The sequence below is a fragment of the Astyanax mexicanus genome, chromosome 1 (genome assembly GCF_023375975.1).
Source record: "Astyanax mexicanus isolate ESR-SI-001 chromosome 1, AstMex3_surface, whole genome shotgun sequence".
Classification (NCBI taxonomy): Eukaryota; Metazoa; Chordata; class Actinopteri; order Characiformes; family Acestrorhamphidae; genus Astyanax; species Astyanax mexicanus.
The window spans coordinates 14,862,737-15,110,470 of record NC_064408.1 but is presented as its reverse complement, the minus strand read 5'-3'; the positions used below and the strand labels follow the sequence as shown (position 1 = coordinate 15,110,470).

General features: G+C 38.0%; 2 protein-coding genes across 2 annotated transcripts; one reads left to right on the top strand and one right to left on the bottom strand.

The window, feature by feature from the left end:
• Window positions 1-28,755: 28,755 nt before the first annotated feature.
• On the bottom strand, window positions 28,756-204,110 carry spns2 (spinster homolog 2 (Drosophila)). The gene is made up of 13 exons (XM_022667647.2): window positions 203,504-204,110; window positions 153,887-153,952; window positions 101,680-101,816; window positions 85,556-85,707; window positions 71,650-71,716; window positions 64,042-64,184; window positions 63,350-63,502; window positions 62,836-63,025; window positions 57,114-57,179; window positions 54,220-54,318; window positions 45,884-46,047; window positions 39,485-39,521; window positions 28,756-33,620 (listed from the first exon to the last, which is right to left on the bottom strand). Exons 1-13 carry the CDS (start codon window positions 203,736-203,738, stop codon window positions 33,609-33,611), a joined length of 1,521 nt encoding a protein of 506 aa, XP_022523368.2. The 5' UTR covers window positions 203,739-204,110; the 3' UTR covers window positions 28,756-33,608.
• Window positions 204,111-224,862: 20,752 nt separating this feature from the next.
• Window positions 224,863-228,401, top strand: LOC111194247 (uncharacterized). The gene has a single exon (XM_049465209.1). It carries the CDS (start codon window positions 224,863-224,865, stop codon window positions 227,647-227,649), a length of 2,787 nt encoding a protein of 928 aa, XP_049321166.1. The 3' UTR covers window positions 227,650-228,401.
• Window positions 228,402-247,734: the final 19,333 nt, after the last annotated feature.

Genomic DNA, 247,734 nt, shown 5'->3' with positions numbered 1-247,734 from the left:
GATGCATGAAAACTGTGTTAAAAAGACAGGGTTATTGTACAAAATATTGATTTCTGAACTCTTAAACCATTATGGTTCAAATCCCCGCTCATGCAGCTTTGCCATCAGCTGCCAGCGCTTAGAGAAAGCACAATTGGCCTCGCTCTCTCTGGGTGGGTTGATGACGCTCTCTTCCCTTAAAGGTGGCACCGGGTGGCAAGAGGTGTATGTGTGGGTGTATGTATCGGAACCTAGCCGCTGTGCTTTCCTCCAAGCACGCTAGCCGGTCAGGCAATGATTCATCAGCAGCAGCTCAAAAAAGGGATGACTGACTTCACACGTGTCGGAGGAGGCGTGTGCTTGTCCGCATCCTTCTAGGGTCGCAAGTATCACTGGTAAAGGGGGCACACAAAGGGGTGGGACAATTGGAGAAGCAAATTGGGAGACAATGGGGAAAAAAACAGAAATAAATTATTGACAAAAAAAACTATGAATATGAATTTGTTTTCTTTGCATTATTTGAGGTCTGAAAGTTCTGCATCTTTTTGGTATTTCAGTAATTTCTTATTTTCTGCAAATAAATGCTTTAAATGACAATATTTTTATTTGAAATTTAGGAGAAATGTTGTCCGTAGTTTATAGAATAAAACAACAATGTTCATTTTACTCAAACATAAACATATAAATAGCAAAATCAGAGAAACTGATTCAGAAACCGAAGTGGAATCTTATTTTTTCCAGAACTGTATGTAAAACCATGTGTGGACACCTATTGTTCAGACTGCATTCAGCTACGATAAGTTGTGCCTGTTGCTGACTTGTAGCTTATCTAGCCCCTGTAGAGATTAACTAGATATACATTAACCTATTGGCATTATGCATAATGCCAGGTGTGGGCTTGAGGGTTATAAAGCTCTTCAAAAACTGTGTTCTCTGGAATTGATGGAGCTCCATCCAGTACTCGAGTTGGGGAGCAAGGGATGAGGTGGGGTAGTGCCCATCCAACATCATAACCTGAGCTCACTAAAGCTTTAGTCAATGAATGCAATCAATTCCTCACAGCAATGCAACATAATCTAGTGAAAACCCTTGCCACCCTTGAGACAGTTACTCCAACAAAAGCAGGATAAATGCCCGAATACTTTTCTTTAGTTTAGCACTAATATGAAGCCAAAAATCAAATACCTTCCTTAATTAATGTCATGCCTTTTAGTGCAGTGTGCCACGTTAATGGACCAGGTGAAGAGGAAAATTGCCTGAGTGTGTTCATGCAGATATTTTGCAGAAGAGCCTATTTTAAATGCAGATTACCGAGTGGACGCTGGTGAGGAACGCACAGTGCAGTCTCTGTGCCACATTATCTACCATTATCTACCTGTCATCTCCTTTTTTGTCCTGGAAACAAGCTAATTATTGTTTAACTCTTAACTCTTGATGTTACTATGGAGTTTTATAGGTGTCAGAGCCCATCTTTTGCTATGGGTGCTAACAATGTGGGAACTATGTAATGAGTTCATTGCATGTGTTTTTCTTATCTGCAGGTCTCAGGAATTAAATGTTAAATTATTCTTAAATCATACAAGGTTGGCGGTCCAATAAGTGAGACAGTAATACAAATAGTCCATTATCATAATAATGGTAGAGTATGAGATAGCATTGGCATATGAACTGAGGAGATGGGTAGGACATGTCCCACCCAATATCAGAAATAGGTGGATTTGTCCCCCCCAAAAATGATACTGCAGAAAAAGCAGACTTTTTTTTTTAAATAATCTTTTATTTTGAAAGCACACCAAAATCTGCACCCCTATCATGAAAAGCGCCCCCTCTGGGAAGTGCGTTCCTAATTAAAGTTAAATAAAGCAACTATCTCTGCTTTTATCAAGGAGATGATGCGTACACTCTCCCGGGAGGGGTGCTTTTACTGGCAGGGGTGCTAAATTTGACACAACACTGGTTTACACGAAGTCACTATAGGGTGGTCTTTGATTCATTTTAGCAAATGTGTCCACCCAGCGTCAAACCCGCTCCTACGGCCTTGTGAGATAGTAATAGGCAGCAACGGAGTTTGTTCTTGATATTGTAGATTTTTTTTTTATTTTAGAATTTTTATTTATAACAATATTAAAACAGAAATTTTGTAACAGGATTTGTGATGACAAAAACATGCTTTTGTACCTCTGGTCATCATTACAAACACTCTGACAGTCCAACATTATATTAATGGGGTGTGCTTTTAAAGACAAAGAAACTATGCCATGGCCAGCCACATTGGCAGACCTATCTTCAACTAAAAATGTGCAGGATGCTATTAGACGAGTTATCAACATTCCACCATAATTGCAACTTCTACACAGTAAATTCACCAGTGCTAAATCAACACTATTAGTGTTAAATTAATGTAGAGCATAAAATTGAACACTAACAGTGTTGACTTAGCACTGTGGAATTAACTGTTTAAAGGAACTGTGTGAATTTTCAAGCTGCATGGGATGGATTATCTCAGGACATTATTAGGAACCTCTACAACTCCAAATCAAGATGTTGCATTATACATCCGTTAACTCTACTTCTGTATGTACAGTACCAGTCAAAAGTTTGGATACTCCTTCTTATTTAATGCATTTATGTTTTTTTCATTCAGACAATGAAGGAACACACAAAGAATCATGTAGTAACTTAAAAGTGTTAAACAAAGCATTTAGGTGATCTTATCTGGGGAGCTGTTAACTTGTAGTTTCTGAGGCTGGTAACTCTGATGAACTTATCCTGTGAAACAGAGGTAACTCTTGCTTTTCCTTTCCTGGGGCAGTTCTGATGAGAGCCAGTTTCATCATAACATATTTGATGTTATTTTCAACTACATTTGAGGACACTTTTAAAGTTCTTGAAATGTCTTATATTGACGGACCTTCATTTCTTAAAGTATTTTTTTCTTTACTTACTTGAGTTGTTCTTTCCATAATATGGATTAGAACATTCCTCAATTAGGAGGAATTCACAGTATACCAACTCTACCTCTTCACTACTTTACCACTGATGCTCTCAAACACATTAAGAGGGAAATAAATCCAGTAATTAAAAAGCATAACTGTTTATATAGAAATACACTTCCTTCTTTGTATTTATAAGTCAAATGTATTAAACCTCTAAATGTGGCTGAAAGAATAAAAGAACTGGATAAAAGAATACAAATATTTTTATCCTTATTTTCTCTGCTAGTTTCTATGAGCAATGAGTCAGAAATAATTAATATAAAATTACACCATAACTGTAATATTACAGAGGGCTCAGTAACTTCAGAGTCATTTCAGAACTGTGTGAAAAAAGCCGGACAGATTAGAGCAGAAGTGATCATCTCTTCTCCTACTTTGTGTCTGAGGATAATCCTCAGCTCCTGATCGACAGCCGGGTGTGAAGATCCATCTGAAATTTGGCGTAATCTGTCAGATGGAGGGACACCTACCCACCTACACTCCTACACTCTGTGGACAGAGGACGTTAGAGCAGATGAATTGCAGGGTGGGCAGTGAAGGATGGCAGGAGGACGCTGCAGAACTGCAGAACTGTTTATTTTACCTTACTAAATATATAAAGACCCTTAGAGAGGGACCAGGAGAACTGCAAACATGGCTGATTATGTCAGAGGGGCTATTGTGGTTATGCACCTGGATCTGTGTATGTGTGTGTGTGTGTGTGTGTGTTTGTGTGTGTGTGTGTGTGTGTGTGTGTGCTTGTGTGTGTGAGAGACTGTTTTTGCTAACCCAGTGTGTGCTACTTGTGTTTTAAGGGTGTACACCTGGTTGTATTGGTTGCATTTTTGTATAAATAATAGATATGTGAGATTGGTTTTAATGAAAAAGGCTCAGATGATGTTTAAGCCCATTTAGCAAGCTGTTGTTTCTTTTTTTTTTTTTTTTACCTCTGAATTAAATACAGTATTTTTTTAATTATGTTAAAGTATCATGAAATAAAAAAGTTTCATGAAAAGAAAAACTTCTATTGCTTCTATTGGCTAATTATGGCACTGCATTGCTATATAGCATACTATAATTATTCTCATGTCTTATCAGTAAGATCAGTAAGATATCAGTATCTCATGTCTTACATGACAAATAATTTATTCTGATAATCACTGATAATGTTTATGGATCTAAAATGGCTCTACTCTACTTAAACTTTTATGGTACCGATATCTTGCTATATCTTGCTTGGGTACAGTAAGCAACCCCTCCTATGCCCCGATTCACATGGCCAATTACCCAACTCACTCATAATGACTCCCCCTATCACCGTCAAGGGTTAAGACTAGCACCTGCCTCCTCCGATACAAGTCAGCCACCGCCTCTTTTTGAGCTGCTGCTGATGCAGCTTTGCTGAGTAGCATCACCGCACTCTTGGAGGAAAGCAAAGCGACTCGGTTCTGATACATCAGCTCACAGGTGCCTTGTGCTGATCGACATCACCCTTTGGAGTGATGCGGGAAGAGAGCACCATCTACCCACCCAGATAGAGCAAGGCCGATTGTGCTCTTTCAGGGCTCCGTTGGCTGATGGCAAGCTGCATGAACAGGATTCGAACCAGAGATCTCCTGATCATAGTGGCACCACTCAGAGCCCTGTGAGACACAAAATTGTCATGTAGTCTGAGCTTCCAGTTTCTACCACAGGAAGCCGACTGAAAGAATAATGCCAAGAGTGGCCAAGGTTGGAATCAAAGTAAAAGTTTTAAAACATATTGTTGCATGTTGAACACTTTTTACTTCACAATTGCATACGTAATCCTTTATACATTCTATCTTTGATTACCCATAAAAAAACACACTGAAATGACCAAATACACATTCCTTTTCCTTTCTGAAGAAGACAGAAAACAACCACAACCCTATAATCCAAGCACTTTATTAGGAAATTCAATATACTAATGATAGGTAGGGCCTCCATTCTACTCTTTAAACAGCCTCAGCTCTTCATGGCTTCACGGATTCCACACAATGTTGTGAAAACATTCCTTTGTTTCTATGGTTTATGTTGACATAATTGCATCATGCAATTCCAGGCAGATATTTCAGGAAGACTTGTGCTGGGCATCTCCAGTCTGGCACCAACAAGAATGCTATGCATTTTTTCTCTATTCTGATTCATCAGTCTACCATCTCCAGTGGTGCCTCAGGTAGAACTTTGCCTGTCCTCTTTTCTACAGCACATTTCAATCTGTTCTGTTCTTTTAATCTCTTCAGTATAGAATCCATCGCAGGGGAGCACATATCATTTCTGCTTGTGTCATGGTTTGACAGAGCTACAGGGTTGGAGGTGATTGGTACATGTGTAGGTGGGTAGTGGGGGGTGAGGGAAAAGTGAGATTATGTAGAAGGAGGAGTTTTGTGTTTATGCACACCCCACTCTATAGGCCTCTGAATAACAGAAGTATAGGAGGGCTTAGCTTGAGTCATATATGCTCTTAGGTACAGTAGAACCTACAGCAACATCTGCACAAATCAGCTTAACAATACAATAGCTAGTTCCTTACACAACTGAGGAAGGTGGTATATGTATGTGTGTGTATGTGAGTGTCTGTGTGAGTGTCTGTGTGTGTGTGTGTTGGATTAGGTTGAGCAGTCACCGTGTGACATGAAGTGCCTCTTGTCGTAAGTGGCTGCCCTTTGTCTGCCTCTCTTGTTAAGATAAAGCCTGAAAGGTTGCTGTCGGCTGGTGTGACTTTTCCTCGATTAAATGAAATTGTAACATTTAAACATTTGCAAATCTCATCTTCAGACATCCCAAGTTGCAAAAGTTGATTTCAGGAAAGGTACACTACCAACCCCATTAAAAAATAAAATAAATAAAAAAAAACTTGCACACACACCAAAGGATAACGAAACTTTACTTTTATATTAATTAATTTTACTTTTTTTTTAATTAAATTTGAGGAAACAGAGGTGAAATAAATTTAATCTTTTTTTCTTTTTGGAAGGCCCTGCCTCTGCTTTCCTTTTTTGGGATTTTGATAGTTACAATATCACAAAAAATTGCACAACATCAAAAACATTTCATATCATATTACAATAATTATTAATATTGCCTCCGCCATGATCTGCTTTCTCTCACTCACAGGGGGGAAAAACACTGCCCACCCACACTAAAAACTGATTGGCTGTCTCATAGACTCTTTGCAGAGAACAGGCCAATCAGAACCCTTTCTGTTTTCTCTCTCTCCTTCCCACACACGATTAGAGAAAAAAGTCTGTGTGCGAGTTTGGTGCACTCGTTCTGAATTCCGGGAGATTATATGTGACTCGCGGGCATCAGGGAGCCACTACCGAAATGCGGGAGACTCCCGCAGCTTCAGGGAGACTTGGTTTGTCTGCATCTTCTTCCTAAATCAAAAAATTGTCATTTAATTTCTCTAACCTGTACAGTTTTGAAGTTGGGCCAACATCATAGAGGTCAAGAAGTTTATACAGTTTACAGTAGGGGTGTAGCGGCACAGAAAATTCACAGTTCAGCTCACAACTCGGTATAAACCCCACAGTTCGGTACGTTTTCGGTTCATTTTTGGTCGTTTTGTGGAAAAGATAAGAGGCTGGGCATTCTGTATAGCCTCACCTTTATTAACTTCATAATAACAATGGATCTTCATTGTTTTTTTGGGATGGAATGTTGTACAAGGGCTCAAGCACTCTTATTAAATGCTTAAAACCAGGGTTCTTTCCTGGAACAAACAGTGAACATGATTGTGGAGCTTTATTAAGAACAAAAACAACAGCATTACTATACCTGCTTAACCCTTGTGTGGTGTTCGGGTCGTTTTCATTTTTCATCAAATGATACTAAAAAAAATGTTTTCTAACTCAAACTCATTGGCATTGGCTCATTTTTTGTGAAAAACATATATCAAAACACATTTTCGATAAACACACACTGTATACCCCCACACACACACATTTATATTACATACAGTATGTTTGGCCAAGGGCTAATAAACATTGCTTCATTTGTAAATTTGAAACTAAACAAATTTTCTACTCATATCTTGAGTTAAATTCATTTTCTTTTACATTTTATTTAAAAACTAATAAAAAAAGAGTAGCACTTTTTAAAAGAAATGTAACATAAGAAAGGTAAAGGGCAAATATTAACCATGTAAGCTGTTTATATTGCTTGCAATTTAGGTGAAGCAAGCATGTGTAAAGCATTTTAATGTAGAATTGCATAATTTTGCTGAATTAAATACAAGTAACAAAGTAAACGAGTAACAAAAATATGAACACTATACAAGGGTTAAACTACAAATATTTTTCCTAAGCATACTACTGGATGCATTTCAGTGTTTGAGTTCTTTTTTAAGAAATATCAGCATTAGATTGTCAAAATTAAATTATATTAGTGTCAATCGCTTAAACATTAATTAATTAATTTAATAATAATTTTTTTTTAATGCTGGAATTTCCAAGTATTATTGTAAGGGAACAGCAATAATAGTGTAGTGTGTTTTAGGTCTGGCAGACTTGATCATTTTTTACTGTATGATAATATATCAAAGTAGAGAGAGAAAGAGAGAGACAGAGCCTGCGAGAGAGAAGAAAATACAACACAAAGAAATCGAACACATTGGCCAATAAAAACCTAAATAATAAATTAATTTAACAAACAAATAAATAAATATGATTATAGACTGAAGATTTTAATATTATTTTCAGTCTCTATAAAATTCGTTTTTTTTAACACTTTAAAAAAAGAAAATAAGAAAGTAAAGTAAAATCAATTCAATTAATTAAGTATATGATGTGAAAAAGTGAAACCTAAACCAAACAATTCATGAATTCCTTTCGCTTTTTTTTTTTTTTAAACGAAAGGTTTGAATCTGTGCCAACTTCAGGACATCATGACAGAAAATAGTCCTGCAACAGTGCATTTAAAGATATCATCAAGGTCTTGCTTCATAAAAGCACATTTTTTGTAAGTAATATCAGGGAAGTACAATAATGAATTATGTGCTCCCACTTTTTTCTCACCTCTTTGTCTCACCTGATCTTCACTGAGAAATGATACTTATTAGATATTAGCAAAACTGTTGTGAATTAATGCAAGCCAAAATATTGCTTTGGGAGCTAATTTAGACATTAGAAATGTATGATAGAGCTAGAAATGTATTAGAAGCTGTAATATAAGATGTACTTTCTCTGTCACCAATAATAGTTAATGTTGTCAATGGTATCTTTAATGCCTATGTTAGTGCCTATTCATAGAGTTTACATTTACATTTAATGCATTTAGCAGATGCCCTTAACCAGAGTGACTTACGACTGTTCTCCTCCACCAGTCTTACACACTGCTTTTGGATAACTGGTGAAAAATAATTCAAGCAGTTCAGCTTGTTTGATGGCTGTGATCATCCATCTGCCTCTTGATTATACTAAGCGGTATTACCTTGCCTACAAGCATAAGGTATGCTGTTTTTGGATGAGCAGCTGGATCCAGTCTTGAGCTGGATTTTTTTTGCAGGGTTAATATTTTAAAAATCCTGTAGTGTGAGCCAGGCATTACCAGCAAAGGCCAGTTTTAAGCAGATTTTTTCAGCAGGGTGGTCTTCTTCTCTTATGCTAACCATTCCACTTGAAAACAAACTCCTCCTTACCTCTTAACCTCTTCTCATGTTCTTAGTACTCTTTATCTTCTGATAACACTTTTAAAAGGACCAGAATGTGCGACCGAGGTCAGGTATACACCACTTGTGTAATGTTGCACAAAAATTCTGAGACTTACCGCAAGTTTTGCAAAGTCTACAAGCTAGCTATTCCAAATGTTTCAGATATGCAATCTCAGAAGGTATTGAGTAAACTTTAAAGAACATGCGTGTGAATACTGAATATCTTCATGTCCACTTTACACTTCAGACTGTGTGATTTAGAGATAACAAGAAATATGAGAGGTGAAAAGTTCAGGCAGAGAAAAACAGATTTTGAAAGGAGAGTAAGGAAGAGAAAAAGAAAAGAGTGAGAAAAGCTAAACGAAGGCTAAAGCTCCATCTGAAACCCCTCAACAGTAATGACTGTCCGAGCCCGACAGACCTCCACAAACAGCAGCAGTGTTCTCCTGTTCCACCGAGACAGGGAAGCCATTTGTCACCATCAGAGGTTTTGGCATAGCTCTAAAATGAGGCATTTCTCCTCCCACTGTTATTGTAGTAATACGCTGAGTGCAGTCAGAGAGGTGGCTGTGAGAGAGGGATGACTGTGGAAAGCAGAAACTGAGCTTCACTGCACAGACCACTCTAAATCATGAGAAACATTCAGAACTGTCTTACAGTACAGCAAAATGAGAAAACCTTACAGTGATGGTTTACACTTTTCTACTCTCACCTCGAGAGTAGTTAGGTCAGCCAAGACATTTCTGGTGTCCAAGGTTTACATCTGTAGCATTGCAGTGGAGCTATTAGTGAATATAAGTAAGGATAAAGTGATGCTTATGATCACAGTTAGTATTAATCAAAGTGCATGCTAAAGCCCTGTTCACACAGCAGGTAAAATAGTAAAAAATCTAAAGGATTCACACTTCTAAACTGATGTGCATCTGCAATAAAAAAGCAAGGCTTCCCAGGAAGTTTCGGTTTCATCTTCACCATTATCAGAGGGGCTTTCAAGGGGTTCCAGTGGTTCACAGCTGGGCTTATTACCAATATTGTGTTCCTCTTTGGTTTGCATCCATGATTTCTTTAATTTTTTTAAGCTTTTTTATTTTCCTTTGATGCAGCAGCTGTGTGTTCCTGTGGCAGCTTTAATTAAGGTCTCTCACTTAATCACACCACTGCTGTCATCAATTTTCCCTTTTCCACACCTCCATTTTTCTCTTTTCCTCATGTCCATTTTTTTTCTCTTTGACTTAAAATCACACATATTTAAATCTGAATCTTCAAAGTGACATGTTTTAGAAATATATATATATATATTTTTTTTTTTTGATTAACATACAAATCCATGGATGCTGAAAAATAAAGTATTGTTGTCTAGTTGGGATGGGAGCATTTCTTATTTTTCCAAACAACAGGGCAGCAACACTGTGTTGCTGTTGACATAATTTCTCAGATATGAAGCACACTTTATCTGTTTTTGTTTAGTGTAACCCTGCAATGGACTGTTACCCTGGCCAGGGGTATTTCTGTCTTAATACCCAATGAATAGCTGCCATTGCGAAATAAAACAATAAACAATAATAATAAGTTATGAAAACATGAAAACAATTACATTTTAATTATTTATTTATTTTTTTTTACTAAAAACTGTTGGGTATATTAAGTGGCTGTGGGAACTGATACATATACACTACCGTTACTACCGTAAAGTTTTAGAACAACCCCATTTTTCTCTTGATATTTGTGCCATTTAAACTCCTTAGGTCTTATCAATAACTGAAAATGGTACAAAATCTAGTGTACAAAATTTAGCAGTAAACTGCCAAAGCCTTTAAAAAAATAAATTAACTAAAAACTGAAAGAAATAAACATTTAGTATTGTAACAAAAAAATATTAAATACTATAGTATATATAATAGTATAAGTGTATTATAAATTAAAAAATCATATATTGTTTAATGAACAAGAAAGGGGGTGATTTTTTAAAAAAATGTTGTTAAGAGCTTACAGTAAAGCTTACAGTAAGTAAAATTGATTTTTAAAAAAGTGAATTTACAAAGCAGGGCTAGAACAGATGTTGTTACTGCACTCTCTACTTTACTTTTTACTGAAGCATTCACACACTTACACACAGCACATTCACACTTTTATCATAATATCTAGAAATAGACAAAGAGAATTCTAGAAAAGAACTCTGTAAATACTAAAAATATAAGTCTTTCCTTTAGAGAAATTACAGAAAGAGCTGTGAATTTCCTACACCTTCAAAAGACTTCTAGAAACTGGAAAAAACTGGTACTGGAAGATGTCTGGCTGACCCACATGGCAACAGCTCCTTTAGCTCAGCTTAACACTGGCTAGATCTCAGCTTCAGCAGTGAAGGGAAGAATTAGAGGTCTAGACAAGTGAAGTGCAGTGATAAAATCATTAATAAGATGAGAAAATAATACAGCACTGCTACTGGGCTATAGAAAATAGGGGTGTTTAAAACATTTGACCGGTAGTGTATGTAGTAGCCTAATGTTTTGAAAAGCTAGAACTTGTATAACCGCAGATTTGTTACTAATTGTAGCCTCAGAAAATGAAAGAATACTTGAAAATGTGCATGAACATGTGCACCACTACCACTATGACTGTTGTTAGGCTCATGCCCTTGGCTTTGTTTAATTGGTGTGTGTAATGTGTGTATGATGTCGATCTATGATTCCCTTTGTTTTTAGCTGTGTTTATAACCCAGGCACGGTCGTGCTGCAAGCTGAATGTATTGAATGCTCAGGAGGCACTCATGATGATTTGTGTGTGAGACGTGTTGCGCTTTAGGACATGGCTTCGCCTCGTAATGAATGGGAGACTTGGTTGATAGTGAATGAGCATTGAGTAGGAGAAGCTCAACCAGCCGTGAACCTCAGCCCTCACTGAAGCAGAAGCTCATTAGAGAGATTAGCCTGTTAGCCTGAGTTAGCACTGACATCACTGGAGGGGCCAAAACATCAGATATGTCTATTTATCCACAAATGTGTTGTGCTTTTGTGCTGTGTTTTCTTTACTATAATTATATATATACTTATGTAATATTTTACTGATACAGTGCAAGCTTATTTGAGGGGCAGTTTTTATATTTAGCTTCAGCATGAGCCTCAAGAGTCAGCACTGTTCTTGTGAAAAATGATTAAAGAATATTAATTAGGTTGTGTATTAAAAAAAACATTAATAAGCAGTTACAACACATAAATAGAAAGGGCAACATTGGCCTGTCAACCTCAGATCTTTCAGGATGCTTACCTTACTTTATCTTTTCCATCAGTCAGCATTAACATATCTAATAAAATAATATAGAAAGTCAGTTTACTCATTTAATGCAGCTCTGTAAAAAATATGAGACCACTTAATAATGATGAGTTTCTTTGATTTAACAAATTGAAAACCTTTGGAATTTAATCAAGAGGAAGATGGATGATCACAAGCCATCAAGCCAAGCTGAACTGCTTGAATTTCTGCACCAGGAGTGGAATAAAGTTATCCAAAAGCAGTGTGTAAAACTGGTGGAGGAGAACATGCCAAGATGCATGAAAACTGTGATTAAAAAACAGGATTATTCCACCAAATATTCATTTCTGAACTTTAAAAACTTTATGGATATGAACTTGTTTTCTTTGCATTATTTGAGGTCTGAGAGCTCTGCATCTTTTTTGTTATTTCAGCAATTTCTCATTTTCTACAAATAAATGCTCTAAATGACAACTTTTTTATTTGGAATTTGGGAGAAATGTTTTCCGTAGTTTATAGAATAAAACAACAATGTTTATTTTAATCAAATATAAACCTATAAATAGAAAAATCAGAGAAACTGATTCAGAAACTAAAGTGATCTCTTATTTTTTTCCAGAGCTGTATGTTAGTATATAGTACCAGACAAAAAAGTTCGAAAGTATCGAGTGCAATAGAGGAAACTCTTGCTCTTCCTTTTCTGGGGCGGTGCTGATGAGAGTCAGTTTCATCATAACGTTGATGATGATCTTTTAAAGTTCTTGAAATGTGTCATATTGACTTAAATTAATAAAGTGTTTAACAGAAATGTTAATGCTGCCTGATTAGAACTGGCTCTAAGCTCTTATATGTTCATTTATTTAATGATAAAAAATAAAAGTGGCAAGATTAATGAAAACCAATGGGAAAAAAAAAACTAAACTAACTAAACACCCTACATAATATTGCATAGATTTCCCAGTGCTGTTTAGCACTCCCAGTTAAGCAAACAAAGCAGTGGAATGTCCGGAAGTAGGTAACATATTCTTTGCTACTCATAAAATGATAAACAGTCAAATATTGGACTCAAGATACTAAGGTAACTTTCCATTATAGACAAGCAAAAGAATGTCTCTCTGTAGCTGAATGAAACACTGTTGCATAACTATTCTAAATGAAAGTGCCAGTGTAATAATCAGTGTGAAATGAATTCCAATGATCAAGCTCATAAATTCTCACTGAAACTTCATTAAATGCTCCTCTGGACTCATAATTCATCTCCACAGGTAGCGTAATATTTTTAGACAAGCTTCCTCTGTGTTTGTATAATAGGTCAGTGTGATTATCATGTGCAGTCAGCTGTAAATTATCTTAAATATTTAATTAACCATCTCTTTTAAGAAACCTTGCATTTTTCATTCCTTTACATACTCATAAATAAATCATGCTGTGGATATATTAAGACCATCGCTTATGGCTGGGTTCTATTTTGGGAGAGAAGCACGGTCGGATGCCTCGTTATGATTATCTGAATGGGTAACTTTGTGAACGGCTTCTAAATTTATCCTGAGGTCTTTTAGAGATGCTGGGACGCCTTATGTGTCCTGCTGTTTAACGAGACGAGTGAAGGCTATCCAGGCCAAGTGTGTGCTATTTTGAACTGTAAATCCAGAGTTATACCATGGGTTTTAATGTGCGCTACTATTCTTAGCACTTCTTCCTTCAGAGTGTGAGGAGCTTCAGCAGATGGGCTGACAGCACTGAAGCATGAATGCTGGGAATTAGCTGCCTTCATTCATAAGTACAGTGTCTGCAGGAGGTATGAGGGCTGAAGGCCTGTGCTGTCCAGCTGCGTATCTGGGGTATTTCATAATGCATAAGGCTTGGTTAGCTTCATAATAAGCCAGGATTGTCCAAAAAGAAGCAATGTCATTAGTGTTCCCATTAAGAAAGACGTAATTAAGAATAGTTGGAGTCTAAAACAAATATTTTAGTTAGTTCATTAATTACTGCAGAGCAAAAAGTCTGTCATTCCGGTTAAATTTCAAATATCTGATTGAATTGTAAACTTTCAGGTTACGATCAAAATTATAACAAAAATATTACACTAACCATTTGTTCTGTTTTCATTGTCAGATTTTTAGCTCTGAAATTTGTAGTATATGTGTATTGATAATTTTGTAATAATTATATTTTGGTGTTGAACAGTATACACGGACCAGCAACTTCATTACAATCCCCCTTTTTTCTAAACTCAAAGTCATTTTTCAGATTTCTTACCATACAGAAAGGAACACCTTTAGGTTCTATACTTATAGACCGTCATCCTGTATCTGTTTCTCTGCATACAGGACCTCACAGAGCACCTTTTATTATTTATTAATATTTGGGTGGTGTCTGATGCACATAAATCATAAAAGAATAGACACATATGACCACAAAACTGTTTAATATATTAAGAGTCTATGAAAATTAGGAACATTAGTTAACAAAACATAAGTTAAAAAGCCTGTAGTTTCTAAAAACATTGAAACCGTGTCAGTCATGCATTAGTTATAAATATTAAATTGGATAGATGAACATATTTAACTCTGTTTTATCACACATCTCAGAGGCAGAATAGGATTTCACACACTTGCACATTCACATGTATGTTTACACATCATCATCATGTTAGTGCTGTGTGAACGTGTGAACCCACAACACTCAGTTGTTCTGTCTCTTACAGGTCTTTGGGAGAAGATCCATACCTGGCAGTTGGAAATGTACCAGCTTATATGTCTGTGTGTGTGTGTGTGTTTATGTGTTATTTTATATGTTTATTTATGCATGCGTTTATGAACCTGACAGTAGAAATGATTCTGTAACACTGTTTTAATGGAACTGTGTATGTGAGTGTAGCCGACCTGAGGACATGTTATAAGAAGCATTCCACAGCATATTTACAGATGTGATTTTTGTATTGTAGCATATTTTTCTAACTATAAGGCGTATCTAAAATCTTTTAATTTTCCCAAAATTGTCAGTGCACCTTATAACCCAGAGCACCTTATCTATGAATTCTACTGGTCACGTTGTAAGCAGCAGTAAAGCTACTCCAATGAATTAGAGAGTATAAGAGAATTAGTGCTGCTGACCGTGGCTGGCTATGCTGCTAACCATGGCTGGCTAGCACAGCTAACCGGGGCTGGCTAGTGCTGCTAACTGGTGCTGACTAGCGCTGCTAACTGGTGATGGCTAGCGCTGCTAACTGGTGCTGACTAGCGCTGCTAACTGGTGCTGGCTAGCGCTGCTAACCGGCGCTGGCTAGTGCTGCTAACTGGTGCTGACTAGCGCTGCTAACTGGTGCTGGCTAGCGCTGCTAACTGGGGCTGGCTATGCTGCTTACCATGGCTGGCTAGCAGTGCAAACCAGGGCTGGCTAGTGCTGCTAACCGGGGCTAGCACATACTCTTCGACAAAAAACTGGAATTCTTAGCTTACTTCTTAAATGGAAGTGGTTTACTTACCCAAATAAACAGTTTTCAGGAGAAAAATCTGTGTAGATTAACATCCAGTGCTCGTTTGACAGTTTTGTTTACTTATAAGTTTCCCCCAGCTACATGACGACACCCTTGTTCACTTCAAGTATGCATCCTATAGTGTTGCTTAATGGGCCTTATAATCTGAATCATGCCTTATGTATAAAAATAGACAATTAAATAGATGTTCATTAAAAGTGCTCCTTATAATCTGGTGCACTTTATAGTCCGGTAAATATAGTATTTGGATTAACTGTCAAAATGAATCCAAAGAGGATGAAAAGGGGTTGAAGAACCCATTTCAGTTTCCCAACCAAGCATGCATCCTATAGAAAAGCTCCTTTAGATATTTACTACATCTGTTAGACCATGATGTACCTGTCCACCAGAGGTAGACTCTTGCAGTAATATATTAGCCAAGTGCTAATATTAGCACTTACTTACCTTCTCACCAGAAACACTCAGGCCATTGTAGAAGACCCTTTGGTTTTGTGGGTGGAGAACCAATGGTGTCATTAGTGTGTCTTTCCCAGCTTGTGACAGTAATCATAAGTGTTAACCCTTTTAACTCTGCTCCATTAACACTACAAGGCCTGTACTTTTTAGGTCTTTAAAGGGTGTGTAATCTGTTTTGTGTTATCATTCCTGTAATTTGAGGGTTACGTTTAGCACTGTCTCAGGTTTAAACCATGCAGTTTGTTAAGGATATTGGAGAAATGGCTTTGAAATGAAATGTGTGTGTGTGTGTGTGTGTGTGTGTGTTATTAGTCATGTCTCCACTAAGCTTGTGTACGCTATTAACATGGGTGTGTTTCCTGTTGAACACCTTGATGTCTGTCTGCCTCAAAGTTCTGCACTGTTGGGTGTTGTAATTATTATCCTGTTTTGTAATTAATAGAGGCCACTGTTGTCTGGTTGGTATAGCAGAGTGTATTGTATTACTACAATAGCTATCAGCAATATGCCATCAAACCTGCCACACTCTCCTGCCACTTACTAACTGTAACCTGTTGTTCCTGCCTCTCTGCCCCTGGGTTGCCAGCTCAATATACAGATGTACACCAGGATCAATATACGGAAAGTACTTTATTGTCTGTGGAACATTACATGACATTTTTTTTCAATTGCAAGCCCAATTCCAGGAACGTAAAGATGCTGTGTAAAAACAAATTGTAAACAGAATATTTAATATTGCATAGAGAGTTTAAGTTTCCCTTTTTACTTTCAGTAGTTTATGGTTTTTGCAGTTACACATTTCTTGTACTTGCTTTTAATTTGAGAAGAAAATTCCTTTCATTCTTTAATTAGTGTGACACCCCATGTAACTGAGTATACTGTGTTGCTTATTCTATATACGTATTATCACTTTGGGTGTAATGGCTTTCAGTTAACAGCTGTGCTGAACTTGTCAAGAGTTAATAACTTAAATTTCTTGCCTCCTAATGTTGAGAGCATCAGTTGTAAATTTGTGAAGAGGTAGAGTTGGTATACAGTGAATAGCTCTATTTAAGTAATGTTCTAATCCATATTATTGCAAGAACTACACATCTAAGTAAAGAAAAAAATACTTTAATAAATGAAGGTCAGTCAATCCAAAAGTATCTTCAAGTGCAGTTGCAAAGACCATCTAACATGTTATGAAGAAACTGGCACCAATCAGGACCACCCCGGGAAAGGAAGCCCAAGAGTTACCTCTGTTGCACAGGATTAAGTAACAGCATGAATGTGTATGAGTACAGGGGTTTTATGTAGATAAATACATTTTACTATTAAACCTTTTTTGTTAACTGTGGTGCAAAAAAGTAGCACCTGAACTATTTTACAATTTTTAACAAATGTGGCAGGAAAATTGCGAACCTAGCATCCCTGAATCACCTTCACTTTCCCTCTGAAAAGCTCCACACTGTATTAAAAATGACACCACCGTGTGAAATTCTGAATTTTGTGAATTGTTACTCTCCCAGTAGTGTGTATCTGAATATTTGGAGATTAAAAAGATATTTTATAAGCTTTAGTTGCTTGTTTAACGTCTGCTGATCAGGGATGATGACAGTGTTTAACAGTAATTGACTGCAAACCATGGCTGACTAACACTGCTAACCGGGGCTAGCTAGCACTGCTAACTGGGGATAGCTATGCTGCTAACCTTGGCTGACTAGCGCTGCTAAGCATGGCTGACTAGCGCTGCTAACTGGTGTTGGCTAATGCTGCTAACTGGGGCTGGCTAGCACTGCTAACCGGGGCTGGCTAGAGCTGCTAACTGGTGTTGGCTGATGCTGCTAACTGGGGCAGGCTAGCCCTGCTAACCGGGGCTGGCTAGTGCTGCTAACCGGGCTAGCGCTCACTCTTTGACAAAGTACTGGAATTCTAAGCTTACTGTCAATAAATGGAAGCGGTTTACTCATCCAAATAAACAGTCTTTAGGAGAAAAATCTATGTAGATTAACAGCCAGTATTGTATTGAAAATGACACTGTGTGGAATTCTGAATTTTGTGAAATGTTACTCTCCCAGTATAATCTCCCAAATATGTATCTGAATATTTGGAGATTAAAAAGATATTTTACAAGCTTTAGTTGCTTGTTTAACGTCTGCTGATCAGGGATGATGACGGTGTTTAACAGTAATTGACATCAGTGGAAAATGAAGGTCATCCAGGATCAAGCATATGGAGTGGCGTTTAACCTGAAACTAATATTGTTTATTTAAGTTCAGTAGAACACCTATAATGACCTGCTGTGTATTATTTCATTAGATTGCTGTATTTAAACAGTTTTAGGGGGGAATATCATGTGGAATTTCCAGATGACTATGGGGAGCCGTGTCTTCCTGGCTACGCCCTGCTGTTTCCTGCCTGATCTGTGCTCTGCTGTGTTGACTTTAGGAAGTGCTCCTCTTCCAACGTTTTATGCTTCCATATGGGTCACTATTCATCTGGATATCGTATAAAGCATGAAAGAGAGTCACCATAAAATTATTGGACCATTTTCAAGTGTATAAAAAAAGGTTTAGTCTATATTGTGCTTCTGTGTGAATAGTTCCTTCAGTCATATTTGCATATTGAGTTTATTTTTGAAGAGTAATTTGTAAGTAATTGTATTTACACTTCAATTGGCATTTAAACATTTTTGCTGAAAAAACTTTAAAAGCTTTGAGTCTATCAATATACCAGTCATTCCTTATTTCTAAGCAAAAATGACTTGAATGAAATTTGAAATGCTAAACAGCAAGAATTTGGGCTACAGGCTTTATTAGCTGAAGCAGGTTTCTAAGAAGTTCATTGAAGATCTGAGAAGGATGATCATTCATTTACAGGAAGTTTAGTAATTTAACAAACAGCATATTTATTTAAAGGCACACTGTGCAGTGTTTTTTTAGTTAATTCATGCATTTCTTACTGTTTTTCATCCCGCAACCATCAGCTCACAAGTCTCAGGCATTGCTAGGGTCTGTCTTGCTTTACAGCAAAATCATGATGGTGATAAATGTAGACATGTAGGTTTATCATGACGGAGCAATGAGAAAACAGTGAAAGCCCATGTTGGAGCAGCAGGTAACAGGAAGAAAGCTCTCGACAGACAGAGGAGCCGCATATGGCTAAACCTTGACCGAGCTTTCTTGCATTCCTGCTGCTGCGACTGTAAGGAACATTGGAACGATTTCTTTCTTTCTGTGCATGTTTGATAGCTAAGTGAGTAGTGGGGATAGCTAGCATTGTTGTTTTGGTAATAAGTAGATATCTGCTTTTCCAGCTCTTTCCAGTCAAACTTACTTCATTAGTGAAGTATTTTATGGTCTTAATCCATTTTCAATTCTAATGAATTAGAATAAAGTCATTGAGACATCATTCTTGTAGCCTAATTTACTAATGTTTAGGCCTGTGGATCATTGTTCGCATCGTTCGTGTTTTAATTTATTAGAGATCTGTTCTTAATAAACATTTTTCCTAAAAAATAGGTCTTCTTAAGTTTTGCAGTGATAATTAACATAATTCTGAACAGCTAGAAAATGTTTAACGCTCTACTTACTTACTAAAAAAAAAAAAAAAAACCTCAATGTTGGGTCGGGTAGAACGTGCACAGGCTTCGGCCAGGTTGGGCTGGATTTTTGGACCCAATCTAAGCTCTTATCTAGACTAGTGTTTACTGATGACCCCAAAAGTGTTCGGTTTTGGAACAAAATCATTACTTTCCTCTGGTCATCACATAGGTTGCGTTCGCTGGGCTGCTGTGCTCAAAACATGGTTAGGTTGAGGAACTTAAGGCACAGCAGCACACACTGTTTACAACAGTGAACATTTACTCCCGGCCTGTAGGGGGAGCCTTGTAAGAAAACCAAACAATTGTTGCATAGTGTGAGTTATTAGGAAGTGTTTTGATCACAATAAGAGGTTTGACAAGCTGTGGAAGAAGATTTAAACTGTCACCTCTAGCTGAGAGGAAACTGGCTCATGTCTGATGCTCAAGACGCCTGAAGTTACCAGGTATAAACCAGATCAAGGAGGAGTTTTGAAGTTTGAGTAGAAAAGAAGAAGCATTCAACTATGAGACCTTTGTATGTGTGTATAGAAACTCCATTTAGAGGTACGTTGTTTTTTTTAACAGCATAGATACAGCAGTATATTTGCTGCAAAGGTTCCTAAGCTTCTGATCAGTATACCCCAAACCTGAGCCTGTGTGAGACGTGTTGTTTTTGACAGCGCTGTCTTTTTATCTAAATGTCAAGCGTCTGGTCAATTAGAGAATGGCTTTCGGGGATGGGAAAGGCCTTGTGATCGATGGCTCTGATTGAGCCCGAGCTCAGTAAGCACATCTCCGGGCAGTAAAAGCCATGCTGGAACCTCAGGCTTTTGAATTATCAGCATTTGACCGTGAGAAGCACCTCTTATTGAGATCAATTTCTGTTTGGCTGCTAATATGAGATTTTTATGCCTTGTGTGTCTAAAATAATGGGAAGAAGGCTATATATTATCCACAACAGCTTGTAGAGGTTGGCAACATGATAATATGACAATGGTATCATCATAAATGACTACATTGTGCTTTTCTGAGAAAATCCGTGCATAGTCTATAATTATGGACCTCTAAATGATTGCATAAATTATAAATAAGGTAGTGCATGCATTGTACAGCTCCAGAGACGTGGAGCTTTTGGTTGGATTTTGACCGTATTCCTTCCTGTCTTGTGATCAATGATTCCAGTCAGGGTTTAGACCCAGTGCAACCAAAAAGATGATGGATGGATTTATAAAAAAGACTTGCTGCATTAATTGATCAAATTCAGTATGTGGAAAAAAAGAAAAATGAAAAAGGGAAAAAACACCAACAACAAAAAACGCATTGATATATACAATGTACAATATTACAATTTGACTGGTATTTTGTGAGCATCCAATACAAAGTATATTCTATGATGGAAACATAGTGGGGTACACACTAAGAAAAGTAAGTACAGATTTGTACCTTATATTGAGGTACAAAAAAGTACCTTTCAGTGAAAGTCCTTTTTTGTACCCATATTTTTGTGCCAGTAAAAATTATAAAGATTATAAACATTATCATCAACTAAATATGGCTCAAAAACTTGATGATCTAAAATTGTCTGGTTTCAAATGAAAAATGTGCAATTAAAATATATATTGTTTATTAGTGCAGTGATACAGAATACTGAACGTACCCTTTGGCTGCAGGTTAAATGGTACAAATCTGTACTTATTGCTGTTAGGAATGACTTTGTACTTCAAAGGGAACAAATCTGACCCTGTAAAGACCAATATTGTACCATTGAGGGTACAATTATGAAGAGTGTACCTTTGAGTACAAAAAAGTACTCGTATCGTACCTCTGTTTTTTAGAGTGTAGGTAAGCTTTCCTATGTAAATTTGTCTAATCTAAAAAAATAGCAGAGCCATTCCAACTTGACAAAGCTAAAAAAAAAACTTTTTTATCTACATTAAAAAAGAAGGAGGCGATGAGGATTTACATCTAATTAGCCAGAAAAGTAAGAAAAGAAAACAAATCCATCTCCAAAACAGAGAGCTCTGCTAGTGTTGGGCTGACTCCAAAACAGGCTATCAGTGGAGCATAGGTTCAATGTTTTCCCCCAGTTATATCTGAGAACCAGCACAACCTTGATCAAGACGAGCCCATAAACAACAACCACTAGTGCATAGTAATCACATGCAGTCTGTGGACAAGCATTGTCCTGCTGAGATAACACACCAGACTGTGCATTTAATAAAGGTAAGGCCAGTGTTGCAGTGTTGACTTCATTAATGTAATGTTGGGATAGAATCGTGCTCTCAGTTACGCTCCAGACCTGCAAAACTCTGACCAGGACAGAGCATATAAGATGATGGAAGGATTGAGAAAAATCCTGTAAATAAAAACAACAGCAACCTGTGTGTAGTAGTCACCTGAACTGTGTGGACAAGCACTTTCTTGTTGGAGTATGTGTTTAGAAAAGGTGATATAAAAAACATCCTTCTGCTAAATCAGCCACCCTTAACCGCTGTGAGGATATGAGGTAATGCTGAATGCAGCTGCAGCCGCTTCAACAGGTATTTGTGAACTTTCTCATTTTGCTTTCAAATGCAGTTTAGAGAGAATATGTTCTGCTCTGGGTAAATATTGCTTTTTCACATGTGATATGTGGAGGTGTGAAATGGGCCTGCTGCATGTGTGTGTGTGTGTGTGTGTGTGTGTGTGTGTGTGTGTGTGTGTGTGTGTGTGTGTGTGTGTGTGTGTGTGTGTGTGTTTTGTTGCTAGACTGCCACAAGCTTTTCCATTTATCCTTATACAGAGAACCACTCTTGTGTGTGGTGTAGGGGTTTAGTGAATGTGTGTGTGTTTGTGCACCAGATTGTTAGGTTTTGTATATTTTCAGACCACAAATAACATGACGTTGTAGAAACACCAGGTCTGCCACACAAGAGAAGGCTCTATAAATTGTTATTTTTTTATGAAAAAAAAAAAAAAAAACACACCAGCAGGTCTTTTAGTTGCTTATATATAATATAAGGTTATACTACAGATTCGGTTAGGATTGGATTAAAAATATATAGATTTACAACTGAATTTCTAGAAATTTTGAATTTGGTATGTTCTTAGTCTATTTTTGGGGTAAGGCTTGTTTTTTTTTTTTTTTTTTTTTAGCTTCTATGTTCTAGGGTCATTTTTTTGCTACATGACCCACAAACAGTTAAGTTTCTATTTATGGACAAATGTGCTAACATTCTGCTATATAAAAAATCCAGAAATCCAGAATTTATAGCTCCATCAATTACAGCAAACTGTACTGGATCTCAGACAGTGAAGCAGCGACAAACCATGATGCTGCCACCCCCATGCTTAACAGCCTTAAGGAAGTTTAGCCAAACATATAGCCCCATGTAGCCATGTACCCTGCACAAGTGTTTCTCAGTCCTGGTGCTGGAGTCACCATACTCTGCATTTTTGAGTAATTTCCCTCCCTATAACTTTATAAATGTGCTTAATCATTCCACTTTGTAGCATCTTATTTTCTGCTTCTCATCTGAACAAAATCCACCTACATTTTCTCATCTACAAATTGTCCTGCGCAATTTAGATACTTACTTATGTTGTGGGAGGATCTGCTAAACACATATTTAATCATCTCTTCTCTTTACAGACAGAAGAGTTGGGCAGTGTGTGAGTGATGGGGAAGAGAGATATCATCCCACCCGCCCAGAAATAACCATGGAAAAGAGCCATGGATGGCTGGTAAAAACTAGACAAACATAATGAAACTAAAGGTTTGGAGGACATAAACTGGTTGATTTGTATTTAGGAAAATATAGATTTTTAGGAAAGTTTATTATTATTATTATTATTATTATTATTATTATTATTATTACTTATATTGACGTTTAGGAAAGTGCCAATTTTATGAATGTTATTCATTATATTTTTAACGTTGCAGATTTACTTATTTTTTTTATAATTTCTATTACAATTACAGTTCAATTTATAGTAACGTTTATTATCAAACATGAAACCTTTTTATGTAATGCTTGTATAGAAATCTTCAAGATTTAGGTGTGTAATATCAGGAAAAAAACTGACAAAAATGCTGGCCTGTTAAGGGGTTAAATGGATTGAAACATTTAATAAGAAATTAGAAATAATAAGGAACAAAATAGTAAAAAATAATAAATAAGAGAAATACTAATTTTAAATCAACATTTTAAATAGATAAAAAATATATATGTAAAAATAAAAAATAAAAACCATAAAAACAAATGGACACATAAAAAGTAAAGATAAAGAAATGATAAAATGAATAATTATGAATTGAGAAAATAAAATAAGAAAATTAAAACAGAATGAAAAATTACTAAATAGTAGTAAATCAAAGAGTAAAATTAAATAAAACAAATAAAAAAATAAAAAATAAAAAAAAATAAGTAAAAGATAAACTAATTTTGAAAACTAATTTAAAACACTCAAAGACTAAAAGTTTAAAATGATTCAGAGACTGAACATGTGATCACCTATCGATAGGACCGTCCCTTAGACTGCTGTGGAGAACTGTGCACTGTATGTGGGTATATATATATATATATATATATATATATATATATATATATATATGTATGTGTGTATGTGTGTAATAAAAATGGTATTTATGTTTGGTTCCTCGTTCTGACGTGTGTTTGTTTGCTCTCTTGGCCTTTGGGAGAAATAGAAACTGTGCACCTTTCTCAGCCGTGTATGACTTCATTCAGTCCCCTAAACCTGTAGCGCCTCTTACACTGCATTCAGTAACCTGAATGAAGCTCCACTTTTACTCCTGCCCTCCTCCTCTCCTCCTCCTCCTCCTCCTCCTCCCTCTTTTAGAGAAAGTAAAGAGGAGAAAGTCTTTTCTGTTCCGAGTGGATGAAAGTCTCCATTCTGTCTCTGCAGGTATGTGTAGCAGCCCCTCCACATTAGTGCCCATTCATCCATCACCCTCCTCTGTCTAAACCCCGAATAGGGTATCCTTCCACAAATTACTGTGAATAAGCTACATTTGGTACACTCTAGCTGACAATTGATACTCTGTTTCAATTGTTAACTGGAGGAATAATAATCAGTCTTTTATTTTTTTGTTTTCAGGATTATCATTGTTACAAAAAAAGCTGAAATGCTGTTGATGGAAAGATTTTTAAACATTGTAAATATAATATTGGAAATGTTAAAGCAATACAGATTTTTTACATTATAAACAAAAAGAATAATAAAAAGAGTCAGCTGGAATAGTTTTCTCAGCGTCTTGAAGGAAGGAGTTCCTGGAGGTGCTGAACAGTAGTTACTGCTTTTCCTTCATGCTGTGAAGCTCCAGCTCATCCCAAATCACCTCAAATCAAGTATTAATTGGTTTCTAATGGTCTTTAATATTAATCTGCAATGTTAAAAATGTAATAAATAAAGAAAAAAGAAAATAATTGAAAGCTAAGGTGTGTCCAAACTTTTGACTTAAAATAAAAATCACTAAAATATTCTTCACTTACAAAACACTATAGTTTTTAGTGAACGATAACAGTTATATTGTAGATTATAGATGGAAGAGTTAATTGACAACTCACATACTATAGTTCTCTGTTTTTGTATTGGGATTTGATCATTTTGGATTATCACAATATGAAGTTCAGAAACAACTTTTAGAACTTCTCAACACGTTTGATTCCCAGAGTCATTTAATTAACTTCCTTGTTTTTTCTACACTCTAAGAAATATAAGTACAGATTTGTACTTAAAAGAGTACAAAGCTTGTCGCTGGGGCTGTACCTTATATTGAGGCACAAAAAAGTACCTTTCAGTGAAAGTCCTTTTTTGTACCCATGGGTTTTGTGCCAGTAAAGATTATAAAGATTATAAACATTATCATCAACTAAATATGGCTCAAAAACTTGATGATACAAAATTGTCTGGCTTTCAAATAAAAAAATGTGCAATTTAAATATATATTGTTTATTAGTGCAGTGATACAGAATACTGAATGTACCCTTTGGCTGGTTAAATGGTACAAATTTGTACTTATTGCTGTTAGAAATGACTTTGTACTTCAGAGGGAACAAATCTGACCCTGTAAAGACCAATATTGTACCTTTGAGGGTACAATTATAAAGAGTGTACCTTCGAGTACAAAAAAGTACTCATATCGTACCTCTGTTTTTTAGAGTGTAGGTGTTGCGTTTGAGGCGAATTCTGATTGTAAAATTGCCCAAGAATTTCATTCATATATATTTATTTATTTTGTTGAATACATTAATTCTTTTGATGAATCATTTTAAACTTTTCAAACAGTGATTTTAAATTTTTATTACTGATTTAACAGTTTTGAAAAGTGATTTAAAACATTTAACTAGGGATTTCAAACCATTGAATATTGATCCATACTTTTCAATATTAGTTCTAAATTGAAAAATAAATCCATGATTTAATTGATGCAAATTGAGTTTTTGTAAACTGTCTCTATCCTGTAATGACATTTTTCTCATTCTTATGTTTAATTTATTTTAAATATGCTTTATGTTGAATTTTCTTGCTTTTTATGATTCATTTTATTACATTTTATTCTTAATTAACTTCTTTAAGGCCTTTGTAGTTTTATCCCTGTTTGCGTAAAGCACTTTGTTACTGTGTATGAAAATGCTATAGAAATAAACTAGCCTTTTCTTGTTTTTCCTAGTTCCCTGATTTAAAGACCTTGAAGGAACGGAAGACATCCGTTCTGTAATGTTACAGAAATACACAACTTGCACAACATGAACATGATTATTAGTTTCTCATGTAATGTTCCTAGCTTGACGAATATTAACATTATGGAAATTCCCAGAAATGTTATATTCCTAAAACTAAAAATATAAACATTTCCAAACATACAGAAAACTGCACTAAACTTGTAATTGTAACGTTCTGAAAATATTCCACCAACCAAAACTTGTTAGTTGGGGTGACGTTTCACTGCTTGTAATGAGAATGATGATGATTATTATTAAGTACAATGACAAAGACACTGGAAAAAAAATCACACATTGCAAAAGTTTGCTTTGATTAAATAAGTTTATTTTGATCATTGACATATAGTATGTTTACATCCATATCACTCCCAGTCGGAGCATCACAGTAACTTCCTAGATAGCGATAATAATAATAATAATAATAATGGTTTTGTTTTATTTCGGCCTATTTGTTCTCTTTCATCACGCTCGCTCTGAAAAATAAAATCCCCTTTTTAGTTTCTGCTCAACATCAGAAACATCAAATTTATTTTATACAAGACTCTTGTATGACAAGAAAGAACACATTCTCGATACACACCATCAACCCCGTGACTCTTCCATTAAAACCTTCTCTTAAAAAACAAAAAACTAAACGTCTAATTATATGCAGGCTGTGTGTCACTGATGGTGAATCTGTTTGGCGTTTGAATATCGACGCTCAGGCCTTAATTTATTTTATTTTTTTAATGATATCAGAAAGAGAGCGTCTGGATCACAGCCAGCATGTCGTATGAGTGTGAAACAGCGTGACTTACATACAGTGAGTCCAAGAAGTATTTGATCCCTTGCTAATTTTCTTCGTTGGCCCACTAATAAAGACATGATCATTCTATACTTTTAATGGTAGATGTATTCTTACATGGAGAGACAGAATATTAAAAAGAAAATCCAGAAAATAAATCTAAGGAATATATATTAATTGATTTGTATTTCATGGAGTGAAATAAGTATTTGATCCCTTAGTATTCATTAGCAGTTCTGGCTTTTACAGACCAGTTAGACACTCCCAATCAACTTGTTACCTGACCTGAAGCCACCTGTTCTCACTAATCACTTGTGTGAAAAACACCTGTCCACAGAATCAGACAGATCACACAGATTTCAAGTCTCCAACATGGGTAAAACCAAAGAGCTGTCACAGGACCTCAGAGTCAGAATTGTTGACCTTCACAAAGCTGGAATGGGCTACAAAAAGATTAATAAGGTGTTGGATGTGAAAGTAACAACTATTGGTGCAATTATCAGAAAGTTTAAAGAGTATAACATGACAATCAACAGACCTCGGCCCGGTGCTCCAAAGAAGATTTCGCCTCGTGGGGTGGCAATGATGCTGAGAACGGTCAGAAATCGTCCTGCAACCACTCGGCAGGAGTTAGCAAATGACCTGAAGGCAGCTGGGACCACAGTTTGCAAGGAAACAATTGGCAACACTTAGCGCAACAATGGATTCACATCCTGCAGTGCCCGAAAGGTACCCCTGCTGAAGAGAGCACATGTGGAGGCGCGCCTCAAGTATGCCAATGATCATTTGAAAGATGAACCAAGTTATTGGGAGAAAGTTTTGTGGTCAGACGAGACCAAAATTGAACTTTTTGGCCTCAACTCCACCCGCCATGTGTGGAGGAAGAAAAATGCTGCCTATGACCCCAAGAACACTGTGCCCACCGTCAAGCATGGAGGTGGAAGCATAATGTTTTGGGGGTGTTTCTCTGCCAAGGGTACAGGGCTACTTCACCGCATCACTGGGAAGATGGATGGAGCCATGTACCGCACAATCCTGAGGGACAACCTCCTCCCCTCTGCCAGGGATCTGAAAATGGGCCGTGGTTGGGTCTTCCAACATGATAACGACCCTAAACATACAGCAAAGGCAACAAAGGATTGGCTCAAGAAAAATCACATTAAGGTCATGGAGTGGCCCAGCCAGTCGCCAGACCTCAATCCGATCGAAAATCTATGGAGGGAGCTGAAGGTCAGAGTTGCCAAGCGACAGCCCACCAACCTTCATGATTTAGAGAGGATCTGCAAAGAAGAGTGGGCCAAAATTCCCCCTGGTGTGTGTGCTAAACTTGTGGTTAACTACAACAAACGTCTCACCGCTGTGCTTGCAAACAAAGGCTTTGCCACTAAGTATTGAGTGTGTTTGGCAAGAGGGATCAAATACTTATTTTCCTCATTGAAATACAAATGAATTAAAATATATTCTTTAAAATTATATTCTGGATTTTTGTCTTGATATTCTGTCTCTCCATGTTAGAATATATCTACCATTAAAAGTGCAGAAGGATAGTGTCTTTATTAGTGGGCAAACAAAGAAAATCAGCAAGGGATCAAATACTTCTTGGACTCACTGTACATACTGTCCCTTTAGCACTTACAAAAAAAACAAAAAACGCCAGTGTATAACTATCAGATTGGACAAGAAAAAAAGATAAAAAAATAAAAATAATAAAAATAACCCCTGAAGATGATGCACCCAATCAAATGTGCAAAACACACTTAAATTAAAAACGCTTCATAGACGTTAACATTTCATTGGTCTGGAAAACCTGTATGTGTGTGTTTCTGAGTTTGTGCGTGTACGTCTATATCTATTTATTTATGAGTGTGTGTGTCTGTGTGTGTCTATATGTGAAGAAGCGCAGTTCTTTATAGAGACTGTGATGAGATGATAAACTATAAACTATCCAGGATTCATAACTGACGATGAAACATGACACATGGAGGGTCACTTCACCCCAACCCCCCCCCTTTAATTTCCCCTCCAATAAAAAAAAAGAAAAATAGAAAAGAAAATAGAATAGAATATTCATAATATTCAAGACATTGTTTTTTCCCCTTTGTAAAATGGTAACAAATAAACAAGAAATAAATACATTGCATCAAAGCTGTAGTTTACAATATATTAAAATCGCTGCATAATATATATATAACTGTCCCTCTTTATATAATCATTATATATAAAACTAATATTTGTAAAAAGAAAGAAAAGACAGAAAACGAAGACATCCTTACAAAGAATGATAATACAATGATATTACTAAAAAAAGAAGCTTAATTAAAATGAATTTGCATGTGTAAACGCGTTGGACAGGATCACATTCAGATAGCTTTTCACCCGGCGCGGATGAAAGCTCTGAGAATTTAACTGGCAAATGAGGACGGTATCCCACAATCCCTCTCAACCTCTCAATCTCTCAATCTCCGCGATGAGTCACACCTCCACAATACGGATGATGCTGGAGCTTTGTTGCTGTTCATCTCCTCCTAGAACAAACAACGCTTCCATCCATATCCATATGCCAGGTGCTTTTTTCTTTTTTTTTTCAATGTGAAAAAAGGTAGAACCTCTGCTGGTCTCGGACTGCGGACGACTGCGCTCAACAACGGCTTCAAAGACACATCATTTCCATTTGGTTAAAGGACGTCTCCGAATATTACGGATATGCACCAAAACGAACAAGATAAAAATCCTAATAACGTCTTATTAATACAGCTCAAACATGAACGTGAAAATATATCAATTATTGCCTTTACGAAAGCTTTTCAGTAAATCAGCAAATGACGATTCGATCCTATTGAAAATTGCATATGTTCCGTTTACATTTGTTCACATACAAACGACTAGAGAACCAGCAATAAGATATATTTTCACAATATAACGGTAAACACGGCCTACTCTAGTGAGCTTCCCCTATTTCCCTTATTATTCATGATTTCTCCTTTCAAGGCAAAAAAAGTGCTTCAGCTAAAATTGATACAAAGTGTGCGGATGCTCTACTGAAGAGCAGTGTTCAGAACGCTACTCAACACCTGCATACTCGACAAGCCGCCATGATAACTGACATGAACCTACAGTATTTGCTTTATCAGGACTGTACAAGGAAAGAAACTCAGGAAACTTGGGTAAATTAAAAAATTAACAGATGATTTAAGGTAGCTTCTGCTCTGAGCAAGAGGAAGTAGATGACCAGACCACCTTTTGATAAGTGGATCAGATGCTAGGAATGACGGAAAGGGTAGGAACATTGGGAAAGCCTGGTCAAAACCATGGCAGAGATGTAGAGATTGGCATTTTTAAAAGATGGGGTTAGATGGCTTAAGAAGCAGGTTTTAGGCATGTTCCTCTTACCAAACTTATAAGTTATCTCACAATATTCACCAATTAAAATGCAATATTTTATATTTTTTGGCCAAACTAGCCTTGTGTCCAAGAGACTGGACTAAAAAACTTTAAGTTTGGGCATGTTTTTACTCTCAAACTTATGTTTTTTTCTCTGTTAACTTCAATTTAAGTCAATTCAGATGGTATATCGCTTGGAGACAAATATTTTGTAAAAGGGAAGGTATTAACTTTTTTATTTTGCTCTGAAGTTTATTAGGCTTCTGCTCTGAGCTAGAAGACCTGATAAATGGAACTAGAACTAGAAGAGAAATGACTTGAGAGGGTGGTGAAATGAAGTGTAATAGGATGAAGTGCTACATACTAGTAGCTCTCCAGCCCAGAGGGTTGTTGTACCCAATTGCTATTATTATCGTTCATTATAGTTCAAACAGCCTCAAAGGCCAGATGTTTCATGCTTGCGGGCCACCTATTGCCGACCCCTGGTGTAAAAGCCTAACCATAACTCTGGCATGTTTAGATGGGCATTTATCGGATGTTAGATGGGGTAAAGGGAGGGCTTCAGACTACAGTTATCCCTCACAATCTGTTAAAACAAGCCTTTTTTCCAGGAGACTGGCCTGTAAGAGGGAAGGAATTTAGAGAAATTTGGGAAGGTGTTCACATGAATTGTGCTTTAAACTAGAAGCAGAGACCTGCCCCCTTTGATAAAAGGAGCTTTAAAAACAACCTCTTGTACAGGAGACTGGACAAGGCACAGCTTTTTTTGTCCAGGAGACTAAACTCTAAGAGGGACAGAACTCCAGGCTGGGGTTAAGGTGGCTTCTCCTTTAAGCTAGAAGCCCAGACCCCTCTGATAAGTGGAGCTAGCACTGAGAAAGATATGACTGAATTAAAGGGATGTGACAGGGTGGTGGTGGGTGTGAAAACCTAATCTTTGTCATGGATATTAAAGGTAAAGTAGAACATTTACTCTATAGGATGTAACTAAATGAAAGTTCATGTAGGTTTAAATCAGTTACCATGAAGGCCGTATGCAGATGTCTTGTAGCCTTATAAATGCTGCCTTTCTGTGTAAAGTGTAAAGTAAGTTTTTTAGGTATTCACATCTACTGTTTAGTGTTCTAAACATGGAAAAGTTCACATCATTTAAAAGCTGTTGAGATATTAAAATAATTTGTGATTTTTTTTTCTCCTAAGATTTGGCCAAAAGTGGTCAATACCTTATTTTCTTTTCTGTTTTTCTAAGCGTTCATAATCCTACTGTAACATAAACCAAATGCAATATTGTCAGTTAGTAAAATAAACTGATTCGACTTAAGCTCAGAACCGAAGGAATTCCTTTTTTCCCTGGATGGATTTCGCGAACTAATTAACTTTTGAGTGAGCAAGATCCTTATCCTTTATTCAGGTTCTCTCTCTTTCTCCCTTTTAGAAAGGGGATCTCTACAAATGAACGATATAGGAGCCTAGTGCACAAAGATAGCCATTCTTATAGAGACTTTGTGAATCTTATCCTTTGTCCAATGGAAACAAGTCTCTCTGTTTTCGTGGGTCTGTGGGCTAGATGCTGCTCTGTGAAGAAGCACTTAAAGGAAAACACTATGGCTACGTTTATACAGCAGGTAAAAGTGGCCCAAATCGGATCTTTTTCACCATATATGACACAGATGTGTCGTTTGTGTGTGAACGGCAAAAAACCTAATTAATCTGATATTTATAATTCAGATTTTTTTGGTACTGAAGTATGATATGTGGAAGTGACTGAATAATGTGTAATTTTTACATGTATAGCTCCTGTTATTCTGATGAAAAAGACGAAACCGAAACTTCACGTAAAGCATTGCTCTTTAGAGCATATAAGCATAGGTTATACAGTGGAAACAAATGTTTGTTAAGACAAACATCAGATACGAGTCACATTAAAGATAAAAGATATGGTGAACAGCTTAAAATAAACATCAGATTTGGCTCATTATCACCTGCTGTGTGAACGTACTCTATCACAAGGTAGGCCGCTACTACAGCATCCAGTAGTAGACTTCAAACTTTTTCTGCACTTTCTGTTCCTGACTTATTTTTTATTTTTTTACTTGGCATGTTATCTGAGGTGGCTACGTCCTATCTAAGTCCTAGCTTTCTAACATTGTGTGTAGCAATTCTTCATGATTTCGTGAAAATTTGGTAGAAAGTTCAGAAAAAAAATGCACATTTTTTTTTACAAAGTTAAAAAAGTTTAAAATATTTACACTCCAGTGTTTCTCTACGTAACTCATTACTCATATATGTTTTTTTTTAACCCAGCTACCCCTCTGAAACAATCATAGGTAAACACCTCAGGTTTCATAATATTCATCAATTTCATAATTATATGCACATCTGGTAAATATATCAAAATAAACAATAAACTTACGAGATTGGTGCTGATTATGTTGGCTGACTGCATTGTTTAAAACTGGCACTGCATTCAAAATCATCAGTAAGTGCTAAGACAACGAACGAAAGACAGAAAGAAAGAAAAACGCAAAATAAAAAATAAAAAAAACGACAAGACACAAGCAAGGAAAATGAACAGGGACCAGACGTTTGCCTGTGCCGGCGGCGTTATTAAAGCAGGCTAACCGTACAGCCAGTCTTCCTTGAGACCAAATCTGAAAGACCATATATTCCTTCATATCCGTATTTACAAAATTGCGGCCAATCAGTGACCTCTGACTGCTGGCTGTAGGTGTGGACTGGACCCGTATTGGAATGTGATGCTATGGCACTTGGTGCAGATTGACAGGCAGCGTGACAGGACAGAATGCGTGTCCGTGTTCAGTAGTATGGCACTAAGGAGGTTACAGTATGAACCCCCTATCCCAAGCCCCTCCCATTATCCTCTTAATCCCTCCCACTCACTCTTAGTCCCACCCTTACCCCGACAATAGGCCTTCAAATATTTTACTTTTAACTGTACATTAATATTATATCAATATGTAAGCTGTGCCCACTAGCTGATGATTGGCTGCTGCTGTTCCAGCATCCCATGCTGCTTCCTCTTATCTCATCTTATCAGTGGGACTTGAACTTCTATTCCTGGGCAAGCGAGAGAGGCGTCTCATTGGCTCAAGTTCAGGTCAGCCTCCGCACGGTGGACAAAAGAGAACGGCAGCAGTGAAGATTATGGACGGTGGTAGTATGGATGGTGGTGGTAGTAGCAGTAGTGGTGGTGTGCAGCATGGGCGTCCGCTGGGACCGCTAAACTTCTTTTTGTTATTTTTTCCTCTTCATCTCAACCAGACCTTCATCTTTCTCTTCAGTCCACCCACTCCAATCCTGCGACTACTTGGTGACCTGCGAGAGAAAGCAAGAACAAGAGAAAAAAAAAGAGAGTGAGTGAGCGAGCGAGTGAGCTAGTGAGTGGTTTCCCAACAGGATGTTCCTGTGTAATTATCACTTAGAAGCCACTGTGCCATCTGTCTGCTCGTGGGTCACACTGACAGCACAGTCCCACTACAGTCCCTCGTTCCCAACTCTCTCGTTCCAGCCACAAGATATAGCATTTCTCCTTACATTGTACCCTAATCACAGTACTGTCTTTATTTATATCCGAAACAATTCGTAAAACGGTGTACTTCTGACCACTGTGCCGAAGGTTTGCTTCTAAAGTTTTAATTAGGCACCTTTTTTGGATGTTTTTTTTGTCTTGTAAGACAGGGTTCTTGCTCCATTTTAAAAGTAAATTTAATGCTTTTTAAGATCTTTTTAAAACCTCAATAATGTAGTCATAATTTCTTCAGTAGAAAATTATTTATTGTATTAAAAAAATCTAAACATTATCAATTTTATTTTTTCTATTTTCTTCCATTATGATGCAGAACATGTTAGCTAGCTCGCCACTAATGTTAGCTAGCTCTCTGCTAACCCTAGTTCTCTCCCCGGTAACCTAGCTAACTCGCCGCTAAAGTTAGTCTGTTAAATAATGTTAACTCTGCTAACCTGGGTTCTCTTCTCTAGTAACAGTAGCTAGCTTTACGCTAACCTTAGTTCTCTCCCTAGTAACATTAGCTTGCTCTCTGCTAATGTTAGCTAGCTCTATGTTAACATTAGTTCTCTCCCCAGCAACATTAGCTTGCTCTCTGCTAATGTCAGCTAGCTCTATGTTAACATTAGTTCTTTCCCCAGTAATGTTAACTAGCTCTCTGCTAATGTTAGGTAGCTCTATGTTAACATTAGTTCTCTTCCCAGTAACATTAGCTTGCTCTCTGCTAATGTTAGCTAGCTCTATGTTAACATTAGTTCTCTCCCCAGTAACATTAGCTTGCTCTCTGCTAATGTTAGCTAGCTCTATGTTAACATTAGTTCCCTCCCCAGTAACATTAGCTTGCTCTCTGCTAATGTTAGCTAGCTCTTTGTTAACATTAGTTCTCTCCCCAGTAATGTTAGCTAGCTCTCTGCTAATGTTAGCTAGCTCTTTGTTATCATTAGTTCTCTCCCCAGTATCCAACAGCAGTGTGTAAGACTGGTGGAGGAGAACATGCCAAGATGCATTAAAACTGTGATTAAAAAACAGGATTACTCCACCAAATATTGATTTCTGAACTCTTAAAACTTATTGAATATGAACTTGTTTTCTATATTTAAATATAAATACTAATTCCTGTATGCCACTGCAAAATGTACTATTTTGAGGAACCTATAAAAGTTAATTTAACATATAATATTAAAAATACAATGTTTAAAATGTAAAAACTTTGTATTATAATAACAATAAGAAGGCACAAAAATGTGATGTATCTTTTTTGATAACATGCAATTCAATATCTCATACAAAATGAAGATATCAAAAGTTCAGATTGAGTTTAGTTCAGTAGAGTTTTGTTCAAAAGCGTATCTCAGAAACTAGAACAGACTACTCTTTCCAAGGACTCGTCTGATAGAGTAGGTGATACTGAGAGATTCAGTGTCGCTCCATGGCCGGGAAGAAGCTCAGTCATTTAATTGGATCTGGGATTATCTGATCTCTGTCTAGGACTGCACCAAACACTAATGGATCATGATGCAGTGAGACTTTAGCGATTAGTGCACACTTTCCAGCTGCCTTTTACACTGAACTTGAACTACTTGTCTCGTTTTCTCTGTGAGTGGAAAAAACCCTTCTTTTATCTTCCTCCCTGAGCATGCCTTACATTCCTGCTTCTCATTAAAATGTCATTTGTAACTGGGACAATGACGTATAAGGATTTTCTCAGGCCCATTTTAAAATGGCAAAAATAAGAGTATATTTTGCAAACATTTCTGCTCAAACATTAAGAATGTTGTGTAAAAACACATTCATTAACATACAGCTCTGAAAAAAATTAAGAGAGCACTTCAGTTTCTGAATCAGTTTCTCTGATTTTGCTATTTATAGGTATATGTTTGAGTAAAATTAACATTGTTGTTTTATTCTACAACATTTCTCCTAAATTCCAAATAAAAATATTGTCATTAAGAGCATTTATTTGCAGAAAATGAGAAATGACTGAAATTAAAAAGATGCAGAGCTTCAGAGTTCATATTCATAAAGTTTTAAGATTTCAGAAATCAAGTGTTCTCCTCCACCAGTCTTACACACTGCTTTTGGATAACTTTATGCCACTCCTGGTGCAAAAATTCAAGCAGTTCAGTTTGGTTTGATGGCTTGTGATCATCCATCTTCCTCTTGATTATATTCCAGAGGTTTTCAATTCAGTAAAATCAAAGAAACGCATCATTTGTGGTCTCTTTTTTCCAAGAGCTGTATATGTATATATATTTTATTTTTTTAAATAATTGATCATCTATAGAAATTGGCTGTGGCCTTCCAACATATCATATGGTGTGACCATGGCTGACCTTAAAATAAGTAATATAATAAAGTATAAATAGAAACAGATACAGAAGAGTCTGTAAATATAGAATTACAAAGTGCTTGACTGAATTGTAATTGAAACAAGGAAGTGTACTAGATAAAAATGTCATCAGTGTATGCATTTAAACTTGTTGGAAAATTTAAATAATGGAGTCAGACAGGTGTCACGTAATTGACCTTATAGTCACTGGTGGGGTTGCCAATTGGTTGCATAACTACACTTTTCTTTTTTTTCTCCTCGAGATGTTTTTGACCCCTAAGGACGCCCTTAAGTATACAAAATGACCAATTTGCATAAGTATCTAAGGCAGGGTAATGGCACTGCATTGTTATATTCTATATGCTAATAACTGCCTCTGGTCGGCCGAGCTTCAAGGGCAGGGTTGATGCGCTGTCCAGTCAGTCATAGCTGATTGATTTCCGATAAAATTGCTGTGGGGAAAGTTGAGACCAGCTTTAAGGGTTGATTCTACACTGGTTTTATTACTTCTCTCATGATTAGCGAAGCAAGTTAGCCTCACAAAGAGTTGGACCTAATAGTTTTTATTAATTAGAGTCCTGACACTGAAGAACAGGACGTGCCGGACCGGTGCATTATGATCTGCTGGCAGGAATTCCTGCTAAATATTTTCGTTCCATTTGGTCCCTGGCTGAGAATTCTAGGAGTTAATATTGTGATATGCTCTGCTAACTTGGCTGAGACTCAGGAGGCCATGAGTTCAATCCCAGATAATAGCTGGCTGCTGGCTTCTGCAAGGCTAGGGACCTAAAGCTGCAGCAGAGGGAACAACATCTGCAATTTGTTAATGTCAAATGCTTTGGGCAAGTGTCAGCTACTGTAAGTTTAATGATCTCAGCCACGTAAGCTGATATTAGCTCATGTATCTGCTATAATGTTATTCATTAAAAGCATAATTAAATTAATTAAAAGTATGTTTAAGTAAACAAAAAATTTAAAACAGAACCTGTGGATTAAGGTATATATATCTTAGGCCTACAACTATTTATCAGTCTGTGGAGGATATTTGATTAAAGTGATCATCAGTTATAATCAGTGTCTGTTAGAGCCTACAGCATAAACCTTCTTTATTCTACACCAACTTTAAAAAGTAAATATCTATGTCATGAAGAAGGGCTCTGACTAAAAGCGTGTCTAATAAAGTGATTTTTGCACGGATTTGAGCATGCAAAACTGCAACTAAACAAATAATTCTTAAAAAAAAAAAAATTCTGTCAAAGACACACGAGTGCTGGATGTTAATTTACACAGATGTTAATTTCTCTGCTGAAAACAGTTTATTTGGGTGAGTAAAGTGCTTCCTTTTATTTGCAGTAAGCTTAGATTTCCATTATTTTAGTGCGGTAAACAGCAGCGCAAGTTATCGGTGTTTATCGCTATTAGCTAGCGGTTCATCCCACGCAGCTTGTTTTAACACGGTAAACACACTAGCACTTATCGTGGTTAGCTAGAAATGCTAATACTGCTCCAGTCTTGATGCTGGAGAAACTTCACTGTAACTTATTTATAACTCCGTACTTTAGTGGGGCAAATACTTTTGGAGCAAATTAAAGGATTTTATAGTCCAAAAAATACGGTAATGACCAATACTAAAGATTTTGATGCCGGTATCAGTATCAGAAAAGAGAAAGTAGTATTGTGCCATCTCTAATTAAATCCGCTGGGGTTGAGAAACACTTTGGTGTGTCAAATTCAAACATTTTCAAATTTTTTTATGTCTGTGCTTTTTTTGATTACATCTCATCACATAATTCCAAGTTACTTAAATCACAAGTTATGAGTCTATAAAAAAGTTGAGATTGAGATTTCTATCTCACATCAGCACCTGCTAATTTACTTTGGCAAAGAGCCAAGTTTAATTAATATTGTGCATTTAAAGTCATTCCACAATTATACGATTATAATTAACATATAGACAAATGCACAAATCCACTTATTACAGATGAGATGCAGATGAGGAAACACACAAATCCACCAATAGTACTGTATTACTGCAAAGAAACAGAATAGAAATGAATATAGATATACTAATAAAAATATAGATAATAAGTTAATTGGAAAAAATGACTCCTTTGTTGATCCCACAGGTTTAAGATAAAAGATAAAAACACTTATATGCCCTCTCAAGGCTTCATAGTATGGCAGGTTGTTCCAAATAACATTACTTAAAGACGCTGGAAGCACAGTACAGCCCTAAAAGCTTTGAATGTGCCAAAGCATATCTGAAAACCTTCTCATAATTCTTTTGAATAGGTCTTTTTAGGTCAGTGCAACCAGTGAACCCCACTTTATACTGTACATTCACAAACACAGTAGAAGATCCTGTAATACAAATATCTCACCCTGGCATGTTAACCTTCCCAAGTGGAGCCACAAGAACATAAAGAGAAAACGACTACTCCGGTTGTGTTATTCTTAAGCAAGGAACACCCAAAGGTCTATTGTGAGACTCTACAGTGCTGTAAAGCTTAGTGTGGTTGCAGTTCCCTGTCTGTGTCATGCTTTTTTATTTTTTATTTTCTTTCCTCAATCTTTCCTTCTGCTTTTTTTGGGGCAAGTGGAGCTCCGGTAATTACACACACAGGCTGGAGTGAAGTGTGAGTGTGTGAAGCTGATAAGAGAAGAAGAAAGGGCAGGAACGTGCTGTTAAAAGGGTGCCAGATACCAGACTGAGGCCTACTATTCAAACTTGAGACCTTGGGTGATGAATAACAAGAACAAAACAGAGATTAAACCAATGAGATCAAACCAGTGGTCTAGGTGTAGGCCAGGTTGAGGTTAAATTTACAGGGGAATTTCTTGGGATTTGGCAATTTAGAGACCTCTCTGGTGAGAATAGGTAATTACAAAAGAGCATTTCATAAGGGATAATCATGCCAGGATATCATTCATTAGAGTATTTTGTCTCCTCCCCAAATCAAGAATAGTCTTAGAGACTGCTGCTTTAAACTGATTTAGGTTGTTATATTCTATTTAATTATGCCATTTCTCTAAATTCCATGCAAACCCAACCCATGTTCACTAAAGTCTAAGATAAAGATTACTAAATTATGTGGTAATGGAATCAAAATGTTGTGAGCAATGCAACGAATCAAAGGGAACTTTGTTTGGCGTTTCAAAAAAGCAGGATATCAGAAGCACTTTCCTCATTTCGTGCACCCAGGGACCCATAAATAAGCATGAATCATCAAATTCTTTCTGTCTAAATGTCACTGAAATTAGAGATTGTGTTAGGGAAATTACTTTGAAAGCTTTTAGAGTGGAGATAACAGTGACTCAGTGAAATGTAATGTGACTCAGGCTTACCTTTACTGTGGATGGCGATCGAGAGAGCTGGTTCGTCCTTGAGAAACAAAAGAAAACAAGAAAAATAAGATAAGATATGGGAGTGCTGGTTGGCACTATTAGTGCTATGAAGAGATTTTAATACAAACTATCAATCTTGGATCAAATATGCATCATTGGACAACTTGTGTAGAGTGTAGAGAACAAGTTCCCCAATGCTCATTACAGGGACTGCAGAGGGCAACATTAGTTATTGTAGTTGATTGTAGTATTATTCCACCAAATTCCAAAAAAACAGTTTTTCAAAACTGAGTATCCCTGTCAGTCCCGACATTGTCTGTCTACATGTCACAGACTCTAGCTATCACATTAAAAACCCAAAACTCAAAAAATCCACATCCCAGGATGCACCTGCTTCTAACCTCCAGTACATGCTGGATGACATGACGTTTCGGCGCTGTGGCTCACCTGATTACTAACATTCAACACGCACCTGTATTCCCCTGTATAAACACCCCCTGTTTTTCCCTGTTCTGTGCCTGATATTGAATCTATTTTCATAGCTCTTCTACCCAGCATTTTCTTTGTTTCTGTCTTTTTGTTATTGACCCATTTTGTATTTTTGATCACTCTTTTGTCTAGCCCTTTGTTGTTTGATAGTTTACTGGTTGCCGACCTTATTTTGTATTTTTGACTTCCCTTTTGTCTTACCCTTCCCTTTATTTTTGGATCTCCCATGTATGATCTCATTGCCTGCACACTCTGGTATGTTGTTCGTGTTTGCTGCCCTGTTGTTATTGACCCTGCCCATCCCTGACCATTCTTGTAGGTTAAGCCCATTATTTAATAAACTGTATTTTTGTTATCTGTGTGTATCTGTTGTGTGTTTGGCCATCATGACAAGTCCTATAATTTTTGGGGGCTCCTGCTGTGGAATCAATTCTGAGGGCTTATATATATATATACTCTCTTTATGTACCAAACAAATAACGGTACCTGCCCACATACTTATATGCATCTTTTATGTTGGCAGATACTGTGTGTTAAGAAATATATATCCACTAGAGGACCGTTCCATTTCAAATGGTACTGATTTGTTCCATCCACATCCATAGGTTTTAGAGAACATGCACAAATATAATCAAAATGAATGCAGAAAACAAACCTTAATTTTTGAGTCTTAAGTTAGTCTTACGTTAGTATATTGTTGACTTGGCTAAATTTGGGGATTAAGACATTAAATATACAAGGAAATACAAAATTTAATAGATTACATATACAAGTAACTGCATTAGTGTCAATTAAGTTCAATGTATATATTTTGCCATTTTTGTTTATATTGTGGCTGTCTTGCTAAAATTCTGTATCTTCATATATATATAACTATACATATATGTGTGTGTCAGATAACAGCTAATCTTGGGCTATTTCTCTCTCTATCTTTCGCTTGCTCTCCTTTTTTTCCTTGCTTTCACTTTCTTTTAGTAATCACACTTGAGAAGACACACTTTGTGGCAATCTGCTTACTCCAGCCCTGCAGACCTCCACTACTCCAGCCCATAGTTCAACTTTACTTATATACACAGGGTGCCCCTGCAGGCACTCAATGTGGCTCAATGATGCCACAGCAGCAAAACCAACAAGACAGATGAGCCTCACACACACACACATGAGTAGACGTGTGTGTGTGTGTTAAAGAGAGTGTGAATGCATCTGTGAGCAATGTCGTACTCTGTTCTATAAATGGTTTCCTCTCAGCCAAAAAAAGCTAACAACCTAGAAATAATAAGTCTCTCTCTTCGTGTCCTAGGAATAGATGGCGAATCACGCGAGCCGGCACTGTTCATTCTGTTTTTCTTGGTCCTGTATAAATAGCAGGGGATCTCTGAGGACACTGCAGCTTTGTTTTGTTCAGATTTTTTGTGTGTGTTAATTTCTATTAGAGGTATTTGTGAATCGGGAGCTAGCTAGAGAGCTCAAAAAAGTGCACAGCTCTTAAAAAAAAAGGCTTCTATTTTATGATCATGTTGTTGAGACGCTGTTAGAGAGCATATTATGTAAGATAGTAGCAGTTCAGGGATTTTTTTCCCCCTGCAACATAAAGCTCTGGCTTCATTATAGCCTCTTTGAGAATTAGCCCATTTGTGTAGCCTCTGATGTAGGTATCAAAGCAAGTTATTAAATGAGTGATCAATTATGAATGCCCTGTCAGCGCTGTCGAGCTGAGCTTAGGAGCACTTATCTCTGAGTGGCAAAGTGGCTACTGCGGGTGATAAAGCTCTCTGGAATATGCTGGTTCTTAGGAAGTGTCCCTCGCTGCGTATCATAAGGCCTGCAATGTGCTATCTGTTCCTGCTTGCATGGCACAAAGGTTAATGTGGTTAATAACACAGGATGCAATATGGCCGGATGGCTGGCCTTGAATGTGCAATGATGTGGTAGTTCACAAACCACAACATTGTGAAGGAATTCTTTGGTGTCTCCTTGAATCAACCACTAATGGACCCCTTTTATACCTATAACTTTACACTATATATATCAATTGACTGTGGCCGTTGTCTTCTTTTTTTTTTACCTTTTTAACATAATATACTGTAAATATACTAGTTATTTGTTACACTAATATGTCTAAATAAGTCAAAATGAGCCCAAATAAGTATAATACTGTAGGTAATGATCATGACTGGTTGATATACACCTCTAGAAAAAAATAAGAGACCACTTAAAATGATGAGTTTCTTTGATTTTACCAAATTGAAAACCTCTGGAATATAATCAAGAGAAAGATGGATGATCACAAGCCATCAAACCAAGCTGAACCGTTTGAATATTTGCACCAGGAGTTATCCAAAATCAGTGTGTAAGACTGGTGGAGGAGAACATGCCAAGATACATGAAAAAAACAGGATTACTCCACCAAATATTGATTTCTGAAGTCTTAAAACTTTATGAATATGAACTTGTTTTCTTTGCATTATTTGAGGTCTGAAAGCTCTGCATCTTTTTTGTTATTTCAGCCATTTCTCATTTTCTGAAAATAAATGCTCTAAATTGCAATATTTTTATTTGGAATTTGGGAGAAATGTTGTCTGTAGTTTATAGAATAAAACAACAATGTTCATTTTACTCAAACATAAACCTATAAATAGCAAAATCAGAGAAACTGATTCAGAAACTGAAGGTTTTTTTTTCCAGAGCTGTATGTTTATTCGTAGGATGGGCACAAATGTCATAAAACATGGGAACACTTCTATTGTGTCCGATCACTTTTGCCATGTGCCATTGGAGCTAAAGAACAATCATTATTATTGTGTGCTGTCCACTGTGGGTGGTAATGCCCTCTATGATGTATTCCTAATGCGTGACACTGTGGATAAAAGAATGTTAAATGCTGACACAACCTGGAATATCCCATCCATATAGCACACACTATCAGCCCTTGCTTAAACTCAGTGTTTAAGCCAGTGTTCAACCTTACTCACAAGATAACACCTCACAACTTATACAGGTGTGGGTAGTGGGAAGTTGTTTTTTAAATTGTGTCAAAATTTCATGAAGAATGAAAGACTAACACATGTTCTCCAAAATGACCAAGAATAAGAAAGGAGATGATTACTGATCGCTGATCAGTAATGATATTGGTTTAATTCTGCAGCATTCTTCTTAATACGTAAACATAATTAGATTAAATTACCTGATTAAGCATCAGTGTAATTAGTTCCAAACAAATATAACATGAGGCACTTAACTGTAATTATTAACAGAAATTCTATAACAGTAATCCTGTAACATGGTTCATTGATTGACTGATTGATTGAACTCCTATGTTTAATCATTGATCAGTTCTTTGGATTAAAGCCACAGATTATTCTGATTAGTTCAGCAAGAGTTCCTGGGTTAAGGCCAAATGCCACTGAGATTTCATCGTGGGAAACTAAGGGGTCCTGGTCTTCAGGGAGCGTGCAGACGGCCGCAGACGTTAGGACTGCCACCCTGCCTAAAAATGTCTCGGACCAGAGTGGAAGGAAGTCATTTCAGAAAGGAAGCAAACACAGGAAGTGCACTTGATAAAACAATGCAAAGGAGAACGACGTCTTGCGCTCTAGGTTCTGATATTTTAGTTGCCTTTTAAGGCACTGGGATTCTGGAATGTCCTCAGGGATACATTTTTCTGAATTTTAGCATTCATATATGCAGAAACATTGAACCAGAACATTATGACCACTCATATATGCTTTTAACAATGCTGACTATCTCATAATACAATAAACAACAACGTGTACTGTGATAAACAGTATTAGATGGTGTCAGAACTGTGTGTTCTAGTAGGGAGAAATGGGCAGGCGTGAAGACCTGAGCAACTCTGACAAGGAACAAATCTCTGTAGGGCTGGTTCATCTCTAGGATGGCAAGGCTCAAGACAAACCTCAACCCTGTAAAAAGTGTTAGGTGCCCAAGGCTTATCAATGTGTAAAACCTGAACTGACAGAAGGGCCACTGTGAAATGTTTAATAATGGTTATGAAAATGCACAGCACTTCAGAATTTGCTATGTATACCAATTCATAGCCACAGATATATCAATTAATGGTTGTTAGACTAGAAAGCCACTGATTTTTACCTAAAGTTGGTACATTCAGGATTTCTTATTTATTCTACTTCCCATAACATCATATAGCTTTTTCTTTTCTTTTTAATGTTCATTTTAATCAACCATTTACCTACAAATAGCAAAATCAGAAGAACTGATTCAGAAACTGAAGTGGTCTCTTAATTTTTTTCAAGAGCTGTATAGCTGTGCAATAATTATTAACTTAATTATCTATTATATTAGAAATGTTTTAAATCAGTTGATAATTTTCAGATTCAAATGAATGCAATCCAACAAAATTAATGAAATGCAATTCAGATTCACATTCTTAACTTCTATAGGTATTAGATGATAAGATTATTTTCTAAGTAATTTTGCTCTATTTCTGTTAGAATGGCCATTTCTGTTAGAAGGCTAGGTCAATTCATGACGTAATGTATGTTACCTTTATTTGACCAGGAGGTCCCTTAAGACTGAAACCTCTTTTTCATCAAAGGGAAAACCGCATATGATATTGAATCTCATAATTATGATTAAGGTAAGCATTGTAATGTGATATTGTGTGTAAGAGTGTGTGTGTGTGTGTGTGGTGAGAATAGCTTTTGTCAGCAGTGGGGTTTAGCTGACATACAGCTCTTTGTGCATGATTCTTGCTTTTTCTACACAAAACGTCGCCCTTGAATTCCTGGAGCATGAACTTGTCTGACCACCCTGCTGGAGTGGTTACAAGAAGCTCTGTGACTTCTGGTCTTAGAACTTCTGTCTTTAGCACTAGAACTGCTGTTCACAGTCACTTTTGGTGGCACTATAACTGAAACCTGAACCTGACCTCTAAAACTATACTGGTTTATACTGTACAGATTATTTGCTGCTATTTACCCTACAATCAGAGTCGATCTCTTAGTACTCTTTGCCCTGGCTTGTTAACAATCTGACCTCTAATACTTCTAATAGATTTACAGTAGTGAAAATGAGTTATTGGAAAAAATGGAATAGCGAACTTTACAAAAAATTCTGCAAAGAACCAAACCAATCAAGTTTTCCTTTTTCCATCATTTTGACCATTAAACTGGGCAACGAACCATTTATACAGGTTTTTTGAAGAACTAAATGTAGTTATTTAATAGCATAGCACAAGATTTTGCCATTTCTGTAGAGATCCAGATACAACTGTTTTTATAGTATAGGATTTTTGAGTATAAGTAGAACCATTTGTCTCCAGTTTAAAGGTTATTTAGCATTTTTTTGTAGAATAATTACTAATATAATTATAATGTATGGTGATTAAAAAAAAAAAACTGGCTCTACTAAAGAACCCTAAATTAGAAGGTCCTTTCTAAATCTAAATGTGGCTCTTTGATGGTATTGGGTCTTAGTCTACTCAGAGTCTCATTTGCCGCCATTTACCCTGAAACCAGACTCGTTCTTGAAGGAGTTCTTTGTCCTGGTTGAGAACCTGACCTCTAATACTGTAGGTGATTACCCTGCACTACCCGGGGCATGTCATTTATGTGGTGCAGAATCTCTTTGTTTGGACAGAAGCGGATTTTAATCTCCGTCATCCTCATGGATTAGCCAGCTCCACCTGAGGCCATTCCAGACGAGGGCGGCCAACGTCGCCACAATCGCCTAGCAACAGCCATTTTTCTAGACTCCCATTATGTGGTAAAGAATGAGAAATGATAGCCCTGGTCTGTAGAGCTTGGTTACAATGAAGGCGGTCAATGGAATGGAAAGATATGTGCTTTAACTGGCACTCTTGTTCATTATAATTTTATATCTGTATTATGTGATGATGTCATTGTGATGAGTCAAGTTAAAGGCACTCACTGTGACTCGGCCTTGTCGCGGTCGTCGAGGTAGAAGAGGGCGGTGGCAAGGAAGAACATCCCCCCCAGGACGATGACAAAGGGGCAGAGCATGAGGGCGTAGCCTAAGCTCAGGAACTGCCAGAGCACTGACGTAGCGTAGCTCTTCTGCAGAGCGTCTGATATCTGCAAGAACACACACACACACAAACACACACACACTTGCATTAGGAAACAATGGCAAAGCATGCTGCTAGTCATCCTCGAGGCCAATGCCCAAATATAGAGTTCAAGGATTGAACCACATTAGCAATTCTTCAAGAATGTCAGTGCAATATCCTTGTGCAATGGAGGCTTAAGGTAATGGCCAGTGTGCAAATGTCATAAACAGATCGCCTGATCAATAATAGGCTCACTTTAGCATGATTAAGGTATTGATCAGTGCCTGGGTAGCCTGCACATCCTCCCTGTTAGAATACGCCTGAATACACATAAAGGTGATGCTCAGGTTTACACAGTAGTCTAGTAGTAATCTCATAATCTATGTATTGTCCAGATCACACTCTTCAGGGTAATATGCAGAGTAAGCAGGAAAAAAAAGTTATACACTCCAAAATCTCCAAACTCTAAAAATAAACTACAAGCTCCAAAGGGTTCCTTGAATGATATCACAAAAGAAATCAATTGGATTTTGTTTATGTAGAGCTCACATTGGTGCAATTTAGGCTAGGTAAGATGTAGGTGAGACCCAGTTGGGCTTTTAACCTTTACAGTCCACCTTTATCATAAATAAGTCCAATCTAGGCCCTATAGGCAGTGCACAACCCAGCTAGAACCTAGATTTAAGCCCTCCTGGTACCGTCACTGACTGTCACTGGGATGCATCCATCCATATATGGGGCCAACATGGCATCTGTGGAGCAAATTCTCTGGTTCCTAATTGGTCTACCCATACAAACCCCACATAAGTGGGCACGAAGAACCATCTGATTATCTGGCTTAAAACAATAGTGGAAACCATAATTAAGGAACCATATTCCATATATGTTCATTGTATATAAAGAACTATTTGAATATGGATATGAACTATTTATGTGTACAAATGGTTTATTTAGTTAGTGGACCATTGGCTGCACTAAAGAACCCATAAAGAACCCATATTTTAATTCAATTCTTTGTAACACTTTTACTTGACCAACTTAGCCCATGACCAATAAGTAAGTGACATTGTTTGAGTTGACCAGCATTGGAAGACCAAGCTGACCAAGCATAAGCAAAATTGTAATGCAATAAGCTACTTTACCAGTATATGGCATCATGTTTTCGTCTGTATATCCAGCATTTTAACCACCTTGACCATTGAAGATCACCTTAGACAATCCAAATCAATCTAACAGAGAAAGCTGGCCTTGAGCTGTGCTTCTCAGTAGGGGATTAAGGACATGATTTTTATATTAGGTTAATATACAGCACCAGTAAAAACTTTGGACACAACTTTTTAGTCAAAGTTTTTATTTTTTTCCTACATAGTAAAGTAATACTGTTACATGTTGGCTTTTATCTGGGGTACTGGTTTAAAAACTTATCCAATGTAACAGAGGTACTCTTGGTCTTCCTTTCTTGGGGCGATCCTGATGAGAGCCAGTTTCATCATAATGTTTATGAATGTCTTTTCAACTGCACTTGAGGATACTTTCAATGTTATTAAAACTGAAATTAATTCTTGGTGACTTTACTTCATAAATCTGACTGAGAAAATGCTAAGATGTGCAAAGCTGAGCTGTCATCTAAGCAAGAGATGCTACTACATTAATGAAAAAAACACTGACTTTAAGGTGTATCCAAACTTTAGACTGGTACCGTACCAACATTAGCATGCCACCATAATCTAAAGCACATGTTCTAAAGAATTGTGTGCCACACGTACAGACAGACCAATGAAATGATATTAAAGAAGGGCACTCGTATCCTCTCTTTCACCCTAAAAGTAGAAGGGCACTCAGGAGTCCATGTTTCGCTAATGTGTTAGCCTCAGCACTAACGCATATCTCTCCTGGGGTGGGAAGGACTGCTGAGTCTAAAAAGGGGAGACTGTGGTGCGTGCTGACAGTGAGGTACAGTGTGTGAACTTGGAATTGTATGTGTGTGTGTATATGTGTGTGTGTGTGTGTGCTGTATGTGAGGCTGTCTCAGGTAGGCTGCCAAATCACATTAGCGTTTAGCTATTTCTACTGACAAAATGGAGGCCTAGGCTGAGATTATGGAGCTAGCGCGTGTCTAATTACATTTCAGAATAATGTTTCTTCTGTGGTAGATTACTGCTGATAGCTTATTCTTGACGTGATTACATCATTACACCACCCACAATGCCGAGCAGGGCTGTTCACACACACAGGCATGTAATTCAACTGGGATATTAGGAATGTTTATTTTCCCCACTAAAAAATGAAATGAGCCAATTTCTGCTAATCATTTTCCTTTTGGAGCTTTTCGTCTGAATATCCCATCTCTACTAATGCAAATGAACAGCATATATTGACCAGCCAATTTATTAAAACCACCTTCTTGTTATTACAGTCACAGCCCATTTTATCAGCTCCACTGATCATATAGCAGCACTTTTAGTTATATAATAAGTGTGATTGCAGTAGGCAATAGACGCAGTAGACTGTATTGTTCTTCTTAACTCTTCTTCTTCTTGTATTTTATTATTATTCCACCAATTTTTGCAACTTGGGCCGCAATTTTCGAAATATCGACTCCAACATTCCAAGGTTAAAATGTGTGTCCTTATCGGGAATGGTGGGCTTGTATACAGCTTTCAACAGCTTTTAGACATACGTTTTTTCCCCTTTTTCCATTGAAAATGAATGTATCTCAATTTTTGAGATACGAAGACTAACAGCTTAGCAACCACCTAGAAACTACTTAGCAACACCATGACAACCACCAAAGATACCATAGCAACACCTTAGCAACCACCTATTAACACCTCAGCAATGACCTAGCAGCCGCTTAGCAACACCTTAGCAACCACTTAGCAACACCATAGCAACCTCTATGGGTACCAAAGCAACAACTTAGCAACGCTATAGCAACCACTTAGCAACATCCTAGTAACCAACAAAGATAGCATAGCAACACCTTAGCAACCACTTAGCAACACCATAGCAACCAGCCACGAATCAGCACTGCAATCACACTCGCAGTTTCTGCAGGAACTGCAATCTAGAAACAGACTCTAGTCCTTCTTTTACCCTGTTCTTCAATGGTGAGGACACCACAGAGCCTCGGCACTGCAGTGTCTGCACAGTCATGGTGGTGGTGAATGAGGTGTTAGTATGTGTTGTGCTGGTTTTTAAACACCTCAGTGTTACTGATGGACTAAGAATAGTCCACCAACCAGAAAATTACCAGCATATGCTCCTGAGGGAAGCATTATGTGATCAGTGATAAAGGGCCAGAAGATGATCAACACAAACTGTGTGTAACAACAGATTCAGAGCTTCTGTCTCTGACTTTACTTTATCTACAAGGTGGAGCAGCTACAGTAGGTAGAAGTATCTAATAAAGGACAGTGAGTGATTAAACACAGTGTTTAAAAACTCCAGCAGCACTGCTGTGTCCGAATTTAAGTCCGGTATAGGATAGCTCATTTGGCTTAAAACATGTTAAACTGAGTTAAATTGCTTACCAGACTTCTAGGTTCATGTGTCTACTATACTTAAGTTAGAATTATTTTTGCTCAAATACTTTCCATATGATCAAGTAATACACACAATTATGTGTGTTCTGTGCCTGGCTCTTCCATAACAGTTCTCTGAATGGATGTACGCTCTTCATCTCATCGGAGCATTACCTTGCGGTTGTTAAGAACTGATCACAGTAATGTGCTTTTTCTATTCTAAGCACACTGTTTTTCTGCATTTTTTTGCCCGCAGTCTCGATGCAGTTTGTGTGCTCTGTGCGTCATCAGTCCACTCACACCAGGCTGCTAGACCTTTGGCATGAAACAGTCAAGTCATGGTTGACGCAGGCTTCTCTCCGGCCTCTGACAGACCTGATAGGTGCGAAGCTTCGGCCTCAGTTTTATCTGAGGGAAAGGAGACAATTCTCTCCTGAAGCATCGCTAACAATGATTTGCTGGGTCACCAGCTGAGCGATAGCCAGAGGCCCTGACACAGTGACACCAGGCTTTACGGACCTTCCTGAACCAGCAGCAACAGCAACAGCAGCAGCAGCAGGGGTGATGGTGGTGATGTCGTGATCGAGTCATCCTGTGCTTTTCAATTAACGTCAACCTGCTGCGTTGTGCCTGAGCAGTTCAATGGAATGTATCGGCTAGGTGGAACCGCAGCCACTGTGAACTTGGCCTTTGACCCATCCACAGGGCACCTCAAAACATACCTGTCAAATCAGACAGGCCTATTTAGAGCTGAAGGTTCCTGAGCTGTCAGGTTCAGGAGGTGGTGGAAGGTGCAACAATGCATACTCAATCTTCTCTGAAACGTCAGGAAATCTGACATTATTAGCGCATTATGTAATCGAGGTATTCGATGGCCCGAGTCCAGGCCTTTGTGAGACAAAAGCCAAGAAAACAACCAAACGGCCGGCTCTGACTTATCTGTGTTTTCTGCTTTGTTATTTTTGGCCTTCTGGTTGTTTGTTGTCACACTTAAAAAGCATGTTACCGCAGGGAAGCAGTGCATGCTTTGGGGTTTTGATAAGAGCCTTCGTGTTCTGGAGCTAATTGCTCAGTGAGCTGGCACTATCAGCAGACTGCCTCATCAGCAAGCACTTTCTCTAAATACATTATGAGCATCCTTCTGGGCTTGTTTTGGGACCAAGCAATACATAAAATATTACATAAAATATGTAAACATGCAGTTTTTCATGTTACAGTCTAATAATAAAAGAAAGGAAGGAGAAGCAACAGCAGAATGGGCTCTATTACAGTAAAAGTATTAGCTGACCTCGGGGCCTGTTTAATCATAAACACTGAGATTCCTAAAATTACTAGTCATTCCAATATGATGAGAGATTGTGCTGTACAAAGAGCTCATTGTGGATAGATGTGAACAGACATGCATTTTTCTTACTTGGAAAGCTGAAGTGTTTGTGCGTGAATGAGGGTAACTTATTATATACCATATACCAGTATACCATTTGTGTTCATAATTAGTAGATAACATATTTAATTTGAATTTTATTAAAAAAAAAAAGTTGTTCTGATTTCGAATGAAACTTTTTTCTAAAAAAAAAAAAAAAAAAAAATATATATATATATATATATATATATATATATATATATATATATATATATTTAGATCTTCTGGCATATTTTATCCCAAATTTTGAAAGTGACACTTTCAAGCAGTCTAAAGAAGAGCAGACTAGAACCTACCACTTAAATGTCAACATAATGAATTACTCAATTACTTTTCATTACATTATACTGTATAGCACAACAACAATATTAACTACACCCTTCTAAAAAGCTAAAAAGGTGTAGTTTCACATAACGCAGCAGACTGTAAAGCTCAAGTTCACTTTACAATATAATCATATAAACTAATAGGATTATTTTGTACAATTTTCCAAATTTGTTAAATAATTGCATTCATTCAAATTTATTGTTGAATAAATTAATAAATAAATTTAGACTTGATTGATCCTCAATGGTATTAGCTATATAAGGTCTAATAATGTCTATAAATGACTGAAATTATTGTGTGTAGGCATTGAACTACTAATGAACTACTATTAATCTACTAGGGCCTTTTTGTAGCCTTGGTTAGGCCTGTTTCTTGCTGATTGGTAAGGTGAAAGGGTGAGTTTTCAGTAAAGTTTCTCCAGCACTAAGGCTGGGTGCAGCAGCATTAGCATTAGCTGCTGCTAACCGCAGCGTTAACGGGACGCAAGTGTCGCTAAATAACGGTAGATTGAGGAACCTTGATTAACATTGTTAACATTGTGGTTAGCGGCTAATGCTCATGCTGCTGCACCCAGCCTTAGTGCTGGAGAAACTTTACTGAAAACTTACTCACAGAGAAAATATTGGAGATCTAAGCTTACTTAGATGCCTCATTTCGATGTAGGCATCCTTACTAATGTTCATTAATACGGCTTATAATCCGGTGCGCCTTATGTATGAAAATAGACCAGAAAATAGACGCTCACTTTGTAATCCTACGCACCTTCTCATCATATTGTGCATCTCAAATATCTTTCTTATATTTCGTATCTCTTTTTATGTGTTTTATATGCATTTTCATATTAACGGTTTATAAGTGTGTAAAGTATATAAATACATCTGTTACGCTGTAAAAGGGAAGGAACTTTAAAAGGCAGAGTGAGCAGAACAATAGAGCAGACCTCAGGACAAGCTCCCAGGTCAGTACCATGCAAGGCAGGGGTTATGAACCTGTCAGGAGCGGGTACTGGAGTTACTGTTTAGTTTGGAAAAGCTTCTGACATTCCTTTGCAGAATGCCAGGAACGCCGAACGGCAGTCGGTTAGAGGGGAAGTCTGGCCCATTGCTGCGGGTGATTTCCTGCACTGGTGGACGTACTGGTTCACCAGCTATGCCCGTTCCTATTATATTATGAGCAGAATCTGATTGGCTGGTCATACTCCAATGCTTAACGCGGAGATTTAACCAGTCCACCTTTTCCGTTGATAGTTGAGAGAAAGCACAATAACACGGGGGGTGTAAGAGGTGTGGAATGAGGGGCTATTGTCTGCCAGAGGTGTTCAAAGAGGCCGGGGGGAACGGTTCTGTGTATTTATGTCCTTGAGTGTGCCAGTAAGTGGCTTTCACAATAGCTGAATCTGCATGCCCTCTGGGTGGAGGTTTTACTGGAAAGAGAACTGGCACTCTAGGACAGGAGAGCACAACTCCTGCTTTTGTTAAAAAGCCTTTTTTATTTATAACACACCCTGAAGCCTTTGCTTTATTTCTCACAATAACTTCACTCTGCACAGTGCATGGTAAGCAAAAGTACATAGTGCTACATAGTGATATCTTAATTTACTGGCAAAAAGATGCAATGCACTGTATATGTATAAACCAGAACATTTAAATATTATTCTAACACTTTACAACAGAGATTCACTAATTAACTTTATGTACGACAGAATGTATCAACTAATTATTAATTGAGGCATTAATTTAAGACATTATGGATCCTACGTCAATATATAAACATTGCTATGCTATGCAATGCTACCCAATCTGTTTCAATATTTTTATAGCTGTTGTACATTAGCAACTCAAATTACAGTGTCAAACTAAAAAAGCTCATTACATCAAGAAGCTTTAACATCAATTTTAGACAAATAATAGAAAAAATAATTTATCATTTACTTCATAAAGACCATGTGAGAGCTTATTTACCCCAATCCACTAAAAAACAAACCTATTTGTTCAGGTTGCTAAGCAAAGATTTGTACCGATCAGTATTGATCTGCGAGTCTGTGTCAATACTGTATATATCGTCACTGTCCACTGTCTTCTTTTTACACTGACTTCCATTGAAAGCTAAGAAGGTTTTATCTCTCTTCTGTAAAGTGGCTGTTTTGGAGATACGTGTTTTCATTGGATATGTTTTCAATGATACAGCTATGGAAAAAATTAAGAGACCAACTTCAGTTTCTGAATCAGTTCTCTATAGGTATATGTTCGAGTTAAATGAACATTGTTGTTTTATTCTATTCTATTTTCCTGCATCTTGGCATGTTCTCCTCCACCAGTCTTACACACTGCTTTTGGATAACTTTATTCCACTCCTGGTGCAAAAAATCAAGCAGTTCAGCTTGGTTTGATAGCTTGTGATAATCCATCTCATCAAATCAATGAAAAACATCATCATTAAGTGGTCTCTTGTATACAGTCAAAAAAACCCAGCATTAGAATACAGTACACATGGTGGTTCCCTGAAACACTGACTGTAGAATTCACCACTGGAGGGTTTTTCTAAAGCATGGGGAGAGCCCATGCTTTGATGCTTGGAAGGTTTTTGTGTTTTCCCCTCCTCTAGTTTGCCTCATACAACCCACCACCTCATTATCACGCCATCTGTGAGCTGGCTGTCATGTGCTAGAGCAAGGAAATGCAGGGAAACAGCAGAAATGTGCAGCGTGAGGGGTCACCAGCACTGGGGCTGAGCACTGCTGCACTACTGCATTACTGCACTACTGCAGTGCCACACTGGACTGACTGAGTGAAGCCATTTAAACATGATCAATCATTCTCGTGGTGTTTCAGCGCACGGGGGGAGGTGGGGGATGCCCTGTTTGTGTGTGTGTGTGTGTGTGTATGTGTGTGTGTAATGGAAGGGGAGGGGGTGGTTTACTTACCAGGCCTATTAGATACGGACTCCCAGCATCCCCCAGTAAATGAGAAGTGAAACCCTGAAAGGCTACCGCAGTGGCTCTTCTGGTTGGTATGACAACGTACTGCAGAAAGAGAGAGAGAGTGATAGAGAGACATAAGGAAAAGAGAGAAAGAGATGGAGAGACACACAAAGGATGTAGAGGTTAGTATGCATAGGAATTTAATAGTGCTAATGATGCTCTTTTCATATCCATCTCATACTTGTTATAATATTAAATCACATGTATGTAAACTATATTTTAACATAATTTAATTTCAATTTTAGATTGTGTACAATTTATAAGGCTAATAATATTAGGCCTCTGAGACTACAGCTGCAAATTAGCCAAATAATTGACTTCATTTCAAAGCAATAATCAATACAAATTGACCTTACCAGGGATTCACCAACGATAAGGTGTCAATTATGCACGATAATTAATGCATATTTAAGATTCTCCTACTCGTCTCTCTTACAGTAAAAAGTCAAAGCCTGATGGATAAACCAATTCATATGGAGTTTTAAAGCCAAACAGTGTATTAAATTGCTTTGGTGGGTTTTTAATAAAGCTGTTTTATCAAATTATTCTTTTACAGTACCTATTCAAAAAGGACAATGCTCATCCACATACTGCTGCCATCAAAAGAGCTTGCCTTGAACCCAGATGTACTATGGCATGGCCATCCTTGGAAGCGACTGGGTTCCGATACATCAGCTCACAGACGCAGCCTTGTGCTGATCGACATCACCCTTTGGAGTGATGTGGGGAAAGAGCGCAATCTACCCACCCAGAGAGAGCAAGGCCAATTGTGCTCTCTCAGGGCTCCGGCAGCTGATGGCAAGCTACATGAACAGGATTCGAACCGGCGATCTCTTTGTGATCATAGTGGCAGCGCTCTCTTGGCTTTATCTTCCTTATGATCAGCACTGCAATCCAACCAATACTTCTGGATGTATTAACAATGAATTGTTTTGACAAATTACAGTATTTGGTCAAATAACAGTAGTTTTATGTTCTCAGATATTCATCAAAATCATGTATGGATTGCTTGCATACTACCATAACCAATAGTGGCAGATCTAAATTAAATTAAGCTATATAAAATAAAACAATTCTACAGCTCATTCCAGCGGCAGAAATACAAAATTGTCAGGAGTGCTTCATCATGCAGAGCTTGTTTCCCTCATTGCCGTCCACTTCCAGTGCTGTCAGTCTGAGTTAGAGTGTGTGCAGGTGTGCAGGAGCTGAGTGGAGCCTGACACTGCAATGCTAACGTCTCTCTTAAACACTGCACTCTATAACCCCTGAACACACAAACACACACACACACACACACACACACACACACACACACACACACACACACACACACACACACACACACACACACACACACTTTCTCCGCTGTGTGTGTGTGATCACTGGACAGGATAAGAGGTCAGCTGGTCCCTTAGTTTGCAGGAAGTCCTATTTCACTTAGATCAGTCAACTTTATGAACTCTCTTACCTCTGCCTATTTGTCTCTCTCTATCTCTCTTTCTCTCCCTTTTTCTTGTTTTTCTTTTTTAGTTTTCTTTATCTCTCACCTCCTTTTTGTCTCCCTCTGCCCTCCTCCACATGATTTCAAAATTCTTTATCTGTCTTTCTGTCTATTTCACACCCTGTCTGCCTTTATTTCTCCTCTGTTTCTCACTCTTTTCTCCTTCCCTCTCTCTTTTTTTCTCTTTCTTCACATCTCACAACCTCTTTACTTTCCTTCTCTACCTCTCCATATTTCTTTTCCCCGTACACTGTTTTCTCTATGTTTCTCTCTCTTGCTCATTTTTTTCCCTTCTTTCTGCACATTTCTCACCTTTACTATTGAATATTTTCCTTCTCTTTATCTTACACTTTTTCTGGTACTCTCCCTTTCTCGTTCCTCCTTCTTACTCTCTTTTTCACCTTATTCCCTATCTTTCACCTTTCATTTTGTCCTTTCCTCCTCCTCCCTCTCTTTTTCCTTTCTCTCTTATCTACACCTTCTTTTTCTTTTCCTCAATCTACCTCTTTTTCACACCTTATCCCTATCTCTTACTCTTTCCCCAATTCTCTCTCTCTCTCTCTTTTTCTCTTTTCCTCCCTATTTCCCTTGCTTCCATCACAGGAATAAAAACACTACAAATGTTCAGATACTTAATTTTCGATTTACAAAAGAACCTTCTGTCTTCAGAAGTATTTGTGATACTCCATTTACTGTAATAGGGACAATAGTATCCCTGTTTTTGTTGCCTTTGACCTTTGGAATGCTGCTAACTGCACTATGTAACTTTGATGAAGCGAGCACAACAGTTCTCCTCATGTTTCTGTACAATTCTGCAATATTGACCTACCACAGCAGTCTCTTTATGCTTCTTTTATATTATCAGCATAGCAGTTTAAAAAACTGCCTTTTTTATTCATCAAAATATTGCAATTAGTACTGTCTATCATAAAAACGGCATTTTTACAATATCGCCCAGCCCTAATTCAAACTGCCTTTTATTCAGTCTGCTCTTATATTCATCCCTCCATCCCTCACTCGCTCACAGCCTTCACACACACGAAAACACGGCCTCTCCTGAAACTGTTATTCCATGTTATTTTCCGCGAGTGGTGTTCACATTAAGCTCAATCAGAGGCGGCAATTACGGCCAGAGCTCCACCCAGCCTGCAGCAGCCCTACTCTCTTTCTCTCTCTCTCTCTCTCTCTCTCTCTCTCTCTCTCACTCTCTTTCACACACACCACCACTGCATATAAGAAACTGGCTTGAGAAGATGACCAGCCTCTCAAAAAGAGAGAGAGAGAGAGTTTGTTCTCTTTTAGCCTGAGGGATAAATACAGGCTTCCCGATACGTACCATTAAAATGTCCGCCGTTATGGCCCAGTTCAGGAAGAGCAGCGTTTCTCCTATGAAGATGCAGATCTGATGGGAAAGAGAGGGAAAGGGAGAGAGAGAGTATGTGAAGTTAATCATCGTTCCAGTAAAACACCATTAATTCTTTCAGTGTAGAATATATAGCGATGTCGTCAGCTCACTGTAGGTCAACGATGAAACTTCTCTCAAATCAAAGAAAAGAAAAAGCCACAGAACTGTTCTGGACCATAAAGGCATGCTATTACGCTGCAACCGCATCATTCTGGAGCGTGAGATTCGTTTTTTCGGGAGTGACCGAGGCTGTATTTTTCCTCCAGGCCATAAAACAGTGGCAGAAATCACCCAAAACGAAGCTCTGAATGATTGATGGTGAATAAACTTCTCCGTTCAACAGTAGATTCTTCAGTCTCTGGAGAAAATTAAACATGTTCTCACAGCGAGTAACAGCCGCTCAGCTGCGTCTGCTTCTCGGGACAGTCCGTCGTTGCTTAACGGTGAATTAAAATGCAAGTATTGAGTTTCCTAAGTGGCGTGACAGAGAGTGGCTCTGAGCTGCAGACACGGCTGGCAGCAGCTGGCAGGCCTGGTGAGTGGTTAGTGTGTTTGGGGTCAGATGGGCGAGCGTTCTGGAGGGAGGCGGTCGGCCTGTGTCTGACAGCAGCCTGTCTGTTCAGAGTCCAGGGCATAGCGTTGCTGTCACGCAGAAATTCTTACAGCTCAATTTTTGACATTTTTTTCCTTTTGACATAATGTGAATCTTGTTCTTTACACTGTGTCCAAATTTCATGATGAATCGACCAATAGAAATGCTCAAAATGACTTAGAATAAATTGCTTTAACATACAGTATACTTCTATTAAAGGTTTTAAAGTTTTGGAGACTCTGTTTTCGAGACATATCATAAAAAGTTTATATATAAATATTATGTTTTAAATCAAGTGACGATACCATCTTACAACACATAGATATAATACATGATGCTTTGTATTGTTATGTCCCTATAGTATATTTTGGGCAGTGGGGATGTGAGTGAGTGTGTAGGGGCTGATTATATTCATAATTTTCATTGTACACTCATATTAAGGCTAAAATACATATTAGTTTAGGTTAATTCGGTAAATTTCAGCCTATACTCCACTTCTGAGCCGCTATGACTTCATGTCCCATGACTTTTGCCATGTCCCATAGAGGTACATGAATCATGTACTGACCTGATGGATATGCCTGTTGGCGTGACATATAGGGAAGACATGCTTCCGAGAGTGCTGAATTTGGCACAACACCGGCAAACCCACAGAGCAGTGAGTAATGACGTCAGCGTGCTCGGGCACGGATTGTTTAAACGCAGTGTGAGTGCAGGCCAGCAGGGGAGTGGGGATGGGGCAGAATCGTGCTCCAGCATGATTCTACCAAACAGTGCTTAGTGTGTTACCTATAAACATATTAATACTGAATGTAATCATTGTTATATTGTTTAATTTAATATGTCATAGAGTGAACATTTGGATTATATCATTCATGAAGTGCTAAATCATGTCCTAAAGTATCTGAAGTAAAGTAAGGAGAACTGTTGTGAGATGGGAAACTGACATCACTGGGGCACACGCGTATGGAGGAGACTGTCTTTAAGTCGCTTGTCTTTCTGTACGCCTGAGAGGAATGTTAGTGAGTGTATGGAAGTGTGTGTGTGTGTGTGTTATAGTTAAGGATCAGACAGCGTGACTGACACAGTGAGAGTGTAATCCTGCTGGACTGTGGTTAAAGTCTGAAGTCTGATCAGCGGGGTCTGCAGACAAGATGGCAGCTGTCTCTGCTGGAGCTCTCTCTCTCTCTCTCTCTCTCTCTCTTTCTTTCTCTATCTCTCTCGCTCTTTCTCTCCGTCGCATTCTCAGACTCCACATCTGTCGCCATCACACTTCCTCTGCTACTTGAAGTTTTGCCTTCTCTGTCTCCCATTTATCATCCTCAATATGGATCCGATTACAGCTGCACAGTCAGATGGAAAATTCCAGAAGCTGCTATTAAGTACTATAAGATCTTCTTTAGTGAGGTATGAGGATCTTAGAGGATCTTATCAGCTGTGATATCATATTACATTATGCACTACGCATTATGGTTACAAATGTGATTACAGTGAGAACTGGGAAATAAATCTGGAATAAAAGTGAATTACTATAATTGAGTATATTAAAAAAAAACTAGAAAAAAACTGTCATATTATATATAGTACATTTAAGCTCTTGCTCAGGTATGGTACACTTCCCTGGGATAGCAGTATATATTGACACTCTAGGGCTAAGTGATATTGTAAAAAAAATATAATAATAATAATTAATATAGTAATAATAATAAAATCTCAATATTCTTTATACATAATATACAAGCTATTGTTTCCTTTACATTTAATATAACATTTTTTTGTTTATGTATTTATTTATTTATTTTTTACAAATATTAAGCAGCCCCCTTTAACATTTTACGCAGCTTTTATATTAAACACTGTGTAAACCTTACCTCCTTGTGTTTCGGTTTAGAAAAAGAGTAAAATATGGAACTTACAGCCACATAAATTAGTTTATTACAGTTTTCAGACAAAAACAAATGTCTATCTACTGAGATTACCATCTATAGCTTCTATATGTAAATGTTTAATCCCTTCATAAGATAAGATAAGATAAGATAATCCTTTATTAATCCCACAATGGGGAAATTTACAATGTCAAATTTACTTTATGGTAAATTTTTAACCCCTTTTTAAAATTGCATAAAATCAGTAATTCTATTCATTAAAATAATTTGATGAACCTACCAGACCTAGCAAAAGCTATGGGAAAAGCAAAAGCTATGGGACACAATACTAGGTCCTGTCCCATGACTTCTGGCATATTATTGTTTAAAGACAGGAAAAAAAAACTCCAGGAACTTTCAGTTGCCTACAAAACTGAATAACAGCACTTGAGAAACTGCTTCTCAAGTGCTGATCTCATTATTAAGTGTGGCTAAAAATATGTTTAATATCAAGCCCTTTAATCACAGGCATATTTTCGTATGGGAACTCTGCATTAGTAAAGCATTGACGGTGCTGTTCCGACTGTATTGTTTGTTTTCTCGCACGACTCAAGTTTTCCCCTTTGTCTGAGTGGTCAGTCCGAAAAAATAAATAATAAAAATTGCCATGCTCCATTGTTTTGCAGCTGCCTGGTAAAAACTGCACCCTTTTCCTGGTTAGTGTTCTCATTAAACAAGCAAACAACTGCCAGCATTTTCACACACCAGCACCCGTCAGCAGGAACCAGAGCATTTCAGACTGTTTGAAATAATATAGAATATTATACTTTTCTTTGTTGTACTGATGTATAGGGCGTACACAGAGGTCATAATAGGGCTGTGCTTCCTGTATTTTAACATATGGGCATTGTTTGGGTTAATGGGGCAGAAATGTGTGCTGAAATGTGGCCTGGGGTTCAGTAGCTCCACTTTATAAAGCTACCAGTATGTTTTTATAATGGAAATGCTATGGAGATGCTATGGAGTGTAGAGGGGTGAATACAAAATTGGGCCTTTCAGGTGTACTTCATTTTAGGATGTAAAGTTTCTATAATATTGTGTTACTAGGGATGCCCCATAATAAAATATGTGAAACACTGAAAATAAAACTCAATTTTTTAATACTGAATGTTTTTTTACGGGTTATTAATTAATTTTGACTTTTTTTTTTACCACTGAATGAATAAAATAGCCCAAATGTATTGCTGTCTTTTTAAAGAAAAAGCCATTACAAAACTACAATTTGTTAATAAAATATATATATATAAATTAAATGATTGAATCATTATTTATATAAATTATTCTCTTAGGCTTTTAAATTGATAGTGCTTTTTATTTTTGGATAAATAATAATAATAATAATAATAATAATAATAATAATAATAATAATAATAATAATAATAGTTGCAGGATATTCAGTGCATCCCTATGTGTAACACTTTTTATTGTAGGGTGCCATCCATAAGGCTACATATCACCTACATAAGCCTTTCATGACAGCTGATATAAACATTTATAAAGACTTATTTCAACTTAAGTTAAGAAAGCAAAAAAGTTAACTTAAGTCAAGATTTTAATCTGTTGTGATAGGAGATGCTTTAGCCATTTTTATGTAATTTCACCCCAGAAAGTGATATGACAATTTTTTAACTGTGTATGTTAAATTTGTCCAAATGTTTATGGATACCCATTTTAATTAATGCATTTAGCTAGCACCAATTGCTTACTCAGATGGGCAAATGTGAACAAAGAAAGCTTGTCTAGTCTCTATTGTAAAATACTGCCAATAGAATATGACTATACTGTGAAGGTACGCTTGCAGCTCATTTAACAAAACAAATATTATTTTACTCTTTATTCTTTTCATTGTTGAGTTAAAAGTCGAGTTTGTGCTCTGCAGCACGTACACACGTTGGGCGCACCTATAAAAATGGACTTGACGATGGACTGTTGTCTAAGTTCATTTCAGTCAGTGGTGCACCTGTGTTTTTCACCACCAAGATAGCAACACGCCAGAAATTTACCTGAACACACCTCACTTCCAGACCAACACACCCATCAGTGTAGATTTATTCCTAAACTCTGATGTTATTTTAATGGCACGGGCGCAAGGTGTTAAATTTGATTGTTGACAGGGTGTAAGATAGCAAAGAGCATCGCAGTGTGGCCAACAAAATGGCTTGTTAACAAATTGTTAAGTGTTTTTTTACTGTTTGTCCATATTAATAAACACATATAAATGGAATACAATAAAAACTCAAGAGCCATAATATCAGACTAAGCTCTTAACCTCACCTCTATCATACTGTTATTAGTAGTAAACATGTAATAATGAAAAAATTAAACCCTGAACCTTTAGTTTCAGGTCGTTACAGAGGCAAGAGAGGACAGCCAATCAATAATGGAAGGCTTTACCATGCTCAGCTCAGGATGACCTTATTTTGGGTATCCACTGAGTAAGGAGTTAGTGTAAAGTGCCTCAGCGCATCACTGCTCAATGTTTGATGAGAAGAAGCCACAGGGAGACACTGAGCACAGCTCAATGAGTTCTGTCCCAACTTCACTGACCGCTAATGTCACTGCTACTGCTACTGCTGGCTGCTAGCTGCTGGGCTGTGGTTGGCTTAAGTGGTATGTTTAAGGCGGAGTTCAGTGTTTGTGCTGGCTGTGAGAGACTCAGTTCAGCTTCAGTGGGCTTGGTGATGAGATAAAGTCATTAAATGAGATGGGTTAGAACAGGGAAAATAGCCTGACACGCCTGGTTTTGCATGGAAACTGTGAGGTATACACTGATCAGCCATAACATTAATACCACCTGACTAATATTGACTAGGTCCCCCTTGTGCCATCTCAACAGATCTGCCTATTTGAGGCGTAAACTCCACAAGACGGTAACCTGAAGGTACCCTGCTGATCTTTCAAATCATTTGGACCCAGGACCCCACCAGTAGCACACAGGCTGTTCTATCCCTGGACCACTTTTCGTAGGTTCAGTACTGTACTGACCCCTGCATACCAGAAAACACCACAAGAACCACCTGGCAGCTTGGAGATATTCTGAAATAGTTGTCTAGCTATCATAATTTTGATAGCTGCCTAATTTTTCCCACCCACTGCAAAAAAGACCATCCCCCCGTCTCATTAAAGAGGTACTTACATAAGCTCCTACGATGCTCTTCTTGGCCACGACGAAGATGAGGCAGATGAAGATGGCCGAGCCCAGCATGCTGACGGCACACACCAGTGGATCGGCTCGCTCCGTCTTTTGGCGGCAGAACCGCGTGGTGGCGGCGCCGATGACCACGCCCAGCAAACCCGTCACACAGGTCATAGCCCCAAAGATCAGGCTGGATAGATAAAGGAAATGCGAAAACAACAAATGACACCATTTACTCTTGTGTAATAATTTTTTATAACACGGCCTCCCTCTTTAGAGCTTCTGTTGTACTTATTGATCTTATAGTAATTTGTTACATTTGTGAAGTACACTATATAATAAAGTACTGTACATCATAGTATAAACAATAATAAGAGTCCAGATTACTCTAAGATTGTGTAGACATGTGTAGAATATTACTATAGTTTTATAAAAGAAAAGCTGGTATATCACATTACAGTAAACAGGAGTCTTTACTGAATGTTATGACTGATATCTGACTACTGAACGTTACCTGTCTCTGCTGCTGCAGGGCTGGACGGTACAGCTGACGGCGGTCTTCTGGACCACCTGAGCTCTGAACAGATACTGTGGGATCCAGATGCCGAAAGCCCCTGTCGCAAACGACACAGCTGCTGAGGCCAGGGATGAAAACACGTAACTCCGGCTAGAGACGAAGAGACGAACACAAAATGCATCAACCTTAGGCAAGCTGTCAATGCTAAAGCTTTATGTCGTGTAACATGGTGAATGTATTTTAGTGCCAGGAGCAGCAAAAGGTCACCCAAAAGCAATGTAAAAGACTGGTGGAGAGCATGACAAGACACATTAAAGCTGTGATTAAAAATAGTTTTCAAATGTTGATTTCTAAACTCTTTCTGAGTATTACACGTATTAGTATTGTTTTTTTCTTTACATTATTTATACATACATTTATACATCTTTGCATTATTATACATAGTAAAATCAGAGAAACTTATCATTTTAAATTGGTTTCTTATTTTTTTTGTAGATACAGTATATATTCCTGTTTTAGAGACTATTGTAAAGGTATTCCCCGATTCTCCACCTCAATTTTCACTCATACACCTTTCTGCTTAAAGCTTTAGAAAAAAGTGAGACCTCAGGTCTGCTTCTCCTCTCCTCCCACCTCTAAAGCTCTTCTGTTATTTTTTTCCTCGAGAACAGAATGTGCTTTTCACTCACTTCTTGCCGAGGGCCTTCATGTCGCAGACCCAGGAGGTGCGGGATTTCATGCGGCTGCTCGGCTGGTCAGAGCTGCCTCTCTTGGGTTCAGGGACAAAGAGCAGGATGAGCATTCCAGCAATCATTCCCAGCAGAGGAGACACCTAGAGACAGGACAGAGTGGACTTTAAGTTACAGAACATGATGATTGGAATGAGGGTTGGGAATCTTAGCCATACAAGGATACAATATGATGATTTCATTATGGTCAAAAAGTGTTATGAATATAAATGAAAGAATAGGTCCTAATAAGTACATTTTATGCAATCTGTTTGAATCCTACTGAATCAAATGTCCAGAAAACATTATAGGCTTTCTAATAAGGCATTAAATGTGGAGGTGTGGCCAACAGGGCACAAGGACTTCTTTTCAAAAGGCCTGTCATTGCAGATTTCACATTTCATTCCAATAAGACAGTAAAACTGATTCATGTTTTTCAGATAGTTTGTTTCTGTTGCTAATAAGCAATTTTCTTAACAAAATTAAATCTTAAACCTTAAAAAAAACCCTTAAAAAAAGGTTTTTAACCCCAACTTTGTAAGGTTTCAGAAATCTACAGTAATTTTATCCAGTGTCCCCTATGAGCATAGCAAGGATTACATCAGTACATTTCATTACATAGAGAGTGTAAAAAATATGTTTAATGGAATGATGTGCAGCAAAAGTTAGGTAAAAATCATTTGAATATCACAATAGCAGAATCCGCCACTGATGATGCGCCAAAATATGACAAATACTGTGTTTCCTAAAAATGTCTTTAAATATTGTGATATAATATTTTACCATATTTCCCGACTCTATCAGTGTGTGATTATTTAAACAAAAGCGTGGTCGCTTTTATACTGTTCACATCGATATAGGAATTGTATCGTATTGAACGGAACTAAGAAATAGATTTTGAAATAGATTTTGGCCATACCGTCCATAGCTTAAACTACACTCTAAAAAACAGAGGTACGATATGAGTTCTTTTTTGTACTCAAGGGTACACTCTTCATTATTGTACCCTCAATGGTACAATACTGGCCCTCTGAAGTACAAAGTAATTCCTAACATTAATAAGTACAAAATTGTACCATTTATTCGGCCCAAAGGTACATTCAGTATCACTGTTCTAATAAACAATATGTATTTTAATTGCACAGTTTTTATTTAAAAGCCAGACAATTTTGGATCATCAAGTTTTTGAGCCATATTCAGTTGATGATAATGTTTATAATCTTTATAATCTTTACTGGCACAAAAACCATGGGTACAAAAAAGGACTTTCACTGAAAGGTACTTTTTTGTACCTCAATATAAGGTACAGCCCCAGAGACAAGCTTTGTACTCTTTTAAGTACAAATCTGTACTTCTATTTCTTAGAGTGTAGGGTAGTTATACTGCTCCATCCATATACACAAGACTTTTAAGAAAATGCAAAAATATGGGAAAAAGTAATGCATTGTACGAACAGAAGGTTTCCTTGATATTCATATCAATATCCATATGTAGAGTAACATTTAATGCAGCTTGTAAATATTATACTGTAAAATAGCTGCTCAGTTGATGAGCTAGACCCAACTCTCTCCCTCTCTCTCTCTCTCTCTATCTGTGAGAGAGCGCAGCTGCAATCCACCAGGCCATGAGCCACTGTATTATTTTCTATATCATCGTCAATGATATGAGTGTGTGTGTGCATTAGTGTGTAAGTGTGGTCTGTGTTTATGGGTGTGTTTGTTTGTGTTTCCACAGGGGAGCAGTGGACCTCGGTCCATCCTTTGTGAAAGCAAAACCAATTTGGTCTGTCGGATGGAATCCTGCAGCAGATATTTTATGCCACTTTAATACTCAGCTCAGGTGTGTGTGATTGTGTTTGTGTGTGTGTGATTGTGTGTGTGTTATGAATCTGCATAGTGGGTAAGAGAGAAGAGTGCGAGTCTCTTCCACTTGACTGCTGCTGTTTGATGCATTAAGCTGTGTGTTCCCTTTGCTTTGCTTTGCCTGTGTGTGTGTGTGTGTTAGTGTTTGTGTGTGTGTGTGAACTGCAGTACTTTGATGAGGAGCTAGCTGCAGTCAGTGCTGTAATTCAGGCTTTGGTTTATTAGTCCTTTAGTCCAGGCATTGTTGTCCGCTCCTCCCCCTCTCTTTAGCTTCACTGTTTGGTGTCTGGTGCTTCATTACTTTTACATTGAAGCTACACAGCAACCATGGTAGTTAACAAGTAATGGAAGCCTGTGGCCTTCAGGTTAGCACTGTGCTAACTAAATGATCACCTAAATTATTACTGACATGCTGATAGAACTTAGCTTATATTTGTAATGGTTCTCTTTTTCTTGGTCCTTTCTATTCCTGTATTGTGTGGTGTTCGGGTCTGTGGGACCCGTTTTCATTTTTCATCAAATGCTACTAAAAAAATGTTTTTTCTAACTCAAACTCATTGGCATTGGCTTATTTTTTGTAAAAAACACACTGTACACCCCCCCCACACACACACACACACATTTATATTACATACAGTATGTTTGGCCATGGGCTAATAAACATTGATTCATTTGTAAATTTGAAACTAAACAAATTTTCTACTCATATCTTGAGTTTAATTCATTTTCTTTTACATTTTATTAAAAAACTAATAAAAAAAATGTGTAGCACTTTTTGAAAGAAATGTAACATAAGAAAGGTAAAGGGCAAATATAAACCATGTAAGTTGTTTATATTGCTTGCAATTTAGGTGAAGCAAGCATGTGTAAAGCATTTTAATGTAAAATTGCTTAATTTTGCTGAATTAAATACAAGTAACAAAGTAAACGAGTAACAAAAATATGAACAAAAGGGTTAAGCACCAACCTGTCATTAGTGTGTCTAATTTATAACCCCGCCCCCTCATCATTTTCCTTAGGTGTTCATTTTTTGTTCTTATATACTCGTGTATCTCAAAAAAATCGAATATCGTTGAAAAAAAGTTACTTTATTTCAGTAATACAGTTCAAAATGTATATATTATAGATGTATTACACAGAAGACCAATTGGTACTTTTGATAGAGTGGGCAGTGTGCCACATCCTGCTGGAAAATGAAATCAGCATCTCCATAAAAGTTGCCAGAAGAGGGATAAAACACAGTGGATCAACACCAGCAGATGACAGACATGTCTCTCCAAACCATCACTGATTGTGGAAACTTCACACTAGACCTCAAGCAGTTTGGACTGTGTGTCTCTCCACACTTTTTGGGATTTCATTGGCTGTGAGCCATAATCTTTAACAATAAAAGAAAGAAAATGCTTAAAATAGATCACTTTGTGTGTAATATATCTATGAAATATATGAGTTTTACATTTTGAACTGAATTTTCTGGAATTAAAAATTTTCTAAAGCGCCTACAAGTGGGTTGCACAGTTAAAAAGGTTAAGAATCTCTGGAATAGTGCATTGAAAACCTTATTATTAGAAGGGGTGTCCACAAACTTTTGTAAAATGCTAAATATTATAGTTAAAAAAAGCGAACATCTGCAGTAAAAAATGAATGCAAAACAAAAGGAACGTACAGCTCCTCATTCAGTTTTTCTTTCTGTGACAGCAGAAGATTAATGTCAAGCAATATGGCCGTCCTCCTTCCTCCACAGCTCCTCCTTGACCCTCCACAGGTAATGCTATCTGCCCTCCAAAAACAATTTGTCCTACATTCGATCTCTCCTCCTTTTTCGCTCCAAAGGAAGGCCACCCCGTCCTCATAAGAAACCCACAACAAGCGGAAAGCGGCACGCTGTGTTTTTGCCCCTCAGAAGCAGGATGCGGCTGGTAGGGAGTCTTCTCATCTGACTGTTATTTTTTGACTCGTTTAAAACGGTGTTGATGATTAACAGCCCCCAGAATCCCTCGCACCCTTGCGGACCCCCACACTCCCCCTCTTTTCTCCTCTGGCAGCGTCTTTGGCAGAAGTTCGCACTTGAACAATGCGGCCGCGCACTTCTGTTTGGACAAGCAGTGGAAAAATGGCGCTTCTGCTTCCGAAGCCCATATAACTGTCATGTGGAGAGAGCTGGTCTCGCTGGGTGGAGGAACCCTAACAGTCTGGACGTTGCTGACACAGGCATTTTTTTAAAGAATCGTTACGTGAAAAATGCACGTTTACAAAAACAACGTTTTTGCTCCTATCAACTGCCCTTTTTTGATTTGCACTGGAGATAAGGGGAAACAAGGCTAATATGGAACAGAAACATGAGGTCAAGCTGGGAAAACTGTCTCTAAACTACACACATTCGCCAAAAAGTGTCAATTTATTAAGTAATCAGTGTCAAAAAGATGTTGGGTAAACTGGTTGACCAGCTTCCCAGCTAAAAGAGAATGTTTTAAGGATGTTTTGCAACATTTCAAAAGGTTCCAAAGAAGTTAATCTGTAACATTACAGAAATAATGTTCCAGGAACATTTTAAAAGAGTGTCACATAATAATGGTTTGTATCACAATGTCATTTTTAACATTAACATTGTGGAAATGTTAAAAGTAACATTCCCAAAAGTAAAAATGAAAACATGAAAACACTGACGCAAATTATGTTGTAGCAACATTTCCAGAATGTAAAAAAAAAAAAAATTCTAAGAACATCCAGAAAACTTGGCAGATTGAACGTTTGAAAAACGTTAGCTCTTGTTCTGGCACAGGGTGTGTTTTTGCTTGAATTTGATGGTTTAGCTGGTGCTGAACAAACAGGAATTACCAAGTTTGACCAAGCTAGTCGACCAGCATGATGACCAGCATCAGCTACCCACCTAACAATTTTTGGTTAGAGGAATATTTTATGAATGTTACAATTAATGTTCTTAAAACTCTCAATATGATCACAATCACTTGTGTCAAGTTTAAATTTTTAACCATTATTATACCACAGTTAGTTCTGACCCTGCAGTATGATTGGCTGAGAGGTGTTTTATGAGTGCCATTATCAGCCGGTAACGCACTGTAACCGAAGCTCACCATGTATTACTCCGCCACATACAGTACAGGTAACCTAGCAACAATGCAGCGCTTACCAGACAAACAGCGCAGCTACAAACAGAGCAGCAATGGAACTATTTTAACTCGTGGAGTTTTTATAACCAAACGGATCATATTTTCTCGCCCTGTTTAACTCAAAATCTTTCAATAACATTGATAATGGAACTGTGGATAGTAGAATCATGGTATAGTTGAAATAATACACTTGAGGTTCGTGCTATAATATGTAATATTGGCACTGCTGTGCAGATCTAGGACTGCAGCACAGCAATGCTAATATTACATATTATAGCACAATCCTCGAGTGTAGAAAGTTTCTAGAGTATCAATAATAATTTCTATCTTAACATCTCAAATCATAAAGTGTGAATAATCTAAAAAGCTGGAAATTGGTGGAATTGTTTAAAATAAAGGCATAGTTAATTTCTACAGATAAAAGTATTTACTGCATAATGCTAAGTGATGCTAAAATTAATGCTAACTGTTGTTGCTTATTAGCTACATTAGCAAACAAAAAATAAAGTGACTGAAATTTGAGGTAAAGCAAAATCTGTGTACATTAGTTTCTTCACCAAAGTGCTTGTTTATGAGCTGGCCACACACTGTGGTTACTCTGTAGCCATCATAGACTCTTTCACTGCTCCTTCAGAAGCCACAACAGGCTCTGGTAATAAAGGACACCTGTTAACTTCAGCACTGACTTGTTAAAGTTTATGGAACGAGTCTGGCCTTTGTGTGGTGGAACAGGCTAATGGAATAGTGAAGGCTGAAGGATCTTTAGCACGTCCATGGGGGGCTCTTCTTCCTTTTACAGCTTTTCTTTCTTTTCCCTTTCACTGCCTGTCCTGTCTGACTGAGACACACTCAATGACAAAAGTGTGACGGAATTCACTTCATACTGTATGTCCAAATGTTTGTGGACATCCCTGTAGTGAGAAGCTTCAAGGTTCACTCATGCACTCATGGCCATGTAATGAACTCTTAGCTGCTAGTGCTACATAGAAGGTGGCTGTTCAGAGGGATGTTTTTTAAAAGGGGGCTGTGATGTATCAACACGAGTGAGAAATATCCTGAAACAAATGAGTCTTTGTGCTTCTCCTGCCTGACTGAGAAGAACACTGAAAGCCTATCTCTGGGTGGGAGCTAGCGCTAAGACCTCAGGATAGCGCTAGCGGGGCGATTTGATACGTCCGGTGTGAGTAGGACCCCGGGGACGCGGCGGTAATGCTAAATTAAAGTGCTGTGTTTTGCTCTGCTGACAGCGCGGCCTATATAGGATCGCGGAGTATGAATGCTCTGTTGCTTTTCCAAGGAGGTATTATGGGATTCACCTGTCTGCACTGGGTTTGATGGTGGCGGGGGTTGCAGAACAGGATGTTAGTAATGGTGGACTTAAAGGGGGGGGCAACCAGTCCCATCGGTTTTCCCCATAGTTTAAAAAAATCTCTAGTGCAGTTTAGTCAGGCAAACAAAGAGGGAAACTCCCCTATTGGCTGGCCTCTTGTGAGGGAATACATTATGATGATGTGTCCTCTGAATTAAGAGCATTTGATAATGTTCAAACATTTGCTGTAACTTGCTCTTACAGTCTTCAACACTGTGGCCAGTTCACAATTTAATTTTAGTTTATAAATAAACTTAAGAGAAGGCAGCCTAAGGGAAGCGACTACACACTGACGGTGATTGTCAGTGAGAAAAGGACACCCCCACAAAGAAAATAGATGGTGATTGTAACCAGTGGAATATTTTGAGCAGTCAATGTTTTCATTGCCAAAACATAAGGCACACACTAATAATCTTTCCTCAGCTTCTACAATATGGCCCCCAGTTCGGTCAAGAATGGAACACTGAATGCTGCTACTGAGCATGCTCACACTTCAGTCTTTATAACTACTTACAGTAATTGTTTTAAGTCATATGCACTCAGAACAATAACTAAAGTCATTGTTTCTCTTTGTAAAAAAAAAAAGTTTTTTTTATGAGTAAAGTCAAGACAACTAATATACAGCTCTGAAAAAAATCACTTTCTCTGATTTTGCCATCTATAGGTTTATGTTTGAGTTAAATTGACACTGTTGTTTTATTTTATGAACTACAGACATTTCTCCCAAATTTCAAATAATTGGAATAATCTGAATGATCTGAAATCCAACTTTCAGACCTCAAATAATGCAAAGAAAACAAGTTCATATTCATAAAGTTTTAAGAGTTCAGAAATCAATATTTGGTGGAATAACCCTGTTTTTTTTATCACAGTTTTCATGTATCTTGGCATCAAATTGGCTCCTCCACCAGTCTTACACACTGCTTTTGTATAACTTTCAAACTAAACTAAAATTCAAGCAGTTCAGCTTGGTTTTGATGGCTTGTGATTATTCGTCTTCTTCTTGATTATATTCCAGAGATTTTTAATTTGGTATAATCAAAGAAACTCAAATTTTTAAGTGGTCCAGAGCTGTATATTTTATAGTGTTGCTGTGTATTTGAGTTATGTATCCCATTTCCATCACCAAAATCTTCCATTTTGTCCTACTTTAAACTCCCGCACACATCTCCACACCTCTATATGTACATATAAACACACTTCTTACCCTCAGAGCCCAGTGCCAGTCCCCTGCAGCATCCTTCGCGCTGGATCCCAGGATGTAGCCGAGACCACTGCAGCGGAGAGAGAGAGAGAGGAAGAGAGAGGAAAACATGTTTATGTAAACATGAGGGAGTAAACAAACATTTCGGGTTTGTATCAAAGGCTAAAATAGACTTTAGCGAGATTAGCCTAGCGGTTATCCCTAAATGGCTTATGCAGCGCATTCCCATTTTAAAACCACCCCCCCCCCCCAGCCCAACCTCACTCTATGTTCCTCTAGCTCCCTCATCCCTGACTCCACTGCTCTTTATTCCTCACTCGTTGCCCCTCAGAAGAGCAGAGTCACGCTAGGTGAAAAATTCATGCTGTGGGAGAACAGGCTGTTCTCAGATCAGACACTGTGCATACTAATGGCCCGCTCTGCCCATCACCTCTGGTAATGGCAGAGTCTCAGGCATTTATCAGTGGTCATTAGAGACAGACGGAGAGCGAGACTCTGACCTTTCCCTGGTTTCGGTCATTTTCGGCTGTGTAAATGATTAATAGCTCAGCTGGGTGGGAGACCTGCCCGTATCTAGCTGAGTGGAATGTTCAGCATTTTTTTATTTTTCTGAAAGGGGCTTTTTCGCTCATTGAACAATCTTTTACCATTAGATTTTTCTAGTATAATGATACTTAAACCTCAAACTGATTCTAAAGGACCTCTATGTCAGGGGTGTCCAAACTACGGCCCGTGGGCCATTTGCGGCCCGTTTCCTTTTTTGGAGCGGCCCGCGAGGTATTTTAGAAATAGAATGAAAGTTAGCCCGCTGTTAAGCAGGTTTTTATAATGTGAGATTCAAAGTTTGAACGCTAGGTGTCAGAAAAGGACCAAAGAGTCTAAAAGCGGAGAGAGTGCGCATTTCTAGCGCAGAAAAACGGGGCAAAGAGTCTAAAAGCGGAGAGGGTGCGCATTTCTAGCGCAGAAAAACGGGGCAAAGAGTCTAAAAGCGGAGAGAGTGCGTATTTCTAGCGCAGAAAAACTGGGCAAAGAGTCTAAAAGCGGAGAGGGTGCGCATTTCTAGCGCAGAAAAACGGGGCAAAGAGTCTAAAAGTTGTCGTAATTAAGGAGTTTAATATTAAGAGACATCATGAAATTAAACATCAATTTGAAAAATCTTAGTTTACACAACACTGTCAAAGATAAAGATAGTAAGCCAAGTAAAATGTTGTGTAAATGAAATAATCAGGTAAAAAGTATTATTTAAAGTGGTATATTTCATTATTTGTTTTATTACAGAGTCTGTGGCCCGTGACTTCAAATATATTTCTCCTTCTGGCCCCCAACAAAAAAAGTTTGGACACCCCTGCTCTATGTGATTCTCTCGTCTCTTCCTCAACCTACAATAACTTACAACACATAGGGATAAGGCAAATATGCATACACTCGATGAAATCTTTATAACATACAAAAAGCATCATCATATTTGAGTTTCCAGAAGTTTCCATTGGAAGATGAATAAAACTAAATACAGAGTAAATCTGGAAGAAAACCTGTTGGAGGCTAGAAAAGACTTAAAGCTAGGAAGGAGATTCACCTTCCAGCAAGACAATGACCCTAAACATACAGCTTTACAGAGCTACTGTGGAATGGTTTAGATCAAAGAATATTCATGGGTTACAATGTTACAGAAGTCCTGACCTAAATCCCATTGAGCTTCTGTGGCAAAACATGAAAATTGCTATTTACAGAAGCTCTCCGTCCAACTAGGGATGGGCGATATGGCTCTTAAATAATATCACGATATTTCAGGGTATTTTTGCGATACCGATATACTTTGCGATATAGGAAAACTAAAATAATTCATTAATTTTAGGAATATAGTATAATAGTATAACAGAATAATCATAATGTGGCAAAATAAATAATATAACATAAAATAATATAATGCAGCAAAATATATTGCAGAATATTTAGTGCATGCATATAAACTGCAAACTAAAACAATTATACAATAAATACACTTAAAGCTTCACATTGAATAATAGACTACTTTTAAGACAGAACAGCCCTATTATCACGATATGGATTTTTAGTATCATGATATTTCTGTGTCACGATATATTGTATACGATATAATATTGCCCACCCCTACATGCAACCAGGCTGAGCTATTTCACAAAGAAAAAAATCTCAGTCTCTATGTTTATAAAGCTGGTAGAGATATACCCCAAAATACTTGCACCTGTAACTAATAATAATAATAAATAATAATACATTTTATTTGTAATGCACTTATTTGTAATTACATCAAAATGTGGCTCTATAATTTATTGATATTGGGATGCTGAATACTTTTCCACGTCACACTTTTTAAAATTTTTATTTGATTAAAATTTTGAAAACCATGTATCATTTTCATTACACTTCACAATTATGTGCTACTTTGTGTTGGTTTATTACTTAAAATCCCAACAAAATACAGTTTCTGGTTGTAAGGTGACAAAATGTGATATATTTCAAGGTGTATACAATACTTTTTTATGCGATGCCATGTGAAAAAAAAAACTACTTTTAGTTCCGTTAAGAACCACAGGTCCCTCTCAGGACCATATTTCTAGATTTTTTTATTTATTTATTTTGTAGAAAATGAAATGAAATAACAAATAATCTGTGGATGAGTCCCAATTGTGAACTAATAGGCAGAAATAATAATATGAGTATGTAGAATGTCTATAGAGAGAAGTGTTAAAGTTAGGTGTACTCATTATGTTATGCAAAAATGGCAAATAAAAAATGCTAAATTAGGAAAGGTGCATCAGAGACCTAGCCAAACCTGGGTATCGAAATTATAACCCTATTATCAATAACATGCTCTTCAATTCGCTAAGCCACCACTGCCCCAGAGCAGTCAGAATAACCCCAAATAACACTACGTGCAATCTGTGCTGTATAAGCATAAACACACCCTGCTTTAAACTATTATACTATTATATAACAACACCAGCTGCTGAAACTGTACTTAAATACTGCTAAAGCCCCATCTGACTCAGTTTGCTGGCATGTTTGGAGCTCATACAAGTATTATAATGTCAGGCAGTGCACAGCAGTGTTAATTGCAATTTTGAGCATTGCTGTGAGGATTTGATTGCATTCATCAACAGCAGCAATGTTCAAAAAGTCCTATTCTATTAGCAGTACAGGGTGTAGACAGGCTGTATGTATACATCTGCACAGCTGTGTTCTCTGAATGCATTCCTTAGAAGGTGTGTCCACAAACATTTAGACATTTATAGTTAATATTTCATTCTGTTATATTTAAAGGAGAAGTAAAGTAAAGCATAGTACATTTCTGATGTCTGATTATTACACAGAAAAGCATGTTAAAGCTTCCTTATATGGATGTGTTGCCGACTACGTGAGACGCGCTGCAGGTGGACCTGTGTCTGGTGCAATCTGAAGAATCTGAGTCACAGCTGCTCAGAAGCAGACCAAACTCTCTCAGCTTTGTGTCCTGTTTACTCTGTGATAATGCTCATAATTACTCTGTTTGCTTGACTATGAAGGAAACCAGCGCGCACACACACACACACACACATACACACACACACACACACACAGAGACTTGCTTTGATTGCGGTGACTCCTCTCTGTTTGCAGTCTGTCTTAAAGATTATTGAACTGTGTGGCACTGTTGCAAAAATGTCAGCAAACTACTGATCTACTGACCACAATTTAGGCCTAAAAGTGTAGAAATCTGAACATACCTTGTTAAATTTAGATTTTTTATAATGTTTAAGATATTCAAATCATTTAGAAATATGCTTAAATATCTCCCAGAGGTCCATTTATAACATGTATGGAAGCATTTGCTGAGACTCAAATTAAGACTAGAATTGGGCCAAATGTGATTCATACTCGGCAACTGGAAAGTTGGCACAAGTAGCTTGGATTGATTACCATAGTATACCTGGAAACATGCACCTAAAACTGATTCCTATATTATACTTGGCAACCGGGGTGCTGGCAGAAGTAGCTCGGACCGATTGCCATATTATCCCTGACAACAAAGGGTGTTGGCACATCGAGCTGCTTCCCATACATACTCAGCAATCCTTGGTTTGGCACATTCAGCTTGGGCTGATTCCCATATTATACTTAGCAACTGGGGTGCTGGCACATGCCAGTTCAATTGATTCTCATATTATACTCAGCAACCGGGATGCTGGCACATGCAGCTTGGGCCGATTCCTATATTTTTACTTGCCAACCAGGGTTTTGGCACATGCAGTTCGAGCTGATTTCCAAATTATATTTGGCAACAAAGATTCTGGCACAAATAGACTGTGCTGATTCCCAAATTATACTGGGCAACTAGGATTTTGGCGAATGCCAATATATAGTCAGCAACCGGTGTGTTGACACAAATAGATCGGGACAATTTCCATATTATACTCAGCAACCGAGGTGTTGGCACCTGCAGTTCGGGCCGATTCCCAAATTATACTTGGCGACCGAGATGTTGGCACAAATAGGTGGGCCGATTTCCACATTATTCTAGGCAATCCCATATTATACTTGGCAACCGGGGTGCTGGCACATGCAGTTAGGGCCGATTCCCAAATTATACTTGGCAACCGAGATGTTGGCACAAATAGATTGGGCCGATTCCCAAATTATACTGGGCAACCAGGGTTTTGGCACATGCAGTTCAAGCTGATTCCCATATATACTCAGCAACCGTGGTGCTGGCACATGCAGCTTGGGCTTATTCCTATATTATACTCAGCAACCGAGATGTTGGTGTGAGTAGATGGGGCAAATTCTTATATTATACTCTGCAACCGAGGTGTTGGTGTGAGTAGATGGGGCAAATTCTTATATTATACTCTGCAACCGAGGTGTTGGTGTGAGTAGATGGGGCAAATTCTTATCTTATACTCGGCAACCGAGGTGTTGGCATGAGTAGTTGGGGCAGATTCTTATATTATACTCGGCAACCGAGGTGTTGGTATGAGTAGATGGGGCAGATTCTTATATTATACTCAACAACCGAGATGTTGGTATGAGTAGATGGGGCAGATTCTCATATTATACTCAACAACCGAGATGTTGTATGAGTAGATGGGGCAGATTCTTATAATATACTCGGCAACCGAGATGTTGTATGAGTAGATGGGGCAGATTCTTATATTATACGTGGCAGCCGAGGTGTTGGTGTGAGTAGATGGGCAGATAATTCTACTTATTGCATTCAGCAATCAGAATCAGAATTGGGCCCACATTCAAATTCTAAATTAATTGATGAAAGCCAGGCTCTGAAACGGCCAGAGTGATTTTTAAACTATCTGGAAACGCAAATCATTTCTATTCTCTCAGACTCTCGCCTCCTTTCTGATGTCCTTGGTCCTCCTTGCCCTCATTGAGTGGAAAAGAACTTCATGAATAGCAAACAGAAGTAGCAGGAAATGAAGTATGTTTCCTTCCGAAAGGGCATCGTACCCTCTAGTTACTAAAAAAGCTCCTCTGTGTTATCACAACCCTTAGGATTTATGATCTAAGGCTAACGTGGAGGTCCTCCTTCAGCCATTAGGCCACGCGTGTGTTTACGGCCTGAAGATAGATACCTTCCCCAAGAGCAGAACAAACATTCTCCAGTTGACTTATGATAACATTTAAATATTATTAGGACAAACATTTATAAGCAGAAGCCAACGAGTCCCACCACATAAGAAATATGAGGCCTGGCTTTGATAATATAGCTGTACGATATTAAAACAGGAAGGGCGTTGAATTCCACAAACTTCATTTGTCTCCTGTCTGAAGTGCGCAGTAAAGCAGGCAGTGAGCTTAGCTGAAGCTGTTCCAGGACATTCCTCGCTTCAGCGATTCATAGAGACAACAGATAACATCACTGCCCCTGAAGGACGAAAAGGATTTAGACGCCATAAGGAGACTCACGCTGGAGCTACAGAGGAGAACGAGGCAAATGAAGCCCCTGAAGATACAAATGTCATTTTGATGGAATCACCTTGACGTTTCTAGTGACGAGTGAGCTTAAGAGCAATTACGATCAGAAGTTCAGATAAAGAGCAGCATGTTCTACATGTGCTGACATCAGTAGTGTGTACTTTCTATGCTGGCACTTGAAGTATAGTTTGTTCAGAAATAAACATGGGTAAACTGGGACTTACAGTCATATGAAAAAGTTTGGGCACCCCTATTAATCTTAATCATTTTTAGTTGTAAATATTTGGGTGTTTGCAACAGCCATTTCAGTTTGATATATCTAATAACTGATGGACACAGTAATATTTCAGGATTGAAATGAGGTTTATTGTACTAACAGAAAATGTGGAATATGCATTCAACCAAAATTTGACCAGTGCAAAAGTATGGGCACCCTTATCATTTTATTGATTTGAATACTCCTAACTACTTTTACTGACTTACTGAAGCACAAAATTGGTTTGGTAACCTCATTGAGCTTTGAACTTCATAGCCAGGTGTATCCAATCATGAGAAAAGGTATTTAAGGTGGCCAATTGCAAGTTGTTCTCCTATTTGAATCTCCTCTGAAGAGTGGCATCATGGGCTCATCAAAACAACTCTCAAATGATGTAAAAACAAAGATTATTCAACATAGTTGTCTCAGAGATTTAACCTGTCAGTTTCCACTGTGAGGAACATAGTAAGGAAATGGAAGACCACAGGGACAGTTCTTGTTAAGCCCAGAAGTGGCAGGCCAAGAAAAATATCAGAATTTGAGAATTTATAATATGAGAATTTATAAGACAAGTACTTCAAGGAAAAACAATGAAAAAACAAGCTTCACCTTGACATAAAACATAAAAGGAGAACCATCAATATTAGACAGTAGGATGATACCACCTGGCAGATTCCACATTAATCAAATATCCTGAATGGACCATTTCAAGATCTTAACCCTTTTTGCTTCCAAAAATCTATTAGTATTAATACAATATTTTTAAAGGTTAAAAAGCATTAATACTATTAAAAGTAACCTAAAAATGACAACCTTCGATTTTATTTTCCACAAATCTGTACACCTTCCCTTAAGGCCTAAAAAGACCTGAAAATACCCACTAGTAATAACCATTACACACTCTTAAAGACAAATGTGCTGCAGAAGAACTACCCTTGGCTCCCTAAAAAAAAATCCTCCACTGAAAATTACGGTATCTCAGATCCCCAAAACCGGTTCCTTCTACGGCTCTGTTCTTGGCACCTTCAAAAGAACACTATTTTAATGTAACATTAATGCGTGATACGATGGTATGTTAACATCATTTGATAACCTGTTGGCCTTGTTATTTTATAGAGATGTTTTCTTAATATCATTCCATTCAGGCCGGGACATTCCAACTCACAGCAGCTTCCTGTGTTCCCAAGCACAAGGCGTTAACCAGGCCCGATGCAATTAAAGCTCATTGTTTACAATTAACCACCCTGATCTGGCAAATAGTCCCACAGAGAAGCAGGCTGATACATGCCTCACAATGGATCTGTGTTTGTAAATATATAAAAAAAAGGAAAAAGGATATTTTGTCTCAGATATTTGGTCCTTTTCTCAAACTCTGTTAGTTTGCTTCCTAGTTTGTTGCTAATAGAAGCATATCGAAATCACTCGGCATTGTATTAGTGGTTGTTTAATTAATTACACACACTTGCTATTATTCTTAATAATCTGTGTGATTTTCTGTCATTGTATGATTTTCTCATCTAGATAATTAGCCAAAATTATGATATATTATAAAATATTACAGTATTACAAACATTGAGAATCAAATATGCTTACTTTGTTTGGATAAGTTTAAAAATTGAAACATAACTGTAACCCAAAAGTTCCCAAATAGTCCCCAAATAGTTCCATAGAATAAGTGCATACCTAGACCTGGACAATAAGGCCAATATTAGCATTGCAATATATCTTAATTTTAGATGATATGATATATTTTCAATATCAATATTAACAATATAAAAGCTACAGAAAAGCTGCCAGGACTTACAAACCTCTGAAACATGATCTAACCAAAATACAGTAATGAACCTTAATGAAAGTCAGAAAAGAATATTTGTATATGTTGTATATAATGTACAGTATACTAAAATATCAAACATGAGCTGTGGATTTCTGCAGCTCCTCCAGAGTGACCATGGTCCTCCTAGCTGCTTCTCTGACCAGTGCTCTCCTTGCTCATTGATCTGTCAGTTTGGGTAGCCATGTCTTGATGTCATGATGGATTGAACAGCACTCGTTGGGATGCTCAAAGCTTGGGATGTGTTTTTTATAATCTAACCCTGCTTTAAACTGCTTCACAACTTTGTCTTCATGATGCTGTTTGTTCACTAGTGCTTTCTAACAAACCACTGAGGCCTTCACAGTATTTATACTGAGACTACACTACTTGACTTTATTAACTAATTAAGTGATTTCTGAAGGCAATTGATTGCACTAGATTTTTTGTAGAGGTTTTAGAGTAAAGAGGGCTGAATACATTTCTTTTTCATGTCACACTTTTTAGATTTTTATTTGAATAAAACTTTGAAAACCATGTATCATTTTCGTTCCACTTCACAATTATGTGTTACTTTGTGTTGGTCTATCTTTTAAAATCTCAATAAAATATACATTAAGTCCATGGTTGTTAGCTGACAAAATCTGTATATGCTCTAGCTCTATACACATTTCATACACCAACGCCTTTATCTGTGTCATTGAACTTATTACCTCTCCAAAAATAAAGCCCAAGAGACCAGACACCATGTGAAGTTCCTACTGACTAACCTGACTGCAGAGAAGTCTAAAGAGGACAGGAACGAGAGAAAGTCTGTGTGTGTGTGTGTGTTTGTGAGTCCGATGTACTGGAAAAGTGATACAGGCACAGGAAGAACAAGCTGGAAACAGTAAGTCAGTTTTGGGCGACGCAGCTTCGGTTCTGTTCGATCCATAAGAACGCATTCGCTCTTGACCTCACAGAACGCCGTTCCCTCCGGATTCATTTATTGGCCGGAGAAAAGTTTTCCCTCTCCTCTCGCGCTCAGTCTTGAGCTCACTTCCTGGAAACGGTCATAACAACCTGGCTGCAGATAAACAGTCGGTGTCTGGAACAGGAAGTGAGGCGGCGGGGTTTGGCGTTCCGATCGCTGGCCTCTTATTGTTTCGGCTAATGGACGCTTTGTTAGCTATGGACCTTCTCGGCCTCTACATACCGAAACACTCGTGCGCCGACTGTTTCACCTTCCTGACATTTTATTCTACTGCAGTCAATCTCTCATGGATACCATTAGCAGCTACATTGCTGAAGCTCCAGGACCAGATTTCTGAATACAGGAATGTTAACATTTAGAGGTGAAACAGTTCAGAAGGCCGTGATTCGGCTAAACTAATGTTCAATCGTAGCGGTATATAAGCAGTATGTAAATTGATTAAGTTCAGGTTTTACCTCAGGGGATGGCTTGGGAAATCCCAGAGTTGTATAAGCTGCGAGGTGTTATTTTGTGAGTGATGATAATTACACAAATTATAGTTTAAGTGAGGCCTTACAGCGGGTGCCAGATGGATGGGACAATCTTTCAATTCCCATCAATTTTTTACAGAAAAATGGGCATTACTGCCTAGGGCTGCAACGATTAGTCAATATAATCGACAAAGTCGACTGTACTGTATTACATAAAGTGCTAGGGACAGAAATAATCGCTGACTAATCAACTAATCGAAAAAATAATCATCCGATTACAGAATAACATATTATAACAACCCACAGTGGACAGCAGTGCAGTTGATGGTAATGATCGTGACTGACGGCATCTGGCCAAAATTGTCCATTTCAACCATTACTACCAGCTTTGGTAGTAATCACATTATTTCTAAAGACTGATTAAAACATACCAAAACTATGTGCAATAATTTTTAAACTGAGTGCAATAATAATAATATGCAATATCTCTCCTGCTGGACTCTTGTATATTGTATATATATATATATATATATATATATATATATATATATATATATATATATATATATATATATATATATATATATATATATATATATATTTTTTTTTTTTTTTTCCAATTTTCCTTGTGTATGTTAATTGTTTACTGTAATGATGCTGCTGGAATTTAAATTTCCCTGAGGGAACCTCCCAAAGGGATCAATAAAGGTCTGTCTGTCTGTCTGTCTGTCTGTCTGTCTGTCTGTCTGTCTATCTATCTATCTATCTATCTATCTATCTATCTATCTATCTATCTATCTACATCCACATTTAATGCAGAAGATCCTAGAGTCATACCCTGCGACTTAGTAAAACATCCTTTGCCATCCATGATACATGGCAAACATCACTGAACACAAAATTAGTTACCAGCCAATGCATCATGTATACTGTTATGTACTGTACTGTTATGAGTATGATGTATAAAATCTTAAACAAAATGCAATGAAAAATACTTTTTTTTTTACACTATAGCTACAGTATCTCTTAATAAAGTTCTTATAAGTGACCCAGTTACAGTAATTACCAGTTTGTTTAATTGCTTAATAAGAGCATTGCAATGTTTTCATAATGCCCTGCAATTACTGAAGGCTTACAGATTAATGTCTCTTACTAATTTACTGTATCTCACAAATTTTAGAGCACAAGTGTAATAGCTTGAACTGCAGCGTTAATAGCTTATGATTGCACATTCTCTGGATTCTCTGGATTCTTGATAACTTGTTTTTTAGTTGATTGAATGCGGAGAGAACACAGTGATAATATGAATACTGCAGTAAATCTGCTGTTTGTCGTTTTTTTCTCGGAGTCTTATCTCCCCCCTCTGATGGGTTTTGGACATGAAACAAAAAAATACAACCCCATGTAGCTCAGCCGAACCAACTCAGCCGCAATGCACTGTGGGGAGTTTTCACAGCAAATAAGAATGCGCCTCATGTACCTTCCTGCTGCATGCATCCATTTTTTATCGCTCCTTCTATGTTCGTTTCTTATGCTCGTCTTTTTCAGCTTTGGCAAACAGAACCAGAAAAAAAAACTACTTGGAGTTTCGTCATTCTTGTCGATCATTCTCGTCTTCGTCCATGTGTGTCCATTTTGGATGTCAATCTCTCATCCTTTCACACATCCTGCTCATCTTTCTGCCTTCTGGTCCGTGGCAGCGACCGCACCGAAAGGTCTGCGCACCACTGGGCCCGGTTCTGTGAATCTGACCTTTACTGAGCTGAGATGGCGGTGCAGATAATGTTTCTGTCATGAGGCTCAATTTGCACAGCCTTTCTGTTTTCAAAATGGTCTGCTATAAAAAAATAAATAAATAACTCTCCAGGCTATTTAGGAACGGGAGAAAAATGGAAGTACAATGAAGTACCATGGAGGTCAAGCTGAGTCATAATTGTCTGATCCTCTCAGAGTCTCTCAGGGCCTCAGAGTCATTTGAATTGAGTCATTTGTGCTTTGTATGACCTTTCCATGGTAGTAGAAGCTTGGTGTCCATTTTTGGTGTTAGTGGTAGCATCCTCATTACTAGAGGAACAAGAACAGCAGGGGTCGGCAATAGGCAGGCATGAAACATCTGGCCCGTGAGGTTGTTTGAACTATTATGAACGATAATGAAAAAAAAAAAGCTTCTCTGGCGAGCTTTTGTTTACATGCCTCTCCTCTCTTTCTGTCGCACTTGGCGTGACTTTCGTTTTCCGCCTGTTCTTGGGCTCTCGATCTCCTTATAAGTGCGTTTTTTCCTGGCTGTGTCCCAATTCACTAGCCGGGGCAGTGGTAGTGTATTGTATCGCGACCCTGTCGACACAGGTTCGATCCCGCATGAGTAGCGTCGTATTTATTTATTTATTTGTCCTTTTTTCTTGGGTTTACCTGCTTTGAGATCAACTGTTCTGCAGTTGGGTTCAACAACCCTCTGGGCTGGGGAGCTACTAGTCTGTAGCACTTCATCCCATTACACTTCATTTTGCCAAAGCAGAAACACATAATGACCTGGAAAATATCTGGCCCACAGCAAAACTTAATTGATGACCCCTGAAGTAAAGTGTGTTAGTGTAAATGATAGTGAATGATTAGTGGTTCAGACGAGAAATGGCAGCCCATAGCTAGAGACCCTTATTCACCCTTCACTCCAACATCACAAGTTGAGAGGATTAGTAGAGAAGTGTATAATCTCTGCTTTAGATACTTTATTTTTTTGGTAGTTTGGACCATGGCATTATTAATATTGTATGTTGCTGTGGGAGGAGACTCTAAGTAGTAGTTAACCAGCTCTCCTCTCTGTGATAAGTGGAGCCAGGGATGAGAAATATGAAAGAGTTAAAGCTTCTGTGAACATCACATTTTTGAACAAGGTACATTTCATATTTATAGGACGTTAGATAGAAAGGAGAGGTTTCAGGCAAAGTTGTTACATGTAGTTAGTTATACTAGTTATTGCATGTAGCAACGAATATTAATCTTTACCCACCCAGCACTATATTATCATTATTGAAAAACGTTAGGGTTGTTTGTTAAAACTAATATTTGCATTCTGGTTTGAAGTAAGTAAGAGTTGAAAAGTCTTCTTTTTATAGTCATTTAAAAATAATATTTTTTTCAACCTGTCATCATCAGGTTTAATCCAATCTGACCTCTACTTTAAGTATAGTGAGGTTAGGAAGGAAAACATACACTGAAATAGACTTCAGCTTCTTTACAGCGCAGTTTAAATGGGTTCGTGTCTTGTGGAAAGCCTGAATGAGGCGTATTCATGTGACAGACAGTTTCTTTGGTGTGCCAAGCTCAGGGTGGGAAGTTCAAATACTGCTCTGTTCCTGTATTTGTGTTTTTGTGTTGTCTTTGCAAACAAGCCTGCCCATTTTATTCAATGCTTTAGTAAATAAAAACCTTAGTAAATGAACCTCCAGAAGCTTTAAAATAGGTACTTGAAAAGTTATTTTTCTGAAGATAGAGGTTATACATAGACAGAAGGCCAATTTATGGTTGTGCATAAAATCTACACTGTATCTTACACATGCATTACATGCATGGCTCTTTAAAGGTCTCCTTCTACTAAAATCCATATTTTTTGTGAAATGCTATAGGTCTCTCTGAGTTATATAATACTGTATATGAAACTGTTCTTTAGCCTCCATTGTCTGCAGTAGCTAGTAAAAGAACATCCTCAGAAATACAAGTTGATCAGAGAGATGTAAACTGTTGAAGCCAACCAGTGATGTCATGTCTCCCCCAACCTCGACTCAGGACTGCCCAAAAGCGGTCCTGATCTGAGGAGGAGCTTACAGCTCTGTTTACAGAGCTAGTTAGCGTTAGCTATCTTGTGTCAGTAGCTGTAGGTTTTAAATTGGATCTCCGGTTGATTACATGTTTAACTGAGACATTAAATATTCACTAGGGAAGCACGGTTTGCAAAGGCAGCACAACTCGACAGAACACCAGTCAAAGTGGGTGCCGTTCCCGTTGGATTTTATGATATAGAGCAGACTCTGGGGCTTCGACATAGTGAATCTGCCCAAGCACCGAATCACCAAGTCTGAGGTAAACCCTATACTAATCAAAGCCTTAATTTAAAGCCTTAGTGTTTTATATTACATGTACTCCAAACAGTACAGTAACTTACAAACCCTATATTAAAGCCCAGTCATGCAAAAAAATGTAAAATAAAAATAATAATAATAATAAAAATACCGCGATATACCGTGAAACCGTCAGAATCTTGAAAAATACCGTGATATGCGTTTTTACATACACCAAGTGTGGTGGCTTTTATACCGCTCATATCACTATCATATCGGATTGTATCGTATCGACTGAAATGAGGAAATTGAATATTGTGATGCAGATTTTTGCCATATCGCCCCGTAGGTAACAGTAAGTATCTTCCAAGCCTAAAGATGGACATTGCTTACCTTCCCAGTGGAATGGCCAGGTAGAAGACAGAGAGCATAATGGTTCTGCTATTGCTGGAGAACAGGTCCCCGATGATGGTAGGAGAGATAGAGGAGTAACTGGACTCTCCAATCCCTACCAGACCTCTGGACAGCACAAACAGCCAGTAGTACTGTGGGAAAAAATACAACATGATCAGAACATTTGATCAGAAACACAGATACACTGGTAATTATAGGCCATAACATCTATAACCTGAACTTGACCTGTACTCTACATTCAGAAAAACAAAAACACTATACCTTTACCTCACTATTATTTAATTTGATCTATTTTATAAGATACTAATTCTGATCCTGAGAGATGTTTCCTCTTTTTAAAAATAGTTTACTACTCCCTCTCTCACCCAGTAGACCAGTATCCAGCTTATTCAGCACCACTCCTTCATAAATCTGTTCTCTTCCACTGAAGATAATAGCACTATAGGGTGTGGATTTCCCAAGACTGCACAGACTGTTTAAAAAAGATCGATCCAGAATGAAAGGAAGACGACCTTTTTGCACAACCTTGCATTTGGGAGGCTATATATTCATAGGGGATGCTGCTAATAACAATAGGCCTTGATTTAGCCTTTAGCTTTGGTCTTGAAAAAAGGAACGATTGCAGTCGATGTTCAAAAGCTTTGGCAACATGTGGACAATGCACTCTGACCCAGGAGTGCTGGTTTAATGGTTCGAGCAAGGGGAAGGAAGCTGAAGCTGAAACAGCCCTTCCCAGAAAGGGAACTGGACTATGTGGGGTACATATACTGTATATATATGGCGATCCAAGTGGAGATGCTGCTGCAGTGTGTGTGTGCGTGGGCCAGAAAATGAGTGTCTGGTGGTTAAAATATGGGTCAGTATACATGAATCCGTTGAGAGATGGAGGCTAGGTCCAGATTTTTCTACACTCTATGGCCCCACCCTGTCTGCTGTGTCTGTCTTTTAAACTTTTCTCAGAGAAGTATTTTATATGTAGCTTAGAGACAGCAAGAACTGCAGAATGTGGACATTTTAAGCATTTTTAAAATATTTATTATTTATCCATTGATTTTTTTATTTTATTTATATTACAGTTTTAAGAAAAAATTCATCAACTTCATTTTTATATATAAAAAAACTGAAATTCTTCCTTTTCAATTTAAAACTGCACCTGAAGTGCGTCCTTAAAGCTTTCTCAGGTATCTCACGTATCCTTTTAAGAGTGTATAACTTAAGCCATTTATACATTAATAGAAAACAGGCATTCATAGATCTACAGCTCAGGAAAAAAACAAGAGACCACTTAAAATTAGTTTCTTTGATTTTACCAAATTGAAAACCTCTGGAATATAATCAAGAGGAAGATGGATGATCACAAGCCATCAAACCAAGCTGAACTGCTTGAATTTCTGCACCAGGAGTGGCATAAAGTTATCCAAAAGCAGTGTGTAAGACTGGTGGAGGAGCATATGCCAAGATGCATGAAAACTGTGATTAAAAAATACAGGATTGTTCCACCAAATATTGATTTCTGAACTCTTTAAACTTTTCTTTGCATTATTTAAGGTCTGAAAGCCCCTTTTTGCATCTTTTTTGTTATTTCAGTCATTTCTCATTTTCTGCAAATAAATGCTCTAAATGACAATATTTTTATTTGGAATTTGGGAAAAATTTTCTCCGTAGTTTATAGACTAAAACAACAATGTTCATTTTACTCAAACATATACCTATAAATAGCAAAATCAGAGATCTGTACATAACCAAGGTTAAAATGAGCTTGATAGGGTTTCATTAACCCTTCAAAAATGTCACTCGTCTATCTTTAGCTCATTTTCACACCCCTGTAACTACACTCTCTCTCTAGTTCTGTCGCTATATCTCTCCTTTCACACTATTTCTCTCTTTTCTCTCTTCCGCCTCTTTACATACTTGCTCACTGCATGCTCATTCAAAGTTATTCATAGCTACTGTAGGAAGCTGAAGATGCTGAAGAACATCCACAGGGCTGGAGTGAATGAATGTTGCCAGTATGGTAATTCTCTGGGGGGATGGCACGTAATCAGATTAGTGTTTGATGGAGAGTGAGAGACGTGAGGGAATGAGTGTGTGTGTGTGTGTGTGTGTTGGTGTGTGTAATATCACGCTCTGGTTTGTGTAATGTCTCTTGGGTCAGCTCATGTAGCTACCTGAGAAGCCAGCTGCTGTTTCCTGTTGATGCTAATGAGTAAAGCTGAAGTGTGTGTGTGCATGTGTTTCTGTAAAAGAAAAACATATTTAAAAGCTTGTGTCCCATGACTTTTGCCATTTCTCTTTAAAGCTAAATAACTCTGCAATTACCTGTGGGAATAACAGTGTGGGCAAGATTACACCAGACATTCTGGATACCATTTTTTGTTACCGTATTTTTCAGACTATAAGCCACACTTAAAATCCTTTAATTTTCCCCAAAATCTACAGTATGCCTAATAATCTGGTGCATTTTATGTATGAATTCTACCAGTCAGGTATTAAGGAGTGGTAAAGCCACTCTGCTTAAGTACAGCACTAAGGCTGGGTGCAGCAGCATTAGCATTAGCACTAGTTGCTTACCGCAGCACTAGCTCTTTCGCCGTTCAGAGGTGAGTATACTGGACTGTAGTCTGTGTATTTACCGTGTTAAAAAAAGATACATGGGACGAACTGCTAGCTGATAGTGCCCTGGGTTACCAGAACACTCAGGGTTCCATAGTGTAGCGCCATCAGGCCACATTTACGTCCCGTTAGCGCTGCACCCAGCCTTAGTGCTGGAGAAACTTCACTAAAAAAACTTACCCTTAGACAAAACATTGGAAATCTAAGCTTGCTGTAAATAAAGGGAAGTGCTTTAATAATCCAAATAAACAGTTTTCAGGAGAGAAATCTGTGTAGCTTAACATCCGGCGCTTGAAAATGTTTGTTTGCAGCTTTGTTTACTAAGGCGCTTCCCCATTTGAAGGGAAATATGACAACTCAATTCGATTTAAGCATCCTTACTAGTCCTTACTAATAATCCGGTGCACCTTATGTATTAAAAGAAAAGCAAAAAATAGACGTTCATTGATTCAGTGAGCCTTAGAATCCGAAAAATACAGTCATTTTTGATTAGTTGGCCAATGCTAATTAAAAAAAATATATATATGTATTCCTTCAGCTTCAATTCCTTTAGTTAAGTGCTTATGTGCACGTGAGGTTCTATTCTACTCCTCCTCAAGAAAAATGATGCCCAGCACAGTGCCCTGTGGCATCCAGTGTCCGTTCCAATTACAGGACATCCTTCTTTTCTTTTTCTGCTTTTTTAATCGTTCCAGTCTGTTCCACCTGACAGCCTTCGAGTGCGCCGGTTCGGCTGTACGGGGAGGAAAAAAACCCTCACTTATTGTGGAGGGTTACATAATTCCCAGCAGGCAGCGGGGGAATTACTCTGGAGTACGTGACAGGAATCGCCGCTGTGAGTAAAGCCGGGCAATCCTACTCCCCCACAAACACACACACACACACACACCCTCACACACACACACACACTCCCACTACCCTCAGCCTATACCCTGCGGTTTATAGCGGCTGCTGAACGTGACAGTAAAACTGCTGGTTTGGGAGCGGACAGCTGGAGAGCTGCTGGGGGGCTGCAGTGCAGAGAGAGAGAGAGAGAGAGAGAGAGAGAGAGAATGATGGTGGTATGGATTTTTTTTAAAGGAGGAGAAGAGGAAAAGAGGATGCAGGTGGTACATCAACACATCAACACCAGTACAAACACACATTCACATACATTACTGAATCTATTATAAATACAGTATATGTTATATACACTCTATGCATTTCCAGTAAACTAGCATTTTAAATAAACTTAAAAAAAAAAAACACAGATAAGCCAAAACATTAAAACCACTCATAATTAAAGCAAATGCTGTTAATTATCCCATGACAACAGCCTGGCACATGTGTCAGGGTTTGCGATCTGTTATAGACATGACCAGTTGTCTCTCACCGGCAAATTGTTGTATGTGGGAGAAATTGACAAGCGTGAAGGCCTGAGTGACTTTGACAAGACAGGAAAAGACAAGACAAGTCAAGACCAGAGCATCTTCGAAACATGCTCCCAGTCAGCAGTGGTGAGTAGGAGAGTGGGTGAGTTGACAGTGGTTCATAAGGCGACACAACCAGCAACCAGTGAAAGGTTATTGCATTGCATTAGTCACAAAAAACTGCTGACTAAAAGGCAGGGGTTTTACTAGTGCCCCAATTTTGCTGATTCCCCTTCACTTGAAGCATAACCAGCAAGATCAAGATGATTGGGTGTTTGTCGAAGGGTTGGATTTTAACGGTAAACAGATGCCATGTTGAGCATTTCCAGTGACCAGTCTCATTATTACTATTTCTGAAAAAGACTCCCTCTCGCCTTGAGCCAAATAATACAAAATATTTATAAGGCTGTAATTAGATTTCAAAAGTAAATTTATTATTATTTTTTAACAACTTTCCTGTTTTTAAGTACTAAAATCTGGTCTTGTGTGATTGTAAATAATAGTGCTACATTCTTAAGGTGTTGATTTTATCAGAAAATGAACACCGTCTGAAGTGCTTAGAATCTCTGCCCGAACTGATTAGTTAGAAAAGTTAGAAAGTTAGAATGTTATAATCAGGCAGCTCTGGGCACACACGTGAGCTCCTTCACTGTGTGTAGCTGTTCTAGATAAACATTTGTCTTAAATAATAGGTCTATGCTTATTTATTGTTGCAGTGTTGCAATGTTAGTTAACATCATTCTGAACAGATTTCGCTCATTCAAAAGAGCCCGAAAATGTCTTTAAAAAGCTTGGTTTTAATGCTCTACTTACCTAAAAAAATGTCGGGTTTAAATCGGGCTCAGGCTCAGAAAAACAGTTTATGGGGCGGTTTGGGTAGGGGCGGGCTGGGGCAGAATGTGCACCATTTTTTTGGGCCCGATCTAAGCTCTAGTGGGAACCTCAAGTTGGGCACATCAAAGATTTCCATACATCAGAGAACTATATGATGTGAATGCCTTTCAACATGGCCTTTCAAGCATGTATACAATGGTCAAGTAAATATCAAATATTAATGTACTTTTTTTTATGATAATTCTCACAATACGGTCATTATTTTGTTATTTATCTTGCACATGAACATAACCAAGTAAGGTAAATGAGTTTCACCTCAGTGTAACATACCACCCAACATGCAGCATAACTGCCTAGCGGTGTTGCCCAGCGATGTCCACCAAGTGAACAAACTTGCCAATAATGACTTCAAGCACTGGGCTAAAGTAAGTAGTTCCATCATCAATTGTCTGTGCCATAAAATATAAAGATATGGAGGCATTTTCAACGGATAAAGAGAATTTTTATAGCATGTATTTATTAAGTTGGCTTGGAAAAGCCAACTTCTTGTTCTTCGTAATCTTCTTATTATTATTATTATTAAGTTGGCTTGGAAAAGCCAACTTCTTGTTCTTCGTAATCTTCTTATTATTATTATTATTATTATTATTATTATTATTATTCTTCCTCACTTTTGTTAAACGCTACTCCTCCTAGGGCTTTTAACGTAGAATCACGAAACTTTCAGGGATCGTGGGACCTATAGTGAATTACGTTGCTTGTGCTTTTTGGAGCGATATATCGTACGGTTTTCGTAAAAACTTCGTAAACGTACGCCCTTTTTTCCATAGACAATGAACTAGAAGATTTTTGAACGGCTGTGAACGTCAGAATTTTTGAGATATGAAGACGAAATTCGGATGGTCTATAGAACTTAGTGAGTTCTTTCCGAAAATATGCTTTACGAAACGATACGTCGTACGGATTTCGTACAAATGTCGTACGAAGTTTTCCCATAGAAATGAATGGGGGGCCCAGAGTTCCATCTCACACACGAGCAGCTCTGCGCACGGAACCCCTTCTCTCCCCTGCTCCTCCAGTACTGTGAGTGTATGGAGGAGCTGCTGTATGGAGCAGCTATCAGTCAAAAGTTTGGACACCCCGGCACCCCAGCCAGGGTTTAGCAACCACCTATTAACTGCTTAGCAACCACCTGGAAAACGTTAGCAACTGCCTAGCAACCACTTAGCAACCACTTTAGAAATTATAGCAACTGCCTAGCAACCAGTTAGCAACACCTTAGCAACCACCTGGAAAACGTTAGCAACTGCCTAGCAACCACTTAGCAACACCTTAGCAACCACCTGGAAAACGTTAGCAACTGCCTAGCAACCACTTAGCAACCACTTTAGAAATTATAGCAACTGCCTAGCAACCAGTTAGCAACACCTTAGCAACCACCTGGAAAACATTAGAAACAGCCTAGCAACAGCTTAGCAACCACTTTAGAAACGATAGCAACTGCCTAGCAACCACTTAGCAACACCTTAGCAACCACTAGGAAAACGTTAGCAACTGCCTAGCAACCACTTAGCAACCACTTTAGAAATTATAGCAACTGCCTAGCAACCAGTTAGCAACACCTTAGCAACCACCTGGAAAACGTTAGCAACTGCCTAGCAACCACTTAGCAACACCTTAGCAACCACCTGGAAAACGTTAGCAACTGCCTAGCAACCACTTAGCAACCACTTTAGAAATGATAGCAACTGCCTAGCAACCAGTTAGCAACACCTTAGCAACCACCAGGAAAACGTTAGAAACAGCCTAGCAACAGCTTAGCAACCACTTTAGAAACGATAGCAACTGCCTAGCAACCACTTAGCAACACCTTAGCAACCACTAGGAAAACGTTAGCAACTGCCTAGCAACCACTTAGCAACCACTTTAGAAATTATAGCAACTGCCTAGCAACCAGTTAGCAACACCTTAGCAACCACCTGGAAAACGTTAGCAACTGCCTAGCAACCACTTAGCAACACCTTAGCAACCACCTGGAAAACGTTAGCAACTGCCTAGCAACCACTTTAGAAATTATAGCAACTGCCTAGCAACCAGTTAGCAACACCTTAGCAACCACCAGGAAAACGTTAGAAACAGCATAGCAACAGCTTAGCAACCACTTTAGAAACGATAGCAACTGCCTAGCAACCACTTAGCAACACCTTAGCAACCACTAGGAAAACGTTAGCAACTGCCTAGCAACCACTTAGCAACCACTTTAGAAATTATAGCAACTGCCTAGCAACCAGTTAGCAACACCTTAGCAACCACCTGGAAAACGTTAGCAACTGCCTAGCAACCACTTAGCAACACCTTAGCAACCACCTGGAAAACGTTAGCAACTGCCTAGCAACCACTTTAGAAATTATAGCAACTGCCTAGCAACCAGTTAGCAACACCTTAGCAACCACCAGGAAAACGTTAGAAACAGCATAGCAACAGCTTAGCAACCACTTTAGAAACGATAGCAACTGCCTAGCAACCACTTAGCAACACCTTAGCAACCACTAGGAAAACGTTAGCAACTGCCTAGCAACCACTTAGCAACCACTTTAGAAATTATAGCAACTGCCTAGCAACCAGTTAGCAACACCTTAGCAACCACCTGGAAAACGTTAGCAACTGCCTAGCAACCACTTAGCAACACCTTAGCAACCACCTGGAAAACGTTAGCAACGGCCTAGCAACAGCTTAGCAACCACATTAGAAACGATAGCAACTGCCTAGCAACCACTTAGCAACACCTTAGCAACCACTAGGAAAACGTAAGCAAGTGTTTAGCAACCGCTTTGCAACCACTTAGCAACCATGTGTAATACATTAGCAAATAACTAGCAACCGCTTAGCAACAGCTTAGCAACCACCTGTAAGACGTTAGCAACTGCCTAGCAACCACTTTCAAGATTTTAGCATTTATCCAAATGTTTTTAGATTTCAGGGTTTAACCAAACGTTTTTAGATTTCAGCGTTTAACCAAACGTTTTTAGATTTCAGCGTTTATTCAAACGTTTTTAGATTTCAGCGTTTAATCAAACGTTTTTAGATTTCAGCGTTTAACCAAATGTTTTTAGATTTCAGCGTTTAACCAAATGTTTTTAGATTTCAGCGTTTTTAGCATTTAGCGTTTAGCCAAAAGTTAACAGCATGTCAATGACTCTTCAAACTCTTCAGACGGAAAAAGCTTAGCAACCATTTTAACTTTTTAACGTTATTAGCGTTCTTTTCCAAGCCAACTTAAAGTTCGTTCACGAACTTTACCTTTTCTAGTTAAGTTGGCTTGGAAAAGCCAACTTCTTGTTCTTCGTAATCTTCTTATTATTATTATTATTATTATTATTATTATTATTATTCTTCCTCACTTTTGTTAAACGCTACTCCTCCTAGGGCTTTTAACGTAGAATCACGAAACTTTCAGGGATCGTGGGACCTATAGTGAATTACGTTGCTTGTGCTTTTTGGAGCGATATATCGTACGGTTTTCGTAAAAACTTCGTAAACGTACGCCCTTTTTTCCATAGACAATGAACTAGAAGATTTTTGAACGGCTGTGAACGTCAGAATTTTTGAGATATGAAGACGAAATTCGGATGGTCTATAGAACTTAGTGAGTTCTTTCCGAAAATATGCTTTACGAAACGATACGTCGTACGGATTTCGTACAAATGTCGTACGAAGTTTTCCCATAGAAATGAATGGGGGGCCCAGAGTTCCATCTCACACACGAGCAGCTCTGCGCACGGAACCCCTTCTCTCCCCTGCTCCTCCAGTACTGTGAGTGTATGGAGGAGCTGCTGTATGGAGCAGCTATCAGTCAAAAGTTTGGACACCCCGGCACCCCAGCCAGGTTTTAGCAACCACCTATTAACTGCTTAGCAACCACCTGGAAAACGTTAGCAACTGCCTAGCAACCACTTAGCAACCACTTTAGAAATTATAGCAACTGCCTAGCAACCAGTTAGCAACACCTTAGCAACCACCTGGAAAACGTTAGCAACTGCCTAGCAACCACTTAGCAACACCTTAGCAACCACCTGGAAAACGTTAGCAACTGCCTAGCAACCACTTAGCAACCACTTTAGAAATTATAGCAACTGCCTAGCAACCAGTTAGCAACACCTTAGCAACCACCTGGAAAACGTTAGAAACAGCCTAGCAACAGCTTAGCAACCACTTTAGAAACGATAGCAACTGCCTAGCAACCACTTAGCAACACCTTAGCAACCACTAGGAAAACGTTAGCAACTGCCTAGCAACCACTTAGCAACCACTTTAGAAATTATAGCAACTGCCTAGCAACCAGTTAGCAACACCTTAGCAACCACCTGGAAAACGTTAGAAACAGCCTAGCAACAGCTTAGCAACCACTTTAGAAACGATAGCAACTGCCTAGCAACCACTTAGCAACACCTTAGCAACCACTAGGAAAACGTTAGCAACTGCCTAGCAACCACTTAGCAACCACTTTAGAAATTATAGCAACTGCCTAGCAACCAGTTAGCAACACCTTAGCAACCACCTGGAAAACGTTAGCAACTGCCTAGCAACCACTTAGCAACACCTTAGCAACCACCTGGAAAACGTTAGCAACTGCCTAGCAACCACTTAGCAACCACTTTAGAAATGATAGCAACTGCCTAGCAACCAGTTAGCAACACCTTAGCAACCACCAGGAAAACGTTAGAAACAGCCTAGCAACAGCTTAGCAACCACTTTAGAAACGATAGCAACTGCCTAGCAACCACTTAGCAACACCTTAGCAACCACTAGGAAAACGTTAGCAACTGCCTAGCAACCACTTAACAACCACTTTAGAAATTATAGCAACTGCCTAGCAACCAGTTAGCAACACCTTAGCAACCACCTGGAAAACGTTAGCAACTGCCTAGCAACCACTTAGCAACACCTTAGCAACCACCTGGAAAACGTTAGCAACTGCCTAGCAACCACTTAGCAACCACTTTAGAAATTATAGCAACTGCCTAGCAACCAGTTAGCAACACCTTAGCAACCACCTGGAAAACGTTAGCAACTGCCTAGCAACCACTTAGCAACACCTTAGCAACCACCTGGAAAACGTTAGCAACAGCCTAGCAACAGCTTAGCAACCACATTAGAAACGATAGCAACTGCCTAGCAACCACTTAGCAACACCTTAGCAACCACTAGGAAAACGTAAGCAACTGTTTAGCAACCGCCTTGCAACCACTTAGCAACCATGTGTAATACATTAGCAAATAACTAGCAACCGCTTAGCAACAGCTTAGCAACCACCTGTAAGACGTTAGCAACTGCCTAGCAACCACTTTCAAGATTTTAGCATTTATCCAAATGTTTTTAGATTTCAGGGTTTAACCAAACATTTTTAGTTTTCAGCGTTTAACCAAACATTTTTAGATTTCAACGTTTAACCAAACGTTTTTAGATTTCCGTGTTTTTGGCATTTAGCGTTTAGCAACCATTTTAACTTTTTAACGTTATTAGCGTTCTTTTCCAAGCCAACTTAAAGTTCGTTCACGAACTTTACCTTTTCTAGTTATTATTATTATTATTATTATTCTTCCTCACTTTTGTTAAACGCTACTCCTCCTAGGGCTTTTAACGTAGAATCACGAAACTTTCAGGGATCGTGGGACCTATAGTGAATTACGTTGCTTGTGCTTTTTGGAGCGATATATCGTACGGTTTTCGTAAAAACTTCGTAAACGTACGCCCTTTTTTCCATAGACAATGAACTAGAAGATTTTTGAACGGCTGTGAACGTCAGAATTTTTGAGATATGAAGACGAAATTCGGATGGTCTATAGAACTTAGTGAGTTCTTTCCGAAAATATGCTTTACGAAACGATACGTCGTACGGATTTCGTACAAATGTCGTACGAAGTTTTCCCATAGAAATGAATGGGGGGCCCAGAGTTCCATCTCACACACGAGCAGCTCTGCGCACGGAACCCCTTCTCTCCCCTGCTCCTCCAGTACTGTGAGTGTATGGAGGAGCTGCTGTATGGAGCAGCTATCAGTCAAAAGTTTGGACACCCCGGCACCCCAGCCAGGTTTTAGCAACCACCTATTAACTGCTTAGCAACCACCTGGAAAACGTTAGCAACTGCCTAGCAACCACTTAGCAACCACTTTAGAAATTATAGCAACTGCCTAGCAACCAGTTAGCAACACCTTAGCAACCACCTGGAAAACGTTAGCAACTGCCTAGCAACCACTTAGCAACACCTTAGCAACCACCTGGAAAACGTTAGCAACTGCCTAGCAACCACTTAGCAACCACTTTAGAAATTATAGCAACTGCCTAGCAACCAGTTAGCAACACCTTAGCAACCACCTGGAAAACGTTAGAAACAGCCTAGCAACAGCTTAGCAACCACTTTAGAAACGATAGCAACTGCCTAGCAACCACTTAGCAACACCTTAGCAACCACTAGGAAAACGTTAGCAACTGCCTAGCAACCACTTAGCAACCACTTTAGAAATTATAGCAACTGCCTAGCAACCAGTTAGCAACACCTTAGCAACCACCTGGAAAACGTTAGCAACTGCCTAGCAACCACTTAGCAACACCTTAGCAACCACCTGGAAAACGTTAGCAACTGCCTAGCAACCACTTAGCAACCACTTTAGAAATGATAGCAACTGCCTAGCAACCAGTTAGCAACACCTTAGCAACCACCAGGAAAACGTTAGAAACAGCCTAGCAACAGCTTAGCAACCACTTTAGAAACGATAGCAACTGCCTAGCAACCACTTAGCAACACCTTAGCAACCACTAGGAAAACGTTAGCAACTGCCTAGCAACCACTTAACAACCACTTTAGAAATTATAGCAACTGCCTAGCAACCAGTTAGCAACACCTTAGCAACCACCTGGAAAACGTTAGCAACTGCCTAGCAACCACTTAGCAACACCTTAGCAACCACCTGGAAAACGTTAGCAACTGCCTAGCAACCACTTAGCAACCACTTTAGAAATTATAGCAACTGCCTAGCAACCAGTTAGCAACACCTTAGCAACCACCTGGAAAACGTTAGCAACTGCCTAGCAACCACTTAGCAACACCTTAGCAACCACCTGGAAAACGTTAGCAACAGCCTAGCAACAGCTTAGCAACCACATTAGAAACGATAGCAACTGCCTAGCAACCACTTAGCAACACCTTAGCAACCACTAGGAAAACGTAAGCAACTGTTTAGCAACCGCCTTGCAACCACTTAGCAACCATGTGTAATACATTAGCAAATAACTAGCAACCGCTTAGCAACAGCTTAGCAACCACCTGTAAGACATTAGCAACTGCCTAGCAACCCCTTTCAAGATTTTAGCATTTATCCAAATGTTTTTAGATTTCAGGGTTTAACCAAACATTTTTAGTTTTCAGCGTTTAACCAAACATTTTTAGATTTCAACGTTTAACCAAACGTTTTTAGATTTCCGTGTTTTTGGCATTTAGCGTTTAGCAACCATTTTAACTTTTTAACGTTATTAGCGTTCTTTTCCAAGCCAACTTAAAGTTCGTTCACGAACTTTACCTTTTCTAGTTAAATTTAAGGTGCTTGGTATCCAATGTTTGTTAGCATAGCATCTAACTAAAGAAGCTAAAGAATCTTTAGATACCAAACATGATTTAGTCGGTTAACTGCTAATGAAATGAATGAAGTGATAAATCATGCTCTGATTAGTTTTGTGTTGTTCCTAACTATTCCCTAAAAAGAGTAATTATATACAGTAGATGTAGTTCAGTTTAATTAAATATGAGTCTACTATTGTTTGTAAGATCATCAGTAGAGTATCTACTGTCCTCCAGGTTATTCACGTTTGCCGATAAACTTTGCTGTGTCACCACTTCCAGACTATGTTCCTAAATCCTTAATATAAAACCCACCTCATGTATTTTTAACTTGACCGCGCTTGTGAGTCAGTCGGGTCAAGCTTATTTATTTTAAACCGGTGAGCCAGTCATGAGGAACAGGACCTCGCTCTCTTCTTTCTTCCATATTAAACCCATGAAGTGAAGAAGGGCTGAGCTGTACTCCATCTCATCCCTCAAAACCGCATGCATAAACATGAGTTTGGAAACATATTCCGCTTGAATATGTGCATATTAAATCCCGGGCCTGCCACCAGCCTCAGTCTTTTGTCAAAAAGCAACAGACAGATTATGCTAAACGCAGCTGGGTAAATAAAAGACACGCTGCAGCTGCAGACAAGCAGACTTTTGGCTTTAATTGCTGTCTAATTTTCGCTTAATCCCCCCCAAAAACACTTCAGGACTAATCCTTCAGGACTGTGTTTCTTATTCAGGCACATCGGCCTGTGGAGACCTATTGAATCTGCGCAGCCGTGAACAATCTTGTTAAGAGTGTCCGGCTCCTGGAGATCTGAGGGAGTTTTGGGAGATGAGTTCATCAGCTGTAGGGCAGGAGGTCGGTGTAAAGTAATAAAGAGATGTGTCAGAGATACTCGCTCTAAAAGACAGAGTGACCCAGGAGGAGAGAACATCACCAAATCATCTTAAGGGAGCAGGATAAAGGCAGGTGGATTTTTTTTTCTCATGATTGGTTTTGTCCTAAGGAGGAGTAATTCCCTCAACGGCAGAAGCAATAGGACCAGAGGTAGAACTAAAGATCATTTTTATATCTGATTAATTCGTTTGAGATTAATTCGTAATGAGTTTTTTCTACAATGATTGGCTCAGTATGCAGTTATGTTTTAGACAGATATATAAATCATTACAGGTGTGCTCTGATTAGACATTGAGTTTTGCCTCAAAAAGTGCATAAAAGTGCTTCCCTTGCTGATATAATCTCAAAAAAGACTCGTAGGCTTCTTTAGGGTAGTGTTCCTCTTGATGAGAGACTAATCTAGCTTCCGTTTTTCGGTGTACCAACAGTTAGGTTTGAGTATCGAGGCCTCATGGTGAGCGTTTCAATCCTGTCTTTGCTGTGGAACGACACATTCCTCCAAACATTAAACGTAGATTTAAATAGAAGACATGGTCATATATAATATACAGCTCTGGAGAAAAACAAATCTAAAATACTTCTGGAATGTAATTAAGAAGAAGATGGACGTTTAAAGGCCATCAAACAATTCAAGCTGAACTGCTTGAATTGTTGCACCAGGAGTGGCATAAAGTTATCCAAAAGCAGTGTGTAAGACTGGTGGAGGAGAACATGCCAAGATGCATGAAAACTGTGATTAAAAACCAGGGTTATTCCACCAATTTTTTTTTTAGCAGGACAATGCTCGCCCACACACAGCAAGGGTTGCCTAGAAGTGTTTCAACCAGATTGCACACAACGTTTCTGCTGAAGCTCCTTCTTGGTGTAGGCCTAGACTTAATCTAGGTGTGAGAAACAGGCTAATTGAGTCACTTTCTCAATTCATCAGATGTGCTGAAACATGGCAGATCATATAATATTAGGCTCTATTAATGTGGTTATGCAAGAGTCTCCAGCTGTGGAGCTGTTTTGTGATTGACAGATACAAGAATATCTGCAGAGCCTACACTCATGGCTGCATATGAATTGCGTGTGTGTGTGTGAGAGAGAGAGAGAGAGCTCTGAGGCACATGTCAGGAAGGTTGGTGTGATGCGAAAGGGCTTCTGCTGTCAGTGTCAGCTCGGTTTTATGGATCCAGGGGAATTAATTCGGCTCTTGCCCTCAGGCACAGGGCTGCCTTGACCCCAGCAGAGAAGAGAACACACACACACACACACTGTTGGGAAAGTCAGCTAGCAAACACACACACAGACACACACAGACACACACACGTCCAAAGGGATATCGTAAGAATCTGTTCTTCCTCCAGGCTGCAGCAAACATTCCTCAACTGTCATTTTACTGCCGCCTCTCTCCGCTAATGTGGCCTTTTAATTAGCAGTCACTCGGAATCACTGTCTCCGTGCCCTCCCTAGAGACTGGCCAACATATACACACACACACACACACACACACACACACATATATATGCACATACACACTCGCATACACACACACCACCCTCCTCAATATCGTCTATGTTTGTCTGAAAGTGTCTGTAATGAATCCCAGACAGTGTTAATCAAATGAAAGCTGTGCAGTATCTATGCTGGGTCCCCCAGGGCCGAGATGTCGAAAAGATTTGTGTAATGTCAACACTCATACTCGCATATTCGGACTGTCGCTGAGTCATACGAGGCTTTCGCGGAGAGGGCTAGTCAGTTATTAGTGAACCGTCTGATCTCTGCTAAAGCTCCAGATTCCCCTTCACCTCCATTTACACAATGAAATCCTCAGCATGAGTCTGAGAGATAAATCATGAATTTTTACTGCAGGAGGAGGAAGAGAGTGTAAGTCTTCCTCAAAGACCAAGAGTATAGGAATGATGATGAATGAACATCATGTGATCTAAAAAAAAATTGATGTGGAATCTATAAAAATGACCAGATTAATCAAATTAATCAAATAAAAAAGGCCTCTCAGATTGTATCCATGAACTTTGGGACTTTGATTATGTTTTAAATCTATATACTATTAACTATTATTTTTTATGTTTTTTATGTGGTTTCGTCCACCTATTTCTGATATTCATCCCCACCCCCTAGTTCCTACGCCAATGTTCCAAGAGAATGGACATTTAAAAAAAAAAAAAAAAAAAAAAAAAAAAAAAAAAAAAAAATATATATATATATATATATATATATATATATATATATATATATATATATATATATATATATATATATATATATATATATATGTTACAGTTCATTGGATTTATTTGCATTATGGATTATATAGTAAAATATTAAGAGTGTTATTTTCTGTGCATTACAGACAGAAAACAGAAATCACTGTAGAACATTGAGGTCTTGTGGACTGCACAGTAAATAACATTTACTGTGCACCTTACTTGAGCTTACAAGTTTTGTAAGCTCAAGTAAGGTGGCAAACATACGTATTAAATCTGTCTCTCTAGATCAGCACTCAGCCATTATCTTTAAGTGCCCTTTCTTACAGTCGTCCCAAATGAGCAAGTTTATGATCTTCCCCCGATTTCTTTAAGTGCAGCAACACCTTTAAGTGCTTCTGTTTTAGCTGCACTGCCTGAAACACTAATTCATCACTACTCAGATCATGATCCTCTTCATATAAATCATCTCAGATATATCTCAGGTCATGTTTTTGTGAGGAAGAGGAGGAGGCGGGGCTCGTACCTCTTTGGTGATGAAGGAGCTCAGCAGCGTCACGGCCGACCAGAAGAAGATCCCGCAGCTCAGGATGACCTTCCTGTTAAATCGGTCACCAAGGTAGCCGAAGATGGGTGCAGCCACCATGAAACTGCAGATGAAAACTGTGGAAGACAAAGAGAGAAAATTCATGTTGAATATTTCATACATGTTGAGATGTTTCGTGCTGTTTTTACTGATATATTATTGCCACCATAACTAATGGAACATGTTCATTTTTAGGAGATCTTCTTTATCTTATTTTCTTTATCTTATTTTCAAAAGATTTCAATTTCAGACCATTTGGACCACATATGTTGAAATATTCTCATGCTGTAAAAGCTGTGAGCTTTATAGGGAAGGATGCATGCATTGAGGTTGCTAAGAAGACCACAGCCTCCCTATATTTCAAGACTGTTCAACTACAAAACTAAAAAAAAAGATTGTTTTAGCAACAAAGTATGTGTTTCAGGGTGTCAGAAAACACAGTCAAGTAAGAGTGTCTAGGCAAAGCTCTAGACTTTGTGCCAAAGACGTCTTTTTAAACTTCCAGTTCCTGTGCTCTGGTAACAGGCCTGTACCACTACTCAGCAGAGGTTTAACCACACAACCATTCTAATCCCTTATTCTTGCCTTCCTTTCTGTTCTCTCTCACATCTCTTTCACATGTACTGAGATGCCTGGCCATGTTGCGTTCCTGGGGGTGTCTATTCATGATTCTACTCAGCAGATTTTCAACACAACCATTCTAATCCCCTTTTTTCTTCCATTTTTGTCTGTTCGAAAATAGTTGTTTTTGTTCTGATATTTGTTTGTGCTGTCAGGGTCAACCAGAGGAGTTCCGCTTACTGAGGCTTGGTTCCTCTCAAAGATTCTTCCTTTTAACAATTTTTTTTTCCTTGCCACTGTTACCAAAAATAAAAGATAACAAAAGTCCACTTAATTAATTTTTTTATATGATTTTTTTTTATTTTACCAAATTGAAAATCTCTGGAATATAATCAAGAGGAAGATGGATGATCAAAAGCCATCAAACCAAGCTGAACTGCTTGAATTGTTGCACCAGGAGTGACATAAAGTTACCCAAAAGCAGTGTGTAAGACTGGAGGAGGAGAACATGTCAAGATGCATAAAAACTGTGATTAAAAACCAGGGTTATTCCACCAAATATTGATTTCTGAACTCTTTGCATTATTTGCTCTAAATGATAATATTTGGGATGAATATTTTCTGTAGTTTTAAATAAAACAACAATGTTCATTTTACTCAAACATAAACCTATAAATAGCAAAATTAGAAAAAGTATTAATAGACTTTAAGGCGTCTCTTAATTCTTCCCAGATCTGTATATCGTTTTTTCTTTTATTACCAGTGTGTTTTCACTCTAGCGGCAATTCATAGCTTCTATTGATCTATTGACTTGGTCACACATAGTGATTTAAAGACCAAGATATACTGAGTTGAAGACACAGGTATATTCATTTTAATAAAAGAAAAATCATGAAAATCTGTGTGGATCTATCATCATCCTTCAGTCAGTAACGCCTCATCACATGCACTGTGCTGATCTAGTGGGGGAGGAAGCTCCAAGGCTTGCTTGATTCAGCCTCCCATCCTACTACTCCCCACCCACAATCCCCCGGTGTCCAAGCAACAGCCGATCCTGGATTTTCACACATGATCAAGGGCGTCTGAAGGTCCTGAAAGAAAAACTGCTCACGACCGGCTGCAATAACGGCTCCGAGCGCTTGTGTGTGTATAAATGCCACTGCATCATTTGGCATTCGCTGTGCTCTATATATCTATAATATTGCTTTTTGCTTATATTGTTGGACAGAATGTATTATTTCTAAAACACATTCCACTGGCACGGCTCTGAACATCTTGCGCAAGCCCACAGCTGATCTGTTGCTTTTCATGTTGTTGGGTTGTGGTAACAGGGAAGTGAAGACACTGATATGAACTCAGATTTGCCAAAGGAAATATTTGCAGAAACTGTTTTATGCCACTATAGCAACAGTGTACACTGCTGTCTTACTGCTCTAGATAGAGATGCTGACTTGTTGAAAAGAATGGCTGTGATGGGGTCAGTGAAAGGAAAGCAGGAACAGTAACCTGAATTCTGAACCCTTAGACATTTTAACATATTTAATATATAAATATGATACCTAAATCAAAAAAATATATAAATATATATAAATACTTAAATCAAAAATAATATAGTAAATGAACTATGAACCTTAATCAAAGCAGGAATGTGGAATCCATAGGATTCAAACTTGTGGTCTTCTATCTCTTAACAAGCAGACAGTTAGACCATTACTCCACCCTGTGAAGCAATGGGTTTTAAATGGAACAGATAAATTTACCCAGATTATTTTTACTACACTACTGTACTTAAGTACTAAAATGCTGTATCTGTATCTACTGGAGTATTATTTTTATTTCAGTACTAAAATGCTGTATCTGTATCTACTGGAGTATTATTTTACTTCACTACTGTACTTAAGTACTAAAATACTCTATCTGTATCTACTGGAGTATTATTTTACTTCACTACTGTACTTAAGTACTAAAATGCTGTATCTGTATCTACTGGAGTATTATTTTTATTTCAGTACTAAAATGTTGTATCTGTATCTACTGGAGTTATTTTTTATTTCATTACTGTAATTAAGTAATAAATGCTGTATCTGTATCTAATGGAGTATTATTTTAACTTCAGTACTAAAATGCTGTATCTGTATCTACTGGAGTATTGTTTTTACTTCACTACTGTTCTTAAGTACTAAAATGCTGTATCTGTATCTACTGGAGTATTATTTGTACTTCACTACTGTACTTAAGTACTAAAATGATGTATCAGTATCTACTGGAGTATTATTTGTACTTCACTACTGTAATTAAGTACTAAAATGCTGCAGCAGTATCTACTGGAGTAATATTTCTACCAAATTCATAATTCACTACATAGTAATATAATAAAATACGTAAAGAACATACATTGGAATGAATTATAATATAAAGAATGCTTCTCTAAACTGAAGTAAATTCATTTATAATAAAATATCTCCAGCATTATTAAGGGTCACAGCGTTCAGGGCTGGACAGTGGGAGGGGCATGAGATACATCGACTCATTTAAAGACATCAGAGTCAGAGTACTGCAGCAGAGGGACTCCACTCTTATAACTTAATCCTGTTGTGCACTGCCCACTAAGAACATCATCCAGCATGATCTGCATAACAGATACTGTGGGGAAATGTGTGTGTGTGTGTGTGTGTGTGTATTATGTAACTGTGAGTTGTGTTTGCAGTATTAGAGTGATGTTTGATGATGATGCTGTCATGACCTTGACCACAGAACAGAGTGTCATGCTGAATGCATCACTCTTCCTCTCTCTCTCTACTTTACTCTCAGACTCGCTCGCTCACATGCATGGATTTATAAAATGTATTTAGGGATTATTGTAAATTAAAGATTATTTCTTATTTTTCCTTTTGTTTTCCAACAAAAACAAGTTCAAGAAAACTGACACATGATATGAATTTAGTAATTTATATTTTCTCATAAAAACTGAATTTGTCCAGTTACAGCATCTCACACAATCTATTAATTTACAATGTCTAAAAAACGTTATTAATGCATCCACAGTATCTCACAAAAAAAATACATTTACTATTTATTTTACCTCAAGAAAACATATCTATAATACCATATTTAGCATATCTATCAAACACTGAAAATGCATGTTTACATCTGGAAAATGATATCTGGAATAACTCATTCACAGCATCTCAAATACTCAAAAACTTAATTTACCTGTTTACACTCTCACAAAACCTGAATTTGCCTGTTTACAATCTCATAAAAACTGAATTTTCCTGTTTACACTCTCACAAAAAGTGAATTTTTCTGTTTACACTCTTACAAAAACTGAATGCACCCATTTACACTATCTCATAAAAACTGAATTTTCTTTTTTACACTCTCACAAAACCTGAATTTGCCTGTTTACAATCTCACAAAAACTGAATATACCCATTTACACTATCTCATAAAAACTGAATTTTCCTGTTTACACTCTCACAAAAAGTGAATTTTTCTGTTTACACTCTTACAAAAACTGAATGCACCCATTTACACTATCTCACAAAAACTGAATTGACCCATTTACAATTTGCCATAAAAACAGATTTCACTCATTTACATTGCCTTTACAAGAACTAAATTGAACCATTTACAGTGTCTAAAATATTAACAGAATCATTTCATTATCAGCACCTAAACTGAAATCAACTTTACAATAACTTACAAATACTACATTTACCTTTTTACCTTATCTTAAAAAATAGATAAGGTAACATTTACACCATGTTACTGAATTACCTCTTACATATATAGTGTTAACTATCTCCCAAATAACACTTTTCCTCTCTTCTTGTTTATGAGTAGTGTTTTTGTAAGCATCATCAGAAACCGGAGTGAACTAGATGTTCCTGTTTTCTAATATCCTCAGTAAACTGCAGGAACAGAAGGTCTTAATGCTCTCTGCTGTCACTGTGGGTTTGTATAGAGTCTGGTTCTGCTGCTGCTGCTGGGTGTAATACAGTAAGTAAAGAGCTCTTCCTCTAAGTCAGGACAGTCATGAGTTGTAGAACAGCCCCCCCGCCCCTCTGGTTTCCCCCCTGCTTTAATGTCCAGGCTGAGCTTGGCCACACACACACAGCTCTAACAAAGCCGCGCTCTGCCAGATATTGATGTCTGCGCTGGGATCTTTAATAACTTCCCATTTTTGTGAGGAAGGATGAAATTTGCTGAAGCCACAAGAATGATGCAGTTTTGTCCTTGGCTGCCGGCTCCAGGGCAGCGCTGGATCTGGAGCCGCATGCAGGAAAACCATACCAGCACCAACATTCCGTACGACTCCGATCAGAAATTACATGATCTTTGGTGCCAATTCAAAGGTTTTAACCAAGATGTTTTAGATCTGTACCTCAGTTAGGTCAATAATTAAAGATAATTTGTAATTTTTCTTACAATCATCTTCAAAGTCCAGCAAAAAAACAAGATCAGGAAAACTATTTACCGTATCTCGCAAAAATTATGTTTTATTTATTTATGACTTGTTTGAAAAAATATACAGCAATTGCAGTGTCTAAATATTCTTAAATATCAAAGTTTCACTGCTATTTAAAGCAGCACTAGGTAGGATTTCCTTGATTTTTGATCTTTTTAAAATTTAAAGTTAAATTACAGCTTGAAACTCACTGCAGCGCTGCATTGAGGTGTAATAGTAGGAATAGCGGTGCTCTCCTGTCTGTGCCGGAGCTCCTCTGAGCTCAAACCAGACTCTGTAAGTTTTCCGAGGCACCCGTGACCAACGCTCACGAGAACTGCGACCTGCTTTCCGACCTTTAGTTCTAACAGTTCTACAAGGACTACTGGTTCATTCTTTGCAAACTAACATACAAACACTCTGCCAGCAGAAGCTGGAAAGAGACCGAATATGTCTGTGAAAGCCAGAAAACGAGAAAGAAAAACTAATCTGTCTGAAACATTTATTACACTCTACAACTGTAGGGGTAGCCCACAAGCACAAAATCTCAATCCTACCTAGTGGAGCTTTAAAGGGTGATAAATGCGTTATGTTATTATATGATCATTATGTCTTTAATGGCAATAATGTTGTGTATTAGGGCTGCGACTAATGATTATCTTGGTATGTATCATAGTGCAGTACACCAATGAGAATATAATTTATCTTTTAAGCAATAACAATGTGCATCAGTAGCAGGACTATACTGCATCCTGCTTTTTTGTTTTCGCAAAACAATATTTCTATTTTTACTTGTATAGCTGCTGACTTCTATAGATATATTTTTAGATATATGTTCAGGCCTGTATTAAGGATGTTTATTTATGGCCATGCTGCATGCGCTACACTATAAAGTTCCTATAAAGTTCCTCTGATTCAGATTCTGATTTGAGGTCTGCTTTGCTAAGTAAGCAACTTTTCCCCAGTTTACTTGTTATGCAAACAGAAAACTAACAGGCGGCTCTGTGGTGAACGACAGAGTAGCTCGGTTTGTGAAATACAGCTTTAGCTTGCAAGACTTGCATGTCGTAAACAGAACGCTCTATTCCCGTAAATGTCAATCACAGAGCTGGCTCAACAGAGCAACGTGGATAAAAGGAGCGTGTGGATTGGGGGAGGATTAGTGACTTCTGTCTTGGGGTCATTTTAAACCCACAAATCAGTTTTATAGCCCTTCACTGTGTTGTGTTTTATTTGTATGCATTAAAAACACACAAATTGGACCAAAGCGTTGGAGCACTATTTCAACATCATCCTATTTACTATTCATCAAAAGCTAATGTTTGTTCATTATTCATTCAATTCATAATATTTCCCATCAGATCCACTGTAATGTGACATTGATGTCTAAACTATTATGCTACTGTTAAATTGTCTAGTTTTATATTGTATGTAGAACATGCAAAGTTTGTGTAGTGTATAAACATGGATTTTAGAGCCATTATGACATCATTCTAATCATTCATAACTCATAACAGATGCACTGTGGTATCACAATGATGTCTAAACTGAGGCTCAGAGTGGTAGAGTGGTCTAAAGCGTTGCCACTATGATCGGGAGACCGCTGGTTCAAATCCCGGTCATGCAGCTTGCCATCAGCTGCTCTCACTGGGTGGGTATATGGCACTCTTTCCACGCTCTTTCCCGTCATCATTTCTAGGGTGATGCCGCTCAGCACAAGGCATCTGTGAGCTGTTGTATTGGAACTGAGTCACTGTGCTTTCCTCCGAGTGCTCCATGATGCTACTTGATGCTACTGAAAAGAGGTGGTGGCTGACTTCACATGTATCGGAGGAGGCATGTGATAGTCTTCACATTCCTTGTGTTGTGGCATCAATAGTGATGGGGATATACAGCTGAGTAGCAACTGAATGGCTGGGAAAACTGCCTTACTAGATTGGGAAGAAAAATGGGGGAAAATTCTAAATAAATTTAATTATCATGTTATCATGTTACTATGACCTCATCCTAATAACCATGTGTGCCTCATTAAAGGTTAATACATGGGATGTCTGCCATCATTAATTCATTTTATCTCATAAGTAATTTTGTGTATAAACATGAACCTAGCTACAGTAGGAGTGTCTAATAGAGGGTTCCTGACCATTAAAGAACAGGGTGCAGAGAATGAGTGTAGATAATAGGTGTTTAAACAATGTCATCAGTGTATATATATATTAATATACAACGCAACAGTTATTTTGGCAATTTGGATACATCAAGAGAATAACATAATTAATATAAATTGATTACTGTATGCCTCCTTGTATCACTCACACCCTTTAATCTAGGTGTCATCAGTACCTACCACACCTGACCTCACGAATTCCTCATGTCACCAGTAATAACAGGGCATGACTGATAGAAGCTGCTGCCCTGTGTGACTCACTCACTCAGGACTGCCCAGTTCGAGCTGGCAGTTCGAGTATCATTGAGAGTACTTGAGATTGACTGACAGCAGGGCTGAATCAAATAAGTCACATGAAGCCAAACAGCGCACTCTCTAACTCTAACTAATGCGGCCCTAAGTGCTGCATTACTGTCACAAGCCATGAATCTCACAAATCTACTGTTAGATATGTTTGTGTATCTACAGTAAGTGATCCAGCGAAGCCTGAGCACAACTTAAAACACACACACACACACACACACACACGCATCCACGCTGTGTATTGTGTCTCTGAACTATTGTGTAATGCTAAATTAGGCTGATGAGTGTACAACTGTGCTGATCAAGAGCTTTTAGCTCATTCCCTCCAGGCTACAGCACTGCACAGACACCCCAGAGAGGAACGAGGGAGGGGGGGGGGAGAGAGATTCATGAAGTGTGCATGAAGAGAGAGAGAGAAAGAGAAAGACAAAGACAAAGAGAGCTGTATATTGAAACTGTGTACTTCTGCTAGCATAAGAAAAGAAAGAAAACTTTATATTTAAAACGAGAAAAAAATGGGTTTCACGTTAAACATAAAATCAAAGTAACAAGAACACAAAATTATGTACGTTAACAATATTTAATTCTAAGTAATTTTACTCCAGTCCTATTGGTTATGTAACTACTTTCTCAATACATTAAAATATTATCAAATTGCATTATTTCTTTCTTTCTGTGGATGCCTTCTCTTCAACCATCTATGGATGTCATGCCATGGTAGCTGAACCAACAACCTGCTTAAGAAAATGTTGGTCCTATTGGGGCTAAACCAGTGACTGACCTAATAAAAATATCAGTCTTAAGGCTTGAACCAGTGAATTTTTTGTGAAGGTAGGTCCTTGAGATTGAACCAACAACCTTTTGTGGATGTCGATCCTGGGGACTGAACCAGCAAGCTGAGGTTAATGTCGGTAATCAGTGAACTTTTGTGGATGTCAGATGTGGGAATTGAACCAACAATCTGTTTTAAAGGTCGGTAATGGGAATTGAACCAGTGATCTATTGTGGATGTCAAGAGTGGGGATTGAACCAACAACCTGAGAAAATTTGGCCATACTTGGGACTAAACCAGCAGTCTGTTGTAAATGTCAGTTCTGGGGATTGAACCAGCAATCTGAGAAATATTGGACATCCTTGGGATTACCCCAGCAATCTGCTGTAATGGTCAATTCTGGGGATTGAACCATCAATCTGCTTTAAATGTCACCCCTGGGAATTGAACCAGTGACCTATTAAGGATGTCAAATGTCGGCTTTGGGGAATGAACCTGCAACCTTCTGTAAATGTGGGCTCTGGGGAATGAACCAGCAACCTGAGAATAAATTGTCCTGGGGATTTTACCGGCCAGCTTTTGTGAATGTAGATCCTGATCTACTAATCTGTCATCCTGTTTTCAATGTAAGTCTTAGAGATTGAACCAGCAACCTTCTGTAAATGTCAGCTTTGGGGATTGAACCAGCAACATGCTATAAATGTCGACTCTGGGGATTGAACCAGCAACATGCTGTAAATGTCGGCTGTGGGGAATGAACCAGCAACATGCTGTAAATGTCGGCTGTGGGGATTGAGCCAGCAACTAATTTGGACCTCAAAAATAATTAAATTACAGTTGGACTATAAACAATAATGATATGAACCAAAAATGTTGTATATGATACACAATAATAGTAATATAAAAGGGATAGATTGGTGCAATGCCTACTCTCTCCACTGAAGTGCACAGAGAATCTGCAGAGTGTACAACCTTTAGATTAGCCAACACTTTAGATTAGCTTCCTGAGGCCATTATCACCTCCAGCAGTCTACTGATTTGCTGAGAGACTCAAGACAGGAGCAGAGAATAAGAGGTGGACATATAGACAGAAAGAGAAGTGTTAAATGCATGTGTTAGCGCCCTAACCTCCCATTAACCTACATGCATGTAAGAGGTCCGAGCTCCTGTAACGTCTCTGATAATGACTTTAAGTCCCTGAGTGCATTCGCCTACTTTATACAGAGCAGATACAAAAGACATGAGCGCGAGACGAGGAACAGCATTACACCAGACCCATTACACAACATGTGCTGGGAAAAGGCTTCTGAAATATTCAGGCCTCATATCTTTGTACTCTCTTTAACTATGTATACTCTGCGACCGGGTCTGAATATTCATGTAATTGTGCAGCCAGGCTCATTTGTTTAGCATGTAAGGATTCACGTGGGCCAGTGAGGTCAGATTCAACTAGATTCCCCAGTGAAGAAGAAGAAGAAGAAGAAGAAGAAGAAGAAGAAGAAGAACCAGTAATGTAACGTTCCTGATAAAGGGCAGTTCCACTTTTCTCTCTAAATGTCACAGTCATTATTTTACCTTGCAAATGAGTCCTGAGTGTAGAAAGTAGGGGTGGGAATCTTTTACTATCTCACGATTCGATTCGATTCCGATTTTGGGGGCCACGATTCGATTCAAAATCGATTTTTGATTCAAAACGATTTGATTTATAAAAATTTATTGAAAACTTATTGAAAAAAAAGCCTCCAAAATATACACTGGTCCTGGAGAAGGTAATGTGTTACAAAAACAATAAAATGTGCAGGAATGTGGGTCTTCAGTGACAGAGGAATCACTGGGATATCACAATGACGTTAATGAACAATAAATAAATAATAAATAACACTGCTTTATTACCAGGCTACTAGCGGTGGTGTGTAGGTGACGCTGCTGGGCTGATGTGATGATAGCAGTGGAGCGCTAAAGTTCAGGAGCAGCTGCTGATTAACTAGTTAATTTAAGGTCGTTGTATTTCTTCAGAAAGGGAGCAGGAGGTGGAGAAATTAATTCATATTGTCCATTCCTTAATTCCTCTGTGATGGGGAGCTGAAATTAGCTCTGATTAGCTTATTGTTATTTTTCCGTTCCGCCTTAAATGCTGCAGCCCGCTGCCACCTGTAGCGTTATTTAAGGTGGAACTGGAAAGTTAGCTAGTTAGCTAGCTAACAGAAACTGAAACTAACTACTAGCGATCTTTTTTATGCTTGTTATGAAGCATTCTGCCATAAAACATTAAAACTACACGTTAATCTAAGGTAATATAGTGCTTGTTCTGCCATCTTACCGGTGATTCTCATACACCTACGCTCTGTGTGGGTCTGACGGTAAGTTCAAACTGCAGCGGCCACGGTCGCTTTGGGCAGTGGGAGGCGGAGCGAAAAACGCTTCGTGCCGCTGCAGTGTGAACTTACCGTGAGGGGTAGGGCCAAGGGAAGAAATGGGATTGGACCTTAGAATCGATTTTGGGACATTTTAAATCGATTCTGAATCGTAGTAAATGAGAATCAAGATTCTTATGTGAATCGATTTTTTGGCACACCTCTAGTAGAAAGGTGTCCTACAGCTTAGCTGCCCCCTACTTTAGCAAATTCAACTTTTTAGGTGGTGGTAATTGCTGGAATTTTACAGATTTTTTGTGCTATTTTCACTTCGAAACAAGAAAGAAGAAAGTGGAAACAGCAGGGCATTAAACTATAGATACACAATGTGAAAGCATAATGTACTGTAAATGTGTGCACCAAGTCATTTTTATTTAAAATATTTATTGTTTTTAGTATATGTATAGCAAATAATTATATCTAGATGTCTGGAAATTCTGAAATATTACATAGTGATTGTATGTAATAAATGAAACTGTATGCATAGTGTTATTAAAAATTAAAAATTGTGATATCAGCCTCTAGATTGAGTCCCCACTTTTGAAATATGATGAAATTTCACAAGAAATTATGTCAAACAGCTTTCTCAGCCATTTACAAATCTATGACAACTCTTCTCATGAAGTTACATGAGACAAAAGACAAAACACAGTTTGAAAAACCTCTGAAATATAATCAAGAGGAAGATGGATGATCACAAGCCATCAAACCAAACTGAACTGCTTGAATTTTTGCACCAGGAGTAAAGGCATAAAGTTATCCAAAAAAAAACTTTATGAATATAAACTTGTTTTCTTTGCATTATTTGAGGTCTGAAAGCTCTGCATCTTTTTTGTTATTTCAGCACTTTTTTATTTTCTGCAAAAAAAGACAATATTTTTAATTGGAATTTGGGAGAAATGTTGTCCGTAGTTTATAGAATAAAAAACAATGCAAAGTTTACTCATATACCTATAAATAACAAAATCAGAGAAACTGAAGTTTCTGAATCAGTTAAGTTTTTTTCCCAGAGGTGTAGTTTCTTTCCAGTCAGTTGATTCCTTCTAAATGTACGTATGTTACTAGACTAGATTTTAAGATGGACTTCTAGCACTTTTTTTGAGCAGTATATCTTATTGAAATCAAAAGGGCATGGTCCCAGAAATGCCCTTACACCTGTCTACAGAGATTCAAAACAGAGACAGAGAAAAAACAGATGAAACATTTACACCTCTTTACTGTATACACTGAGATCAAATGATGCTCACTCTCAAGATCCAATTGTGAAATCTGATGAGTATCATGTATAATTTGTGAGATTGTTACACAACTGTCTTATCAAAGGGAAAATGATAAAAAGCATGCACGGTTAAAAACATGCAGGTCATTCCTTTCAGGTTGTTTTGACCTGGAACTATCAGGCGTATATTAGCGCGGCTATCTGCTTAAATGTTATCGGTGTTGTTCCAATGACTCGGCCAATTGGCTAGTCTGGCCTGACCATCCAGTAGATTTATGAATTGAAATTACAGGTCAACACACCCTTCCTGCAGAAGCAACATGTATTATTTCTGGTAAATGTTTTCACAGACTTGGTCCAGTTCCTGTATCATTTAGTGAGAAGACTGAGGCTTGTCTTCAAGCTGTCAGGCAACATTTTTGTGATGCTGAGCTTAAAACGGACCATTGCTGCTGACTCACTGTACAGCTCTATCAAAGCGCCGCCTTTAGTAACATTAGAGATGTGTCTTCTGGGAAATGGGTACAAAGTTAGTATACAAATTTTACAAATGTTACAATAGTATAATATCGTACTATCAGATATCTCCCACTCCCTTCTCTTGTTCTTAAAGGAGGAGTCATTTTTTAACTTTTTACTTTTTATTTTCTTTTTACCCCACAGTAATTTTATCAGTGAATGTTGTTTAGTGTCAAAAGTTCATGCCTACAAAGTAGTAACCAGAGGTGCATTAAGACCCTTCTACTCCTTTTTTCAGAACTAGAATTTCAGACTGCCTTCATTGAGTCTAAAGGACTTCCTAATTTCAGGGACAAATAAAAAAATGTTGCAGTATGATCACAGGGAAAACCTACTCTTGGAATTAGACATTTGAGATGTAAAGACAGTTTAGAGTTGAAAAAATGATATGGAATATGGTAGGGGTCGGCAAAAGGCGGCATTATGCTTAAAAACATCTGGCCCATAAGGATGTTTGAACTATAATGAATGAAAATGAAAAAAAAAAAAAGATAAAATCCTTTTCTGGTGAGATTCCTCCCCTGTCTCTCTGTCGCGCTCGCCGTGACTTTAGTTTCCACCCATTCTTGTTTTTCCACCCGTTCTTGGGCTCCCTATCTCCTCAGAGGGGCGTTTTTTATTCCCGGCCGTGTCTCAATTCACTAGCTGTCAGTTCACTAGCCGATCAACCGTTCTGCAATTGGGTTCAACAACCCTCTGGGCTGGAGAGCTACTAGTCTGTAGCTGTACTCCATCCCATTACACTTCATTTTCCAAAACAGAATTTCTTTCAAAAATCTATAAAAATGGACAAACATTCTTCTCTAAGTTATGCAAGGTATTACTAAACATGGTTTAACAGTAGTTCTGGTAAAGAAATGCATGTTTATGTGAACAACAATCACATTCCTCACTTTGTTTTTACTGGAAAATCCCAAAGTTAATAGCCATTGTCTATCTGGAGATGTTGTTTATATCTATTATGCGTAGCAAGGGCCTACTGCTGTGCCCCTTAGCCATGTTTAAAGCTCACGCTGCCAAAAGAGACCAAGAAATTAAGATAAATAAGACACACACACACACACACACACAGAGAAACACACACACACACACGGAAATCCTTCAGTTTGGAAGCCGTGTGTGAGTCTGTGCCCAGCGCTCATCTGCAGCCATGTTTTCTCCACGCTTTCCGCTCTCTTCCCTTTTAGCTGCATATGTGTTTACACTGAAAATGCCCTGAATGCACTGGAGGAAATAGCTTTGATGAGAGTAGGACAATGGCCTGTAATGAACTCCATGATTGGTCCATTTCTAACTGATTTAAGATAGAAGAAACAGCCAACGTTTGGCTTGGCAATGTGTGGAAAGGGTTCCTAAAATCCATAATTCTGTTAAAATGCTGATACTAAACAAACTTTCATTGAAAGCAAATTTCTACTCTTTCTCAACTGGCCAAAAATGTCAATACATGTTATCATCTGGTTGAATGCAGGTTGATACATTGGGTGGCCAAAACTCATGATTCAACAAGTAAAATGTTTAAAATCCAATTGGCTGTAAGTTGTTTGATAAGTTTTCCAAATATCCGGTTTCGTTTTTTTTTTAGTTGAGAGGTATGGTGACCAAGACTACACATGTTCTAAACCTTATAATGTTACGATCTTCGCAATTTCAAGGTTGTCAAATGTTAATATGTTTTTGGTTTAAAGTTAAAGTGTTCTGTAATGCCACATTTAAAATCTGTCTAATGTTGGAGATCGATGTAAACCTAGTATTGGTATTGACCAACAGTATATGTGACTTTAATTTGTAACCAAAACTCTGTACATCTGTACAACATTGGTTTGATGTCATGCCAATGTTGGATGTTTATTTTATGTGACTTTCAAGTTGGACGCTGATGTCAATCGAATGTTAGATTTAGACAGATATGTGACTTTAATTTTCAAACACTATTCAATATGCAATTCAACTTTGGAGTTTTAGTGATGTAATGTGAACACAATGTTGTATTTTAAGGGATATGCGACTTTGATTTCCAAACACAAGTTTGATCATGATGGATCATGATGTTAAATGAATGTTACTTTTGACAGATACTGTATATGACAAAGTTTTAACATCTGTACAACGTTGGGTTGAGTTTTATGAGTTTTATTTTATCTAAAATTTTATGTCTGTGTTAGTGTTCAAACGTCAAATTGACATTCGTTGTCCGCTGGGCTGCTCTGATGTGTCAAAAAGTGTGATGACTTTGCTGAAATATGAGTTTAAACAGGCCTTGTTCTGTGTTTGAATAATGCAGGCATTGTTGAGTGACAGGCAGTGAAGCTGTAGTAATGACTTCAGCATTATCTGAAATAGATCTAAACGATACACATCAAAACGATGGAGGACAACCCGTGATAAACCTAATTACTGCAAAAGCTTCGTCCTTTCGCTCGCTCAGAGTGGGTACGTTTTGCGTGTGTGTGTGTGTGTGTGTGTGTGTGTGTGAGGCATGAACATCTCATTCTCTGACACACAATCACACTGACGGGTTCCGTAAGGCAATGCAAATGTTAATTATAATTACATAACATCTTTAACTAATGAGTGATGTTTGTATTTGTTCCAGTCTGTGTTTGTGTGCGTGTGTGTGTGTTGCTGTGTGTGTGTGTGTCTTGATGTGTGTTGTGTGTGTGTGTGTGTGTGTATCACAGCCAGAGACTCCAAGATATCAAAGCTGCTTGCTGCCTTTTGTAACACACCTCCTCGCAGAGGTTGCGTAATGACTGATATCTACATCAAAACACATGAGAATTTATATCATATTCATATTTCATATTCCCTGTGATGTAACTTGGAGGGCAGATTGCTTCCTAAGATGAAAGCTGTTGCTGCTGTTCTTTTGAAGAGTGTATTATAACACTTCTGAGGGCACCACTTATTTATATATATGGATTCTTCCAAATACAAACATCACTCATAATTTAAAGGATAGGCCGTCTTCAACTATGATATTTTTGCTGCATTTCTACACCTCTATCAACCTTCTGTTTAAAACTGCTTAAGATCTACATCTACATTTCTATTGAATAATATTTTCTCAGTATTGACTGATACTAAAGAGCTCAATATTATGGGTGGGAATCACAAGGCATCTTACGGTATGATGAAATCACAATACTGTGATATCTCACAAGACAGTTTTCTACAATACTTCACATCTTCTGCGTAACTCAAGAGAATAAAATACTCCTAAACAAGCAAAGAGCAGGATTTTTTATGGATTTTTTTATTGGTGTTAGTTTAACAGAATTTAAGTAGCTTTAGTAATCTAAATTGGGGACGAGTCTAAGGTAGTTTAGAGCAGCAGTTCTCAATGGGTGGGTCGCAGAGAGCTTGTAAAAAATAAATACATATAAAAAATGTTTTATTTTAATTAATGAATGCTCATCTGACTTGGAACTCATCTTTATATAGGGAAAAAATAGCTTAAGTGTTTCTTATTAATGTACTCTGGATGCAGAGATATGCAGAGAAGTAAAATTTGAGACCTTAATTTTTTGTGCAGTTTTAATATTTAATTGCATTGTAGTCGTCATGTTCCTCCTCAATTTCTTAAAAAATGCTTCAAATTGTAATTATTCTTAATGTCATTATTGTCATTATTATTCCCTCATTTTTCTACTTCATCGTTTCCTTTACATATCTACTTTCTTCACGTCATATTTTGTATATTAACTTAAAATGTAATTAATTATTTAAATACAATGGGAAAGTGTCTAGTACAGATGCAGAGCTTACAGACCTCAAATAATCCAATGAAAACAAGTTCATATTCATACCTTTTTTTCAGGAGTTCAGAAATCAATATTTGGTGGAATAACCCTGTTTGTAATCACAGTTTTATGCATCTTGGCATGTTCTCCTCCACTAGTCTTACACACTGCTTTTGAATAACTTTAGGCCACTCCTGGTGCATAAAATTCAAGCAGTTCAGCTTGGTTTGTAATCATCCATCTTCCTCTTGATTATATTCCAGAGTTTTTTTTTATTTCATTTGGTAAAATAAAAATAAAGAGCTGCACAGGGGTGGATATTCCCAAGCCATTGCCTGAGGTAACACTTCATGATAAATGAATTCTTCAATACAGGCATTTGTCATGTTTCACAGTGTACTGGACTCATTTTATAGGTTCTATAGAGTGCACACCTCTACAGGTCAGAGCAACATTAGGCAGGTGGTTTTAATGTTATGGCTAATATGTGTATTAGGAATCATTTTAACCAAGGTACTGGTACTGAGTAAGTACTTGTTTTGAGACCCAGCTTAGGTCTACTTTTAGTCCACAGTAATTGCTGTTACACCTCACACCTGGCCTGAGCTGAAGTGGCCTTTCCCACAATCCCTGAGTTAAATGCTTTTCTGTCATGGCTGCTCTTTGACGCCCTGCAAGTGAATGCTATAATGGAATAGCGAGGATGCTGCTCGTGCTGCAGCTCTGAGATCAGAAGAAGAGCGGCATGAATTAAGGCCATTACTGCAATTACATGCTTTAAAGTGCATACCTGAGGAGCTGCAGCAGCTGATGAGATGATTACATGAGCTTATAGGTTTGACACACAGTGAACCCGGGTCCGAATATGCGCGTCCTTGTTTGTCGTTGTTGAATATTTGCAGAGCGTGACTCTGTTTATTCGGATTTACTCTGGTTGTTCAGATATGCCGTTTGTCAGCTTTGTCTAAACCTCAAAAATGCTTCTGTACATTTCTGAGGTGAGTTGAATTCACGCGCTAACCTCATAGAGCACACGCTAGCTGCCACAGCGGTGTGTAATGCTGTGCTGGAGATGATGCAGATGGGTGTTGCCTCTTAATAACACGGATTCATTTGTTAATCCTTTCTTACCTAATGTATTGTTGGGGATGCATTCAGATTCTATGGGTTTACCTCCTTAAACAGTGTTCAATCAGTGATCAGCACTTAGAGCATAGACTGTATAATCGCCATTAATAGCTGAAATGTGTTCCTTTGAAATCCTAATAAAACATACCAGTCGTGCTTAAACTTTTATTGTGGTGATTTCTGCCTCTGCAGAGCCCTCTCAGGTTCAACTGTGCTGTAGCTGTGGATGATGTGTCCGTGTACGTTGATATGCAGACACATCACAATATGCAGATCAGTCAATCAATCAATAATACCCCCCCCCCCCCCCCCACTGACGAACAACCATCTGCTTCTTACCACTATCAGAGTCACACTGCTGCCAATCAGCTCTCCCTCCTGCCCTGACTCTAAACCCATACATCACCCAGTGCCCCCTCCAAAATTACCCCTCGCATTTTTTCTAGCCTTTTTTCAAAGTTGAGCTAAAAGTGGAGGCAGCAAAAATCAGGGTGTTCAGTGCTCCTTTAAGGATCTCCTTCTCTCTGGAACTATTAAAGATATTTTTCTGTTAGAGGTTGGACTAGGAAATACCTTAACAGTTCATAAAAATGAGTGACATTAATAAATGTATATATATATTTTTTTTTTTAATTGGTAACTGTTATAAACCATCTTGGCTAGTAAATATATCATCTCTGTCACACAAACGCCTCAAAAAATCTCATTTGATTAGCGCCACCGTGTGGAGTAACGTCAGTAAAGTCAAATTGAGCAGCAACTCTTTTTGTAAATAAAAATATCCATATTTGATGCCATTTTTTGATAATGTATCGCAATAGAAAAGAATGATATATTATAATACAATATTATATTACAATATCAATATTACTGTATGTCCCACCCCTACCCTACAAATATCCCACAGGTCAATGCAGCATTCTTTAGCTGCCATGGGGTATGGTAAAAGTCATGGGACATGACCTGTCCAATGACTTTTGGTATGTCAGTGTACATTTTAGGATTTGCAATTTAATAACAAGCCTTACATGATTTAAACCTGCTTATATAACTATAACATATTCATAATAAGCTGTGATTCAGTCAACAGCTTCCAGCCTTCATTTAAACTTTACAGATGAAAAACGAACTTTTCCAGAGTATTTCATCTAAAACTATTAACCTCATCCTACAGTCCTACGTGTGCATGTGTGTGTGTGTGAGTGTATGTGTGTGTGTGTGTTTGTAAGTGGGAGCTGTCATGTAGGCAGATTATGACTAACCACATTGGCTCGCCAATGCCAGATTATTACAGCCTCCCCTGTTTTTTTTATTGGAAAATGTTACTATGACAACACAAGGAAGAGTACCTGTGTGTGTGTGTGTGTGTGTGTGTTTGTGTGTGTGTATAGGTGGGGGGTCTGGGCATCTTTAGCATTGCTGTGGGCAGATCGTGACTCTAGTCTTTTCAGACCAATCAATACAAACTATGTTCACACACACACAGCAGCCTTAACCTGTACTGAATAATAGCCTAGCCTAGCCTATTTATCCAGTAATAACTGGCTGTGTGTGTATGCGTGTGTGTTTGTGTGTGTGTGTTTGTGCATGGATGAAACATCGTGACTAACACATATACAGGATTTAATTCTCTCAGAGAAAAAAAAAACTTGGCGGATTCATTTAATCCACTTATGTAATGGAGACACTTCATCTGTCCTACGCTCTCCATTCATGTCCTCATACACATGCGCTGCAGTTGAGCACCTGCATATCCTGAGCATAAAAACTTTTTATGTGACACGTTCCATTGACTTCCTAAGTAAATAAAAATGATTGTGGTATTTATTTATTTATTCTAATGCTTTACATTTTAATTCTTTTATTATTACTCATTTTATCATTTCTTATCATTCTTATCTTTTTACTTTATTTTACTATTATCTTTTTCTTTATTTTATATTCTATAAATTCTTTACTTTTTATGTGTCAGTTTGTTTTTATAGTATCTTAGAATATCCTATATATTTTATTCATATATATCAAATGTTGATTTAAAATAGTATTTCTTTTATTTATTATTTTTTTTATGATTTTATCCCTTATTATTTTGAATTTTTGTATTAAATATTTTCAATCCTTTTTTTAAACTTTAAATTCTTGCACTGGTTCCTAATTGTCTTAGGCTGCAGGGGCGTATTTGTATTATTTTGTATTTGTATTTATTTAAAAATACAATGTTGGCCCTTTGCTTTTTGTTTATTTGTTTGGATATGCCTGTATTTTGAACTGTGGTATTGTCTTTATGTCATTTTTTTATTTTATTTAATTGGTTGTTATATTAATTATTACTTTGTTACTTTTTTATGATTTCAACATTTTTTATTTGGTTAGTTCATTTAGCTGTGTAAACTTTAATTTCAGTAAATTAAATTAATTTTCACTTCCAGTTTTAGTTCCTGTTTGTCACAGTGCTCTGTGTCCAATGACATCAGTGTACTTCTGAATGAATATAAAGTCTGATGATGAGAGATCACTGATCTAGATCACTGATTTAGTTTCTGTTCAGGTGGATTTTCTGAAAGCTTTACCTTGAACTGGGAACATACCACCCCATACCACCCACCTGCTCCCCACACACACACACACACACTGATTAAGAAACATCCAGCGATTAAGAAACATCCAGCGCTCTGTTCAGACGCTCTTACAAAGTGATTAAAATCTGCCTTTTCATCCAGCATGAATAAAAGATTGGTGGTGCTGAGGAGAGGAGACGGCGGTCAGACAGGAGCTGTCTGTCTCCCTGCTGGATGAATTACTTACTAAACTGTCTGCACCGCACTCATTCAGTGTCTCTCACTTACTTATATCATCAGCCTATACTTAACTTCCAGTTTATTAGAAACACTAAACTTCAACCTACACTCACTATCATTACTGCACAACACTATTTTATATACCTTATAATATTATTTTAAAGTATTAGAGAAAGTATGTGTACCAGTAATTAACATTTCTGCAAGTTTTTTTTAATGTCCAATGCAATGTACGATATAATATATAATATATATATATATATATATATATACTTTTCAGTAGTGCAAAAATACTAATCTGTGACTGATGCCAGTAATGTAGACTACTTTACTGCTAAAACTGAACCCTGAATAAAAAAAGAGACATATAACAGAAGGATGGAGGAAGGAAGAAGGAAGATGGGACTGCGGAGGGGTGTGAAGACTTGTCACAGATGAGTGAATGAGGTAGGGCTGCTATTTATTTTATTTAGGACATATGATTGGTAGGAGGAGCTTCAGGCATGCTCCTCCTCTCAAATGTTTTCATAGTTGTTCTTTATGAACACTACTTTGAGCAAAAGTGGTTAAAAAGATTACTGTTATTAATTATTTTTTTATTATTATTATTTATTTATGTATCATAGAACAAATTGTCTAACTGTGAACTTTGTATTGTGGTTCCAATTCAATGTACAATTACAACCGTAGGTGTCAGGCTCTCAATATGTATTTAGCAAAAAAAAAAAAAAAAACTTTACTTGAGTCTGGATTCATAGCACTGATATATCATGCCAAAAAAAAAAAATAAAACACTGTGAACAATTTTTTCATTATAAATTGACCAATGGAAATGCTCCAAAATTACTTGGATAAAAAAAAAAATACACTTACACAAGTTCCATAGAAAGTCAAAAAATGTTTTGTGTTCTCTCAAAGTGTTTTTATTTATTTATTTATTTTTGTGATGGAGATGATATGTTAAAGATACATAATTATCATAACTTGGTACCACTTTAAAATAAGACTAACTTTATAAAATGTTTATAAATGGTTTACAACTAGTTAATTAATGGTTACTAATTAGGTTGTAAATGCCTTAATAATAATTAATTATCAGTTATAACTCATACGTAGAAAGGGCAACAATATAGATGGCTGTGGGTTCACTATTTGGCAAACAACAGGTCATTGTAGCCCTTTCTACGTATGCATTATAACTTATTAATTTTAAGGCATTTACAACCTAATTAGTAACCATTAATAAACTCATTGTAAACCATTTATAAACCCTTTATAAAGGTAGTCTTATTTTAAAGTGGTACCCTTAACTTTAATAATTGGCATGGTAACACAACATTGTTCTATTACTGGTCTATTACTAATCTGTGATGATGCGTTTATTGCGTGGTTACGTAAGCGTTATGTAGCAGGGTTTGAGGTAACCGATACCTACTGTACAGCCTAGCTCTTACAAATACCTCAGAGACGCACCTGTAAGAGCAGGAGTGGCAACTATTGCACTACAGGACAGGGACGAGGGACACAGAGAGAGAAAGAGAGAGAGAGAGAGAGTAAGAGAGTGAGTAATAGAGTATTAAAAGCCTCATGCAGGCCTGGACATGTTTACTGACTGCCATTCTCAGCTGTGAGTTGTGTGACACCGCAGTGTCTTAATATACTGTATTATAGCTCATAAGTGTTGCATACAGAAATGACTGGTTGTCAGAACTCCAGTGTACGACTGTTAATCTCTAACCCCTCAGTGTGTGTGTGTGTGTGTGTGTGTGTGTGTGTGTGTGCGTTTGGCCAGTATCGCACACAATTCCCAGGAATTGTACGTTTACAATAGCAGTTACTGTAAACTCTTCTATAATTATTCTCAAGAGGCTGCAGTGTCTCCACACTCTTTCCTCCTCTTATTTACTCATCGTCCTTCTCTCATCTTCTCAAGGGTATCAGATCTGGGCTAGTGGAGTGTGCTCAGCTTACTAAATATTTTGAATCATTGTTCTGTTATCACATTTCTGAGACCTGGGAATGATTTATTCTCTTTTAATCGATCGTGCTTTTCTTAAAATGCCGATTTTCAACTTCATTTGCGTCTAATGCATCTTTGGCATACAGTCAATTACCAGATTTTCAAAGAACAGAAAGTCATTAAAGCAGCAGTCCATAAGATTTTCCCTTTTAAATTGAAAGCAGAATTATTCTTGAGTTGGGAAGGGAAAAATATTTTTATTAAAGGTATCAGTTTCCTGGCATTGGCATCCCTGCAACATCAAATATATTAAGTTGGTACCACTTTAAAATAAGGCTACCTTTGTAAAGGGTTTATAAATGGTTTACAATTAGTTTATTAATGGGTACTAATTAGGTTGTAAATGCTTTAAAATTATTAATAATCAGTTATAACACATACTTAGAAAGGACAACAATATAGATGGCTGTGGGTTCACTATTTGGCAAACAACAGGTCATTGTTGTCCTTTCTAAGTATGTGTTGAACTGATTATTCATTTATTAATTAATTTAATGCATTTACAACCTAATTATTAACCAGTAACAAACTAATTGTAAACCATTTATAAACCCTTTATAAAGGTAGTCTTATTTTAAAGTGGTACCATTAAGCTAATAACAGAGTGGTCTGGTAGGTCTTTTGGCTGTAATTGCTCTTCATGTTTTTGACAGTATTTCTTAAATGAAAACAAACAAAATGAACAAAACATTACATTCTATGACACAGAGCCATTTATTTACATTAACCTGCATTAAACGTATTCCAGAGAGGTCTCTAAATCCCAAAATCCCCCAACCTTGTAAAACAGCTACTGCAGTCCAATTTCAAACACTGGTGAGAGTTGTCTGCCTTCTTTACTTACTAAAAAACTAAAAGCACACCACTTCAGCACCAGCCAACTAGCCAACTATTTGTTGTTAGGTTTACTTTAGAATAAAGGACCAGTATATCTTAAGTGTATCTTTTTCCTAAATGTGACGTTCACAAAAGTTGCCAGGTTGAGGACACAGAAGATACACAATCAAGTGCAAGGCAAATTTAAAAACTTTTGCAATGACAAGCAATAAAGTGTCATACTTTAAGTTGATCAGCTAATGTATTCATGTTTTTATTTTCAGGAGAAATTTTGCCAGCACTGCATCTGTCTTGTAGTCTTTCTGGGATCCTAGCTGCCTCCATCAATCAATTTCCAATATTTCTCACATTGTGTTTCCCTGCTATTTTTGCTCATACCTATCAACCCGAGGTGTGGGAATAGGACTGGGGAATGGGCAGTGGTTGGGATCAGAGGGCAATGCTTAAATTTAGCATGATTCTTTATGAATTACAACAGAAAAAACAATATATGGTGCTGAAGTGGTTTGCTTTCAGTTTTTTTTTTGAAGTAAATAAAAGTGTCAATCTTATCAACGGTGATAATCAACTGCATGCTAGTGAAGAAGGAAAGAGAGATAAAATATAAAAATGCTAAGCTACTGTTTCATTTTCTAGTAACAGTAACATTACAGTCATGGGTGACTTCCAACAGTGCCTGCAGTGAAGCAATTCACTGTAAATCCCAAGCAAGATATAAAAAATGCTGTCTAACAGCTTTAGCTTAAAAGCAGTTGGAACTAGACTATGCGGGTAAGCTAATAATTTTTCTCCTCTTTAGAAGCAGCAACATATATTTTTCATCTTTGTTGTATTTCTTTGTAAAATACCGGACGACTCTCAACTGAAAGAAATGTGAAGATAATGCTAACAGGTGCTTTGATCATCCAAGAACATGAGGTTCATTCATGTAGTCAGTCAGATAAGTTTGCGATATCTCAATATATCTCAGTGTGTTTAATATTTAGATGACTCACATCTGATTTTCTTGCCTTAATGTGACATAGATCTGATAATCTTTCTCAAATTAGATTTGCATCACTTTAATAGACCTAGATCTAAAACATATCGAATTCGTAGACATGAAACATGAATATAAACGGTCAGATAAGATGTTGATATCTTTTTGTCTGCACACATATGTGATTAGGGCTGTTGGTCATAAAGGTTGTTCAAAAGTCCTTCTAGATGAGTTGCTGGCCAGCTATTTTCAACTACATACAACTAGGCTCCAATCTCTATGAATTAAGAGAGAACTGAAGAAGTAAAAAAAAAAAATAATAATCTTCTTGTACGTCTCAATATAATAATAATTCACAAGTAAGAAAAGAACTGTGAGAGTTGCCTACCCAAAGCATGCGAAATGCACTAACTGCTCAGTTCTAAAGCATTTCAAATATGAAGGCAACAAGACGTTCTCACGAAGAAGGATGAGAGTAGTTTCGCTTGCTTTTACTTCAATGAATGGGTATGTTTTTTTGTTTATACAAAGAATTATGAAGGCGTTGTCTTCTCAAAGCTTAAAGCTTCAAATGGAGTTTTACTTTTAGTTTGGGAAAAATGTTGGAAAGTCTAATGTTAGGCTAAATAATTTACAGAAACTGTGTTTTTATAGTTTGTTCTGGATGCTGCACTTGCGCAGATCTCCACATCAAGGTGTGCTTCCAAGCATTCAAGGATTTAAGTATTTAAGGAGACTTTATTGTCATTCGCATCACACAAAATTGTGATCTCACGGTCCAGTTTACACCCAGCAGCAGTTGTTAAAATAGATAAATATAGATAAAATAGATCACAAAATAAAAAAACACAATAAAAAAGAATAGAACAAAATAAATATCAAGATAAATACACAAAAAAAATCCAAAAATTTAAATCCAATCCGAGCAAAAAATCGAAATGTATTATCAGGGCTTATAATGTAAATGCAGCCTTTGCGATTGACAAGGTAAGAAAAAGTGTATATTGTACATAGAATCATTAACATCAGATATTTTTATGTTTTTATTTATTGTTATGGCCATGTACCGGGACAGAAATCACTTTAAGATGGTCTACTTTCATTTATTATTTTTGTCTTGTCTAGGTTTCAGTGTGAGAGGGTGTTTTTTTTTTCTATCAAATGTTTATGATTAAACTGGCTAATGTGTAAACTATACTCAGAAATAAACCCAGTTTTAAATCACTGATTAATTCATTTGGTATGCCTGGTTGGCTTGAATGTTTGCCAATTTTAAAGGAAAGTACCTCGTAAGCAAGTTACAGTGTAAGCCCCTGTTCTAGATCAGTTCTACACCTGACTCCATTGACTGAACCATCATTTGTCAATTAATGCACTGGTTCAGGTGATTGAGGCTTGATCAAGGGCCTATCAAGCACTTCAGCACTTGAGAAAATGGGTTTATGAAAGTAAGTCGCTAAGCTCGAGTGGCAAGCAGCCAAAACAGTGCAGATTTTTAAAATTGCTCACACGATACACCTTCAACCAAAAATGTTGAGGAATCCCCTACAAACCAGGAAAGAAATCTGATATTGCCTACCAAGCTATGCGAAATGTACCAACAGCTCAGTTCTAAAACATTTTAAATATGAAGGCCACAAGATCTGAATGGTTTCACTTGCTTTTTTCACGCTGGTTCATTGTTTATACAAAGAATTATGACGTTTTTTAGATTCTTAAATGAACATCTTTTGTAGAAATTACTGTCAAAAATGTCTCTAGATTCAGCCAATCAAAGGAGGCAGATGGGAAGGCAGCAAAATGGCTTATCATATTTAAGAGGCATACTTAAAATCCTTTTATTTCCCAAAAATCATCAGAGCACCTTATAATATGGTGCGCCTTTTTTATATCCTCCTGACACCCAGATTTTTGACTTTTAATTTCTCTTAAATTTGTGATTAATAGGATCTAACAAGTATATTAAACTGTTTTTGTACGGGATGCCTTTTCTTTTCTTTTCTTAAAAAAAAAAAAAAACTAATGTCCACATATGGAGACAGTATTTTATTTTATCGTTTGAAAATATTTTTACCATTTGGGATCAGAAGGACCCATTTACAGTCCAAAAATTAAATTTTAGCTTCCTACAGTAAGTAAATTGACTATTTTCAAGCAGAAAATTGAATGAGATAATTATCTGACCCACGTTTCTGTCAGGCCTGGCTGTAAAAACTTGTGACTGGGATTCCTGCCCTCCTGTATTCAATTAATTGAGTGCAATGTTGTCATTAGACACTAGAGCATACAGGCAGTCTCTTCATATGAGGTCAAAGGGTCAAGGTTTAAACAAAATGTGCCAAAAAAAAGTATCATGGTACAGTAAAGGTTAAATGTAATGTCCCCCTATGAGGACGAAGGGTCTCAAGAGGATATCAAATTTACCAGTCAGGTTGGAAGGAGCAGTAAAGCCACTTCGCAGAAGTCCAGCATTAAAAAAGGAGTTTCAGTGAAGTTTCTCCAGCACTAAGGCTGGAACAGTATTAGCACAAGCTTTACCGTATTAAAACAAGCTATGCAGGGCAAACGGCTAGCTGATAGAAACCTGGATAACTGGAACACTCAGGGTTCCTCAGTGTAGCGCTATCAGATGGCATTTACTAGCGCTAAGCACTGCTAACCACGCGGTTGATAACAGTGGAAAGTCACCCAAATAAACTGTTTTCAGGAGAGAAAGTGTGTAGATTAACATCCAGCACCCTTGTTCCTTACTATTGTTGCTTAAAATGCGCCTTAAAATCCGGTGCCCCTTATGTATAAAAATGTTCTCATTCATGTGCTGATTAAATGACTAGAATTTTCTGAATGAAATGAAAGTTTTTTTTGTTGATATTGGTGTTGGTTTTGGTATAATGTGGTCTAGCAGGCCTTTTTAAAGTTCTACAGGAGAATCTTTCTTTGCCTGACATATCAGATTTGAAAGGATCAGATCTGAAAAGATCAGATTTGAAAGGATCAGATCTGAAAGGATCAGATCTGAAAGGACTAAGCCAGGACTATAAACTAGTTGTCAGTTCCATTCTTCTTCCATCCACTTGCTCAAACAGACGACAGGACAGTGAATAGCCTCTGCAGGTGCATCAGGCATACGCTGAGGAAAAAGCCTTGAACAGGAAACTCTCTGACGTACAATCCTTCCGTAAGTCCGAGCGACGAAACACAGCGGATGTGGGACTGTAAGGTACAGATATATAAGTCGTAGAACTGAATAGACTCTAAACAAACAGAGCGAGCGCCAGTGGAAGTGGCTCCTCCACTGAACAAAAGAGAGGCCACCTTCAAAGTTCAGCTTTTCATGCAGCAGATAATGACCTACAGAAAAAACCTGCACATCAACTGCAGCTTCTTTACCTCACCATTGTTGACGAAACTTCAACCGACGGCAGGGTTTGTTACTCTAAAGCTTCAGTGAGTCACATAAAAGCGTCTTGTGCCTGAGGGCCAGTGCCATGTTTGTAGTCTACTGTATAAAGTACAATATGACATACAGGACCAGACAAAAGCATGAAACACCTACACATAGAAGAGCTGTATTTATCTGTGATAGGTTGCCTATTTTAGAATAACAGTGTAGATGTCAGAACCATTACAGACAAATTAAAATGTGAAGAGTTATCAGTGTTATACACTCTTGGCATTCTCCCAAGCTGCTTGAAAAGCCGGTATCAGCAGATACAGCAATATTAAATGTAGGCTAAACCTGTGTAATTATTGTATTATTGTATAGTTAGGTGTAAATTAGTGTCCAGGGGTGTGAATATACAGGAAGTACCATAAAGCATCAATAGTGACCAGGAGTGTAAATGTACAGGAAGTACAGTAAAATGTCAATAGTATATGTTGTACACAGTTTGATTATAGTACATTGTATTACTGCATTCAGCCACTGCTTCTAGAAGTTTAATTTGTAGTTATTTGCAGAAAACTTGTTGAAATTTAAAATAAGGGATACAAGAAGTGTAACATCAGTTCATGAGCACTGTTTAATTCTTCACACATTCAATTGAAGCCATACTGAGACAGACTGAGACATGTGAATGAAATATACACAATCAAAAGGCTCGGCTCACGTTACTATTCTAGCCCTGAACAGCTCACTGTACAGCTCACCAACAAAAACAATGCCAGTTACTACTAAGGAAGAAAGACCCTAAAAAATTACAGAGGCAGAACGTGCTGTGAGTTTTCCTACATACAGAACAGGCATGGGTCAGAGGGAGACGGGTGCGTGACTCATGTCGGCCATATTGGGAAGCTTTTAGAGTGGCCAATTATTCCATCTCCTCCAGAGCAGAGAGCTTTACTGCTGATGACGAGCGTCTCTGAGGGGGAGCTCTGCGACGAAGCCTCCGCCTACAGCACTGCCAACCACGTCAGAAATACTTACACACAAATACACACACATTTGTGTTTGTGTGTTGTTGTAGGTGTAAGTCGGATCTTAAGAGGATGGAATGCCAGAAAGTGAAGTAGAATTTCAAATAATGGAGATTTCAGATAATATTTTGTGATGTTTATTATTCATTTTTTTATATTTAATTTTCCTCACAGGAATGCACTGAAATATCTATATCTAACATTTCTCCCAAATTCCAAAATAAAAATATTGTCATTTAGAGCATTTATTTGCAGAAAATGAGAAATGGCTGAAATAACAAAACAGTTTTCTGACCTCAAATAATGCAAAGAAAACAAGTTCATATTCATATTCAGTATTAAGAGTTTAGAAATCAATATTTGGTGGAATAACCCTGGATTTTAATCCCAGTTTTCATGCATCTTGGCATGTTCTCCTCCTCCACCAGTCTTACACACTGCTTTTGGATAACGTTATGCCACTCCTTGATATATTCCACAATATTTGTAATTTAGCATGATTTACAAAGTTATGAGTGAAGACTTAAACCTTTTAATATAAAAATAAATGAAATTGGTCATGTAACAAAATGTGCAATTAAAATACTACTATGAAATTATAGTAGTATAACTGCTTTAAATGACAGTAATAATTCTATATGTCTAAGGCCTGACTTCTAAGAGTTTCATAGAGTGTGAAACTTCATTCATGCTGTGTCGTGATGAAAGATGAGTGGACTAGAGTGATTTAGCACATCATTAGGGACCCACACGCACTGCTCTGACACATTCACACATTTTTTATGGGGAGGAGCGAACTGAAGTGTGTGTGTGTGTGTGTGTGTGTGTGTGTGTGTGCAGGCCTCTGTGTGGAGGTAATGGGATTCCTACAGAACTGATCACTGAGTCACAGATTCTAATATATCTAATATATATTCTATTCTATTCTAATATAAGTCAATAGCATGTATTATGTATTATTGGTATTTCAGGCTCGGTATGAATCTGAATTGGTTAAAAATGGGCAAAAAGGAGAAGAACATGATTAAATATTCTCCTCCAATGTACCCTTATAAGTGCAGTTAAATGAGCCTGGTTCCCCTAAGGTCCTCTTTAGGTGCTCTACAGAATCTACAGACCCAAATGCAGTTATTATCTAGAGGTGCTTCATTTGTTCTACAGACCCTTTAATGAGAACTCAGTGTTATTAGAAGCGAGTAGGAACTGGGTAGCGTTTCCAGGCTCTGCAGCTGTAAAGACGAACGAGAGGTAATCTCACTGCCATTAAGCTGAGAGCTCACAACTCAGGGCAAAACGCTCTGTACCACAATTTATACAGAGAATGAGCTGAGGAGCACTCTCACTCTATAAACTACAAAACACTGCAGGTTCAAAAGTGTAGGAGAAATGTGTGTGAGGAGGGAGGGAGGCAGTGCTTTTTGCTTTGACAGAGCATTGTTTTTTATTGGTCGCCAATTAAATATGACAGAACAGTACTATATTTACCTAGATATGTCGTCTATCTTTAAAGACAAATGTTACAGCAAACAACAGCAAATGTGAGGTTTATAAATGTTGTTCATAAAAAAATTATACCTAAAATATACATTTGGTTGGCTGGTGATGGATTAAATGACTGATTGATTGATTGATTAATTGTTTGATTGATTGATTGATTTAATAATTGGTTGGTTGGTTGGTTCATTGAATGAGTAATTGATTAAAAAATTGGTTGGTTGCTTGGTTGGTTGCTTGGTTGGTTGATTGGTTTGTTGGATGATTAGTTGGATGGTTGCTTGGTTGGCTGATTGGCTGGTTGATTGTTGATTGGATGACTGATTGAAAAGTTTGGTTGTTGGTTGGTTGATTAAATGAGTAATTGATTAAATAATCGTTTGATTGGTGTGTTGGTTTATTGGTTGGCTGGTTGGTTGATTGATTGGTTGATTGATGTCTAACTGATTAAATAATTGGTTGTTTGGTGGGTTGGTTGGTTGGTGGTTAATTGGAATACTGAGTTAATAGCTATTTGTTTGGTTGGTTGATTGGTTGGTTAATTGAGCGACTAATTGATAAAATAATCGGTTGCTTGGTTAATTGAATGACTAATTGATTAAATCATTGGTTGTTTGGTGGGTGGGTTGGTGGGTTGGATGGAAGGTGGGTTGATTAGATGCCTGATTAAATACATCAATAATCAATACATTGATTAAATGGTTGTTTGGATGATTTATTGGTTGGTTGGTTGGTTGGTTTGTTGATTGGTTGGTGAGTTTATTAATTGGTTAATTGAACAATTAAATTATTGTTTGATTAGATGGTAGATTGGTTGAATGATTGTTGGTTGGTTGATTGAATGGTTGATGAATTAGATTTAAATGGTTTGTTTAAATGGTTGGTTGATTGATTATTGATAATCAGCATTGGCTGATTGGTTAAATATTTCTTTGGTTGGACAATCGGTTGATTGTCTGGTTTGTTGGATGATTGGCTCAATGGATTCCCCATTTGGACTAACACACCACTCTACACCAATAAAAGTCCTCATGTAAGACACACAACACTACATTCTTCTACTAGTGTAACATACTTCAAATGCAAGTTGCTCTGGATAAGAGCATCAAACAAATGATACAAGACACAAAATCTACTTTACCCCGAGAACGACTGAAGGAAAGCAGCTAGCATGCGACAGCTCGGCAGTATAACAGGTTTAATATCTTTCTCTACAAGGAATGGTGCTTATGTTGGGCTCTTACAGGCTCTAGATAACGCTGCTCGAGCAAAGTGTGCTGAAGAATCCCAGGCGACAGACAGTAAGAGGCTGTTGTCATATTTCTCTGATGAATGTGTCTAAGCAGCTCAAGTGCAGGAGATTTGATCCTCCGCTCAGGATTCTCGCACCTAGCTGTCCTGCTTCCCACATAGCTCTTTCTGAATTCCTCTCAAACCCGTGCTCATTCTCTTTCTCTCTCTCTGTCTCTCTCTCTCACACACACACACACACACATACCACATCAGAATATGCGGCAAACATCTTTAACATTCCATTCACTCGCTGGATCTCAGAGACACTTCAAAAAAGCAAACATTTTCAGACTTCAGTAGTTTTGGCTTACACGCATGTGTGTGTGTGTGTGTCTAGGTTTACAGTGGCCATCATTTGATGGATGTTCTTTGCGGTTATTACTTCCCAGAGTCCCTGAAGCCGACGCGCTCAGGACACACTGGAATGCTGTGGCTCAGACCTACGTTCAGAAACCCCACGTAAAGCAGTGCCAGGTTTCTGGAGTGCAGGACTGCAGTGTGAACATCTGGAGCTGCTGCTGAATGGTCAGAATGGACTGTAAATAATGTGTCAATCAATGTGTTGAATGTGATTGAAACCTTATGACTGGTAAAAAAAATATATATATATAATAATTTGCAGAATAGTAAGAAAGTATGTACTTTTGGGCCAAAATAATCTATATTTAATCACAGTCAGGCATGTCTGTTTCATTTTTTTATGCTGTATTGCAGTTAATTAAGGCAAGGCAAGGCAAGGCAAGTTTATTTATATAGCACCTTTCATACACAACGGTCATTCAAAGTGCTTTACAAATTAGACAATACACAGAGAAATCAAATAAAAAAAACATGTAAAAGTTAATTAATAATTAATAATTAATTAATAATTAATTAATAATTAATTAATAATTAATAGCAAATTTATCAAAAACAACTAATCGAAATGTGGTCCGATGTGACTGTGATGATGAATCATTCCGAATCATCCGATTCAGAATCATATGATTAGTTAATGTTATATAGTTATTAAATAAATTGATCACTATTAAATATAGGAATAATTTCTGATAAAAAAAACAACAAACTGTGAAACCTGATTTAATAATAATAAATCATGAATCAATCAGAACCTAAATTCTACTTAAATTAGATTAGATCACAATAAAATGTAAGATTCCTTGATTAATCTTTTTCTTTTCCAGTATCATGATCATAATCAAACTAAATCAATGTGATGCTGAAATAATAGAGGATAAACCATAGTCATAACAGAACATTATTTTAATGAATCATCTTGTGATTAATCATTTTGTAAAGATTTGTTTCTAAAATAAATGCAAGCAAAAGAGTCTAAATGAATCATAAGTTTGTTTTATTGAATTACAACTAAGTTTGAGATTTCATAATAAACTGTTTGTAAAGGAATTGAAACTGTGATTATCTCATGATTAAATGAATCATTAATTAACCTAAATCATAGACATAATGAGGTTGAATTGAACTGCAATCCAAACATTGTAAAATCTGACTTTCATGAGACATAGAGTTAAAATCATATCGCATAATGAAACTGAATGGCATTGAAATTCCTGAGGAATGTAATATTTGTGATTAGTCATTTATTAAATAATAATCTAATCACAATCAACCCCAAACACAGTGAAATCTGATATCTTATTTTTATTATTATTAATGGAGCCGAACTGCTGTGAACCATAAGATTTCCTTATGGGTAATAAAGAACTATAAAAGAATTTCCTTTTTACGATGTATGAGATTTATTACTGTCAGGTCCTCACTTCACCACATGCTTCCAGCTCTCAAGAGCCGCTCTCCAGGAGACGTTTCCAGCAGTTTAAAGCCAGACTGATGAAAACAAAGCCTATTGCAACACACCATTACATTACACCGAATAACAGCTAAATACATTTAACATTAAAGATGAACAGAATTAAAAAAATGACTTAAACCCCTTTACCCCTCATTATTCAGTGATTATTACTAATGAATAAACTAATGTAAATGAGTTGTTTAACATGTGATCATTCCTAACGAATAAACTAATGTAAATTAGTTGTTAACCATTTGATTATTTCTAATAAATAATCTAATGAAAATTTGTTGTTAACACTTTGATTATTCCTAATGCATAAACTAATGTAAATTGGTTGGTTGATTGAATGACTGATTGATTGAATAGTTGGTTGTCTGGTTGTTTGTTGGGCTGGTTGATTGGTTGGTTGGTTGGTTGGTTGGTTGGTTGGTTGGTTGGTTTGTTGGTTGATTGGTTGGTTGGTTTGTTGGTTGATTGGTTGGTTGGTTGGTTGGTTGACTGGTTGGTTGATTGGTTGGTTGATTGATTGGATGACTGACTGATTGAATAGTTGGTTGTCTGGTTGTTTGGTGGGCTGGTTGGTTGTTTGGTTGGTTGATTGGTTGGTGTGTTGGTTGATTGGTTGGTTGGTTGGTTGGTTGGTTGCTTAATTGGATGACTGATTGATTGAATAGTAATTTGGTTGCTTGGTTGGTTGCTTGATTGTTTGGTTGGTTGAATAACTAATTGATTAAATAGTTGGTTGTTTGGTTGGTGGGTTGGTGGTTATTTAGATGGTTGGTTGGTTTGTTTGGTTTGTTGATTGAATGACTGATTGAATAGTTGGTTGTTTGGTGGGTTGTTAATTAGTTGATTGGTTGGTTCATTGATTGGTTGGTTGGTAAATTGATTGGTTAATTGAACAATTAATTAATATGAATTTATTGTTTACCATTTAAATATTCCAAATTAATAACTTATGTATGTTCTTTGCTAACCCTTTTTAGTTAATAACCTTTTCTTTATTCTGAATTAATAATGAATGTAAATTAGCTGTTAACCCTTAGATTATTCTGAATTAGTAACTAATGTAAGTTCGCTGTTAACCCTTTGATTATTACTAATCAATAAACTGATGTAAATAAGTTAACCCTTTGATTACTTCTACTGCATAAACTAATCTAAATTGATTGTTAACCCTATGTTTGTTACTAATGAATAAACTAATGTAAATTTGTTCTTAACTGTTTGCTTTAGCATTATCTTGTGGAGTCCCTCAGGGCTCTATTTCGAGGCCTATGCCCCTGATGTTAATTATGACAGTAATGTAGTAATGAGAGCGCTGAAGAACTGAAGTGTGTGCTTATTATATACATGGATGAAGAGGTTTAAAACTCCGGGATAACTTACATAGTCTTTATCTATAGAGAACCTACACACAGTATATATTATATGGTATGTAGTGTGTATTTACAGCACTGGAATAGTAACTCTAGAGTATTTAGCAGGGAATCTCCTGTCATTTTCTGCTCCTCACTTCCTCTGGGAATGGGATCTGGTATACGGTAGCCGGACTGTGAGAAGCTTGGGAAAATCGGGGTGCGGCGTTTTCCTTTCCTGCTCTAACTACAGGAGCTACACTGTGTATAATGACAGAGCCAAGCACTTACTAAATGACAGAGTGCACTTGCATATGGATGTGTATGTGTGTGTGTGTGTGTGTGTGTGTGTGTGTGTGTGTGTGTGTGTGTAGCTTCCCTTTCAAAGCTGTTTTAGCTAATAGACTAAAACACTGACGCTAGCAGTAGCATGAATAGTTGTTCCTGTGGTGCACTGTCATGTGGATGTGTACATATATGTTTGCACACACACACACACACACACACACACACACACACACACATACAAACACAAACATACACATATACTCTCCCTTCCGCCAGTGAAGTGATGCATGTGACCTTGATAGATGGAGCTGTATATTGCACGGGGGAGTGTGCCATGTCTTTTTTTGGGGGTGTGGGCCGGATCTTCGGCTCGTATTGATTTGTTGATACGCTCGTCAATCAACCGAGAGCGCCCAAGCCAAGCGGAATTATTAAAGGTACTGACTCGGGATCAATGCAGCCTGTGTGTGTGTGTGTGTGTGTGTGTGTGTGTGTGTGTGTGTATGTGTGGGTGAGTGTGTGAGTGTGTGTATGAGATATAGAGAGAGAGAGAGACAGAGAGAGAGAGAGTCTGAAGGCGTGGACATTGCGTCAGAGAGACAAATCCAGTAATTGTTCAGCAGGGGCTGAGAGATGGAGCAGAAATGTCTGTGTTAGTTATATTTCCATCAATCTAAACTCTCACTCCAGCAGAAAAAGCCCACATTTCCATAGTTGTCCTATTCATTGGGCTAATCTTCAGCCTAGAGGTGGGAATATGACAATATTTTAATAATAGTAAACCCTACTAAGCATATTTGCATAGCCGTTTACGGAACCACTTTAAAATAAGACTACCTTTATAACAGGTTTATGAATGGTTTATAAAGGAGTTTATTAATGGTTATTAATGATGGTTATCAATTGCAAAATTGAGCTGAAAATGTGCAAAATAGTGATTTCACACTCATTTATACTTTCAAAGCTCAGATCTTTGTAGATACTGATCCTACTTTGTGTTATTTTCCATCATTCAGCATTAAACCTGATATATTAATATAAAATTAGTATGTATATCTATTAACTATAAATAAAGTGACTAAGCAAGCAATGGATCACTGTTGCCTTTTTAATTGATGTGTTGTAACTGCTTTTAATAGTTTTTAAGGCATTTAAAACCTAACTTTATAAAGGTAGTCTTATTTTAAAGTGGCACCCAGTTTTCTTTTAATCTGGGGGGGCTTTTTTTGAGGGGTTGGCAAAGTAAAGTGTAATCTTTAAGGGTCAAATGAGTGCTGGATGTTAATCTACACAGATTTCTCTCCTGAAAATTGTTTATATTGGTGAGTAAAGCTTTTCCGTTTATTCACAGTAAGCTTCGATTTTTAATATTTTTAACAGCGCGGTTATCAGCAGCGCTAGCCATGGTTAGCAGCAGCAGTGCTTAGCGCTAATAAATGCCGCCCGACAGCTCTACACTGAGGAACCTTGAGTGTTCCGGTAAGCCATGGAGCTATCAGCTAGCGGTTCTTCATACGTAGCTTGTTTTAACACAGTAATCAGCTAGCAGCTAATGCTAATATCGCTCCAGCCTTAAACTCCTTTATAACACAGTTTTTTTAATGGAGTGACTTTACTGCTCCTTAATACCTGACTGGTAGAATTCATACATAAGGAGCACTGGATTATGAGGTGCACTGATGTTTCTTGGGAAAATTAAAGGATTTTAGTTGCGCCTTATAGTGCAAAAATTAGATACTTGTTTTTCATTGGACTGAGACAATATCATTCAAGAAAACTGTCATGTTTATTCATAATATGTCCTATTCTATTGGCAATACTTCAATACTTCAGGTACTAGAAATGCTGTGAGTGTGCATTTACACTTCTGTGTCAGCAATGGGTGCAACTTTAAGTAAAGGAGATGAATGTGTGTCCAAAATATGTGGACACTAAGTGCAGTTACTGTAACCTGGTGATAATTGTTGTACAGTTACTGTTATAGGAGAAGCAGATAAGAGAAGTATCTGATATCTGATGGTCTGATTCGTGCGTCGCCCACCACCCTGTGATGTGGTGGTGACTTTGGCTCACACTCTGAATGCCTGTAGCCTGTAGAAGAGATTGAGTAAGGTTTAGGAAGGGGGTGGGCTGGTACCCCCTTGGAGACTTGGCCTACAAACAGAGCCATAGATAGAGCGCAGGGCTGGATCTGGGAGGGGAATTCACCATTTGCATTCGGACCACATTAGACTGCTCAGACTTTACGTCAGAGCTCCCGGGTCTGAATAAAAGGACCTGGCTGGCTATTCATAGCGTGAGGAGATGGAGACAGGCTTCTTCAAGTCTTCGAGAGAGAGAGAGAGAGAAAGAGCGACAGAAAAATCGATATGGCCACAGGTCATTAGATCTCGGAGTCATGCATGGAGGGAGCAGCGAGCAGGTGCTTGCCTCTATTCCACTCTTTATTTCAATTTATCTCTCAATCACTATTATCCACCCATCCCTCTCTCTCTATCTCTCTCTCTCTCTCTCTCTCTCTCTCTCTCTCTCTCGTACACTCTGTCCCTCTGTCTGGCTCCAGATTGAGTGTTTTTACAGTGCCCATCAAACTGACAGTTGGGCAGAAACAGCTGCCAAGCAGTGAGGATACCATGTCATGTCAGGTACCTAATCACGCAAACACAGAGAGAGAGAGAGTGGGAAAGGGAGAGGGAGAATGAGAGAGAAAGAGAGAGAGAGAGAAGACAGAGAGAATGAAATAGGATCCTAACCCAACCCTATCCTATCTAAATAATATTTGTGATGGGTGATTTTCATGATTAATTTGGTTAATTTGAATTACAGTTTCAATGAGATTTTCAAAATGGAGTAATCGCGATTTTACATACAGACATTTTATCTTTTTAATCTATAATATCCAAAAACGCTCCTCATTTCTTAAGTGTTTATCCGTTTTACCTTACCGGCGCCTCCCACAGACTAACGTGCACATATTTTCCCTCTGCTCAGTCCAAGTTCGAGTGAGGATACGTGATTAATGGTGGAAAACAATAATAATCTCTTCTTCAAAGTTTGTTCTGTGACTTTTTAGTGCAATATTTTTCAATAAAAAAAATGTTTGTTTTTTTTTACAGGTGAACTGAGTTTTGAACCATTTCTTTGTCGGTAGTTTAATTTTTAGTAGAGAGGAAAACATTTATTATAATCGAAAATATAATTGAAAAAACTAAGATTATTTTTAGGCCACAATCACCCAGCATTATATAGATGTGTATTAGAGCATGTACGAATATATACAAGTATATATGCTAGGAATGCACCGAATAGCTGCATTCCAAAGTCTAGGCTGCAGCTGAAGTAAGGTGGGATTATTCTATTGAGAAGCTATTGGTCTCATATGTGGGACAGTCTATTGAGAGGACATCACACGCAATACCTTGGTTAAGGAACTCCTTACATGTCTTAAACTTAAGAAGATATGATACTCCCTTAAGGGACCTTAAGGGAACCGACATTGGAACCCTGTCCTTGAATAATTCAAAATCAATGTGATTGAAAAGGGAGTTTTAAAAGAAAGGAAAAGAAACTACCTTTTCACGTTTAACACATATCATGCATAGTAAACCTCATGCTGATGCTATTGATTGCTAAAACCTATAAAAAGAATTAAAAAAAAATATATAAAAAATCTTCTCTGGAAATTGATATTTTTTGCAATTTTTAACAATTTAACGATTTTTCATGGTGCTTTAATTTCCTTTAAGTTGGAAATGAGCAAAGAATTGTGTATAAAAAGTGAAAAGAATACAAATCGTTTATAATAAACAATGATGTTTCTGATAAAGTGAAGTGCAATCAGCTGCCACGTTAAAATTGTTTACAATTGTTTTCAGTATTTAGCTTTTGATCAAATGCTTTATTTTGTTTCATTTTGCTTTTGACCAAAAAAAAAATCATTTCAGTGCATCTCTAATAAAATGATCCTATTAATGTGCATATCCAAATAAATCACAGAATAACTGATTAAAGGAAGTGTCCGAAAGCTTGACCCCAACAGTGAAGGGGGTCAGGCGGGTCTGTTAAGCTGCCGAGGGGGATTTTGCCTACTTGTCCCCATACATGTAGGGGTCACTGCATCAACTGGCTACACACAATCAATACACAGTTATCTTGACTGATCACCTCCATCCTGTGATGAAACATCTCAGTCTTAATGATGGGGACTGTCTATTTCAGAATGACATTGCCCCCAACCCACAGGGCATGAGGGGTCACTCAATGGCTGGCGGTCTGGTGTGTGTGATAGACAATGATCTAAATCATATACTCTGGACTTCGCAGTGACCACATCTCAGCCCAATTGAATAATTATGGGCTTTCCTTTTTTTGTAATACACTCTCAGTGAATTGTGGAATCTGGTGACAACGTGTGTTGAAGCTGTTCTGGTGACCTCCAGTAATATATATCACCTAGCTGAGAAACTCTAAGATGCTTTTTATATTAATTTGTCACTTATCTGTCAAGTCATTAATCACAGTTTGGTTAACAATACATTTTAAATTGAGTATAAAAAATAAGCTAGACTTTGTACAACAATTACTATTGTTGTGCTATTCTCATTTTACTATTGTTACACATGGGCAGCAACTGAATATAATATGATATAGTATAATGCTGTTATCTTCTACACAATGTAAAAAAGGGCTAAATAAGTCCTACCTTTAACATAACCACATGGAATGGCTTGGAAACACACAAACCTGTATGAGTTGTGAGGTGTTATCTTGTTATGCTAAATAATTATTGACAAAATACTGAGAAAGAACACTTGGAGTACAAGCAAGGACTGATAATGGGTGCAGCATGCATCACAGTGGGCGGTAATGATCGTGACCTGCAGTGTCTGGTTAGAATTGTCCATGTGAACAAATGAGCAACTCTATTAGAAATCATGCACATCCACGTTCAATGCAGGAGCCCTACACACATATCCCATGGGTCTGTGTAGCATTCTATAGCTTTAATGGTATATGGCAAAAGTCATGGGACTATTGGGACTATGGCTATGTTTTGAAGTACATTTAAGCTTTTATGAGTCAATACTGTTTTAACATTAATTAAACAATATATTGTGCAGCGGTGTCCAGGATTTGTGGTTTATATGTTTAATTTTGTTGATCTTGTAATCATTATTGTTATTAAGTAATAATTGTGTTGCCTAGGCTACAGTATTTATTTGCAAACTGTTCTAGTAAAGACATTACAGCTGAATCAGAGAGAGATAAGCTGTTTGTGAAACACAGAAAAAGAGAGAAATAGAGAGAGAGAGAGAGAGAGAGACATGCAAAGGCAGCTGTGGTGTGTGTGTGTGTGTGAGAGTGTGAGTGAATGGGCAGCACAGCTGATAAGACACAGATAGTCTTCTCAGGCCCGGCCAAAGAAATCAGGAACTGGAACTGGCTCCATTAAAACGTAAGTTGAGAACGGAGCATTCGGGACTGTGTAAACATGCAGTGGCTGTACAGTAGCACGACTGAACTGGCTGTGTGTGTGTGTGTGTGTGTGTGTGTGTGTATATGTGTGTGTATATGTGTGTGTGTCTGTGTGTGAATCAAATCTCGGCCAATCTTTTCAATCCCTACTTCTTGACTTCAGGCAAAACCATATAAGCCAATACAATAAAACCCCTCTCAAAATCTGCCCACTTTTCATCATTTCCTCTTCACCAAATCAGATTTAATACCCCATGCTCAGAATAGCCCCACTCTCCCCAGGGCACGATCCACCTGTGCCCCAATCACTCACCCTCAGCCACCCCACCCTGCAGTCACAGCGCATACTGAGACTAAATCCGACATGCCACTCAGACGCAGCGGCTAGACAGAGCCCGGGCCGGCGCAGACGAGGCCGCAGACGGAGAGCTGTCGTGTCACTGTCTGGGGCAGAACACACACAGGCTGTGGCTCCGGACACAAACCCCGTGCACAGGCTACACCTGACTCCTTTAAACTCTGTTGGCGACCTCCTGACCTGTTGGATGCTACAATGCTACGCAGACCATGCAGGGGGGCTTCAGGGCATCAGGGGCTTTACTGTGAGACCACCTTATGCATGCTATGCTACTGTGTTGGAACTGTTAAAAGTCAACCCCCCCACTGTTATAGTTTAGCTAACACAGTAGTCCTGGGCTTATTAGTGCAATGGTGCACCTATTAGAATGCTTTAGAATGACCGGTACCACTTTAAAATAAGACTACCTTTATAAGGGGTTTATAAATGGTTTACAATGAGTTTATTAATGGTTACTAATTAGGTTGTAAATGCCTTAAAATCATTAATAATCAGTTACAACACATATACGTAGAAAGGACGACAATATAGATGGCTGTGGATTCACTATTTGGCAAACAACAGGTCATTGTTGCCATTTCTACGTATGTGTTATAACTGATTATTAATGGTTTTTAAGGCATTTACAACCTAATTAGTAACCATTAATAAACTCATTGTAAACCATTTATAAACCCTTTACAAAGGTAGTCTTATTTTAAAGTGGTAACGAATGACCTTAAAGGGCCGATACTCTTTTGTTTCGCATTTATGTGCTACAAAGTAGGGCTGCACAATATTTGAAAAACTGAGGCAATGCAATGCAATGTTTTGCTGTTTTGCAATATATGTTGTCTCACGCTTTTCTGTCTCGAAAATAGATGAGAACAGAACTCCTGGAGCTTTTATTGCTGTTGCTACTCATTGCAATATGAGTTACTATAGCCCTGTTTAAATATATGAATGAATTTGTTAACTGGGTAACCAAGGGAATTGTGATAAACTGATGAACAGCCTTTAATGGCTTCAATAATAATATATTGTAAATTGATATTAAACTAGTGTCTTACTTGTGCAATATAAAAAGGAAACCGTGTTAAAGTTGTTTTCATTCTGCTGCTGTTTTTCTGCTAATAAAGTCTGATTATTTCATATATTGTGTAATTTTGAGGGACAAAGTAAACCCAATAGTAATCAAAGCCTTCATTTAAAGCAGTAATATTTGATATTATATGTATATTTAACAGCACAGTAAGTAGCAAACCTATATTTAAAATATAATATAAATATAAATAAATAATAATAATAAAAAATATTGTCATATACCGCCAAACCATCAGAATCTTGCAAAAGACCATGATATGCATTTATAATCAAATACAATCTGTTAGATATGGAATGGAAAATGGAAATGATCTAAATTTTTCTTTTTTTTTGTAGCATGATGTGTGTGATTTAATTTGCCTTTATATACATTGTTAAGGCCCAATGATATTTGTTTAATTTATTCACAAATTCCATTTTCCCCAATTTGTCCCATTTAGCTATTTTCTTTGAAGACCTATAATAATTGTTTGATTAGCAATGCCCCAAATATTAGAAAACTGAGTTTAATATTAAAAATGCAATGGTGAAAAAGTGGCAAAATCAATGAAAGCCTGCAAAAACATGTTCCTCATTCGATCTTCGGACAAATGTTCCATTTTGTTTGATTACAGCTCTGCAAAAAAGTTTCATTTCAGTGCAGGTCTTATTTTTATGTAGTTTAAAATGGTAAAAAGTGAGATATGGGCTCTATGAAAGCTCACCTTAATTTTTATATCCATCTACAACCTATAAATCTCTTCTCTAAAGCTAAAGAAGGATCTGCTCTATCCTAAAGCTCCCCAGACCCCCTTCTCAAATACCCCGGCTTCCCCATCAAACAAAGGAAAGCCTGACATTGCTTTAGGACAGTAACCTCATCCAGATTACCCCTCTCCAGTTTTACCTCCTAATTCCCCCTCTCTATTCACTCCTTACTGTTCCTCCCATCTCACCTCATCACCCGCAGATACCCTACAGGTATCCCGGCTCGCAGCTTGTTAGTTTAGTCTCATTAGAAGGCTGTGATTGCACTGCTCCTGTTCATTAGGTCACTGGTGTCCTGGGGGACAGTCATTTAGGGCTTTTTGTGCAGATCTGAGACCAGCTGCAGTTCATCTAGGGGTGGCTGGGCTTAGAGGTGTAAATCTTTTTGTGCACTCCAAATCAATAATTATTGATTCAATTTAATTCAGCCAGAATTATTTCGATTCAGCTCTTTTTCTGAAGTTTAGGGGCATTTTGTTTTTACTTTTGCTGTTACAAAACCACTGGAGTTGAATTGCCATCTTCAAGGATCCATATTATAAAGTTTTAAAGCATTTAAATTCTTTCCTTGAGATGTTTACTTATTATTATTAATGTGGGTTTGTATAAAAAGTATAAAAAGTATAAAAAAAAGTAGTATGGATACTGTGCCTTTAAACTGACATATGCAAACAACCTCTGTTCTGATTGGCTGTGCTGTATTTTGTCTTATTTATATATTTTTATATAAAGAACAGGGGGCCTAACTACTGTACTATAAGTGTATGTATAAGCCTTGTTTAGAGCCTTGGTGTAAGTGGGCGGGGCTTAACTACTGTAGGCTGGATAGTAGTGACTATATAGTATATGTGTGTTTGTTTTTCTGACATCAGAAAAACAGTGACTGTTTTTCAGCTTATAAACCAATATGTATATGGAGTGTATTGACAAATTGACATCTTACAATCTCCATCAGTTTTTTATAAACCAAATATGACATACTAGTGCATTTCAAAATGTTTGAATATCATTGAAAAGTTACTTTATTGTATTAATTCCATTAAAAATGTGAAACTCATATATTAGATAGATGTATTACACACTGAATGATCTATTTTAAGTGTTTATTTCTTTTATTGCTTATTTTTTTACAGTAAATTGTGTATTTCATTTGTAAATCAAGGAAGCAGAGTCTGGAGGAAGAGTGGAGAGACACACAGCCCAAATTGAGGTCTAGAGCGAAGTTTCCACAATCAGTGATGGTTTGGAGAGACATGTCATCTGCTGGTGTTGATCCACTGTGTTTTATTATCAAGTCTAAAGTCAGTGCAGTTTTGTTTTCCCACAAAATCTTACAGCACTTCATGTTTCTCTCTGCTGACAACTTTTATGAAGATGCAGATTTCATTTTCCAGCAGGACTTGGCACACTGCCCACACTGTCAAAAGTACGTTGTTCTCATATCTAATATTCAGGTTTTTTTGAGACACTGATTTTTGGGTTTTCATTGGCTGTAAGTCATAATCATCAACAATAAAATAAATAAACCTTTAAAATCAATCACTCTGTGTTTTTTAATACATCTATATAATACATGAGTTTAACATTTTTAACTTCATTACTAAAATAAAGTAACTTTTTAAGAATGCTAGTTAGGTTTATGGCTTATGGAACAAAACATTAATGGTTAAGTGTCCTAGAGGAAACTGGGCCGCCTGAGTCATGAGATGTGTTACAGTCCAGTAATGAGAAACTAGCTGTAGGGGAATGGTTGTGGAATGCTCAGTGTGGTGGAAGTGGAGCTGAGTGACAGGTGTGATATGTACAGGCTAATGCGCCCACACCGTACGGCTGAGCAGAGCCAATTTGGAGAAGATGAAGTTACACCCGGGCTGTCTGTATGACTGTCTGAGCGATGACATACAGATATGTGACACGTTCCGTCACTTGGTTGACATAAAGCAGACCTGTGTCACACGAATAGTCCACTTGTGCTGTTGTGCAGTGGCTCACCAATTATCGTAACTACAATTAACTCATATGTAGCTGATCACAAGAGATATATATCTGGTGTGCTTCGTTAGCTTAGCACTGGAGCTAAGAGGCTAATGTTGCTAATGAGTAATGGAAACTTATACCATACTAATATTAGTGTTAATATTTTGTATAGTGTATTATTTTGAATGAGCAATCTGAACTGAATGAACTGATATGTAGTCAGATCTGCTAGCATGTTCAAACACTATAAATCCAAATGATAAACCCTGTAGAGAAGTACTGCCAATAGAATAGGACTCATTGGAGCTAGTGGAAAGCTTTCCCTGCACAATAGAGACAGTTATCCAAACAAAAGCAGTATAAACTCTTTTTAATACCCTTGCTTTTAGAAGAGACAATGAATTAGCAGGTGTCCCAATTTGGGGTGTGCCATATCGTATCGTATGCAATAACATTGGCAACATTTTTGAATATTGTAAACGATATTATACCCTGAAATATCGTGCCATATCACCCTGCCCTAATTATCATATCAGGATACTATTTTTTACTGTTTTAGCAAAAGAAAAATTCCAACTGTTCTCAATTCCCATTTTATATCTACTAGAGACAGATTATATCTGTCCAGTATCATTTATTTTACTTTAATCCTGGATATATGGGGATATTTGGAGGGCATTTTTAGTATCATGACATTCTGGATCATTGACGTCTGTTACAAATCTGATTAAATTCTTGTATTTTTTTTTATATCTCAGTTAGGGGTGTGCCATATCATATTGTATACAATAATATTTTTTTTTTTTCAATTTGTTGCAGTAGTATATCCTGGAAATATATATATATATATATATTTTATTCAGTGTTATTGTTATATCGCCTAGAGTATCGTTATCGTGAAAATACCATGAAATATTGTTATATTATTGTAGGGCCATATCGCCCAGCCATAGATCCAATACTTTTGTCCAAATACTGTATTTTGATATTATGAATGAAACAAAATCCACTTAGCAAATAAAAAAAAATAATTTAAAAAAGAATAAAATTTGACAAATAAAAAATTATAATATATCAAAGCCAAATTAAATCAGAGAACTTTCCAGAGTTTTTTCAGGTTTCCATTGATTGATTTTATTAATATGACATAATGCTAGATATGTCACTAAGACAGAAACAAATATAACATGCAATTAACTTAACCCTTATCTCTACTGATTCTATGATTGATGCATATTTGTTGCTTTATTTTAATCGGTTTGCTTATTAACATTATGACAAAGCTCATCATGTATTATTAATGTTGTTTAATTGATCAAATTTGTAGCTCTTTAGTTGTAGCATTACACTAACTAATATTATTATGTAGCATATACTTTAAATATATCAATTTACTGCTTTTCAGAGAGCAAATAAATCAGACATATGTCATCATCAGACACCTGCTGATGTCAGATCGATCACATCCAGGTGTCATCTCTCTGAGAGTCTGGTATTGAGGTCAGACAAATGTGTGTCACTGTTTGCTGTATGACCTCATGCCTCACAGACACCCGATACTCCGGTCTGGCCACAGGCATGCATGCACTAGTATTACATTATGTGCCCCTTTATTGTGAGAAATGAAGACAAACTGTCACAACAGATATTAGGCCGTCAGTACAGTCGACTAAAGTCCAATGGAATGTTCAGCTCCTGTCTCGGGACGGCATACATGAGCCTACATGAGCCTCAGAGCTCCAGAGCTCAAGGAAAGAAGCAGACAAGGAGTGTTTATCTGTGACCCAACATAGACATCATATATTAATATATCCACTGAACAGATTAGTTCACCTAACAAGTCCATATCATTAGTTCAGGCTAATTTAAAATTTAAATAATTTAAATTTTAAAGTAATGCTACAGCTAAGACGTTACAAACTTGACCACTTAAACCTTTGATCAAAAGGATTCTGATGCTGTTGTCTTTTTACTTGTTTATTTGTTACTTTACTTATTGCTAGACTTCTGGAATAGCAATAATGTCGTTCCATACAAAAGTGGGTACCACTTTAAAATAAGACCACCTTTATAAAGGGTTTATAAATAATTTACAATAATCTCATTTTTGTGGGCTTGTTTTGGGTTTAATTTAATGTAGTGGTGTACATTGGCAACTGTAGATTTTAATAACAAAATAAGAGAAATTATATTATTAATCTGAGAAATACATAGTTGATAAAATTTGGGGGACTACCAGACACTGTGGCAACTCAGGCAAAGTGTTCACTTGCCACCTTACCACCCCCACACACACACACACACACACACACACACACACACACACACTTGCATACACACCTCAGCTGCTCACATGTGACCCCCACACACCATCTCCTCCACACACACACTCAGCCAGTGCTCGAGGCTCATGAAATTCTGCAGCAGTGTGTGAGACCGAGGTCAGACGGGGATCACAGGCCACACAGAATCTGATCTAAGTTCACACACACACACAGATACACACACGCACACACATTCTCCATACACACTCTATCACAGCCCACTGTAATCTCATACAGTACATTCAGCTACAGAGTTACAGAGCCTTGCCGTCTACTATTCTTCTTTATTATTGTACCTCAGCCCTCTCTCCGTTACCTGACTCCTCAGTCTCAAGCTGTTTATAGTGACATAAAAAAAGACCTTCTTAAGACTTTATTTTTCCAGAGGCTTTTTTTATACGGGAAAAGTTTTGTGACATTTACGCTCGCAGGCACTCGCGGCCCGAGAGCAGTGAGAAAGCAGCCGTGCAGCAAAAAAAGGTCCAAACAAATGTCAACCTTGTCTCCAACTACTCAGCACACTGCTGTGTGCAGCCAATAGCAGCCTCCGCCTGCTGAGTATAAACCAATAGTATGCGCTCCCTGCTGCGAATGAACCAACAGCCTGCATCCCTCTCCAATCATTCAACCACAGGCTAGCAAAAAAACTGAAGCCTCTCCACTGACAGTGTAATTTCTTGTCTAAGCATGACAATACAAAACTCTTTTTGGGGATAACAATGAAGAAAAGGCCTTAATTTAACGTCTTTTTGTCTCTCTCTCTCTCTTTCTCAGACACTGATAGGCCATACAGTATTTAATGAGACGTGATTAGTATTGTGTCCCATGACTTTTGACCTTTCCATGTCCAATGGAAGCCAAAGGACACTGCACTGACCTGCCTCCTGAACTTTATACATTTTTAACCTATTATTATTATTATTTATTTTTATTATTTTATATTTATTTCTGATACAATCCATGACACCATGCATTGATAAATCTGAATTGATAATTCATGACGCCTTGCTATGAGCACATTGGCCGGTGTTCAACATCACTCACAAGAAAACAACACCTTATAGCTTATACAAGTGCGGGCATTTCCAAGCCAATCCCTAAGGTAACAATTCATGATCAGTTTATACACTGCTGTCCCATGACTTCTGGCATATCGGTGTACGTATGTGAATAGTTATGTTATTAAATTTGGACAATGCTGAGAGATAAAGGTAAAACAACTAAACAAATAAAACGAAAAAAGAAAATAGATGTTGTAAATGTAATTTAATTGCGAGGAATTACAGCTATGTCTATTAAAATTACTTAAATTAGGCCAGACACGATTCTTTTTTAAAGTTAAAGTTAGGACCACAATATGCCAAAAAACATCTATTCAGTAAATGTCCCAGTATTAAATTAACGCAATCAGCATTAAATTAAAGTAGCAGTCTGTAAGTATTGGTGTTTTGGGGATTTAGTGACCTCTCTGGTGAGAATGTGTAAATGCATGTAGACTATGTATAAGAAATTTGGAAAATTGATTTTAATTAATGCCCTGTGAAATTCTGTGTTTTGTGTAAATTATTTAGTTTATTTGATTAATTTGTGTATTACTGTATTAAAAAAGAGAAGGAGAGAATAAAGTGCTCAATTAACTCAATTAAGGCAAATTTACTGTGCTGACAAAGATCAGGACTTCCAAAAAACATGTCTGTTCACTCTGATGTATGTATTAGCTGTTAAAGTTAATTATTTATACATTTTTCAAAGTTCTGCATAAAATATATGTATAAAATTCTTCTTTGAACTATTTATTTATTTATGCTCCATTTATATTTAACAAAAATTACCCGAAATACAGCTAAAATTTGTTTAGCATGAGTCTTTTTCATTTTTGTCTCTATTATTATATTCTAAAAACATCCAGCCCTTCACAGCTGAAAGTTTTATGAGTAAATGTTTTCTCAGGCGTCCACGGACCAGTGATTTTAATATTTTCAGACCGAGCTGAATAGAGGCAATAGACAAACACTGACTGGATCTGAATCCCAGACTTCCCCCGCCTCGCATGCAACCGTTCAATGAGGCACTGTGTGTGTGCACGTGTACGAGTGCTTGAGTGTGCATTTGTCCAACCTGGAGTACATATGTTTGCGAGCGTGTGTACAGGTGCGTGTGAGACTGTGTGTGTGTGTGTGTGTGTGTTGGTGTATAGTGACATTTAAAAAGCACTAAACAGAGTCAGTGCATAGCAGCCAGAGGGATTTCCACATAACAGCGCCCCTCACAAAAGCCTGATTGAGGTGGCCTCAGCCTCGGCCGGGCTCAGGAAGCCCTACCCAAAGTCTCAGAATACCCGCGCCTGTCCCAGCTCAACCCCTGCACCCTCCCCTCCCCTCAACAAAACACTGCACTCTGAATACTGCACACTGAAACACCCACCCACCCAACCACCAACTGACCAGAGCCATCACCGGCCCACAATACACCTCTGCTGTGTTATTAATATCTGTTGAAAAGGGGAAATGGAACATTCTAACGTCTACAGTTTTGTACCGACCTCAAATATACTGTAGTAGATACTGTAGTTTTAGAGACGTTTACCTCATGCTAAAGTTTCATTCTGGAGCTCAGAGACTAATATGGCTACCAAGTAAAGGAAACTACACCATTTAAATAGAAACTAGAAAAGTGCTTTTCGTGAAGGAAATGCAGAATTTATCCACAGATAAAGTGGATATTTAGTCATTTCAGTCAATATATATATATATATATATATATATATATATATATATATATTAGAGGTGTGCCAAAAAATCGATTCACATAAGAATCTTGATTCTCATTTACTACGATTCAGAATCGATTTAAAATGTCCCAAAATCGATTCTAAGGTCCAATCCCATTTCTTCCCTTGGCCCTACCCCTCACGGTAAGTTCACACTGCAGCGGCACGAAGCGTTTTTCGCTCCGCCTCCCACTGCCCAAAGCGACCGTGGCCGCTGCAGTTTGAACTTACCGTCAGACCCACACAGAGCGTAGGTGTATGAGAATCACCGGTAAGATGGCAGAACAAGCACTATATTACCTTAGATTAACGTGTAGTTTTAATGTTTTATGGCAGAATGCTTCATAACAAGCATAAAAAAGATCGCTAGTAGTTAGTTTCAGTTTCTGTTAGCTAGCTAACTAGCTAACTTTCCAGTTCCACCTTAAATAACGCTACAGGTGGCAGCGGGCTGCAGCATTTAAGGCGGAACGGAAAAATAACAATAAGCTAATCAGAGCTAATTTCAGCTCCCCATCACAGAGGAATTAAGGAATGGACAATATGAATTAATTTCTCCACCTCCTGCCCCCTTTCTGAAGAAATACAACGGCCTAAAATTAACTAGTTAATCAGCAGCTGCTCCTGAACTTTAGCGCTCCACTGCTATCATCACATCAGCCCAGCAGCGTCACCTACACACCACCGCTAGTAGCCTTATAATAAAGCAGTGTTATTTATTATTTATTTATTGTTCATTAACGTCATTGTGATATCCCAGTGATTCCTCTGTCACTGAAGACCCACATTCCTGCACATTTTATTGTTTTTGTAACACATTACCTTCTCCAGGACCAGTGTATATTTTGGAGGCTTTTTTTTCAATAAGTTTTCAATAAATTTTTATAAATCAAATCGTTTTGAATCAAAAATCGATTTTGAATCGAATCGTGGCCCCCAAAATCGGAATCGAATCGAATCGTGAGATAGTAAAAGATTCCCACCCCTAATATATATATATATATATATATATACACAGCTCTGGAAAAATTAAGAAACCATTTAAAATGATGAGACTCTTTGATTTTACCAAATTGAAAACCTCTGGAATATAATCAAGAGGAAGATGGATGATCACAAGCCATCAAACCAAACTGAACTGCTTGAATTTTTGCACCAGGAGTAAACGCATAAAGTTATCCAAAAGCAGTGTGTAAGACTGGTGGAGGAGAACATGCCAAGATGCATGAAAACTGTGATTAAAAACCAGGGTTATTCCACCAAATATTGATTTCTGAACTCTTAACTTTATGAATATTGTTTTCTTTGCATTATTTGATATTTAAAAGCTCTGCATCTTTTTTGTTATTTCAGCCATTTCTCATTTTCTGCAAATAAATGCTCTAAATGACAAATATATACACTGACTAAAATGTTTTTAGTTCCGTCGATCAATATAGTTCTCCTGTTTAAATATTACTTTCTATTTGGTTTTCAACCTTTTTTTATTGTGATAAATAGGAAGATACAGTTTTCATTAACAAATTAACACTGGCACCTAGTACTCATTATGGTTACCAAGGTGATTGTTTAATGTTAGATAGTGGTTGCTAAGGGGTTGCTAACTGGTTGCTAAGTGCTTTCTTAAGTGTTACTGGGTGGTTGCTGTGGTATCCAAGGTGGATGCCATGGTGTTAAAAAGATGTTTGATATGGTTCTGCTATTGTGTTAAAAAGGTGTTTTCTTTGGTCTTGCAAGGTGGCTGCTATGTTGTTCTTAGGTGGCTGCTATGGTGTTAAAAATGTGTTTGATAGGTATTGCTAGATGATTGCTATGGTGCTGCCAGGTGTTGCTAGGTGACTGCTATGGTGCAGCTAGGTGGCTGCTATGGTGTTGCTAGGTGGTTGGATTTTAGCAAAGACAATATGAAAAACGTATGTCAAATAAATACGCTCACAAGCATTCAAGCCCACATGACACAATCAGACAGAAGAATCTGAAGTTGGAACTGTGTGAATATTTTAAAAAAATATCTGTGGGACTGTGGGTCACATAATTTCAAGACATTTGGTAAAGTGCTTTGTTTTGGAGCATATCTGTTAAAAGTCTATTCATAAAGATCTGGGATGGGTCTGAGGTTGAAGCCGCAGTCTGCTACGGATTTAAATAAAAAGGAGTAAAATAAATAAAAACAGAGAAAAAAATGAAAAAGTGAAGACGCCGTTGACCTCACAAAAGCACACTGTACTCCAGTACAAACCAGGCTTTTCCTCCTGGTGGCAGGAAGCGGAGAGAGTCAGAAACTGGGGAAATGGGGAGCACTGTGCTGTGATTGCTTGCCCTCTTCACAACCCTGCTTAGAACAACATTGGCTGCCGTTCGACTGTGTGGATAGAGTTTTCTGAGGTTTATGGAGTTTTCTGAATATATGGTCATTGCTAAAGTCTGTCTGGCTACATGGTGCCCCTGTGAAAATGATATACTGGTTAATGTCATCAGTATACTGCTTTTTTAATTATGGGTGGATCTCATCTCAGTCCAAAATGCCACATTTCCTCCTTGTATTCCCCTAACAAGAGCTTTAACAGCCGTCAATTATCCAGGCTTAGGGAGAGGAGGTGGGGGAAAATAGGGGAATGGTGTTGAGGGCACTTGTCTAAGAGAGGTGTTGGACCTTAGCTGCTCTTTTATGCCTTTGTCGTCCCAATTGCTCTGGATTTAAGAAGCTTAGTGGCTCTAGTAATGGGTCCCCTCATGCATGAGAAGTGTGTTTCAGCATGTGTGGGTGTGTGTGTGAGGGGTACATGTGGTGAATGTTTGCAACACTGAAACGTAATTAAGGGATTTGGAGTGACTTACCTGTTTGTAACAGGCCGACGCCGCTATCGCTAACTTTGTAGTGTTGCTTAATGTCGAGCATCACACCTGAGAAAAAGAGGAAAAAGAGAGAAGGGGTGATAAGTGTCAAGAGTAAGTGGCCAAATAACAGATTGCACTTTTTAAATTCCACTTTTTTTAGAATGTTCTGTAACGTATAATCGTCAAGATTCATTTTGTATCTATCTTATGAAAATCCTGTATCTTTAAAATGACAACTTTACAAGAGAAGAAAAAAAACATCCTTATTTTCAATGGAAGTCAATGTAGACAACATAAAGACCAATTGGCAGATTTAAATTATGTCAAAAAGTAAAAAAAATGCAGCAAAAAATTACATAATGACACATCATAATAGACATCACAAGCCCTGGTTTCCATCATCATTAGTGAAAAATCTAAGCAGACATCAATTAAGATTTTATACCATAAGATTTAAGATAACACAGTATAAATAACTTTTTACAAAACGTCTCAACCACTGAATTATGCTGAAATTGGAAAATATATTAGTAAAAATATCCTATATCGTGTTTAAATGTATTTATTTTTTTTTTTTACAACACAAAATGACTCAATTTCTATTTATGAACATTTAACCACTAAGATGATCATATGAATGATCCACATCTAAGCAGCTATAGGGCAGAAGACAAGACCTAAACTATACCTCCAACTCAGCTTTGTAAAACTGGCTCATCAGGTTTAGTTAGGATCTCATGTTACAGATAATTAAAATCAAATTTCTGACATTCAGGTACTAAATCATCTCTGAAAAGATGACTTCCTCCATCCGTCAAACATATTTAAGTGGCTTGAGTGCCACAAGATGTCTTCATGTTGATTCAAGGAAGCAGTAGAACTTGTTAACTAAAATAACTAAACTAATGCTGTGTTCCATTTGAACAACAGATGCGGAAATGTCCAAGTTTTATTAGGGGAATTTAAACTGGAATGCCCCGCAAGCCTGATTTCTTACTCGGAAAGTCAAAAGATTCACACCAACCACGAGTTTAGAATCCAAGATGGCTGCACCGCACATCAACAGTTTCAGTAGTATTACACAGTTCTTACACAGCACTTCTATGAATTTGTGTTTTATTACATTATTCATATATAAAGTACTGTCTAATATCTTTCTGTGGACATTTTCTATAACGGTGGGATGTGTATAATACTAACTGGTATCTCTATTAACTGGTTATTAACTGGTATCTCTAGCAATGCTAACTCAATGCTAACTCAATGCTAGCAATGATAACCTGCAACATATTTTGTTTGGATCTGTATTAAACATAAAACAGTCAAACCAATTGTGACAAAATATTTTTAAGAAATCTTAATTTACCAAATTATATTAATTGTTTCTCAAGAAAAAAAGCCCAGGCATCAAGTATGCTAACAGACCAACACCACAAATTAGCACAAACTAGCACAAATTAGCACAAACTAGCACAAATTAGGATTAACTAACCTAAATAAAATTGAATTATATTTGAGTGCCTGTCTACAGTACAGTTCACATACAAAATACTAGCTAGCACAGAATAGCATTAAGCAAGTTGCTCAGGTCTACCAGTTTACAGGCTGTTCAAATATCACAGTTTAAATGATTATTCACAAACAAATCAGCTAGTCCTGAAGCTAATCAGTTTTCACTCTACTAATGAGGTAAAAGTGACTTTATTTTTCCTCATGCAGCTAGCCTAGCCTAGTGAACCGATTACAGCACATTCATAGCAATGTATTTAATCAATTTGTACTTGGGTAATGGAGTAAATGTAACTTTATTTTTTATTTAGCTCTGAAATACGCTCTAAGAAACAATGCCTTTAAATACATGATTCAGTAACAAATCATTTATTAACAAATGAGTCACATAACGATTCAGCTGATCGGTTTTCCAGTACATCTAGCCCAGTAGTTTTGCTGTGTTTCTCCACACAGCTAGCCTAGTCATTTTGTAGATGTGACCCAAATTACAGCCTGTTTAAATAAATGATTAATTCACAAATAAATAACTAACAACTGAATCACATAACGACTCAGTTAACCCCTTAAAAGGCCAGGATCTGCTAATGTCAACATATAATACATAAAATCATAGAATTAGCTCTTTCCTGAACTTCATTTTAAAATCAATATTTTCCTAAACACAAATCTAACAGCTAATGTCCTCCAAACCTTTAATTTCGTTATGTTTGTCTAGTTTTTAAGTCTTTATTTTCAAACATTTAGAATTCGGGTTTGATTCCTTACTGAATTACTGATCTGGAATTATTAAGAGGAGTAGAGAGAAAACAGGCAGCTTCTCCAAGTGTCCTGTAGGAGATTTCAAATCCCTCACATTTTCAGAACGTAAATAAGTTATTTTATTGCAGAAAAAAGGGATTTGTATCATCTACACATGTTGCCTGTATACGGGACAAGGAAGCCTAGTCGTTTTGCTGTTAGTCTAGTTGTCTTGCTGTTAGCCTAGTCGTTTTGCTGTTAGCCTAGTTATTTTGCTGCTAGCCTAGTTGTTTTGCTGTTAGCCTAGTCGTTTTGCTGTTAGCCTAGTCGTTTAGCTTTTAGCCTAGTTGTTTTGCTGTTAGCCTAGTCGTTTTGCTGTTAGCCTAGTCGTTTTGCTGTTAGCCTAGTTGTTTTGCTGTTAGTCTAGTCGTTTTGCTGTTAGCATAGTCGTTTTGCTGTTAGCCTAGTTGTTTTGCTGTTAGCCTAGTCGTTTTGCTGATAGCCTAGTTGTTTTGCTGCTAGCCTAGTAGTTTTGCTGTTAGCCTAGTCGTTTTGCTGTTAGCCTAGTCGTTTTGCTGTTAGCCTAGTTGTTTTGCTGTTAGCCTAGTTGTTTTACTGTTAGCCTAGTCGTTTTGCTGTTAGCCTAGTCGTTTTGCTGTTAGCCTAGTTGTTTTGGACATGTGACCCAAGTTACAGCCTGTTCAAATAAATGATTCATTCACAAATGAGTCACATAACGATTCAGTTAATCAGTTTCCCTGCACATCCAGCCTATCCGAGCCCACCGCTCCCTCTCAAGCCTCTCTCACTGTTCTGTTTTTCGAGGCTGACGGAAACATATAACAGCTACATGTTGTTCTGCCACATACAGCGTCGCTAACACCCCAACTCTTCCACCCAGACAGGGCCCATGTCCTTCTGTTCCTTCTCAGAGTTAGACGCTGCTCTAATTAGCCTGGTCGCCCACCTCCACAAACCCCAGCTTTCACTCGCCCCGCAGGGAGGGGGATTCCTGCGCCAGATGGCACAGCGTTCTCCGTTCTCAAAGCCCCGCACCTGTCTACCAAACTCCTGCCAGAACCACACATACTTCCCATCATCTCCTGTTCTCCCACAGGATATACTACAGTACAGGTGAGGTGAGTGGAGTAACCAAGCACAAAGCACCTCTTGTTAAGGTTTAGGTTAGTGACTTATGTTAGGAAAACTTTACATTCCTCACTGATGTTAAGCTGTGTTAAGGTTCAAACTTTACAGGTGTACAGTTCTTTCTTAAGACCATATGCTACTTTATGTTTTTGTGATGCCACAAAAAAACTAATAATTTTTAGCAGTGTAGCCCCACCCACTAAAGTTATAAGTAATGTTTCAGCTCTGTCTGTCTGTTTAATGAGGCCCAAAACAATTATTGGGATATTTTTGGTCTAATGTGTTTGATGAAATACAAAATAAAATGAAATAAAACAACAGATCTGATGAAAAAAAGATTATTTTCAAACTATAATATTTGTCAAAATGCATATTATATAATATAATGAATGCATTCAGCTACTTTACATTACACCCATTGCTGACACAGATGTGCAAATGCACACTCACACAACAGGTGTAGTCCCTGTAGAGAACTATTATTCCATTAAAATATTATTCTGGAGCAGATAAAATTTACTTTAAATATTTGAAACACGTATGTTTCCATCAGAAAGATCATCAATCAGTACACGAAAGTGAAGAAATCTAGTAGATAAATATTAGACAACACTTTCCATAGCTACAATACAATGCTGTGCTTTATGTTTAAATACTGGATAATGTGTTTAAAGCTATCTAGAGCTATCTATCTTCAGTCTTTAGTGTTGTTCAAAAGATAAACATAGATCAAGACAGACATTCCTTCATAGGAATATCATTACCGAACTAAAGGCACTCAGATAAGCTTCATGCAGGTGTGGAGAGGCACTCACTGAAGTTTACTGAATCTTATCTAAAGTGGATTGTAGAAGCATGGCAGTGTGTCAGTACAGTGATGTTAAGAACCATTAGGCAGGTGTCATACTACTGAGCGATGAGAGCGCTGTTTGGCAGGCGGCGCTGAACGTCTAGGATTTGTCCTTGTTCTAAATTTCACTTCTCCTCTACTTACTTCTTCCTCTCTCTTCATCTATCTTTCTCTCTTTATGTCTCTCTCCTTTAATGCAGTAGATTGTACTCATTTATACTAAGAGATGAACAATATGATGATATATTTTGCAATTGTGATTATGAAGACTATGATTGCTTTAGCTTTTTTTTGTTTTTCGGTGTTAGGTTTAGAATGTATTGTGGAGTCCCACACGGCTCAATTACAGGGCCAACAAAATTTGTTATTAGTTAATTATTACAGTAGGGCTGTTTTAGTACAAAAAGCTTAATAAATTGTGTTTGATTGTATTAAGTGAATAAAACAATTTTTGTAAATGTTTGGGAGAGCATTTGAAAATCTTGATTATTGTTTTGTATCGTGAAAATGTTTTAGAATATTTTGATACAATACAGCTCTGGAAAAAAAATTAAGAGACCACTTCAGTTTCTAAATCAGTTTCTTTGATTTTGCTATTTATAGGTATATGTTTGAGTAAAATTAACATTGTTGTTTTATTCTATAAACTACGGACAACATTTTTCCCAAATTCCAAATATAAATATTGTCATTTAGAGTATTTATTTACAGAAAATGAAAAGTGGCTGAAATAACAAAAAAAGATCTTTCAGAGCTTTCAGACCTCAAATAATGCAAATAATATAAGTTCATATTCATAAAGTTTTAAAGGATTAAAAAATCAATATTTGGTGATTGTTTTTATGCATCTTGGCATGTTCTCCTCCACCAGTCTTACACGCTGCTTTTGGATAACTTCATGCCACTCCTGGTGCAACAATTAAAGCAGTTCAGATTGGTTTGAGGGCTTGTGTTTATCCATCTTCCTCTTAATTATAATCCAGAGGTTTTCAATTTGGTAAAATCAAAGAAACTCATCATTTTTAAGTGCTCTCTTATTTTTTACCATATTGCACAGCCCCAATATACAGTATAAACTTTACAGTCTTAACTAACCTCAAGTAGACGTATATAAAAAAAAAAATCTATAATATGCTGTGCAATTGTTCTTTCTGATAGATAACATGGACAATCTGCTTCAACAGCACAAGAGCAACACTGCAGACTCCTTTGTGGACACTCCTTTAATACAGCCAGGCTTAAACACAGGCCAACAGCTCTGACCACACCTTGCGTCATCACTTCAGGGAGGTCACTGCTCTTGTCCCTCGCCTCAGAGGAGCGTCCAAGTGTGGGCGACGCAGAACAATGCAAATGCCCCACATGGCCGAACTGGCAGGTCGACCTTCTGCCGCCCGCCTCCGGTGCTGAGGCATCGCCATGGCAACGCAGCGCGGGCATCCAGACAAAAGAGAGGTCGGGTGTTGGCCGGTGAAGCCGGTAAAGTCAAGATTGAGGAGGAAGAGAGAAGGCAGTAAGTGTGTTTACTACAGTATAGCAGCACCTCATATGACCTGAATCTGCTGATACCGGCCTATACGCTGAGATACTGCAACACGAGAGCAGCAGAGCGCTCTTTCCGGATCTGCAGATGGAAAAAACTGAAAAAACATGCAGATACCGCAACAGATACTAGCTCAGGTGAAGGAATGCTGCCCTGCCTGTTGCTGCTGCTCCGTCACACACAGACACCTCCAACAGTAAATCTGCTTGACTTTTAAGGACAAAAATATGGCAGTTAACAAAGCAACAAAGCTATTTCCAGAGAAACTGCTGCAGGATGTAAACAACTGTTATCACCTCAGCCTTGACCAAAGATTGTGCTTTCAACGCCTGCCACAAACATTTGATCTGATAAGAAATCAGATCACGCAAATCCAGGCTTTGTTTGGTTTCAGATTGGAAACAAACTTTCACTTTCAAAGACAGGCTTTGGTTTAATTTCGTCAAAGTTCTAAAAAAAATGAAAAAATGTATTTACTGCAATTAATTTTGTATTAAAATTAAAAATTAAAGGACATTGTGTGGTGTTAAAAAAAACTCTTTTTTCTGTAAAAAAATAAGCTTGTCTGTTTCTGTGCCTTTAAGTAGGCCTGTCATAACAATCCCATTATCAATTTATTGTACAATAAATAGACATGACGCCAATCATTTTTAATGATCTCAATATTGCCCATTGTATTTACACAGCAATTCACACCCATTCACATTTGTTAATGTGAATGAGCCAGCATTTTGATTTATTATAAGTTATTATTAATAAAATAGTGGTTTTATTTTAGTAATTTTATTTAATTATAATGCTTAACTATTCTATATTTCAATTCCAATATTTGAATATTCACATTAATGATTTCATTTATCATAATTATTTCTGGGACAATATATCACTTAAACGTACTATATATGTATATATTTTTTTCTGTAATCTTTCGTATAAATATAGATTTACTATTATTTGTTAATATATTTTCCTGATCTGTTTCTCTGTCCTTTCCTCTGTGCTTTTGTAACATTGCAAATTTCCCCATTGTGTGATTAATAAAGGATATTTTTTTCTTATCTATTAAATATAATAGTTATTATGGCAGGCTTTAATATATGTAAATGAGCCCTGTCCGGATTGGCTGTCCATTTAAGAGCCTCATTGAAACACTTGTCTAGACACTGAAACAGTCCTTAACTTCAGTGTTAAAAAATAAAGAATATAAGATAAATAGGTAAATGTATGAAAATGTATATACATATATATATATATATATATATATATATATATATATATATATATATATATATATATATATATATATACTACACAAACAGTAAACAGGATTTTTCATTGTTTAGTTTTTCGATATGTGCACTAATAATACAGTGTCTAAAAGCTACACACTTATATATTTCCTGAAATGCAATTTAATGTAAATACATTGTCCAAATCCACCCCTGACAGTGCTAACAGTGAAAATTTGTGTTTGCATTTGCTAAGGCAATAATAGCAGATGTGTAAAAGCAGCCTAATAAAACTGCCTAATAAGTCTAATAATAAATTGCACTTTCATTAACACTGCATTCATTTGCAAAACATATATCCAAGACACAGCAAAAGAGCTTAACACAGTTGTCGTAATAGTTGGGACACTGTCTATTGTTGCCTTGGCACACTAGCTTCCTTATGCTGATGCTAATGACACATGCAGCCATTCATGTGGGATCCTGGCTTATCAGCTGATTGGAGCAAAGCGCCATCACGCTACATGCAGGCTTTACTGAAATAGAAACAGTAGCAGTAGGCCCATTCATAATGATTATATGTAGGGTTTGCTTATGCACAGTATGGACAAAAGTATTGGGACTCCTGCTCATTCATAGTTCCCTCTATAATCAAGAGCATTTAAAAGAAATAAGTAATCTTTCTACTTCAGTTCCTTGAATTGCAATAGGAATTTGATTGCATTCGGCAACAAGACTGTGTTTTTAACAGTCAAAAGATGCTGGATGATCACCACCCCAACTCATTCCAAAATATTTCTACTGCTTTACCTTGAATCATCTGTTTACCACCTAAGGTTGGACAATGTAGTTAAAAACATATATTGCAGAATATTTCTTTAATTTTTATTGATATGATATAATTTCGATATTAATATGAAACATTTAAAAAAAATAGCAAACATAAATTCTGTAAAAATGTGCAAATTTCTGAAAAATACATTTGTAATAAACATTAATCCAAGACAGATGCTGTAAATACTAATAATGTATATTCAGGGTTCATACACCTTTTAAACAATACATTTCCATGATTTTGTCATGACTTTTCTATGCCTTCAAGGCAAATTTCCATAACTATCCTGTTTTTAAAACATCAGTGCAGACATGGACAATAAAACCAAAAATCAACTAAAACTATAATTAAAATTGTTTAAAGCAGGTCTAAAACAAATCTGATAAAAATGTTACACACAATCTTTAATAATAAAATGTGTTTCAGATCTCTAAATAGAGTCTCTAAATAGATTTTCCCCATCGATAAACTGAAACACAAATATTTGTACAGTAAATTTCCTTGACTTTTCCAAAACTTTCTGGGTATTTTTATTTTTCCAAATCTTATCCAGGCCTGCAAATTGCTATTTCCAAATTCCATTACTTTTTCAGTTTTTTTCATGATCCTATGAACCCTGTATATTGAAATAATATTAAAAATAATTTAAAATAATCCTGTTATTAAAAAACATTTCTATTTTGATATACATTTCACTGGTATTTAACTACTGTCCTGTCCTATTACCACACATGGGTCTACATGCTAACAGTCTAGTTTTATGGGCATTACTCTTTATTAATGGTCTGACTGTGTTCCATATTTGCATGCTTGCTTGCTGAAACCATGATAGTGTTTCTCAGAAACACTATAATGATATAAAACCAAATATATAGACCCATATTTGCCTTCTATGATAACGACCCGCTTCACAGTAAAAGAAGAAGCTTAGTTTAGGCAAAGACTAAGATCCAATCACATTTCACCCCTTACTGGTGAATTACTGGTAAAAAACTAACAAATTTAAATATTTTCCTTAAAAAAAAGGTTAAAAGTGACGATTAGCACTATATTACTATAGTTTAAAGTGTCGTTTTAATGGTTTATGGCCAAATTCTTCATAACAAGCATAAAAAAGATTGCTAGTAGTTTGTCTAGTAGCTAGCCTGCTAGCTAACTAACGTTCCTGCTCCACCTTAAATGGTGCAACAGACAGCAGAGGCTACAGCATTTAAGGCAGAATGGAAAAATAAAATAAAATAAAAGCTAAAGCTAATTTCAGCTCCCCATCACAGAGAAAATAGGAAATGCACAATAATAATACATTTCTGAAGACATACACTGCCCTAAAGTTAACTAGTTAACCAACAGCAGCTAGGTAACTGAACTTTAGCGCTACTGATGATGTATCGGGTGCTTGAAGGGGTGTCCCAATTCTTAGGGTGAAGGATTTCACCTCTTTCCCTTGTAACTCTGTTCTCCAAGAGAAAGGGTTACACTCGAAAACAAGGGGTAGGGTAAGTGGTAGTGCCAAGGGGTGAAATAGGATTGGGCCTAAGTGTAGGTCTAGTCTATTCCAGACAGCAGAAGCCAAGCAGACGGCTGAGTCTGGAGATGTGTACCCACTCTGTGGTACAGCAGATATACTGTACATCAGCTCTAATGGGATGGGAGTGGATCCTGTTTAAGCTTTTTCACTGTGTTTTGGTTTGAAATATCACTCGTCTCGTAACTGGCCAGCACAAATTCCTTCCCTCTGAGGAGTCCGACCCAAACGAGATGACAATTTGTTTTCCAGGGCCTGAAACTCAAACACGGCCATCAATTCAGCCCCGGCAAAAGCGGCCATTACTCTCTTCCTCTCTTTGAGGCTCCAGACAAAGGGGATCGTCGAGAGTCGAGCGCTGACAGTGGAGCATATTCCGTCTAAAAACTGCAGCTGAACCGAGAGCATTCTGCCTGTGACACGTTTTGTGAAGTGGAGAAAGAGTGGAGTGAAGCTTTAATGGTGTTTTTATATGGGTGGGAAGTTCAACACCACACCACACTTCACACTAAAAGGACGGGCAACAGCTGTTTGCATGTTTATAGAGAGAGAAACGAGTATGAATAGCCTCATTTCTACACTGACATGCAGTGAAAAGTAGGTATTTATGTCAACTACATATAGGGTATGCTTATGCACAATATGGACAATATAATGGATAATCTTTCTACTACAGTTTATACAGGAATTTTATTGCATTTAACAACAAGAGTGTTTTTATGGTAAAGATGCTGGATGATCCATCACCCCATCTCATTCCAAAATATTTCCAGTGCTCCACCATGAATCCTCTGTTACTTCTTAATTCTGGTTGATATACATTTTGACTTTGAAATGGAACATTTAGAAAACAGAAAAAATAGCAAATAGAGAAAGAATGGAGTGAAGCTTTATTGGTGTTTTTATATGACTGGGAAGTTCAACGCCACATCACACTTTACACTGAAAGGATGGGCAACAGCTGTAGGGATGGCACTAGGTAATTGATCATTAAGTGTTTCCACAAGAGTAGAAGTTGAGGTGTCGAGGTAAGGTGTTATCTTGTGAGTGAGGATGAATTCTGGTCAGTGTATTTGTCACAACTGGGCATTTAATATTCCTCGATTCACATTTTTTACATTACCAGCATTACCACCCGCAGTGGATAGCACACTGTGTTTTAATGATCGCGACCGGCAGCATCTGGCTAGAACTGTCCATGCGAATAGATAAACGACTCCAGCAGAAATCACAGCAGGAGATCCCACAAACAAATATCCCACAGGTCAGAGCAGTGCTATTTGGCTTCAGTGTTACCTGGCAAAAACCATGGGACACAATACACTAGTTCCAGTCCCTTGATATTTGGCATGTTATGTCATATCATAGCAAACCAGCTGTTGGTCACTGTCCTGTTCAAAACTGTCATTAAAAATGACACATGTAGTGTGGTCTAGGGCTGGGCGATTTCCAATAATTTAGGGTATTTTTGCACTAAAAATATTCTTAGCAATATAGATTAAGATTTTTTTTTATATCAAGAATATACTACTGAAACAGGGTAAATGTTTAAGTTGTATAAATATAACATAACATAATATAACCATATCACAATATGGACTTTTCTTTTTTTGTGTCCAATTTTTTTCGGCTATATTATTCCGTACGATACATATTACCACACCACTAGTGTGGTCAATTCAAAAGATAGCATCCTATGAATGTGGCTGACCAATGCAGAAGTCAACCACGGCCAGCTAAGCTTAGCTTAGCATGCTTTTATTATATGAGCAGGAATGCTTGTTATACAATAAGTACATTTATTAGTACAAAGTTATGATATATTATGGCTCTCAAGGGTGTCCTGAATTCGATGTCTGCCAAGGTTCCTTTTGGGTTTATTAGCTGCCTCATTATACAGCTGCCTCCTGATTAGCCTGGTACAGTGATGAGCGTAGCATTTTTCAACTTGATCCCAGACGGAAATTAAGGCCATCCACAGCAGAATATGTGCAGAATCTGCACAAAATTGCACCATAGGACATAATGATGACTGGTGTAGCAGTCATCACTACTGTGACGGAGTAAGATTTCCTTGGGTGGGAAAGCACATCCAATATAAGTCCCTGGGAAAGATTCCTAACACTACACTGACAAACCTGTGTCACATGATTTAAATTTACTCTAACATGCCACAAGTCATTGGACAGAAACTAGTCCCATTGTGTCCTATGGCTTTGTGACTTTGTGCTTTTTATAGAAGCTAAAGACCTGTTATTTTGGATAAAAACTGTAAATATCCAAAAAGAGAATTGCAGAAGTTATTAAAACATCATTTTCTGTAAAGTGACAATAATTCCTTAATAATTTGTGTTCTTAAAAATTCATGGTGAAATATATAGTGGTGTGACGAGATCTTGTGCCACGAGATCTCTCTCGAGATTAAAACGTGACAATATTTCTCGTCAAGCTTAAACCTGTCTCGCAGGGAAAAAAACAGTTTAGTGTGGACTTTTTAAGCGGGATCTGGCAACACAGTAGCGATAGCAGCGAGTGTGGTGGCTGAGCAGTGAGAGCAGCTCTCAGCAGAAGAGGAAAATTCAGGCATTTGTATAGAAGATGCTTCTGCTACTTTTAAGTTGTATGTCTGGCTGCATTTTGGCTCCAGTGGAAACAATAAACGGTAACAGAGTGACCAACAAGACACAAACCATATATAAATACTGTAAGTAAATCATACACGTGACTGTTTCATAGGCAGTTGTACTAATCCCTTAGCTCTGTACTGTATTTAAAAACATGTTCTGTCTCTGTTTGCACTTCAAGCATTGGCTTAATATGACTGGTTATGGTTATGAACAGTTAAATTACAAGAGATTTAGGAAGAAAAAAACCCAAACCCTAGGCTTAATATGACTGGTTGTAGTTTGCAGTTATTGTTTGCGCTATACAAGACCTAGAAAAGTTTTATTTTTATTTTTTATTCTTATTTCTTTTTCTTATAAAATCAATATGTGAGAGAAACCAGTCTGTTAAGTTTGCGTTATATGATTTTGTCAAATTTAATCTCTAGTTTTCAAGCCATTTTTATTTTCGTTTTCTTTAAAATAGTTTTTTTAAATCTCATCTCGTTCTCGTGAACCCAGTATCCTGTCTCATCTCATCTCGTCTCGTCTCGTGATATTAGTGTCTCATCACACCCCTAGAAACATACCAAACAGTTTCTAAAACAATTGTCCATATGCCATGAGCAGACAAAAATAAATGTCTTAATAAAAAATAAATGGTTTTATAAAATGCAACAGACGAAACAGTACCACTCACAAATGTACAGTGACTTTCATTCAGCATTTCAAAGCTTATACTCTACTAAATCTAATTGTCTGGTGCTAATTATAAAAATAAAAAAACCTGGTCATGTTGCCCACCCCAATTTACACCCCCAATGTAGCCCACTCAAGTCTACTTTTTATTTTAGGACACAAACATCACTGTGGCGCCCAGGGGTCCCTACAGCAGTCGGCAGGCAGAGAGAAATGGATAGAGTGAGAGAAATAGAGAGAGAGAAATAAAGTGTTGCCTGGTAGGATAGGACAGACCTCGTTTTGCAGCTCCCCGAGGAAAGCTGTAAACCTGCACACCCCCTGTCGTGCTATTTCAGGGCAATGAGAAGTAGGCTAGGAAGAGGGCAGAGAGATGATCGGCCTATTTACAGCAGAGGAGACGAACAGCGGAAGAGAAGAAGAGAGAAGGGTGTTGATAGATGAACGATGGTAGTTTTTTTTTGTGAATATTCAGATATTTTCAGACAAATAAGAATAAACCCTTATAGATACATAGAGATACCCAGATAAGCTCCATCCAAATGAAGCAGTTTATAAATTGATCATGAAGTTTCACATCTGATGACGGCTTGGGAATGCCTACTACTCCTGTCATAGTTATATAAGTTGGGAGGTGTTATCTTGTGAATGAGGTTGAATACTGGTCAGTGTGCTCATGGCAAGGCAATATGAATGATGAGAATCTGAATGAAGCCTTATAGTAGGTGTCAGATGGATTGCGAAGTGTTCTGTCATAGGAAGCATTACCACCCACAGTGATCATGACCGATGGTGTCTGGTTAGATTTGTCCATGCAAAAAGACAAGCAACTCTCGCAACTGGAAATCACACCAACCTGTAGTGCTGGAGGCCCAACAAACAAATCCCTCAGGTCAGTGCAGCTTTCTTTAGCTTTCATAAGATATGGCAAAAGTCATGGGACATAATACAGGCTCTGAAAAAAATAAAGAGGCCACTTCCGAATCAGTTTGTCTGATTTTGCTATTTGTAGGTGTATGTTTGAGTAAAATGAACAGTGTTGTTTTATTCTATAAAACACGGACAACATTTCTTTCAAATTCCAATTAAAAATATTGTGATTTGGAGCATTTGTTTTAGCAGAAAATGAGAAATGACTGAAAAAATAATGCAAAATAAAACTAATATCCTGGTTTTTCATCACAGTTTTCATGCATCTTGGCATGTTCTCCTCCACCAGTCTTACACACTGCTTTTGGATAACTTTATGCTACTCCTGGTGCAAAAATTTAAGCAGTTCAGTTTGGTTTGATGGCTTGTGGTCATTAATTTTTCTCTTGATAATATTCCAGAAGTTTTCAATTTGGTAAAATCAAAGAAACTCATCATTTTTTATTTTTTTCCAGAGCTGTATATATTGCATATTTCTGCCCAAAATGTGGTAACTACTTTGCTGCTCCACAGTACAGTGCAGAGAAAGCTGAGGTCCAGGTTAGTCGGGAAAGAGGTACATGAGTGTGTGTATGAGTGTGTGTATGTGTGTGTTTTCAGTTAGGTCAAACTGCTGTACACGAGACTTGGTTGGCCAAGCCCATGTTTCCATATCCTGTGTAAGAGTAATGCTATGCTCTGTGGTAAGGGATAGTTTCCTCTCCAGAATTTTCTCACCCCTTCTTTTACCCGTACTGTTAAAACTACTGGCACACACATCACTGCTGCTGCTGCTGCTGACAGAGAAACATCCTGCTGCTCCCTTCATCTTCCCCTCCTCTTCACTCTCATCCCTCCTTCCTCTCCTCCTGCTCCAATCTGCGTCTGAGCCAGGGGGGCGATCCCTCTTAATGTGTCGAGGGGATCAATACAAAAGCTGCAGCTCGGAGAAAGAAATGTGTGTGTGTGTCGGCGTGCTTGTTTTGCTACATTTTTGGGACAGAAATGTCCTGACTGTGCAGAAAAAGCAAAGGAAAACAGGGCTGACCTACAATGACTTCAGAAAGTACCTCTTTATAGGAGCCCCAAGAGACGACTCACTTAAAGAAGGCAGGAGAAAGAATTTCTTTAGGTTGCTGAGGTTAAGGGTAATGTCAGGCTTCAAAAATGTGCAGATATATTTATATAATTATATACAGCACAAATCTATATATCTATCTTTCATAAATACTCATTCAGAGGATTTCTTTATTTTTCTATAGTGTAGATTAATACAGAATGTTAAAAAATGTAAGACATAGTTACTAAATAGACACTAAATTGAAATGTGTGTTTAAATCTTTAACTAGTAAAAGAATATTTATATACCTCATTTTTATGCCTGACACTGACACTGCAACCTTGAGTATCCACTGATGTCAATCAATCAATTAATCAGTCAATCAATCAGTCAATCAATCAGTCAATCAATCAGTCAATCAATCAGTCAATCAAACACCATATATTAAATTATTTTAAATCTCTTATATATATATATATATATATATATATATATATATATATATATATATATATATATAATCATCTATATATACAGATAATATGTAATAGTATTAGTAACATACAGCCCATGTATCTATAACACATTTTTAATTTTTTTTATTATATTTTATTTTTTTTATTTATATCTGGGCCATGATGTTTACACTGTGTCATAATTCCATAATGAGTGGACCAACAGAAATGCTGGAAAATGAGCTAGAAATGAGCCATTTTGAAGATTTTATGAAGGTTTTTGCATAAAATAGAGTAATAATAATAATATATATATATATATATATATATATATATATATATATATATATATATATATATATATATATATACTGTATATATATATATGTTATATACTCTATATATGTATATATATTTATGTTACATACTCTATACATATATATGTATACATAAACATGTTTGAGCATCCACACGTTTGTTAGTTCAAGCAATTACGCCAGTGTGTGTGCGTTTGTGCATGTGTGTATATAAAGAGAGGAGGAGTGCACAGTCTTCCCCACAAATCATGCTCTGTCCCTCGGCTCAGTGTTGTGCAGCGAGTGTGCAATAAACGACTGCAGCAGCAGCAGAGAAAGGCCCCGCCACAAATATGCCCGACTGTGGTCAGCGTGCTCCTGACCGGCGGGTCTTTTCCTCCTCCCGCTGGCGCTGGCCCTGAGCCCGTACAAGGCGGGGCTTTTTCCACTCCGCTCCATAAACTCCCACACACTAACGCAAACATGATGCAGATGTCAGAGAACCGTGTCTGACCCAGAAGAGAGAGAGAGTGTGTGTGTGTTTCTGAGTGTGTGTGTGTCTGGGAGGGTATGTGTGCAGGTGTGTGTGGGTGTTTTATAAATTCTGTAATATTCTGCACCAGCAGTTCTTTATTGCTAGGAAATATTGAATTAATGGGGAACTGAGAACAGTAGATATTGCTTCAGGTTAAATATGAAATGGTCTTATCTAATGGAGCTTTCAAGCAAAGAGACTGCAAATTTATTGTATTTTGTGTAAAGAGAGCACCTACTTAAAATACTGAAAAAACACTATTAAATACTATAATATTGTCTGTGTATATTAGAAAGTCATATAATGCTTTATATTTTACTATTGAATGCTAGCAAAATTAAAGAATTACATACAATCAATAGGGGTGGGCGATATGGCCCTAAAATAATATCAAAAATAATAAAATAATAAAAATAATAATAATATTTCATGGTATTTTCACGACAACGATACTCTTGGCAACATGATAAAACACTAAATAAAAAAAAAATGATTTCAAAAATACACTACTGCAACAAAATGAAAATGATTTTTTATTATTGCATATGATATGATACGGCACATCCCTAACTGAGATATTAAATATACAAGATTCTTATCAGATTTGTAACAGAAATCAATAATCCAGAATGTCATAATACTAATAATAAACTCCAAATATCTCCATAAATCCAGATTTAAAGTAAAATAAATGATAATGAAACAGATATAATCGGTCTCTAGTAGATATATAATGGGAAATAAGAACAGTGTGTTTTTTTTTTTTTTGCTAAAAACAGCAAAAAGTAGTACCCTGGTGTGATAATTATGATATACACCAGGCATTGGAGGATGTATATAAAAGTAATAATGAGCCAATAATAAATGATAAGATTTAACAAACAAATACACTGACACACATACATACATAAAACTGGTGATTCCAGTATTGTTTAATTTTTTTTTTCTCAGCCAAAGAACAATGAACTTACTCTTACTGTCCATACAGATAGATTATAATATAATATATTTTAGCAGATTTATTACCCCTCCCTTACTTATTACGTCCTCAACCCTGAACAGGCCTTTATTCTTTATTCTGTGTTCAGTCTTGCACAGTGTGTTCCAATAGGCTGAATAGGCTTCAGGTGTGGGACCCTGCACCTGGAGCAGCTCTTGAAGAACGCACTGTGTTGGTGCGTTGGAGTTCTTGTGTTCTGCACAGTCAGGATCTTGTTTGATCCAGCTATATGAATATTCACACACACACACACACACACACACACAAACACAAAAACACTTATACACACACACAAAAAAAAAAACAACAGAGCAAACATCTGACTCATGCCCACAGACACAGCCGCTGTGTATGTCTGTTCACAAGCAAGCGAGAGCCCAAACTCCTGGGTTTAAACAATGTGCCACAAAGGCACGCCTTCACACAAAGGCAACTCCGCCATACCTTGCAGGCAGTGAACTCACTAAATATTTGATGAAAAAAATGCGAGGGAGAGAGAGAAAAAGTGAGTAAATCACCCAGAAATGCTATAGCGCATCAATAATTCACAACACTGTGGATCGTGAGCTAAAGTGCCAGACATATAGCCGTGTTGTTGCGAGTGCACTGGAGCAAAGCGAAGGTATTTCGTATTTCATATTCAACACTGGCTCTCACATACTGACCCAAAACAGTCTGCTTTTTTGTAGTTGTACCACTTTTGTAGTGCAAGCTTTATTCGGTACCACGAGCCAAACAGAGAGTCAAATAAATGAAAGCTAAAACAGCACAGGCTTTTTACAACAGATCCATAGCTAATCCCACCACACATACACCAGCCTTTAATTAAGCCGAAGGGAATGACCACATTGGATCACAGGGGTGTAATGAGATCACACGTCGTACAGGACGGACAGACAGCAGCGCTTGTTCTGTGGCTGGGAGACAAGCAGCTCAATTACAAGTGCCTTATACTACCGCTAACATCTGCCAGCTAGCTCTGAGGCTAACCCTGACAACTGTCTAATTGGTTTTAAGTTTGCAACTGCAGAAGTTGGCTAGCTCTGAGGCTAAATCCTAACAAAAACTGCCTGACTGGCCTCAAAGTTAGCTCTGAGGCTAACCCGAGGCTAACCCGGAACCGAACTGTCTGAATGGTCTTAAGTTCGCAACTTCACAAGTTAGCCAGCTCTGAGGCTAACCCTGACAACTGTTTGATTGGTCTGAAGGTTAGCTCTGAGGCTAACACTGTAACACTGACAACTGTCCAACCAGGTGTAGTAAGCTAGCTCTTAGGCTAACCCTGACAGCCATCTCATTGGACTAGACACAGCACACGTTAGCTAATATTGACAGCAGTCTAACTACTCTCAAGATTGTAACACTACAAGTTAGCTAGCTCTGAGGCTAACCCTGACAACTGTTTGATTGGTCTCAAGGTTAGCTCTGAGGCCAACACTGTAATACTGACAACTGTCCAACTAGATGTAGTAAGCTAGATTTGAGGCTAACCCTGACATCCATCTCATTGGACTAGACACAGCACACGTTAGCTAATATTGACAGCAGTCTAACTACTCTCAAGATTGTAACACTACAAGTTAGCTAGCTCTGAGGCTAACCCTGACAACTGTTTGATTGGTCTCAAGGTTAGCTCTGAGGCCAACACTGTAATACTGACAACTGTCCAACTAGATGTAGTAAGCTAGATTTGAGGCTAACCCTGACAACCATACATTTAGACTTGCCACAGCGCAAGTTAACTATATTATTGACAGCAGTCTGACTAGTCTTAAGCTTGCAATTGTACAAGTTAGCTAGATCTGAGGCTAACCCTGACAACTGTTTGATTGGTCTCAAGTTTGCAAATGCAGGCTAAACCCTAAAAACTGACTGACTGGACAACGGGTTAGCTCTGAGGCAACTTAATTTAGACAACTGTCTAAATTAACCTCAAATTGGTAATGGCACCATATGAATACTATCAGAATTTGGATATATGAAATTGAATATATATCGAAATTCCCGATAAAGCACAAACTGGCAAAGTTGTGAAGGACATGCTGTTTCCAATATAGCTTAACAGTTACTCAATTGTAAGATATATAAAATGCAATGTCTTATATATAATGTAAAAATTAAACGTTCAACTGAAACATATTTTGCATACAAAAGTTAAAAATAGATAGAAAAAGCTCAACAGTCTGATGCACATGACCAAGTGTTCTGAATGAGTTTCAACTTAACTTTTCCAAAAATGCCATATGGCAATAAAATAACTCTGAAAATCATCCGAGTGGTCTCAAGTTAGCTAGCTCTGTAGCTTTGTAGCTTGACAGAAATTATAATAATGATAACTGTTCATGTTCATGTTGCTCTGAACCTGATAAATCCAATGCACCATATACTGTACCTCTCAGCCATTCTGCCCATATAGTCTGTGCACTGATCACTAAGTGCAGAGTTCTGTTTATCAGCCTCATGCTCCATTTTAATATTTCATTTTTATATAACAGCGTAACAGCATGGGATTACAGTAATTATATGAGATTCTTATTTTTTTATTTTTTTGCATTTAATGAGATTTCCCTTTTTTCTCCCTCTTTCTTTTTCTCTCTCTCTTTCTGTCTGTCTTTATCTCTCTCTCTCTCTGGTTCATCTCTGCGTCCCCTCTGCTCTGGAACAGCAGAAAGGGCGGTGGGTGGGATTTCGCCCGGGGGGTTCAGCGAGAGCCCGGTTCTAAGAATAATTAGTGCTGAATGAAGGCCTTAAGTGCTTGATTAGCTGTCTCAATTACTAGCATTTACACGCACTGTGCGAGGCACATGCTATGCTAATTAGCCTGGCCGACATCTCCCAGGCAGAGAACGTGTGCCGCTAAATTTAATTTTCGAAGACAATGTGCTTCCTCCTTTATTAGCTTTAACCGTGGAATGTTGGATACAAAGAGAATCGTCTGGATTTTAACAGGCGTTACAGTGTTTGTTCTTTTTTTTGAGGATGAAATGATGAAACCTGGACTGAAAGCTGAGAATGCCGATCAGGTAGGTGTTGTTTGAAGCCGGATACAGCAGCTGCATACTGAAGCTTTCTAAACTTGTGTAGATTGGCTGAGAGACCTCTGCAGCTCTTTGATTGCTGGAGTCTGAGGAGACGAATCACGGAGGAGACGAATCAATAGAGCTTCAAACAGCAGTTCTAGACTCTGTGAGAATGTAAAAAATCAAGACCTTGAAACATCGGCGTGAGCGAAGGAGAATAAGGAAAAAGGGGAAAAGGGATAGAGCGAAGGAGTGAACAGGAGAGAAAGAGAAGAGAGGAGAGCTAAATTGGACAGGGCTGATGTTTTGAGTGTGCCCAAGGGTGGAAAAGCCCGGTTGAAGGCTGGTTTTTCAAGCTCAATTTAGCATCAACAAACTGCAGCCTTTACTCTTCTGTCAGAGGTACCAGGGTGCTTATAGAACTGCCAAAGAGAGCAGAAGAGTGCTGGAGGAAGGGAGGACTGATGCACTGGACTGAAGCTGTTCAATGACAGCACAGCCTTTGGATTGGAGGATGTGAAATATGTAAGAAATACATTGATTTGTCCAGTTTGAGCACCTTTTAAAGGAACCCAAGAATACTTTACAATCAACTACTGCTCTACACTCAGCACGTAACCGACACACACCACACTGTAAAACCTAACTGCATTTCTTATTGAACTAATTAACGTAACTTAAATATTACAGAAACTTGGCATCACTTATGCTGATAAAGTCAAACTAACTTAAAAAAGAAGTTGTTGCCTTCTTGCATTTATATCTGCTCTTTTAAACGTGTTTGTTTTAAGTGTTTGATTCGAGTTAGTGTAACTTAAGTAATTTAAGGCAATCAGTTTCCTCAAATGAAATAAGTTGAGGCTGTTTGATAGGAATTTCTTATAACTACAGTCTATTTATTTTACTTTAATAGTTAAAAATGAGTTAGCTTAACTTGATTTGCTGGAGTTGTGTAAAAACTGTGAATGTAAGTTGCATTAAGGTGAAATGCACGACTGTTAAGTCAGACATACTTAATTTTAAATACATTCAAACGGAGATCTTTGAGTTGAACCAACTATTAGTAACTGAGTTTAGTCTGTCTCTCTGTCGCACTCTGCATAACTTTAGTTTGCGCCCGTTCTTGTTTTTCCACCCGTTCTTGGGCTCCCTATCTCCTTATAAGGGCGTTTTTTCCGGGCCATGTCTTAATTCACTAGCCGGGGCAGCAGTAGTGTATTGGACCGTAACCCTGATGTCACAGGTTTGATCCCACGTGATGTCTATTTATGGTGTTGACTTGTGTTTATTTATTTTATTTTTTCCTGCTTTGAGATCAACTGTTCTGCAATTGGGTTCAACAACCCTCTGGACTGGAGAGCTACTAGTCTGTAGCACTCCATCCCATTACACTGTATTTTCCACAAAATATTTTTTTTGTGGTCTGACACATAATCGCTTGGAAAAACTTAAAACGTGGCCAAACTTAATTGCTGATCCCTGCCGTATACCATGAAGCTGAAACGACTTTTAGAAGAACTATGAGTCAAACCTTCACACTAAGATCTTTTATAAACACTTCAATCCCGACCACAATAATCCACACCATTCTCCACCATAATCAACAATTGTTGCTTGCAAAAGGACTTGCTGACCTGCAACTAGTTTCTATGTGCAGTGAAGTTCATTTCTCCTGTGCATTTTTTTTTCTTTTTTGGAAACACAGCTCTGTTATTACCTGCGTAAACTGTGGCTGTGGGTTTGTCGTGATTCCCAGTACACTGAGCGAAGATCAGCCGCGGCACGGTTCAATCCTGCTGTGGAATCCTGCAGTGAAACAAGGTCACTTCATCCATTTCTAACCCAGTTTAGATTGGTGTGTGTGTATGAAAAAGAGAGAGAGAGAGAGAGAGAGAGAGAAAAAAAAAAATACAGGAAACTGACCCAATATTGGAGCTCATATTATAACTAGCTACCAGCAGGCAATATTCGCGGGCCGTGTTGGTGGTCTGTCTGCGAATGTACACACATGTGCTTCGGAAGGGGCCCGAGTGGACCCGTATCCGCATTAGAAACACATGTGGAACATTGGTAGGGGCTACTATGGTGGGGTAATTCACTGTAGCTCCATAAACCTCCGCCTCACCCCAGTCAACACGGGTGCATACGCCCTTCTTGTTAAATCTATTTCCTTGCTGTGGAAAAGCACTATTTTTGATCCACGCTCGCCTCGCAGCAGAGGGCTGACTCTGTCCATTCGTCTCTCTCTTCGGCCTTTGTGAGTTAGAGACTAAACTCATTTCTTTTCTTCTGCACTTCTGTTCTGTACAGTGGAACTCTTAGCTTCTTCATTCCATCCTTCTTGAACACTGATCTGGTCTAATACACTGAAATTATGGGATATGAAGAAGTATCTTGTCCCAAGATTTTTGGCATGTGCCATAGAAGCTTAAGAAGGCTGCACTGACATGTTGGGTTATGTGTGTGAGGCCTCAGGCACTAAATGTGAATGTGATGCTAAATGCTAAATGCTAGCCATAAGCCGATCACAATCATTCAAACCAGTCATGATATTTGTCATTCACTGCGCTGTCCACTGTGAGTCGTAATGCCTTAAAAGGACAAATTCTCAATAAACACGTGACACTAAAAAAAGTCACAAAAATTACATTATTGATATATCATACAATATACTGGCATGACCACTAAGGGTGTGCCATATTGTATCGTACACAATAATATCGCCAAACGTTTTGACAAAAAATATATTGTGATATTGAGACATTCTTAAATACAGGCTATTTTGTATTTATTTAACTATTTACTGAATTTACTTATTTATTTTTTTTATTTTTTCATGGTTTGTTTGCAGTTTATGTGCATGCATTAAACATCCAGCACTTTAGGTTAGGTTAGGTCAGATTTTTTTTTTTTTTCAGATTTTTTTTTTTTATTTCCAGATTTTTTTTTTTTTTACCATATTATTATATTATACAAAATGTATTTTGTTGCTGTTGTACTTTTTAAAATATATATATATGTTGTTTTAAATGCAATGTTTTTCATATCGCTGAAATTAAATATTATTAAATATAATGATATTACTTTAGGGCTATATGGGCACCCCTAATGACTGCAGTATATTTTTTTTCAATCCTAATAAAAAAATTTCATTATAGAGACAGGGCTGCATGACACTGTGGATAGAGTAATGCTAAATGTCTACACAGCATGATGTTACCTTGCCATGAACATGTTGACCAGTATTCAGTCTCACTAACTAGATAGTACCTCACAGCTTATATCACATCCACTGTTAATAGAGGAGGCTTCAGAGACATGTCCTGCAGGTTTTTAGCTTTTGCCATGGCATGGCAAAAGTCAAGGAACGTGATGATGAAGTAATTCCTGTCCCATGACTTGTGGCATGTCTGTGTAACTATTCAGATTACTTGTAAAAGTGTGGAAATTCTCATTAAACCCATAATAGGCTGTAAGCAGACCTTAAAATGCCTTAAATTAACCTCTGAATCTAAACACAATTAAACATCTGGCTAAAAAAATATAAATACATTAAAAAACACCTTTTAAAAATGTTGCTGTTCAGCCACATTTACTAGATAACACCTTACAGCTTATAAAGCTGTGATCATTCCCAAGCCGTTCCCTGACATATCGCTTCATAATCAAGTTTCATTTCTTAATTCTGACATATCAGAGTGTTTCACTACTGGAACATTAGAGGAACATTATTTGGACACTGTCAGAATTACAGGACGGCAGGGAGCAGATAGCGGTTGTGAGAAACCGCAGTTTTCAGAAGACGGAGTTTATATTTAGATGCTCCGCTGTGTGACACCTGTTCCGATTCTGAGACTGATAGAGAGTCTTTGTAGTGAAGACTCTGGGTGGGAAGCGAGCGGAGATTAGAGGTAATTGACTGTGTGGGAAAGCAAAACAGAAAAGTCGCCTCGTGCATTCCAAACACAGCCTCCACTGCATTCCGCAGCTGTGAGAAACAACGCAACACACCTTCAGAGCAGGAAAACCCCAGGTGTTCTCACCAACACACGCTTAAGTTTCCTGTATTAATGTTCACGTTCTGAATGAAATGCAAACAGAACCCTTATTGGTGTTTGCAAACTGGCTTATGTGTGTTGGTGTATTTATGTTTTTTGTGTTTATTAACCCATAAGAGCCCAGACCAAGTTCTGAATATTGATTTAAAAAAAACAAAATAAATAATTTAAATTGCTTGAACAGTTTTTTTTCTCTTACTGTGTATAAAAAGCTGTAATACAACAATTTAATGAATTGGATTTTAACATTTTTTTAGAAATTGTCTAAAACGTTTCATTAACCTCTTAGGACTAGGTGTGCACATGTGCGGACATCACGCACATGTTTTTTTTTTTCTCTACAAAGGCCTGGTGTCCTCATATGAGGCCATTATACTGTCACCTTAACACGTTACAGTTTTGAATTTGTTCAGAAATTTAAATGAACAGTAAATACAGTAAATGTTTATGTTTTTTTACTTTGTTATGTCTTTATGTTGAAGCAGTACTTTAAATGAGCCATTTTGCTCAAAAGGGCATAATGGTTGTTTCTACTTTTGTTTCGCACTCAAAAAAGACGAAAAAAAATGCTGCTGTGTTCAGGCACAAAATAAATGTTTTGCACATCATTACTAATTGTGACTTGTGATTGTGTTCTACCGAAATATAAAACTAAAGTCCTCATATGTGGACAGTATTTTTCTCAGAAACTACATCATGTAAAAAATGAGTACATGAGTAGATAAAAATACACTTTTAAATGGATCTAGTTTAATCTCAAGCCCTAACCCAGCACACTGTCCTGTTGTAACGCCCTCAGGATGTTCAGCAAATGTCACTTAAAGGTTTCAGGAGTTAAAGTGAAGGACAGAGTGCTACAGTATAAGGAAATTTACTGTGACACGTACGTCCCCATGTGCTCTTTTGGGTTAAGTAGGCATGCATTAAATGCTAACATGCAAAGCAGGTAAACTGGATGGCCACTTCAAAGGGAAATTCCACTAATGTTTGAAATTTCCTGCATAACTCAGCCTTTAAAGACATTCAGAGTGAATCGAGGTGAAACGGTGCATTGTAGAGAAATGTGCAGACTCAAATTTCAGCCATAACTACCAGTGAATTAAAGCTACGTATCTTTACGTGAGCTTTTACATGTCAAATGTCACGGGATAAAAGTAAGTGAATTAATACTGAATACATCATAGAAGTCACTGCCTCCTACAGTGGACAGCAGCACAGTGGTTGGTAATGATTGTGATCAGCAGTATCTGGCTAGATTTGTCCGTGCATAAAGACAAGTGACTCCACCTTCAGTGCAAGAGACCCCACTCACACATACCCCACAGGACAGTGTAGTGTACTTTAGCTTCCATGCCAACATGCCAAAAGTCATGGGACAGATTACTTCTTCCTATCCAATGACTTTTGGCACATCATAATAGTACATATGTACACATGTTTGTTCTTTCATTGGTGCGAGGGACAAACATCCTAATAGGCACTTGGCTCCACCCTGTTTTAGAAGGTTTATTACATAACTAACTTTTATAACAGACACAATATTAGTTCCTGTCCCATGACTTTTTGGGACAGACAATTTGTGAAAAGAAGAAGAATTTCTCTTTAATCCCATAAGTAGGCCCATGCTTTGATTTCAAACTCAGGAAACATGCATTTTTTTGAAAAACTTGCTTTAAGTGAATAATAGAAATATATATATTTTAATATTTGGTCATCATTGTATAAATAAAATAGCTTAAATTAAAATGTTCCTTGCTTTTTGAAGAAAATTCATTTTTTTTCTGTAAATTATGAGTTTCTTTGATTTTATCAAATTGAAATCCTCTGGAATATAATCAAGAGGAAGATGGATGATCACAAGCCATCAAGCCAAGCTGAACTGCTTGAATGTTTGCACCAGGATTGGCATAAAGCTATTCAAAAGCAGTGTGTAAGACTGGTGGAGGAGAACATGTTGTAAGTAGACATGCACTCTTATGTACAAAAGTATTCAAATGGGAGTAACTGTCTCTGCTGTCCTTCACATTCAGAAACAAATAATCCAAATTAAACCAAGCTGAACTGCTTGATTTTTTTTTTTTTTTGCACCAGGAGTGGCATAAAGGTATCCAAAAGCAGTGTTTAAGACTGGTGGAGGAGAACATGCCAAGATGCATGAAAACTGTGATTAAAAACCAGGGTTATTCCACCAAATATTGAATTCTAAACTCTTAAAACTTTATGAATATTAACTTGTTTTCTTTGCATTATTTAAGGTCTAAAAGCTCTGCATCTTTTTTGTTATTTCAACCATTTCTCATTTTCTGCAAATAAATGCTCTAAATTACAATATTTTTATTTGGAATTTTGGAGAAATGTCTGCAGTTTATAGAATAAAACAACAATGTTCATTTTACTCAAACATAAACCTATAAATAGCAAAATCAGAGAAACAGATTGATTTAGAAACTGAAGTCTCTTCATGTTTTTTCCAGAGCTGTATATTTTAATAATCTGTCCTTCTTTAGACAGGCTTAACTTCATTCTTAACTTCACTGTGAAATGCTGTATGCCCATGCCAACATGTTTATACATCACACTCATTTTTAATCCTTACAGACAGACTCAGGGTGTGTCTGCTTCCTGCAAACACCAGGGTAATATGTGTAGAGTGGAGGAATCGGTGGAATGCTGAAATAATACGAGTAGGGAGGGAAGCTGAGGTGTGACTGTCCACTCAGCCTCAGGTATCAGTCCTACCAGTATAAAACTCCATCCCAGTGCAAGCCAGTCCGTCCACTGCACACCTGTCTCTAATGCAGCAGAACAACAGAGAGAGGAGGACAGTCACCATCTGTAACGCTGTGACCCGGTGACGAGGTGATACTGGTTTTGACTGATGTCACACTGATGGAATTCAAAGCTGAGGTGGAAGAGCTAATAACATGCAATTATCACGCACACGGGCGTTAGTTTGTGTTCACAAATAGAACCAAAATAACATCCTCTGACGTCAATACACACCAACAAACAAGCACAGGTAGACATATATATAGAGACTGTCCAGACAGCAGTTACATTAATTCTTACATTAAATCTTATTTGAGCAACAAATGGAAAATCATAGATAATAAAGATTCTACAAAGGGATGGGAACCACTGCCATAAAATAATCATATTTGGCTTCATAAAGAACCATTTTTGTTGAAAAATCTTAGAATTGACATCTTTAAATGGCCAAACCTTGGGTAAATAATTAGTTCCTCACTTTCTGAACATTCTTTTTAAAACAATGTTACAAAAAAAGGTTCTTACAGCTATGCCAAAGAGAACTAGGGCTGTCACAATAGCTATTTTTGATTGGATGGTATATTCGCCAGGAAATAATTATAATAAATGGTATTATTCTAATTATATTGAAAATATAATAGTTCCATAAAGACATTATAAACAAACAAACAAAAAACATATCATCTAGCTCACTTTAATTGTGAACAACATTTTAATGATTTAAGGAAGATGGTTTTAAGATGTTTAATGTCTCCTTTTTATTACGAAGCCAAAAGTGATTCTACTATGGCATCCCTAACTCCTCGATTCATAAATGAATATAAATAGACAAGTGTAAAATTAATGGAGAAACCAAAACAGACCCTGTTTATACCTGATCATGTCATGCATCTTAAGTATCAGAACTATATCTTATATAAATACACAAAAGTACAAACACACTCAAGACAGATTTAAAGCAGATACAATCAACAAATCAGATAATTTAAACCAATTCAGAAAGTGGTCTGATACACTGTAAAAAATATATATATATATTTAAGGATTTTATAGGATTTCCACACGTCTTACAGTAAATGTTACAGCAGTGTAAACACATATGGAATATTTGCATATTCCATTCCACACAGCATTCAGTTTTCAGTCTGACTAAGTAGATACTTAAGATAATTTCTGGCCACCCAGTGTTAATATATATATATAATAATCTTATTAGGATACAATGCAGATACTAATTACATGAAGTGACCAGGTGTAAATCGGGCCATATTGCTCTAAAATAATATCACAATATTTCAGGGTATTTTTTTGACAATGATATTTGTGGCTTTTCATGGTTTTTAATAAACCACTGCAATAAATGTTAAAGTCATATGCAGTACACCAGTTTCAGTAGTAAACATCCAGTAGAAAAATAAATAATCTGTAAAGTTTTGTAAAAAAAAAAAAAAAAAAAAAACAGTAACTTACCAAGATTTTGATTTTGTGCTAAAGTGCAGAATAATTAGTGCAGGCATATAAACAGCAATCATAAACAATTACACAAAGAAATAAGCTATAATAAAGACAGAGTATTTTTCACACTATAAGGCGCTCTGGATTATATAACCTAGTGATTTGTCCCACACAGCTTGTTTCAACACGGTAAATGCGCAAACTACAGGTCGATAATATTCACGGCAAAAGAGCTAGCGCTTAGCGTGGCTAGCGGGTAATGCTAATGCTGCTGCAGCAGTTCTAGTAGGGGTTAGCAGCATGCTACAGACCAATAATATTCGCATCTGAGCGGCAAAAGAGCTAGCGCTTAGCGTGGCTATTGGGTAATGCTACTGCTGCTGCAGCAGTTCTAGTCAGGGTTAGCAGCATGCTACAGACCAATAATATTCACATCTGAATGGAGAAAAAGCTAGCGCTTAGCGTGGTAAAGCTAATGCTGCTGCAGCAGTTCTAGTTGGGGTTAGCAGCATGCTACAGAGCGATAATATTCACATCTAAATGGAGAAAGAGCTAACAAAGTGGCTTTCCTTACAATCTGACTGGTAATATTCATACATAAGCTGCACCGGATTATATGGCGCACTGTCAATGACAATTTTTGGGAAAAAAGAGAGGATTTTAAGTGCGCCTTATAGTGTGAAATATACAATATACAATATATGTCTGACACAATATGGAATACTTATACTTCTAGTTATTAATTATCTAATCTACTGTAAGTTCTGGAAAGCTTCAGAGCACCTTGGCACAGATGCTGCAGGTTTTTAAAATATGAGTGAGCCGAGCTCACCAGTAATGACCACTGACCCCCTTCATTAACGAAGCCGTCAGAGGCGCAGCCACCCAAGACCAGGACAGCACGTTCCAATCCAAGTTCAAAAAGCACACACCAGCACAATATAGCCACACGTACAGATGCCGAGACCTCTCGGCCGGGGGATAAACACATTACATAATCCCCGCTGCTGATTATTTACCCAGTCACTTGTGAATGGGGGGGAAAGATGACATGTTCCCTTCCTTTATAAAGACTCAGCAAACACAGACACGCTGGAAAGGCCAGTCTAAATATTAGCACCGCCGCGGTGGAACGCGTCCAACTGCTACTTTAAAGACAAAGCCCAGCTTGACTCCTGTATGTGTGTGTGTGCGATTTTTTTTTCTTTATTTTGGTCCACAACCGTCTTCTTGTTTAGAGGCTGTATTTATGGAGCTGGTGTGGAAGGCTTATGTAAAAATGGCACGGCTCATAAATCCTGTCCACACACATCACCCGCCCTCTTGTCACTGCAAATCTAATCAAACCATATATATAGGCTCAGGTCCAGCCTTCTACCATGGGGGGATTCCAGGAAATCAACTCAACTCAAGCTTCTCTATATGGCCAGGCAGGAATACATAAACGCATTCCTATTGAACTGTGGGCAATCGAGTCAGAAATACACAGTTTCCCTCTCAGCCTGAGTGCAGTCAGTCAGCCAGGGCATGTCTGGTGTCCAAAGTTAGCTTCTTTATTTGAGAACTTGAGTTGAGGAGAGGTAGAGCTTCAGCTTTTGGGTGAAAATAAGAAGTGACAAATATGTGTGTACATGGTAATAGCTTTAAGACATTAAACAGCTATTAGAAATCAGTAAAACAAATTAAAACAAAGTAATTTAAGACAGAATACAAAAAAGACCAATTCCAATGTCTTGGTTAATCAGTTATGTTACAGTAGGAAAATTCTTTTAAGCATGGTGGTGGGAGGGCCTGTGTTTGAGCTTGTGTAGGAAATGTCAGAAATGTCATGTTCACACTGTTTAAACTCATGATACAGCTCCTGCTTCAGTTTCTCTATCATTCTCTCTCTTGTCTTCCACATAAAGGCACTGGCTGTTGTGCAGCTCTAAACTATCATCAGACATTTTAAAGGCTAAATTCTGTCCATATTAAGTGATTCTTTGCATTTTTTGATGAAAAACAGGAATACCAAACATAACTTAATTAATCAGTTAAAATAAGGGAAAAAATCCTTACACTAGTGGATATAAATTCCGAAACCATTATTAGCCATTTTTCAAGTCTGAATTCTCTCTATATTTAGCAATTCTCTCTCATTTGTGAAGAAAAACACAACCTCAACTTGTCTTGATTAATCAGTTCCAATACAGGGGGTGGAAATTCTTTTAAGCATGGTGGTGGGAGGGCCTGTGTTTGAGCTTGTGTAGGAAATGTCAGAAATGTCATGTTCACACTATTTGCAGCCATGATACACCTCCTGCCTCTCAGCTTCACTCTTTTTTTCTCCCACACACATTTACACTGGAGGTTATAAATCTCTAAACCCTTATCAGCCATTTTTCCATTTGAATTTTGTCCATGTTTAGCGAATCTCTCTCATTTGTAAAGAAAAATACAGACCTTAATCGGTTCCTTTACGGGGGAAAATTCTGTTAAGCATGGTGGTGGAAGAGCCAATGTTTGAGCTTGTGTAGGAAATGTCAGAAATGTCATGTTCACAATATTTGCTGCAGCCATGATACACCTCCATCTTCTCAGCTTCTCTCTTTTTCTCCCACACACATACATTAGAGGTTATAAATCTCTAAACCATTATCAGCCATTTTTTGAGTCTTATTCTGTCCATATTCAGCAATTTTGTGTAATTTATGAAGAAAAACACGGACCTTAACATGTCTTGATTAATCAGTTCCAATACAGGGGGTGGAAATTCTTTTAAGCATGGTGGTGGGAGGGCCTGTGTTTGAGCTTGTGTAGGAAATGTCAGAAATGTCATGTTTACACTATTTGCTGCAGCCATGATACATCTTCATCTTCACAGCTTCTCTACTTTTTCTCCCACACGCAAAAACATACACTGGAGGTTATATATCTCAAAACTATTATCAGCCATTTTTATGGCTAAATTCTGTCCATATTTAGTGATTCTCTGTCATTTGTGATAAAAACCGGAATATCTAACATAATTTGATTAATCAGTTCCATTACAAGAAGAAAGTTCTTTTAAGCATGGTGGTGGGAGGGCCTGTGTTTGAGTTTGTGTAGGAAATGTCAGAAATTTCATGTTCACACTATTTGCTGCAGCCATTATACACCTCCTTCTTCACAGCTTCTCTCTATTTTCTCCCACACACACTCACTAGTGAGTATAAATCTCTTTTTATCATTATCAGCAATTTTTACATCTAACTTCTGTCCATATTTAGCGATTCTCTTTAATTTGTGAAGACCTAAACCATGTCTTAATCGGTTCCTTTACGGGGGAAAATTCTGTTAAGCATGGTGGTGGGAGGGCCTGTGTTTGTGCTTGTGTAGGAAATGTCAGACATGTCATGTTTACACTATTTGCAGCCATGATACACCTACTGCGCCTGCTTCCCTTTTTTTTCTCCCACACATATTCACTAGTGGTTATGAATCTCTAAACCATTATTAGATATTTTTTAATCTGCATTGTGTCCATGTTGAAAAATCTGTTAAGCATGGTGGTGGGAGGGCCTGTGTTTGAGTTTGTGTAGGAAATGTCAGAAATGTCATGTTCACACTATTCGCAGCCATAATACACCTCCTGCTTCAGCTTCTCTCTCTCATTTCTCCCACACACATGCACTAGCTCTAGTACAGCTCTGATCCATTACCGGTCGTGAGAAGAAAGCTGATCTAATGCACTGTGGCACAGCAGTCACGCAGGTGCGTGTGCCTGAGGGGTCGCCTCGGCCGAGCCCCTCTCCTATTCCTCAGCTGTCCGTCAAACTCACCCCCGCGCATTCCAAAACACACCCTGTCAGATGGACATGCTCTCGCTCTCTCCCTCTCTTTGCAGATCACTCTCTTTTAAAACACACACGCAACACACACACACACGCAACACACACTCCCTCTGTATCTGTTCGGACATGCAGTGAGCTAAAAGCAGGCCACCAGTCCCGCTATCGGGGTCAGCGCAACTCAAACAAACACTGCAGGACGCTGCTATAGAAGGAGAGGAACCAGCAGCGCCTCATTTAGAGAGAGCATGACTGTGTGAAAGAAGAGCTCATCAAAACACAGTGGACACAAATGCACACCGCTTTCAGAGAGACGCGAGCTGACACTTTTTCAAACGTGGCTTATTTTTGGATGATGCTTCACTGAATTGTTGGGCTGCTTCAGAGACTTCATGGAACGGTTCAGGGGTACTGCGGCCCTACATGTCTATATATCAATATGACAGGCTGGAATAGCTTCCACTGGATGTCATACTGTACATCTGTGTGCATGCAGACATTTAGATGTTTAAAAGATAGATAAATAGAGAGAGTTTACCTATAATTCAAAGCCTTTTGTAGTCCTGTATCTATTTTTCTACATACTTTATTATTATCCTACTTCCACCCTGTTCTTTCTTCTATGATCAGGACCCCACAGGACAGACCACCACAGAGCAGCTATTATTATTATTATTATGTTCTGGATTTAGTGGATCGGACACATCAGCAGTGCTGCTGGAGTTTTTAACGCCTCAGTGTCGCTGCTGAACTGGTACTAGCATCCTGTGGGCAGCATATTGTATGCTCAGTGGAGCTCCTTGTAAAAACAAGGAGGATGTCATAATGTTATTCCTGATTGGTGTATCTTTATAACTCACTGTAAAAGTTAATATTTCTGTATGTCAATGCAAGAAGCAAAATGTATTAAGGACTCATTTGCCCTCATAAAAGAGTTGTTTGTTCTGAGACCAACCCCTGACTGTGGTCCGAAACACTGTGTTGTTCACTCCAAGACCTCCCCTTGACTGTGATTGATCTTAAAAATTGTTTTATTTTGTTCAGAGGCCTCCTCCTGACTGTGATTGGTTATAAACACTGCGTTGTTCACTCCAAGACCTACCCATGACTGTGATTGATCTTAAAAAATGTTTTATTTTGTTCAGAGGCCTCTCCCTGACTGGGATTGGTCTTAATCAATTAGTAATTTGTTCTAAGACCACCCTCTGATTGTGATTAGCCCCAATCAATGAGTCGTTTGTTCTGAGACCACCACTTCTTCACTGTGATTGGTCGTAAACGCTATGTTGTTCAATCTGAGACCCAACCCCTTGACTGCAATTGGTCATAAATACTGCATCATAATGCAAAGCTCGCAAAACAAAGGAATTGAGTTGGGCAACTTCTTTGGCTAAACTAAGCATCGCCACATGAGCTACAGTATTGTGCTGTGTTGGCGGCAAACTGGTGTAAATGTAAAATATACAAAAAATAAATTTCCTCTTTCAGACATACAGTGCTGTGTGGTGAATAGATATATAGAGGTGTCAGAGGACAGCTGTGTCTGTGCTGCTCACTGCCTGAAAAGAGGCCAAAAGATGAGTTGCTCTAGAATTAAAACAAAATAAATTTTCTTGCCCCAACCCCCTCTCCCTTCCTCCCTTCTTCTCTCTCTCTCTCTCTCTCTCTCTCTCTCTCTTTTTCTCTAATTTTCAGGGCGAGGCTAGATCTACGTAGAGGAAGAGAGGAAGCGGTAGTTGTCAGGGAAATAGCGTGGCTAACCAGGCTAATGGCCGCCGCGACCACAAGAAAGTCTTTTTCGTGGAAAAGTGGAGAGACTCCGACTAATTCCAGCAGCTCCAGATTCACGAGGCCCAAACGTCAGCTAAATACAGCCCAATGAAAACACAACAGTACAATCCCCTAGGCAGAGTGAATTGTGACGAGAGGAAGCGTTCTGATTAAAAGCAAACAGTTTAAAACTGCTGCCAGGCACTAATGCGTGTTCTGCTGCAGTAAGAGCGACCATTAACTGTCCAACTTTGGCTTAGGGACACAATTTAGCTGTTAGAATGCGAAAACATAATCGTCAGTCTATTTTATATTTAATACAGACATAAATCAGGTCAGATTTTTGGTAGTAAAGGCCTAACAACACTGGAGCTCCTGATCTACGGCCGGTTTTAAAAAGGAACTCAGCAGCTTGCTGAGACTTGAGGACATAAACTTTAGTCAGAGTGGATGCCACTGGTTGTATGATAGACAAAAGGCATGGTTTTATGGATTGTGGTGCACTTTGGTCTTAATAATAGGCAATTCGACAGCCCAGCATTACTTTTATCTACTGTTTTTTCAACAGGATAATGCTCGTCCACATGCTGCTGACACAGATACTATGCCATGGCCAACCATATCACCAGAACTAATGAACATCAAGTTTGTTTTTTTCTAAATAAAGGTCTAAAAGCTCTACAGCCTGTTCTAAAAGGAACTCAGCAGCTTTCTGAGCCTTGAGGAGCGTTGCAGGCATATGGAAATTAAATTCAGCCACAGCGAAAGCCACTGGTTGTATGGGAGGTTTCAGAAAAGCCAGACATGGCCGTAAAACTCAATTACTTAGCCTTTCTTAATCCACGGTTCCATTGCTTTTGTTGTTGTTTGGGAGCGCTTTAATGCACGGGTAGTAAAAGAAAAAGGGAGAAAAGAAGAAAAAGAAGAAAAGAAGGAGGCGACGGCCAATCCTGAAGTGACTGAGGCCGACCTCAAAGTTTAATTCCAACGCTGGCTGCCAATTTGTAGTGGGTGTATTTAAAAAACACTGCTTTTAAGGCTTTGATCCATGATTCACTGTTCTCTGGGTGCTAGCTGTTTTTTCTCTCTCTCTCTTTATCTTCATCTCTTGCTGTTTTAATGTTTCTACTTTATTTAGCTCTTCATGAGGAACAATATGATCCATGAATCCAGGTCTGTGTTGTAAATTACATCACAATACCCTTTATTGGGCACAATGTAGGGTAGCAATCAACACAGGCCAATTGCATGGGATGTAAAGCTAGATTTAGCCCATTTGCTAAATCGGGGACATGTTAGACCATGGTGCAATTATTTAAACCCTTACACCCAGCAGCTTAACACTCACACAGTTCTCTTGAGTCTCTGCACAGATCATCTTCATACTAGACTACATACATCTGCTAGATGTGTTGTAAAAAAAATGCATATAAATCAATAGGGTTTCGGAATGGTATATGTTTATACTTCTCTACATCCAACCAGCCACCAGAGATTAACTCTATCTGGATGGAGAGATTTATCTGGATAGGGTTTTTTTAAGGATGAGAAGCCAGAATGAAAATAAGATGGAATAAAATAGGAGTAACGAGGCTATTTTTAAAATGTAAGGAGTAGAAAGTTCAGATTATTGTGTGAAAATGTAAGAAATAGAAGTAAAATCGTAATACTTTTCCCTTAAAATGGTAGAAATACTAAAACTAATTACTCCAGTAAAGTATAGATAACCAACATTACTACTTAAAGGAGATCTCCGGTGTAAAATTGACTTTGAGTGTAGTAAAACACTGTTTACACCCCATAATGCTAGCTTTAGCTTCGGGAGGCTCCATCACTGTACTGATAGTTATGTATACATAGACTCTGCATAGCCTGTCTCCTGGTGCTGGCTGCTACGCCAGGATGCAGGCTATGCGGAGTCTATGTACACATATCTATGTTATTACCAGTACAGTGATGGCGGCTCCCGGAGCTGAAAGCTAGCATTATGGGATGTCGTTTTTAAATAAACTTCTTGTGCACTTTTAAAGTTATTAATGCCTCGTTTTAAATGTAAGGGCTCTCTGGATTCGACCAAAGAGGTGTGGAGCTACTTTAAGCCTGGATAACGGTATAAAAAGTGATTTATCGGGGCAAAATATGCCCTTATATGGCTGTTGTACAGAGTGCTGGGCAAAAAGCACAAAATTACTGGATCTCAGGAAGCTGTAGGAGGGCTATTTAACAAAGGTACGTACTCTTTATTCATGTTTTACTACACCAAGTCAATTTTACACCGGAATTCTCCTTTAAGTAACATAATAAAGTATTTGTACTTCATTACTTGACACCTCTGTTAATGGCCTAAAGCTCTCCGACATAGGGTTGTTCTCTTATCTTGATGACTGCCTTTCTACCCACATTCTACAAGCCTAAAACACAAACAAAACTCCATAGTCCATATACATAAACCCACTCTTCATGTGCTGTTTCTAGATCAGATTATCTTTTTTTTTTAAACACATTTTTTTGACTGTCATAAGCCATGAGTAGGCTAGTTGATCTGATTCCAGCACTCCTATGGAGGTGTTTGATTCGTGGCTGAGTGTGGTGAGTGGTGTGATGTAACAGGGCTGGTGGGTTGCTGTGTAGTTTAGTCCAGAGAGCGCCTTGCAGGTGCTGATAGGCATTATCACCCCCTTTACTCACTGCAGCAGAAAGAGGCCTGCAGATCACAGCCTGTGTACAAATGTGTGTGTACATACACTGCACATCCATCAAAAGTTTGGAGACACATATTTCTCTGCATAATTTCCACAGACTTGGGGAGTCATTGCTGTAGTTTTGATCTTATGACATTCTGTCAGTAAAAAAGCAGGCAGTTCCAGAAAGCTGTCACATATGCTACAAATGATCAAAAACACATCATTATTTTTAATATTATTTCCCTTTTTAGACACAGAGATGTATACGCATTCACTGCTCACAGGTGGAGCAACTGTCTAACTGCCTGATCATTCAGAGATCATATATCTAAATCTAGGGTTCACAACAGTCTTCCATGGGTTCTTAGGCTAAAAGTACTGACTTAAAATGTAACAAAACTCATAAGCTTCATTTGAAATGCATTGTTCATCTAATCTAAAGTAGAAGTAGAGGTAAAAATATGAGTGAGTGATTTGACTAAGCCAAGTTTAGCTGGCTTACATAAAAAGGTGTTATAAAAAAGCAAGCAAAAATAATTCATTATAAGTTTGTAGGCCTGTCACAATAATTACATTTTCAGGTTATCGTACAATACGTACGATGGGCATGACCTTAGTCATTTTTGATAATGGTGATATTGTCTATTATGTTTATTTGTGTATGTTTGGTCACATATACAACAGTGAACAATATTTTAACCAGTCATTCAATACCAGACCAATGCTTTAATAACTGTGACTCCATAAAAACAGTGTGAACAGACTGCATTAAGTGAGGAAAAAAATATATATTTTCCAAACTATGACTAATAACAATGTGTTGTCTTTAAAGTGGATTATAATTGCTTTGTTATGCTATTTAATAATCATATGGATTTTAATGGTTTCAAAATGAGAATAATATTGTTTATTGCAATAATTTCTTGGATGATATATTGTGCACAAAATACTGTCATCGTTTAGTTTATTTTTAAAACAATATACTATTGGTTTATTCTTAAAATAATACCCTATTACTTTTATATATTTTTTATTTTTTATTAATATTGTGGGTGTGTTTTATGCTCAACAATGTCTTCCATTATATAAAAAACATATTATATATAAACCAAGTTAGTAGACTAACCATCATTATTTTATTATTTTTCTTTAGCACATTTTGTGGAATCCCACAGGGTTTAGTTTTAGGGTTTATGAATCTGATGCTAACTGTGGCAGCAGTTATGAATGAAGTGAAAAAGTGGGCTTATGCACAGGAAGGAATTAAGTGGTTTATATATATATATATATATATATATATATATATATATATATATATATATATATATATATATATATATATATATACACAAACCAACAAAGCAAATGTATAAACCCCTTATACTTCATGACTTCTACTGTATAACATAAGGATTACTAATCAATAAATGTAGTTGTTCCTAAGTCATAACAGCAGGGTAAAAGCCAGAATTCCTCTGCTTTGTGTGTGTGTGTGTGTGTGTGTGTTTCTGAATGTGTATGTGTGTGTGTGTGTGTGTGTGCAGACAGCAGACCTGCCCATTTTCCTTCAGGGAACTCCTCGAGCCACTGGATTATCCTTCACACCCAGTCTAATGTCTAATTAAGCCCTCTGTTTGAGAATGACTAACCTCATACCACAGATACCTTAAAGAACCTAATCTACTGCAGCCCATAATCCAGATTATATATATACTCCTCAGCCTGCCTCCCTCACAGCGGTGGCTAGGCTATCTCTCAGACGCTAAAGAGGAGGAAACACTGGGTCTATAGATCAGATAACATTAAGTGGCCTCCATCTGCAGCTCCTCCTGATGTCCTAATCCCTGTCTGGATGATAATCTGGGGCTCGGTGGTGTCTGTCTGGCAGGGTGCACACACAGTCAGTCCAGCCAACAGGCCAGCAGCTACTAGAAGCCAAACCGCAAATGTAATCAAGTTAAATAGTTCGGCACCTCAGCCCGGTCAGTTTGATTTGTCCGATGTGCTGGAGGTCGTGCAGGGCAGAGAGATAGAGAGAGGCAGAGACGGAGTGAGAGAGCGATAGCGAGGGATCGTTCTTATGGGCAGATGGGGAAATTAGGAGGACAGGGGGCCGCAGATCAGCCAGTCTCGTCGTAAATCTACATCTGTCTCACACACACATACACACACACACACACACTCTCAGACACGCAATCTTCTCCCAGTATCCCCCCTCAGCCCAGCCAGATCATAACAACTCCAGCTCACACACATGCAGAGTCTGGCAAATGTTTGTGGACACTTTGTCTTTTTTATGAGTGTTCTTTCCTACTGAAACTACTGTTAAAAACACATATTGACCAGGAAAGTGGCTGAAATGTTTGAGTGCAAACATCAAAACAAGGATATTATATATGTCGTGTATAAAGAGCTCAGTCAACATATCAGTTTGCTGATATATCATCCAATATTGCTTTACATAACAGCATCAGTCAAATAATAGACCATTAAAAATTGATGAGTTTCTTTGATTTAAAAAAATTGAAAACCTCTGGAATATAATCAAGCGGAAGATGGATGATCAAAAGCCATCAAAACAAACTGAACTGCTTGACTTTTTGCACCAGAAGTGGCATAAAGTTATCCAAAAGCAGTGTGTAAGACTGGTGGAGGAGAACATGCCAGTGTGCATGAAAACTGTGATTAAAAACCAGGGTTATTCCAATAAATATTGATTTCTGAACTCTTAAAAATGTATGAATATAAACTTGTTTTCTTTGCATTATTTGAGGTCTGAAAGCTCTGCATCTTTTTTTATTATTTCAGCCATTTCTCATTTTCAATTTGGTAAAATCAAAGAAACTTAATTTTTAAGTGGTCCCTTATTTTTTTTCAGAGCTGTATATTTACACAAAATATATTTCCTCAAAATAAGCCCTAAGTTTTAAATTAAAATATATGTGTCCCCAAGTAAGTGTATACTATATGCCCACATACTGAACACAACAGCACACAAAACTTTCAAGGAGATACACACACTCTAATATGTAAAGACATCAGAACCTGAGGGTATTTTTATCAAACCCTATTGGCTCTGACAGGCAGATGGCGAGGGCTCTCTGAAGGGCCTTACTGACACTCTCAGACTCTCAGGCCTGAATTACAGCAACCAAACAACCCAAACACAGCCCAACCTCACTGCCCAACACCCATACAACATAAATAACATACAGCCAATTGCTTTACCAGACCTGAAACCCTCCATTTCATTCCTAAAAAACAGGCTTTGCGCTTCTTGTGTTTACCATCCGTGTATTCAAAGGCCAAATTAGGACCTGAATGAACCCTTATCCCGAGCATGTACTAATTAAACCCAGACACCGAACCAAAACCACAGGCCAAATATCCAGGACCAGTATTCCAAACGCTTTCCCTTTTTCACGTTTACTTAAGACTGAGATTTTGTATTCATTTTTGGCTGATACAGATGGGAGAACTCGGCGGCTGCCAAGAGATTCGTTTGAGGAAAATTCCGGATGCAGGATTTGTGGTGGCGGGAGCGGCGTGATCTGCTTTAATTGCTTTTTTCTGCCGCTGTCACAGCTTGTAAAGCTCCTCGCTTTTTGAAGAAATTCCTCGTAAAAAAAATAATGCGTGCAGTAAATGGATATGACTTTGTTAAATTGCAAAAATCTCATCTATTTTTTGGTGGGGGGCGGCGGTGTCTGTTGGTGGCCACCATCAGGGATTTCTTTTGTTGTATGAAGGAACAGTGTGAGCCAATAAGAGCTTTACTGCCTTTGGATAGGACGACATACACTGTGTGTGTGTGTGTGTGTGTGTGTGTATGCATGAGTATGTACATGGCCAGCAGGAGAGTGGGTGTGGGCTTATTCCATCACATCTGTGTGTCTCTGGTGTGTATTAGGGTTGAAAATGCACTGATGCATCAATATAAAGGCGAGGATTTAATTCAGTTCAATTCACAGTTGAGTTGAATCCCAATACTCTGTGTTTTTTTAGGGTATTTCTAAAATTGTCCTGAATCAGAACAAAAAAACTGAATTGAACTGAATCAAAACGTGGCTACATTGGAGATCTTATGATTCAGTGAATCATTTACTATTGAATAATCTATTTCTTAATCAAATAATTTTATCTTAGTGTATTAAGTATGTGTATGCACACTCATACCAAGCCATCATCATCATCATCATTGTCATGGCAATGCTGTGAACTAATGATACTGATGATTCTTTAGAAAGTGATTCACTGAAAATCACACATTTGCCCTCAATTTGATTCACTTTGAATCACTGTGTTGAATCCCAGTACATTGTAAAGAAAAATGGGAAACATACTACAATAAGATTTGAACCTTTTTGATTCAGTGAATCATTTCCAGAAGAATCATCACTTTCCAACTGAACTGAATTGCATTAAGTGATGAACAATTAAATGAATCATACATTTTAAAATTTGAACATGATTTGATTCAGTTCTGTTCTGTTCACTGAGTTAAATTCCACTCCTGTGTCAATAGTGCTTCTTTGGTCCTATTTGTTTATTTATCAGATTATTAAAGATAATTCATGATTAACCTAAAATGAATGATTCAAACTTAATCAAACTTGAAATTTGAGATTTAGTGAATCGTTTCCAAAATATTTGATTCTTTATATCTGAAATTATTTTGTAGAAGCGATTCACTGCTGGTGTATCTAGTACATGTATATCTTCTGAGAGTGTGTGTGTGGAGAGGTGATGGAATATTTAAGCGCCTTTGTGCTTGTTTGTTTAGACACACACACACACATCCGCCAGGCAAACAAAAAATGCCCACATATGACCTCATCATCGCAGGCAGGGGAGATGACATCCCCCCTATTTCTCTGGGGCAAGCCATCATCGTTTTTCCCAGCACTGCGCTGATGTGGGCATGAGGTCAGGGATTACCTCTAAATTACCCCTAAAGCCCCTCTTCCAACCCCATCACACACACACACACACACACACACACAGAGAAACACACTCGTATCTGGAGTTCTTCAGGGCTTTTGTCAGCCTGACTGCAGTGGAGATGATGGAGAGGGACGGGGTGGAGTTCTCTCACTGACCATGTGCACAGACGAGCCCTCAGCCTCAGCACTGCAGGACGGCTGTGTCAGCTCTAACACACATGCATGTACACGCACACACACACACACAAGCACATGTACACACACACACCCTTACACACACACACACATGCACAGGGATCATGCATAATGCATGCAGAGGCAGGCATTGAGGTGCAGAGCCGAACCCCTCTGCTCTGTACAGCATGTACTACCCAGCTGTAGCGTACACACACACACACACACACACCTTCTTCTGCTGCAATCTCCCTGCAGCCTACAACATACTCTTCTCTCTTTCTCTCTCTTTCTCTCTCTCTCTCTCTCACTGGGTGAGTGTGCTTGAATGAATGGAGAATCTGTCTTAGTGAAATTAGTGCTATTAATAATACAGTATAATAACAAATAAGTACAATAAAAACAACCACAATGAGACCATACACATCTACTACCTCTCTCTCTCTCCCTCTCTCTTTCTGTCTTTCTCTCTCCCTCTCTCTTTCTGTCTTTCTCTCTCTCCATCTCCCTCTCTCTCTCTAAAGGTGAGATAGAGCACAGTTGAACCTTAGAGAAGTGTGTCTCTCACTTTCTGTCTTCTTCTCTAGCTCCCTCTCTCACCTTCTTTCTTTATATTTCCCTTTCTCTTTTCTATCCTCTCTTTCCCTCTCTCTCTCTCTCTCTCTCTCTCTCTGTCACTGAGCGAGTGTGCTTGAATGAATAGAGAATCTGTCTTAGTGAAATTATGGCTATTAATAATACAGTATAATGACAAATAAAAACAAATCTCTCTCTCTAAAGCAGAGATAGAGCGCAGTTGAATCTAAGAGGAGTGTGTCTCTCCTTCTCTCTAGCCTTCACTCTGTTTCCCTCTCTCACTCTCTCACTCTTTTTATCTCTAGCTCCTCTCTCACCTTGTTCTTTCTCTCTATTTCCCTTGCTCTTTCCTATCCCTCTCTCTCTTTCTCTCATTTTATCGCTACTTCTCTCTCTCTCTCTCTCTCTCTCTCTCTCTCTCTCTCTTACTGGGTGAGTGTGTTTAGATGAATGGAGAAATTAGTGAAATTAGTGCTATTAATAATACAGTATAATAACAAATAAATACAATAAAAACAACCACAACAAGAGCATACACATCCACTACCCCCCTCTCTCTCTCTCTCTCTCTCTCTCTTACATTCTTTTTCTCTAGCCTTCCCTTTATCTGCTTTTTTAGCTTTTTACTCTCTCCCTCTCCCTCTCTCTCAGACTTTCTACCCTTCACTCTATTTATCCTTCTCAGTCATTCTCCACCCCACACCATATTTTCTCTTTCTTTCTTTCTTTCTTTCTTTCTTTCTTTCTTTCTTTCTTTCTTTCTGTCTATACCCTCTATACCCTAGCCTCTTTCTATCTCATTTTCTATCTCTTACTCTCGCTTTCTCTTTCTATCTCCCTTCATCACATTTTTTCTCTCTCTCTATTCTTTACTCTATTTCCCCCTAACTGTCATTCTCTCTCTCCGGCATTCACTTTCTTTCTCTCTCTCTCTTTGAATTTCTACATTTCACTCTTTTAACCCTTCTCTATCTCAGTCATTCCTCATCCCAACCCTATTCTCTCTCTTTCTCTCTCTCTCTCTTTTTATTTTACTTTCTATACCCCAGACTCTTTCTATTGCTTTTTTCTCACTCTTTTTCTTTCTATCTCCCTCTTTCACATATATTCTCTCTCTATCCTTTTCTCTATTTTACCATAACTGTCATTCTCTCTGTCTCCAGCATTCACTTTCTTCTCTCTGTCACTCTCTCTCTCTTTTTCTCTTATTCTGTTACTCTCTCTCTCTACCCTCCACTCAATTTCTCGCATACTCTTTTTCTTTCTCTATCCCTCTCTTGCTCTCGTTCTCTATCCCTGTCCGCTCTTGCTCACCTACTTTCGCTACCTTACTCGTGCTTTCACTCTAACCTCTGTTTCTCACTTTTACTCTCACTGTCTTTTTCTCTATTGCTCTTCTGTGTTATATTTACCTCATGCTCTTTTTTTTCTCTCTCTCTTTCTATAAGAATCCCTTTTTTGGTGGAGTATACTTGTATATTTGAGAAATTTGTCTTAAATAAACACATCTCTCCTTCCATCTCCAACTATATCAGTTTATGTTTTCAAATCCACTCACATATGAGGCATGTGCCTTATCTAAACCGCTGCTTCTGAAAAACAGACGTCACTGAATATACAAACACAGTAACTGGCCAAATCTGATATGACCCAAAACAAACTGTTATGCTACTATAAAACAATCAAAATCACGAATAAATAAAGCTGTATAAAGTAAATGCTGCATTGTTTTCAGTGTTATCAGCGTTCATGGTCTTGCTTATCTCTGAGAGGAGATATGCCAGATCTGCGTCTGTGTTTTTGCTCTACATGAGATAAAGCCGGGTGATGTTTTCAGATGCAGAGATGAGATACGCTGCTGTATATCAACACTTTGTTGAGGCGGGTGTGTGCAGAGTTCTCACAGCGTTCTGATCGTCTTGGGTGAATCTTATGTAATGCAGCGCTCGGATCAGCAGCCTGCTCTCATCCTCCTCAGTGTGTACTGCGGTCTGTCCGAGAGAACCACCACACATGCAGTAAAACAAGCTGTGGATCTGGATCTGAGAGCCATATGATGGATTAGTGTTGATATGCTGCAGAGAATAGTAGTATATAGTATAATTATTTTAGTAAATTACAGATATGAACAGCAGTATAACCACATTATTACTGATTATGGCTCATTCCACTAACAGTAGCTTTCCTCCAGGAGCACAGCTCGGCTCAGTATGATATATCTGCAGCAGAGAGTGTGAGTGTGTGTTTGCACGTGTGTGTGTGTGTGTGTGTGTTAGCTATTCTCTATCAGCGCACCTTCAGGGCTCTGCTGTTCAGCGTTTCTGCAGCGCTGGGTTTAACCGCTTCCTGTCCAGGCAGAGAACACTGCAGGGTAGTCGGCTTATTCTGCCTTATTAGTCTAGAGCCTGAACTTAATGAACCAAAGCAATGGTTTAATTGTCCATAAATAATTTAAGACTCTGATTAAGAATCTCATTTTTGCAAAATTGCAGCAAAAATGCAGCTTATACTACTCCGAAAAGCACGAAGATAGCAAAGAACACTGAATAAATGTTAAATTATAATTACAAAACTTTTTTTTTAATACTGATGATGGAGAAACAACCTTTATACAACAACCACAGACATTGTTTAGTGTTGAAATTGTTATAGCCATACAATGCATACCAGTATATTATTCTTCTTATTACTGGTTTTATAATCTCTATTATTTAAATTCACTTTTCTACACTGCAATGACACAGTACAAGTAGTGTAGTGTGTGTAGACAACATGTACAGCTCTGGAAAAAAAAAAAAAGAGACCACTTTGAATCAGTTGAATCAGTTTCTCTGATTTTGCTATTTATAGGTATATATTTGAGTAAGATGAACACTGTTGTTTTATTCTATAAACTACAGACAACATTTCTCCCAAATTCCCAAATAAAATTTTGAGCATTTATTGCAGAAAACGAGAAATGGCTAAATAAACAAAAAAGATTCATATTCATTAAGTTTTAAGAGTTCAGAAATCAATATGTGGTTCATTTATCTTGGCATGTTCTCCACCACTAGTCTTGCACACTGCTTTTGGATAACTTTATGTCACTACTGGTCCACAAATTCAAGCAGTTCAGCTTGGTTTGATGGCTTGTGATCATCCATCTTCCTCTTGATTAAATTCCAGAGGTTTTCATTTTGGTAAAATAAAAAAAAAACATATTATTTTTAAGTGGTCTCTTATTTTTTCCAGAGCTGTATAACAAATTGCAATAAATTAGGATGGTGTGCCATATAGATCAAGAAATTTGATAATGTGTCTCAATGAGTGCCCATCCCAGAGTGTCCCTCTGCCCTTCCAGAAGTACCTTCTATGTCACCCTTAATAGACAATGCCCCAAAGGCCAAAATGTGCACTTTCCAGTAGAGACAATGGGATGCTGTGGTGTATAGGGTTCTACTACAGGGGAGAAAACATGATGAAGTGTCTAGTTAAGTGCCATTTTATATAGTAAGTGCCCCACCAGTGGATTAAATGTGATGTGGTGCCCTATAGGTGCCCATCACAATGGGATAAACTGTATTTAATGGTATAATACAAAGCAAATTGTTGTCATTGATACATTTATTGATGTTTTCAGTTTTAGCCACACCCCCTCTAGAATGTACATGTACCATGTGGTGCAGTAAGTGCCCTTATAGTACAAACAGCCTTAGTTTACCACTCTGCAATACATAAACTGTATATATAAAGGTAGAATTAATGTAAAGTCAAGCTAAAATCAATATACGCTAATAAATCAATGCAGATCAATGCAGATTTAAATCCTTAAACATTGAAAAAAATGAATGTTGATCCAACATACCCTTTGCTGTCTGGGTAGTTAAAATGCAGACACAAAGAAAACAAGGCAACAAAGCATTAAACACTTACTCAGACGATATCATGTCTAGCCTAGCCTGCTAACATCATTCATAAATCATGCCCAATATCAAACCTAATTTCTAATTAATCCATCCATTAGTTATTCATGAAAACTGCTACTCCAGAGGGGGCGTTTCAAGACGAGGCGCCAGCTGACGTGTCATCTGGCCTGAGATCACTGTCCACGTCTCAGATCATCGGCTCATCCCTCACAGACAGCAAACGTGAACAACTATCAGAACAAAGGAGTTTTCTAAAAAAGAGAAGAAAAAAAAAGCCTCCTGCACAAAAGCACGTAAACGTTTACGCAAACTTTACCCGCACTGGATGCCAAGTAATTGGCCAGCTCCGGGCTAGTTTCCATGGCAACCTGGCTGTCAGCACCAATGATGGCCCACGGACCTAATTGGCTTCAGCCCCGAATAACTTCACCAGTGTTCTGAATCTAAAACGTTCTGTCAATGTTTGGGATGGCATTACCTTCCAGTGACATGTTGAATGCTGCAAATAAACAGCAGGAAAACTGGAAAGAGTCCCAAACCCTCCGAGTCAGCACAAAAATATTATGATTCTCCTCCACCACAGAATTTCCCCATACAGAGATGAATACAGTTTACTCACAAACTGCAGAATACATAGTTTGTAGCATTAAAAGTAGAGCTGCACGATATCATAAACAAATATTTTGTGATATTTTGTTATTCTGCGAAAAATAAATATTTAATAAATGAGTTTAAAAAAGTTAAAGTGTGAATTATGGGACGAATTTGGGGACAAACGTGGTAAATGTATTAATTTGTGTTTAAAAAATGTATTTTAAAAACATAACAAGATAACATTTACAGCAATAATTGCAATATTAAAAAATACACAAACGCAATAATAAAAAAGACACAATATTAATATAAAAATGCATAATTTAAGTAAAATACATATTAGACAGACATAATCTACCTCTGGTAGAAAGGTGCTAGTATTACTTTTGTGTCAAGCTAAAGTAAAGTGTGTCAAAAGACTTTTTTACTTTATTTACTTCATTTACTACATTTACTTCATTTTGCCTTGATGTGATGTGACTATAGTGCATGCCACACTGTAATAACAAAGGCAAATATATTCTGCAATATGCTGAACATACTGTGCAATAAACCTTAATTGAATGTAATTAAAGTTATAAAGGCATAAAGATGACATCAGCTTCAAAATAACATGCCATTAAAAGTAAAACTAAACATTTAGAGCTTTTTTGTTCTTTAAACCTGTAAAAAGCTTTGTAATAATGATATTAAGAACTATTAGACAACAATAAGTCTGATTAAAATGTCTGGAATTTGTTAAAAACACCACAGATTGTTCATTTTATATCGTTTGCTGTAACTGAGCTTAAGTTTCAGTACGGTCCATTACTGAAACCTTCAGTCAGTGTTTAGTCTATCAAGTTAATGTTTCACCTTTTCTGCTGCTGAGTAGGTCTTGATTAAATCACCTCAGACTGAGTGCTGTCCATAGGTGTAAAGTGTGAACAGTCAGCACTGAAGTTCAGTTTAATCAGTTTCCTGAGGGAAACTGTCAATAGCTCTGTATGAACCCTGGAACAGTCAACAGCTGTAGGCTGATGCCTTAAAAAAACATTCCTGAGGGAAACTGTCAACTCATTCAGCGGAGCCTAGCTTTAGAGTACAAACTAACTGAAATTAAAAGCTGTGTGTGAACAGTAAATGCCAAAAATAAATGTTTAATTAGAAACAATTCTTTTTTTTCTGAGGAAAAAAACAAGACAAATTTACAGTATAAACCCATGGACTAACAAAGCTGTCACTCATTAGTTAACACTAAACTCCAGTTTTCATAATAAGAAAAGGTTGTCTTTTTACAGTGCAAGTCCATTTAACATATATAGCTTTTAATCTGTGGGAAATCAACAATTAAATCCAGTTTTAATCAGTTTGTCAGGAGAACTCTGTCTCTAGCTTGGTCTATGTGATCTATATTATACCCTGCAAAAGCTGAGAAGCAAGATTCCTGAGGAAAACCGTCAATTCAACAGCTTTACAGAACAAAAAAGGATAATGTATGACAAAAGTCATCAAGCACAAAAGCTGTATACAAAACTAAGTTTTCAAATCCAGTTTGAATCCATTTAAATCTGTTTTCTCATAAAAACTGTCCAATCTATCAAAACCTTTATTAGTACAGATGCAATAAACAACCAAATGCAACTCTTAATTTAGTAGCTTTACATCAATAATTCTCATTTACCAGAACCCTGAGACTAATGTAAAACAACAGTGTATATTAAATTCTGGTTTGATTCGTATTAAAATCTTAAAATACGAAGTCTGTCAAAGATTTTGTAGTATGAACCCAGAAACAATCTACAACACTCCATAGCTCAAACACAGCTTAAACCAAAACTGCATCCCATAAGAAACTCAATATTCAAAATTGAATCCAGTTTGTATCAGTTTTAACCAGTTGTGTATGAAACAACCGAGAGCCACATTTAAAAAAGCACTGTTAGTACTATTCTTGAAGACCACTGGAAATTCAGCTTCATTCAGCTTTATTTAGCTGAATCGATCCCATTAAACACCAAAGCTGCTGTCTATTAGTAACTCAGCATTGGAATTTGAATCCAGTTTAAATCAGTTTTTTTATTAAACAACCAAGAGCCACTTTAAAAGCAGTGTTAGTATGATTCCTGACGACCACTGTCAATTCAGCTTTATTTAGCTTAATCAAACCTCTTAAACAACAAAGCTGCAGTCTATGTGAAACTAAGCATTAGAATTTGAATCCAGTTTGAATCAGTTTAACCAGTTTTGTATTAAACAACCAAGAGCCACTTTTAAAAGCAGTGTTAGTACGATTCCTGAGGACCACTGACAATTCAGCTTCATTCAGATTTACAGTGTGAACCCATAAAACGTCAAAGCTGCATACTGAGAAACTCAGCATTAGAATTTGAATTAGATGTATATCAAACAACCAAAAGCCACATTAAAAAGCAGTTTGCCGTTTAAATATGTGTTAAAAATTCAACAGCTTTACAGTGCAAAACCATTAAACTTAAAGCTGTAACCTATAAGAAACCAGTATAAATCTGTTGTATTCTTTTTTTAAGGAAAGCTGTCAAATCTTTGAACAGCCTTGTAGTATAACTCCAGCATAACTGCATTAAAATTCAGTTTTTAAATCGAATTCAGCATCTTTACAGCTTTAAAATCCACCTTTATTTGAATTTGCACACTAATACAGATTACTGGTTTATATTGAATCCTGATTTAACCCATTTTATGAAAAGAAAAATGGCTTGCAATAATAAAAATCCATGCCCATGCCATGCTAGCTTTCTATCTACATGTCTATGTACCAGTGAGTGTACCAGTAAAAACAGTAGACTAGACTGGCATGGCACACACACACACACACATGCATGCCAGTACACACACCAACACAAAGAAACAGAGAAGCAGCAGCAGCATCAATAAGTGTGTGTGTGTTATCTCTCTTACCGGCTACGGTGTATCGGTCCAGGTAGTTGAGGACGTTGCCGAAGCTGAGGATGCCGGCGGCCGCGGTTGGCGAGCGGAGGCGCTCGAGCGCGGCGCAGCAGCGCTGCCGGGGGGAGCAGGCGCGGAGCTCGCGCGCGCTCGGCTTCAGCGCGGCGCTCATGCTGCCGGAGAGCGTGTGGACCTCGTCCGAGCTGCTGCACGCCTCGAGCTCGCAGCCCGCGCTGTCTACGCACATGCTGCGGGTTTGTGTGAGTGTGTGTTTGCGCGTGCGGCAATAACTACTGCAACAGACGCACGAGACAGAAGGAGGCTGGCTGTCGGTGCCGGGATGCACAGAGTCAGTATCCGCCGGTGCGCTGCTGCAGTGCAGTGTCCTCGCGCTGCTCCTCTCTCCAGTAGTGCCTTCTCGTGCCTTGTGTGAGTGTATCAGCGGCGCGGAGGAGCGCGAGGGAGGAGGGGGCGTGTCTGGGGTCTTTACTAGCTTCGCTCGCGCTCGCTCGTGCTCGGTCCGTCGTTCGGTAGTGCTACGCGCTCCCACCAATGAACCTTCACAATCAGTCAGTGCACAGTGAGGAGAGGTGCGCGAGCTGGGCAGTGCGCGAGCAGCGAGGCCACGCCTCCACAGGGAGTGTGCCAGTGCAGTGTGTAAGTGTGTGTATGAGAGAGTGTGTGCATGCTAAACCACGCCACCAAGAGGCTTAGAGTAGTGTGTGTAGGTGTGTATGTGTGTGTGTGTGTGTGTTTGTTTGCACGCTAAACCACGCCCACTAATGCTTTTAAATGTTGTGAAAAGAGTCTGAGTACTGTAGGCAGAGTGTATGTATACCCTAAACCACGCCCCCATAGGGGCTCCGCGTGAAGAGAGAAGGTGTGTGTAGGCTGTAGTGTTGTCAGAAGTGTCTGAATGCTGTAGTCTAACTTATGTTAACCATACACTGCACGACTTTAAAAAAAAAAAAACATGAAAAGTCTTTTAATAGACTACAGTCTGACACCCTTTCACATCTAAAAGCCCTATCCATACGTGATTAGTTTCTCAGGATGTTCTGGGGTAATTTTCTCTTTTATGAGGGGGTCCCCTGCGATTTTATTCCCGTCTGGAACTAACATGTACGTGTTTTTCTCAGACGTCCTCTGAGAAATGACAGGCTGAATTAACAGTTTTTTTGCTGAACTCCGTGGTCGCAAGGTACTTTTAGTCCCATCTGAATCCACAAGTCTGAGTTTCGTCTCCTCACTTTTATTAAAATACAATAGCTATTTGTCCACTGCTACTCACCGTAGTTACATTTTGGGCGCACATTTCCACGGAGATCCACGTAAACACAACAGCGAGTGGAAATAGAGGAGCTACTGAATGCGGTCACGTGAAACTCACTGGTCCTCCTGTTTTTTTAATTGCAGTCCAGATGCATGTTGTGCTTACATGAATCTCCATGGAAACAAGCACCCACAGTGGAATTACAATGCGTAGCTGTGGACGAATAGCTATTTTATTAAATGTGAGGTGACGAAACTTAGAGATGTTTTTAAAATTACCGGATGACCACAGAGTTCAAGAATAAAACAGTAGGTAATTCAACCTGTACTTTTCCCAGAGGACGTCTGAGAAAAACACATACATGGTCATTTTGGACGGGAATAAAATCTCAGAGGCACACCCATAAAAGAGAAAATTACCCTAGGACCCCCTGAGAAGCTAAATGACTTGGTCACACACCTTCGCAGTGTGAATGAGCGGAAGCGCTGTGCCTTTAAAATAGCAATCTGCCAATTCAAAGTCAGAGCGCACCTTCCCCTTAAAGCAAATTGTAAGTGAAATGTTGATAGGTTTGTTGCACATTACACCCCAAACACACCCATGATTAATTACGATAATTAGTACATGCCTTATGCACTTTTGGAGCCACTCAAGGCATACTTTTCTTGTCATTACGATAGCAAAGACGCCCTAAATCAAGCTGCACTGTGCAAGGTTAATGGCTAGCCTATAGAGCGCTAAAAAATGGTTGTTGAGTATAGAGTGTTGTAGAGGCAGTGTGTGTAGGCTGTAGTGTTGTGAGAAGAGTATGAATGCAGTGGTCTGTCTGAAGGTGTATGTGTGTGTGTGTGTGTGTGTAAGCTGTGTGCACACTAAAAACTCCCCAAAATCGAAAAGAGTCTGAATGCTTTAGTCTGTCTAAAATTGTGTTGGGATGTGTGTGTGTGTGTGTGTGTGTGTGTGTGTGTGTGTGTGTGTGTGTGTGTGTGTATGTGTGTGTGTGTGTGTGTGTGTGTGTGTGTGTGTGTGTGTGTGTGTGTGTGCACTAAACCAGGCTCCCAAATGCAGAAGTGTGGTGAAAAGGGTCTGAAGGCTTTAGGCACTGTATATACTCTAAACCACGCCCCCAAGAGAGTTTGTGTACCATAACCACGCCCCCATGGCTATCAGCATTGTGAGAGGTGTGTATAGGCTGTGAGAAGAGTCTGAATACCACAGTGTGTGCGTGTAAGAGTGTGTACACTTAACAAAGCCACCTAGTGGCTCAACATAGTGTGTGTGGTTGTGTGTGGGCTGTAGGGTATAATCTGTGTGTGTGAGTGTGTGTGTGTGTATTTTCATCAAGCCACCCCCAGCTGCACCCAGGCTAGAGCATAACATAAGGTGGGGTTTATGTTGTAGGCCACGCCCATACAGCCCCAGAGGGAGTGATAGAAGTGCACCTGTCTTGAGGATAGAAAGTGAACACTGTGATCCACCGGGGGGCGGTTTGTGTAACGAGTTATTTTGATGAGCAAGCCCACCACATTAACCTGGGTGTTAGGTGCCTTGTTTGAGGGTGGTGGCACTATTTCAACATGAATAATTAGTTCCCTAAAGTCAGACATATGGTGTGAGGTACTGTCTCTCATATTAAGCCTCATTTGGTCATTGCATACTAATTTTTAGAATCAGACAAAGTCACACGTCCAGACACGATGATCAGATGTATTTCTGACAATTCAGAAACTCTATAGAACTTTATTAGCGCTACAAAAATGTGTGGTTTTCCTGCAGAGTAGAGTTTGACCAAAGTTTAATTAGTCAGTTCAAGTATCACCCCCAGACTCAGTCCTCATTGTTCTATATCTCAAATGAATAAAGTGGAACTACTGCAGTACCCAACTATCTTCTAGAGTGTATGTTAAGACATGGACTACATAACACTGTTCAGCCCTAATGGGCACACCCTAATACTCCTCATAGAGTAAAATAATGGTCCTTCAGCACTCTGAACAGCTCATTATCAACACCTCCCATTGTATGGTACATGTACAGTATATGATACAGGAGATTTCTATTCAGATTCTATTCAGTGTTTTTCCTATAGTGTCCCAAAAGCAGCTCAATACAAATGTGGGTCTGTTTCAATCTATGAAAAAGAGAACCAAAATTACATAGTAAATGTTAGAAAGTAATGTTCAATGGAATATATTTGGAACTATGATAAATTGCTATCAATTTCTACCCAATTTAGTAAACTCTGATACCGTACCAGCAGGCTAGAACTGCCCTTTTCTGGACTTCTGACCCTTTAAGACTGCGCCATTATTGGAAACTGAATTCATTAACTCCTGATGAGCAGGCAGATTCCTACATTGTTCTGTCAAAGATACTGAGCTGTCTCCTGAGCTGAACTTTGCTTGTTAATAAGAAAATGCTTCAGTTCCTTTAATAAACTTTATAACGGTACTCAACTCAAAGAAAAAAAAAATCTTACAAAAAAGGTAACTACAAATTACAAATACTTCGTTATTTTACCTAGTAAGAAATTTTGGTTATCTATACTTTACTGGAGTAACAATTTCAATGGACTTTTTACTTTTACTTCTTACATTTTCACACAATTAGCTGAACTTTCTACTCCTTACATTTAAAAAAAATATCCTCGTTACTCCTATTTCATTTCAGCTTGTTTTCATTCCGACTTCTCATCGTTCAAAAAAAAAAAAGTATTTAGAAAAATCTTCATATACCATTCAGACACATTATAGTCATTATGTCTTTTAGAAAAATATGTTTTGGTGAGGGGTAATGCACTATAGGCTCCTGTAGTTCAGCCTAAGCTTTTTTCACTAACCCTCCTGTTATGTTCATTTGTCAGGGACAGCAATGATTTTCCAGGGTCATTTTGAACCGGTGCATGTTTAATTATCCAAAAGATGATCTGAAACCAAAAAAATCCTTACAAGCAGTGTAAATATTTTATAACTAACTCCATTGCTAATTATTATATTAATATTTAGTGCAATATGGTGTTTCTTACCTCTAACAGGTAATGCTTCATTGAGGATAATACACAAATAAAAAAAACTTGTTGAAACTTTTTAATGTTTCAGTACTTTATTACTTTTAAAAGACCAACATATAAAACAACAGTTTCACATAACATTGAAACATAACATTGCAATGTTGTTTTAGTTTTAGTTTTTGCAGGGGGTGGTTGCAAATATGTGAGATTAACCATTATCATATTGTATATTGATTACACTAATTAAGGCAAGCAGAAGAAGTTTCATACTGAAAAAATACTTTTAACTATTTTTCCTAGATCTTCAAACTTTAAAACAGGTCAAATTGACCCGTAACATAACAGGAGGATTAATGGCATTTTTCCCCCTGATATTAGTTTTTAACCCAGTACTTTTACACTTTGACTTGTAAAAAGCATAGAGTTGATGCTTCAACTTTAACAGAAGTATTTTAAACCCTAGTATCTATACTTCTACTCGAGTATTGAATGTTGATACTATTCACACCTTTGGTTACGAATAGGAAGAAACACCCCCCTTTCTCCTGGGAAAGTAAATACAGTGATCATTAAAGGTGATATTGCACCATTGCGTTGAAATTGTGATATGACTGTAAAGAACCAGCACTATAACTCTATAGGAGTTCTGCCATGTGTGTATGTGTATGTGTGCACAGATAGGTTAAAGATGGAGGCCAAACTCTACCTGTGTGTCTGACACAATTATGGTAAATGCAATTTTGTATTGGACAAGCTGTACTCTTAAAAAGAAGGATTTCTAAATAGTTCTGAATCTGGACATTCAGTTTCAGGAGAAATGATCAATTAGTGTAGTTTTTTTAAATTACACAAGTTCTTAATCCCCTTTAAAATTCTGTAGTAAGACCTTTTTCCTCTTACTGGTATAATGGTAGAAAATTGTGCACATTTTGCCCAGAAATCTAGTACTTAAGATGTAAATAAAATGTTGTAAGTGGTTAAAAGTTCTCCAATCTCAATATGAAAATGGTTCTTTAATGGTTCACAATTATTCATTTTGGATGACCTTTATTTTTTAACAGTATTCAAAATGGATTATGGATTATTTTAAATAAATGTAGTTTTAGAGCTCAAGTGAGATCTGTTCATTCTATATTATCCCTCAAATAGAAATGCTTAATGTGTATCTTCACTGAAACCCATTCATTATTGGCCATTACTCAGAATTTCATTTCAATAAGCGTCTCTTTTGTTTCCTCAGGCTGTTCTTTCTTTAACGTGTAAATCATCAGTAGATTTTCAGGCCAGAATCAAAGAAAATGAAAATCACTGCAGGCAGCAACTCAGTAACTTATACTGGATCTCATTGAAAAATTGTAAAAAATGGAAAATCATATAGACCTAAGTGTGTGTTAAATTAAGAGCATGTTAAAAAAGTATTAATTCTAATAAATTCACATGTATTCATTTATTTTAATTGTTTTAATTTATTAAATAGTGCTAAACTGTGTTAGTCTTAGTTAGTGTGACACTTAACATCACTGACTGCAGCATTTAATATAATTTTATTTATAGAATATTCAGCTTCTATTCTGTACTTCCCCTTTTATTTAAATGCATTTACAAACTAAATAACTTACTAATGATATTAACAATTCATCTTTTTGGTTTTAAACCAAATGACTTTTGCACCTTCCCTTAGTTTACTGTATGTATGAATAAATTAACTTTACTTAAATAACCAATTAAACTGAAAACTACAGTAAATGTCTACATTGTAATTTCATTGAATTGATGTTTTCGTGTTATATCAGTTGCTTTGCACAATAAGTCTACTTTAAATGTCTTGATCAGGTAATAAAATGTATCTGTATTTTTTTTACTTTATGACATTAAAGTAAAACACAGATTTGATCAAAAAATAAAATTGCTATATAGTGAAGTGTGTAGCATACAGCCAACACAGCTCAGTCAGCAGCTTGAAAATGATGCTGGTTCTTACAGCCAAACACATAGAGGCCACGCAGTTCATCATAATATATGATCTACAAGTGATGGTGAGTGTCAAAAACAGGGGTGCACATGCATTATGCAAATAGACTGTGCCAAAAGACTATAGAAATAAAGCAGCCAATGGCAAAAGACTAAATTGTGTTATTATTACAATTATTATTATTAGTACAAAAGTAATAAAAGTTATAGGTAAAAAACATTTTTAGATAGGGCCTAAAGGAGGTCAAAGGAAAAAAGTGGGGTTACAGGAGGAAAGGAGGGGAAGAAGGAAATGAGGTTAGAAGTAGTTAGTGTGTTAGAGGTGTTAAGAGAGTAAGTGGTCTTTGAAGAGCTCTGTCTTCAGGAGTTTATTGAAGATAGTGAGAGATTCTCCTGATCTGGTAGTAGAAGGTAGTTAGTTAGAGGTGTTAGGAGATTAAGTGCTCTTTGAAGAGCTCTGTCTTCAGGAGTTTATTAAAGATAGTGAGAGATTCACCTGATCTGGTAGTAGAAGGTAGTTAGTTAGAGGTGTTAGGAGAGTAAGTGCTCTTTGAAGAGCTCTGTCTTCAGGAGTTTATTAAAGATAGTGAGAGATTCTCCTGATTTGGTAGTGGAAGGTAGTTTGTTCCACCATTGGGGAACTCTGTATGAGAACAGTCTGGATTTGTGCTTTGTGTGAATGTTTGTTTGGTAAAGTGAGGCGACGTTCATTGGAGGAGGTAGGAAGGAGCTGTTCTGACATCACCTTGTAGGCTATTGTATTATTATAAGTTGATTCAACTCAAAAATCTGCATTTCAATGTATATGTGGCCACAAATGTACACATAACTCAAAATAGTCGAGTGATGTTAGGAAATATCAAATTTTATGAAAAACGTACTTCATTCATTTGAGTTCAAACTAATTGTGGATTTACAGAGTATTATGATTTTGACAGACAGAATGATTAGACCCTTTTCACAGTAAGAATTGTTGAAGCATGTTGATTCTGAGAATTTCCCTCCAGCGGATGGAGGAAATGATAAAAGTGAAAGGAGTTGATGATAATTTAGATTTATCTCCAGAGCAGGGCTGTCCTGTAGGAAATACATGGGTCAACAACATCAGACAGACAGGAAGAGATGCTAGACAAATCATTTTCAGACAAAGGGTCGGTTATCTCCACTCGATATGACTAATCTACTCACCCGCTTGTTACTCCATGGCTGACACAACATACACTGTAAAAAAAAACTTATACAGTTTTAAAAGAAGTTTGAACTACATTTTTTTATCACGTTAATTGAGCAGCAATTAAGTTGAGTCAGCAAGAATAACATTAAGGGAAATGTGGTACCAAGTTTATTTTTTGATGTTTTTACAGTGTATGCAAAAAAAAAGGTTTTCTTTAATGGTTGGATAAATGGGAAATTGAATAATTCTGTTTTAAATGATTTAATGTCTTAAGGATTAAAGCAGTGTGGCTAATATAGCTAACAAGTAATTCATCTCACTTTTACTGCAATGGTACAACAGTTCGACATAATTTAACCTTAATATACGGTTTAACCCACCATATACCCCACTTGTGGCAGTGAACACACACTTACAACAATGAATAGGACAGATTGCTGCTGCAGAATCAAAAGAAATGGGAAAAAAAAACCCTCTGCAGAGTCTGAATCTTAACATGAAGGTTTGTTGTATTGCGCATGAGTGTTACTTACACATTGCGATTAATTCGGATAGATGTCAGATACGGGACACATTATTAAAAAGATAGTGTGAACAGTCTAAAATGAACATTGGAATTGGATAGAAAATAACAGATTTGGCTCACTTCTACCTGCTGCAAAGTATTTGGATATCCCACTATCTACAGAGCATAATACCACTGTGCACAATGGACACGGCTGAGGGTCAGTATTGGTGCTGGTGATCTTTGGGCCCTCAGGTGGCATTGCTTTAAAATGAGAAATTGATGATTTGGTACTAAAACACTTCTAGAAATCACTGTAAATACATTATATAAAATGTTTATATTTTACAAAAGCATTTTTTACTTAGTACTTAGCCTTTACCCTTTACATTGTAGCTGTTAGTCTGGTTACTTAGTATTTGTAGACAGGGTAGGTAGTTCAGTGTAATAATTTTGTTATACAGTGCATATACACTTGTTTCTCTGTGTGTACAACTAATTAACTCTGGGACCTTAATTTCGTATGCATATCTCCGAAAGTGCAAGGCAAAAATCTGGCAGAAAAATGAGCAGAAGAAGAACAGACTGTACATCATATAACAATATAGTTACAATATAGTTACAATGCACAACCACAACTGTCTGTTATATATTTATACTGTAAACACAAGCTTGTTATTTTTAAAGTTTGAACTGTTGCTGTAAGACTGTAGAATATTCTGGGTGAAGCAGTAATAGATGAGTATATCAGTGGCATATCCAGATGGGTCTAATCCAGCTGCATGAGCTCCTGTCCAATCAGAAGCTTTCATTCAGCTTTTCTGAACGTCCAGCATCGTCCACTCCCAATAATGAGCATGACCTACATGACCTGTGATTGAGGAGGGAAATAGGGAAGTAAAACCAGACAAATAAGTGTGTGTGGCCTTTGACCTCTGACCTCTCTCTGTTGTGTGCACGCTTCCAGCCCATGTGCCTCACCGCTGCCTTACCGGCGGCCTCATAAGCCTCAGCCCAGACCAGAGCTCCTCAGAGCTCCTCAGACAGAGCACTGTATGTATACGCCATCACTGATAAGCTACAGAAACACAGGCCTATGGGCAGATCAAAGGTTAGCAATGAGTGTACACAAATGAGTGTGTGTGTGTGTGTATGTGTATGTGTGTGTGTGTGTGCATGTTTGTTGTTGTGGATAGCACAACGCTTCTATCTCAGTAGGAAGCCGCTGCTATTCTGTTCCTTAATGAAAGATATGATAAGTGTCATGAACAGGAAACAGTGTGAGAGAGAGAGAGAGAGAAAGAGAGAGAGAGAGAAAGAGGGAATGCGACAGAGTGAGACAAAAAGAGAAACAGAAAGAGAGAAATAGACAGAGAGAGAGTCGCAGAGAGAGAGTGACAGAGTGAGAGAGACAGAGGGAAAGAGACAGAGAGAGTGACAGAGAAAGAGACATGAAGAGAAGAGAGAAAGAGGCAGAGACAGAGGAAAGACAAAATGAGAGAGACAGAGGAAAGAGACGAAGAGCAAGAAAGAAACAGATATAAAGGGAATGAAAGAGAAAGAGACAGAGAGAGGGAGAAAGTGGCAGAGATAGAGTCAGAGAGAGACAGAAAGAGAAAAAGAGGAAGAGAGAGAGACTGGTGATCTTCGGGCCCTCAGGCAGCACTGCATTTTTAAAAACAGGCATGTTTTTGTTGTTCTGTATTAGAAATTACATTACATTACATTACATTACATTAAATTACATTACATTACATTACATTACATTACATTTGGAAGACGCTTTTGTCCAAAGCGACTTACAATAGTGAAGTACAAAAGTAATAGAAGTTAAAGGTAATAAACATCTTTAGATAGGGCCTAAAGGAAGTCAAATGGAAATAATGGGATAGAGGAGTGAAGGAGGGAAAGAAGGAAATGAGGTTAGAAGTAGTTAGTTTGTTAGAGGTGTTAAGAGAGTACACTCAGAAGCACACTTCCAGAAATCCCTGTCTGTCATTGAACACAGTCCACAGTGCAACCCACAAATACAATACTTTATCTATATACCAACAGAATCTAGAAACATCACCCTCAACTCAAAACTGTTCTGTGGTCAGATTAATCAATTTTTTTCTTTTAATATTAAATGGCTCATTTTGGAAGAGAGAATAAATAAGCAGGTGTCCCAGTACTGCTGTCCATATAGTGTGCCAGTGTGCATACTGATATGAATAGCTCAACTGAACTGAAAAATAAGCCGCAGTGCAAGCAGAGAGCAGAGGCAGGGAGGAACGGGAGCAGAAGAGGACATGAAGTAAAAGAGGGTACAGAGTACGGTGAGGTAGGGAAGGAGATGCTTCTCTCAGGCTGTCACTGGAGAGGACACTGAGAGAGAGAGAGAGAGAGAGAGAGAGAGAGAGAGAGAGAGAGAGAGAGAGAGAGAGAGAAAGAGAGGGAGAATTATAACCGTAACTCTCATTCACGAGGGAACACAGTGTAACGTTCTAGAACTGGAGAGGCTTGAAGAGGCCGAGCAGTACTCTCAGCCGTGCATTCAACTAAAGCACACTCTGAAACTTTACACTAGCCTTAAAGTACCAATACCATTAATAAAAAAAACAGTATTGATAGTACACTATGTGCAGCTAAGAGTTTATTGAGCCCAGGAGCTAACCTCCAAAAACTTAGGAAATGAATGTAGTTGCAGGTGGAGCTTATACAGCAGTGACGGGGTCAGCACACACGCACGCATGCACGCTTTAGAGAAGGTTTAGAAGGTTTTTTAGAGATCTGGATGGACTTACGGCTCTGGTGTGGGAGTATTTTGGGAATATTTTGGTCAAATGAGTGAAGAGAACCATCAGCGCGAATGAGCCAGTATGTGGCCTCCGTTGCTCGATCCTGCTGTACAACATCAGAAAAATTTGACAGTTTCTGACGCAACAGGCCACTCAATTACTGATACAAGCAGTGGTCATCTCACGCCTCGACTACTGCAATGCCGTACTAACTGGCCTCCCGGCCTGCGTAGTAAAACCACTCCAGATGATCCAGAACACAGCAGCACGTCTGGTCTTCAACCAGCCAAAACGGGCACATCACCCCACTGCTCATTGAGCTCCATTGGCTACCAGTTGATGCTCGTATCAAATTCAAAGCTCTTACAATCACCTACAAGGTGATGACAGAACAGCTCCTTCCTACCTGCACTGATCACTCCTGAAGACTTACGCTACCTCCCGGCCACTGCGCTCCTCCAATGAACGTCGCCCCACTTTACCAAACAAACATTCACACAAAGTAATCCAGACTGTTCTCATACAGAGTTCCCCAATGGTGGAACAAACTACCTTCCACTACCAGATCAGGAGAATCTCTCACTATCTTTAATAAACTCCTGAAGACAGAGCTCTTCAAAGAGCACTTACTCTCCTAACACCTCTAACTAACTACCTTCTACTACCAGATCAGGAGAATCTCTCACTATCTTTAATAAACTTCCGAAGACTGAGCTCTTTAAAGAACACTTACTCTCCTAACACCTCTAACTAACTACCTTCTACTACCAGATCAGGAGAATCTCTCACTATCTTTAATAAACTCCTGAAGTCAGAGCTCTTCAAAGAGCACTTACTCTCTTAACACCTCTAACAACAAACTAACTACTTCTAACCTCATTTCCTTCTTCCCCTCCTCTACCCCTATATCACATTATTTCCCTTTGACCTCCTTTCGGCCCTATCTAAAGATTTTTTACCTTTAACTTCTATTACTTTTGTACTTTCCTATTGTAAGTCGCTTTGGACAAAAGCGTCTGCCAAATGTAATGTAATGTAATGTAATGTAACTTTGATTCAAAACAGTGGAAACGAAGCTGAGATCTCATTTAAAGCACAACCATCCAGCCCAATTCATCCAGCTGAATACTGAATATGAACATTGTTACTCCAGAGACATCCTGCCTCAAGCTCCACAGGGTGAACATGCTGTTGTTCCTTGCTCCGATTTTGTTTTACAGTTACATTAAAAATACGTTTATAGTAAGAGCTCTGGCCTGCTGAGCTATCTGTGTCTTTGATCATATGGACACGTGTGTTTTTGAGCTTAACTGTGTTTTATAGCATATACATTACAGTATATCATCAGAAAAATGAATTTGCATATGCCTTTGTGTTATGAACAGAGTTAAAAAAAAGTTGAATTAATGTAAATGTTACTTTAATCTATATGTTGTTGCTTTATTTTTTGCATAAAGGTCTGTTTAATATTTAGTGCAGTTTTCTCAGAACCTACAGAGTCCTAGGGTGGTTGTATTTTTTTTTATTTAGGATATTAAAATATTTGTGTATTAGAAGCCTAATCTCTGCTATTAATAATAAAAAGTTAGTTTATCTGTTAAATTATTTAATAGTACTATTAAGCTCCTTTGGAATCCCAGAAGCAGAAAAAAAGCATTTTCTATAGCTGCGCTTTAAAATGAGCTGGAGCTTCACAGCATGAAAGAAAAGCAGCAACTATTGTTCAGCACCTCCAGGAACTCCTTCCTTCAAGATGCTGAGAAAACTATTCCAGCTGACCTCATGAAGACACTGAGATTAAAATACCAAGAGTGTGCAGATCTGTCCTTAAAGATAAAAAAGTACTACTTAGAAGAGCCTAAAGTATAAAACTTATTCTGGTTTGGTTAACACGTTTTGTTTACAAAATAATTCCATGTGTTACTTTAGAGCAGGGGTCGGCAATAAAGTTTGGCCACGGGCCAGATATTTTCCAAGCCATTACGTGGCGGGCCACAAAAATAAATAAATAAATCCTGTTTTGGAAAATGAAGTGTAATGGGATGGAGTGCTACCGACTAGTAGCCCGCCAGCTCAGAGGGTTGTTGAATGCAATTGCAGAACAGTTGATCTCAAAGCAGGTAAACCCAAGAAGAAAAGAAAAAATAAATAAATACACACACCGCTCCTCACGCAGGATCAAACCCGTGTCATCAGGATCGCGGTACAATACACTACTGCTGCCCCGGCTAGTGAATTAAGACACAGCCCGGAAAAAACGCCCTCATAAGGAGATAGGGAGCCCAAAAACTGGCAGAAAAATGAAAACAGACAGACACTAAAGTCACAAAAACACGAAAAAAATTGCTTATGTTTAACTGTCATAGAAGCACAAAACTCATTATTTGAAAGTATTTATATCTCCCTCATCTGCTGACTTGCCCAGGAGAGTAGGTACAGATTCCTCCCTCAGATAAAGTCTGCTGACTTTGTATGCATTTAAAATGTATTCATTTAAACACAAGCTGCCTTTTAGTGTGTAAACATTTTATAATGAATGAAACCATAGATATGCTCTAAAATTATTAGTTTTATATTGTCTTTACTGAGAGCTAAAATATTTTGTCTGTTTCTGAATCAATTTCCATTTCTTGAGACCTTTTTAAACACTTGCTCGAAGACACATTTGTTGTATATTAATATAATCAAAAGCAGCTTCTGTTTTTGCTCATGATTTAAAAAAAATCTAGAAATCTGAAAAACAAGAGCACTTCCAATCAGACAGTTCAGCGATGTGTTTGAGATTCACAATCGCAGATTGAATATGTACCATTCCACAGAGATAAAAACGTCTTCCTTCCTGTTCATCCTGATCTTTTCCATGTGTCCTTCATGGCCTGCAGAAGATGATTTGTGACTGACATTAACTGGCTATGATACAACTGGCCATCTCTAAACACATTCAGAGCATCGTTCAGCAGGAGTACTCCACAGGTCAAACTCTTTCAGAAGCCCCAATCAGAAGGTCAGTTAATGTGCAGAGATGTTAATATTTGATGAAGTTGTGTTTGTCCTCCTAGAGGACTCATCAGAAGGCCTTCCTGAGGCTGAGAGTACTCTGCAGATAACTTTCCTGCTGGAAACAGGAAGAGATAGATGCTCATCCCTTACCATGAAGCTTCCCTAATCTAATGGTTACTGGCTTGGATGTCTTGTTTGAGAAAAATGCTTGAATTTATTTGCAAACACCTTTATGTGGAGGTTCTTAAAGTTTAAGAAGGTTCTGCATGCTCACATTTCACATCAAAAACAGTCTTTAAAGAAATATATTCATCAATTTTATTTAAGGGAATATTTAAATGACATTTTTCACCATATGTTACTCAATTAATAACACTACATGATTATATGTGAATTTACAATACATTTAGACATTAACCTACTGAATATAATTGGAAATTACAGTATGAAGACATCTCATATATTGAAGGGGACATATTATGCCTCAAAAAATATTCACAAGTTCTTCGCACAAAATCACTCCCCCATAAAGAGATCTCACCAGCTCTATTCATGCCCGTTTCAATCCCCTTTAGAATAAACTGTTTAAAGGTTCTGTTACTTTTATGCAAATATGTTATAAAAATGTAAACACTGAGTGTTTACCACATATTAGTGTTAGCTTGGGCTAAATGACAAAAGAACAAAAAAACAAAACAAACAAACAACAAACATGCTTAACTGCCATAGAAGCACAAAACTCATTTTTTGAAAGTACTTACATCTCCTTCATCTGTTGACTTGCCATTGAGAGTAGGTACAGATTCCTCACTCAGATGAAGTCTGAAGTTCTTTACAAAAATGGTGGAACTTTAATTGATCTAGCAGATGGGGCTCTGTTGACGAGTGAGGTTGACGTTCTTTCCCCATTTTACTACTTGTGTTTTCTTTTTGTTCTCATACAATCATAAAGGGAACTCTTTTCAATTTTTCTTTTACATTTTATCGTCTTTCTATTCGGAAGTTTCTAAACCGTAGTTTTGTCCTTTCCAAAAAAATACAGCTCTGGAAAAAAAAGAGACCACTTAAAAATTATGAGTTTGTTTGATTTTACCAAATTAAAAACATCTGAAATATAATCAATAGGAAGATGAATGATCACAAGCCATCAAACCAAGCTAAACTGCTTGAATTTTTGCACCAGGAGTGGCATAATGTTATCCAAAAGCAGTGTGTAAGACTGGTGGAGGAGAACATGCCAAGATGCATGAAAACTGTGATTAAAAACCAGGGTTATTTTTTTACCAAATACTGATTTCTGCACTCTTAAAACTTTATGAATATGAACTTTTTTTGTTGCATTATTTGAGAGAGTCTGAAAGCTCTGCATCGTTTTGGTTATTTCAGCCATTTCTAATTTTCTGCACAAATGCTGTAAATGACATTATTTTTATTTGGAATTTGGGAGAAATGTTGTCCGTAGTTTATAGAATCAAACAACAATGTTCATTTTACTCAAACACTTTTATTCTGTACATATGGTTTAAATATGAGAGATTGCCACAAGTCTACAGACCACACAGAAACAATCAGAAATGGAAAAGATCTGCAGTGTAACAATAAGTATTGCTTATTTTTCTTTGACGAAGAGCGGTCAATATTTTGGGCCAGCTGATGGGAAACTCCCAGTGAGGACAGGGTTTGGGCAGGACTGTAATGAGGCTGGTGGTGACTGCGGCCGTGGCTGCCCACTCTGAACTGCAGGGCTGTGGATGGGGGAGCTCTGGCAGACCCAAGACCTCAGGCTTTTTAGCTGTCGCAGGACGTCAGAGCTTTAAGTGGTGAATAGCTTCTGACTCAGCTGAAATGGCCTGGCCATGAGAAATTGGAGGGGCGGAGAGAAAGCGACTGAAAGAGAGAGAGAGATGTCTCTGTCTCTGTGTTAGCAAACCAGTTAAATAATAAATAGCTAATTGTCTAATTGCTAATAGCTAAAACAGCCTTTGTATTTCTTACTTTGCTGCTGTTGCATTCTCAAGCCAGTCAATTTTTTACTTTCTCTCTTTCTCTCTCTCTCTCTCTCTCTCTCTCTCTCTCTCTCCCTTAGCATCTCTCTCCCTCTTTCTCTCTCGTTAGCATGCTAGTCAGGTCCTCTGCTCTTAGCTATAGTCCTGTGTGTTTGGGGAGCCCCTCTTGTGTTTGGGGATTAGGCTCAGGATCAGTCAGGGGTCTCCGGGCACTGGCTCTTTTGTCCACTTCTGCTTTTTTTCTTTCCTTCGTCCTCCTCCCTCTCTCCACGGTTTTCTTCCAGTCTGAGACTTTGCATAAAGGAAATGTCCAGCAACCACATAGCTGAAGGTCTTTTCAGTGCCTCGCCTTCACTTCAGCGATCCATCCATCCTTTTATTGGGTTTGACAGGTCTCTCTGTATTAATCTCATAGTATCATTTTATTCTGTCCAACACTGGGTATCTTCCAAGTTCCCAAATGGAATGTGGCATGTTTTAAATGGTTCTGTAAAAACTGTGTTATTTTAAATTAAAAAGATGTGATGGGCAGCAACAAGACATTATGCTGCATCTTTGTAGAAGACTGCAAATATCAGGACAAACTGGCATCAAGAAAAACGCTTTTTACCACCCTTATGCCCATCATGGCAATGAGCATTGAGTGCACTGACCAGGATGGCAACACCTCAATGTCTATACAGTGGGACAATACAAAGAATGCAGATTTAGCAACTCTACTGGACTCCACCCATTCCCATATGAATCAGTCTTTTATTTTTTTTACTAGATCATAAGAAGTTGGAGTTAGGGATTAGAAATAAAGTGATTGACAGCCCTGTCTGGAAGAGTCTGGTCAGGGCCAGGCAGAGATGAGACAAGTGCAGATACAATAGATACAATGAAAGGGCTTTATTAAAAAAGGGTTATCCAAGCTTGTGGTCAACAACAGGCAAGATCAGTATCAAAAGGCCAATACAGAAATAGGTAAATATACCAAGAATGCTGATTCAGTCCAGTCCAGGTCAAAAACACAGCAGGGCGGTATAGGAGGTTGAGGCAAAATTTGTAAAGAAAGACGTAACCAATCTAATACTCTGCAGTGAGTGAGTAAAGTGCAGGGGTACATACAGCTCTGGAAAAAGAATTTGACCACCTAAAAAATATGAATTTCCTTAATTTTACCAAATTGAAAACCACTGGACTATAATCAAGAGGACTGCTTGACTGCTTGAATTTCTGCACCAGGTGTGACATAAAGTTATCCAAAAGCAGTGTGTAAGACTGGTGGAGGAGAACATGCCAAGATGTATGAAAACTGTGACTGAAAACCAGGGTTATTCCACCAGAGAAGGACCATTGGGGCCAGGCATGACACTGCAGGATATGCATCACTCTTTTTCAGTTTATTATGTGAAATAGTTGAGATTAAGTTAAAATTTAAAGGGACTGCACCTTTACTCTGAAAACATTACAGCTTCTGGACAACCTCTGATCATTTAGGCTGCACTGTAAACTCTGTGGAGGTGGTCTGAGACATGCTTGGTCTGGGTGAAGGGGTTGGTACTCTTATCCAGATGTGTGGGCAAATCTGACACCATTAATGGTCTCTACTGTTTAGAATTTTGACCATATGGTGGCTATTTTTCACCTTATTTTTATGGAACTGAATGGAAAAAAAAGGAAGGGAACCAAACATTGGAACCCAACATTTCAGAAGATAATAATGGAGGAGCAGGTGTCCCAATACATTTGTCCCAGTACTTGTGTTGATATTGTACTTTACATGATAAATGGATGAATGGAACAACAGAAATGTGTTGACTTGAAATAAAATCTTTTTACATTGACTTCTATTAAAATTTAAGAAGATGCATAATGACAAAGCTATATACTTTAAAAGATGCTTCATGTAGACAATTAGCTTTTATTATCCAACTCAGGCCAAGAAATGTGGCTTATCTGATTACTTTATTATCATTTCTCCAAATATTTTCTTTGAATTCCTTATTTTTAAGGTATTTTAACACTTTCCTTTATGACCTCCGGCACAATACTCTACAAAAGACTGAAATTGCCAGAGTCCATCATTTTTTCTCTATATCTGTCTCAGTATAAACACTCCTGTCTCTCTCTTTCTGTCTGCGTGGCGTCTCCGCGAGTCTGTCCCTGACCTAGTTGGCCTCCTGCGCTGCTGCCTTCCTTCCTTTGTAGCCGAGGCCCAGTGCAGGATGGGAGATAGTACTCTATCGTCTATCCAGCGCAGCAGGCCTCCGACTGATAGGAGGGGCTCCATTTAAACTCACGTATGAGCGACAGTTTAAATGCCCTCTCTGACACGTGCTATTGTGTGCCATGCCTCATCTGCATTATATACTTGATGTACAAAGTTTGGGAAACATCCAAAATTTTAGAAGTTTTAAAACAAGTACCACTTTAAAATAAGGCTGCTTTATGTAGAGTTGTATTAATACGTTATAAAAGAGATTATCAATGGTTATTAATTAGGTTGTAAATTCTTTATTTAAACCTTACTAATAAGTAACCACACATAAACAGAAAGGGCAACAGTAACCTTTTGTTCAGTAAATAGTAATTCTAAGTTTATTTATACTGTTAAACCTTAGATCTTTCCAGATGCTTGTCTTTTCCATCAGTCCGCATTAACATATCTGTTAAACAAATAACTTTATTAATTTAATTACCCAGGTTAATTATTTATCCATTTCTCATAATGTGGTTGTTGGTATCACTCCTTTCCTCTAGAGGGCTCCACACTTTATTACATTTCTTTTACATTTTTCTGTGCATTAAGGGGGAAGGAGGCAATATAGCCTTCTCAGCATCAGAGAGACACACAAAGAAAACTAACCTAACAAAGCTTAAACCTGTCGCTTGAAAACCTAAACTACATTGCCCCAGCGTGGTAAGTTTATCTGATTTAATGTTAATCACTTGTTTAATGGGTAGACAGACTTTTGTTGTTCTGAAGATGTAAACTACAATGTTTGTACAACAGTGAAGTACTGTTCGGTGAAATGCACAAATTTAGTTTAATTTGTGTTTAGATCACTAACATGGTCTTATTGTGTAATCTGAGGTATTGTTGTTTTTTTGCTTAGAGTTTAACTGAAGATTTGTGAGCGAATTGTTTTTGATAAAGTATAAAGCTAAGTTTACTGACGGTTTATTTTGCTGGGAAATGTAATGCTTGGAGATTGCAAAGTGTTTATTTGTTGTATTTAAATCCCAGAGTTATATGTGATTAATTTAACAAAACTTTGAATGTGTCTTATTCGGAGAGTTTGTTGTGAAAGCTTCTAAATATGTGTTTATTTGTAGGGTTATTCTAAATATTGTAATTTCATTTTTATTTACAGTTTAACCGGCTGTCAAATATGCTGTGTATAGCCAGAGGGCAATAAAAACAACAACAAACAAAACAACAAGTTTATGTTATTCGTAACATAAAGTTAAACACGACTATCACTGTCACCAGTATCAGAAGATTCAATCTCACAACTGCTTGAATTATCAAGGCAGCAGTATCAGGCCCAAGTAGACTCCCTGAGGCTTCCACCAAATAACCTCATAAAGTTCAATGGTGACCCCCTTCAGTACTGGAGGTTCATAAGGCTTTTCACCACAGTGGTGGACAAAGAATCTGTTGCTGCAGAAGAAAAGTTAACTCGTCTACACCAGTACACTGAAGGAAAGGCTCAAGATGCTATAAGTCACTGCTTATACAATCCTGATCCCAGTGCAGGCTTCAAGGAAGCACTTGAACGACTAAGAACAAGATTTGGAAATCCTCATACCATCTCCCAGGCTTGGGTTGAGAAAGTTTTGAACTTTAAAGAGATAAAAGACAATGTGCAACTCAGAGATTTCGCAGACCAACTGAGAGGCTGCAAGGATACGCTTTCTGCTATGAAATGTGAGGAAGAGCTCAGTGGTGGCCGCACACTAGTTGAAATCATCAGCAAACTGCCACCAGATCTCAGGTCCAAATGGCTAAACATAAACTATGAAATCACTAAGGGAGGACGTCTACCTAAACTGGAGGACGTTGTCAACTTTGTTGAGACAGAGGCTGAGAAGAGATCTGACCCAGTCTTTGGTGGCATAGTGAGTTACAAGAAGCAGGAGAAACCAAGCAATGTAATGTTATCCACCAAAGGCTCAAAGAAATCTCGCCCAAGTTACTCTGCAAATGTTAAGGCAGCTGCAGTTCAAGAGAACAGGTCTTCACCCACCAAACGGCCAGCTAATTCAAAATGCCTAAAGTGTTCAGAGCTCCACTTCTTGAACCAGTGCCCAGCTTTCCGATCACTAACTGTGCCAGAGCGCCTCATGTTTGTCCAGGAGAAACACCTGTGCCAAAACTGTTTCATGATGGGTCATAGTGCTGAGGTATGCACACGAAATTGGGTATGCAATGTACCTGGCTGTGGTCAGAAACATAACAAATGGCTACACCCAAGCCACACTAACAAGCAAAATACAGGAGCAAGTCAGAATGCCACTAGTGACAATAAAACGACTCAACGAACGCAACCTACCCAACCACCTAACGTCACTTGTGGTTTTGCTGGTGCTGGAAAGGGTAAAGTTTGCTTACCTATTGTTCCTGTGATTGTTAGAGGCAAGGCTGGCAACATCAGTTCTGTCACATATGCATTGCTTGATCCTGGAGCCAACACAAGTTTAGTGTCAGAAGAACTCACAAAGAAACTCAAGCTCAAAGGCAAACCTGCAAGGCTGGATCTTGATACGGTGGGAGGCAGTCAAGAAGGCTTACTTTCTCTATGTGTGAACCTTGAGATAGACTCTCTTCATGATGGCAACATGTATACGCTCAATGGTGTGAGAACCCTAAGTAAGTTAAACATAGGCCTCAGCTGCCTTGCCACACCTGATGAGGTTGCCAGATGGGATCACTTAGCGGACATTCCTATCCCCAGTGTTAACTCTGATGATGTGCACCTCGTCATTGGTCAGGATGCCCCCCGCCTTCTCAGAGCTGAAGAATATCGTGTAGGTGGGGATAATGATCCATATGCCACAAGGACAGTGCTTGGTTGGGCCATAAATGGACCAATTGACTACAAGGAAGGCGGCAAGAATGTCAAAGCCTACTTCCTCAAGTCAGATCACAGTCTGCTAATGCAGGTGGAGAGGTTCTGGAAACTCGATGACACCCCCCAAAGGGACAGTCTATCAATCAATGACCAAAGGGTGATTAAACAATGGGAGAATTCAGTCTCTAAAGATGGCTCACATTACGTCTTAGACATACCCTTTAAGAACAAAGCAGTGGCACTACCAAACAATGTCAACTTAGCTGCACACAGACTGCGACTCCTGGGACGTAGACTGGCAAAGAATGCAGACTTGCAAATTAAGTACGTGGATGCTATGAAGTCAACCATCAGCAATGGCTATGCAGAAGCAGTTCCCGCTTCATTTTCTGATCACAATGAAGGGAAAGTATGGTACCTCCCGCATCATCCGGTAATTCATCCTCGTAAGCCGGACAAGGTACGAGTCGTCTTTGATTGTGCAGCTAAGTACGATGGAGTATCGCTCAATGATGTTGTCCATCAGGGACCAGACCTAACAAACAAATTAATAACTGTGCTGATCCGATTCAGGCAAGGTCCTGTTGCTATGATGGCAGACATCGAAGGCATGTTCAACCAGATTTATGTAACACCAGACCACAGAGACGTTCTGCGTTTCCTGTGGTGGAAGGAACATGACCAAAAGAATGAGGTAGTTACCTACCGTATGACATCTCACCTCTTTGGCGGAGTGTGGTCTCCAAGTGCAGCAAGTTTTGCTTTAAGAAAATGTGCATCCGACCATGCACATTTGTATGATGCAGACACCGTCTCCACTGTAGAAAGGAATTTTTACGTGGATGATTGTTTGAAATCTTCTGACTCACCTCAACAAGCCATCCAGCTAGCAGCGCAGCTGACTGATCTACTCAGACAAGGAGGGTTTCACTTGACCAAATGGACAAGCAATTCTGCAGAGGTCCTGAAGTCTATCCCAGAGCAGGAACATGCAAAACGCTCACCGTCGTTAGATCTGGATCGAGATCCATGCATGGAGAGAGCTCTGGGCGTGTTATGGGACATAAAAGGTGACTGCTTCACATTCAGTGTAAATGTTAAAGACAAACCCAACACCAAAAGAGGCATGTTAAGCACAATAAGCTCAGTTTATGACCCCTTGGGTTTAGTTGGCCCATTCATTTTACGAGGAAAGGCATTATTCCAGTCACTGTGTCGTATGAAGCTAGGCTGGGACGAACCCATTCCTAGCGAGATTGCTGAGCAATGGGGCCGGTGGTTGGATGACCTGCCAAGACTCTGCAAGTTACAAATTCCTCGATGTCTCAGACCAACAGTCTATACTGTACCTTCAGTCACCATGCAGCTGCATCACTTCAGCGATGCGTCTGAGTTGGGATACGGTGCCGTCTCCTATCTCCGGCTTGTTAGCCATGATAACATATACTGTAACATCATCATGTCCAAGAACAGGCTGGCTCCAGTCAAAACAACCACTATCCCAAGACTAGAGCTGGCAGCAGCAGTGGTAGCAGTGCAGCTTGACCAGAAAATCAACCAAAGCTTTGAGCTACCCCTACTGGACTCCGTCTTCTGGACTGATAGCACCATTGTGCTGCATTATACCAGAAATGAAGATAAAAGGTATCAAACCTTTGTCGCTAATAGAATCTCACAGATCCGTGAAGTCTCAGAAGCCTCGCAATGGAAATACGTCTGCACAGAAGACAACCCTGCAGATGATGTTTCTAGAGGATTATCAGCTGAAGAACTTGGAAGCAAAGAGCGCTGGTACAAGGGCCCTGCTTTCCTATGGCAGAAAGAGGAGTTTTGGCCTCTCCAGCCGGAACTAGGCAACTTACCTCCAGAAGCTGAAGTAAAGAAATCAAGTCAGACATACACAATCTCATCTAAGGTCACCACTAATTCAGCAGTTGATTGTTTCATTCAGAAGTATTCCTCCTGGTACAAACTCAAGCGAGCTATTGCATTGATCTTACGTGCAAAGGATATTCTTTTGAAGAAGACGAAAACCAAACTATGCGCATCGATAACGCTTAATGACCTGAAGCGTGCAGAGAGTTCCATCATTGACTATGTTCAACGCTCCCAGATCACCAAACAACTGAAGGATGACAACTTGAGGAAGCTAGCACCAGTACGCCTCGGTGATGGGCTACTTCGAGTCGGAGGCAGACTCACCCATGCTCCAATACCCGAAGCAGCAAAACACCCAGTGATCTTGCCACAGAAGCATCATGTCAGTGAACTCATCATATGGCACTTCCACAAACTTACAGGTCATTCAGGAGCTGAGAGGGTCCTCTCAGAGATTAGGCAATCCTTCTGGATAGTCAGAGGACGCAGCACAGTGAAACGAGTTCTAGCACAGTGCATACCATGTAAGAGGCACAGAGCTCCAGTCAGTACACAATACATGGCCGACCTGCCAGCTGACCGTGTGACTCCAAGTCAACCACCTTTCACCAGTGTTGGAGTGGATTACTTCGGTCCCATTAACATCAAGAGGGGACGCAGTGAGGTGAAGAGGTATGGTTGCCTGTTCACGTGTCTAACTACCAGGGCCATTCATTTAGAGGTAGCGCACAGTTTGGATACAGATTCTTTCATAAACGCACTCCAGCGTTTCATGGCTCGTAGGGGAACGCCTCGATTGATACGCTCAGACAACGGATCAAATTTCGTCGGTGCCCATCATGAACTACAAAAGGCACTGGACGAATGGAATCAACAAAGGATTGAAGAGCATCTACTCCAAAGAGAAACACAATGGAAGTTCAACCCCCCAGCAGCCTCACACATGGGAGGTGTATGGGAGAGGCAAATCCGTACAGTGCGTTCTATTCTCATGGGCCTTACAGGACAGCAGACTTTGGACGATGAAGGATTAATGACGCTCTTCTGCATCATTGAGAAAATTGTCAATGGTCGACCACTAACAAAGCTGTCGGAGGACCCAAGAGATGGTCAGCCTCTGACTCCCAATGATTTGCTTCTGTTAAGACCCGAATGTTCTCTACCCCCTGGTCACTTCGTGAAGCAGGATCTATACCGTCGACGCTGGCGCCAGGTCCAGTACTTGGCAGATGTGTTCTGGGCTAGGTGGATAAAGGAATATTTACCTAGCCTACAGCAAAGGCAAAAGTGGACCTACCATTCCAGAAACTATCAAGTAGGTGATCTAGTGCTAGTTCTGCATGAATCTACTCCTCGTAGTCAGTGGCCCCTTGGATTGGTCATTGATGTCAATGTAGGAGCTGATGGACTGGTACGCTCAGTACAAGTAAAGACAGAAACAGGCATTTACACTCGACCTATCCACAAGTTATGTTTGCTGGAAGGGTATATGGATAAGTAAGCTCTACAGACTCTCAGCTTTTACTTCTCGTGAGACTGTTACAATAGTTGTTGATTATATGTTTGTTTTAACAGTTATTTCTCTAAAGTGCATTTATTTCTGTATCATTAAGTAGTCGTTCACCAATTTTACTTGGATGACCATCTGTTGAGGTCATCGGGGCCGGGATGTTGGTATCACTCCTTTCCTCTAGAGGGCTCCACACTTTATTACATTTCTTTTACATTTTTCTGTGCATTAAGGGGGAAGGAGGCAATATAGCCTTCTCAGCATCAGAGAGACACACAAAGAAAACTAACCTAACAAAGCTTAAACCTGTCGCTTGAAAACCTAAACTACATTGCCCCAGCGTGGTAAGTTTATCTGATTTAATGTTAATCACTTGTTTAATGGGTAGACAGACTTTTGTTGTTCTGAAGATGTAAACTACAATGTTTGTACAACAGTGAAGTACTGTTCGGTGAAATGCACAAATTTAGTTTAATTTGTGTTTAGATCACTAACATGGTCTTATTGTGTAATCTGAGGTATTGTTGTTTTTTTGCTTAGAGTTTAACTGAAGATTTGTGAGCGAATTGTTTTTGATAAAGTATAAAGCTAAGTTTACTGACGGTTTATTTTGCTGGGAAATGTAATGCTTGGAGATTGCAAAGTGTTTATTTGTTGTATTTAAATCCCAGAGTTATATGTGATTAATTTAACAAAACTTTGAATGTGTCTTATTCGGAGAGTTTGTTGTGAAAGCTTCTAAATATGTGTTTATTTGTAGGGTTATTCTAAATATTGTAATTTCATTTTTATTTACAGTTTAACCGGCTGTCAAATATGCTGTGTATAGCCAGAGGGCAATACAACAAAACAACAAGTTTATGTTATTCGTAACAGTGGTATATACTAACTTAAATTAAAGTAACCTGCAGTCCCTGCGCTTTCCTCTGAGCACATGCAGTTCGAAAAGAGGTGGTGGCTGACTTCACATGTATCGGAGGAGTCTACACCTTCCTGGTGTGTTGGGGCACCACTAGTGATGGGGGAGTCCTAATAAGTGGGTTGGGTAATTGGCCTTGTAAACTGGAAACAAAATGGGATAAACATTTGAAATGAAGTTATTTTTTAAAAAAAATTACTTTTGTAAATTTTATACAATTTTCTTTGATATAAGATACAGCCTTTTTTGCCATTTTTACAGTGCTGCCTGGTTAAATTGACTTTTGAAATAGATTTTTTTAAGTAGATAAATAACACTATTTTTTAGAAAATAAATTACATTTTTTCTTATGTTCTATGTTTTATATAATTTAGTCATTTCAATTTATTTATTTATTTGTTTTTACCTATTTTCATTAAAAAAGCTATTCATATCAAGCTATTAAAACCTATCATAAACCTGTCCTCCCTGTCATTTTGAGATAACCCCGCCCCTTTAAGACTGTAATCTTAGCCATCAGTGAAATCACAACCTTTAGACTGTTTAATTTTCAAAGAATTAAACACATTTGCTGCATGTTCAAAGATTATTAATATTAATTTCTTAATAATATCAATATTTAGCTGAAGTAAAGCGTAAACTCTCCACTCTGTCACAGTAAAATATCACTGAAATTACAATCATTTTAGAAAATCTAAATGTTTCTTTGGCATGAAACAGGGTTACCATGAAAAAAAATTAATGTTTGCAACTTAAGGTCAACCCTGGTTTCATCAAATGACAATTTCCACCAGAATTGTCCATCCTGCCATGCAGATTGCCATGACAGTGTGAAATTTGAATTGATTAAGCTGCAAAAATATATGATTTCTGAGTATTCTGATGTCTTTTAAATAATATAAATAGATAAAAGTTTTTGAAGGGCGAAAGTCACAGTACTCCGATAATGCTCACTCAGAGAATTAGTAATTCAGAGACATTTGCTGACTTTTAAGGTAGTTTAAGTACTTTAACTAGGCACTGTAACTTCTTTAAGAAGAGAGCTGTTTAGATTTTGCTATTTGTCTTTGCAGAAAAACTAAAGGAAACTAAAGGAAAACCTGTCCAAACATTCTGAAAAATATCTTTTTAGGTTGTAATAGAAAACTTATCTTTGTTTAGGAAAGATCCACTCTTCATACCTAAGGAGACACTTGAGTAAACCTGAAGATGAATCCTGCTAACACACCCAGTGCATCTGCTAACTGCACTTTTATGAAAACACATTCTTTCAAAAGCACCATGGAAAACGACACACATTTCAGAATAAAGGCAATGTGTCCTTATGCTGTTGACACAGATGCATAAATACAGTATGAATTAAAGGTAAATATTGATATTTTCCCTGTGCTCTTGCCTGCAATTTATCTAAATAAACATAATTTATTTTTCGCGATACAGAGTGCATAGGAAATGAGGGATTATGTACGGTACCAGTCGGAGGATGCTACAACAAGGTCATGTATAGCTGTATGGATGCAGATGCAGAAAGACTAACTGTAATCAGGGCTGCGTATATATAGACGTTAATCTTCAAAGTATGGGACGATAACTTGGGAAGTGGAACCAGCTGTCTGGAGGATGGAGAGGCTTCATCTATTCCATGTGGAAGGATTTGTCAGGAAGCCAGGATTTTAGTCAGTTTAGATGGTGGTTTATTAGAATGTGAAAGGTATGCTTTAGTGTGATTGGGTTGGGTTCATGTTGATCAGCAACAAAAAACCTCTTTAAAGAAAAACTTCTTCCTTAGATGACAGCTTTGCACATCTTGGCATTTTTTTCAATCAGCTAGGATGGCCTAGAATGGCTTTCAGTTAACAGCTGTCCTGAACTTGTAGACTTAAAGATGTGTTTGAGAGCATCAGTTGAGTTGTAAAGAGGTAAAGCTTTGAAAGTATCCAGTATCAAGTGAAGATGCAAAGACTATTAAAACCATTATAATGAAACTGGCCCTCATCAGGACCAGCCCCAGGAAAGAAAGACCAAGATTTACCCTGGTTGCACAGGAAAAGTTCATTAGTGTTACCAGCTGAGAGAGGTTCCAAAAAAGTATGCTTTAGTGTGATTGTGTTGGGTCCATGTTGATCTGCAAAAAAAAAAAAAACTTCTTTAAAGTACTTACTCTTGCTTAGATGACAGCTTTGCCCATCTTGGCATTTTTCATGTCAGCTAGAACAACCTAGAATGGCTTTCAGTTAACAGTTGTGCTGAACTTGCAGACTTGAAGAGTTAATTACTTGAATTTCTTGCCCTCTTAATGCCACAGAGAGGCTCCACAAAAGTATGCTTTAGTGTGATTGTGTTGGGTCCATGTTGATCTGTAAAAAAAACTTCTTTAAAGTAGTAACTCTTGTTTAGATGACAGATTTGCACATCTTGGCATTTTTTATGTCAGCTAGGATGGCCTGGAATGGCTTTCAGTTAACAGCTGTGCTGAACTTGCAGACTTGAAGAGTTAATTACTTGAATTTCTTGCCCTCTTTATGTGTTTGAGAGCATCAGTTAGGTTGTGAAGAGGTAGAGCTTTAAAATTATCCAGTATCAAGTGCAGATGCAAAGACCATAAAAAAAATGCTATGATGAAACTGGCACTCATCAGGACCAGCCCCAAAAAAGAAAGAGCAAGATTTATCTCTGTTGCACAGAATAAGTTACCAGCCTCAGGGGGGCTCCAAGTGTTGCCACTGTGACTGGGAGTTTGAAACATTCGAACCCTGGTCATGCAGCCCTGAGAGAGTACAATTGGCTTTGCTCTCTCTGGGTGGGTAGATGGCACTCTTTCCCCTCATCACTCCAAAGGGTGATGTCGATCAGATCAACACAGGGCGTCTGTGAGCTGATGTATCAGAACCAAAACCATAATGTTTCACTCCTCCCCAACAGCCCGTTTTTGGTGCATTTTTTTGTCAGTAATTGCACTTAGGTGGTAAACTATTTTCAGCATGACCATGATGCTGACCTGGACTTGTCATGCTAGTGTGTGTTTGCTGTCAGATACTATTCATGAGGACTTGAAAATGGCTAAAACAAACCATCCACCAGATGGGCTACATCAACACTGATCTACAAGGTTGGTATTTTTACTTTATGTCCCAAGAGTGGCCTTCAAGATAAAGAGATTGGGATTTTATGTCTAAAACTTCACATGCATTAGACTATTCTAAATACGTCCAAGAAATATTGGACCAAATGAGAAGAATCTTTGTCTTATCTTTGTCCCAACTGGCGTTTGCTCAAGTACTGTGTCCAACAGAGTGATCCCCAGGAGAATATATGGTCCTAAACGTGTTTCCTGATGGTCTACAGCCAACCAGGCTCCTTGGAATCTTCCACAGCTCATGCAGACGATTGTTGAAGCCAAGACCCCAGATTCCAGACCCAGACTAGAGTTATCAGGGCCTATAGCCTCAGTTCCTGTTTAAAGACGGGCCAAATGCCCCACTATACCTTCACTACATCCTGTTTTTGACAGCCTTCAGAGGGTCTAATTGATAAGAATGTGCAGACTCTCTGTCAGAAAACAGGCACTCTGCGTAGGGACTGTCTGCTAAGAAGTCTTTATGATGTGGGTCCAGATGAAAGATTAGAAGTTTAAGCTTTGTTGTGAGGATTTGATTGCAATCAGCAACAACAAAGGCATTAACGATTTGACTCTAGATCATACCAAAAGTACTGAATGGAGCACTATCATTTCAAAAGTACTGAAAAGAGCACCATTATCCCAAAAGTACTGAAAAGAGCCCTATCATTTCAAAATTACTAAAAGGAGCACTATCATTCCAAAAGTACTGAATGAAGCACATCATTCCAAAAGTGCACCATCATTCAGAAAGTTCTGAATGAAGCACCATCATTCAAAAAAGTGCTAAAAAAGCACCATCATTTCAAAAATACTGAATAGAGCACCATGATTCCAAAAGTACTGAATAGAGCACCATCACTTCAAAAGTACTGAATGGAGCACCATTATACCAAAAATACTGAATAGAGCACCATGCTTCCACAAGCACTGAATAGAGCACCATCATTTCAAAAGTACTGAATGGAGCACCATCATTCCAAAATTCTTAAATGGAGCACCACCATTCAAAAAATTACTGAATGGAGCACCATCATTCCAATCGTACTGAAAAGAAAGCCATCATTCCAAAAGTACTGAATAGAGCACCATTATTCCAAAAGTACTGAAAAGAGCACTATCATTTCAAAAGTACAGAATGGAGCACCATCAAAACAAAAATACTGAATAGAGCACCATGATTCCAAAAGTACTGAATAGAGCACCGTCATTTCAAAAGTACGGAATGGAGCACCATCATTCCAAAAGTACTGAAAAGAGCACTATCATTTCAAAAGTACTGAATGGAGCACCATCATTCCAAACATACTGAATAGAGCACCATGATTTCAAAAGTACTGAATGGAGCACCATCATTCCAAAATTCTTGAATGCAGCACCACCATTCAAAAAATTACTAAATGGAGCACCATCATTCCAATTGTACTGAAAAGAAAGCCATCATTCCAAAAGTAATGAATTGAGCACCATCATTCCAAAAGTACAAAAAAGAGCACTATCATTCCAAAAGTACTAAATAGAGCACCATTATTTCAAAAGTACTGAATAAAGCACCATCATTCCAAAAGTACTGAAAAGAGCACATTTTTCCAAAAGTACTGAATAGAGAGTTCTACTCTATTGAAAACAGAAAATAGCATTCGTTAAAAGTGTCCAGAAATATTTGGACACATCATGTATCATTGTTTCTGCTCAAACACCTCGCATCTCTGTTTTGCGGCATAATGACTAATGAAGTAAGTAATGTGTAATTACACAGTCATTAAGAACTAAATTAGACAAAGTTAGACAAAAGCTGAATTATGTCTTATTTCTTGAAACAATTAAAAATTGACCCATTCAGAAGATGCCTATTTATTCATTAAAACATGTTAAATAATTTGAAAATACATTAAAATATTTTTTTTTTTATACAGAATTAAAAATAGTAGACATGTAGAGTACATTTAAGACAATAAGACTTTGTGGACATACCTTCTAATGAATGCATTAAGCTACTTTAAGTTGCATCCATTGCTAGCACAGATGTGTAAATTCACACCCACACAGCTTGTCTAGCTCCTGTAGAGAAAACCTTAGAATAGAATATGACTTCTTGGGCCAATGAACATGAATATTTGGAACAATGGTGCTACTTATAGTACTTATGTAAGTATAGTGAGCTTCAGGAAAAAGCACATCATTAGGAAGCCTGTCTTCCTCTAGAGTAAAGACAACAAAAGCAGGATGCATTCTTCTTTTAAACCTTTGATTTTTGAAGAAACGATGTATAAGCAGGTGTCCCAAGACTTCTGTCCCTATGGTATGCTATTGTGGATGGTGTTTGTCTAGAAAACATGCTTATACAGTGTTTTGTGCTAGGTTTGAAGTTGCACAAATGAGTGATCTGAGGCCAGGTCAGAGAACGTAGATTTAAAGACGTCAGCAGAGCTGCCCACAATAACTGATGCAGGATCAGCTGGACCATCCCATTACACTCTGCTTACTATTGGAATTCTGCTGGACGCAACTGTTCCTGGATCAGCAGTGCTAAATCCTGTGGGCTGCATTCCCCATCGCTGTGGGTGCCCCAGCAACACCCATTTCCTGTTTGTCGCAGTCAGACCTATGTATTTTAGTAGCCCATAAACACAGTATAAACACACATCTTTCACTTCCAGCGCTTTTTCATTTGGACGTGTTTTGGGGCGGTTTGGAGTTATTCTTGCCGCGGCCGCGCGGCTAAGTGCAGTGACACAGATCACAGATTAAACAGCATTTTTAGTTTTTAGAGCCGAGCCACTCATTTTCAGCCCACAAGCCCCAGAATTGCTTGGGAAAGTGGAATCTTTTCTTTGGGGAGGATTTAGTGCTTACCGGCGGTTGTGGAGGATGTTCCGCTGATATGGGGTGAAGAGATACCCTTTCACTTTCTTCCTGTTGTTGCTCTCTTTGTGCTGTTTGTTTGTTTGTTTTTTTTGTATTGCTATCTACTGTAGATACACAGGGCCAATCCACACAATTCACAGCCACTCTGCGACCCTTAAAACACTTAGAACTGTAGTTTTTTTTAGTACATTTCTTGAAAAAAACCTGTCATATCAATAAATGCAATCCAATCCTCATGACGTTGCTCCGCCTTCTCTGGACAGTAGAGACAGCTACTCCCAAAACTTTTGTCCATATAGCGTATATTAAAATTATTTTTTTTAAGTTACCCATTCTAGGCAACATAATGTTTGGGACATATGTCTATGTGTTTTTTTTATAGGGTGAAAACTCACATGCATGTAGTTCCTCAACTAATGCAGAATTAGTAGAATCTGTTTTTACAGTTTGTCAACATAATTTGACTATTGGCATTGAAACTGTAAAAGTTAAAGAAATAATTATTATACAGTCATATGAAAAAGTTTGGGCACCCCTATTAATCTATTAACCATTTTTAGTTCTAAATATTTGGGTGTTTGCAACAGCCATTTCAGTTTGATATATCTAATAACTGATGGACACAGAAATATTTCAGGATTGAAATGAGGTTTATTGTACTAACAGAAAATGTGCAATATGCATTAAACCAAAATTTGACCGGTGCAAAAGTATGGGCACCCTTATCATTTTATTGATTTGAATACTCCTAACTACTTTTACTGACTTACTGAAGCACAAAATTGGTTTGGTAACCTCATTGAGCTTTGAACTTCATAGCCAGGTGTATCCAATCATGAGAAAAGGTATTTAAGGTGGCCAATTGCAAGTTGTTCTCCTATTATATTAGAACATTGAGTCAATTTTCAATATGCAAATAGTGGTCTTAAAATTGTAAATTGTACAGAGAAAATATTAAAGGATCTGTATGGCCATGCATGTATGAAATGAATAACAGGAAAGGCCCATTTATACCTCTGTCAACAAGTTATCTACGTTGTAGCCTGTGTTACATTTCTTACATTAGTTACATTTTTGAGGAGGTGCACAACAGGCTACAGCTTTAACAGCAGCAGGGATTTTCATCATATTCTCAGCTCACAACAAGTAAACTTAAAGAACTTGCTGGGTGTATCAGTGTCAGACATCCCAAGTTGCTAAAGTTGATTTCAGGGAGGTTACCCCTTCCCCCCCACCAAAAAACACAAAACAAAACAAAAAATTGCACACACACCAAAGGATAACGAAACTTTACTTTTATATTAATTAGTTTTACTTTTTTTTAATTAAATTTAGAATATTCAGAGGTGAAATGAGTTTTATCTTTTTTTTCTTTTTGGAAGGCCGTGCCTCTGCTTTCCTTTTTTCTTTTGAAAAAAAGCCTTTATTTGACAAAAGTTGACAGTTACAATATCACAAAAAATTGCACACTGCCCACACAAAAAACTGATTGGCTGTCTCACAGACACTTTGCAGAGAACAGGCCAATCAGAACCCTCTCTGTTTTCTCTCTCTCCTTCCCACACAAGATTAGAGAAAAAAAGTCTGTGGCCTGTGTGCACGTTTGGGGCACTCGTTCTGAATTCCGGGAGATTATATGTGACTCGCGGGCATCAGGGAGCCGCTACCGAAATGCGGTAGACTCCCGCAGCTTCAGGGAGACTTGGTTTGTCTGCAGTGTAATTGTTACTGACCTGGAACCTCTCATAATGTAATGTAACCCAAAGAATCACCTAGGATTATTTAGGAAAGTACTTCAGACCTACCTGGGAAGATGAGACTGTATAAGAAAATGTTACTTAAGCATGACTAAACTCATTAACATATATTTTTTTGCTGAAAAGTTAACACACAGAGAGCACCTCTATTGCCTTTGTATGTAAAATGACTTATCAATAAGAGACAGATTAGCATTCCTGCAGAGACTGGTGCCTACTGGTGTCTTCACCAAATGAAGACCTCCACAGCAAACAATTTCTCACCATATTCTCACCACAGGCCTATATTAAACTCCTACCGCCTGTTGACCACTCCAACCCATCCTGAACGTATTGGATGAAGCACCATCACTCCAAACAACACAGTTCCACTGCTCCACAGCTCAATGCTGGGGGATTTATATCCCTCTAGCCAATGCTACAGGGACATAAACACACACACACACACACACACGCACACTCTGTTTTTGGAGCTGCAGGGTGTCAGCGCAGCAGTGCAGAGGAAGCCAGTGGCAGTGAGGGAGCAGTGTGACCCTGTATGACCTAATGCTTTGGCCTCCCACCTCCATTACTATTTTAGACGGGCAGAGTGACAGGCAGCGCCCAGCACAGTGCCCACGGGTACAGGACCAGTTCCTCTATTCAGAACACACTGCAGCAGCCTGCTTCTGAAGACTCACACACACACACACACACACACACACACACTCGCTTTCCTGCCCAAATTGCTTGCCTGTTAAAATAGACAATTCTAGCCATACACTGCTGGTCACAATCATTACCACCCACTGCACTGTCTACTCTGGGTGGTAATGCCTTCTGTGACATATTTCCAGCACACAGTTGATTCTGTGGATAAAGTAATGTTAAATGCCCACACAATTTCATAAAATAAAGGTCATATCCATCTGCAACCACTATCTACAGAGCCTCTAAAGGGACATCATTTAAAAATATATATTGCATGGCCACAAATTATTAAGGTATGGGAGTGAAATCCAAAGGAGTGGGAACGGGATAACCAATTACCAATTCTCTATTTGTTTTCTTACAAGAGATTGTCCTTGGATTGGAGCTTTGATGTAATATTAAGTTTTTCATTGGCATTAATTTACCAAAAATCAAGCTTTATCATTCTCTGGCTGGCTAATAACTAATTAGATTTTATTTTATGACCAATTTATGCTAACATTTAGTAAATATTTGATGTTAATGAGTATGATTGATAGTATGATTAACTAGCTACACTATATTGCCGAAAGTATTCACCCGACCCTATTTTTCTCAGAAACTTTTTCTGCTTGCCTTAATTACTGTAATCAACATATAACATGAAAATGGTTCATCGCACATATTTGCAACCATCCACTGCAAAAACTAAAACTTAAACAAAATGGCAATTTTATGTTTTCATGTGTTGTAAAACTATTGTTTTATATGTTAGTCTTTCAAAAGTAAAAGTAATGAAACATTTTAAAAAGTTTGAACATGTATTTTTTTTATGAAAAATTAGTACATTATCCTTATTGAACTTTTACCTGTAGAAAGTAAAAAAAAACACCCTTGCACTAAATAGTAATAAGCAATGGAGAGAGTGTTGAAATATCATAGTGATTTAGTGATGAAATATTCACACTGCTTGTTGCTTCTTTTCTTTTGGATAATTAAACATGCACCAGGTGAAATTGACCCGGGAACACCATTGCTGTCCCTGTCAAATAAACATAACAGGAGGGATAATCCCTATGGTACGAACTACAACGAAAACACATCCAACGCCATCAATTGATGTAACACATGGAGCCCTAGCCTACACTCATTAAAGCTAATTGCTATCTTTACACTCTGCCAACAGTCCAAAATGTTCCTGCAAAGTCTCTTTGTATGCTAAAGAATTAAGAGTTCCCTTCACTGGAAATGAACTTTGCACTCAAAATGCAGCCTGAAAGCAGGCAGTGCTCAAACTTGAAGTCTGTCAGTGAATATTCACACTTGTAGATGAGCTGAACACGTGTAATTACAGCAAGTCTGGTGTTTTCGTGGTTTTGTGTGTTTGGCTCAAACATCTCTGCGTTGCCAGGATGGAAGAAAGGCCAAGGTAACATAGTTTAACAGTCAAACCACTAAAAGACTACACACAAACAAACACACACTCACACACACACACACACACAGAGCAACCTGCAGCCTGTGCATGATAAACCAAACCACGGCAAGGCTGAGAGAGGTAAGTGGTTTCGTTACACAGAGCTCTGAACCGTTCCTGTGGGCCGTCTGCATCTCCAGCTGACCTGAGCCAAAAAGCAGAGAGGCTAAATATAGCAGAGCGAGAAGAGATATACAGGTAAAGATAGACTCTTTTAATAATCCACATTAATTTTTAACATTTCTCTCCTGAACAGACGACATGGTACCGTGACTTCTCTCTCTCTCAGCCTTTTTTAAACCCTGACCTGCAGTCTCTCTCACCTTCTCTCTCTAAATTCACATTAAAGGATATGTATCCTATTATTTTCTCATACATTATTAAGGGCAGAAGTATTGGGACACCTGCTCAATCATATTTTTAATACAAAATTAAACCACCTCACCCCTCCTCATCCTCAACTCCCCAACTCAACACTCTCAAAAGCACTGGATGTTCAGTGAAAGTTCCACTGCTCCAGAGATCAATGCTTTAGGGGTTTATATCCACCCAATCCTTACTAGTTGGTTTGGTTTATGTTAAGCAAAAAGAGCCAGGACTGTTATGTAACAGTCTGAGGTTTTAGAATTGGCTTATTTACAGGTCTATTTTGATAGTCTGTATTTGCATTTGAAGGAAGCATATTATACTGTGATGATGTCAGTAGGCCTGACCCATCAGCAATCTTAATGAAGTTGCAATGAGTCAAACATCGAGCACAAATGAATAAGTAGGATAGATGAGCAGATTGCAAAATTAATTGCTTGGAAATGCCTGAATTCCAGCTGTTCCTGAAAATATCTGGTTACTGTCGACATTTGAATGCAAAGGACCAACAACAAATTAAGCAAACTTTGCTCAAAATGTTTTACTATTCGTGGTCGACGGCTGACTTATTGTGACCTAAATTGTGGTGGTGCTCAGTGATTTACCTACGCTATAGGATGTAAACAGTGGCTTTTAATCAGTGGCGTGCAGTGAATATAGTGGGTACCCCTTCTGCAAGCCCCCAAAACCCGCCAACCCCCCCCCCCCAGCCAAGCGACACATAGATAAAAATTACAATAACTACATATTCTCTGTCTTGACTGAATTATATGGATTTAATACACATAAACAGCCCACAAATACAGCTACAAACCACAAAAGTATACAATAGACCACAACAATAAAAGCTTAATTTTCCTACATGTACAGGCGTTCAAAGAATATCACTCATTTGTTGCCAAAACATTAAGTACACACAAAAACTCACCAGTCAGGGCACCTATTACTGTGAATTAGTTTCAGATTGAAGAACAGTCTTTAAAAGGGCTTTTTAATATGATGTGACACAATATCTCTCTTATTTGCAGTCGTATTTCCGTAATAGTTAGCTAACTATTGAACTAAGCCAGCATGCGCTCCGTTTCACGACTAAGCAACACGTATATCTTCAGCACAGCGCTGAAAAGGGGTTAGACAACCATGGCCCCGCCCCCAGAGGGAAAATCATGAATCTGATTGGTTAGATTGTCCTATGATTTTGCTAACAGACTCATTACTACACCCTTCTCAAAATCAGGAGAAGGGTCGTGCAGACACAAGTGGGCAGAAGCCATTTTAAAAAGCTTTGATTGGTCAGTACCACTGTCAGTCACATAAGAGTCCTATATCAACTGAAAAACAAAGACTAATGCTTCGAAAACTAATGCTGTTTCTTATTTTAGTTAATTTATAAAATAAGTCCATACACTTACAATAACAATAATATATATTTCCTGATTATAAATGATGTAATTATTTACATGCACTTATTGTCACCCCTTCTCTGAAGGGTTAGACGGGCCTCACTGCACACCACTGCTTTTAATAAGCTTCTTGTGCAGTTTTAAAGTTCTTGTTTTAAATGTCAGGGCTCTCCAGATTCTACCAATGAAGTGTGGAGCTACGTTGAGCCTGGATACTGGTGTGAAAAGTTATTGATCTGCAGACGCATGTCATGCCCCGCCTCACTCATTGTAAAAGCCTGTTTAGGCAAGTTGCACAAAATACTGGATCTCAGAATGCAGTGGGAGAACGGAAGTGTGCTATTCAACAAAGGTAAGTACTTTTTATCCAGTTCCTTTTACACCAGAGTTCTCCTTTAATGGAGCACTAAGCAATCTGCTGGTCAGCGGCAGCTACCTAATTCTAGCACCATTGACCGTGGCTGTTTGTTAGCACTAGCACTGTTAGCTAACCTGCACCCACCCTGCTAATCTATGTTTACATGCGGGCATTTACCTTGGACGACAGTAGCCCTGTACTTAGGCTCCGTCCACACCAATGCGTTTTTATATTAAAGCAACTTTATATGTAGCATTATTACCTTGTAATAGCTCAGAATAGATCAGACTTAGAATCATGTTGTTATTCAACTAACTGTAATAGGGAGAGTAGCCTATGCTAAAACACTGATACTCAATCAATCAATCTATCAACCTTTATTTTCACTTGGGAAAAAACATTGAGGGTGACCCTCATTTACAATGTTGCCAAGCATGTAAAACATCAAAGGGATTAAATGCGTTTAATAATAAATATATAAAAATAATAATAATAAAAAAAATAGAAATAATATGGAATAAAATAGTAAGAATCCTAAAAGAAAAAGAAATAAGTATTAATTTTAAATCAACATTTAATATATATATATATATATATATATATAAATAAAATATATATGTAACACAGCTGCTAGCATCGCAACTAACATACTTATTTTAAGCATCGTGGCTAACTTCATCCAATCCTGTCAAACCTAATTGCTAACCAGAATATTTGGACATCTGAACATTTGTCCTGCACTCTGTCTCCTTGCATGCACAGTGCAGTGTGGGCGCTCACTGTCTTGTCTCTTGGGGAAGGTCTTGAGTAAGTATGTACAAGCATGTACACATGGCCAGAACAGTTAATTGCACTACAGCTTTACAAAGAAATGAGTTATTTGCTGCTACTGTATTTTGTTGTTAATGTTATTCTAGATTTTTCCATCATTTTAGCATCATGTCTTCAAACAAGCAATAGAATATTTTTACAATATTAATAACATTACGTGAAGGTCAGTCATCAAAGCCCTCAGTACAGATAATAAACTCATGCTAATAATAGTTAATTGTGTGTCTGTGATTAGATATAGAAGCTGTCATTTAGTAGCTGTTTGATATTTGAGAATGGCAGTTCAGTTTTAATCTGAGCTAGGATTAGTCTATCACATCAGCACGCTGGTTATAATGTCTGTTGGAGGGCCAGCAGTTGTGTGGAATTAGCATGAGGAGTATATAGCAACACCAGGTGGGACGATTTGGAAATTATTTGGCAAAGTATTTCCCTTACCTCAGATCCTTCTTTAGGTTTACACTGTAGCTGAGTGGGTTTTTGATATTGAATATTTTCTGTGTATATTGCTATGCAGTAATCAAAAGGTAGGAGAGCCCAGTATACAGAAACCCACACAGTTTCCTTTTTTAGCACTCCTACTAACAAATTAACCTATTAAATGCCAGGATTTGTAGCTCTGTTACAGCAGGGAAGTCAGTGTACTGTGCAGGAATCCAGCCCTCTAGAAGCAGAACTAAAAAAAAACGACATCTATTAAAATTTAGGAACTAGGTATTTTATTTTAAATTCACAATGCTGAAAATATAATGAAAAATTCCTTCGTCATATGATCATGTGCTCAGAGCACAGTTAATATGCTAGTAAAAAGGGGTCAGATGCCTTTCACAGATGTGTAAATGCACACAAACACAACTTAGTCCCCTTAGGCTGGTCCCTGTATAGAAGTACTGTAGATAGTATTCAATAGAATTTTACAGATTCAATACAATAGGACTCTCTGAACTGAGCAAAAAAGGGGCAAATACTTTTTCATGCCACTGTATCTCACAGGTCAGTAGTGTTCTTTAGTTTGTCCCATAGTAATGGGACACAATACTAGTACTGTTCCTATATATTTGCTATGTAAGTGTAAATGTGCGTGTATCAGAGACTGTAAAAAAAGATGGACGCCGTGTCTCCGTTCCCATTCATTCAATAAAAACGAAGCCAAAATCTTCCGCCATGTTGCCGATCCTGACATCCGAGTCTGCGCAGTAGAGACCAGAGGAGGAAGAAAGATTGAGGAGAGACAGCCGACTCATTTAAATAACCCCGCCCCTGAGGGCTGCCTCACGGTCACAGGCTGCAGAGCGAAGCGGGCAGAGCTGACGGTCTGTTATTGGTCCCGCCCATAACCAGCCCTTTTACAATTACCACATCTTTTTTGAATAGAGCTGAATAACGTTTTTAAAAACGCATTCTGTGGGGATATAAAAATTTGACAATATAAGCAGAGGTTACACTAGCTGCTGCATTTAAATAATGGAGGTAGAATTACAGTATATTAGAAAAAAACGTGATTGAAAGTTGTCTGTTTTGCCATTGAAACCTATGGTAATGGGTGGAGTTACACAGCTTTTTGAAACCGAACAGCAGGGGGCGCCCGACCTGTGGTGGCTTCACTTTTGGGAGACGATTCTCTGTCCAGCTATACACAGTCTATGGTGTGTATAGACAGAGTATGTGACAGATGATGCAGTCAGGGACCTGATTAAAATCATAAGCAGCTTGTGAAGGACAACATCCAGGTTGTGCAATACTGACTCCTTTATTTGGGGCATGTTATCTCACACATCTGTGTAAACAGCTACTGCACAAGGCCTTTAGTCTTCATTCAGTCATTCATCTCCTTATCCACTCGCCTGGGTCAGCAGGTTACAGTGGAGCAAAACTGGGCCTGAAGCTGGAACACATCCTGGAGGGGCCTTCACAAGATTAGGTTGTTTTAAAAGTAAATATTGCAGCATTTTTCTCATTCCTGGGTCAGACAGAGGAATTCTCAGAGGAATTCCCTTTTAACTCTTTGTAGTTTTTGTTGGGAATGAATTGCGTCGCTATGAAAATCAACACCGCAATAAAAGCAAGCTGTGAAGTTAGGTATGAGCCAAAGAACACACTTTTCTGAGGCCTCTGCTGGAGCCTCCTGTTGGGAATGAGTGTTGAATGTAATCGGATAGCGCTGTTGCTCTCTGCTGGGCTACAGTAGCCAGTATTTTTAGTCACCGGGCTCTTTGTAATTACCCCGCTGAGAGGGCGAGAGACATAGGGAGACAGAGAGAGAAATAGAGAGAGAGAGAATGCTTGGATACAGGAATGATAACTATAAGGAAGAACACACACACCACACATATAGTGTGTGATTAGCTGGCTGACCTCAGCCTTCATTCTTCTGGCTTCTTCTCTCCCTGTGTTTTTTTCCGATACACTCACTGCAAAGAAACACACAGGAAAAAAAAAATGTGGAAAAATGTTTAAACCAATACATTGAGCAGAGCTTCGGCTGAGCAGAGCTTCGGCTATACTTATAAATAAAAATAGATATACGTACATAAAAACACATAAAAATCTACAGCCCTGCAGAGCTGAGGTCTGACCATAAAGGAACTTTCCAGAGTTTTCCAACCTAATCTATGTTTACATGCGGGCATTTACCATGGACGAGAATAGCCCTGTACTTAGGCTCCGTCCACACCAATGCGTTTTTATATTAAAGCAACTTTATATGTAGCATTATTACCTTGTAATAGCTCAGAATAGCTCAGACTTAGAATCATGTTGTTATTCAACTAACTGTAATAGGGAGAGTAGCCTATGCTGAAACACTGATAGTCAATCAATCAATCAATCAATCAATCCACCTTTATTTTCACTTGGGGAAAATTATTGAGGGTGACCCTCATTTCAATGTTGCCAAACATGTAAAACATCAAAGGGATTAAAAGCATTTAATAATAAATTAGAAATAATATGGAATAAAACAGTAAAAAAAAATCTCTGAACCAATCACAAAATCACATTTTGCTGTGAAAAGTGAAGATATTTCCTTGCTTAACTTACCAGCTAATCTCTCCTAACACAGACTTTACTTGATACCCCTCTGCATGTAGTTTATGAATAAATATATTCTGTAGAAAACCCTATATAATGTGTCGTTTTCTGTTGAAGACACGTGCAACATTTTTTACTTCATACATACATTTAAGCCAGCATCATTATTTATTATTTATGGCTTTAAAAATATGACTATCAACATGCCCACTCATTATGTTCTACTGCCCTGCCCAAGCAAAGCAGTCTAGAACCAGGGCTGTTTCAGATAGAGGTATGTATCTCACAGCTTGTCAACAAAAGCATGTGTACAGCTGTCCATTAGGGGTAGCTCAAAATGGGTAGACTGCAGGGGAGCTCTGGAGGACAAATACAAATAAAATACTTAATTTTTGTCCAGCATTAATACCTGCCTGCGTTCGGGAACGCAGATCTCCAGCTCTGCTACATCAGCTGACAAGTGTCTGTGCTGACCAACATCACACTGGGAGTGAAGAGATGACAGAGCGCCATCTACCCACCCAGAGAGAAATCATGGCCAATTGTGCTCTCTCGGACTCTGGCTGCTGAAGGCAAGCATCGTGATCCGGGACTCAAATTGGCGATCCTCAGATAACAGTGGTCCACTCGGATCCCTGAGAAAGCAACTGTAAGCTTGTTGAAAGCAACTGGAATCAATCTGTTTTTGTTTTCTGTTATCCCACATTTGCTTACAATATGTCCCAGTGTGTCATTAACTTCCTGGAAAATTGTCAGCTCATTATCACAGATGGATGAGCCTTATCCCAGTAGCTGCGGCAGTTCCTGAAGAAGTGAAGAGGAGAAAAAAAGGTAACATGTATGGCGTCCTCTGTCACACAGGCCCAAAAATAGCACAACCAACGCTGCATACATTATTACAAGCTTACAGGATCGAAGTGTGATCCCTCGTTTAATTAAGGGAGGATGCAGCTAATCAGTGTGGGAATACCCAGACATAAAATAGAGGCCTTTTTTTAGAAACTCATTCTGGATCTTAGGAAAAGGTTCAATTTAAGGTTTAGAATGTTTTCACTCGGGTCATTTTCCGCACTGAATACCACACACCAAGCCTGAGTTACAGCCTGGCTTGAATGGGTGAATTTTGGTTTGCATCTGAGCTGAGTGCTGCATGGCAATTCCTTGGTTGCCAAGTATAATATGGGTATCAGCCTGAGGCCCAAGTGCCAAAACCCCGGATGCTGAGATTATTGGCCCCAGTCAGCCAATGATGTCATACAACTGCCAAGTTTAGGTTCTTTGTGCTATCGGGGATTGGACTCCGCTGTGTTTAACTGTGTCTAATGATGGTTTTGCACTATCTAATACTTTTAGTTTGAGTTGGAGTGGTGATGATCCAATACCCAGACTCAAGTAAAAGTGTAAAAGTAGTGGTTTACTACTGCAAGTATAAACATATAAAAGTAATGTAAGGGCAAAAAAAAATGCCATTAAAGGACAAAAGCTTAGGCCACAGGATCCTATAGTGCACTACCTCCCTCCCCAAAACACATTTTTTTAAAAGCCATAATGACTATAATGTTCTATAAACATTTGAATGCTGATAAAACTGAGATGAACAAAGCTCCCTGTTTCAGCTGCACATATGCCCCATTGTAAATTATATATTTTAGTAGAATGTAAATATATTAAATAAGTTTAGTTAGACGTTTGGCTCAAGTTCTCTTGAGTCTCTGCACGGATCATCTTCATACTAGACTACATACGTCTGCTATGTTCTTGCTGGAGTGTGTGTGTGTGTGTGTGGGGGGGGGGGGGGTGACGTGTGCAGGTGTGATGGATCACAGCATAAACCAATAGGGTATCAGAATTGTATATATTTATACTTTTTCTACATCCAATCACAGTCAGACTCACTCTATCTGGATGAAGAGATTTATTTGGATAGAGTTTTGTTTTTTTTTAATGGTAAGAAGCCGGAATGAAAACATGCTGAAATGAAATAGGAGTAATGAGGCTGTTTTTAAAATGTAAGGAGTAGAAAGTTCAGATAACTGTACGAAAATGTAAAAAGTAGAAGAAAAATTAATCTGAAAAAAAGATTTACACCTGTAAAGCATAGATAACGAACATTTCTAATTAAGTAAGATATCAAAGCATTTGTACTTAATTTGTACTTGACACATGTCAATGTGTCCCAATACTTTTGTCCATATAGTGGAAGTGAATCTCTAGGGACAGAAAATGAAATGCAAGAAAAAGGGCAGAATAGAGGGTAAAATAAAAAAATAAATAAAGGATCTTATACACTATTTCTCTGTGATTAAATATGCACTGGACTGAAATCTTCACCTGAAGAACTGAGAACTTCACTTAAAGGCACTTTTTATACAAAACTCTTCTAAACCATTCTATGTTCACTTTAGAGTAAACTTTCTCCAATTTGTTCATTTTCCGCTGGCCCATAAAAAGCACAGATGCTCCCTCCACTTTTGCGGGCCAGTCATTTCCTCTTGTATTTTTAACCCTCACGCCCACCCTGATCAGACCCGGTCTGTATATAGAGATACTGAAGGTTGGCACTGGCGCTGGTCCGTCTGTGCCCTGTGTGATCTAAATAAAAGAGAGGATGATGTAATTGCTCTGCAGTGTGTGTGTGGGTACGTATGTGGATATGCAGGTCCTCTGCGGGCCCCTGTGTGATGTCACGTCCCCTGCAGCTGAGAGCTGATAACTGAGGGAGTGCCCTCTTCCTCCCTCCACAGAGGGGACACTGATAACGGCTCCGTCATACAGAGGCTCGTCTGAGTCCCGTCCGGCTGAGTCTGGCAGAAAGCCCCCTTTCTGATGTTTCAGGAGCCGAGCACACATCATAGATTGGTCACTATTGATTGATCCTGCATTTTATTAAAGCATTCAGATATACAGAATTATACAGAATAACAGACTTAGTTCAATTAATTGATATTCAGATATATATATAATATATATATATATATATATATATATATATATATATATATATATATATATATATATATATATATATAGTATGTGGATGGCAGCATTAAAAGGTTTCATTCCAAGTCATTTTGCAGTCATTTGGATTTTTGTATTCCCTTGTGAAAGGGAAGTATACTAAAGAGCATTAAAAGTATGTTTAAATTAAGTAAAGAATATTAAAAACTAATTTTATATTTCATATTCACTTAATGAAAATACATTTTAAATATATTTTCTCTGAATTTCCATAAAAAAAAATTAAGCAATATGCTTTAAATTATACGTTGTGTTGATAAAA

What these genes read in the sequence shown, in the direction of transcription:
- spns2 (XM_022667647.2), bottom strand. Translation starts at nt 203,738, where the DNA reads ATGTGCGTAGACAGCGCGGGCTGCGAGCTCGAGGCGTGCAGCAGCTCG. An exon ending in GCTCCTTCATCACCAAAGAG is followed by an intron (nt 85,708 to 101,679) that starts GTACGAGCCCCG and finishes TTTTTCCCACAG; the next exon opens with TACTACTGGCTGTTTGTGCT. An exon ending in CCCTGCAGCAGCAGAGACAG is followed by an intron (nt 63,026 to 63,349) that starts GTAACGTTCAGT and finishes TTATCTATCCAG; the next exon opens with CCTGATCTTTGGGGCTATGA.
- LOC111194247 (XM_049465209.1), top strand. Translation starts at nt 224,863, where the DNA reads ATGGCAGACATCGAAGGCATGTTCAACCAGATTTATGTAACACCAGAC.